Source organism: Tympanuchus pallidicinctus, unplaced genomic scaffold, assembly GCF_026119805.1.
Source record: "Tympanuchus pallidicinctus isolate F22 unplaced genomic scaffold, pur_lepc_1.0 scaffold1, whole genome shotgun sequence".
NCBI lineage: Eukaryota > Metazoa > Chordata > Aves > Galliformes > Phasianidae > Tympanuchus > Tympanuchus pallidicinctus.
In genome coordinates, this window is record NW_026294618.1 from 42,139,342 (window position 1) to 42,385,099 (window position 245,758).

Genomic DNA, 245,758 nt, shown 5'->3' on the forward strand with positions numbered 1-245,758 from the left:
TGTCAGAACATGCCTCACACATGACCATCTTCCTTCACTGTCAGCGTGCAGTACACAAGCAAAACTGTGCAGCTCTAACAGCAGATCAGACAGGGGATGTACTGGCCTGAATCCCCTGTTGCTCAGCCCGTAAGCAGATGGACTCATGCTCAAGTCCCTCCCTATCAGCAAAAAAAAAGACCAATTTATAGATTTCATTCAAGTTCTGTAAGAGAATATTAGAAATAAGACTGAAATTTCACCTATGTACTATCAGATTTATCAGGCTTCTCTCTTGGACAATACTGTCTCCAAAAACTGAGCAGGGGACAAAGCAGGATATATTGACACCACCAGAAAACAAAACTCAACAAAGCACCTTTCATTAGTAGCATCAGCCCATCTTTAGAAGATGCAGCACATTCTTCGTGCTTTGAGAAGGACCTTATGCTGTGAGTAGTGTTTCAGTATCACCTTTTATTCCCCAACTTCTACCAGTTTATTACCCCCGTAAACTGGGATCACAGCTCCCCTGGAAGCCGACTTCCCTCATCCCTGCAGAGGAAGGACAGTAGATTTCACAAGCTGAGAAACTCTTCTTGCAAAGAGGCAGGTACTACTTTACAGCCGCTTATGTCAGTATCCTCCCAAACATCGAACAACTCATTGAGCAATCTGCCTCTTCCGCTGCAAGAAGGTTGTGAAAGTGACTGAAAGTGCAGGGCTTGAGCTTCCCTCCTTCTGATGTATCATGGGAGCTACTGCTAGCTCCTTCTAGCTCTGGCCTTAAGCACTCTTAAGATGTTCCCATCTCTGTATCCCATTGTTGAGGTAGAATTGTTACTACTACTATTATTATTAATATTATATTATTATTTATATTATTATTATTACAATTATGGACTAATTGGTACACATTGTATCTCCCCCTGCAAAGCAATGGCAATGATGGAGCTGCAAGCTGAGCTGAGCAAGCACCAGCATAGCTGTATTCAGGAGGCTAAAAAGGCTGGGGAGTGCATTATTGTCAGAACTCAGAGGAAACAGAATCAGAACTTGGTCAGTTCTCAGTCTGGGGAAGGAGATCTTTGCACTGGTACAACAGCCTTCCACATGATCCAAATAGCAGAGGGATGCTTCGGCACTGCAGGCAAACAGAGAGCGCCAAAACACTAAGCAAAAGGACATAAGCTTTCATGCCCTCTTGTTTCTGAGACCCTATTTGCCATTGCAAAATAAACTTGGATTTTTCACAGGAAACACGCAGCCACACAATTTGTGCTTAATTGTACCTCACTGCACATTCAAATTAAATAAAAATCCCAGTCACTGACTTGCTTCACATAATTAGCACCAATGCCAGAATCAAGGAAAAGATCCCTTGATGTAAATAACTCAGGAGAAATACTGAAAGCAAAGGTGAACACCCAAAGTCATTACTATAGGGCTGCAGAGCATCCAACAAGTCCCTCATTGTCCCTCCCTGGGCAGTGCCAGGAAAAGCAGCCTGCTCCCACTGAGCCACATTGATTCCTCAGCCCAGACACAGCCAGCAGTAAAAGTGACCTGTCTGGGGGCAGCTCTGCAGGGCTGCTGCCCTCCTTTATGATGTGGCAACTGCGGCACATGCCCACGCGTTCGGATGTTAAGGATCTCCTCCTCTGCTGATGGTATCCACCATCCAGTTCAGTGTAACACCTCACAACACATTATGATCAAAGCAGAACACCTAAATAAGTTACACTGCATTCTAATGCAATATTATAATAAAGATTACGAACGCGTTTTTATCCTCTGCAGACAGTACCTTGCAGCAAAGATTTACTTGCTGATGTTGCAAACGGTGTTGCAGATGTCTTTGATTATTTCAGCATCTTCCAGAGATGAATAAACACCCTTTACAAAACAAACATATTTTTGCTTGCATTCTCAAGCATCCTGATAGCATCAAATGGTGTTTTGGAATAGCAGCCGCGCGTGGTTTTGAAGCACTGTTAATTGCCTGCAGTGACACATGCGAGCGCTGAGTGGGGTGCGGGCTGGGGAGCCGCATAACACCATTACCGGCCCTTTCCATACGCCAGCACAGCAGCACAATGAGGCTTTCTTCCTGAAAGCTTACAGAAAACTGATTACACAAAGACAGCAAAACAAGTGTGAATGGAGCCCTCGTGAATGCTCCCATTTACTTCAATGTCATTTTTTTAGAGAGAATTTAATTTACACCTTGCGTTATCTTGCTGGTAGCTTGTGTGGTTACCCAGACTGAGCGTCTGTTAGAGGTGTGGCTCAAAAACTTGAAAGTTCTCAATTTCAGAAAACACTGAAAGGAACGCTCAAGAATTAATCTGCATGCCCAGCAGCTACAGCTCACCTGCTTCACTGTTCAAAGCAACAAAAAAAAGACTGTACTGTGAAGAATGTGGCATCTCATTTGCAGAGGGGACGAGAGTACATGCAGGTAAACTCCAGAGAGCCAAAATGTTTTTCCTCACACCCCAAATCTGAAAGACACCAAACCCAACATAATTTATAGAGGCCAGAGAGGATGAGTCCTGATCACAGCAGAACCACTGGATGGATTCAAGCTTCGGTAAGGGATGAAAATTAAGATCAGTTCCTTTTATTGGCATATTAAGAAACATACAATATATTTCAAGGAAATTGCAAGCTGACCCATTACGATCTTGCCCCTCTTACCACAGAAATAATTGAATACATGACCAGAAGTAGGGCATGACTAATTTCACTAAGAACTATTTCCCAGTGAGGGACATAGGAGCAATAAATTAAGCTGAGATTTTAATTGCCATTATGGCCCTTGTTCCACAGCGATTTCCTCAACAACTGTCAAACGTGAGCTTACATACAGTAAAACAAAAGCGGCCAGATTCCATGAGGGAATGGATCCCTATGATTGGCAGAGAAGCTGCTGAGAAAACGCCCTGATGGTTCGGCAAGAAACACGTAGAAAGACAGACAGGTACAAAGTTTTGCTCACTCTCCTGTTCAAAAGTGTCAAAATGGTGAGAGCAGGACAGCTAACCATTAAAACCAGCACGTCCTCTTTCTGCTGCTTATGGAGCCTGGCTAGGAATATTTACATCATTCTCTACAACTAAACCTGATATAACAGAATCATAAAGATTGGAAAGATCAACAGGATTATCTAGTCCAACCACCAGCCCATGCCTGTGACCACTGCAGACCACATTTCTCAGTGCTACGTCTTCCTTTTCTTGAATACCTTTAGGGACAGTGACTCAGCCACCTCCCCGAGCAGCCTGTGCCAGTGCCTCGCCACTCTTTCTGAGGTGCTGCTTTTCCAAATATCCAACCTGAACCTCAACTTGTGCAATTTTAAACACCAATCTAACCCGGGAGAAGAGGCCAACCCCCACATCGCCACAACCTCCCTGAGCAGCAGACCCAAGCAAGGAGGTTAACACCCCTTCCCAGTTGCATTGCACACTCCAGGAACAAGGCTGTGCCAGATGGTGACACCGCAGGTGCCAGACGCTGCACTTAGCACGTGAAAGCCAGCACCCAAAGCAGGGGGAGGCAGGCACGTGGTGGGAGCTGTAGGGTTATGAGTGAGTGAGAAACTTGGGTGAGATACAGAATTCAGCCCTGTCATTTCTCTCCCCACTGATTATTTTTCTCTCAAGCCCCACCTTCACTGTTCTTTAATTCTTCTCGCTTCCCTCTCCCCTCCTCCGCAGGTTTCTTTCACTGCTTTCCTTGCAGGGCTACTCAGTTTGTGGTAAGAACCAGCAAAACCCAGCCATGCCTCAGACACAGGAGCAGCCCTATGCGAGGGTCACAGAGTGCTCTGGGATCAGGGTTTTAGTCACGCTCACTTTTACAGTTACTGATAACAAACCTGCAACGGAGAGAAGAAAACTAGAGAGCAAGGGGCAGCCGTGAGCTAATCTCTTTCAGATGAGGTCATGGATTAACTGAAAAACAGAGAAGTTGCAGATTAAAAGAAAGAAAAAAAGCGTTAGCAAGCAAGTGACAAAACTCGTACAATAAAATTGTTAGAGTGGAAATGATGAACAGCCCGTGTGCAACTTCCTGGGTCACAGCAGCACTCCAGGGCGCGGGGCCACTCCCACGTCTGATCTCTGCTCTCTTCAGCCCCTCGCAGGCTTGGATAGGTGCTAAGATGAAGGAACACCAGCTTATTTTGCACAGTCTGAAGCGTGGAAAAAAATCCAGGGCAGGCGTGTGCACATGCAACTGATGGAAATCAAACCTCTGTAGTGCAGATTATTTTAATTAAAGCTAGAAGAACGCGTACGATGCAACTTTCTGCCAGGCACTTTCCATCCTGATCTTTAATTCTATGGTGATGAAAATAAATACAAGTGACTCTGCTTAACTCTCACACTGGCAGAATTACAAACTGTCTCTTCTTTTTTAATGCCAATCTGGACACTACCAACCCTAAGCAACAAAATCTTAATTATACGCAAAAAGAACACAATACAAAATAGCACTTGGCTTCTATACGTTGTTTTTCATTTGCAAAGCCCTCAACAGATGCCCCAAAGAATCTCCTCTCCAAAAAAAGTGAACAGCAGCCTCATAGCTAGGAATCCAGCTCATATCCATGCTCCCGCCCCAGGCCCCTAATCACTGAGCCATGTTAGACCCCAGACATTCTATGGCACAGATCTATTGCATGCAAGAACCAAGACAGAAGCAGTTTGGCATTAGGAGCATGAGTGCTAATTGTCTTGAGTGGGCTTTGTGAGCGTAAGACACCCAGTGAAGTCTCCACAAGGCAAAGCAGGTGAAGCTTTTGTCAGCGGACAGTGAAAAAACAACATCTTACTGCATGCTTTGTGCTTTTATCACAAATTCCAGACTGAACAAAAAAGCTGCTTTTCTCTTAAATTTACTTCATACTTATGTTGGGCACAGTGAAACAGAAGGGTTCTGTTTCAGGGAGGAGATGGGGCTACCAAGCAGTGCTATCAGTTTTTTGTTTTAAGGAGAATCCAACTTTTAGTAGCTGTCGTGTAAACCTGCAAAACACAGTCTTGCAAGCAAACCTGCAAAGTCTGGTAGATGCATAATATGCCATGTAGTGGTTTTACCCTCTCTCCTCTACAATACTCACAATTACCATGGGTACTAAGAATACAATGTGCACTAGTAACTAGATCACACATCTGTTCCCACAACACATTCATTTTGTTACATCTTTTGACCTATATTAGCAAAATGATGCAAGGATTAAGGCTTTAAGCATCTTCAATGGAAAGTGCTATTTTAAAATCTGATGCATTTTGCCATTTTCAAGAGCAGCGAAGTTGAGTTCCACCAACTTCCAACTTTAACACGGCCACCTCTCTTCTACCCTGAGTGTTTCTTATCCAATGTAAATATTATTTAAACCACGTGAGAAAACATACCTGCAAGCCCCACATAACTGCTATTTTATATATTTGAAAACCTGAGCTGCACAAAACTTATCTTCATGTATCTGTTCGCGTACCTGTATTTGAAAGAGGCTTTGTATTCTTGCATACTTTAATCTTTCATTTCACAGTTAGGAGAACTTCAGTTACGTGAATCCTGGAGACATGAAATGTGAGGGGGGAAGGAAAACATCCATTTCACTTCAAACTCTTCTTCCACGAGTGAATTCAATAGTATGACTTAGAAACCTGAAATCTACTTCTGAGCATCTGAAACTTCACATCGTTTTACCTCTCTGAAGAGATATTAGTCAGGGCTAGCGCAATATTTTGAAATGTCACTATCCCTGTCTCAAAACCAGAATTTTTAACACACTACAGATACCTCCTACCTGCTGTAATTCAGAAATACTGCATGTGATGAGTCAGACATTCTGTATGTGATACGATATTCTAAAAACCTCTGCTCAAATCACCCGAAGAATCTCTTTCCAGTCTAAGTGAGCCAGAAATGCTAAAATAATGACTACGGTCACTTCCCAAAAGCCTCGCTGCATCAATACAGGCACAAATTCTGAAACAAAAATATCTCGGGGGTTGAGGTGGGAAACATTGTCTCCTAAGACATTTTCTGATATCTTGACAACATAACATTATTTTTCCATAAAGCCCTTACAGAGTAATTGTGTTTATGCTGAAAGGTCAAATTTGGAAAACCCGGTAGCACGCATTGGAGAGTCATTCCAACCGCACACCTGCTCCAAGTGCAGCACCAGAACAACCGTGCTTGTGGGATCCCGCACAGCCACCTACATGGTGCTCCTTCCAGTATTTGATAATCACCAGTGTTATGCTGGCGCAGATGCTGGAACTGATTGCATATTTGCACAGAATGCCACACGAATAAATACATTCTCTATGCTCCCGCTAAATTTGCAGGTAAACTTCTATACTGTTGGAAGAGTTTAAACATAGACTAAATATAATAATAATTTGGGAAGTACCTACAAGAGGGATCCATCTGTTCCTTTCATGTCAAGACTCTTGATTTGCTAACTTACCACTGGCAAGCTGTGACATTTGCTTAAAACATTCCCAAAAGAGCAGTCACTTTTTAGCCCTAGAAGTCCTCAAAGAACATGCTAATACGCTCACACAGCTGAGACACAGATTTTCCTGATGATCAACACAGAACAAAAAGTCTACCAGAAGTTACCATCAGTACCATAAACACGGATTTTCACTCAGATGTCATTCACCATATAAGGAAATTAAAAACGCCATAATTATGCAGCACATAAACAATACTGGAAGTGATGATTAAGAGTCTTCACCATCTGATAGATATCTGGCTGTCAGAACACAGAGCTAAAAGGACTTTCCCGGTCACCGAGTCTCTTTCCATTTTCGTAACTTAACCCCACGTTGGTTTGTTCCACAGCTCCTAAAACCCTTAGTGGAGATGGATCTGGAGGTAGCTCAACAGTTTTCCTTCCATACGGTTAATAACGGTTTGTTCCCACTGCATGTTCCTGTGTCTGATCTGTCCTTAAGATCTATTATTTCTTCACATTCTGGCAAGATTTCCTAATCACACCAACACAGATTCCCAGCAGTATTTAGCTGCCACTAAAGCAGCACAGTCCATTGCAGGCTGAATCTCTTTGCTTTGCACACGGGAGATCAGAACATCGCGTTTGAGAACTATCGCCTCTCAGACACATAACTTTCCTCCCTTTTCTGTACTTAATGTGAAGCCAGAATTACACATGCTTCAGCAGCGTAACACACCACTGCATGATTACCTGGGTCTTTCTCCTCCTTTTGCAGCAGCAATCCTTCTGTTTGGTGTCTATGCACACCCTGTATATTCAATTCTGCGCCTTTTCTAATTGTTCAGTTTTCATGGTTACCAGTCCTTTGGATAATCGTTTCACATTCTTCCCCGTGGTCTTAAGGTTCTTCGCCCCTCCCTCCCCCCAATCTGAACATATTTTCTGCCGTCTCACTTTTTTTTTTCTTTTTTTTTTCCCAAAGAATTCATGGCAAATAATTTAAAAATCAAAACAACCAATTTCTAGCTTTTCATGAAAAGGCATCGCCTTGTGTGCTAATCGACAGCGTGCTGAGTGATGGTCAGTGGTATCAAAGATCAAAGAAAGCACTGGAAAATTCTCTCTTTCTTCAGCAAACATTCAAAGACCAAGGTAGGCATTGCCAAACGTGAAATACAGTGAACAACAAGCCCTGTGTCCCACTCTTTTCTAAACAGTTCTTTAACTTTTGCACTGCTTGCACTTGAATACTAAATGTAAAGAAACATGTTTGTGTACCTTTCGCTTTTCATTGGCGCTGCAGTAAGTTTAGGGAGCACTATTTTAAACTCTGACCAATTTAGGCTGACTCTTTCTTTTGTTTTGAAGTTTTGCAGCATTTCAAAGCGAAGAAAAGTAATTAAGCCACAGCACTCATCCTGTTCCTATTGTTACTCACCAGCTAAGCAGTATGAACTACAAAAATGTGATTAGAATCAGGGAAAGCAAAGACTCCATTTTTGTGATGCAGTCCTCTTGCTTAGGTGCGTCGCCTGACCAGTTCTTTAAGCAGCTGCTGCTTCTCAAACACTGATCCACCTTTTTTGTCATCCCATGATAAAAATCCTTATTTAGCTGGAAATGAAGACAGACCCAAGCTTTTTTTTTTTTATTATTATTTTTTAATGAAATTTAAATAGTTTAATAGGAAAGAGTATGTTTTAAAGCCAAGCTCTTTGTTTCATGCTAGGCCTTAAAAATTGGATTTACTAGCAAATAACGGAAATAACCTGTATAGGTTGTTTTAATGTACGGCCTTTTATAACACTATCCTGACTAATGGAAAAATTATCCCTACAAAATACTTTTTTAAATATGAAAACTACAAAATATTTGCTTTATCCACTGGCAGGACTTTGAAATTCTCCAGAATATTTAAATTTAAATGCGTCCGCCTAAGAAAGTTTACAAATGCCAATCCAACTCTGCAACAAAAATTCCAAACAGAACTGGAAATTAGAACAACTCAACCAGATCATCCCACTGTAAGAATATTATATTTCAGTTCTGCATAAACACAGACCCGCGTGTTCTGTCGTCTTTTAGAGGTTTGTCACGTCCCACAGAATACAGCGTATGTTTATTTCCCCATTACTTTTTTCCTTCCATGTCCTTAATACCATTTCCTTATTTACATTTAAAGCACTATCTAATCTGTTCCGTTGACATTTTTCTGCCCTTTGGGCTTTTCTAGTCTCAATTCTATCCTCATCCCAGGAGATCCCTCCCCCCTTCTTCTAAAAGAGTTTTTTGTTTGTTTGATTGATTTCCATTTTGTTCTTTCCCACCTACAGGTAAATATTCTACCAAAAAGAACAGAAACAAGCAGAATGGCAACAGCAGTGGGAGTTATCAGGACATTTGCAAGTCATAACTGAGCAGTAACTTCAACAGCTACACTCTTTTTGATAGAAAAATGTCATGCTTTTTTTTTTTTTTTAATATATATTTGATGGTATTTGACATACTTGCTAATATGTCTACTATAAACACAGCGTTGTGCCACACACAACCAGACTGCAGACAAAGCAATATGGCAAACACTTTGACGAATTCAACCTAACACAAAAAGTGTCCAGATCCTAGCAGCAGCTGCAATGGTAAGAACATTCAGAAACAAAGCACCCCGATAGCCTAAGAACAGTTTTGCCAAAATAAGGAAAGTTCTGTGCAGTGAGATTATAACCTTTCAAATTTCAGACTGATTGCCCAAGGATCGCAGTAAAAAACTAAACTCAGAAGCATGGAAGCATTAGGTTGGAAAAACCCCAGCTTCCTAAAAATTAAAAATTATTAAAAAGCAATAAATCTGCTGATCATCCTACAGCTTAACTGTTTTCTTGTCCAAGGGAATAAACAGCAGGATACAACAGTTTGCAACACTTGTTTACTTTTTTTTTTTTCCCCAAACTTTTTGAACTAATTAAAGAAAATATCCTCAGAGAAAAGAAAAATTAAACGAACACAAAGAAACGTCATGACAAATCCTGAGACAAATTATCCTACAACACTGCTTGTCTATGAAAACTGGTTGGAATAATACACGTACCGGAGTACTCAGTGACAGCATACAAATCAAAAGTATTTGGAAATTATTAAGTTGTGCATGTTTTTAAACGACAAAACATGCTGACGGGTTTGCTTTTAAAATCTCTGGCTGTTTGTTATCAAAGTTAGAAGATCATTTGCATACCAATACACATACTGTAAACATGACATTCTCATTAAGGAAAGATGGGTTTACAGTAATTCGATCTTTTACAAAAAAGCTCTTGGTAACTAAATCTGCCGGCGCGTAACTCTTCTAGAAAACTCAACCAATGTTTCCACTCTCAAAGTTGAAACGTTACCGCGTTAGGAAATAGCCCTGCCTATTTGGTAATCAGAAATATGATCGAGCGGCACGTTTCCATTTGCTCTTCAGCTGACAGTTTCAGCTTCATTACATTTTACAAGAAAACAGCAGACTTGCAGAGGTCCTGTAAATTCTTTCATAACGCAACTGAAGTTTAATTACAGCGGTGAAGAAAAGCAGCAGTGATGCAAAATAAGATCAGCCCAATTGCCCTTATCTGATGATAGGATCTCTCTTCCTGTTTGGCTTGCAGCAGTGAGGACTTCTTGTTTTGTTTCATTTTTTGTTTTTTTTTTTTCTGGTCAGGCTGCCTGTCTCAAGACTGATACAAGCAAGTAGTTAACATGCCCCTAGAATTCCACCTTGAGAATGATCCTCATACCAATATAGCCAAGTTTCAATCAGTAGGTCGGGGAATGATACTAATGTGAAGAAAATTATCTGGATAGCTCATATGTTCGCTTAGCCACTGTAGTGGTGTTTCCAGCATTGGCTCAATTCCATGAATCATCACTTGAGTCGTCTTCTCTCCATCTAATTCAAAGAAAAAGAGAAACCACTAAGTACATCATTCAAAGTTCACAGAAAGATTAAACATTTACTTATGCTTAATTTACAGTAGATTTAATTGGTGTTACAGAGTTCAGCCTTTAACAGAATGAAAAGCAGGAAGTACCGGCATGGAGAAAGCTGAGACTGGTATCATCTAAGAAAGAAACTAAGGTAAAATAATTCCAATTAAAAATTGGTTTAAAATGAAACTTAATCCAAGCACCATTCTTCTCCATTAGTTTCAAGTTTTATTTTTCTTACTCTTTCCCTACAGAAATCACACCTTGGTGTCAATACGTTTAAGGTATATCTATCCCTCCCAGACATAAGCCACACGAATATTTTTTGTGGGTATGCTTAAGATTAGGCTTCCTAAAAATTACTAATGACATGTTTTTAATGCTTAATATGCTTTCTGCTGAAAAAGAGTATATGCAAAAAAAAGAAAACCAAACAAACCAAACAACCAAACAACTCATAACATATGTAATGTTCCTGCAGTAATTTTGTTTTGCTAAGAATAATTTACTTGAGAATCTAGCAATGTTACTGAAAGTTACTCAGAAGACTGAGTTGGCAACAGCTTTTTCTCACTTAGTTTCATCTCTTGGAAAAGCTATGTTTGTAAATGATTCCCAGTACGACAAGGATATATTCTAAGAATATTTCAATTCTTTTTATTTATACTTGTCCCGGAGGATGCAAGTACTTTGATCCTTTGATTCAAATGATGGGAACCAGCTAAAGCAACTGACATAACTGCCACAAAATGAACTAAAAAAAACCTGAAAATGAAAATTTATTTCAGAGTCATGATATGAGAAGTGCATTTAAAATATGCTCCAAATAATGGTTAGGGGGAAAAAAAAAAAGTAAGTGGTGACCTTCTGCTGTTTTTATGCTATACTCTGGCTTTCTCACATGGACCTACCACAGTGAAATCCAAATTCAGCGTGCAGAAATACCACTGCCTTTTCTAACTGGCATTTTATCCCCCTACCATCTACAGAACAGACCAAACCAAACCAGTGTGTTGCCCAAGAGCTGCATGAGAGAAAGCAGAATATAGGATGCCAGAAGTACCTTTATTGGCTCTTTTATTCAGCTCCCCCAGTTACAGCATAACTCCTACTTTATAAGACAGATAAAATCTTATTTGTGTTCAGTAGCCTCAATGCTTTGAAAAATGCCTGAAAAAGGCAACATTATTTTAGGAACAATCACTCTTGAATACACTGTTAACTTTATACTACAAACAATTCCTACTGCAGAAGCTGACAATTATGTTTGTCTAAAATAAAGCATCATATATTAGTTACATTAACTACGTATGGTATTTTATTCTGTAAAGACTGTTGATGAAAAATAGAGAGCTTGATTCCATGGACCGCATAGTATACATGTTCTCATACTTGATTAAGTATGAACAATTGCTGGTTTCTGGTTTCACTGCAGACAGGTCAGAAAATAGCAGATCATGTAAAATAAATGTCTGGTACTTCCAACCAAAACAGATATTTACAGGGTTGAAACACTACTCATCAAGTACTACTCCTAAAGAAAAAAATTCCCAGTAAGTTTTCATGCTGAGAAGCTGAGAATATCCCACATTTTCAAAATCAAGTAAAATATATGTTCAACACTTTCAAACTAAAGTCAACCTACGGTATTCCATAAATTGGCCGTAACATTGCTGACAGATGTCTGTGTTTCATAATATTAGTTAACTGTCAGAGAGATCTCATTTGCATGCAGAGATGGCAGAAAATACAGTATTAGTTTGCAGACCTATTTTACAGCAATTTTGTCACTGCATACAGGGGAAAAACCCTTCAAAGCTCAGGAAAAAAAATTCAACAAGAGTTAAACTGTGAACACAGATCACAGAAGAATTTCTTGTTATGTGATAATATGAGATGTGTTACTGCAAAGTTTGATCACATCATACTTTAAAACTCGCACAATAATTCAAATGTATTATCATGCATATTCTTTCCTTAAAAAAACCCTATATTTTCCACTTCTTCCCAATTCTAACCTTGTCCTTGAAAGTTGTAGTGAATCGTACATCTCTTTCATCTGTAAATTTAGCAAGAATGCTCTTATTAATGGGCTGAGTGATAGAAACATTAAGAGTCCGGTCAGGACTTCTTCAATTCTTGTCAGGACAGTCTTCAATTCTTTCTTCCTTTTTCATCAGTGAATCATTCACAATCACTCTCCACCTGGACATTATCTGGTCAATGTAGTACCTCTAAAGTTTCACCAAAAAAGCCATTGGCTTCCTTACAGCTTTCAAGAATGCACTGTAATCCAATGCCAGAAATTTTACATATTAAAGAAAAGAGAAAACAAAAGATTAACCTGAAACCACTCTGCTCGTGGCAAACACACATTGGCTATTACACACGTCAGTGTTCACGAACAGTTCAGCCTAGGTCCAGATTGTGCTCGCTCCCTATGCACAGCTGTTTTTAGCAAAATCCTGCACTAAGATGGATCAGAAATTTCAGAATTTGAGCATCATCTTCTAATGATTGTAGGAAAAGCTTATAAACACTGTCCTTGACTTCTTTTTTAAATAACAATATTTTTGGATGTGTGCATGTGTGTACTAACTTGATGCCTTTTGCTTAAAAATGAAATGCAATTTATCTGCATGTCCCCATTTCCTCTTCCCTACCCAAGATATACAAGATTTGTATGAGTTCCTTTCTCATACAAATCTTTTATTCTGTTTCTCAGCAAATTGAGAAAGTCCCAGGGGTCAATGAAGAATTTATGCTGTAATTAGAGTCTACATTTCTGCACTAGTGCTGTTTGTGCCTTAGTATTATCTCTGACAAAACATCACTTCTCCTTGCTCCCCCAGAGGCTTGACTAAAGAGATCTTATCTACTAAATCCGTATTTACTGTAGCCTTCTTCCACAAAATCCTTTGTTTCTACTTCAGCATTTTCCCTTCCTTTCATTACTATAGAACATAAACTCTCACTTAAGTTGCATTTACCCAAACTTTCTCAACTTTCACATTTTGAGTAACTTCCCCATTTTGATCACATACAGAGTCTCTCTCATACATAGCTACTCTATTTAACAAAAGCTGAAAACAGGAGATAAGTTAAAAACTTTGCTGAAAAACACTCATTTTCTCAAAAGCTGCCTGTCTAATTAGCAGCCACATTACCACTCTGATCTGGGTTCCTGAAGATTTGCTAGCTTCTTCTGAAAGCTTCATCTACCTGGTTTATATCTGTAACAGGTTTGCGTAATGCTTTTCTTTCCATTACTGTTTTAAACTTTTAGGAACTGTAGATCTGACACACCAAGCATTGTTCTCTGCTGCCCCACTCCATATTCTGTTGCACAAAGCATAAAGAGACTATTGGAATGCCTCTGTAAAAGAGTACAAGTTGCTAAATGCAACATATTTTAAATGAGTGACACAAGATTTAAGCTGCTTAATTAAGTAGAAGATTAATGCCATATCATTGGACTATGTCTATAAAAATTAGAGCTAATAACTTTGCTCATCTGTGTTGCATGAGGTCCAGACATGGAAAGATCAAACTGTCAGCACCCATTTTACAATGCAGAACGTAATGTAGCAAAAACCCCAGAATTTTCTCAAAAGCAATGTTAAAATTTTCTTGTCACCCCACTGACTTCTCCTTTTAAGTCAAGAAAAAGTTGGGTTACATGCTAGGTATCATATGACATACAGATGGTTTCTTTTACTTTGTTGCAAATTAAGGAAGAAGAAGTGAAAATATCAGAAAAATGAAAGCAAGGCAATAAACATTTCATAGAAAATTTTACAATGTGTGTACACAGTAACTATTTCCATCAGAGCATTTACAGTATTACTGAATTGATGTACAAGTGATAAATACTGTTTCAGCATTTACAAAAAAGCCCAAGACAAAAGAATTAAGCCACCTGCTACCAGAATGGCTATTGAAGAGCCAAGTGATTTTTCCTTTGGTTTCCCTGTGAAAATTCCTGAATTCAAAAACCAGTATAAGCCCCTGAAAGTTGGCAAATAAACAGAGATTATAAAGTTTTACCAACAAACTTCACAAAGTTCCATCTGTAGAAGGCACACAACTAAGACTACCTGTTGCACACCAACACATTCTGGGGATATTTCAGATTTGCTAACTTAGACACTCTAACTCAAAGGCTGCAACGTAGAGTACGCACCTGAAGGCATACCGTGTCTAGTCAGAAGTTTTCCAACACCATACGAAAAGTACAGAGAGAAATGGTCAGCTCAGATTGAAAGGAAAGAAACAGATTTCTACCTCAGTGCTCCCAGTCAGGAACCCACCTTGATCCAGCCAAACAAAGCACTGGTATAGGACTCTCTTGGAGTTAGGCATCTGACGGAAGGAAATGAGATGGTGGCGGTTGCTGCATCTCAAAAGAGGCCTTGTGAGACTGCCTCAAAGCTCTCCTCATCCTCAGGCAGCTCCAGTCCACTTCGCTATCCCTCTCTGGGGAGAATGCCCAACTACACTGTTTGCTCTTGCTAAGCTTCCTCTAAAACCCTCAATATTCAATAATTTATGAGAGGGAAAGAGAGAGAACAAAGAAAAGACAATACATAATCTTCAGGGAAGTTAGGAAGATGTGCAATGTCATGGTAACTCACGATTAGTTCTTCAATTTCATTTAGCCATATAACTGCTTGCTAACTTAAACACTCAAAATCAGAACAAGAGAATTAGCTTATTCAGCATCAATTCAGACAGTTATACATTCTCCTGACGTAACCTAAATACTACCGGATGATCTCTATTTAGAGAAGAATTGAAGCAGGTGAAGAAAACCAATTGCCTTTCAAATGGATTCAAGTGTCTACAAGCAGAATAGTGAGGATGAATTATTCCTGGCAAAGCAGCATATTTCAGCCACTTTTCACCCATATTAGCACCACAATGCTCAGAAATGCTACAGCTAGAAACTCCCTTTCACCTACCCAAGACCACTGTCTCTAGCCAACCTACATCACTGTGATGCACCACTTAAAAACTCTTGGCTTGAAATGCCTCCATTCAGACTTGTTGCCTCTTACCACTCACAGATCAGGGCAACTTAGCTAGCTTAAATGCTTTCACTGTCAGATATTGCAAGACATGTGGGATTTAGCAAGAATTTCCCTAGTGTACTTAGAATCCTCTGTATGCAAATCCTCTGCATATTAAGTCCCAGAACTGAGAGCAGCCATTAAAATGGACAGTTTAGAACCCTTTCTTATTCAGAGACTCACTACTTATTAAACTGCCTTTAAAACCCCAAAAAGGGAAAACAGTACCTTGTGTTCCAAACTAGGAAATCAAATAATGTGCTTCTAGCATGATAAATGGCCACAGGAATATATTAGACAGCGATACTAAAAATTGTAGGGACTAAGAATAAACAAGGAAAATGTCATGCGCTATCAACCTTATGAACAACGTAACAGAAGAGGTTCCCAGCATTTTCAGATGTGAAATGGGCCATAAAAACTTGCTTGCTTGTCTTCAAAACACATCACGGGTTCTGGATTAGATATCACTAATGGTACTCCTGACAACAGGTTATACCACACAGTATAACAGGGAGCAAAGATTTCCCTCTTTTGTGACTCTTCTGTAGCTGCTTTCCTTTCCATCCCTCCTGCACTTTGCATCACCAGGCAGCAGAACAGCTCTTTAAGCGCAGGTACCTCAAAGCAGCCATGTGTACCTCCTCAACCATGTGTGTTCACAGATGGTGCTTTGGTCATCTCAGAATCTGAAAAAACACCCTGACATCTTTATGGGGCAGACTTTAATCTGCCTCCTTAGGATCCCTTAGGAAATTATTTACAGATAGGTAACCTTCAGTACTTCAGTGCTTCACATGTAGCTGCAACTACCAAATCTATCACTGACAAATATTGTTGACAGCTTTTAAAACAAGTCTCTAGCAAGCAAAAGTTAAAATTTCCCTGAACACTAATGTTTTTGTTTGTTTGCTTGTTTGTTTATGGTTAAGAGCAATGAATTGCATGCAAGTCTTTCACAGAAGACTACACTGAATAGCAAGCCAAAAAATTCAAAGCTTTTACGTTCTAACCTGTAACCACAAGCAGTAAGAAAAAACTGGATAGTGGTTGGAGTTACCCTCCCATTTGCAGGCAGGCCAGGCTGGTTACTTAGCAATATGCAGAGAAAAGACAGCCTCAGACAAGTCCTGTGGTCCAATGACTTGTGCACCAGTTGTAGGATATAAACAAACACAACCACTCAATGAATGTAACTTCGTGCACTTATAAGTAGGTCTGTACTTGCAAGTCTTTAAAAAAACAAGAACAAAACCCCAAAACTGCAATATTGTCAGTAATAGTTCAATTTGGTACAATAGTCTTTCAACTGCTGGAACTGAAACTGACAAACAGCATTTAGCTCTCCAAGAAAAACCTGTTCAAACAGAAAATAATCCCAATGTCTACAGCTTAAACTGATAATGAATAGATACTATTTACAGCAAAGCAATTACTTTTATTGCATGTGCCACAAAGTTGCATCTGCTTATAGAATACTTGTAAACTTCAAAATAAATAAATACATAAACAAATAAACATCTAAGAGATATTTATTAAAATTTTAACACTACTTCTGTAATATTTAGTTTAGTCAGACTCCATGTCTTTTTTAATCTACGGCAAAATATTTCTTTGCTTTGTCAGCAAACTAAGCTATGGAATGAAATCAACCTATATAAATCAAATATTTATGCTTTTCATTTTTTAAAGTATTTTTTAAAAAGATTTCTGACAGGTGTATGTGCAACAGAAATGAAGTACAGAAATGCTGTGAGAAATCCAGATTTCACTGCAGCAGTGACCTCAATATAAAGGTCTCAAATACAAAAACATTTTGAACAAATCTTACCTACCCACCAGTTGAGTACAACCAGGTACTCAATACCTGCACAGTTTTATGATAAGTGAAGACAAAAAAATGTTGAGCTTGGTCTCATCTCAAGACCAACTGATCACATGCTCCTCTTAATGAGTTCAGCACATGTACTTGGAAGAGTGGATATTAAAAGTCTCTTTACTAATACAAAGTTCTTAAGCAACTATTACTTCGAAGTCTAAAAGAATTACACATTCTATATCAAGTTGGATTTTTTTTACTTTAAAAACTGTTTAATTAGGAATGAAATCTTAGTACACGCTTTCAGAAGTTTCACAATAGTCTACTTCAATCAAGAGTCAAAGGCTTTCCTTACTTCTCTGCAGCACATCCCTGCTTACTTCTCTGTGAATTCAACTTCATTGCTACTCACAGAAGTTTCATCATTGCCAGAATCACTCATTCCCTCAGCAATCTTAACATATTTTCCACCTTCCTTTACTCACACATAAGCTAACAGAATTCCCTTCCATTCCCCTATTTTGGAGTAATTAGCAGTTTAAAGAGAAACACAAATGATGATATATTGGATCGCAACTGGCAAGATATGCTGTTCACTGTACTCTGAGCAAGAATGAGAAAATAAAAAATCCGAGAAGCTGACTCTAAAATAGCCTAGCCACAACAAAAGGTTCTGTCTGACCTCAAAGCTTTAGAGGCTGATGTGTGACACGATGGCACAGCAATGACTTGTCATTCCTTCCTGCAAATCCTGCCAGCACTGGGGAAAGCCACCGATGCTGATTCAGGTGAAGAATTCATATACGGAAATATATGTTGAATACAGTAGTCAGAACCAGGCTTTTTTTTCCCCTCAAAATTACTCTGCATTTGGAACAAACATTGTTCCAAATAAAAGAGCAATTCGGGGAAGAATTTCTGTTCAGATTTAATTGTTCAACATGAGTCTGACTTAACCATCAGGTAGAAATTTTTAACAGGCAGCAACACATCTCTCATTTTAATCACTGAAGTACCATAAATTCAATTGCTCAAATTGAAGGTCATAGCTTTCCAAAATATGTCCAAGGCTCTGGATATTTTTGATATCTGCTTAAATATCACACACTACTTTTAACCACGGCACACTCCTTGCCCAAACACAACCAAAGCTAAATTAAATCCAACACTTTATAAATATACAAATACTTAAATTTGTTTTAAAAGGAATGTTAAATTTTATTCCATTTGTCAAACAACCCCATAATCTCTCTTTTTTTTTTTTTTTTTTTTAAGAAAAAATATTATTATCCTCCAAAATGAACAGTTCAAAATATCAATCTCTCTTCACCCTGGTTTATATTGTTATTCACATCACCAGCTCAATTTCACTCTTAGTCCCTTGATGTCATTCTACCAGAACCCCTCCTGAGAACTGCTGCTTCTTAGTCCAAAAGGCTATGGTAGAACTGGACCTGTGTCAATCTTAGTGAATTCTGTTCTTGCAAAGTACCTGACTATAAAAGCAAAACTGTAAAAAAATATCTAGATTATTCCTCCATTATGATACTGCTGTGAAATTCACATTCACTGATTCGGAGCTATGCTTGAATTAGTGCTGTATTTCTCTATTGCTCTATGCACTTTTGATCCAGGCCACTTGGTTTATCTCCTCAGGATCTTGTGGCAGATGGCTGAGATATTTATTACGTTAAAGGAGAGGAAACTTATCTTGCCACCATTCTCAGTATGATTAGGTTCTCTGGATGATATTCCAGTAGTCCTAGACTTCTCCATCTACAAAATGAAAGTAGGTGAATATACAACATCATCTTTATTAAGCATAATTAAACTCCGTGGGAAAAAATAAAGAATTTGGCATTATTCTTATTCATTATTTTCTTCAAGCAATTTTTCCTCTCAATTTCCTGACATCCTCTACCACAAGTCAATCTTCACATTAGATTGCTGCATTTCTGAAAAACAATTTGGCCAACCACCTCTTACAGAAGTTTAATTAGCTTCAGAACAGCTTGTGAGAATTAGGGATGTGCTTCAAATCACACAACAGCTAGGCAGTAGGTACAAACAAACTAGAAACCATTTTTCTATCTCACTGAAAAAGTTCTTAGCATTTAGTTTCAAACACCAGTAAATGCAGGTTGCATGAAAAGTCTTTTTTTTATATATATATTTTTTAATTATTCTTGTGTATTTCATAGAAGCTCTTAATAAAGTTGTTGTAGGTAATCCCAAGATAATTTATGACAAACCAAAAGTGCTCTTCTTCAACCATGAAAATTTTTGTATTTAAAAAGTTTTAGAATACTGAGTCTAAGATACTTCTCAAACATCCAAGCCCTAGGAAAAAAGTTATAAACAACCTAGCAGCAAATTTTCTGATATTCCTTCTTCCTTGCTAGTATCCATGCCTTAGCTTAAGCCTTGAACTAGTAATGAATCTGTGTCGCTTTATATTGCCCTCAAATTCACAATTAAAACTTTTTTTTTTTTTTTGGCAGAGCACTTAAATTTGGCTGTGCATATGTGAACAAAAAGGGAAATTCTATGCATATTGAGCTACCATCCACATGACAAGCAAGCACACAAGATTTGCATACGGACGAGGAATAGGAAAGGTTGTGTTAGGAGCTGTGTAACTTTTCAAATAGCAGAACATTGACTTATGAGTTAACCCTTACACATACCATGCATTTAATCAAGTTTGAGGTTTTCCCTCTCTAAACTTCCTACAGGTGACCTTCAGAAATTAAGGCTTAGTTGCGTACAGACAGGAAGCTAAATGTAACCAAGATGGTTCTTGAGAAGTTGAAGCATTTGATAAAGATTAGTATAAACCAAGTTCATTTGCTGTAAGAATTCGTGTTGCTAACTGTTCATAAAGACTTTTAAAACATCATTGTTTTCAGCAGTGTGGTTCTTCCAAACATCTAGCAAATTCTTACAAAATACAATCTTATATTTCATATGCATATGCACATATATGCACTTTTAAAGGTTTTTAATGGCATTCTTGAACTTTCAACCTCTATTTTACTTCATTTTCAAGTTACTATAATTCACATAATGCCTGCAAATATTATTAGATTGTAGCCAAATCACCCACTTATTATAATTAACTTTTCAGCTACTCAAATGATGAACTACTCCTAGCAAGACAAAGCAAAGGACTGCTGTTGCTGCAACACTCAATTGAGAAAGCATCAGCAACTTTACTTGTTTTCATAAAGTCATGACAATATATTTTAGTTTATCTGCTCAGTTAAATAAATCAAACTCACATGTGGACTTTCTGACATAATTATAATTTAAAAACATTTGCCTTGAAAAGTGATAGGAGATATATACAGATCAAAGATCTAATGGTTGCTATTTTATGTTTTGCACCTTCCTCCATTTAACGGGAGGAAGATAAACCAGTTTTGCCTTTTTTAAATGCTACTTGCAACAGTATTATTATGAAAGTTAACCAAAGTAAACTTCACAAGCAAAGTAAACATGAAAACGTGGATGAGCTCAATTAACCTGTAAGAACAGACAATTTTGTTCCATGTCTGACAAATTCTCCAACTTCTGCTAAGCTGATTAGTAAAAACCCAGCTAATTGAATCCATTGATGTGAAAAACCACAGGCTCAAATCTGTACTGCATACATCAAGCTGAAGTATTTCTCCTTCAGCCATGGCGCTAATAGTCAGTGGGGTCAGGTCAAAGAGGGTTAAAGTGAGTCAGGATATAGCCAAAGGAATACATCAAACACTGATTTTAAAAGGGCAATTAATCTTAGACAGAAATGCTTCCTGGGGAATGAGATCTCAATCTTAAGAGCACACTACATGATGTAGCAGTAAAAATGTACATATACAAGCTTAGAGAGCTTTCATCCTGTGATCACAAACAGAAGGGGAGTGCTGTTTGTCAGAGAAATACTAACTCTTGCTAAAATACTTACATTACCTTCTTCCAGACCCTTACTCATTGAAAAATAAGTTCTTTAATGAGTAGGCAATATAGTTTGCACACATAACATTTCTTTTTCTATACACATACCGTAAGTTCTTTTAAGCAGCTAGTAGATTAAAGCATTTAGTGATCTCTACCACAACACAATTATTTACTCTTGAAAAAAATAGGAAAGAGTAGATAAAGAAGCAATGGAATACCTGACGGGCTATTTAAACAGAACAGTAATTTTTTTAATAAAGTCACAAGATAGCTATTTGTTCAAAGGTAAGATTACATATTAATTTTCCTCAGAAGGTTCATTTTAATTTTTCCATATCAACATACCTGAAGAATTTGCTTCAACAACTCATACATTATCACATATCTTTTTAGACAAATTTTCACTTCTTTAGAGTCCAGGAAGTATTTTTTCACTTAAAGCAGAACTGTGGATCCATGACATTTTTATTCGCGCATACAACACTTATAAACAGGAATTTGCTAAATTAATGTCATTAAGACATGTGGATAAAACAATGTAGGAACATGGTTCAGAAATGAGTTACAGCTTATTTTGTTGTACTAGTATGTGCATGTAAAGAGCTGGCTCTGCAAACAACCTTCCATTGGAGGGTACTGATTCCTAATAGCAGGAGTAGATTTGTTTGTGTATCTGGTACACACGTGATTTCTTTGCTTTAATTCATAGAATAACAGAATGGCATGGATGATCTTTAAGGTACCTTCCAACCTCCCTGCCACATATAGGGTTGCCAATCACTACATCAGGCTGCCCAGGGTCCCATTCAACCTGGTCTTGAACCCCAGGGATGCCCCAGGGATGAAGCATCTACAGCTTCTCTGGGCAACCTGTGCCAGTATCTCATCTCCCTCTGAGTAAAAAATTTCCAACTAACATCTCTGCTCTTTTAGTTTAAAGCTACTCGTCCTATGACTATCAGAACACCTAAAAACTGGACTTCCCTCCTGTTTACAAGCTCTACTCAAATACCAGAAGTTCACAGTAAGGTTTCCTTGGAACTTTCTCTTCTCCAAGCTAAACAAGCCCAACTCCTTCAACCTCTCTTCATAAGAGAGGTGTTTCAGCCCTCTTTGTGGTCCTCCCCTACACACACTCCAAAAGCTCCACATCTTTTTTGAGCTGGGTACTCCAAGCCTGGACAGAGTACTTCAGATGAGGCAGAGTACAGCGGGGACCATTACCTCCCTTGCCCTGCTGGCCACCCCTCTTCTGATGCAGCCTACAATATGGTTGACCTTCTGGGCTACAAGTGCACACTGCTAGTTTATGTCCAGTTTTTTGTCCACTTGGACCTCCAAGTCTTTCTCCATAGGGCTGTTCTCAATGAGTTCTTCTCCCAGTAAGTATTCTTATCTGGAATTACTCTAATCCAAGTGCAATACCTCATGCTCTGCCTTGTTGAACCTCATTGGTTCATGTGGTGGGTTTAAAGCCTGTCCGGGTCCATCCAAATAGCATTTCTTCCTTCTATTGTATCAACTACGTCACTCAGCTTGGTATCATCAGAAAACCTGTTGAGGGTGCACTTGATCTAGGTTGTTGATAAAGATGTTGAAGAGCACCTCTCCCAAGACAGACCCCTGGGGGAAACCACTCATCACCAGCCTCCTCCTAGACACAGAGTCATTAATCACAACCCTCTGACTGCAACTATCCGATCAATTATTTATCCACCAAATAATCCAGCCTTTAGCTCCATCTCTCTTCAATTTAGAGACAAGGATGTGGTGCGGGATCATACCAAAGGTTTTGCACAAGTCCAAACAGGCAACATAAACTGTCCTTTCTTTGTCCACCAACGCCGCAATCATAGAAGGCCACCAGATTGGTTACGCATGATCTGCCCTTGACGAAGCCCTGACAGCCCTTGACACTGGCTGTCTTGGATCACCTCTTCGTCTCATGTGTGCCTTAACATAGCTTCCAAGAGAATCTTCTCCATAATCTTCCCAGGCATAAACAAGAGGCTCATCTGTGTACAGTTCCCTGGGTCTTCCTTTCTCAAAAATGGGAATGATGTTTCCCTTTTTCCAGTCACTGGGGACTTCACCTGACAGTCAATTTCAAATACGATGGAGAGTGGCTTAGCAATCACATCAGCCAATTCCTTCAGGACCCTGGGATGCATGTCGTCTGGCCCTGTATACATGAACACATTCAGTCTCGTGAGGTGATGTCTAACTTGCTCTGCTCTTACAGTGGGAGCAATTTCAATCCCCTGACCAATACTCAGAGGTTCAGGGACACGAGAGGAGTGGGAAGCCTGACAGCCAGTGAAGACCAAGGCAAAGTACTTGCTGAATACCTCAGCCTTTTCCATGTATATATGGAAGCAAGTTATCCCTTCTCATTTATCAGAAGGGGTACACCCTATTTTTCGCATCTCTCACCAAGATCAGTTTCATTTGCATTTCAGCTTTCCTGATCCCATCTCTTCATGTCTGGACAGCATCCCTGCGTTCTTCCCAGGACACGTGTCCCTGCTTCCAATCTCTATGCATTTCCTTGCTTTCCCTTTGTGACCAGCAGGTCAGTCATGTCAGCTTCCTGCCTTCTCGGTTTAATTTCTTGTGCTGAATGGAGAATTCTTGTGCTCTAATTCCTCAACCAGATGGAAGTTTGCTCACTTGAAATTCAGGGCTCTGATTCTGCTCTATGCCAGAACCACATTCCTATAGACTGTGAATTCAACCAGGGCACGATCACTACAGCCCAGACTGCCTCCAATCTTAACCTCTTCAATGATCTCCTCAGTGTTAGTCAGCAGCAGGTCCAGCAAAACTTCACCTCTGTTTGGTCTGTCCAACACCTGGTCTAGGAGTTTCTTTAATTGTGTTGCTTTCCCAGCAGACATCAGTGTGATAGAAATCCCACACCAGCATGAGAGCCGGTGAGTGCAACGCCTCCTGTAGCTGAAGCAAAAAGGCCTCATCAGCAGGCTGCTCTCAAACAGGCAGCCTGTAGCAGACCTCAACTACCAGAAGTCCTTTATTGGTCTGGTCCTTAATTTTAACCCACAAGCCCTCAATCTGATCATGAGGGTTTCTCAGAGGCAGCCCTTTGCAGTCTATTCACCTCTTCCCAAAGAGAGCAAACTTCCAGCGAATAACTGTTTACATTAAGATATGGGACTTAGCGAAGCTTCTTATCATATTTTGCCATGGTAAGTGTGCAGACAATACCCAACAAGGAAAAAGAGCAAGGGGTGCAAGAGACATTCAGATCTTCAATGACTACAGCATCTCTGTAGTGCCAAGCCACTATATAAGACTTCAGCTCTGATATAAAAACAAATTTCACCTTTCTTGCAAATATTCTGCCAAACAAAAATATGATTTACCCATGAAATGTGAAGATACCAACATCTTTGACTAAGATGAGCCATTCAAGAAGGGAGTACCTACAATTAACAAGCACTGCTGAATCCTTATAGAATGCAGTAAATACAATACAGTGTTTATTAGTGGTGCATTTCATCTTACATTGTAAGGCTAATACTTTTTCACATCCAGCCTGGTCTTGAATGCCTCAAGGGATGGGGCATCCAAGCCTCCTTGGATCACCACTCTCTGTGTGAAAAACTTCCTTCTAATATCTAACCTAAACTTCCCTGGTCTTATTTTAAAATCTTTCCCCCATTTAGCAGCTTCTCTTCTTTCTAGCCCTGTAAGATGTTTATCTCCTGTGAAAATCAGGTTACACATATATGCAAAAAGGCAGAAAGAAAAAGACAGCAAAGGAGAATCAAGGAAAACAGGAATTATTTTACTTAGCCCCCAGTAAGGCTACAGCACATGAAGCTAGTTTAAAGATACAGGAGTAGTTCATCCAATGGACCAGGACACATTCTCTTTACCTCGAGGCAATTGCCAACTTGAGCCTGATCAGCCAAAATTATCTCCCTAGCCACAACAGAGATTCAGGGTATATAATGGTAGGACTAGACTTTTAAAGTAAAAGAAGGTAGATTTAGGTTAGATAAAGAAATGCATCACTATGAAGGTGGTGAGATACTACAACAGACTGCCTACCCGAGAAGTTGTGGATGCCTCATCCCTGGAGGCATTCAGGATCAAGTTGTATGGGGCCGTAGGCAGCCTGATCTGGCAGGAAGCAACTCTACTCAGAGCAGGGCAGTTGGACTGGATAGTCTTTGAGAGGCCTTCCAAAGCAAACTATTCTGAAATTCCAACATTGCTACATCTATCTACATCTATCTATCTACATTGCTCACTGAGAACATGCCCTCTGCTGTCAACACACGAACACTAAAGTTTTCTGGTAGAGCATTACTTGGCCTAAAGCACAGTCATATCAGAAAACTGCTTAATAGTCATACTGTGAAAACATCAGGTGCTCTACTCTTCTTTCGTATATTAGTATAACTAAAAGCATGGACAAAATTCTGTTGTTTGTACCGTAGTTCCTGATTGAGAATTTTACATTGGTAAACCTCCACAAAAGCTTACTACTGTCTCCTGAAATCTCTGGGAAACCTGCTAAAGTCTCCAGTTACATCTTCACCAGTTACAGTATTAAAGGCAGCACAGATTACACAGCAAATGAACCTATGATTCTATGATACGATTATCAGGATGATTAACATACTGAAAAAAAATATATATATATTTTGGAACATTGTTACATCTTCTATTAAACTAACTAACAACAACAAACATGTTAGTCTACATGCCTTGTATACTACAGCTGTTGCAGTCAGGCTTCCAAGAGCAAAAATAGGAGAAGCTACAAGAAAAGTGCTTTTATTTCCTGTGAAATTTTTGATGCCTCAGTCTCTCAGACTGAGTGAACTGTTCTTGAGATGTGAGAGACTGATTTTGATCAGAATCCAAAGAAAGCCCAGTTCTTAACTCTGCTACTGACCTCAGTGTGACCAGGTGCAAGCCACATCACCTCTCTGCGCCTCTAATTCCTCCTTCCTTTTTGACTCTTCACTCATCTTTTGTCTAAGTGATAAATTCAGTGGGAACACACTGAAATATCCATACAGTGCATAAAGAACCTGAGGTCTCCTCCTAAAACACAAAAAATATTCCTTTTAAAACTAGAAATTCACCACAACCGAAACATTTTGTCACGACGCTTTTGATTCCAACAGATCTCCTACTAAAACACATATCCAAACCATATTATTGACATAGCTTGTCCTGTTTCTAGTAGGTTTCCCAATCTTTTCTTGACTGCCTAGATTTTCAGATCCACAGCATTCAATCAGGAACTTGGGGATGGCACCTCAGATCTTCCAAGAAACGTAGCTCTAGTACAGCCCACAAAGTACGCAGCACTGGGATGGTAATAACAACTCTCATCTGCAGAGGATTCTAGAATTGCTGCCTTATAGTTTCCAAACGGAATAAAGTCAATTTTGAAAAAAGTTACTCTGTTCTGTGAAGAATTTTACTTTCTCCGTTTTGTACTACTACTGTTAATAACAGACATATAAAAACTATTCAGGCACACTTTGTTGTGCCTGAATAAAGGCACTGGCTTTCTGACAAATTTAAAGAGAATAGTCTGGAGTCTGATACTAATAAAACTTATTGGGTGGCCGACAGAACAATTTTAGCTGAAGCTTAACAAATTTCCAGAGGTTTGTCCGAGAAAAAGGATTATTTCTTTATTTACTGCACTTCTTTCTGCATTCAGCTCTTTTGAATGTGTGTGCAAGTGCATGCTCAGAAACCACTTTTAAGTCACAAAAAAAAAGCCCCACTATTCTTGTGATATTAGAAAAGTTGCTGAACGGAAAAGACTGGAAAGGGGAAGAGGGCTCACAAGAAGATAATCCTCCTATGGTTGACTGAGGTGAAATTGGAGCAAGCTTTAAAACAGCCTCTGCTGCTTCCCGAGAACTTCCATGCAGAAAAACCACAACCAGCTTGAGATCTCCACTTTTTTGAGGGCAAGAAGATTTTTTTAGACAGAGAAGTCCTCTGCAAACAAAGAGCTTGTTTAGAAATGAAGATGGTTAACAAAAAGGCACAAACGTTCTAACTATCAGAATATTTGTACCTTTATACATGGTCATGACTACTAGCTATTAGTTCAGTAATCTCAAGCCATCCTCTGGACTTACATTCCTTTTGATCAAAAAGTTCTACTGAATCAAAAAGCATGCAATTTTAATACAGAAAAATAAACAATATTTCCACTTCAACTTAAAATAAGGAACTGGGTCAAATAGGTATGAGAAATTTTGGGGGGAAGAAGGAAATCAGCTACAGAAGGATAATCTAAGCAGATGGCCTGGCGGACAAATGATGACTCAAGTCAAATAGGAGACAGTGTTTGTGATTACGTCCTCTAACACTGAGAGCACCATTGAGTCAAAGACACAAAGAAGGCAGAATGGGTTAAGTAGTAGCCTAAATTTTAGTTCTGAATTAACAAAATGAGTCTTGCAGTAGAAAAGGCAGTGAACTGGAATTTGTACTAGAAGTGAGGAGAAAATGAATTAACAGTAATCAAATTCTGAGCTTTTAAACATCTTTTTGCGTGTTTGCCCACTACAAAGCCTGTAGCCCTTTACAATATTATCGTATCCATATGGGGAAAAAGTGCAGCCATTAAACTGCCTAAGACTGCGAGTTATGCTTCTGTATTTAGGTGGCCTGGAAAAGTATTTCAACAACACCACCTCAAAAGAACTGAAAAGCGAAGGCCAGCCCTGCAAAAGGCACAATCAGACTTATTAGCTAAAGACATGGAGTAAAAACTTCCCAAGTCAGTTCACAAGAAGCAGTGAGTAGTTGGACACTACTGAGCTGCTCCTCTCCTTGCTTTGTAACTCCCACAGGAAACCCATGGTCCAGCTAGTTCTGAGCTCTGATAGTTTATTTCACTTCAACCAAAGCGCACTCATACTGTATCTACTTAACTCTTCTATTACATTGTCACTTGCATAAAAATTAAGAACCCACACGTTAAATCTAATCGAAATTGTATTTTCAGTTTGACTAATTTCCTGGAAGTCAATGCTTAGAAAACTGAGGGAGAACAAAAACAATTAATGTGTAGCCTCTCATACAAAATACATTTTAAAAAGCTGAGAGTTAATTGAAAGCAGTTGATCACTAATTTTTACAATATCATTCAGTGAAGCAAGCCTTAAGAAAAAAATTCTGGAAGTCTTTTTGATCCTCATTTTATTTCTGAAAGAACTAATGACACTGCTGTAGAAAGAGGTCAGTTCACACAGCTTTTCTGAATGAACAACAATGCTGTGAAAACTGGGATTGATTGATAGCCTACTGTTTGCGTCATTATGTCCAAATGTTTACCATTTGGGGCTTCAAGGAAGCATGAGACAAAAATCAAAACAACTTTTACAAGGACTTCAACAACACTGGCAAATTAAAATTATATCCAGAATTGTTTAGACATGATAGCAATGGAAGAAAGCAGTTTCCTTCTGCATTATATAATTTTTTATCTTAACATTATGCACAACGTCTAAACTTTTCGGTGTGGAAGAGGAAAGAAGCCTTTCCCTCCCCCAAATTAATCCTGCTTTCTACCATTTTAACCCTTTGCATTTTCAAGGCATTCTACTGAACACAGCATCATACTGTGTACATTCTCTTCTATTAGGATGAGTCGCCATTCCTAACTGAATCCTTGGGAATAATTCTAGGGGAAACCTTGTAAACATGAGCTGAACTTTTTCTGATTGCTGGGAATTACTGACTTTTTTCCCCGTTGATACTTCTGAAAGCAAAGGTCCCCTAATTGGCAGCAGGAATCCCTATCATAAGGTACATAAAATCAGTTGCAACAGACAGATAACACTCAATTCTATTTATCCATAAAAAATGACATTCACACTGTAAACAACATAGCTTAATCTAACTAACTGCAGTAAGACAATGGTAAAGTGATAAAGTAAGATGGTAGGGAAAAATAGCCATGATTTTATCTCCCTTCAGACACAGACAATTAATTCTGGCAGTTGGCAATTTTAGAATATGTAACATGTTCTGCCACATCATCCATATGATCTTGTGCCCTATTTATAAGCCATGTGGTCTTTAACATCTTCTCCACCTTAAATGCACACGCACTGTAACAAACTAGTCCAAGAGACCATAAGCAGTACCAAGTTTCATCTCAGCCTGCAGAGCTCCGTAATTCACTGAATCATGTTTGCAACACCAGTAACTCAAGGTGGTTTTGTTTGCTTGCTTTTAAAGAAGACTGCTTTTTTAGAACCAGAACTGCTGCCATTGCAAGTGGAAGTAGAAAAGACATCTGTTAGGAGCTTACATTTAAGATGACATAGTACTCAGTCTACAAGAAGTAAAAGTTGAATGTTTTGACTGGTGGCTGGAAAGGATCTTCATAGAATTTCTGGAATATAAAATAGTGAAATAAAAGGGGGATATTGAGTATATTACTCTGGACTACCCTAAGTAACAACAACATTCACCTTTGTAAAAGCTGAAAAACTTTTAACTTAAATTGACAAACGAAAACAAGAGAGAGATGGCCCCTAGTTGAGACAGTTCCTAGATGGATCTTTTGTTTTAATATACAGCAGCACAAAAAACTTTGGGGGGAGACTCAAGGAAACCAAAGTAGGAATATATGTAATCAAATACCAGAAGAAAAAAAGGATGGAAAGCAAGAAGGAATTAAAGCAGAAATGACAATGAGATAGTACTTCACTGAAATATCTACTAGCTGAAGTTTGAAAAACTACAGAAATAGTTATATGAATCTTACAATCATACATAATGTCTTAGTTTGGAAAGGACCTTGAAGATCATCGAGGTCCAACCTTGAGGAATTTTAAAGAATGCAGTAGATTATTAAAAGAACAACAAATAACAGTGAAGTATGTCTATAATAAAAGTTTTGAAGAAATGTGATGCAAAAGAAAGGAAACAGCTGTAGAACTATCAATACAAAAATAAAATGAGTCAATACCTGTTGGTAAGGAGATTTGAAGTAGCATTACCCTTCCACGATGGAATCAAGATCAGAAACAGTTAAACACTGCCCAAAACTAAAACGACCAACTTGCCTTCATTTTATGTATGAATAAGTAGGTAGAAACAAATGCAAAACCAAAAAACTCCACACTCTAAAGATCACTGCAACTGAAAAATAAACACAAGTAGCTTAACGTGCTAGTAAATCTCAAAGATTCACCTCCAAAGATCTAATGAAGTTAAAACGTTCACCATCCAGTAAGGATAGCTAATAATTCTAGGAAGCCAGAAATAGTAATGCATGAATAGCAAGTACCTTTATATATTACCTAGAGAAGCACAGATTTTCCAAGTCTGATCTGCAGGTAAATATGACCAATATGATTAATGTTAATACCAAAAGTTTGAGAAATTCAATGGCTTTTTGGTGCTTGTTCTATTTCAAACTACTGCTTTTCTTCCCACTTTCTCATCATCATTAGTAAGTTAGTAGTTGCTTGACAGTGTTTTGACAAATGGGTTATAAACTGCTATGCAGTTTATAGACACAGAGATAAAACTATTCAGCAACCCAGAGAGTTGTGTACTGTACAGCATTCATTGAGAGGGATAACAAACATGTAACTGAATAAAGGAGCAGCTTGAGGAGAAGCAGACAAGTATATGCTGCGACTAATAATTCCTCAGGTTTCTAGACTATACACAATCTCAACATATGATAAATGCCTTGAATAAACAGCTTCTTAATTTAAATAAAGCACACTACTAAAACAATTATGCACAGTGATATCGATTCGGTACTTCACAAGAACATTTGAATTACATGTGTTTTAATGTCACCATGTAATGTTTTCTGCTCCTAACAGCATTCTTAACGTTGTTTTTTTCAACAGTTGATAATCAGTGTATGTATTAAATCCATGTATATAAAAATTATTTTCATTGAAATATTTTCTCAGCGCAGTTAAAAGAGAGTCTTAATTACATCCATATTTCCTAAAGAAAAGGCATAGACACCGTGGGTGGTTCTTGAAACGGTTCCCTCCCTCTTCTTGTGGTGGTCATTAAGTGTCTGACAGGAGGAACAGCTCACATATAGAACTACAAATGCTGTGTCTGAAAGTCTTATATCTTCCGTGTTCCCACGGCATGAAGCTCTGTTATGGGTGTCACCATAGACAGAAATTACCATGAAGCTTCCAGTTGAAAAGTCATTAAAAAAGACAAGGCCATACAGGAAAAAGAAAAGAAAAAAGTACAACAGATGGAAGAAAACAGAAAGAAATATAAGCTCATACTGACCGTACTGCATTAACGAAAAGATGTAGCAAACGTCACCAATACATTAACTCACCAAAGAGGAGGGTTAAAAAACAGCCTTAAAAAATTACCCAAATTATTTTCTGGAAATAAGAGAAAGACTGAAAAAACTGCTTCACCAATATCTAGTGTGTCTTCAAGCACGCCTTTGATTAGCTACTAGTGTATTTTCTTTGCTCACGAAACAAGTGAATTCTGAACTTTGATAATAAAAAGATTCAAGATCTTCCTGTGGAAAGAGACGTACTGAAATAAAAAAATAAATTTTGGCCATAAATATCCATCTTTTGGTGGGTGAAAGAGAAGAACAGTAATGTGAGGCCTAAAACTTTACTACAGAGTTCCTAGCATTTGTGCATTCAAAGCCTAAGAGCCCTCACTGATTCTAAGTACAAATAATCAAGCTTTTCAGCAGAACATAATTTCACCAGAATTCTCTGGTGCTCCCATCTTTAGAATCACTTGTTTCATACTATTCATCCTGCCTAGCGTCCCGTGATAATGAATTTGTTAGTGGAGAAAGAAATTAATACCATTCCAAAGAGCAATAATCAGCTGCCTTAATCATAACGCTTCCCGAAGTACATTCATTTGCTATCTTTCATTTCAACAATCCAGCAAATGATCTTTCACCACACAGACAATAAGATGTACCTTGCCTATCCAGGAAGACACAAATCTCAGAGAATAAAAGGAGGGAGAGATGGTGGGGACCAACTATAAGCAGTAAAATGATCAGTGTGCACGTGTACAGAAACCAAGACTGCATAGGCAATCTACATTTCTGGCACCTTCTATATTTCAACTATTCAATCGCAAATGAATATAACTACATTTGAAAGAAAACATTTGTACATTGCATCCCAGATTTCCAAAAATGTTTGCAAATTCTCATTTACCAGCAAAGTGGTCAGAAACTACTCAGTTCCACAATTTTCTCTGCATTTTGAGTTGATGGGCATCTACTGACAGAGGTAGCTCGTTAATTTCTCAGTGTATCAACAAGAGAGGAACTGAGTTGACTGAGTTGGTTTAATAGAGATTACAGCAGCACAGTTGTGCTGAGATTCAGCAGTAGCAGGATAACTTTCTGCTATCTAATAGATGAGGAGAATGGTCAGAGCATAAGAGGAACAATCAAGTAATAAGAAACTGCAGTGCAGGAAAAGAATCCTTGATAGCTCATATCTACATGAAGAATCAAGTTAGCAAACGCTTCAGTTTGCAGGTTTCTCAGTAGAATCTTAAGGATCAAAGGTAGGCCAAATCTCAACAGATTTATACAAAAAAAGGTAGGCATACTCCAATAAAAAGAAATCTTTCTGCCAAATTTCAACCTTCTTAAGTGCAGAAACAGTAACTCTCTTAGTTTCTTTTCTATCAAGTAATTACCATTTTCTGAGTAAACAGCACAGTTTTTTATTTTAGCCTGTAAACAAAACAGAAACAAGCAACTGCTATAGCAAATTTCTATCCTGCTATTAAAGGCTGGTGCATTTGTCAACTTCTGGAAAAAAAAAAAATAATGGGAAGTGTCAAGTAACTGGTACTCTCAAAATTAAATTACATTAAGCATCCCTTATATCCTGAAATAACTTCTGTATAAATGCTTTTGAGGTTTTTTTTTTCATTTGATTTATGCTCCTGTCTTCAAAATTAAAATACATATTTCTTATCCATATTTTTAAATTCCCTTTGTTTGTTTGTTTTCACTACTGTTTCTAGGATCCTGAAACTCAAGTACTTAAAGATGGCTAAACTTGCTTGTGCCCACATTCAAGCATCCATTTGCATACTGTTTATACCTTTTGGACAGTTAGATAACATCATTCCCTAAAATCATGCTCTGAAATTTAGAACTGCTTTAACAAAAAGTGGCACGAGGCTAGCAATATGCCACATTTTTCTTATCTTTTGCTCTTTTCGGAAATGATTGCTCACATGTGTTAACAAGTGTGGAAAAGGAGTTAAAAATAGTTTGATGTCAGACAATTTCTAAGGTCAACGTATTTCTTAATCAAATCTATGACATTTCATAAATTTTTACACTAATTTCAAGTTTATTGTTCTACTGTAAAAAGATGCTAATACAGCACCAGTAAATTGTGTCACAATCTTTTCTAAACTATCATAAATTTGTCAAAATTGATTGTGATTTATTGACTAAAAAAAACCCAAACAACAATCATCTCCTTTACATGGACTGATAAGAGACAACAGTAAGAACAAGATGGAAAACATTTCACGTTAGACAATTTTGATGTCACTTTGCAGAGTACATAACTTCCACATTTATCCCATCTAAAAGTAAATCAGAGTTCCAACAGTTGTAACCTCTGGGCTAATACAGAATCCAAAAATGTTTATAAGTGCTAATTAACAAATGCTATTGCATGAAATTATATGATGCCACACAACATAACTGTTATCCAGTCACACAAGAATTGTTAGTAACCATGCATAAATCTCTTATTCTCTGGTGTGCTTTTAAAGGTCAGATTTCAACAGGAAAAAAGCCTTAAATGATCATCCATTTTGGAGTATGATGTATGAAAATGTAATACAAAATTAAACGAACTTAAAATTTCTGTTGATTTTACTTTAAGAATATTTCTTAAAATTGCAGAAGATAAAATGTGAATGCTTTTATTAAGAGCAGCATGATGGCAAAGGCATAGGTGAGATTTAAATTAAAATTTCCTGGGACAAATTTTTCAGGAGTGCCAAAGGACGCACTTTTACCCTCTCCAAACACTGCAGGTGATGTATAGTGGGCACTGTAATTGGCCAAGGAAGAGTGAAATCTTCCACTTTGATACTGAAACAGAATTCTGCCTCCAAAGAAATCCCCATTAAAATAATTTATTTTGTATTTTGCATATTATTTTCATACAGTACATAAATACATAATGATACATAATTTTATGAGATAAAAGTTATTTTTACAGTACCTTCAGGGGTGATAGCACTAGGACACACATCTTTTAGAAGATCTCCCAGAGTGTGCAATTGTCCTCCAGAAGCAATTGGTCGAAACAGCTTTTGTATAAAAGGTCTCTCTGTTGTTGCCTGTTTTAATAACAAAATTAGGAAAAACAACAATTTAAAGACCATGAAAATATATGGTGACACTATCTAAGACAGGGATAAGACAGAATTGAATAGAGGCTGCAGAAGACGCAATGCTTGACTTTTTTCTTCTTGTATTTCATTTGTGATGAAGTGCAGGGGAATTGGTTTGTTAACAATTGTAACTACATTAACACTCAAAACTATGAGAATCATTTATACGCAGTATCATGGAAATGTAAAAGTGTTAATTTTTTTTTTAAATTCATCATTTCTGTTTTGGGAGTAGAATCTGCTTGAGCACAGAAGTAATCTTCATTTAAGTAAATAAGCAGTGAGCACAAACTTAAAGAGATCAGCATATTTGCCAAGTCAAATCAATACTGCAATATATATCCAGTAGCTTCCTGCAATTTCCTTTTAGAAATACATTAAGCACTTTGAATAGCAAACAAGTACCTTTACAGCTCAAGATAAGTGATTTCTTTATACCGCATTTGTTCAAAAATTCTAGCTGTTTCAGCCCCAAGAAACAGAACAGATGTAGTCGGCGTCCCAGGTGACTGGGCTCCAGTAAGCTGTACTTCCATCACATACCATCAGGAAGGGAAAGAACAATGCCAACCAGCGTCTCCTTCCAAATTTAGTTTCCTATCAATCAGAAAAGTTGTTCCTGTCCAAAAATGATTACTTATATATAAACAAATCACAAACTCAACATAAAAGAATACTTTAAAAAAATACCATGAGATAAAAGATACCAAATGAGACCAAAGATACTTCTTGCTAATAGTCTCCATAAATGGAGAAATGCTTTTTTCCCAGTTTTCCTTATCAACACTGATCAGATGGAGAGTCAATTCTCTGTTCTCCGGGTAGCAAAGTGTGGGTATAAACAGCACTAATGAAATGTCGGAACATTTGAAAAATGATGGCAGGCACACAGCCAACAGGATTCACCTCAGACAGATACATACTCAAGAAATGAACTCTCACACACCATATTCACAGCATCACAGAATGCCTGAGACTGGTGGGACATCTGGGTCCCAAAGCTCCTGCACAGACACTCAGTGCAGGGTGCCTGGGCCCACATCCAGAAACACTGACGTGTACCTCCAAAAAATTTAAAACAACAACAACAACAACAAAACACTGAGACATTATTGTCAAAACTATTTTCTATCATTTTCAATTAAAAAAAAATATTTGCAGAAGTCTAATCACAACTCCCAAGTGCTCACCATCCGAAGTAACAGACGTGGAAATAAGTACAAGAAGGTGGCACCAAGTGAAGCAGTTACAATCTGTAGACTTTTGAGCTAAGAGTTTTCCAGGTGCTTATTCCTTTTTCGTATTCTTTAACATCTTTTTCCTAGTTATAACAATCTAATGCTGTATTACAACATGAGGGGAAAGTCCAAAAGGTACTTTCCAACAGGTCTCGCACATAGTTGCTGACTGCTGCAAAGCAATGCCCACAGCAGTTATCACAAAACATTACAGAAAATGAATTCAATTTCATTTTAAGCATTGACCAATACAGATGCGGTAATGTAAATAAAAACCACTGGTTTTCATCAATATGATAGAAGTAACAGCATGTTAATTGTTTAAACAAAGACTACAGCTCACACATAATTCTACAGGAAGAATATTTCCCTATCATGTTTATACTTCTTCCCCGCAACACAGCAGATGCTTTGTGTGTTCAAAGAGTCAAAAGAAAAGTCCCATCCTACAATCTAAAGTGCTTATAGGATAAATTTTCAAAGTACCTTAGTCATACAACAGCATAAAGACATCTTAGAAATAAAAATCTGTCACCTCCTTTGAAGTGTAGTAGCTAGTAATACAAACTGAACACGTCTACAGCTTTCTACTACTCCCATATTTACTGCAACAACATATGAAAAAACAGTCAACATGAGCAAGTTCTTACATAAGGTAACGTTTTGTCCAATGTCTGTTTAATCCATCATGCAAAACAGTGCTATCTGTGATCTAACCCACAGACATCACTGCATAACTGTCAACAATTTGAACTTATTTACCTCAGGTGTAAAGCATGTATTTGTATGCTACTCATTGTTTCTTTTCCTACTATCACTTTCATAACTTCGACAGAATACAGCACTTGCTGTATTTCACAGCATAGCACCAATATATCAGTGAGCTTTTCAAAAGATGCTGGATGCATTTGCAGGTTACTACAGTTGAGCAGATCAGTAAGTGCTAATGATCTAGAAGGGAAATGCCCTCAAGTATATTAAGATAAATTACCTGCTCCAAAATTTTGGGTGTGTTTTACACTGATCATGTCCATAATTCAGTAACTTTTTTTTTGTTGTTTCTTGTTTGTTTTATTAAAGCAAATATTCAATTTTGATAGCCTTCTAGGAAACTGGAATTACTGCAACTGAAAATCTTCTACACTGCCTATGCAGCACCACATACCTTGTGCTTTACACACAGAACAGTGTTCTTTGTTGTTGTTCTAAGGAAAGTGACAGAGAAAAGAAATGACTCTACATTGAGAAATTACTTGTTTGGGTACACTGGCATTGAGAAGAGTTATTGGAGAGGTAAAGTCTTAAGACGACTTTTAAGGCAGCTTAAAGCATCAGAAGATCAGAGGCAAGCTATATAGTTACATACTGTGTTAGCAATTACAACTTTCTTCATCATCTTCCTGCCAAAAAGAGTATTCAGCATGCCTGGTCCCTTTCAGAACTGACAGAACATCAAACACTGCATGAAATCCACAATTTAATTAGACATTTTATGCAGGATGCATCTTACAATGAAAAACTTAACTCATGAACTGCTGGATTCTAATCCTGGAAAAATCACTGTTACCATTATTTCCAATCAAAGGAAGGGATTTTGACTTTCTGAGTGAACATTCAGATGCTACTCTAACTGTATTCAAACAAATAAAAGCTGCCACACTTGTTGAATGCGCTCAATGAAAAATTTCCTCTTAATTCCCATATGTGCATAAACTGACAGCCTAAAATCATAAGCTTTGACATTCCTACATGCTCTGTAGTTTCAGAAAGTTGCCAAGTTCATAGTCTACATTGCTTTGTAATGAACCACTTTCCACTAAAAAAAAAACAACCAACCAAGATTACAAAATCACAGAATCACAGAATGGCCAAGGTTGGAAGGGACCTCAAGGATCATGAATCTCCAAACCCCTAGATTAGATAGCCTACCACTTTGTTTAAGCCAGTTTAAACTCAACCAAGAAGGCTTAAAAGTATTAGTAAGAATTTGTACAGTGATTCAAGTTACTTAATGCATATGGAAAATACAGGAACATTTACTACTCCCCGAAAATAAAACAGTGTTATATATTTTATATTTAAATTGATTTTTGACTGAAAAGTATGTTCTAAGATGTCTTCTGCTTTGCATAAATGTTTTTAATTACAAATCTTAGTAGTGAATAAGTGACTAATTGAAAAAATGGTAAATTATTGCAGTCACAGAGCTGTGCCTGTCTAGAAGCACAATACTGCCAAGCCATAATATCACAAAAACTATTCTTTCGCTGCTGTTGACACTGTTTTCCTGCAATATTTTTGGCATCTTAACTTCTTTTTGCCTCACATTAGAGCAGAATGACTGATTCCGTCACTGTGGAAAAGGCACAAGGCATTTTTATTTATTTAAAATAAGTAAACAATAACTCCACTCGCTAGACACGCATAACATCAGACTGAAAGATTAAACGGAAATGACAGCTAGGATAACAAATCACCAATAACTTCAGGTAAGAACTTCTGTCAGAAATAAATATTTGCATGTGTAAAGAAGCAAGTTCTGAATTTTAATAGTGTTATCTGTAGTTGCTTCAACAGCTGTGCATTTTTTATTCTTATTCAGAAACAAGTTACATATTAAGAGAGATTACTTAACTCTTAAGTTCATTTCATATATCCTGTTACCTGCAGAATGTGGCCAATAAAAACAGACTGGCTCTTGGAAATAAGCAATAATATAAGTACTAAAAGTACTATAATGGAGCACTTTTTATGCATGTAAACATTTAATATTCCATAGCCAGAACAAGCCAGTAAGTCAGTCTGTGCAACAAACAGCATCTCAGGTAGGAAGGAGTACATGTGAACTGCAGGGTAAACATTGTCTACCATCCACAAAATGCAAACAGGTGAGTACACAGAAAACAAGTCTCAGAGCAGATTTAGTCCAACTCATGATTATTATTCTGCATTACTGGGATGCCTACAGGCCACAAAAGCTAGTGATTACAGCAGAAAACAACAACGCGTTATAAACAAAATTGCTTGTGCACCCAGGCCTCTAATTCTTAACCCCACTATTCAGTGTTACTATTCTATTTTCAAACTCCAGTTATGCTTCTTCCTAATAAATAAAAGGAAATCCAAAAAACAACCATTTGGTTTTGCAATAACCAGTGCAACTCAAATAAATTTAATCATTCTTATAATTTAAATGCTGCTAAATATTTCTGCAGAACTTGTCAATAGCTAGATCAGTCTCTTTTTGTACTTTCCTACATACTTCTTGTTGACACATTTTAACATTTTGAACCATTAATTTATACTCCATCTATCATTAAAGACAATTAGTGTGATACTCATTCGGATTTCCATAAATACCTCTGTTATTTAAATACCTCAAAGCAATTTATCAGCTACAAGCAGAATACAAGATTGTTTAAATGAAAACTGATACAAATTGATCTCTAAAACAGTGAGAGAGAGACTTTCCATTGAATTAAAGTGTTATCACAAAGATCTCCAAAGGAGGAAATTTTAGATACTATAAATGCAATCCTCTGTAACAAACCAGTTCAACTGACTTCTCTCTGTTCCTTCCTGATTCTGTATGAGTTCCTAATCTGCCCACACACAAATTGTCCCAAGCAGAGCTATTCTTCACATTCATCCAGAGCTCTATGATAAAACAATAATAGTGTGAAAAACAACAGACTTCCAGATGAAGATAGGCTTAAGTTTGTAGCTTTCTTTCAGCTTAGACTGTGAGAAGGCCTCAAGGTAACTATTTTGCACTTGTTTATGACATTCAAGATTATGCAACACTCCATATGAACACCTAAAGGGTACATTTGCAAACTGCTACTCTGATGGCAGACACAAAAAGGAGGAAACTTAAATGCTGATAAAATTTATTCTACAACAGGGCTGAAACAAGACATTTCTACAAGCCTGTTCCACTTGCAAAATAATGGGAAAACAACTTCTGATTTACATCTGTAGCTGAGGCTGTTCCTGCCACTGAAGGGCACAGAATTTCACACTACGAGGCATCTTCTGGAAACAAAGTGGGCACTTTCAAGAAACCCTATGCTCAACCAGGATTGAATCAAAATTTATTAGACTTACCTCTTGTATTTATTTAAAATAGCTTTAATCATTTATAATAATTTCCCTAAAAGCACTTGTTACATTGTTGCTAGCACATATAATTCATCCTTGCCAATTTCTTTGATAGAATGGATATATCATTCTCTTAGAAACCATACTAGAGCAGTTCTCTCAGTTAATACACAAAATGATTACGCAGACATAATCTTCCTTTTCTCGACCAGCTGAGTAGTTTACACAGACTTGGTTGAAAACTGTAACTTCTCCCCTCCGTTTGCTTCAGCTAGCCTTCATTCTCAGCATTTCAACAGTAGGTTGTAAAAGACATCCACAGATTCCTAAAAAACTAAATGGAAGTTCAAACTCTATTAATCTGAAATGAAAGTAAAATGAATAAATAAAAATCAAGACCTACCGCAAGCAGTCAATGACGATATGGAAGATAACTGGTTAAAGTTATACTCAAAAAGAATAATACACTCAGTAAGTACAGAGCTGCATCAGGCGAGGGTCAGGTTGGGTGTTAGGAAAAGGTTCTTCACCAGAAGGTGGATGGGCACTACTAGCACAGAATCCCCAGGGCAGTGGCTGTATTCCAAAGCTGCCAAAGCTCAAGAAATGTTTGGACAATGCTCTCGAACATATAGTTTGATTTTTGGGTTGTCTTTTATGGAGCCAGGAGTTGGACTTGATGCTTCTTAGTGCCTTTCAAGTCAGGAGATGATTCTGTGTGTGTATACACACACACACACACGCATGCTTACATGTATATAATATGTGTGTGTGTGTGTACACAGCAAGTTGCCCCTTGATTTTTAGCTCAACAATCTAAAGTACTCACGGTGGGGAGGGAAGGAAATGAACTATGAAGATCTACTGTTTTATCTGCTTGAAGTTTATAATCTTTCATTTGAACTTGTATTACGTAAGGCTGTAAAATCCGGCAGTGTGATTTATTTTTCTACTGTAATAATTCTTTCCAACCTCTCTTCAACATTCCAAGCTATGCAGGACTTCTCCTGTTTTGCTGTACACCTTTGACAACTTTTCTATTTCACTCTAAGTTATTAGGACATGAACAACATTCCAAAAAAAAAATCTCTCTCAAGCATTTCTTTAAGCAGTCTGAGGAAAAAGTGAACTACAACTAGTAGTTCTCTTTATTAATCTCTTCATTACGGTGATAATATTTTTTTCCTTTGAGTCTGTCTTATACTGCTTCAAAATATTGCACTGCTGACCTGCAAAGTCACATCACAGTTCCAAGTGCAACACATACCACATTACAAACAGAGCTAATTGGTGATCTCTGAATGGAAGAGCTAAGTAATTTGTTTTTACGTCTAATATTCAACAACAACAAAAAAAGGTAAAATGAAAAGAAGGAGCGTGAGCATGCTCAGTGTGCACCTATCTAGAATTACCAGAAATATTGACTGACATGAAGCAATGGGTATAGCAGGACTAGCTCTGCAGTCAATACATAGAATAAATCAAATGATCTGTCTTCCCCAATACCCTATTAAAAATTATATATTTTCAGTAGCTGCAGAAACTACAGTATATACCTGAGCATGGCCCCAAGATTTCACGTGAAACTATGAAAATAACTTAGTTTATAAAAAGAATATTGAATAGCATGTAAGATATACAAACTTGCTCTGTGAGTCAATGTTTTCACTTACAGACGTGTGTACCCATACTAACCCAAACTGATTTTCTTACCTTTCCATAATTTAAATGATCAAGAAAATATAAACAGGAATTGTCATAATTAATACTTACATCAAAATTAATTAGTATCTTAGCTGAGGCTATAGTTAAAATGAAGCCACAACTAGAAGCATAAACACATCTGGAATGAAGTTAAAATTTTACATAGTTGGGCTTATTGCAGTTATTTCTAGAAAACAATATTGAACAATTCTAGGTAACAAATAGTTAAAGACTATTCCCCAAATAACATATGGGCAACCACTCATACCTTCCTTGAAGTCTTTCATTGAACAGAGCACACTCTATGAAGCAACTGCAGTTCTAGCCTAACTTCCTACATAATTAAGAATAATTTACCTTTATTACAAACCTACAGAGAAATATGGCAACTATTTAGGTTAGTTTCCCCACGCACACTTTTTGAGGTTCTTTACTTGCTCATCTTCTCAAGAGATGAAAGAATCATTTAAAATGCCTCCCTTTATCATATTATTTAAATTGGCAATGTGCTTCCTTACAATCTTTTAGGAAAAAAAAAAATTGTGTAATAGCAACAAAAACAGTTATTACAATCATAAAAACCATGTGAAAGCTAAACTTATTTCAAATGTTTGACAAATCTGAAAAATATACGTCTAGTTAGAAAATATCTTTTACCAAAGCCAAGTGATTCAAAACGTAATAAATTTGCTTAATTCTAACACTTCAGGATATAAAACATTGTTTCTACTTCTACAATGCCTTCTAAAATGTATCATCCAGTTCATGTTGATTTTATGTCCATTTCAAATATGTTCCTATCTCACTGTACAAGTAGACGCACAATTTGCTCAGCCATCCTCATGGCATTTGTCTGGACTCCTTCCAAAAGTTCTGCATCTTTTTCACACAGGGGACTCCAGTACTTAACAAGTGGCTTCACCACAGCAGAAGTGAGCTCTCTTCCTAATTCAGCCAAGAACACCCACCAGCATTCCTTGCTACAAGGGCCCATGGCTGAATTCCCTGCATTTTCTGAACTTACAAGTTACCTAGGGGCAACTTTAATCACTGTGTGGAGAAACTGAGAATCTTGTCAGATATTCTTTTCCCTCTGCTTTGTAAGTTCTCATTGTAGATACACTCAAATCCACTTGCAGGGTGGTAAATTAAGAAAGGCCACAACAGAACTACGTTTTAAAACTTTCTGAGCAAGTCTGCAGATAGTTGATGAATTCCAGTGCTGATGAAAAATATGGATTACTTTACAGTAGTTCTTCTGTGAAATTATTCCATGTCCACAGAAAATCTTCCTTCTGCAAATTGCCAAATTATCTACTGAAGAACGTAATTTACTCTTTCTTCCGCTCTCACTGAAAAACTTCATATTTTAAGGTTTCTTTGGGAAAGTCTGAACTCTTTGATGGTGGGCTGAAGATATATACCTGTTGTTTAAGGTGTGTTAAAGAACACCATTCAAGTGCTCTTTTATATTGTTAGTGGCTTGAAGGAGCACAGGCAAGATCATTTGGGAAATGGTCCCAAAGCCTGTTGTTCAATGAAGGCTTAAACACCAAAGCCATGTTATTATGGTTTCCATAACATGGAATTAACATAATAATTAACAAGTGTGAAATAGTTCCTGTAAGTCTGCAAGATGCCTCCTAACACTGCAGAGGCTAAAGAAGACTCCCTAATTAATTCTTGCTTGTATACTGAGGCAAGATTCATAACAGTATCATTAAAAACACTATGTTGAAGTGGCCAGCCCTCTTGGTTTTTCCTGAACAAATGATGAACTCTCCGTAAGGACTCTTCCTAATTAAGCATTAAAATATATAGCCCACAATACACCAAAATATGCAGCAGAGCTTCAGTCAGAGATGAATGCAGTTATGGGCCAGACTGGGACAACACAGCACGTTGAATATTGACCTGAGAAAACCCTAAGCATTTAGGACTGTTCAAAGGATTGTCCTACTCTTACAAGCAGCAACATAAAAAGAACCAGCTGTAAGAGCTGTGCAGTCTAGCCTCTGGTTTAAAAGCATCACTTGTAGATTCAATAAAACATAATAACAACTTAAGTTCTCATGAAAACACTGAGAACATATTCACTCAATCTACAGATTTCCACAGAAAAACCATTTCTCAAAGGGTGAAAGACAGAGATCAAGATCACTAAGCCACCTATCACTAGCAGAGTAGATGAAAAACCTTGAAAAACTCATCTAAAGACTAATAGTAAATATATTCAACTAATTGAACCTTACCAGAAAGGACTAAAAACTTCTAGAACTAAAACAAAACATGCTGTAAACAAAGAACTTTTACCTATAGACAACAGCTTTGCTTCACAATGATAAAAAATAAAAAATAAAAATAAAAAAAATCGAACTGCTTTGTTTTATAGGTGTTTTATTAGATACCATCTGTGCTATAGCATTTCTGACCGAGAAAGAATACATCTGTCATACTGAAAACTATGCAGAATGTGTTGTAAGAAAAAAGGAACAAAGGTTGGAAAAATTATGTTCATCCAGCTGCTTAACAAAAATGGTCTGAGGAAAGAAGATATAGTTTGGGGCACTGAAATCAAGAGACAGAATATCCTAAATATCTTTTTCTTTCTTTCTTTTTTAAGACAAATTGGAACAAACAACATCCAAAGCAAACGTGCTGTTACACTCTATGGGTCATTTTTAGCAAGAGTGTGTATATATACAATCAGAAGTTCCAATACCAGTTCCATGCAAAATGTTACAAGATGCATACAAACACAGTTGAACTCCATCCTGGCTGTAGCTTTCTCCCTCAAATGATCTATAAAATTTGTTTGTCGAGATCTACATTCTCTAAACAACTGAATTAGCAGTATTTAACCTTAAATAAATTGCACAGCTCCTAGAAGAAGAAAAAAGTCAACATTCAAGAGTGATTTCATACATAAAAGCCAAGCAGGCAGCAGTCAGTAAGGTCAAATAGTAACAAAACACAAACAGTACATGCAGTTCCAAGAGATGGTTTTGTTGAGTGTTGGCAAGACAGACGCCTACAACATAAGCATATCCTCAAAGCACTAAATTTCCTGTCCAGAAGAGAATTCATATTTGCAATTAATAAGGTATCTGATTCATCAGTAACAAAAAATTAATAGCACTTTTCACACTTGCAGTACTGTGGTTTGCATACACAGAACTAAGCCTTAATAAAAGTAAGCAACTGAGCACTGACTAGCTATGAAGAAAACAACTTTAGATATGGATTTACATCCAAAAAAGTAAATGTCATGTCATTTGCTTTGAAGTGCTGAATTTTACAGTAACTTATATGATACTATTATTCTATTTACATATTAAAACCAGTAATTCTTCTGAATTTTCCGCAATTAGGATCAGCTAGAAGAAACTTATGATTATGGGTAGCAAAACCACAAACATTTATGCTTGTTAATTCATAATGTATTCATATGGAATGGTGCCACACCCTAGTTCCTCATAGGCTTATTTCATTCCACACTTACCTGTGTACAACTTACTTTCAGAGTTCAGGAAAGTGCAAACAAATATGGGCACTTTCTAAACAAGTGAACACTTTCTGTATTTACTGATCCTCAGTTTTGTGCAGAAGTTAACCCATTTTGTTTACATTTTTCTTTTTCCCCTGGCTATTCCTTGGCAGCACGAGAGAAAAATCAAAAGAATAAGGCTACAGACTGCAAGATTCAGGGAGCTGATTATTCAAGTGCGTAAAGCGGCGAATAACTTTGCATTGACAGAAGCGAGTGAAACAGAAGATGAACAGATTTAATTACCAGAAAAAACACAGTAATATAATAAAAACAATTGCATTGAAATGGTAGAATCCAACAGTAAATCTAAACACACCTAAATCAATTGAATTATGACTTCATTTAATGCCATCATTGCAACCTCTCAACACATTCACCTTTAAGAGCTAACATTCAAAGTTAAGGTGAACAATGCAACTTTTTTTTTTTAATTGCATACATCATTACAAGTTCAGGATGATACATAAATATACAAGCAACTCTTTTACTAAAACAATTTAGGGAAATAGAGCCACAGCAATTCAGATCTCTTTGTTTGAATTTGAATCTGTAACACGATCATTTACATTAACTTCTTTATATACAAAGTCATTATCATAAGGCTACTTGGAGAAAACATGACAAATTAAGTATTCTGCAAAAACAGCTTACAAAGTAACCTATCAATTTGTGATTAAGGAGCACATAAGATATTTGGAAAGATGATCGCATTTTCAAATCAGGAATAGGCAATCTTTTTCCCCATCAAAAATGCTAATTATTTCATCACTACTTAAAATGTGATTTACATTCTGCTAACAGAAAATAAGTTGATATAATTATTTAAAAGTGAACTTATTAACTGCTGGCAGGCTGCTGATTTTCAACACACTCGGACTATTCCAGGACCTAAGAGTATCTGATAAAGGACTTAGAATTAAATATTGTCCAATTTTCCCCAACAGACAGAATACAGCAAATCCCTAAATAGCCTTGAACCAGTTATACACCTCAGAAACTGAAGAAGCTATTTTTCATACAAGCCAATACTATATTATTTTTATGCAAACATTCAACTCAGAAGTAATATTACAGCTCCTACTGACAAACCCAAGGTAATTTAAAACTATCTAGCATGGTAACAATTCAACCATGGCTCAGAGAAAATACCCAAATGGAGGTTTTATAGCCTCCTCTCTTCTGCATTTCCCTCCTACATCTTATGCAACTTCTACAACAGCTTTGAACTAGTTAGATTGACAGCTTTACAGACAGCTCAGGCATATTTACATAAACTTTAGTTACCATCTGACAGCAAATATAATCTCAGAATTTTTCTTCTACTCTGAGTACAGCCCTCATTGCTGCATAGATTCTTAAAGACACAAGGCTGACCTTGCACTTAGGTTCCATAAAGTCTCTTCACAGTAAACAAATTTGCATAGTAGGTTATGAATCTTCCTGCTCATGCAGAATTTTCCACAGAACTTTCCTTTCCTGAGGCCCTATGAAGCATATTTGCCTAAATCTTAAAAACTTTCTCATTCACAGAGCTTTCATTTTTAAAGTAATTTAAAACTGGTGAAAATATGCTACTCTTTCTTTGATGTTGAACTACCAGCTATTAGTATAGCCATTCTGTGTACTCAATTGCTGATTAACCACCAATGTTTTCTCCTTTCCAGCACAGAAATTCAGTCAAATCAATGACCATTTCACATTATTTTGTTGTCTACACAATCTCTGCAAAAGAAAAATTTTGAAGAAATAAATCAGCCTATTACCAGTGAGTTGTTTACAAAAAGACTACTTATGCATTAAAAGATATAAAGGTAGATATGGTATTACATAGAAACATATTCAAGAGCTTTTTGCATAAGTCAACAAAACTGGCTATGTTGTGTTGCCCTCTTCAGGTCAGTAGCAGTCATGGTTTTAGTCCTGCTTGACTAGATATTGAACAATCTTACGACAGAAGGTAAAACTGCCAATCTGTAGTTTCAAGTAGCAGTTAAGTCTATTCTACCTAAACTTGTATTTCTACAGGGTTTTCAATCAAAACACTTCACAGATTGTCTCTACTTTGCCTGACCTTCAATACCAATCTTGAAGATTTTCAAAGTATCAGCTGGTGTTTAAAAAGACTACAAAACAAATTCAGCACTGGTAAGCAAGTTTAAAGAGCTCCACTGGTGCGCTTCAGGAAGTAACATGAAGCTACGCAACTCACTGTTAACGAACACATAGGTCAGAAAGCTTTACAGAGGTGGAAGGCAATGTAAAACTTAGAAACTGGACAATCTATTACCTAAATATTAATTAAATCTAAAATGTATTTAGACATCTCAAAGCCACACCTTTGACGAAGAGCAAAGCGCTCAATTAAACCTGTATTTTACAAAGTATGGTGAATTTCAAGCACGTTACTAAAGCGAATACACACTGAAACAATTTGTAACTGGGAAGTCTAATCATGACATCAAGATTCTTAGGACAGACTACAGAGGGAAGGAGGGTGAGAGATGGGCAGGAAGCAACATGCAGAGCAACCAAAAACAAGTGGGTGAGAATGACCTGGTGAGAGTGCGGGCAAGTTGGCGTGACTCTGATATCAAAACTCCAGGATGAGTACAGACTAGGTGCACAACAACAACAACAACGAGACAGTGTTCCCATCTGCAGCACAAGACAGCACGCAGTGGTTTACCAGGGCAGCCTATCAGCACCTGACTAAAAGGCACCACTTCAGTGCTGGAGCCAGAGGTCCTATTGCAGATCGAAGGAAACTTCTTGTCAATTATCATCCTCACAACTGTCCAACTGTAAAATGCAAAACCCACTAATCTTAAACGTGGGGACTATGACCTCAAGACAAACTAGCTATAGTACCATACCAGAAAAGCAGCACTCTTGATGCATGATACGCTCACAGCACTGTGATTATTTTCTCTCTTCAAATGAAAAAGGCATTCTATTCCAAAGTATTATCAGAGAAAAAGTTTTATGCAATTGACATGTGAAGGCAGTAGCTTATATCTCTGAAGAAATGATGTGGGGCATATTTATTTTTGAAACATCTAAGTAAAAGTGACACCAAAAAATAGTCACTGCTTTTAAACTAACTCTGCTAGAAAAAGTTTCCACGTATGTGAAAGCTGCAACTGTACAAGTTCCTCAAGACACTTCAGACTATGACAGTTGCAATAAAAATTGCCAAATCTCTTAGCTAACTTAAAATTGCATTAGTGACATGTAATCTTATTCTTCATCTTCTGTGGTAGATGCTAGGATTCCAGTCCAATCTTAGCTGCTGCTCTTAAAAGAATTAGTGCTGGACAAAGGCTTAAAATTATCTGTGGTTAGTTTAGTTCTGACTTACTCAAGTACTATGTTTGTATTTTTGCCATCTTTCTCCCCTACACACCATCATATTTGGATACCACAAGAGGTATGATTCATATTATTCTTTAGAAATGCTTTTTAATAGATAAGCTTTACAAATGAGACAGCATTTGAGTTTTGAAGATATACTTTCCAATGAAGTTCTCATATCAGATCTTTATTGCATTTCTTTGTCTGCATTTTTAGGAGTCATCAAGACTGTTTTTTCTTAGCTACCATCAACCAAGCACTTCTCTGAAGGAAAACAAACTCATATATAGCCAAAAAGAACTCATCAATCACCACTCCCTACGCAGTTCCCTTCATAGAATTTTCCTCTATTTTGGGGGGGGATAATGGAAGGTAGGGAGAGTAAGAGGAGGAATTCTTCCTATTGAAGGCAATGTCTAGTAAATTCCTGTAATCCAACTGCACAGGTTTATTTAATCAACAGAACTGTTGTATAAGAATACGCAAGAGATGAATGACTTTAATACAAATTTAATACAAACCCAGACTAACTGTCAGATATTTATGTAGGAATATGAAAATTACCAACTAGAATGCAAAGCTGACTTTTCCTAATAAGAGAATGTCAATGCTGTTGGGATTGAGGTTAAATAGATTTCAAAAATACCTCTGATTAATTTATTTCAGTATATGCAAATCTGTCACTGAGTATAACAAATTTATGATGAAATTACAGAAATTAACTTCCTGTTTGGAATCAAATTATCATCTCATCTTTCAAGCTTTCTGAAAATTCCTCTAAATACCACCTTTATGATGAGCAGTTGTCAGTGCACAAAGCAACAAGACAAAAAAAGCAAGGAACACCTGCAGCCACCTTTTAAGAAAGAGGAACATTACTGAAAATACTTAGAAATGTTAAGAATGTCAGCACTGAAAATAATATACAGCAACTTTCTCAAAAGCTGTCTCAGCATCATCTTTATTTATGTTTGGTCTTCTACTCTTAATCAGATATTTGGGGTTTAAACTATTATCAAGTACACATTTCCAACTGAAAAAGCTAACATGAAGATAAGCACTACTGAGTAAAAGTATAAAAACAGAAAGCAATTTTTTTTTTTTTTTTAAAGAAAACTTTACTAGCACAAAATATCACAGGATATCAAAATTTCACTCAAGTTTTAAGTCCTCTATCTTATTCAAAAACCAAAATTTTCACTTGATGTATCCATGCATATGCTGTGTTTTTCTTTTGTTTTGTTTTTTACAGAAAACAAAACAAAAAACTATGAGAGAACAACAATTTAGTTGTCAAACAGAAATGCTGAGCAAAGTGCTTTTTTTGATACCTAGACTAACCTTGTCATCTGCCATGGTATCTGACCAAAATAACTGATTTCCGTTCTCAACCTAAGGTTTCACTATGACAGTAAGTGTCTTGTATCTAACATTAAAAAATATTTCAGTCTCATAGCAACATTGATAGTCTTTTACAGATTTTAATTTACCATTTACCATACAAAGCAGTAATAGATAACGAGAAAAAAAAAATCACGAGATTTTTTTTTTTAATGTGCCAGGTGTAAAACAAATGTAAACAGCTCAAGATGCATCAAAGCCAGATCAGAGAAGAATTCTAATTGATAGGAGACTACATAGCTTTTAACCATGCTTAGTTCTGAAGTTTATCATGACCATAATGCTATGAAAACAAAGGGGACATAAAAAACTGAGATGTATTCCTTGGAATCCTTATAAACAAAGTGCTGAGAGTCTATGATTCTATGAAAAACAGCACTGGAGTGTTAAAGATCAGAGAAAAAAAAATAATCAAAGATCGTTCGGTATTATAAAGTATATAATAAAAGAAAAAAAGGTAAGAATTGGACACAAGATCTATGCCTCTAAATTTCTCTTTGTAACACCAGCAAGAAAAGAAGCCTACACAGTAGTTAAAGGAAAAAGTGTTGATTCTCAAGTGTTTCATTCAGCCATTTCAAAGTAGTTGCATCCAAAGCAGTCCCCATGTTTAGTTTTTACACATCAAACTACCATCTAAACTAGCTTTAGCACATTCTCAAGTATTACGACACAGTGAATGGTAATCATCTATTAGAATAAACACAATCCAGCTTGTCTTTACTAATTCATACAAACCTTCACCTTAATGTTAGAAAAGGGAAAGTATAATTATGAAAAGCCAAGATAATGACATAGGACGCCTTAGGTGAAGAGTTTGATAAAATTGGTTTTACTTTGTTATCTCCTACCTGATAAATTCTAAATGGGATGTACCGAAATCCACTATCTTCTGGAGGATACTCCATGAGTTTTCGGTTTATAGCCCAAAATTGCTCAAATTTATCTGTGAAGGTAAAAGCAGATTTTGTTAATACTAGTAACATGCCTAATTCTTCAGCTACAAGAGACAAATAAGGCATGACTGGAACAGCAAGCAAATGCAAACTTTTCTTACGGGAATTCAGTCTGTACAAATTTATTTTCCCCATATTTCTCTTTCCTATTTAGTCTCAAGCCAGAGAAAAGCCATCTGCATTTTCCTATGAAAATGGTGACATGATGACTTCTAGTAGGTCTCTCTTTCAGTTTAAGTCACATCACATCTCCCAGTGCTAGAGAAATAATGAGCCACTACCTCAACTAATAGTGTCTGCATCTACACTCTTGGCTAGTACTGGTCCACACTGCCTCCCAGTTTATTAAAAATGTCCACTTGTTCCTAACTATATGTGAGATACAGGTGCAAAGCATGGATTAACTAAAAAGCAGGCAAAAAATTCTCAGAGTGTTTACATTTGGATATGTAAGTATTAAAATAATCCCCAGTGATGCATGATCTAATCAGAAAGTATACTACCAGTTTCACAAGGCAGCTTGGAAATAAAATTTTGTTTGAAAAACATTTTTTTTTTTGTTAACATTATCCATATAACTAGGTTTAGCAAAACAGCGATACAGCACACCATTTTCATCCTGTTCAGACAATACAAGAACTGAATAGTATACTGTGCTTACAGTTTGTTAAGGTCAACACAAGTCTAAAGTAATAAGTTTTCTTTTATTTATTTATTTATAACAGATTTAAATCAACTATTCAATTCAAAAAAACCAATAGAAAAATTAACAGAAAGGAATACAAAGGGCTACGATGAATAAAGCTGCCACTAACTTCATGGAGAGGCAGCTTTAAAAAGAGAAGAGCAAGAGATAAGTTTCTTTATAAGCCCTAACATTTAAGGCACAAAACACAGTGGCTGGGTCTGCAGCAGGAAAGTGGTATCACATTCTTTCCTCAGAGCAATGCTGAGTCTCAGAACGACGACAGAGAGAATACTGTTAGAGAATTCCACCACTGTGAGTCAAGGTCAAACTGAGAAATCTGCTCACTGATAAAAGCTTCCAGCTTCCAAAATTGTTGCATCTACAGAAAACTAAAATAATCTGGGATTTGCTTCTCCTGAGCATACAGTACCAGACTTCTGTCAGTGCGCTGAAGGATGCACAGAATACACAGAGCAGAGCTCCTAAGTTGCTGCTTTTAGTGACTGAAGATGGCAAAGTTTCACAGAAACAGTAACACTTCTGCCAGGTATTCCGTAGCAGCATTTCCTGATACTTATCTCATAAAGAAATTCCACTCCCTTCTTTCCTGATTAGCAGCAAGCACCTCTGGGCAAGTACTTGCCTGAGCTGCAAAGTGCCCAACAGCAAACCTGCTGGAGACTTCAGCTGTGACAACAATGACCCAGGAGCTGTCTGTGCCCAAGCAAACCTACAATTGGGAACCCCAGCCTACAGAGTCAGACATCTACTCATACAATGAGCAAAGAATAATAGCAGCCTTCTCATGAGCTCTGCTAGCAGGAAGGTACGTAGCTCGCTTCAAAAGTGATGCCAGTAGAGCTTCACCCTCTCCTGTCCTACCATCAACACTTACATCTGATGTCGTGGGCCAATATAATAAAACAGGAGGCATTACTTTCAGAGTAGCCTTCATACAAACGAGTCAGAGGTCTTAAGACACATATACAGTGTAGGTAGAGCATTATCTAAAGACGTCCCAGATAAGGAATCTTCAACATTCTACTGCTGTCCTTCAAACAACCTTATATGGATACTGAATACTTTGGTTTTTTTTTTTTTTTTTTTTTTTTTTTTTTTTTAATTAAAGGAAGCTGATTTGGGTGTAAGAAAACTATCCCAAAATTTTAAAGAATGCAGGAAAAAGGTTATCCAGTCTGCATGTACACTAATACATACAACCTAGCAAGAGCTTTTATCAGCATCATGCACATTGGCTTAATGGCAGAATTCCAATTTATTTTAAAATAAGTGCAGTAGGAGAAAACTTCAAATTTAAAGTTAAAAAAAAAAAAAAAAAAGCACTCAATCCTCCCCAAATTCTTTTGAAAATACGAGGAAAATATTTTATATTCATAATTCTCCCATTTTTGTGTCAGTGCCTCCCATTTATATGAAACAGACATAAGGAAGCTATTAACAATACTACAAGAAATAACAACTTTTTAGAGCATTGACTAGATAGGACTTAGAGGCACAAAGCTACTGGGCAGAAGTTTAACAATCAAAACTGAATTTTCCTCAAGCCAGTAATCAAGGAAGAGTTCTGCACCAACCAGCGGAAGCACTTCTCATGCACATCTCCCTCCCTCTAGAGATTGTTATGCAGGCTATGTAACATCTATGTTCCCAGGCAGTCAAAAACAATCACTTTTGTTTTCTGTGTCTGTTTTAAAGGAAGTGCTTGACCAATATGTTAAAGTTTCTGCATTAGCAAAATCAGTACTTGCAAAAGATGAGACCTTCGTATCTGAAAAAGAGCATTCCAATTAATGGTAATAAAATTCAAACAGAAATATTAGATTAGTGATAGCAGAAAAGTTTCAAATGACTACTAATCACATTACTTAAACAAGAGCTTTATATACGTTTGCCACAAGCAATAAACAAAACCCCTTCTTCTCTGGATTTTATGTCAATAATCAGAAAGTTAATAAGCAAACAATGGAAGAGAGATCCAGTTGAAAGAAACATATCAGCTATCATTTATATTTATGAATACAGAAATTAGAAATGCAGCGAGTGCACATCTAAACACACAGACAGTCTTCAGTATAACAGATATGTGCTAAATCTACAAGAAGTTTTGAAAATGTCCATATATGTAGAAATAGCAAGAGGTAACAAATCCACAAGAACAATGTCGTCCATAGTCTCAGTACACAAAATTACTAACCAGCAAACTAATTAGTCAAGCAAGACACATGATGCATTTGGTGTTCAAATATCTCATTGAAAATGTTACTGCTTTCAAAACTCCCTTTAAGATTGTTTAAGACAGGTACAAAAAAAAAAAAAAAACCAACTAAAAAACAACAACAAACCACACTGAGAATTATGGCTTCTTCCATTAAGTAGGACTGGAAATCATTTAAGTCATTGAAATTAATCCAAATATATAATGGTTACATTAAAAAGCTGTTAATATCTCCAGTCATTGCTTAGAAAACCAAACCTTTGTTGTTGTTAACAGGCAGTCATGTTTGATTTTTTAATATTAAGCAGCTTTAATTAAGGATTAGTCCAGACTGAAATTTCCAAGGATAGACTTCTTTCTCAGGCTGAGACATATTTTCCAGACAACCAGAAAAATCAGTATTAATTCACGTTAGTGTGTTACAGTCATTCCCTGAAACTCAAGTGCTGTCACACTTCACATGAACAACTTGAATATGGGTAATTATCACAGAACGATAAATTATATCTAGAGTAGCTTCCAATAAAACAGTAATCATTGCATATGGTCAAAATGAAGTTCTTAATGTAGAAGGATGATTAAAAAGAACCAAAAATCCTTTTAAACTTATCAGCAGACAAATTATTATACTTAGGAATTACTTAGTCTCTCTATGTGACACTTATGCAATTATTTATTAACAGAATACTGATTCCAGAACTTAATATTTTTCAAGAAGGCTGCAGAGAAAGTTTAAATAACAAAAAGAATTAAAAGCAGAAATGTGGAAAAGATTACTGCTTAAATTCAGAAAGGAAATGGTAATTCTGGGCACTTATCTCCCTATACATTTTTAAAGAGTCAAAAAAGAAACAAATGTAGCACCCAGTTTATCATTTATGCCTGATTTTTTCCTGTATGATTCCTTGCTTCTTCTTCAAGTCATCTAGTTGGCTTGGTTATTTTTTTTAAGCTGCTTGGGATTGAATTGTAGCTCTAACTCTATGCAAACAATTGCAATTTGCAGCCAGCATAAAAGTGTATCCAACTCTGGAGTCAAAAAACCCAAATTTTTTTCTTCTATTCTCAGTGGTTCACCACTGTCCAATAACCATACAAACCACAGAAATGATGTACAGCTTGGGCAGAATCAACCATAACATTAACAACTGACATAACAGAATCGTGGCAAAAATTATTGAAGTGCCTTTGGAGGAAGGTTTTGGAATATGAGCTCCAGTCCAAAACAGAGCTGCCTACATAAAGTTAAATGTGCTTGCTCAAGGCCTTATGCAGGCAAGTTCTGACAGTCTCCAGGGTTAGAGAGCTCTCTGGGCAATGAGTTCACGTTTTACCATTCTCAAACACCTTGCCCTTATCCCAACAGAATCCCTCCAAGTGTAACCATCTTTTGTACTTGTCAAACTCTATCATCAATGCAGGCACATCCAAGAGGAGTCAGAACTCTGTTCTTCTTTACAATTTCTCCCTTCAGGTAGTGAAAAGCTGATGCTTAATCCATCTTCAGCCTTCTCCAGGCTAAACTATACAGTCTCTTCTATTGCAGCATATACTGCAGACCCCTAATTGTCCTAACAGCATTCTTTGGATTTTCTGCTGTTTGCCAGCATTTCTATCGTTCTGGAGATCCAAGGTGGACACAGTATTCCCAGTTCATCTTCACTAGTACTGAGTCGATGGGAATAACTACTATAATAACTATTACACTAGGGAACAATGTTCATTTGTCTTTTCAGAATGTCATCAGATGAGAGTAACTATCACATGCATAGATAGATGCATAGATACATAAATAGATATAGATAGATGCATATCTATATAGGGAGTTAGTAACTGTTTACTTAATGTGACAGAAGCTAGCAACAGAACTGTGGAAATATTTTTCATATCATAAATAGTAAAGTACAACACTGAACATTAATGCATCTGAAGTTGTCGTGATTTTACTTTATAATTCAAGAACAGTCATTACTCATAAAAATATCTCACTAGGATGATTTCCCCAGAAGTTCTAGGCATCCTCCAAGTTCTCACTGAGTTGGTGTGTGTTATTACATAATACCATGCAAAGGCAGTAAAGACTGTAAAATTTGGAAGTCAAGAGCAAATGAATTGGTCTGCCCATTCTAGATGAATAAGCCATGAAATCAGCACTAGTATGCTAATTAGCTCAAGTACTAGCAGTAATAAAGTGCAGTGGAGATGGGATTCAAGGTTGGCTACTGGCATCTGTAAAACCTTTTAGTACTATTATCATCTAAATTAAATTAATTCAGCTCATCTTGCCTGCATGCAACTACACCACCATTGTCAGAAGAATTAGGAGAAACTGCACGTACTGTTAGCTGTAAATTCAGTAATAATTCATAAGCCACAGCGCAAAATGAACCATGGATTAAACTCAAGGAAAAAAAGGGAGGGGAGCTCTCCCCCAGTATTATACAGTTGGGTTTGAGATGAGCATGCTTCACGTGCATATTCTTATGCTATATTTTTTCCATTAGTTCTCAAATAAAAGTAGCATTCTAAAGACAACTGAAGATTCAAAGCAGTGCTTAATCTTCGCAGGTTAGCAGGACATTTTGAAAGCTGTATGACAAAGCAGCATTTGGGGTCTGACAGATAATGAGGTATGTGAAAAGGGCTGCCTTCCCCTTTCTCCACAAAGGAGCCACACCTTACCAACACTCTTTTCACTTATTAAACATCCTCGCTACACAGAAGTTCCACTAACTACGCTGTTTCCTCAATACTATCTCCCTTCTTTTCCAGGTCATCAACTTATCTGGCAGAAAGTAGTCCCTTTTGTTCCTAACTTCTTTCTATTATCCGTATGTAGAAACACATACTTCCTACTTAAATCAAGCTTTCTTTGCAGCCTAAAAGCCAGAGATCTGAGCACATATTGTGACTTAAACTGAAAAGAAAGTACTGCTGACTATTAAACAAAAAAACAATCATCTTTGGAACACAACTCGCAGGCTAGATAAAAACAGAACAGCAGGGCTTGTCATAGACTTCCCTGGATGAGTCAAAGTTTAAATGACTCCTGACAATTTTACTCATCTCCAGTCTTCTGGACCAAATCCAGACAGCCTGCATACTTCAAACAAAATGAAGCCTGCTCTTTAGAGATGGTCTACTCAGACATTTGGTTAGACTTGTGCCTCCATCTGCATACTTCAGGAAATGAAATTCTTTTCAGGGAGAAGGTGCAATGAAGAAAACAGAAGGCAGTTCAAAAGAAATAAAAAAAAAAGAGGTTCTGTATCACTTTTATCTAATTAAAATAGCACGGGGGGGGGGGAGGAGGCTGACTGTTTAGCACCAAAATACTGCACTTTTGTGGGTGCATCACTAGGTTACTCATTTATGTACACAGAATAACAAGCCAGTAAACATTACAGAACTAATGCTGAAGTCAGTAACAATCCACTATCACGAAAAGCAAAACACATCACCTTCCCAGATCATCCAAAGGAAGGCCTGCTCAGATGCATCTGATTCATTCTGCTAGTCTATCCTGACTGAATCTAGCCAGGTTTATTGGCCCCAGCTCAACACCAATGCAGTTCTGGGCAGAGCTCTTCAAATCCTGCTTTCACCAGGCTGTTCCAGCACCAGCAGTCTCACTGTTCAGTGCATGTTATGCCCTCTTAACTCCAAAATATGCAGTTTGTGACAATTACTATAAGAAAAAATAGGCACTTCAAGAGAATTTTAATGACCAGCCCAGAAAGGTAATGATCTGCTTTTATTTTAATCCTCTTAAACGATACACACGTTTTCAAAGAACAACAGTTGTTCTGTCTTTCTGAAGTTAAACAGATCTCTGCAAACAGAACATTACTATTTTGGTAGAGATAAAGGGAAGAAAAAAAACGATGTCTTTGTGATGTGAAAACTGAGGGCTTGGCTTGTTCATTTGTTCTTTTGCTAATTTTCTGAAGGTTTTCTAAGTACATATTGCCTAATTTAGGTTTCAGATGGTAAGTTGTGATGACATTTCTTCAGTTACCTACACACGCTTATCATCTTAGTCTGAGGTAAAGAACAGCATCAACTTCCATTGGTTCCTCACGAGAGAAAACCACATACACATCACACCTGTGAGCCATGCAGCACAAAAGATATCGATAAGGTATGACAGTTTCACTCTCTGGGAGCTCCTATTTCGAACTTTGAACGTGATAACCCAGTAATACATGACTTACAGTCCACAAATGAGAAAAAAAACAACACAGGACTGCTTTAAATATGAAACTGAGAAATAAAGAAAATACAGGTCCCATTCTGTCTGTAACGTGAGAAAAAGATCACACGAATTTAAAAACTAAATACTGCATATTTTGAATGTTTATAGAACTTCTTTAATAAGAACAATTCAACATCACCATACATTCATATCGTAGGTAAACCCTACAGTACGAATAAGCATTACATTTTTTTTTCCACAATATTTTCAGTAAAATGACTTCATTATATTTTATAAAATATAAAGAAGTCTTAAAAGTGGTCATGAGGTTTTACTGTTCATTTTGCCCACTCATGCATCTGAAACACCAAGTCCAGCTTTTACCAGCTATAAAGGATGCCTATGAAAATTTCAGGGTATGGCTGCTTCTCTATCCACATCTGATGAGAAGCAGCTGTGCTGACTCTAAAAACCTTCTTTTATCAGAACTATTATATACCGAAAGTTATAGACGGTAATTCTTTGAACCATGCAAGAAATACAGCTCTCACACTAAAAAGAGTTGAAATCTCATTTGTTTGATCCTAAGTCATCATTAGGCCCACAGTCTGAATATTTCAAAGCAGAGTGCCTTTATTTTTCTACCACAAAAGGCCAGAAGAAACAGCCACCCACTTGAAAATCCTCTTTACCCATGATAAAAAGAGCCATAACATTATTATAGCAAGAACAGTAGTAACATTTTCCATCATTTCTGACCAAGGAATTTCAGCAATTCTTACAAAGGAGCAGAGGTCAATGTAGCTACATACCCTGCCTTTATTGCTTCCCCACTACATTCAGGCATCCATGATATTAGTCAAAATTAAGATGCACCCACTCCAAAGAAGTGCTCTAGCTAAGGAAATATCTATTTTAAGGACAAAAAAAATCAACTCACTGAAGTCTGAGGAACAAGCAAAAGCACAGCTCAACCAATAGACAGAAAATTACCTACTTAATTTAGTCGCAGACTGATACAAAACCAGAAATAGTGGAAGGGGGGAAATAAAAGGTGTTAGGAATACCTATGACTTGTTACCAGCTACAAATTCACTATCACAGCTCTGTAGATGCCCCCTCTAGGGAGCCTACAGACACTGGAGAAGTTTATCATGCTAGTTTATCATACTCCTCTAGTACTTTCTTCTCAGCAGAAACATTTACATGGAATTATATTTGGTCATTACCCTTCCTCAAAAAAGCAAAAAAGGATTCTTTTTCCAAAACCAAGTTTAATACTGAAGAACATATCCTGGAAGCACTGCAGTCAATCACTAAATAGAATAACACTTCCTATATTTAAGCAAAGAAGGAAATTATTTGAAGTTTCACAGAAACAAACCCTGTAGATGTATCATAATTTACAAGGCAGCATCGCAAATGCTACTTTCTTCTCTTTTTTGTGGTGATTCTTTCTTGTTTCACAGAGGTTTAAAATTATTACATCTCAAACGAAAGCCTATAAAAACATTCTGAAAAATATAACGTGCTTAAAAAGAGTTTTCTTGGTTTCACTAGCTTTTCTTGTTTCTTTTTTATGAAGATCTGAGAAATTAAAATTAGCATTTGAAAGTATTCAAGATTGTTTAAACTTCACATTTAGGTGCCAGATTCCACAGGTGCAATTTCTCACTAAATACAGTGAAACCTTCCTAAATACAGTTCAGCCTTGCTAAGCAACCTCTGTTGTTGTATTACCTCAGTAATATCCAGTTTGCCTACAACTAAAGATAGACAAATAATCAACTAAAAGTGTCTGAGACGAGTACAGAAAGAAAATCCTGCTTACTTGTTCTCCTACCTTGCAATATTGAAGGTATCCATTAGAGGTTCTATAATTTCTGCTTCAATAAAGAGTCTTAACTCATACTATTTCTTTGTGCACTTATCTGTTCTGCCATTAACACAGTTCACTCACATTAGAGATCTTGTGGCTTCAACTGTAACAAGCGTTAATATAAAGAGCACAAAGTGTGCTTCTGCAAACACACCAGCAACAGGACTAAGGGACAGGATTTTATTTTCAGTAAAGCTAGTAGCTCTCAATATAGAAAGGAGAAGTATGCTGGCACAGCATTTTGCTTCTCTTAAACTGAACTGCTTGCAAGACAAATGCTACTACATCAGAATACAGTTTTCTTACAGAATTATTTAAAAAAAAATGCAGTTTTGATTGATTTGTGACAATACAGGCTTTAGGGAAATATATTTTCTTATGGATTCTTACTCCATAAGAAACACTTCATTTACTCACATACTCATCATTGTAAATTGACATCAGTCAGTTTGCTGTCGATATCTACACAAAGCAATCTCTCAACAAGTTAAAGTATTTTGAATTGAATCAGATTAAATACATTTTTACCAAAGACATTTTACACGTTTGTAATGCATCTCTCAAGATCTTATTAGGCAAAATGTCAAGGTAAGATAACCCTTCAATTTCTAACTGCTTCAATTAAATCACTATCAGAAACCAGAGTTTCCAAGTAAGTGCTTAGACTTCAAAATTATTAAAGAAGAAAAAAAAAAATTGAAAACCCACACATTCATTAAATAAACATACCAAATCCAAAATAATTTGACACCTTGCTGTCTAAAGCAAACACATGCCTCAAAACTTCTTGCATTCAGAGGTTTTCCTGTTCTGTTTAATTTTAACACACAGAATCACAGAACCATAGAGGCTGGAAGGAACCTCTAGAGATCACTTAGTCCAACCCCCCTGCCAAAGCAGGCTCCCTAGAGAAGGTTGCACAGAGGAAGAAGTTAATTCTGTTTAGTATCTCAACATAGTTAAATGTGTTAACCCTTAAATCTTTCAGAAATCTACCAGTAATTATCTAACAACGACTTCAGAGATCAGGAAAACATACTGAAAGTTATTTCACCAGCCAGTAGCTTCTGAAACCTATACACAACTTTCCAACCTACAGGTCTCTGAGAACCATGATAAGTAGGAAGAGATGCTGAAATGATGTTATGTTTCACACTGCAATAAAAATTCACACCCTCTGTTTAAAGAAAGAGCATTAATTTTATAATGTTCTGTTCTGCATTATTTTGCTGATTTTTTCCAAGTCAATGCTCGCCAATGAAAGACCTCTGTGAAAGCCAGTAAAATCAGGAATAAAAGTTAAAAGGGTGGAGAGAATAAAATTATTAATTTTATTAATAATTTGTTTATCAGAGTCCACATCTATTGTCTATCAGTGGCAATCTGTAAGCATAAATGAGAGGAGAGCTATTTAGCTTTTACAATCTAAGATAGTTCCAGGTGAACAGCACTTATACCCCAGGTGTGACCATCGGTTACACAAAACTACACTTAGTATTTTGTTGCTGGTTTTGTTTTGTTTAAACAGTTGTAACTCAACTCAATTTATGACTCAATTCAATTTCCTTGAATATCCCAAGCTAACTTTCGGGCTATCACATACTCACTGCTCTTTTTTAGTCAAATAGATCTTTTCCATGACATTACTTAAACGTATTTATTAGCATGGTAGTACTAAACATAATTAATATTTGATGCAGTGTATTACCATTCTGCAACCCCATCCACAGTTGTTTATGATCCTTTTTTTGCATCTCATTGATGATTTGACTTTTGTGCTTTAAAGCATCTGCTTCTTTTATGCAAGCCATAAAATGAGCTTCAATCACATCCTTAGAATGGCAGTGCAGAAGATCCTTTTCCGGAAAATTCTATAAAGAGAAAGACAGATCAAGAGAAATAAATGTATCACAGACCTCAGAAGTTGAAGAATAAAAGATTATTTTAATCTGCTTTATATTTATACAACAGAAACAGACAGGAACTTTCTACTTAGCAAAGATAACATCTATTTTCTTACTGATGAAAGAAAGGTTTAGCAGTGAAAAATGTACAAAAAAAAAATTAAAGTTGAACAATTTTCTGTAAAACTAGAAATTACTTTAAACTACTCAACCTCAACTTGAACATTTAAATACATAGGTGGATATATTTAGTCCCTTACCTACCTTCCAAATTCAGGGAAGTGTTTTAATATGCTTTCAAGCATATATTTAATTCTCTAGCAGTTCCTACCACTTCTCAATGAAGTTTATGTAGAAAAGTTTCCTCCAATTATCATCATCCACATGTATGAATTACAGCATATAGGTCATCAGCAAACATTTATTCTCAAAGATGTTGGAAAGCTTTCTCCAATTTTACTTACTAGACGTGTTTATTGTTAGACTGTGTAACATGATTTCATGATTCCTTTTTATTTCATTAGCAATCCTGAGAGCATTCAACATTGCAGATGTACAATTATTACGTAGTAAGTGATAACTACCTTTCTAATTCATTTACTAAGAAAGTATAGCATTAATCTTGTTCAGGTACAAATCAGACACCTTTGGATATTAACTATTCAGAAGTGTAGGTATAGGTGTAGTTTTTCTTCTATTGACAGCATCATTTGCAATCTTAAAATACAAGCACATGGTATCACAAATCCATTATTTGGATTTGTTAAGTTTAAAAACCCTGCATGTTTTATCCCCTCCATATCCACTCCCTTTTCACAGTTGCTTATTGACTACACTGAACAGCACAACCCCTGGAATCAAACCAAAGTAGCATCATTAGTACTCCCCTTTATAACATGGGCTTGCCACATATTTTTATTTCTCACCTCTTACTCTACAACGTTCTCTTTCCTCTTAACCCATTAGAAATAAGCTGTTAAAAAAAAAGTTTTTGTAAGGACTGTCAAAACCATTTTGGAAATGCATGTAATAGGAGATATTTCAAAGTTTTTTTTTTTTACAACAGAGTTAACAAGTCACAGTAGGAACAATATTCTACTGGAGAAACCCATACCTTTCCTCCTCTTGTAACAGCTAGCAATATGAAAAAGAGTTGGGGATAGACTTACCTAGAAAGATAAGAACAATAATACCCCCTTCATTAGATGAAGATGAAGAGAGGTTAGAGAGTTTCTGAATTACAGACTGGTGGGGTTGGCAAGGATCTCTGAGTCCGTCTAGTGCAACCCCTGTTTGATCAGGGACACCCAGAGCAGGTTGCCCAGGCCCATGTCCAGGTGATTTTGAATATCTCCAAGGAGGAGACCACACAACCTCCCTGAGAAACCTGTGTCAGTGTTCTGTCATCTGCACAGCACAATATATATATCCTGGCATTCCAGTCTGTGCCCACCGGGCACCACTGAAAAAAGACTGGCTCCATCCTCACTCCATCCTCCCTTCAGGTATTAACAAATATTGGAAAGATCCTTCCCCCAAATTCTTCCCTTCTCTATGCTTAGTATTTCACACAGTGTTTTCTCTGTGACATTAAATCCTGACTCTGGGATCTGTGCATCAAGAAGATTATCTTCCAAAACCACAAGTGCAATAGGAAGAGAAGACTGCCAATTTCTTTCCCCTGAAAGTACAAACAGTTTGGCATCTAACTTGACAAAGAAATACTACTGTTAATTCAGACCAATGGTCACAGAGCTGACTAGAAAACAAGACATAGATAAAGCTTGTTTCTCATATAGGTATGGCCAAGTACAAAGACTTTAGAGGAGATGAACAAGAAATGAAAGCTCTTTCCAGAGCAAAGCTCACTCTCTCCTTCAGTGCTGAGCATCTAAGCTTACCAGGTTCCAAGATTAATGGAACACATTACTGGGATTGTTATTTGCCTGCTGACATCTGCAAGAGCCTGTAAAATACTTTTAGAAGTTTAACTAACTTGTTCAAATGAAGTGTATTCTCGTAACCAATCCAAAAGAAAAGAACGATCAGAAATATTACATTTCAAGATCAAAAAGTTCTTCACTTGCAAGAATTCAAAGCAAGACACCAGCATCCCTCAAAAAAGATGAAAGAACAAACGTACCTAAGCCAAGTAATATGGGAACCTACAAACTGACTTCCACAGTTTAAGGTTTAGCAAGCTTTGAGAAAACAACAAATTCAAGAACTATGTTGTTACATGTATCTAAGTGTTGAACTGCCAGGTCAGATATTCAAGTTTTCCTACAAAGATCTCCACGCTGATTTTTCTTCAACAAATTTCAAATGACAGCAAATGTCACTCCTTGGGAATGTGTTTTAAGACATAGTGTGGTCTACAGAATAGCAAGGAGATATTTAAAACTGATCAAAGCAAGCTGAACTGGTAGAAAGTACAAAGATGTAAGAATTCACATTCCCAGCTTCTAAGTGGTAACACTGGAAGACATTCCCATGATCTGGGTGCTGTCTCTTTTCCTTTAGATGAAAAACACTGGCACATTTCTATTCAGTACTGTGAGTAGAAACTGAAGAACTTGAGCACAGAAGAGGTAACATAACAACACTGCTACACCTACTAGAGACATACTAAATTTTACTTACATGAGGCTGCCAACATAAAATATGGTATCCTCACTTATATAAAATAGGGGATAGAAGAAGAAAGTTTTGCAGTTAAATACGTAACACATTCCTGTTTGTTTTTAAGTTCTACTTGCCTATACAGGAAATAGTGAAATGTAAATAACTTGACTCAGTTCCCCGAAGAAACAGACAATCATAAACAAGCTGGTAGTCACCTGTGGTTACGCAACTATGAGATTTGCAAAAAGTTTTAAGAGATCTCACTGGCAGCTTTAATTCAAATACTCCTATTGCTGATGTCCTATTCCCTCCATGTCCTACGTCTGTAAAAGACAGGCTATTAAGAGTTGACCAGGATTGTCTTAGAAAGCTAAAGTACTGCAGGTTTTGCTTCACGTATCAGTAGATATTTACAGTATAATTTTAGTCATAAAGAGGAAAGTATCATCTGTACAGACAGAAGCACTAAGAAACTTCTTACATAAAACTGTTCCAAAACCATAGCAGGCAATTTCATCAGTCTGGTTTCGTAACCCCATTCCACCCAGACTTATGTATCAGTTCCAGTCCACAAAACACCTGTTTATACAGTGACAGTCAGTATTAGGGTAATTTTTTTTTAAATTACACCAATAATACAGCATTAAAGGTGATAAAGATCATATCCAGTGGCACTGGAATGGTCCATGTGTTTGTGTTTAGTTACCATCGACAGTCCTTTCTTTGAGAAATTTTTTTTCTTTTTTTAAAAAAAAAGAAACCTACACCTCATTTATACCACTAGTTTTCACAATGTCTCTTAACAGTTCTATAATTCATGTACTAAGTGGCAAAGCACTTCTTTTTCAGTCCACCAGACCCCATTTTGAACTAAGAAAACCAAGAATGGAAGACAGCTGATGCCATACAAAAGCAGATGGAGCTTCTCACTACAGGAATGACATTGAGGTCCTGGAATGTGTCCAGAGAAGGGCAACAAAACTGGTGAGGGGTCTGGAGCACAAACCTTATGAGGAGCAGCTGAGGGAGCTGGGATTGTTCAGCCTGGAGAAGAGGAGGCTCAGGGGAGACCTCATTGCACTGTACAGCTTCCTGAAGAGAGGTTGTGGTGAAGAGGGGTTTGGCCTCTTTTCCCAGGCAACAAATAGGACACGGGGAAATGGCTGCAAGTTGTACCAGAGGAGGTTTAGGTTAGACATAAGGAAGAACTTTTTGTCTCAGAGAGTGGTCAGGCACTGGAATGGCTGCCCAGGGAGGTGGTGGAGTCGCCGTCCCTGGCAGCATTCAAGAGGCGCCTGGATGAGGAGCTGCGAGATGTGGTTTAGTGCTTGTGGTGGCAACGGTGATGAGGAGACGGTTGGACTGGATGATCTTATAGGTCGTTTCCAACCTTGTGATTTTATGATTCTGTGATTCACTACAATAGGTCGTCTGTAGAAAAGCAAGGGCCAGCAGGTAAGGGCTTCAGCAGAAGAAAGTTGTTTGCCTTTCACCTGGCATATCTGATTTACCTTCCTCTTCTAGGGACAGCATTTCCAGAGCAGTTCACCACCTCCTGCCAACTACTCAAAATCCAGAGAGCTGGTTACCACGCTGAGAACATAATGCTAGGCATGCTGAATTTAATGGAAAAGAATAAAAGTTTCCCTCTTCTCTATAAAGCCACAACTTGGTAACAGAAGCAAGTAACCTAGACTACAATACCACAGGATTCTCAGACGTTAGTACTCGGTTCAGGTACATCAACTATGACTAAGGCAACTACAGCTCAGTTTTAGTAAAGATATAAATCAATGATGTCTCGTTGAATACCAGTAGCAGATGCAAATAAATTGTTTCTTCAACAAGGAATATTTTTGTTCTTTATTTGACTGCATACTTTTGTAAAAGAAATGAAAAGCCATGACAGCAAAAATTAACGCATGGAAAAATCTAACAGTAGCTAAAATAAATAAAATATATGGTTCTTTGAAGAGTAACTACACACAAATGAAAAGAATAATTCAGGCAGCAATCCACCTAGACTCTTTAAACTGTAAAGAATTAAAACACATGAAAATGTCATCAACATTTTGACATACTTTGATACATTGTGGTTATGTTTTACGTTAAGCATTAAGGTGGGCTAATTTAAACAAGCTTTCAAGTTACGTCAAAAACAAGAAAAGAGATTAAGCAGGTGCTTAATCCAAGGTGTTATGTTTTTAAAAACTAAGTTAGAAAAACTTCTAAAATAACACTTCTTTAGCAGTAAATTATTTCCACTGATCTTTCATGCATCCCCTTGAGAAAAACTTATTAGCTTGAGAAAATCCCCTTGAGAAAAACAAATTAGCTGATCTCTGGGCCAGCAGCAATACAAGGACAGTTGAAATCAGCTTTCATTACTACATGAAACTGAAATTCATTGCGGTGCTGCAATTCATTTCTCAGGGCAGCTCTACTTTGGGATGGCAACATCCTCTCCTTGCTACTGTTAGTCTTCCAGAGCTCTCAGGATGTGCAACAATTAAATCACAATCTATGAAACTAGACACCCTACAGTTTCTTCAAAACAGCCTGGAAGTTTCTTTACCCCACCCCTCTTTGACATATATCAGAAGTGTAGCAATTATAATCGTTTCAAAAACATCCCTGTCTTTACATTCACTTTTACTGTTTCAACATGCAAAATTATATATCCTAAGAACAATTATACATCATAAGAAAACACAATTACAGTCTATGCTTCAAAAATAAATCACATTACTGCTACTAGAAAGATCATTTATAAAACAGAGGAATATTTTGAATGAAAACATTCAATGACACTGCTTCCCAGAATGCCTTCCAGTGTGCTCAAATCTCACGCTGAAGTCAAGCTTATTAATTTAGTGCTTTCTTTTGTACATTTCCCTATTTTATTGTTTCTTTTATATCTCTATAGTAATAAACCAACTAATTTCATAGTTAAACATAATGATTTTTGGTTCTCACTTCAAAACATACCTGGCACCACCTCCTCAATGCATTTCAGAGCATGAAAGAATCTGGCACAAGTACTTTTCTGAGCAAAGATCAGTAGTGCCATGAAGTCATACCTAATGGTTTTACAATGCGTAATCAAGGTAACGTCTCTCCTGTGACTAAACTGTCACAAGACCAAACCCATTTCACTCAGTTCTCTAAGGGGGACCCACATGAAGTACAACTTCAAAGAATGATAGCAACTCCCTGACTTCAAGGATTTCTGCAGTATCTCCTATCTATGTTAATGTGCCCAAAGGGATGAGCACTTCTCAATCTTCCAAGTCTTCAGTCAACTTGAATTGACTGTTACGGAAAGTTCTTCCTTTTTATCCACTCAACTGCACTGATGCAATCTCGTAACTTCACTTGAAAAACAATTTTGGATTTTCAGATTACAACAGAATCATTTTTAAAAGATCATTTTGAAAGCACACACAAGCTCATGGAAAAAAAACTGTAGATTTTCAGGAAATTTTAGCTATTTCCTGAGGAACAAACATTCTCATCAGAAAGTCCTACCATTTACCTGTTTGTAAAATAAGAACAATTATGAAAATTTTTCATAACTTCTGAATTTCATGTAATCCTGTGCTCAGTTGTTCTCAATCTAAGGTGTATTTCATTTTTACCTTGAAATGCACTGTGATGCTCCAAGGAAGGGCTGTATTTGATGCATGCAAATCAAACAGCAAACCAATTGGGTAATGCCTAGAAAATTAAAAGATTAAATGAACATAGAAACTGTGCATTTAATTCTACATACAACAGTTAGAATATTTACATAAATAAATTAGCTCCTCTCTTTCCGCAGTTCATGTTCATTTTTGTTTATTCAGAAAAAAAGTTTACACAGACGGGTATAATTGACTTACAGTTCACAGTAAAAATCAGGCCTGGAATTCACATATTCAAAACCAGTGGTCTTAATGCTATGCCCATAGAACATTTCTAGCACTGCAACTGCATAAGCAGCCTACAGCTGCCCTGTGAAACCCTTCCAAGTAGTATTTTAAGTTAAGAAGTTCAACATTAACACGAGTCGTTCTGACAGTAGCTGTTCAGACATTTGAAAAGCTAAATGATTTATCTGTAGAAAAGATGAAAAGGAAAAAAAAAAATGGTGATCCCTTCATCTTTACTATCAAATCAAGGGGAGGAAAACTAGATCAGAGTTTTGAATTTCAATGGTATTCTCAACTGGAGAACACATACAAATCTGCTCTCTCCAAATATTCACTTTTGTCCTGTAACTTCACCCCTTTTAAATTCTTTAGAAGATGCAGTCTCCAGCAATGCAAATGACATATATCATGTACATAAAACTTCCGGGTATTTTGAAAAGCTCTGTTCTCTTTCCCTTCAAAGAAAAAAAAAAAATCAACCAACTGAAAAGGCCTCATTAGTTTCCTGATCTTACAAAGATAAACACACTTAGTAGTAAACTCAGCAGCTCCAATAAATTAAATAGGATTGAACAGAGGACGCAGAGTCAACCAAGAACGAGTTTCAAAAGTTCAAAAAAGCAGTAAGAGAGTATTACCCTAAAAGCACCTGTGAGAAGCAAAATCACTCACTTCTAAGCTGTCATAAACAGGGCTCTGGCACCCTCTACTGGTAAACCCATGTAAAACTATGCCAGAAACACAACAGCAAAACTTTAAAAAGGGCACAATTCTTGAATTTATCTATTGCATTTGGGACTTCTTAAGAAAATAGGGGAAATATACCAAGATCTAGAACTGTTCTCTCCTTTCAGGGGGTATTTGGGGGGAACAAAGCATACAGATAACATATATATTCAGATTCATCCAGATTCAGTGGTAAAAACTTGAGCTTTATCACTAAGACATTTTATTAACTGCCAATCATGTATTGAGTTCTTCAGCAGGGTTTCAGCAGAAGTGCTTTTCCAGACGCATTAGGCAACAAAAATCAGATCTCCTTTGATAATTATATGAACATTAAAAAAAACCTTCCCATTTATATATTATATATAAATGTATGTACGTATTTATATATGTAGAGCTACAGAAGACACCAAACCATCACCGGCCTACATCTATTTTCTATCAAGCACAGATAACAAAATAAACATAATCAAGTTTAAGTGAAATCCTTGTGCTTTGTATAGATTATATTAGAATCACAGAATCATTGAGGTTGGAAAAGACTTTAAAAATCATCAAGTCCAACCACAACCCAACCATACTACCCTAACTTTAACAATCCTCTGCTGAGTCGTGTTCCTGAGCACCACATCCAAAAGGTTTTTAAACACGTCTGGGGATGGTGACTCAACCACCTCCCTGGGGAGCCTATTCCAGCTTAAATGTATAAGTATATGCTTCTCATTCTGAAGAGATCTGCCCTGAAATCATTTTGTTCATAGCTGAACACCTGAGACTGGGGATGACAGCAGACTGCGAGAAAAATCATTTTCTGCTCTGAAATGAAGTCTTACATTATGAGTAAGGTTTGCAACAGGAGTAATTCAATAATGACAGGTAAGATTCTTCCTGCCTCGAATTCAGCTCGCATACTGGCATTTAATCCAAAGCCCACAGAAGCCATAATAATGCCTGTACACAATGCTGTATTTCATTTATTTTTGAGATGCAGTTAGAAGCATATTTTTTAAAAGTCTGTAATCAATACCATGCTACATAAGACCAAAACTATTCTTTGTATTTCATAATAATGCTGTATTTCTTAATCAAGACAGGATTAAGAGGGGCATTAAGAAGGTAATGGGGAATAAAAGAAGACTTGTCAATTTGTAAATGGGATGAAAAGGAGCAATGTTCCTTCAAACTCCGTTCTTAAGAGTGCATGTGCCTTGTGTTGAGGATCAGTATTCCCTCATTAAAGATGTTGCATCCAGCAGTACTACTGTGATGCTGTTTCTGAACCTTTATTTGAAAAATGTTCATTGCAACTCAACAAATATGCAGATGCTCTCAGGAACCAACAGTAACAGTAACTAAAATATAATAATTCAAAAACTCAGGCATGACTTTAAAGATTTGCTACCACTAAAGAACAGAAAAAAACAGAACAGCTAACCCACAGAAATATTATTTAACACCCCCCATCCCCACCTATACACAGACACACTCAAAGAAATCCTAAAAATAAAAATCAAAAATAGAACTTGTTTCCCCTCAACCCCAACACGTGGGATTGGGGAAAATCAAACTGGTCTTAACTGAAGACTATATTTTCTCAAAGGAAAAGGAAAAAAAAGGGGGTGGGGGGAGGAATACAAAGAAAATGTCTTAGAGACCAAAAGTCTCATTAAAAAAACACGTAGCTAGAATAACAATTGGTTTGCGAAAGCCTTCAGTCTATAGAAGCATAACAGCACTGACTTCTAGCCATTCTCTATTTAACACTGCTTTTGTTATTACACAGAAGGTGGTTTCAAGGTGTGGGAGATGCCCTTGAAAACATAATTTTAAGAACTTTAAGTCCTTTTGAAAGTGACAGATGGGTACTGATCAAATGGCACTCCGGCCCTCTGTCTTTAGCCAGTTCCTAACTGGGCAGGGTAAAGCATCCATTCCACTGGTACCACAGACCTCCCACACAACTGCCAGGCCTTGAGCATAATTCACAGAATGGGGACAGAATGTCCACTGAAGTTGAGCAATTGCACACAAGAATGGTCACAACCTACACGATGCCCTCCCCCAGAATTCACTGAAGAAAGTTCCCTTGGTATATCAGATGCTTCCACTCAGCTTGGGCAGCTGAGAGGCCTCAAGCTGCCAAGAGTGCTTGCAATCTCTCCTGAGGGCTAGCGGAAGCAGAGGTGGTGGCACTGCCTGCAGAAGGGATGTGTTGATGGAGGAAGTGCTGTCAATAAGCTGAGCTATGGGAGGCCAGCACACCACTCAGTGTCAGGGAAGATAGGCATCTCCACCAGGACTTTGCAGAGGTGAGACCCTGAATGCTCAGCTGCACAGAAGGTGGGTCTGCAGCCACTGGAGCACCAAATGGCGACTCACAACATGAGGAAGACAAGAGGTTATGAGCTTTGATAACAAAAACCAGGCCCTGCCTCTACTTGCAGTTAGTGCTCCAGTGGCAGAAGGCTGAAGATTCCAAGGAAACTGCAGAGCAGCCTGAACAGCACAACCACCAAATAGAAAGCAGTAATAGTGGTAGATTACTCCTACTCCCAGTCCTAGATGGGACTCACTCTCCACCTGCCCACTTCACTTGCTATAGAAAGGTTTATCTGCAACTTCTTGGCAAGCAGAAGACTAGCAGGTTTTATCCTGGACAACTAGTCCCTGCTATTCATCCACATGGGTGCAAATAGTAATTGCTGAAGAGGGGAATCTTGAATGTATTAAAAGTGAAACACAGCTTCAGAGGCTAGGTGGCATGCCCACAGGTTCATGAAAGATAAATGCTCAAGGGTGACATAAGTGTATGTCAGTAACCGGTTGTGGAGCTCGTGTGGCAAGAGGATCTTAGTTTTTACAATCAGAAGACACTCCTTTAGGACAAAGGTCTGCAAGGGAGAGATGGAAATGCCTAAGTGGGGTAAAAGCATCTTTGCCTTCAGGTTGGCTGGTCTGGTGGCTATCAACTATGAGCATAAGGGCTGTGAATAACAACCCACACTCAAATGAGAAATTAGTGGACATGGATAGAAAGCAGGTGCCAAAGTGTGACAGCTACAAGAGAGATCTTAAAATGAGAAATGAATTACAGAAGTGCAGGTGGAGAAGGAGCTTTCCTCCCACCAACAGAAGTTAAACTTTTCTAGCCCTTTCCCATCTTGGCAAACTACTTTCCAAATCCTGTAAGCAGATTCTGCCTGCATTTCCTTCAATGCAGTTACAAGTTTAAGCTCCCCTAACTGCACGGTGTCTGAGAGTATTTGATACGCTGCATTTTCATCTGTACTGCTATGGAGTCTGCTGACCTCTTCTGGCAACTCCTTATACACAGACCTTTCCCCAACACACACCTGCAGGGAAGGAACTCATCTTCCTGTGCCCCAACAGTCTGATAGGATGCCTCAGGCTCCACCTAGAATTCCAAACAGGAAGAGTTGCACCCTCTTCCAAGATCTTGGTTTGAGTACAGCAGAGTATGAATTTGAAACTGTTTGAAATTTCTTCAGTACTCACTGCAAAACTGAAGAGCTGCAGCTGAAAGGACATACACTGTATCCCAGCCAAGTATTACACAAAGCAGATTGCAAGAAAAATGACACAGTGTAGACTAAGTAATTAGAAATATTACAATCATTCACAGAATCAAATATTTGAGTGAGACTAGATGACATTTAAAGGTCCCTTCCAACTCCTCTTGCAATGAGGAGGGACGCCTGCAGCTAGATCAGGTTGCTCAAGAGCCCCTTCCAGCTTGCCTTTGGATGCACCACTCATGGAGACATTCACCACCCCTCTGGGCAACCCGTTCCACTGTTTTACTGCTGATGTAATGTTTGCTAATCACAAGACGTTCCATGCTACATTCATAGTAATAAAATATTCAGTTTCACTTTTGACAGCCAATTAAAAAAAGCTACAACAGTCACTTTTTTTTTTTCCTATTATGATACAAGAAATAGAAGAGATTCAAAATACTAAGTCCTTGCCACAGGTAGGACCAGTGCTATCTAAACAGAGCCTAGTAAACACTGCAGCTCTCAGTGTTTTTTCAAACTCAAGCAGAAAAAGAAAAATGAAAAAAAAACAAAACACTTGTATAAAGTACTCAAAAAGTAATCAAATAAGACTGTATCAGTGTGATTCTCCAAACCCTTAGGAAAAAAAATGTATTTTTCACAGACCACATAACAACAATAACAGAATCGCAAGTAATTATTTCAATTAAGTTGAACACAATTCAGCAAAGGTCTACACATCAATATTATTTTATCTGTTTTTAAGCACAAAGGCATATCACACAAATGGAAAGTAAATGTTATGCACATCTTATTGCCTGCAAACAGAACATCTAATTCACATTAACACAGAAAAAAAAAGTATTATTTCCAGAGATTTCAGGTGTCTTCAAAATGCAGAATAAACTCAACAGATTTCTTTGGTAATCCTACAGCAAGAGACAATAAGGCCAAAAATACAGGCATTTCATATTACAAGGACAAGAACAAAAACAACAGGTGCAGCACAGCCTCTCTTTTATACATAAAGTACAAGCAGAATCATCAGTATTATGCTCAACATTTAAACCTTCTTCAGATTTTCCTCCAATCAACATCTTCCCAATCTTCCTCCTCTTTTGCCTTCTCTGAAACCCAATGAAGTGGTTAAGTTAGGAGAAGTATTGACACTGTGCTAAACTCATAAAGTCTCCACACAATGAACTGAGAAAAGGCACAAACTTAAACTCACCATTTCAGTGGCGTACCTTCATATTCAAACCATATCTCATTAACTTCCTCTTGTCTCATAACTTTCTGGAAATGTTTCTTCACTTTGTCTGTTACCAGTGTCAAGTAGCTTATTCTTGGCAAAAGCAGCTGAAAGGAAAAAAAACAAACACATCCTTTAAGTACACATAAAAATTACTAAATAAATAAAATGCTTTAAGTTATGGGTTTCCATAACCAAATTTCAGCATTCTATTTTTTTCCCTTAGAAGTAAGATTTCTTTTTGGACAACTTTCTTATTAACGGTTAATGAAAAGCTACAAAAGTATGCACCTAAAAGTTACATAATAGCAGTATCCAGTAGTCTAACAAAAAAAAAAAGTCAAAACAAGTGCTTAATTCTTTTCATGTAATGGGAGGCAGAGGACTAGAAACTAATTTCTGCTCTTCCCTATTCCAGCAGGTCAAAGAACAAAGGTAACATTTTCATATGAATAGATAAAAATACATGTTCAAACTTCATACTGAATGTAACAAGTGAGGGTGTATCAGCTAACATCCCCAAATCAAAATTACTACAAAATAAATTAAGAACAAAACAAAAACATAACTGAAACCAGTTGCTTAGGAGTTTGGTTTGCAAGCGTGTTTTATATTTCCAATAGGTGGCAATTTCATTTTCTTAGCCTTAGCTAAGATGTTGAATGGCAAATCAAGAGCAATTTATAATTCCTCTAGTACTTAGCTTGACCAGCTACTAAAATCGTAGAACTATTTGTGGTAGAAGGGACCTTAAAGTCCATGCAATTCCAACCCTGTGCCACGGGCAGGGCTGCCACCCCTCAGCTCAGCTGCTCAGGGCCCCATCCTTGAGCCCCTCCAGGGTTGGGGCACCGCAGCTTCTCTGGGCAGCTGTGCCAGCGCCTCACTGCTCTTGGAGTAGAAGATTTCTTTCGTGCATCTAATTTAAATCTACTCTGGTCTAGTATTAAATGGGGAGGTTGGTGGCCCTGCATGTGGCAGGGGGGCTGGAGATTCATGATCCTTGAGGTCCCTTCCAACCCTGGCCATTCTGTGATTCTGTGATACTCTCTCTTAGGAGAAACGGCAATGGTTTCAAACTACCAAGAAAAGTGTCAGTACTTTTTCATTTGAAGTAAGACATCACCTTACAGCTTTCTGGTGTATTACTTTTTTCCTCTCCATTGTAAAGTTATGCACTACCCAAAATGGAACATTGAGTTCAGATTTGTTTGTGGGGTTTTTTGTTCTTTTTGTTTTGTTTTGTTTTCTGCACCCCAATCACATTCCCCTTAAAAATACAGTGCTGTGCTCAACAACAAAGATCAAACAGACTACATTGGTCAGTAAACTGACAGTTGCACTGGACATCTACAGTCTGTAAGCATTTCAGTATTCAATGAGAAAAGATTAACCTCCTTGCAAAAGAAGATTTAGCTTTGCTTCAGATATTTTAAGTGAGTTATATACACCCTATATAGTTAATCTTATTTCCCAATTAATAATAAAACAGAGCTAAGGAATAAAATAATAATAATTCTGTTTTATGTACTTATGGAAAAATAAACATTTGGTTTGCCACTGTTATTCATTACTACTGATGCTTCTTGAAATATTTTCAAGGCCAGGCTGGATGTGGCTCTGAGCAGCCTGGTCTGGTGGTTGGCGACCCTGCACATAGCAGGGTGGCTGAAACTAGATGATCATTGTGGTCCTTTTCAACCCAGGCCATTCTATGATTATTCTATGATATACTCTCAGCTTAAATGAAAATAGCAACAAAAACTATTGAGGGAAAAAAAGAAAACTGAAATAAGATTAGGAGTTCTCATTAAATTAAGAAAAAACAGAACTTCAAAACCTTTACAAGGTAAAATGAATCCTCATAGTTTAGTACATGCCATTTACCAAATTACACAAACTGCAATGCCTTCCTTTTGCAGATCATGTACTGCTACAGAGTTTAATAGCAGCAACCTCTACAGAAGGCATTCCTGGTTAAATAAAATGAAACAATTCCTAATGCTTAAGTAAATGCTTGCAATATATTCCTCACATAGAAAGAACACCTGGGTTTTGCCGCATTAAAAACAAAAAAAAACAACAAAAAAACCAAAGCACAACAACACCACACCATTTTGCAGCATGCAAAATATTGTAAAATGCAAAAATTCCAGATTTAACAGAAAACAGACTGGTTTGATCACCAATGCATCCAGGATAAAGAAATACAGCCTAACCCAGAGTGGCTTTACATCGCTCGCTGTTACAGACATTTTAATAGAACAACCCTTTTCACACTTGCTAAGCATAAAGAAGATCCAGCAAAAGTTAGTCCCTTGTGCCAAGTTCCATGCTATGACTGCCTTACTTATTTCATTCTTCACACCTAATGAGTCTCTGCCAATGAGTGCCCTGCTTCCAGCACGTGCTGCTTCTGACTCTTCTTTGCACCAAGACAAATCGTAAACTACTTCAAAATCAATACTGTAGACATTTTGAGGACTGAGGAAAAAAGCAGATCATTCAGCCATAAAGGCAGTTCAACCTAGGTGTTCTTAACTACACTTCCACTCCAAATTGTAAGCACCCATTTTAAAGAAACATACCTACTGATATATCTATTTGCAGTGCAACACCGCAGAGACATACCTGGTGGAAATAATACAGTGCCTTACTTGAGCAGCTGTCTTGACGTCACTGCTTTCCAAAATGATGGACAAAATAGTTTACAATTAATTCTGCTATTCCTATACACTGCCACGTTGTGTTACATGCATATATCACCCCTGTGCTGTGCTAATGCATCTAGCAGACGTGGCTGAATAGGGTATCCAACTACATCACTCAAACTGAAATGAACTGCAGAGATTCTGGGTTATTTTTCTAACCCCTCAACTCTTCAGATCTATGTCTTCCCATCTTCATAAAGCAAGTCCATCAGAGCAGAAGCTGTTTTCCTCTTAACACAGTGACACCAGTATTTCCTTCCCATTTACAGAAAACAGACTGGAACACAGAGGTTGTATCTACTTTAACAAGTACTGAGGTGTGATAACAGGAGATGTGAAAAGCAGAAAAACTGGTGTCAAGTGCTGGGAATGTTTGCTAAATATGCTTGGAGAGGGTTGTTTCAATTCAGCCTCATTTTTATTCCAAAAATTGAATGCTGATTAGCAGCTAATGCAGACTGATCTCAGGCCTAAAGTACATCTTCAGCTTTGTGTGAAAAAGGCTCAGCCTGGGGGCTCTGAAACTGTTCTGTGCTAGAAAGCTGAGCATTGTAAGCAGGGGAAAAAAAAAAAAAAGATCTTCTTCAGAAACATACTCCAGATTGGAACTGAGATATTAATGCACAAGCACATTGAAACCACGAGAACTCAACCATGATGTAAAATCTTAAAATGGATCCTTGGTTCCTTCAAGAAGTAAAGCTATGCTATCAGCTCCACCACGATCTGCAAAAGGGAGAACCTAAAATTTGAGAATTATGATCTGTTAGTAACTACATTTTGCAGAACGTTAAGCCTTGAAATTTTCTGCACATGCTTGAAGTATAGTAAGACACTGCCATCTCTTAGGGTTAGGAAGTTAACCACACAGAAGTTAACATGGCTTTAGGGTTTTCACACTGATGTTAAACTGATTAAGATTGCATGTCTCAATACTAAAACTTGTGCATACTGTATGAGAGTTACATTAGAAGTACATGTATATTTTAAAGACTGTTAAGTCAGACTGCTAAATAGTTCAGAAGCATTTGGCAAACAGTTGAGAGGTAAAAAAGTACTTCTTTTTCACCAGTGGTGAAACTAAGGCATAGAGAGCTAAGCACTATCATTCCTGAATGAAAAGCATTAATGATTTATTAGATTTCAAAAAACACATTAAGCACACAGGTATATCAGTAACTGACTAAAAAGAAATGCTATAAATTAAATACTGTTTTATCCAGTAGTATCTTCTATAAAGCATGGAATGAAATATGACAAGATAAAAGGATTTTCGAATCACAAACTCAGTACAAGATTTTTTCCTCCCACATACAGTTCCACTGAACCAGCCAATTTCCCCTATCAATCAAATGCCTATAAGGTACAGCAAGGATGAATACTGCAGGGCACTCCATAAACTAACAGCCACGAGATTACAGAAAGCATTTCAGCTTGCAACTCAAACACAACCACCACCCTTATCTGTATCATCAGCTATCAGTCCAGTCCGATAAGACATCACAGGTCCTTTTCCTACTAGATCTCTCAAACCTACCAGCATTTAAAGAAAACACACTGAAGTTATCCATGAAAGAAAAACTGCAGTCAGTGTTTATGAATTGATATTATGTGACTAATTTTTGTGTTCAAGATGGCACAAAGCTCTAGCTGAAATCATTTGTGCAGTAAGCAACATACAAGTTCTCTCTTCTGAAGAATCTTCAAGAACATACACTCATGGTGAGTTTGTACGTACAGCCTCCACCTTCCATTTAATTATTCGCTGAACTTTCTCATAAGTTTTTCCAAGATCTTAATTACCCATTGTAACTCAATCTCAGTGGTAAAACAAATCTAAGTTTTTTAACTTACTGAGAAGAAAGATGATTTGCACAGCACAGTCATAAGGTAGTCCCAGAAGTTTCTGGGAATACGAAGAAAAAAGCCTTTCCTACACCTCTACAGTGTGTATAATGAACCTAAATGAAGGAAACAGAACTATGGGATCAGATTGTTCATGACCAACCTTGGTTATACTCACATAATAAGGCTCAGCTTCCCTCTCAGTTATCTCATCCTGATACAGAGTGAAGCAGGTCGGTATGCGCCCAAACCACACATCTCGAAGCACATCTTTGTCATCTGTCATTCTTCCAATGGATGGTGAAGCACATGTAGATCAGTTTGTTTCTTCAGCTGGAACTGAAACCCCACTCCCCCAAAAGAAACAAGTCACCACTGCTGCTGAACAAGGTTTTTCCACAACCACACATCCCCAGGCATGGTCAACAATAACTGCATCACACTGAATGCACGTTCGCACAAACAATATCCCAAGCTGAAAGGAACCCAGAAGGATCACTGATTTCAGCTCCTGGCTCCACACAGCACCACCCAAAATCCAAACCCTAACCCTGGCAGCACCCTCTCCATGTTTCTAGAATTCCAGCAGCTTGGTGCCGCAACCACTACCCCGAGGAGCCGAGGTGGGTTAAGCCAGAGAGGCCTTCAGCTGTACAGTTCCCCAACTAGAGAGCGTGCAAGGAGCAGACACGCCGCTTCCCGACCCGCAGCGCGCCCCAGCGCAGGCCCGAGGCCCGATCCCCGCAGCGCCCGCCGGGCCGCCTGCAGCTCCACACGCTGCGGGGGCGAGCGGCGCGGCGGGGTCTCGTAGCGGACAGCCGGGTGAATCAGCAACGCCGGGGCGCACACAGCAGCACAAGGAGGAACACCACAGTGGCGGCCCCCGCGCGCTCTCCTCGAGCAACAGCGCGACCGGGCAGCGGCGGCCCCAGAAAGGAACAGGCAGCACCCCGCGGACCGTAGAGCCAGGCGTGTAGGTACGAAAGAGAACAACCGTTACCTGAATGCACCCCTCGCCACCGCTTCGCGCTGGGGGTGCGGCGACAGGCAGGAATTGAGCGCGGCCCCGCCCCCACCTTCCCGCGCATGCGCCGCCCCCCACGCGGCTTCAGCCCGGGAAACGCTTCCGCCCGACTCTGGGCGGAACCTCGGGGGTGGTGCCGGAGGCGGTCTGCGGAAATTGCGTCGCGAGGCGCGCGGGGAGTTCGAGGCGCGCGGGCGGGAAGGAAGGCGCGGGAGTCGGTAGTCCTTGTAGTGCGGGGCTGTGGCCACCTGATGGCGCTGTCGGAAATGGCCTGAGAGACGAAGCGCCACAGCCGCTGCCGCCTTTCTGTGGGTTTTAGCCAAGGGCTGACATGAGTCCTGCTAAATAACCCGTTTTGGCTGAACGTCTCGTCCGTTAAAAAGCGCCACTGAGGTATGATTTTTATTTTTACTTCGGCGCCGGCCCAGTTTCATATCCTTATGGATGATCTGGGTGAGGGCGTTGAGTGCGTGCGCCCTCAGTAAGTTTGCAGAGGACACTGAGACAGAAAGAAGCGTCCACCTGCCTGAGGGCAGGAAGGCCCTGCAGAGGGATCTGGACAGGCTGGGTCGCTGGGCTGAGGCCAGTTCTGAGAGTTTCAACAAGACCAAGTGCCGGGTCCTGCACTTTGGTCGCAAAAGCTTTGCACAATGCTGCTGCCTTGGGGCAGAGTGGCTGGAAAGTTGCAGAGAGCAAAAGAATCTCAGGATGTTAGGTAACAGCTGGCTGAGCGTGAGCCAGCAGCGTGCCCAGGTGGGGCCGATGGCATCCTGCCTTGTATCAGAAAGAGTGGGTCAGCAGGGGAGGGAGCTTCTGTACTCAGCACTAGTGGGCTGCACCTCGAGAACTGTGTTCAGTTTTGGGGCCCTCGCTACAAGAAAGACATCGTGGCCCTGAAACATTGTCCAGAGAGGAGCAGTGAACTTGTGAAGGGTCTGCAGCACAAGTCTTATGGGGAGCAGCTGAGGGAGCTGGGATTTTTCAGTCTGGTGATGAGGAGGCTCAGGGGAGACCTCATTGCTCTCTAAAACTCCCTGAAAGAAGGTTGGGACGAGGTGGGTGTTGGCCTCTTCTCCTGCAAAGTTAGTGACAAGACAAGAGGGAATGGATTTAAGTTGCATCAGGGAAGGTTCAGAGATTTGGAAGAATTTCTTCAGATCATGGTGAGGTATTAACACAGGCTGTCCAGGGAGCTGGTGGAACCATCATCCCCAGAGGTATTTGAGAAATGAATGGATGTGGCACTGAGGGACATGATTAGTGGGCATGGTGGGGATGGGCTGACAGTTGGATTAGATGTTCTAAGTGGTCTTTTCCAAAAATAGTAATTCTATGATTTTTATGGATGTATATTTACTGATTCACACGATTTGGGGACTTTTAATACCTTTTCCAGTAACCTGAAAGATTAGAGAAACCCAAAGATAGGGTTTCATTTGTACCAGTTTAAAAGAGCTCATTGTGATAATCTGTTTTTGATTAAACAAAAATATTCGGAGCATGAGCCCAGTTATAAATTATCAGAGGGAAAAAAAACAAAACAAAACAAAAAAAAAAACAAACAGTGTTGTTTTCGTCAACACCTTCTAAGCAAAAAGTTTAGCCGTGGTACTTCTGCAATTTGAGATGTACCCGGTGAAAATTTCCCAACCTGTTTTCCAAGGGTTCTTGCGAGTCCCAAGTCCACGACATATTGATTCAAAATCAGGTAAACTCAAGGTTTAGCTGAAATAAATAAAGTTACCTGAAAACTGAAGTAATTTTGCATTCGGCATGGTCCACCTCAAAGTATAGAGAAGGATGGCACACAGTATGTGCCATGTTGCAAGGGCTTTATGCTCCCAAGTGGCACGGCAGAGCTGCCTGGCAGCAGGAGCAAGGGACATTCCCTTATGCTCCTAAATACAGGCAAATTACACATGCCATGGGCAAGGCCTTTGGGCAGCACCTCTGAAAGACACGCTGGCACCAAGCAGACGAAAGGGCAGGAGATCCTCTGGAAGCATTATCCATACACTCTGAACAGCATAACCAACATGGATGGTGTGGAAACCACTGTCTGGTGGACCTGCAGGAACTTCTGGATGAGGAAGGCCACTTTTATGGAGATCTCCATTTGGATCTCAAAATAATAATAATTTGTCCTGGTTATAAGATTAGTGAGAAATCATTGCACATGTGGGTTTCCCTACAAAAAATCAAGGAGAACTACGTGTTTTTTCTTTGTCTTTTGCTTTTGTGTATCTTCAGAGTTCTTCTACAGAAGAGGATTGTTTTAGTTGTGTTTAAGATTTTGCCTGATCACTGCAACTAATGCCAGCTGATACTGAAAAGAAAATGTCCCAAAAGCATCCACTGGCCCAGCTGCTCCCGCTCTTTTTTTTCACAGGCAGGAAGCCTGCCAGCACTGTTATTAGCAGTAGAACCAGCAGTATGCACATACTGAGCTTGTGGCCTGTACTCCCTGCATTTATATCCTGAGACCATACTTAACATCGACTGCATCAGCTCTTGAATCATACCATTGGCTGTCTGTGCTGTGTAATCAGCATTCTGTTGATTATTTATGGCACTTTCCAAACAAATTAAACGTTTACTTTTGCATTATATCCTCATGTTGATTATGAGGAACATAGGCATGTGACTCCACTTCATAGGTTGAACACTGAACACCATCAGAGTGCCTGAGTCTTTTTCATAATTTACATACAAGATACTAAGTAGAGAATAAAACACAGTAAATTCTAAAGTGTGACAAGATGCTGCTTAGAGAATCTTACTTTTTTGTAAACTTCCTAGCGAGTTGCTCATGTAGTTACTAGACACAGATGCAGCAGGATACATTGTATGATCTGTATGAGATTATAAAGACATTAGTTCCATACACAAATGCAGCTCCACTGCTGGGGAAATGAACATGGTTGTAGACAAATGCATGAAATGTAGTGTTGATACTGAATGAATAAAGTAAACCTGAAGTGAATGCCAAATTTGATATATTAATATGACTGTAAATAATTCATATTAAAGGTAATTGCTGAGATGGAATGTCAAAACAAATACAATAAAAAAGGCATCACCTCATTTGTTGTACTATTTTTCAGATTGTCTAATGCTTCACGTTGCATCATGACTCAGCAGAAGGAACCAGTCTGAATTGGAAAGGGAGAGGTTTCCAGAGCTCAACAAACATATTTTCAATTCCAGAGATCCTCAACCAGTGTTCCCCCATTTTAAACTTCACAATCAGACAACACACAGTGAGTCATTGCCTAATGGCAGCTGAACCAAAACACCTGTTAGTGAATACGTATGGAATGTGAAGATGATCGTAAAGAACAAGATTATAATTAAAGATGCATTAATTCTAACAGAAACAAGAGAAATGGAGTAGATGCTATACATTTTTGTGGGTAGTTATGTTTTTGTGTAATGATAGTGGAGATAAATATCTGTAAACAGAATTACTATGTAATTTATGTTGGACAGGACTTTTAAAGTCCTCTCCTGACCTCCAGACCAACACCCTTTCTCAAAGCAGGGCTAGCTAGCCACAAAGGTAGATGGTGCTGGTGAAGATAACAACAGCGTTTGGCTACTGAAAAATTACTTGAGCAAAAGATGAAAAAATATTCCCAAGCACGTTTTGCTATAGCTAGAATAACTGTGTTCTTTACTTTGATCACATGGAATAAATTTAATGCGGCTTTTATAGAACTCCAGCAGGTTGACTAAAATTTCCTTTTATTCTGGCCTGTGTCATCTTTGTATAAAATCACGACTCCATTAAATCAACAGAAAAACTCCCAAAGATAGGTGAATTTTTGCTTACTCCAGTGATGCTTTTTTAGGAACTGGTCAGCAATCACTATTATTTTTTCCCTTCATTTCTCTAACAGCTTTCACAGCAAACAAAAAACATTTTGTTTTCATCTCCTAGCTATTGTCTTCTGAGTATGCAAATGCAAACAGATTGTGAGAATAATTAAAATACAGTTTTTAACATGCAACAGTGAGTAAGTCAAACAAAACTCATAATGCTGCTACTTATATATGACTAAACATCTCACTGTTGCCTAGTCACAGTGAAGAATTAATTTGATTATTTATAGAAGTTGATTCACTCATCCAAGACCTTTCTGGAAATATTATAATGTTATAAAGCAGAAGTACCATGTCTGCTGGCACGTAATGTTTTTCAGATACGATTTGAATTGATATTTTTGTGGAAGAAGAAAGTCACTCTTGTATGTATTTCTTCTTTCATGCTCTCTTCACATACTAATATTTTCCTTCTATAACAGGTGCAGGTATTCTAGGTGTTTTTAAATAATTGAACTGTGCAGACAACTGTCCTAGTTTTACTTCACACTAGTTGTTTTAGTTCACCAAATTCCCATTTTAATTCTAATTAAAATCCATAAATCATATCTCACACTATGAAGTAATCTTTTATTGCTAAAATAAGTGACTGGACAGTAGAAACTTTTAGGTCTGCTGCTTATTGTTAATCTTGAATGACATTTCTTGTTGTCACTACTTCATAGTAGCCCCACTAAGGCATCTTGGTTTAGTAAGGAGTGGGGAAATAAAATTTTCAGTGTCTGTACAATTTGTATGGATGGGTATTCCTTATTAGCATAGAGCAGATATGAATAGTGCCAAAGCCATTTGCTTACTTAGCTATTGTTTTACCCTAAGTAGTACCTATTCTGTCACCTATGTCACTTATCAGGAGAAATTCCTTGTACTCAAAAGGCACCAGAATGATGATTGCTGATGATTTTCATTTTTTCTGTTAGGAGAACTGAAACAAAGAAAGGCGTGCTGCTTGGTCAGTACTACCTCAGTGTGTAACAGGATGGGATCCATCAAGGTTTGACACGTAAATACAGCCTTTCATGAATCAGGTTCACCACTATCTTAGTGCTGAATCATGGCATGTTTAGGAAGTAAAACAAAAATATAAGGAGGATAATATAATAATCCTGTGTTGCCGGGCTATTTGAACAATCTTCACATTGCTTGTTTGGGCAGGAAGATGTTTCATCCTTAGTCTGAACAGAAACCTCCTATTAATATCGTTACAATGTCATCTTCTAAGACGAAGGCAACCTGGTCATAAGTGCAATAAAGACACTACGCACCCCTGTGTCATTTAGTACTCAAGAATACACAGAACTGAAGCTAACAATAACTGCTGTTCATCAACAAGTAATCTTTTATAGCTTTGTAAGATTGGTATAGCTAGTTTATAGTCCTTCCAGAAAGAATTTCATTCCTTTTCTTTGTTACATTGCACAAATTCCAGCATCTGATGATACTGTCAGTCAGATATTCACTGTAATCTAGTCTACTTGCTAATTTCTGAAATGACATACTATTGCAATAAAGTGTCCAGTACCATATGAGTTCATTAATAGCACAGTGTGGCATAGGTAGAGTAGGCCAGATGTCATGCTGACACAAGTCACCGTGGCTTCAGAAAAGTGATTTTCTATTCTCAGTGGATCTAATGATGTGTACCTATTAGATCTGATCGTAAAAGCCTTGAATGCTGTTCCTTTCTTAGCTTTCAAAAAATACTGAACTTTCAAAGTGAAATATAGGATGTGGCTCTGGGCAGCCTGATCTAGTGGTTGGTGACCCTGCCTGTGACAGGGGGGTTGAATCTAGATCTTTGAGGTCTTTTTCAACCCAGGCCATTCTATGATTCTGTGATTTCTCCATCCAGACAAAATTGCTTTTACGGTGTGACTGGACGTCCTTCGGTGGTTTTACCCAGGGAAATAATTTTTCTCAGTGTTTTTGTTTACTTTCCACTGTGTGTGCGGATTTAAAACCAATATTGGATGTGAGTTCTTTCTCTTTGTTGCATTGGCACAACATTTTTTTAATGAGTTAGTTGTTAATTCACTCAGATTTTTCAGGGAGAAAAAAAAAAAAAGTAAGCATACAGTACATATAAAAAAGGAGGATGGGTATTACTCTTTTCTGGGGAAAAAATTAAAATCCAGTCTGTCAGATTCCATAGCAGGTGTAATTACCAGTGGCCTCTTTGGTATTGACTGAAAGGAAATAATCACTGCTCTTGACTTACTGGCTGCACCAGAACTTGTTTGGCCTTCACTGCTGTTGGGGTGCATTTGTGATCCATATTCAGCATCTCAGCACCAAGAACCCTGCAACCAGTCAGTCTCCAGCCAGCCTGTATGGTTGTGTGGGGTTACTCTGACTCAGGTGAAGGAGTTTGCATGTGCCTCTGTTCAACTCCATGGATTTTCTGCTGGCTCATTCCTTGCATTTGCTGGGATTTTGAACAGCTTCCAATCCCCCCTTCATATCAGCACCCTCTAGCTCACTATCACATCAGTTCATATCATCCAAAAACACAGCAACTGTGCATTCCATGCACTGCTGAGTCAGTGATAAAAATATTAAATGATCTTAGTAGTGGCACTGGAGAAATATCACTGGTAACAAGATTCCAGTTAAAATTTGAGTCATTCAAGGCTACTCTCTGAGCTCAGCAGTCCAGCAAGCTTTTCAGCCATGCAACACTCTACCCATGCAGTTCACATCTCCTCAGTTTGACTCTCATTACACTATGAAAGGCTATGTTGAAAATCTTGCTTCAGATAAACTGTACCTGTAATTCTTTCATCCACAGAGACAGCCATTTCATCATAGAAGGCAATCAGGTTGGTCAAGGATGATTTGACCTTCATGAATTATTTGTTGGCTGATTCCAGTCATCCTTTCATGTCTTTCATGTGCCCGAAATAGGGAGTATTTGTTCCAGAACTGATCAGGTTTTAGTACTCCAGGTTTTCCCTCTCAGCTTTTTAAACTAAGATTCAACATTTGCCTTTTACGGGTCACTTCCTCCAGTTGCTACAGTGTTTCAAAGATGATAAAGAAGAGCCCCAAAAAGACCTTTGCTTTCTCAGCTTCAGTGGAAGTATCTAATCTTCTCACCTGTCTGAAATTACATAAATTCTCCTCAACTTAATCCAGAAGCTTTGGGTTGCAGCTCATTCCTCTGTTTGCTACTAGGCACAGACGCCTGGCCTTGCCAGTTAGATGGAAGGCAAAGGAGGCATTAAGTAGTTCAGTTATTTTTTTTCCAAAGTTTGTCTTTAGATCCTCTCTCACTAGCTTGCCTGCACTATTTAGTAGTGAACTTAAATTTTCTTTCATTGTGTGAATATGCTTACTTGTAGAAGCCCTGCAGGAGTCAAATAGGAAAGTCACGTAAGGCTGGGGTTAAAACCACCAAGAAAACTGAAGGTCAACCAGAAGGGCTTCTGGGTGAAGCCTAGTAAGGTGATTCTGCTGGATTTCTGGGTACCCTGTCCCTACTTGTACTTTCTTTATACTTCCTTTCTGTGTCTGAGATCAGCTGGAAGTTCCCTCTTCATCCAACTTGTCTTCCTGCTGTATCTTTCCATCTTATTTGGCTCATACTTCAGTGAGGTTTTAGTTGCAGCTCGGCTCTTGTGGGCTGATGTCCACTTTCCTGAAGTTCAGGTCTTTAACCTGCTATATGCCTTCCTCACTCAGCATCTTAAACTCATCCTGTTTCTCCACTTCTTTTTGGGCTTTGATCTCAAAACCACGATGAACTTGCTAAAAAGCCTTTTTCAGTAGCAAGACTTTGGAGGAAGATGCTGTTGCCTCTCTTTCTCACATAGATATCATCACTCCCTAGTGGTTCTCAGAAGATAGTCCATGGTCAAAGAAGTCAAAGACCCTTCGTGACATCAGCCATACACCCAGATTTTGATCTGCAGGATTCATCCTCCTCTGCTGCTGAAGCCATCTCCTTGAGTGGTAAGATCAAAAAGACCATCACAGTGGCCCCTTTACCACTGCTCCTAGAGCACAGCAGTCAACTGTAATCTCCTCAAGGTCTCTTTTGGAGGCAGTGTTTGTGCCCAGATGGGTGAACAACAGTAGATATTAATCCAAAGATTATATCCAAATATATTGATCCAAAGATCTCGTCAGTCTTTCTCTAGTGTCCCATATCTGAGCCCAAGCAAGCAGTCAGCCCCCTGAAACAGTGGGTGTGATCTGCAAGGGGATGCTAAGGCCCCTAAAGAATTTTGGCCACTGTTACCCATCACTTCACCCTTATGGTGCTGTTTCAGCCAGGGGCTTTTGTTGGATCCCACTGGCATTTCCCATGAACTTCTTTAATTTTAGCTATCCCTCATGACTTTCTGTCCCACATAAATGTTACCACGTTTTTATGTATAATATATAATCAGTAAGTGTTTTAAATAAGAACAATGTTATTAGAGGTTTTGGGGGAATCTCACTTTTTGATTTCTTGTTGATTACTGAGTGATTGTTATTACTTTCTATTGGTCTATAACAGTTCTTTGTTGTTCCAAACTGTAACTATATAGTTATACTTGATAACCTACTGGGAAGGGCATGGTTATAAATTCTGAATAAATTTCAGCTTACTCATTCTCCTTTGTCTACTTTTTTTGTAAACTAGCTAGTAGATAACTCCCTAATTACTGTTTATTGACAGCAGAACTTCCCTGACTTGCATTCTCACCATCACTCTCTGCATTTGTTTTAAATATTACATCCTTATTCTCAGGGATCTCACAACTGATTATCATGGGAAAAGCACATGCTGATGAGCAGCTCTGCCATTGCATCCTTTTGTTCCCCGTGACTCTCTGTAACTGATTTATTTTATCAGACTATTTCAACACATCTTTTTTGTAACTTTTAATGGTTTTGATAACTTTGAATGGGACGGTGCAAGGTTTAGATTGGCCTCAGAAGGGTACAGGGCTGGTGACTGATTCATTTCACACAGTCTCCATACAAATGAATGGGCTTCTAACATACAGGGAACAGGAGGAAGTGACTGATGAATGTAACTATGAAGAGAGAGTTTCAATTTCCCAGTCATTCTCCTCTATTATCTGTGGACATATTGGAACAGTTATGCTTTTAATTACAACTGGTTAGTTTAATATTTAATTGAAGATTCTTTAGTCCCTAATTAGGTTACAGAAGACTAGATAGCTCTTAAATTTCTCACAGAACACTCATATCCCATAACTATTTAATCAGCTATGCTTACTCTTGTCTTTAGAATTTTGGTTTTAGACTGTAAATTACTGAAGAGAGACCTACCTTCCTGCATGCTTGTACATTTCCCAGCTCATCTGTTAGATACCATAAATAACAATAAATAATTGCTAACTATTTAATGTTACTGCTGAGCAGTAAATTAACAGCTTGCTGGCATTATATTCCCAATGCCTCATTCTTATGTTAATTTTGGTATTTTTTAACTGAATTCATTTACGGTGTTGGTATTATACTTTTAAATTACATGACTACAGGAAAATAGAGTGCTTCTATTTATTTATTTTTTTTAATCATACTCCAGAGGAGCCCAGAGGCCCTGATTCACTGAGTGGCACATCACTGCCAGCCAGTCTGTGCTATCCTGCCTTCTTGCGAAGTAGCATCTCCCATCTCCCATTCAGTTTCTAAGACAAAGAAAAATGTAATTTAACGTAACATAGAATGTTCTTTCCTCTGAATAACATTCACAGCATTTGCTTCAGTCAAGTTACAGTGTTTGTTTTCTCATAGCTGTTTTATCTTTCCTGGTTATAGCTTCAGGAAGGAATGACTGTTTATTGAAAAACCTCAGATATTAAACAAATGTCAGAGTGAATCAATGTTGACATTAAAGGGGCTGATATGAAAAACACAGCGTACACACAATGTTTTGCATATTTTAGTGTTCAGCCTGAGAGCAGGCATGGGTCCATCTCTATGTAAATTCTTTATGCAAACTGACAAGACCAGGGGTCAAAATTTTTGAGTACAGTGTGAGCTGAAAAATGAAGAGAGAAAAAATAAGTCTCTTAAAGGGGAGAAAAAGAACTTGGATACTCAGAGAAAGACTTAGGTGAGATACACGTGTTGTCTTGGCCTTATACTTAACACCACACTTCAGTGAAATGTAATTATGTTAACAGAAAATTGCACTGGATTGTCATTAACAAAATGAATGAAGGGCTTAAAAAGGAACAGAAGAAAAGCACTGAAAGAAATCCTTCCTGGGATTTTTTTCCTGTGGGATTTTTTTCCTGTGAACTAACTGGGGAAGGAATGAGAACTACTCTGCCACATCTGTATTATCAAGAATTAATGTCCTACGCTGGGAATTCCTGAGTATTTCATCACTGAAATCAATTTGATTATCTGCTTGGCTGCACCTAGTTGGCATTAAAAATCAAGCAGAGTAATCACTGTTAGAATCACGATGGGGTTATTATGTGGAGGTAGTGACTAACTCATAAATAGTGGACTTCTGCATTAAAAAAACCAACCGCACAGCAAAATACACACACACAAAAAATGACAAAAAAGCATGGGGATTGAATAATTGAATACTGATTATGCTGATTTCTCTTCACAAATTTGACATGCTTTTATCTGTTGCGAACTGCACCATTTAAGGAATAAAACTCTTCTTTAGAATGTCAGTGAGTTTGGCAGAACTATCCTTGAACACCTGAACTACAGATAATGCCCAAGCTTTGAGAAGAATGAATAACATGGGTGAAATCTTGAACCTGTCTAAGGGTCACAAGAGTTTTGGGCTTGATCTGATTAATAACTAACACCTAAGAGATGAGCACTGCACTCTTTCAACAGAGATGGCAGCTCAAGCAGTTGAATGCTAAAGACACCTTGAAAGGAGACTGAAACCGACCAACACACAAACCTAAAAGACTACCTTTAGTCAGTGAAAGTGCACAAGTAGAAAGAAATTCAGAGCATGAGGTTGTGTAAATTCATCCCACTCCAAAACTTCTCTCAGAACCTGAGGTGTTTCTATCTGCTACAGATCCAGCACATGTGTGCTCCCGTGTGCCCCCAAGGCGAGGGCCAACAGACAGACTATGGTAAATCGTGGAAGCTGGAACAGCAAAAACATCGACCTGAATATTCTACCTTTCAGCTTGACAAATGTTTTGCCCCACCTACCAGGCAAGTAAGGCAATTCCAGAAACACTTCTTAGCTCTCTAACTTATTTCTTGGTTTAATCTAAAGCGGCTGGATGTTCCTTCCAGGTTGCCTAGTTCTAGTCCCATTTGATTTCTGCTTACTCTTTTTCCAGAGCCCTTTCCTGTAACATAGACTTGCTAACCTTCATGGATTTTGTCCTGCTGATTGTTTTATGAGTCTCTTGGCTTCTGTAACTTCCTACCTACTCCTGTGGCTGCAGTTCTGGCTGGGATGTCCCTGAGCTAATTTGGTTAGCCTTGGCTTCCCCTGGTCATAACATTTAGTTGCATTTTCCAGCTTTGGTTCCAGGCAGTCTTTAAACAACAGGAATGATCACTCACATCTCATCTACCATGTCTTATAATTTACTAAGATTACGTGACCATGCCTTTTCTTTCAAGTTATGGAGTGGGACTCACTCTTTCTCTTTTCAAATGTAGCCAGGGAACCTGTAGTCATGCCGAGCCGGAAAGAAGACATGAGTGCTAATATGACTGTGAGGAAGAACTGTGGCATGAATGTGAGAAATCCTACCTTGTAGGTAGGATATTTCTGAATTAAGACCACTATTTCTGCCATTATTTCTCTGTTGTACCTCGAAAAGCTACTGAACTCTTGGGGAAAAAAAAAAAAAAGGAAGCTGACATGATATTTTTAGAGAGCCTGGTATTGCTGTGTGTGCTAAATATATCAACCACAGGGAGTCCCTGTGGAGATTTAGTCTGAGTAAACCTAATTCTTAGCTCTTTGTCTAACTTAGGCAAGAAGTTGCCACTAACCTCAGTCTTGTCAAGACTGAGGCAGTTCTGGGCATTGGAAGAGGTGAGTCCCTAAGCACCTGCGGCACTTTCAAGGCAAACAGGGAGGCACTTTTGGAATTTAGGTGCCCTTAGGGCTAGGTGTTAAATGAATGTGGGATTCCAGGACCATAGTTTGGATCTTGCAAATTTTATGTGGGACACTCAGGATTCTGGCCTCTGTGTGCTTTATTGCTCTTCTATCTGTATCTCCTAAGTATGGGGATTCAAACACAGTCTTTGTATATTCTGACAGAGAGTCACTTGAACCTCAAATGTTAGCTTTTGGGTACTGTTTCTGGAGGAATTTTCAAACTTCTGTTTTATGGAAGGTAAGTTAACTTCTGACAAAGTTGATGATCATGCATTCCTGTTAGTATCAGCATATACAGTATGATAAATATATGCTTTCAAAAAAGAAATTATGTTCCTATAATTTGATTGCGAGATTAGGATTTTTTTTTAGCACATATTGCATCGTATATTGGAACAGTTCTATATTAGAACAATGTTTCTGCTTCGAAATAATCAAAAGGGAGAAATAATGACTTGAGTAAATAATGCTACATTAACTTGTGTTTTATTTTGATTCTGTAACAGCTTTGCAGATTTTGAGTCTGTATTGGCCTGATTGATGTTCCAAAATTATCATCCTCTTGTTTGTTTTTCGTATGTCTTACATACAGCATGCTGCCAAGCTAGGTGGATATTGAATATGATGAAGTCTAATCCAGATATCCAATCATCTTCTTTTTCACCATGCTGGAATGAAACCAAACAGGAGAAGGCTTTGTTGCATAATATCTTTCTATGATAGGAATTACTACGAACTGTTGCAAAACTGAGTTGCTTCAGATAAAAGCTAGATGGACTTGTTCTGTCACATATGTCAGGACTGCTGACATAAACATGACCATCATTTGAAGTTTCCTAAATGACTGCCTAATTCTAATGAATTTCTGTCTTGACTAATGGTCTTTAGACTGCCTTTCCTAAAAAACAAAAAGGTCCAAATCTTTTAAATGAGCTTAGAAACAAGGACTAGAAGTACCACCCTTCCATAAATCTGGTAGGACTGATTTCACATGTTGTTCTGATAATGTCACATCTAACACTCAGATGTAATTTTGGCCAAACTCTGAACAAGTATATACAAAATATCCTTCATCCACTTTTGTGTACTAGTGTATTATAGCTCATGTTAGCACTGAAGCATAAATACTGGATACTTTAAGATTGATGTTGTATTTGTGCCTCCAGAGAGATGGCTAACCCTGCACATTTTTTAGCATGTGAACAACATATTTTGTGATGCTAATGTTGATTCTAAACCTGCTGAGACACTCTGAAATTATTTTATAAGATAAAATATACTCTATAATATACTCCTATACTCCTCTTTTTCTCTGCTCTGTGATTTGACCTGTATGTTCTAAGCCCATACACATCTTTTTGTTGTGGTATGAAGAAGCATGAGTCTCCTCAACCATCTGGTGTGCTGAAAACCGAGGGTCAACAATTGCTGACCATCATCATAAGGTGGACAGTGCCAAGTCTGCAGGTGAGCGTAGGGCCACTGGAGGGTGGCTGGTTCATCGCAACATACCCACCTGCAGGCTGGTGGCCTTAGTGTGTAGTGGATGAGTGGAGAAACTGGGGCTGCACGTGGTCCAGACTTCTATCTCCCTATTGCTGCTGCTGAAATGGCCCACCAACACCAGTGTGTTTGCCTTCACTCAGGAAGAAGAGCTTCTGTTTTGTTCCTAGGCTTCCACCAAGGACAGTACATTACTTATCATCAGGTCTTCCTCCTTGGAGATACTTAATGCCCAGCTGGACATGGTCCTGAACAACCTACTCCAGCTGGCCCTGCTTGAGTGGAGGGCTGGATGAGATAGCATCCAGAGATCCCTTCCCACCTCAACCATTCCGTGGTTCTACTTACAGAAATTGCTTCACTAAAACTGACAGTTTTTCTTGATGTGTTTCCTGAGGGCACAACCGCCACCTTTCTGGTTCTGCCCAGTTTTGTCATGACGCATTACATAGTACTCAACAACTATTTTAAGTTGGGGAAAAAATCACTTTCTTCATAGATTAGTCCATTTGGTTAACTAGAATCCAAGAAAATTATACACAACTCAGAGGAATAACTGAATTTATCCCCAAAACAAATGTATATATTGCTTTGGATGAAACAGTGGAGTAAGAAGGGCTGAGCTGCTCATTTAAACTCTTCTTGTATTTTGTCTTCCTCTGCCTTGTCTTCCCACTGGAAAAAAAAAAAAAAAATCAGCATTAAGTTATGTTCATCTTGATGGATGTAATGTGTTTGTCATTTATCAGCCAATTATGGCCATCTCTTACAAGTATATAAAGTTTTTCCAGCACACAAACTTTTAGCATTTTCATTAGCTCCTGTTAACACTTTTGACAGACTCTAATCTCAATGTTGCAGTAGCAGCAAGCAAACAAGATACTGCAAAAATGTTAGTGCCCTTCCGTGTTGTGCACAAATATGTGCTGGTCTGTTAGAATTTAGGACAGACGGTATCCTCCAGTGTGAAACAGCGACTATTAGAGAGCATGCAAAGGAGAGTTATGAAGACATACCGGGAGCGGTTGAGGTCCCTTGGTGTGCTCAGCCCAGAGCAGAGGAGCTGAGGGGAGCCCTTACTGTGGCTCCATCTCCTCACGGGGAACGGAGGGGCAGCGCTGAGCTTTGCTCTGTGTGACAGAGTCCGAGGGAACGGCATAGAGCTGCATCAGGGGAGGGGCAGTGGGGTTAGGAACAGGGTCTGCAGCACAGGGCGGTGGGCATGGAACGGGATGCACGGGGCAGTGGACCCGGCCCTGAGTGCCAGAGTTCAAGGAGCGCTGAACCAGGACTCACAGACACGGGGTTTGATTTTGGTTGGTGCTCAGTGGAGCCAGGGTTTGGACTCGCTGATCCTTGTGGATCCTTCCAACTTGGAATTTCTGTGATGCTGTGAAAATCACCTAACCCTCCTCCTCCTTCTCCCGCCCCCACCAAAGGGCTCGATTTTTACTTCTCGGCATAACGAAGAGCCGGCAGGATGGCAGAAGCCAAGTTCTCCCCAGGGAGATGGATAAGCAGCTCAGTAATTAACGCGGCGGGCACTGGTGCACAAAGCAGCGCTGCAGGGTCAGGAGAGACCCGGGTCCCGCGGAGCCCCCTCGGCGGGGTCCGGTGGCGGTGGGTCCGGGCCCCGCTGCGGCTCCGCGACGGCGTGCCCCCACGGCGCTGTCTTTTCCCGCCAGTGGCGCAAGAGCCCGGCTCGGCCTCGAGGGCCGTCGGAGCGCAACAACAAGATAATGGCCCCTAATGCGCACCTGGGCACGGATCGCACGCCGGCCGCTCCCTTCCTGTGCCACCGGCGGAGAACCTGCCGCGACGCGGCTCCCTCGGCGGGGAGGGACCGGGGCGGCCGGCGGTGGGCAGGGACGGCGGGAGGCGATCGCCTTAATAACGCATACACCGCGGCGGGCGGCAACCACCGGCGCACCCCGTCCAATGCCCGCGGAGAGACCGCCACCCGCGCAGCGCTGCCCTCGGTGCCGCCCCGGCTCCGGCCGCCGGCGGGCGGGCACTCTCGCGCATCCCCTCTCTTCCCGCCGCCGCGGCGCGGAGCTCGGCATGGCGCGGCGCGGACGCTTCCAGCGCCTCTTCGGCCGCAGCGAGTCTGAGGACTCGGAGCCCGAAGGGGCGGCCGCCTGCCCCCGCCGCCGGCCCACCGCCGCCGCACCCAAGCGGCGCTCCGCGTTCCCACAGTGGCGCCCGAAGAGGAAGGAGCCGCAGCCGCCCGCCCGCGGCGCGCCGCCCGCCGCCCCCCTCGGCCTCCAGGAACCTCCGCCGTTGAGGTAAGCGCGGACGGGAGGGCACGGCCGGCTGTAGGCAGCCGCTGGCGAGCGGCTGAGCTGAGCCCCCCGACGGGAAGGTGCGTCCCGGCGGGGCACGGTGAGCTCACAGCACGGAGTTCGTGCTGCTCCGAGCTGGGCAACGCGGTGTGCGTTAAACGGCTGCGTTGTTGGGTGACTGAGCTCTAGAGTGGTTCGGGCTGAGAAAACTGAGCTCTGTAGGTGGCTCTGTGTGGTTTTTTTAAATATGCGTGCAGAAGTTCCACTAGTAAGCACCAGTGTTTGCCTAAAAGTGGACATCGCGCGTGTGGGCAGACTTGACTGAAGTGTGGTCTAAAGATGCGTGTGTTTGGTACTGAAATGAAGTACTGAAAACTTCAGGTACCGAAGTATTTCATGGAAGAAAAAAGAAGTAGTTTGTGTTCACATTTGTATGGGAAAAGTACTGTGAAGTCTCATTTACAGAGCTACTAATCCAGGAAATCTGGGTCTGACCATGCCCCTGGGTAGCCAAGTGCAGGGCACTGCTGCAGGTGACCTCAACCAGGAACAGGTTCCTCTTCCACCTCCCCTGATAAAGTGAATCCCAGGGCTTTGTCACCAGCAGAAGATCACAGCTCAGCCTGAGGGGAAGCCAGGCGGGCTCTGTGCTCAGACCCAGACTGCACAGGACCGTGCCCAGCTGAGCTTTGAAACCTTCCAAGAGAGGAGAGCAGCCTCTCTAGGCAAGCTGCATTGCTGCTTTCATAAGGGGAAGTTTCTCCTGCTATGAGCCTGGAACATTGCTTCTCTCCCTTTTTGGCCTCTCCTCTGGTTGTGCCCCATTGAGGAACCTCCTAGCCCTTCTTGGAGACCCTCGCTTGGGTGTCAGCAGGTGCTGCTTGACTGAGGTTGCCTCTTCCCGAGCTGCAGCAGTCCCACTTCACAGCCTCTCCTCCCAGGGTAAGTGCTCCAAGCCCCCAGCACCTTGAGGCCTTGAACGCACTCCAGTTTGTCTGCTTCTACTTCGTGTTGAGGGGGCTTGGAACTGGTGTTGAGATGGGATCAGGTGAATGATGAGGAAAAGGGAAGAGGTCTTTCATCAAGGTGCCAGTTCCTCAGGCTCCCAGACAGCTTGCTAGCTCTGCAGTGCCAAACCAGAGCAGCAGTGCTTTATAGGAGTTCAGATTCAGTTGCTACACCTGAAAAAATGGGAAGATGTTTTTGCTGTGTAATGTTATCAAGTTCTGTGCTTAAAATGTGAGCAGAATCTCCTAACTGGAAGGCTTCTGAAATAATAGTTTTGTAACTCTCATTATGAAATACTGTTTTTTGCTTTCTGATCAGGGAACCAGTCCTACTATTGACAACAGGTTTGGCTTGTGCTTGAGCACATGGACGTACATGTGTGTGTTAATATTATTAACTGCACTTGGTCATCTTCAGAGAGTACAGGCTGCTTTGTTTGTGTAGCTTTCTGCCATCCTCATTTCTTTTTAAAAACGGAAGGAGCAAAGCCTTTAATGCACAGCCCAAAATACTCAGTGCATTATTTTTTTTCATATTGAAGATTACAGGTAGCATTTCTGAACTGAGACACTGTTTGAAGTATTTTGTTTTTATTACATGAATGGTAGATTGTAACTTATGATCGGAAAAATACTATGTGGACCAAATAGAAGATTTCCAATAGTGATGATTTTGAAAAACTCAGGTGCTTAGTAGATATGAGGGAGATACAGTCTGGCACATAACTGGCATAAAAGCTGCCTGTTTGAAGACACTTATTTAAATGATGCTTCAACTTAATATCTGATGAGCTTACAATTCTTATGTTATTTTTTTTAGGTAGCCAATACTTATTTTTGCTGTTAGGTTGCTTATCTTGAGGAGCAGTAGCCAACATGTTATAGAATGCCTTAACATTAATAAGAAAGCAAGCAAGCAGCTCAGCTTCTTTGAACTCAAGGCCACAAGAGCGAATTCTCATGCCATGATACAGTTTGTGTTACACTACTTATGTTCTTGAGTGTCTCCAGATGAACTCCCCTGGTCTCTTTCTCCAGCAAAAACTCCTGGAGTCTCTTTGCCAGAGGCAATACTTGCAAACTAGACCCTCTAAACAGCAGAACATGCTGGAAGAGAAGAATGGGAAAGAATGACAGTTGCCACCATACCTTAGAAAACCGCACCACTTAAAGAAATCAAATTTTAGTTTGTCCCTTGAAAGTCATGAAGCTTGTGACTTCCAAACATTGGACAGACCACAGAGCTGATAAGTTTTGGATGTAGAATGATCTCCACCCAAGGGCAGCTTTAAAAATGAGGGCAATGACTTTGGTTTGAACTTCGAAGGAGGAAGCTGAGTGCCAGAGGATAAAGAAGATTGTCTGTCTTTGGGGTGTGATTGTTTAGTGTGGTGCTACACTGTGATTCTGGAGCCTTTGGTATTTGTTGGTCAAGACCAGACTTGTTATTTCAGTCCAGCTATAAACTGGCTAATGCATCAATCACAGTAGTTAGGTTCTTGCCCAAAACATGTCAGTATCAAAACATTTTTTCAGCTTATTACTTCCTAAGTTTCAAGAAGCACAGGTAATTCTCAGCATTGGTATTGAGACTGCTTGGACTGCTACCATTAGCAATAGCTCATCTTACTTTTACTGTGTTCCTCTCTCCTAATTAAATTCAACTCAGCTCATCTTCATCAACATGCTAAATATGAAGGTAAAGAAAACTGTGACTGTTATTCTACAATGATTTGGCAGGGATGCAAACATGAATTAGGATCAGTAAGAAGCAAGAAACAAAAACAAAAAACAAAGAGAAACTTAGTATTAGACTACATACAAGGTTAGTCAGACTGCAGAATAATTAGATGTTATCTCAGAAAGGAACACACACATTCAGGAGATGGGTGAGGAGATGTGTTGCAAGTGGAGAAAGTGGTACTGGGACCGTTTCCTTCCAGCTGCTCTTCTTTGATTTCTGTGTTACAAGAACTGAGGTAATAATGCTTTGCAACCCGTGTGCAACTTTGTTTTGTGGAAATATTAAGAATAAATGTTTCATCCTATTAAAAACAGAGCTCGTGGTACTGCAGAATATTAGTAGCTTGACTGATTGACAAGAACAAAATGCCAGAAACTGTCATGCAGTAAGCTGCATCGAATAGTAAAATAGGAACTGTTTTCAGTGTACTTTGGGTATGTGTGTAACTTTATACTTGTATAGTTGAAAGAAAGATTGAATTGTTCACCTGTGCTTTTTGCAGGATTGCATGTGGATGTCTAGAAGGGTTGTTGGTTGCATTTAATTTGTGGAAGGTGGAAATGAGAAAGGCTAATTAGTTTTGCAGTATAATTCTTGGTAGCCTATAATGCAAGTATAATGCCTTAGGAATACAGATTTATTAGTTTTGATTTATACAGGAAAGAAGTTCTGTTAAACTATTAAACTATCAAGATTAAAAAAAAAAAAGCAAAAAACTTTTGCTCAAAATTTTATCTACTGTGTGACCTGATGAAGATATCATTCTTTATTAAACATAGCAGGGGGGTTGAAACTAGATGATCATTGTGGTCCTTTTCAACCCAGGCCTTTCTGTGACTCTAGGATTCTATGAAATATGCATCTAGGTAGGTACTAAGACAAGAGGCGTGTCATGCTGAAACATTCACTTATTTTGTTGGCATTCATAAGAAAAGAAAAATACTGTCCTGTTCTCATAATAGAAATCTAATGACAGTCTGAAAAATCAGTAGCAGTAAGGCTGCACTCCTGGGCAGTGAGCTTAGATGGCAGTGAAAGCTTATCTGGCAGAGAATGGGATCTCAGTGCCGACCTCTGCTTCAGTAGAGTCGTTCACTTTCTTTTTTTCATTTTTCATTTCTTCTCCCTTAAATATAGAAAAACTGATCTTAAAAAATGAAATGCATCCATGCCATTCACAAATCAAAGAATTTTCCTTAGTTTGTGAGTGCTTCTATGCTTGCTGCATATTTATTTTGTGGGGATGATGTACCCCACTATATTCAGATGAACCTGACCCACAGCAGTGCTGAGTACCACCGATGCAATATAAGCTCTGTCCCAAAGAGTTAAATATCTACTAAAATGAGGACTGCTCTGAAAAAACAGATTTTAGTCTTTTCAAATCGGGTGCCAGACATGTCACTGTTGGTTTTAGTGTGTCAGATCCACACTTTGTAATGGTGTTTTTCTCAAAGGTGCTTTGAGAAACTGTTGAGAGATAAAACACCATTTTGAAAAACACCTAGGTTAAATAGTAATAATAATAATCAGATAATCGGATGCAGATGCATCCAGTTGGCATTTAATAATGCATGGAGTGCTAAAACCATTATTAAATATTGAATGAACACCTATTCAGTGAACATCATTTGTCTAAATGTGGAAAAACATTTTTCACGCTCTGCTGTTAATGTTGCAGTATCATTTTCTCCCTTCCTCCTTGCCACGTTCATGCAACTATCTGTCCCAACTCTCCCTTCCTCTTGGGATTTGTACCTAGCTAGTCAGCCTTCTTTCTCTAGTGGCTTCCTGCCTGCATCGAGCATGCAGAAGAATTCTTTATTGCGCCTGAAATGGCCTCAGAACATAGGCAGGACAACATGCGGAGATAGAAGCAGTATCTGTAGATAAACTGCTATAATCAGAAAAATTAGATAAGCTTATTTTGGCACAGAGGACTTGAAGAAAGTGATTATTTTGTTCCCTTAACATCCTTTCTTTGCTGAGGTTATGGAAATAACAGACAAAGCAGTGAGATGCTCTAAGTCTTTTCACGTGCTGGTAAACAGTGCCTTTGGATCACTTTATTTACAATGAGAGAAAACCTGTTTGAAAGGCCTGTAATTGTCTTAAGATGACATTTTGCATCATTTTTGGTAATACTAAATACCATAGGAGAGCAAAACTATTATGTTATTGAAACGGTGAATATAATTAGTTTGAGTTACTTCATGTACAAATACAAGATGGCATCCTTATCCTCTAATTTCAGCTATCTAAATCTGAACTAGTTGTTCTCTTTATAATCAAGGAGGACAAATAGGCACGTCTGGTGTGCAATTCATCTTACCCTAGGGCAAGCGTCTAAAGCAGGCTAACTGAATTGCAACTTAGAAGGGCCAGTTTTAACTCATTGACTTTAAAATGCACCTGAAGGTCATCTGAAGCTTCAGCCTCTGAAATTGGACAGTAGAGTGCACTCTGTGTTACCTGGTAAGGAGGAGTCCACAAACTGATACCTTCATGCAGGATGTTATAGCTCAAAGTCCCGAACTTCAAAATCTATATCCTCATCTTTTGCATGCAACTTCAAAGCACCTGCTTTGCTTGTAAGCAATCTCCTGCTGAAGATGCTTTTTTTCCACAGAATTTCTGTATTTTCAGTTGATTGTAGTTAAAAGTTTTCGAGTTTCTTTAAGGAACTCTGGTTGATCCCTGCTTGCACTGTATTTCCTAGACAAAGCTTGGCAAGTTGTGGGATAGTCGTGAGAACAAACCTTTCACAGATGGCCACGGAGAGAGAACAGGGGGAGCAGGAGAGAGGGGAGAGGAAACTCCTTGGCCTAGAATCTGTTTTACAGAATTATAGCCAAAATGGCAATGTTTAGGAACAGTTGTGTCTTCCCTAGTGGGAAGGATGGGAAACTATTAAGAGTAGGCAGCTCTTCCTTTAGCAGCTTGAATTTTAAAGTAAAAACTTGAGGAGCTGTTCTATGCTCAGATCTTCCCATGCAAGGGAAAATCCCTTCTCTTTAGCTTTCAAAACAAACATTAAAAAAATTAATGGCTTGCCTACATATTATGTTATCAGATAACAGTGTATCTTTGTACATGCTATTCCTATATTAGTCACTTCTTACACCTTGCAGACTTTCTGTACAGTTTTCCTTCTCACGCCTGTTTGTTCATGCAGACACGTACTGTGAGCTAACTCAGTCTGCTATCAAATCTTTCACCACTCAGTGCTCCTCAAAACAAGAGGAAAAGGCAGACAAAGGCTGATCAATATAAGAGATTATTCTTTTCCTATGGTATCTTCTGGAAAAAAAAAATAAAATCATTGCATTTAATTTAAAGAACTGATCTAAAGAAAATCAGTTATCATCTCGCCCAAATCCTTCATTCGCAAGTCTGCAGAATTTCTGTCACTTTTCATTAGCCTGACTTTGGAACTGTACTTGGAAATTCTGAAATGAAAATGAAATATATTAGTTTGATAAAAGAGAACCTTTGGATAAGTGAATCCTTTGGTCATCTAGGACATCTGTTTCAAGGAGTGTCTGAATTGTCAACGTTTGCAAAACAGGTGTGCATGATGAATTTCCCAATCCCATGTTTCCAGTAGACCCGGACACCAGAAGAACAACTGGTATTTTAATAAAATACTCTGTTTTTCCTTGATAGCTATTCCTTACATTAATTACAGTGCTCCTTCTACTGTCAGAGAAACTCCATAAGTACCTTGAAGAACTGACGGCAGACTGAGGGGCCATAATGCATCCTAGAACTGACTTCTTATAGTTGCTGTTTCATTGTGGTAAGCCACTGTTAGATTGTCTGGTGCTGCTGTTGAGAGAAGGCTGTGCATGAGGAATGCAGTGTCCACAAGGATCTGTGTCCCAGCTCACAGATCGGTATCAGGCTGTAATTAGCCAAGCAGAAGAAGTTTAAGCTGCATGGCCTGGTGGAAACCATCATTCTCCTTTTGTCTTTTGTGCTGTGGCCAGGAGCAGGTGCCACAACACAGGCGCTCATGCCCATGCAAAGTCTCAGATGACTTCTAATTAACACTGTGAGGTAGAGAGAACCTCTAGCGGAAGCATTTGTGTTACTTGTAAGAGGTGCTGCTTTTTAGGAAGTGAGGGGTTGCATGTTTTCTCCTGGCAGGAAACTAGCAGAATGCACTCCTCATTTTATGATAAATACAAAAAAGATTGATTTAAGTTCAAAGAAACCTCTGTAGCTCATCTTGCCCAGCTCTACAAGAGCAGAGTCAACTTAGAAGTTAGCTTGTGCTCTGAAGTTGAATGGGATTGCTCAGGGTTTAATCAGGGTATTGTTTAACCAGGGTCTGATATCTGCAGGGACTGAAACCCCACAACTTACTCATGAAGGCTGTGAAATTTTTTCCTGAATTCTAATCAAAATTTCTGTTCCTCGTGTCCATCTCCTCTTTGTCTGTCCCTGTCCACCTCCCAGGTGAGGTTGGCTCCCATTTGGTTGCCAGTCTCTGCTCTTCCACTTGTTCCTTGAGCCGCATGCCACAGTACCTGAACATCTTCCTGATCCTATACTCGCTGCATTTTGTCAACACTTTTCTAGTACTGCAGATATGTAGATAGCCTGCACTGTCACAGAGCGTGTTGTTGCTGATGTCTGATGGCAGAGCGATGTGTAAACAATGGGCTTGCAAATACTGGCCACTGACAAGTACAAGAGAATGCTGAGTCACTGTAAAACTGTGGGTTTTGTGGGGAGTGTGTCTAGTTCTTGGTCTTTGACTCCCAGAAGAGCTTGCTGATCTGCTTGTTTGTCCATTTTGGTTTCTGTCATTTCAATTCCTTGAAACTGTCAGCTGGGATTCTGTAGTGGATGTTCCACCGAGTCAAGGGAGCACTCTGTGATGAGTAATGCTGACATTTTTCCTACCATTAGCTGAGCACCTTGTGCTGTTCACAAATCATTTACATAGTAACCTGTAATTCTTCTGACAGTACATAGAATTTTGGAACAGTATAAGCATATTTGGCATAAACTGAAAGTATATGATTACTAACAGAGAAGAATCCTTACCAACGTGGTGCAGTCTTTTTCTCTAAGGAGTGCGTTTTAATGATTCATTCATTATTATTGATTGCAGATAAAGTACAAATAATTCATACTGCACAGCGTAGGGGGACACCTACAGATACCTGCTGAAACACCTGTTGTCCTCTGCTGAACATCCTTTGGCTTCCTCTAGTTATCTGCAAAAGCTGAAGCAAACGGGAGAGAAAATAGAAATGGAAATGAAACCTATCCCCCAATGCTGCACTTCTTTTTGTTTGAAGAATATTCCTGTGCTTGATGAAGAGAATTTGTTGTTTGTTTGTTTTTTTCTAAATATGTTTGACAGTAGCAGTGTAGGTCCTTCAATGGAACTGCTGAAAAAAACTTCCCTTCTGCTACATTCAGTGTGAGATGCTATTCTTACCCATACCTTGTAGATTGCAGGAGGTGTGTGTGTGGTCTTCCTAGATAGGAGTGACCTAGGAGTACACAGCTGTGGGTCTGTGCTCGTGTTATACATCCTGCCAAGAGGCAGATTATTGACTGATCGGTTGGCTGCTTGCTTGTTTTTCCCAACCCTGAGACCCCAAGGACAAATATGCGGACACAGCACTGCACTGAGTGACATGTCCTACAGACCGGACCTGCTTTTCAACTGGCTGTATTGAACCTGGATGCACTGAAGACACATCTGTCTGACCCCACCTCACAGACATATTCTGAGTTAACCTCATGTGATTCTTGTGATTTGAGTCTGGATTCCTTAAGTTATTCAGTGGGAGGAAACCTTGTCTGTCTTCAGTTTAGATAATAAGAATTTTTTTCTCACAGCTTTTGTCTGTGTTGTTAGTTTAGTGACTGATCTCTCCCAGGCTTGTGCTGTGTGTTTATCAAATGCCTGGAATAATGGAGTCTCATTTTGACCGGCTTCTGTATGCAAATAGTGAGTAACAGCAGGAAAGACCAAAAAACAGTTGGCACCTTTCAAAAGCTCTGAAGGAATACATATCATCTGAAATTTCAGAATGGAATGTGTTGGGCTTTATAGTCCTTGTGTAATTTGAAGGGTGTGTTTGAGGTGAAGAGATAATAAAGAGGCTGAGAGGCAGCCCGTGAAAGTTCCACGGGGTGTATGGATGACAGTTGTGCAAATGGTAAGGCTGTAGGTGTGAGGTGTCTGCCTGGTTTCCGATGAATAGCTCAATACCTGTTTCTGTCGCATGCACTGGAAACAGAACGGTCAGAAGTTCAGGGAAGCTCTCACCACCTGCCTTTGGGATCCAACTTGCTGGTGTTTTCAGGAAAATGCTTGTCTCTAGTAGGTGCTAACAAACACATAGAGGTTGCTTGCCACTCTGTTCCTCTGTTGGTAGTACTGTTAGTCACAGAGTCTGCCTGGCTGTTGGCACTGTCTCACACTGTGTATCTGTGTCTTGGAGCAACTGCTAATTGAACTAACCAGTTGTTTAATATGATCTAGATGATATCTTCTTTATTTGGGACAAATAGAAATCTTTGTAAAACTCTTGAGTGAGTTCTATATATATATATAAATGGTATTTTTATATTAAATGAAAGTATGAGTAAGCCAAATGCTGTGGGAGACATTTGATGTTTTCACTATAATACACTAAGGGATGAAAAAAATGGATAGGGATAAGACAGAACTCTGTGTTAATAAAAAACAAAGAAAAAAAAAAGTAAATGCATTCTTTCTACCAGGATAGCTGACATCTCATCTTGACTCTCGAAAAGCATTTGTTGGTGCAAGCATACTGTGTTTGAATCATAGAATCAGAATTATTCAGCTTGGAAAAGACCTTAAAGATCATCGAGTCCAACCACAATCAAAGCATAGTTTAGAAAATGAGTAACTTTTATAAAGCAAAGTTGAAAACAGGAGTATTATGCTAAGCAACCTCTACGTGTGTGCCAGTATACTAAGACTGTCCAGTAAATCAGAAAAAAAAAATTGAAAATGAGCATGCAGTTCCCAAAGTAACTTTTTGGTGGTGATACATTTATTCAGATGACTATCTTTATTGTTATGCAACAAGTCCCATTTTTTTTTCTGTAAATACTTCATACAGTGTGATAGTAAGACATCCAGCTTGAAAACATGAATGACTAGTGACCTCGATTGGAAGAGTTTATTAGTTTGTGAAATGGTGCAATAATTCAGCCCGGTGTATTTTTAGAAGTCGCCTGCATCCTGAAGGTTATCTTGTTAAAAACTGGATGTCTGTTTTTCCTTCCCACTTCGTCACACCATGCGTGAGCCTGCCTGGAGCCGGCACTGAGGAATGTCCCGCTGGCTGCTAAACCTGTGGGGCAGCATAGAGGGAGCAGGAATAGCTCCACGCGGGTACCCACGCGCTGGTGGCACATTGCTTGGTGTGACTGCTGGGAGGAACTGAGCAGGAAGCGTCTGGCAAAACTTGGCAGCTTTAAATTCTCAAATTCCTTCTCTCAGTGAGCTCGAGCAAGTTCAGGTGTTTAACATAACAGTATTTTTATGATGCTGACATCAGTGTTTTGTGATGGCTATTTGTGTTCGAGTATTCTGGAGACTTTCCTTCAGAAATACGAAATACAGTGAGTTCACGAGAGGTTCTTTTTACTGGTGGAGAGGATCCTCAGTTGCCTCGCTGCCAGTTCCCTCTTTTCTTTCACTGACTTGCTATCCTCTACAGTGTTGTGTTGTTGATTTTTTTTTTTTTTTGTAAAGAAAAATGAACCTCTGTATACCAGTTTGGACGTGTCTCATCTTTTCTCAGTTAGATCAGAGTTACCTGCCAGCTCTTGGCAGATTTCCATGCTGCGCTTATGTTAAACAGTGTTCCCCCTCATGTTGTCTACAGAAGCAGTGCCTTCCTGGCACCCATCTTCAAGCAAGTCCTTTATGCTCTTGAGAATTCCACATTTCGATAATCCACGGGTTCGTGGTTCATAAGAATCACCCAGGTCCTGAAATTCTCTGCTCCCATTGCTCCTTATTACAGTCCATGGAATTCCTTTTCTTCCAGTGATGGACTGAATGTGCTTTTCCAGTTGAACCTGAACACCCCCAGTCTTTACCCTGGGATCTCTGCCAAAGCAACAATGTGTTAACATGTATTTGTTCCTTCCCACACTTAGAAGTATCAGCTCTGGCTTTGCTCCATAAAAGTTGCAGAGCTGTTTGTGTCTTCGTTTTTTTTTCAGTTGTACCTGTCTGTAAGACAGACAGACAGATCTCTTTCATTAGCAATGCTGCATGATTTTTACCAACACACAACTCCTTTGTTTCTTTTTCTGGACAGAATATCCCCCAGGCTGTCACCAGATGATTTGTTTCTCAGAATTTTTGAAGATATTTTTGTCTACTTTCAGGGTGCTCCAATTCGCACTCTATATTGCAGCATAGATGTGTAGTGTAGACTTAATAAAAATATAAATCAGTAATATAGGCATTAATTTTTTTATACATTATACCAATTCAATTGTTAACTTTGCATTTTGTCTAATGTGTAATACTTGCATTCATTCTAATGTATACATTTTGCTTTAATGACTGCATTTTCTTACTGGCAGGATGTCCATTACACTTGAAGATGGTTATAAATAAATTTAGCTTCTGATTACAAATGAGATGTCCTTGTCATCTAATGAAGCAGGTGTCACCAGCCACGTGCTGGCAATAGCAGGCCGTGGTGCCTGCTTTTTGACTTTGAAAAGCAGCCAGGGTGTGATTCTCCAAGGGTAGATGGTGTTGTTTGCTGCTTTTATTGGGCAGGGGAATATTGCATGTAGTGGCTGAGTCAGTCCTACATTTCAAAAAAGTTTTGAACCCAAGTAGCTTATAGGAAGATCACATTTTCTTAAAAATAAGAAATATAATAAAATATAAAAAAGCCTGCACATCTTCAGTGTAGTGGTTACATCCCAAGGCCAGACTGGACCAGGTTCTGAGCACCCTGATGTAGCTGTGCATGTCCCCATTCACTGCAGTGGAGCTCGACTACATGAAAGCTCTCCTCCAGCTCTGAGGATTCTATGACTCTATGAATCACATTTTCCATATTTCCAAGGCAGTACAATATTCAGCTGTATACTGAGCTCTCTGTGGATATACTCATGTCTCTCATTAATCTGTGGCACTGTTGGCAGCTTTAGTGTATTCCTTTGCTTTAAAAATCCATTCACTTTATATGATGTTCGGAATGCCAATTAAAGAAAACAAAAATCCCACATCGAATGATTTCTTAAAACAAAATTATTTTATAATATAAAGAGTGTTGAGGGAAAAGAGCTATGAAATGAAGGATATCAGCTGACATGAATTTTAATACTGCATAGATACTATAGTGTAGGCAGGCTTATTTAATTTTATTTATTTAATTAAAGTTATTCTGTCTTCTCTGGGTTGCCCTTTGTTGCCATTCTTCTCCTCTGAATTTTAGTCATGAACATGGAAACTTTTGTTTTCTGTGCTTTAGGGTCTAGTTGTTGAAGGAGATGTCAGAAATTGACCTAAAAGAGAGAAATCAGGGCCATGAATGGTTCCTTTGGAAAAAGGCTTGGCAGAACTTCTTACTTCTCAGCATGTGTATTCTAAATTGACTAGTTTGCCTTTGAGCAATAGTTATTTGTTTTCAGTGGTAGATGTATGTGTTGCACTGAATGTGCTTTTCCCATTGAAGCTGAAACCCCCCTGTCATTACCCTGGACTTAAACAAAGGGACATCCTAGTCTGATGGTATCTGCAGATATCCATAGATTTGCTGCTACCACTCATGCTTCACATGAGAGGAATAAAGGTTTCCATGTGTTTCAGTTACTTCAATTACTTCTGTTAAGTTCTGTGATTCTGTGATTCTCAGCCTCGGCGCAAGCTTCTTGTTTGTCGGAGAGCTTTTAACTTGAGTTTTCAATAACTGTTATCAGCCTGGGTCCATTGGTTTAGGTTCCTTGCAAGGGATTTCACATAGCTGAAGAAGGACACACAAACAATGTAGGTAGTGATCAGGGCATCTAACATAGTGAGCACCTCCCAGAACTATAACTGAATATTTTCCAATGGTGCTCATGCAGCTTCTGGTGTTGGTGACCTGCTTCCAAAGTACCTGGTGAGGAAGAGGTGCTGTGGTGCTGCGAGTGCCCTCTGCTTGTCTGAATCACCAACAAATGACAATAAGGAAACAGTTCAGACACTGGCCCTGACTGTGGCATCTTGTTGCTGGCACAACCTGGGGTGCTTGGTGTGTTTGACCAAGAACCCAAGTTTCTTCAAGGCATCTGAGCAGTGGGGAGCACTGACTAATGATCCAAGAATTTGAAATTGCTTAGCTGAGAACATTCAGTTTCCATGATGTCCCTGCTGCCTTTAACACTGAGGCCATCACTGTGGCAGAAGGGTGTTCCCCATTTCTATGACTCCTCACCATTTGTGAGAATCTAGAAGCATGTGATAGGTAGCAATTCTGCTTCTCATCCTGTTTCCCTAAGCTTTTATAATTAGCCATGATACCTTGTCTCTGACGTAGTTCAGCTGGATCTTGTAAATCAAATCAGATCATTCCTGTTAGTAATGGAAAACAAGCCTCCTGGATGGGAATCTACCTTCTGAGTTCCTTCAGGAAGGTTGCAGGGTTCGAGCACCTCTCCTGTGAAGAGAGCTGAGAGTGCTGCAGTTTTTTAGCCTGGAGAAGGCTCTGGAGAGACCTCATTGCAGCCTCTCAGTACATTGAGGTATCCTATGGGAAAGATGGGGAGAAACTCTTTATCAAGGAGTATAGTAACTAAAAAAGGATAGGTTTAGATGAGGTATAAGGAAGAAATTCTTTACTCACAGGGTGGAGAGGCACTAGAACAAGTTGCCCAGAAAAGCTATGGATGGTCCATGCTTGAAGTGTTCAAGGCCAGGTTGGATGGGGCCCTGGGCATCCTGATCTGGCAGAAGATGTCCCTTGTCTGTGGCAGGGGGTTGGAATGGTTGGAACCAGATTGTCTTCCAACCCAACCCATTCTATGATTTTATGGAGATTAGAGTTTCATTTCTGGACAGGTGCTGTAGTCTGCTTTTTGACTTTTGGTTTTCAAATCTAGCCGTAAATATTCTCTGTCTTTACCAAAGTGAGTGGTTCCTGGAAGGAAAACATCATTTCTGGTATAGCATAGGGATGCAGGACATCTGTGGTATTTAGAATGGCCCAGTGAAGTTCGCTTCAGGCCTGTATCTCTCAGGAGCAGTCCCCAGGACAAGAAGGTGTAATTCAGTGATAGACAGGTGTTAGAGATGTTGTTCCCACTTCATCCTCTCAAGATGAAGTGGTTCTCTGGATGAGTGCCCTGCAAATGAGAAGATTTCAGGGAGCTGATGTTTAAGACAGCTGCAACATGCCACCACATCAAAGAGCCAGCCAGTGTCGGGTGGAAGTTCAGCAAACAGCCATGGGAACAAATGACCTCTGAATAATAGATGTGTCAAATTCACTGAGGCTTCCAGAGCCCCAGAAGTAGTGCCTCCAGCATGCTCAAGATCTGTATGTATCTTCTTTAAGAGTTCCAAAGGACAGTTTTGCAGTTTTGCATTCATGAAACACTGTATGGTTTCTCAGGGCATCCAGATTTGGTAATTCAGCAAAACAATCATTTAAGTCTCTCAGCTGCTTTCCACCTCTGAGTTGACTGTTTATTCCCTGGTAATTACACATGTGCATACCTATGGACTATCACAAATAGAGGAAAGGAATTTTTTTAGCGTTTGTTACTTAGATCTCCTGAAGACATGTTGTCCATGGACACCTTCTACAGCCACTCTTTGTACAGGTAAAACAAGCTGAGCTTGCATACTTGTGATGAAACTGAGATCTGAGGCACGCTCTGCCCTTTATGATATTGGTGCAAAGAACACTAAGCTACACATGGAAAACATCAAATACACACATGCTGCTACAAAAAGCTCATCAGAGCTGAATAGTTACGGTACATGCACTTGAACTGGACCACGTTTATGGCCAGTACTGATTTAAATCAGGTAATTTCTTTTTTTTTTTCCATGTAGAAAAGTCACTGAGAATTGAATGAAAAGAACATTATTTCATTAAGTGAAAGAAACAGTGAAACAAGATGGGACAGTGAATTCCAACTGGATCAATGCAAGTATGTGCACAGTAGCCAAAAAAATAGTACACATTTCTCGAATAGGTCTGTGAACACATTAACTCACCTGAGGACAGATCATTGTGAAGGGATCCTAATCATACTTCCATTAGAGTGATTTCAGTCTGTGGCAGGTTGCCTCTCACCAGTAATGAAGCATCCATCAGCTGATCACTCACTTAGTCCTACAGCAGGTTATAGGAGAGAATAGGAAGAGCAATAGAGAGAAAAAAACCTCATTCAAGATAAGATGGTTTAATCAGCAAAAGCGAAGGGAAAAAGAACATCAGCAACAATGGAACAGGCTGCCCAGAGAGGTTGTGGATGCTCCATCCCTGCAGGTGTTCAAGGGCAGATTGGATGGGGCCCTGGGCAGCCTGGTCTAGTATTAAATGGGGAGGTTGGTGGCCTTGCATGTGGCAGGGAGGTTGGAGATTCATCATCCTTTTGGTCCCTCCCAACTCTGGCCATTCTGTGATTCTGTGATCATCAAGTAATGCACAAGCAATTACCCATCAATGTCCACCAGCAGACAGGTGCCCAACCAATTTCTGAGCAAGAGTTACTTTGGAACAACTTCTCCCCATCACACATACACACAGTTTTTATTGCTGAGCACGACATTCCATGGCACAGATTGTCCCTTTGGTGAGCTTCCATCCTCTTGCCCACCCCATCCTGCTCACTGACTCAGTCAGAGCAAGGACATTCTTAGGTACTTATCCGTAGTTAGTGATGTTTGTCCTCTTACAAAAGATCCTTCTCTATTTATTATATTAGTTTGTAGATTATCTTAACTAAAGGTATGAAAGCATGGTGGGAATACCAGTAATTAGATGCATGGTAAGATTTATGCGCATGTGTTGCTCAGAAGACTGAGAAAAATAGAATAGATGTTACCTGAAGATCAGAAAGGTCTCTGTCAAATAACTCCAGTTACCAAAGAAACACAGGACCTTTAATGAAGGAAGTGCACAATTATTTCTGGATTTGTTTTTTTTAGTAAACTTACCATAAGTAAAAATAAATCCTAGACTTCAGAGCTTAATAAGATTGCCTAGTAAAGACAGGAAAGACTATTTTTTGCCTGGTATTTCCTCTGCTGCATAATTATCTAGTGGAGATGTTTCCTCTCTTTATTTACAAAATAAATTAAATATACACTTTGTAATGCTTTTATGTAATGCAGTTTTACTCATTAGTAGTGTTTTACTTCCATTATATTTTTGTCTTATTTTCCTTTGTTCCTTGTAATGCTTGAGCTTTGAGACTGTAATGCTTGCTTTTTTTGTTTGTTTGTTTTATTTTTTAAGATTTAATGTGACATGTTTTTGAATTGTTAATGCATGTAAACATGAATACAAATCCAGGTCCAAAGTATTGTACCTATCTCACCATAATGTGACATTCCCTGCCATCCTGCATCATTACGTAGCTAGTAATGGAGCCGTACAATCAACACATCTGTTACTATGGAGGTTACTAGAAATGAATGACTGTCAACATTTTGCCTTGTTGATCTTGATTCGAAAGACTGGAGAGGTGCACATGTTCTGTGTAACTTGGATTAATCCCAGCAGCTTGCTCACATCCTGTCAGTTGGCTTTGATGTTCACACCTGCAGTTACCCGGTGTTAATGCCACAATCTTCCCTGTCAAATGCTGGGTCGTGGTGGTGATAAATCTGATAAAGCAGCTGCTATTCTGAAAGCATTAAGATAATTGCAGGTGTTTCAGGATCATTATGTCACCTCCCTTCCCAATTACTGGATATACCTACTTTTTGGGACAGGACCTCCCGCAGTGAGATTCTCAGCATAGCTGCAGTGCAAATGATGATAGATTTTACTTCTTATACCCTCTATTTTTTTTTTATTTTTTATTTTTGTCTTAAATACAAGATTACAGTGCACTGACTAATATTTGGGTTGGAATTTTTATATGGTGCCTACGCAGCACATATGCAATAGAGTAACAAATTGCAAAAGATTGAACAACTACAGGTAATATCCTCCAAGAGTAAGAAATGCATTGTTTGAAGAGACCTTCTAGTTTCTGTTGAAAAAGTCCCCAGCTTCTTTTATTATTCCTCTTTTAAAGTATGTTTTTCGGCTCTCATACATTCCAAAGTGTTTTACTTCTTCTTCTCTGATTTCTGTATGTCTCATATGCCTGGAACGGTGTCTTTATTTTCGTCTGCTCAGTAATCTTCTTGTCTCCCTAAGTCCCTTTACCAATGTGCTTATTTTGGTCAGCTTTCCACCCTTTCTTTTGTGCCGTTCCACTGTCCTTTAATCTTGACCAAATTACAATTTAATAATGCAGGTGAGGGTTGGGGAGGAGGGGTGGTTCCAGTTTCAAAAGTTAGCTGGAAAGCAAAACCCTTCGGTCATCCTGCATCTTCTGTTGTTGTGGTCTATGGTTCAGTCTGGTCAGGCTTTGCAGGGCACTTGTTTGTGCCCATGTACTTGTGTACAGAGTGAGGCACAGATCTACCGCTGTGCACGCTTTGTGAAAGAGAGGTGGACTGAAACTTCTCCTTAATGAGATCTGTGTGGCTTCCATGAGGTACAAGCAGAGGCTTTTAAGAGAAGTGGTTTTTCTAAGTGTCTGCCAAGGTTTCTATAGTAAAAATATTCTTTGAGCCAGCTCTTGAGTATTTGCGTAGTAAAGCCTTAAAAAAGAATGACTGAGAACATAGAATTAAGCTAAAAACAACACAAGTAACATAATCAGTTTGTTTTGCCCCTTTTCTTCCTGCATTTATCTGTCAGTTGAGGGCTGCCACCTTTTCTTCTCTATCACTGACACTGCTTTTATTGATTTGAATTATGCCAGTTAACACATACAAGTTGTTTGACTACATCTTGGCCATACCTTTTATTTTAGGATTCTGACATTGCACTTTGACACAGTATGTGACTGCTGATGAAACATCAGCACTGGGAGGATAAGAGTGATTTGGGATAATACTTTGATTGCATGGTCCTACGTGAAAAGTAAATCAACTTTTCAATGAAAGAGTTAGTTTCGTAGTGAGGTAAGCATGTCAAATGAACACTGCTAGTTCTTGATTTCTGTGCTGAAATTTGTAACATTTGATTAGTGTTCATTGCCCCCGTTTTCATTAGCTCATGACACATCTTTAAGGGAGAGGATATTAGACTTGCTTGTGCAAATGACTTTGTACAGCTGGACCTTACCCCAGGGGTCATTCCTTGGGAATGGTAGGATCTTCCAGGTCCATCCACTGCTGTTCTGAAGGCCCTAAAATGTCATTGCATGTGTTTATTAGTGAGACTGCATTACAAAAATGATGTTGAACTAGCTTTAATTAGTGAAACCAACACCTCAATGTTCTCTTCTTTCTGTAGTTGCTGTTTTATTCCCATTAATTAATGGAAGCATTAATAGAAAATGATATGTTTTGTTTGTTTCTTTTATGAGAAAGATTTGTAATTAACAGATTTACAGTGCTGGCTTTTAATGGAAGTAGAGTACAGATCAAGTCTTTTAGTAAAGGCATTTGTTTAAGATACTCCAACAAAATCATGTCATTTTATATTTACATCTATAATTTAGCAATATACAGCATTTGAATTAGTAAAGCAAACTCTTTATCCGGAGAATTAACCTCAACATTTAGCAATTGTTTCTCACCCTCCGCTGCCTGCTCTTGCTGATCCTTGTTTTCTTTGAAGTGAGTGTAATCTCATATGAAGATAGAAATAAATACAGTTCTGTGTAATTGACAATGAATATCTCTTGGCAGAGATTTCGATGTCTGTATCTTTGCAGGGAGAAGATTTGCAGCTTGAAAGGTCTGCTGTCAGGTTAAGTGTGTTTTCATATATGCAGTTAATGTACGCAGAAGCCTGGAGCAGGCTTTCAGAGCACTTGAAGGTCTGAGTTTGGAGGCTGAGTCCAAAGACTGTAAAACTGTCATTTGTTTCACTGTGTATTTAATATGACACAAACTTGAGTGCTTGCTTTCTTTTCTCTCATATATCTCTCATATAGTAACCACACTGATTACCGTACTTGTTTACCATTCTCTTTTGGGCATGGATTACTTAGGGTTTTACAAAGAAATCTCTCCTTCAGTTGTGAGTACGCCTTTTGTAAAAGGAGTTTTTTTACCTTACACTTTGAAAGATCATCAGGACACAGTACAAAAGCCAGTACTAAAAATGTTTTTCCCTAAATCCCAAGGATTCATGTGTGGGAGTTTTTAATTCCTTTATCCCTCATGAAGAAGTTGACCCAGCTGTGTCACAAATGACAAGATAAATGCCTTGTGAAACTGGTTCTAGACCTCAGAGGGTTGAAAGTAGGCAAATATAGAAATTAAAATAGAAGGTTTTAGCAGGTAACTACAGAGCTGATGGCAGATGACTCTATAGTAAGCTGTTGTAAATAGGACATCCTAAGTGACTTAATCAGTCTTTGAACTGGCTCCAGGATGACTTGTAATTCATGTATAAAGTCCAAGACTCATAATACATTTGTTCCAAGTGATGCTTTAGGATAAAGTTTAATGTGTGAACTATTTTAAAATTCAAATATGACTGAAATCGTCGTACAATTATTTGATGTGATTTGAGATGTTTACTTAATTACTCTTTGTACCCCACTCTCCATTAGTCATCTTGTGCAGTGTAAGACCTAGACCCAAATTGGGCCACCAAGGCCTGATGGTATAAAACCCTTTTCTTCCAAAGGAACATCCCAAACACTGTCATGTGATGGTCTTGTTTGTTTTTAAATGGATACTCGAATCTTGTCCAAACATGAGGAGCTCATACACTGGAAGTATATGAAGCACTAGAATCACTGAGATAGTATGCAGGCTTGAACAGTGCAGTTTGTCACTCAGCGCCATGCCAAATAATTTATTTAATGGTGACAGAAATCTGAAGCGTGACACTGAGACACAAAAATTACTTCCTTCAGCAAATACCATGGAAATTACTGCTGCTGGTGCAGACCATGCTGGGTAGACATGTTAAGATTATGTGACAATATAGCCACAGGCTAGTAAGAGCAAGTTCACTCCCTTAAGATTTTGTTATAATTTTATAGATGATATCTATAGTTAAAGATAAGCAGGGCTATATCTAAGTTTGCTTGTCACATGGAGAGAGAGCTTTCATTACTAAAAGACTTGACTGAATTAGAAGAGTAGGTGTGGCTGACAGTTATTGCTAATGGTGGCCAAATCAAACTGGTTTTCACTCAGTAGTGCATGTGTGTTCAGATGGCCATGTCTGTTCTCACTCTCTGTTTGGTAAATTTAAGAGATAAGATACAGGTGGTTTTTTTTATAAGGTATAGCTACAGATCAGTGCAAGAAATAGAAATAAAACCTTTCCTTGACTTCCTCAAAGTTAGGTTCTTTTGTAGGATTTTTCTCATGATATAGTGGTCTCATTATGAGACCATGCTATTGCCATTCATTACAAGGAGTCTCTGCAAGCTTTGCTTTGTTCAGGACCACTTGGCAGGATCCATCCCAGCCATTTAACATAATTAACTTGGAGGTGTTTCCTGCTCAGGAAGTATTTAAGCACCCTGATATGAATGAGCACTGGGGATGGAGGATAACCTGTCCATAACCAAAAGTTGAAGATGCTGTAGTTTAGTTACCTTGGAGAGAACTGGTGAAGAGCAAAGTAGAAGCAGCAGTAAGTGCACTGAATTGTATGAAATGCTCATCATTTTAAATAACAATGTTTTACACAGTGTTAACAGGCAGACAGTGTCCTTGTTAAAAAAAAAATAAATATTCTCTACAGTGTGTCTGCATCTCCTTTCCCAGAATCTGCTTGTCCTCATTTCTTATTTTCCCCTCTCTCCTGTTGTTGACAGCCTTTCTTTTACCTTTCCTCCTTGCCTGCAAAATGACTTTGGATAGTTGTGGAAAAGAGGAGGTGAAAAAGGGGAATGGTAAATGGATTTGAAGGAAGGAAAAACACATACAGAACTTGTCATTCCTCAGAAGATGAAGGAAAATAGGTTGTGCCAAAGCCTGTGATCCCTGACTCTGTAGTGATGCCGGCAGGCTGCCTTGCAGTAAGCTCAAATAATGAAGTCTTGCTTCTCCATGCTGTGTAAGTTAGTCCTTTCTAAAAAGGCAATAAGACTTCAAAGAAGCATTTCATATTGTAGATCTGTATGATGTTCAAGCTGGCAGAATGCCTGTTTTGTGTGGAGGTATGAAGAGAGCACATCCACATCTGTGTATTTATTTTGATGTGCAACTTTCAGAATTTAAAATCTGTATTCATTGCTCTTAAAAAATACAGGAATGAAGGAGTGTGGTGATAATCTGTAGAGCTACAGGATGTACTGTGCAATAGATAGCATCTCATTTTGGTGCTGTGCTAGAGTTTGTGACAAAACTGCTTTTCGTGCTGCATCTGTGAGCATGTGTACATTGCTTGCAGATGGCTTTTTCACCTTCTTCAATGTTCTCTTGTTTATAGGCTTAGCAATTTCTAAGATTTTCCCAAACTATTTTCTCTGCTGGATTCGTGATTTATAAAGCCACAGGAAGTATGAAAATAGATTTTAAAAAGCTGGATCTTAAACTGTGTCTGTGTTAAAGCATTTTTAAATTGTTGTCATACATATAATTAAGCATACATGCAACTAGAAGACTGCTCAAAGACGTGAGAGTCATAGACCTGGCCTGTTGAGCATGTCTGTAAATTGATTGAGTATTGTCATTCTATTACCTTAAATCACAATTCAGATTTCACTCAGTTGTTAACATAGAAATATGCAGAGAATTTGAATGAGTGTAATCAGTGGTTTCTGAAACCAAAATTGTAAAATGTTAGAGTTTATATTAAAGTCTCTGCAGGTGCATGTTTTTAGGCAAATGAGAAAATGCAGACTAGCATCGTATGCAGTGAAGTTATCATTACTTGAAACCTGAAATTATGGTCCATTATCTAGTTTGGAAACAGCAAACAAAACATCTCATCTTACATGAGATGACTTATCTAAGCATAACTTCATACTTGCATATTACTTCTTACTGAACATATCACTTCAACTCAACTTTCCACTCCTGATATCAAAGAACAGTTGGTCAACCACTGTAATAAATTGTTCTTCCTTTCTACTTAAAGATCAGTAAAATTTTAATGAGCACTTTTCAGAACAAAATTTCCAAATCTATGTGCTTGGCTGGTGCCTCTGTTTACAATGTCACTTTTATATAAAGTATAATATATATATATATTTCTGTATTATGTTAGGAAATGTTTTCTAGGTTTCCTAGATGTTTAGATTGTTAGTATTCAGAAATGACATAATAAATTTCTATAAGAAGGCAATTTGTAATCACAAATCTCAATTGAACGTACACTGCTCTGTTATTTTCTCAGCAAAAGGTGGCTCAGTGCTTTGCTGCCAAAAGCCTGAGTTTCAATTAGGCTTAGCATAATTGATGAGAGTATACAAAAGCTGGTACCACAATAGTTGGTTGCCTTTGTTCTAGGCAGTGGGCTAATTTAGCTCATGAAATCAGCTCATTTTGGGAGAGTTCCTTTGCTGTAACTGCAGGGTGTGGTTTATGAAGAATGTGATGAACAGATAGATTGGTGAGTTTGTACAGGACCAGCCAAACCTCCTGCATGCACCTTGTTCATCTGTCCTGCTCCTCACTGTCCTGAAAGGGGCAGCTCAGGATCAGTGGAGCAGGAGAGACTGGAGCACTGAGGTGAAGCACAGGACTGCTCTGTGGAGGGTCATCCTCTGGGATCCCATGCTGAAAGGGACCTTGCTGGGAGTTGCAGTCCTCAGCCACAGCCCAGCACTGTGGTCACTCCTGTGTGACAGGATACAGCTCTGCCACAAGGCCAAGTCTTAAGGTGTATTTACGTGGGTTGTTCCTCCCTGCTTTCCCTGTACCCATCCTGTGCAGGCTTTCCTGCATCTGGCCCATGGGAACTTGAGAGGCCCTGCTCTGGTGTCTCATCCCTGCTTCATCCCTTCTCAAGGTCTGAAATTCTTCTAAGAGTCAAAGTCTTTCCTATTTGCTGCTGGAGTGGCACTGTGTTTAGAAATAAGGCAGACTTTTTCGAAGTAGAGATTTAGTCTAAGGCACATCACTTGAGCACACAACAAATTTTAAAGAGGAAAGAGCACAAGCTTTGCTATTTGTTTTCCAACTCTCACTTTGAACCAAGTGCTAATACATAAAAGAGCAGGTTGAAAGCGCAAGTCTGTGTTCAGAAGTATTGTTATGTCCCTGAAATCGTGCAAACTTTTCAGTTGATGTAGTTACAGAAGACAGCAAACTTATGTGGGAATGTGATATTTCTGCTCATCAAGTCAGGGTGAGTCAACATGAACAAAGAAAAGCATCGTGTGTTTAAAGAAATGAATGATGCTGGCTTTCCATCTCCTCTGTCTAACAGCTTCATCTGGTTCTTTGAACTTCTTACTATACAAAATGAGATACCACCTTTGTTAGGCAAGTGTGTGTGATGATTATTGTTTATACAATGCTCTAAAGCTAGACCAGAATATAAATATCAAGATTAGTTTTACACTCAGTAAGATATTGTAGGGCAGCATGGCTCCAAATTGTCTCTGGAGCTGAGGATTTTAAAGATCATCTCTAAGACCCCTTCCAACCCAAGCGGTCCTGCGATTCTACATCTGACATTGTAGTAGCATCCAGAGACTCCAAACAAAGCCAAATTGGTGGGCAAGGAACGAATATGCGCTACTAACATCCTCACCTCCAGAGACAGTTGACTAGTTCCAACCCCCAGTCATAGACATGATTTATATTTTATCGTTACACAGCAAGAGAAGATTGTTAAATACTTTCTGTGTCATATCTGACAATTAAATGTCAGACATTCTCAAAAGCTCCCAATAGTTATGCCTACTCAAGCAATCAGACTGATAAAATAACCAAGGGATTATTTTGTAGTTTCTTATTCCCAGAAATGACAAGTAAAAAGTTAAAATGGAAAATATTGGTAATATTTTGCAAAGTCAATTTTTTGTAATAAACTTTAGGTATCTTGCAAACATGGCTGCATATGCAGACCTGCAGTAGTGTCAGAACTTGGCTGTGGAATGAATGGACTGGTCGTCACAGGTTGTGGGTTTGTTGGGGCACATCTAGCATCTATGCAGAGATGCCACCCAGTGGCCAGATGGCAGTGATAAGTTTTTCTGACTTGAAAGTGAAAGGAGGGCATCTTACAGTAATATTTCAAATAATATTTCAAATAATTTGTTTGGTCTCTTTTTTTTACACTTTGTGGACAGCACATAAACAAAAGAGGTTCCAATTTCTTTAAAAGGAGTAGCTGACAGTTTGCTAAATTGTCACCAAATTTTAGAATAAAGAATTAAAATAATCTCAATAATCAAATGAAAAAATGTTCTGTCCTTGAAACTTCATTTTAGAAATTGTGTCACTATGCTGAAGTGATTTTGTAGCAAACGAAGGTGTTATATTTGGGGTTTTTTGTGTTAGATTGTGTTTTTTTCCCATGCAAACAAGAGCTAGAACTACAACCTGAAAATGGTGATTGTCCGTAGTAGGTGTAAACTGAAATTTATGATACTTTGCCTCATAGCAATATTCATACAGAATGACAATTTGATAGTAGATGTAAAAAAAGGAAGAAATGGAATTGTTGTAAGAGATTTATGATACCAGCACAGTGCAAAATGAAACCTATTGCAGTGATCAAATTCCTTCACTGAGATTATCAGAAGACAAAGGAGTGAAACAGTGATGAGCATCTGGTACAGCTCTACACTGCTATTCATGAAGATTTTAACTAGCTGTGTAATGACTGGTGTGGCTAAAAACAATCTTCACTATGTTTTCAGATTACCTGAAAGACAACCTTGAAGCTCTTCTCAAGCTGAAGTGTCTGCACTGGGTTTCCAGTCAATAGAGATGGCAAAGAAGATAGATAACTTTAAACATAGTGAACTGCTGCAATCATTTCTGGGACAGTTGCATTTTTTTTATCCTGTAAAACAGAAAAAGATTATTTAAAATAAGAAATGAGCAGCTGCTTGGATTCACTATATTAGAGATTTGGCTACAGAGCAACATTGTTTTAGTATTCAGGAAAACATGTTTTGAAGGACTAATGACTTTAGTATTTCCAATTGAATGCTGTTTGAAGCACAAGAAAGCCAGAAGTTTGAAACCATTTCATCTTATGAGGAGTTGCTCAGAGCTTCAGCAAACTGCCAAATGCAAACAAATATATTTAATAACCTGAAATTAATATATTGTACTGGGAAAGCAGTAGGGTTGAAAAAACAAATACACATAGGTCTGGCAGTGGACAACAAGTATGACAAGTTTGTGGTGTTGCAGTGGCTCAGAAAAAGTTCTGTGTGGTCTTTGTGTGTGCAAATGTATCGTGGAACAAAGCAAAGAGGCAGCAGACCTACTCTTTGGGATTTTGTTATGGCTGGAAGCAGGAGATTGTGTCCAACTCCAGACACGTCTTTGTCGGAGAGGTGTTGTCAGAAGGAAACAGAGGAGAACACAGGAATTCCTTTACAAAAGGGAAGATTATGCTAAATAATGACTGAGTGAGAGATGTAGCTGAAGCCTGCAAATATTTAAATTGTGTGAATTCGCCAAACAAAGCAATAAATTATTTAGGCTGACATTAAGGCCGAAAGGAGTAACTAAAACAAAGGGAATTTTTAGGTGAGGTACTAACCCTGTTATTATTAAGATCTATGACAAGACAATTCTAAGTAGCCCAGTAGGAATACATCTGCTGTGACAAGATGTGACCTAAGATGACTGAAAGAGACAATCTCTACGATCAAGGAAGGTGGAGGCAGAAATGTTAAACTTGATTCAACTGTGTATCTGAGATCTGGCCATTAGATGGCAGGGTTCAGGTACCGGAGCGTGGGTGCCTGCTCTTCTCCAGTCAGTGTCACACGTCAGGAGGATCTCAGGGCCGCTAATCCATCCTAGTGGCTAAAAGAGATTGGAGATATTCAGTTTTCCCCCCAAACCACACCCATGCAGCCCGTAGCTGACACAGCAAAAAGTCACACAACTGCTGTCTACTACTTGTGTCCTGTCAGGATGTGTGTGTGCGCTCCAGCTTTTTTCCACGTGCAGCTCTGTGTGGATGGAAGAGGTGCTAAGTCACCCAAGTGTAGCAAACCAGTTTATATAAGACCTGAAGTCAGCTGGAGTCTGAACAAATGTAAAATGATGGGAAGAGAAAAACTGTAACCGGGAATACGATAATGGGAATGTTGAGGCAGTGGAAAGAGCTTGCTACACTGTTGAAGAAGTCCAGGTACTGGTTTCGTGGAAAAGATGACATGAGGAATAAGAAGCAGTAGCTTTGTATGAAAACCTCTTCAGTCCAGAGCATGCTGTTTGAAATGCTCAAAATATATTAAAACTGTACCTAGAACACCTCAAATAACGTGCAATAAAAACAAAGCAAAACAAAACAAAAACTTGTTTAAAACAGTCTGCGCTGCTAAAGGATCTGCCTCAGGGAGCAATCCTTATGTATGCATCCACACCTCTCCAGATTACACGCCTCTGGAGTGAACTGGCTGTGTTGTGCTGCATAACACTTGACCTGGGTCTGATGTCCCTGTGGCTCTACGACCATAATTATGTTTTTGTGGCTTCAGTTCAAAGCATCTGAGGTAATGCGAGGGCTGCTTTGCTGCCTGCAAGACTGGTGTTCTTATAGCATTATGCCAAAGGTATGATGCCTGCTGTGGGATGTGGTGTGGGCACACAAGGGGTGTATGAGGGCAGGAGGATAGCAAGGATGGTGTAGGGCAGGAGGAGACAAAGCTGCCATAGCCCCATCCCTGCTCTGCCACCCCTTCGGCAATCCATCTTCAGAGCTGCTCCTGAGCTCCTCCTTGGAAGGAAGCCTTTGGTTTGCTCCAGAGAGCTCAGGCACAGAGTGATTCATGTGAACTACGTTTGACTAGAGGACCAGAAGCAGGGAGTGATCCAGGGTGATAAATTACTTAGCAGCATAGGTGGACCCATTGTAGTTGAAAGCACCTTGGCAGTGGGCAAGCAGAGGGAAAGACCATTACTGCTTTTAGTACCTTTCCGTGTTGTGGAGTAACTCTTCAGTGCAGGCACTTTGCTGATTGAATGGGTACATGCTCATTGCAGAGAAAAATTCAAGGGCTGATATGGCATGGGAGTGGGCACTCTGGGCAGAGGACCTGAATAAACAAACAATGTATCTGTTTTAATCAAGTTGTTCTTGCTCGCACACGCTCTTTTAAAGCATGATCTCATCCTATGTAAAAGTGTTGATTGAAAATGGGAATTACTATTCAAGAATCATCTACAGGATACAGTCTGAAGACTTATAGAAAATAGCAGACTGGAGATGAATATCAGGGCTGAATCTGATGGATGATGAGGGAAGCCGTGGCTGTAAAATTATAAGGTTGCCATTACAGTAAGCATTATTATTTTAAAACGTTTGGCAATCTCCTTTTTACTTTTGTTTGAGAGTTTTGTTTATTGTTCCTACCATGATGTATTTGTGTGGTTTTGTCTTCAGGTTAATTCCCTTCAAAAAGCTTTTTAATAATTATCTTAATGTTTTAAGATGATATTTTAAGACAATTAATAGAAATCACTGTGTCGCTACCAGAGACTTTGGCATGGACAAGGAAGAGCAATGGGTCTATGGTGTGTGTCTGTAGCATAAAAAGAGCACTTCCTGGTGTAATTTCTATTTTGTAGTTTATGACTCTTCCAATCTGTAGCTCCACTGCAATCCAGTGTCTCTGTGAAGAGAAGATTTTTCTACCTAAAAAGCTTCTCCTTCTTCACTCTCTTTTCAAAAGCTTTGTAATTTCTAAGGCCTTCTGCCTGTTCTTCCTTTTGCTTCACTGCAGAATTAGTTATTATTTTCATTAGCTACATGAAAACATGCCAGACACTCATCGCTGTGGACAAGGTAAACATATTCTGAATGTTTTTGACATAATTAGTCACACTATTTAGTAACCATGCACAAAACAAACAATAAACAACTCAGTCTATCATAAATATGCAACCCACCATTTCTCCTGATGTTAAAATTCTTACCTCTGCAGACAACCTCCTCTCTGAGTGCCTCAGACAATTGATGGGCCTTGCAAAATGTCTGGGAGAGTTTCATAACATTCCTAGCATGTTGCAAACACTCTTTCCCCCTCAGGCCTGCGGGGCTTTGAACGAGTGAGTATGGTTACACAAACAAGTCAGGGTGAGGAAAGCCAGGGTGTGGATTCGCAGTGCGTCAGCTGCCCCACAGTAACTGTCCGTCCGCCTGCCCTCGCCCTGCCGTGTGCAGCAGTGAGTTGGAGCGAGCTCCTTCGTATTTAGGCTGGAACATGAGAATTTACACAGGCAGTTACCACAGAGTTCACACCCCAGCTTGCCCCATGGCAGCTTGCTTGCATGCCCATATCTTGAGGCAGGAAGTGTACTGCTGCTCTGTGCAAGAAAACTGCTTGCTGCCTAAAATTAAAGCTTCTGGGAGAGAATGGGGAACTCAGCCATCAGTAGTTTGTTGAGAGAATAAACCTGAAATTGTGCACACTTTTAAACACCTGCTATTTCATTTTAAAATCTGAAGTGCCACGGTTGGCTATGTTTTCAGGTTTAAGCTTCTCCTGCTGCTTTTGTCAGCTCCAGTTTTTGGCCTGAAATGGTATTCTTTAAAAGAAAGGTGTCTGAATGAAACAATATCATTGCACTGTGCTCTAAAAAGGGCAGTTCCCTGGCTACCAAGTGGTGGACTTGTCAGCACCCTGAGGTCTAATGGTGTATTGGGACCAGATAGCCCCTACTCTGGCCTTGAGCTCCCCACTGGCCCCACAGGGGAGAGGCCTGAGGAGAGCTCTGGAGTGGCCCTGCCCTCTGTTTCCTACCTAAAAAGTGTTTGCTCCCACGGCTTGTCTTCCTCCTTTTGTCATTCTGATATGCATGACTGGTGGCATGCTTTTTTCGGACATACATTATGTGCATTATGTAGCCCTGGGAGCACAGAGGCCTGGCACTGTCCAAGCAGCACCATTACAAAAAGTGGCCTCTCACAGGGTATATCAACTCTATGCTTGACAGTGCTTCCATCTGCTTCCTGCATTGTTCTGCATTTTCCTTCTTATACAGACTTCAACCAAACACCTTCCCACCCACCTGCCCATAGTGTGTCACTTGCTCCCCTGCTCTGATAAAACCACTTGGTCACTGAGTCCTCAGTGTACTGTTGTTCCTTGAACACAGGCCTCCAGATATACCAGATAGGATCGGATGTAACAGTCTTTCGATGTTAGATGAGCAGGTGGTGAATATGACTTCTGAATTCTCATGTATACAATTTGTGTGGAACCACTCCAAAGCAGCTCCCATTGTCAAAGGCCCTAGAGACAGCAGGCAGAAAATGCAAATCCAGGCAGACAGCTTAAAGTCAGCTGTGGCTTGGAAAAGGCAACCAGCCGTTGAGAGCAGCACAGTTTCTTCCTTAAAAATAGGTAAATAAACAAAATAATTGCATGCGTTTATTGGAATATGTGTTAAAATGTCAAAGCATTTTCACCACAATTATGCAATAAACTGAATACCTCTATAAATAAGCCTGAGGCTTCTCTGCTCCCTTATTTACTCTTTGAAAAGTTTATGACAGTCAGGCATAAAACTGAATTTGCAACTAGAGCTGTACAAACAGAGCTGGATTTGGAACTTTGTGATGAGTCTGGAGGAAAAGTTTACAGGAAAAGGAATTTTGAGCTAACTGAAATGGAAAATGCACACATGTGAAGAACAAAACAAACAAAACATTTGGGACATTGTTTTTGCTGACAGCAAAGTATTTGTTAAGGGTATTTGATACCTAAAAATCTGTCAGTGTTTCAAACTGGAGTGAGTTGAATGGAAGGCCTCCAATACAGCTGGGGGGAGGGAGTGGGTTGGTGCCTGTGAGGCTAATGGAGGATGGAGGCTTGTTCAGCCTAGGGGAAGAAGCTGCTCTGGGGTGTGAGGAGGAATCAGGAGGCCTCCAACTACAATCAGAGAAGTCACCAAGGCAGAGACAGATTCTCTGTAGTGGTACAATGCAGGATGGCAAGAGACTATGAGACAACAGGCAAAAGAAAGAGATTTGGACTGGACGAGTATTTTAACTGTTTCCCCAGAGAGGTGACTGATGTCTCTGTGCTTTTATTTTCAGAGTTGACTGGTTAAAGGACTGAGCAACTTGGTCTTATCCCATAGCTGATTTTGCTTCTGCAGCAGGTTGGCGCAGAAACCTCCTGGGATCACTTGCAGTGAACCTAAGAAAAATGCAGTCCAAATTAGAAGTGAAGATACCAAAATGCATTGATTTAAAAAAGCTGAATTTTAACTAATTGTTAATTCAACTAATTGTTGAATCGTCTGAAGGATTAAATATACAAAATGTCATTTTTAGTCAAGCTTTTAAATTGTATCTTCATAGAATTCTTTGTTTTTTTGCTACTGTGCTGCTTTGGTTCTTCAGGCAGCAAAATGAAAGGGATGATACAAGTTGTCAATCGTTTTCTACTATGAGAAATAACTGAGTTATTTCTCACTTATGAATAAACTATGTGAACTTTTCCACATTCTTTGGATTCCAAAATTCAAATTGACACTGCAAAAAAACAGAAGCAAAATTTATGTGTTATTGTAAAGATTATATACACTGTCATTGTGACAGTATCTTTCCAATAAATGACCTCCTATTTTGTTAATTCAACTGATACTTTATTGAGACAGCTTCAGGAAGGAAGGTGAGCAGCATGTGATGTAATATGAAACAATAAGCCCCAAATGTTGTAATCTGCTGTTCTGTAGAGATGGAGTGTCATAAGATAATAAGAGTACTTTTCTTCGCTTGTGGCTCTGATGTGGTTATCTTGCTGAATATTGTAATCATTTTCATTTGTTTTGGTATCAGGAAAGAGCTGACAAGTCAGGGTTACAGATAGCTGAAGCAGCTGGGATGAATTAATATGTAAGTAAGAGTAGTGAGTAGTTTGGCTTTAAAAAAGCTATGTGATTTATAAGTATTTGAAGCCTGGAACCAGTACAACAGGAGAAAAGAGTTTAGCATATTTTTCAAGAAATACAGAGGATATTCACTCAGACTTTATTTCACTAGGATGTATTAATTAGACAATATTTATTCTCCTTTTAGGTACTACGATATATCAGGCACACGCTATACTGTTCAAGAGAGCCAACTACCATCAGTAATCTGTCCACACTCTTACGTTCTTCCATCAATATCAATGTCTACCGCCTCGTTACCAGCAGCACTTAGAAAGGTAAGAGAAAACTGAGCATCTATGTTTACAAAGAACGTCTATGTACGTATAGATAAGTATATATATAGATATATCACAATGAGGATGACTAATCTGAAAACAGAATTTAATACAAGATATAGTTGTACATAATCTTCCTTTAAAAGAAGTGTATTTGAAGTACTGGAAATTTTTCAAACAAATGTCATATACGGAAATAAGGAAGGTAGGAAGGTACTTAATTGCTGTAAGCTGGCATGAACAGCCAACAAAGGAAATGGCTCGAGGAGATCTTCCACATGTTCTCACAAACCATATGGCTTTTTCATTTTGATTATAAAATATACATAAGCCAAAATAATAAATGAACGGCAGTTACAGTTCCATGGTTTCTTACTTAACCTCCATTGTTTTCTGTGAAAGTTTTATTTCAGAGAAGGAAAAAGGGCTACGCATTAATTTGCTAAAGTTCATTTAGTTCATGTAGTGTTACTCATTTGTTTGGCAGCAGTATTGTTTCATGGAAGCAAGCTAGAGAAAATGCTAATTGTTTCTGCTTTAATGTGAGAACTTCATTTCAGATTGCAGACAATGTTGTGCAATATCATTCTTGTCTTTATTTTAATCTTTCTGTGGAGAGAGAAATACTTTTTTTTTTCATGTTAACAAAAGTGCTGTAATTACAAAAGCTGATTTTTTTGTTGCTGATTTGTTTTGTGGAACTAATATTCATCTGAATATATTTGATGAGGACCTAAAGTGTTCTGTCTTTAAAACAAATAAATGTCTCGTCTAGTCTGGTCAAACCCGGAAATCTTATCTACTAATTTCTATTTGAAGCCTTTGGAAAAGACTCATTGGTCTTAATTGAATAGACAATATAAACCCCAAACATCACTTGTGGTCTCGTTCAGCATCTTGGTTCCATTGGTAGTGTAAAAACACACCTACAAATAGAGTTCAGTTCTTTGCAGTTATGAAACTGCAAAATAATGAAGTATGGACCATGGAAGCCAGTTTAGGCTTCCAACAGTGCAAACAGGTGTTCTGGTGGCTTTGTATATTAATTCCTTGCAAAGAATTCTTACAAAGGTCTGATCATCTGATAGATAAATTTAAGGAAAAAAAAAGGAAGGAAATTTATTTTTCATAGGAATTGGGCAGAGAGGGAGAGGAAAAAAGTCAAAGGAGAGGAGAGAATTCAGCAGTTTCTTTTGTTTTAGGATAATCTGGTATAGTATATAATAATGTAGTCATCTGATGATGACAGATGGATTATGGGGATTGGGCTTCAATGAAGCACAGTCTTCCCCCAGCACTTCTTGGGAGAGCAGTACAAAACTGCATGACACAGAACATAAACTGTTTGCACCAGACTCCTCTCTGTTGCTCTCCTCTACAGAAATCTGTTCATAAGCCCATTAAAGGTGAATGTACTGAATAGAGTCTTGTAGACTAATTTATAAAGCCTAGTTTGTATTATTCTTTTTTCTTTTTTTTTTTTTTTTTTGTCTAATTTAGGTTTTTCCCTTTGCATCAGATAATTAAGAGCTGACTCTAGCAATGACTAAAACAGACAAGCTCACCTGCATTCTTTTATTAATTAAATAGTCTTCTTGAGAAACCTTGCTTATCAGTCTCTGGAACTCATTCACACTTAGTTTTGTTTTCTGAAAAAAGATTGTATATGTATATACATTGCTATTTTCTCTTTCAGTAATACTCATCACTATATAACACAGTTCACTTTCACCTAAATCCCCTTCCACTCTCAGCCAGTTCGTGCCTACTAAGAGGATCTAAAATAGCCACTCCCTTAATAGTTTTCTTCACCTTCTGAAGAAAAAGCTGTCCCCAGCATATTCCAAGAACTTGTTGGACTGTCTCTGTCTTGTATTTCTTTTCCAACAGGAAAAAAGAAATAATTCCAAGAAGTAATTAAAGCCGTCAGGTTCTGTCCTTTTGGATGCTTCCCTTGCTTGATCAAAAACAGTCTTCCCTCCACCCAATTAACTAGTGTATAATAAACTTCTATTATAGTATAACCTGGTTTTCTCCTTTCATCTTCTTCCAGAGTTGTTTAACAAATCTTCATCTTACCCATTCTAGTGCTTCAGAGCAGCTCTTCTTGATATACAATGCAACTTGTTTCTCCTTTTCACTTGACTTTCATAAATAGTGCTAGTAAAGCAGAAGGAAATAAAAAAAATGTTGAAGTTCATTTGTTTAGTAGTGTTATCCAGTGAATAAATGTTGTGTTGCCCAAATTACAAAGTTAAAATATTTTCTTTCATTGCACTGTTTTTGAAAAAAATCTACATCATTCCATATCAATGCTATTCTCTCATCAAAAGCCCTTGTGCTGATTGAGATGTATTCCTAGTTCTGTTCAAAGATTTCCACTTTTCTCTTTGCAAATCTGTCTGGCATTTATCACTCTGTTTTATTATAGTTTTCTGGTTTTGGACAGCTATATAAAAATCTTTAAGAGTTTTTTCTAAATGTATTTAGCAAATATGTAAATTGTGTATGTTCACCAGGGCAAATAGATCTATGAGAAATTAATAAATGATTAAAAAATTAAAATATATTTAATTTTCTTCATTTTTCTAGCCCATTTAATGTGCAAAACATTCATTTTTTTTTTAATATAAAATACCTTCTAGTATTTTTGCAAATAGAATTTTGGTAACACTACTAAACACTGAAAAAAAAAATTCTAGATGTCAATTCTGCAAAGTATTCTATCACTGGATTTATAAAACTCAATTCCTTTTCATGTCTTTACATGATACATTCTGTCCTTGGCTACGTTTGCACAATCCAGTTATTCTCAGAATAGCTATATAAGAGGAATTTGTGTTCATGAATTTGTTTGTAAATGAAGGAAAACAGCTTGATTAGTTTCCTGTTTGTATTTAAAATGTGCAGATCTACCTTGAAGATGATTTGTCATATAGCCTGTACCCCTTCAAGCAGACAGCATGGCCATAATTTTATGATCACTTTTAATATTTTTAAGACTGCTTAAATTAGTACAGCAATGTGACCAGTGTTCTTACTATAGATGAAGAAACAACTACTTGACTGCTTGCTGCATTCAGCTCTCAATAAAAAATAATTTCAGCATCAAATAACAGATAAACCTGCATTTTGCAGTCGTACAGTTTCAGTAGGAATAAAATGGAGTTTAATACAAGTTGAGGAGTCATACCTGCAACATGGAAAACTCAAATGACCTTAAATTACATAGTTACATACAAATAGACTTTAATCTGACAGGTTTCAGTATAGTTAGGCTGAAAGATATTTGCTCCTGTGAAGACCAATTTTAAATTGAGATTGGCTTTTACTGATAGTAAAATGAGTGAATGAGTAGAACGTTCTTAATCCTTCCGTACTTATACATTTCCTCTTCACTAGGACAATGATTACAAAACATCTGGACTTTTTAAAATTCCATTTTTTTCTAGCAGTCAGATATCAGTGCTCTAACGCTGTCTCTCCTCTTACATCAAGGTGTTGATTAGTCAGTTTTTGAGACATATAACCAGATATCTGTCTAAAGGTTTCTCAGGATTCTCCATCTAGATAAGAGTTCTCACACCTACTTGCAACCTGAATACAGTCACTACCCTTCACACAAAGATTCAGTCCTATGACATGAATATTTAACTAAGGAAACTGGGTGGAGTACTTCTAACACCCAGGTGTGGCTATGGAAGCCCATTTTGATTCTGTGTCAAATTGCTGGATTAAATAACTTTATTCTATCACTGCTGTTGCTGTGCTTCTAAGACAGAGGATACACAAGTCAAAAAGTTCCTTTGCTCTTTAACTCATCTTCCAGGATGATAGCTGGTCAATATCCAGAGCGTTTTCAACTTACCATTTCTCATCTGCTTCTTCAATTTCATTTCTGCTTTGCTCAGATTAATGCTAGCAAAACATCAAGCCTAGATCCTTAAAGTGTTTCTCCTTACAGTGCTTTATGTTCTCAAGAAATATCAAAACCCTCAGTCTATTTGGGATCTTGGAGAATTGCAAAATCACCTGCCAGGGTAATGTTTTAGACTGCGGATGCAAAGCATTTTGTACTGACACTTCATAATCTTCCAGTACTGAGGGTGAAAGCAGGCAAACCACTAAACAAAATTATTGGTTTGTAGATGGGTGAGAGGAGCCTGCCCTGAGGAAAACAAGTCTTTGCCTTAAGGTTCACCACAGTTTTCGATAGATATGGCCTTCCAGTGGTTAACAGTTCTTCTCCCAAAACTTCAGACAGAAAGAAGAAAAGGCATCCTTCCTCAGCCTAGAATCAAAAAACAAAACAAATCCCTATAAGCAAAGTCCTAGAAAGTGAGTCATGCAGGCGCTAGGAGTTGTTGTATAGCTGTTGTGTGTTTTGCCAGGTGAAAGAAAATAAAAAGTGCAGGAAAGCACTAACCTGCTTTGTGCAAAGACTCAGGAAAAGGGAAGAGGAAATTATATGGCATTTTAGGATTTTTTTCCCTTGGAGCAGAGGGGTAAACACAACAAAGCATTTATTTAAGTGGACATTGAGGAGTGGTGATGGGCATATTTTTGATTTTGTTTTGTTCTCTTTTAAGTCCTCAGCTGTTTGGATTAAACTATACCTTTCTAGTTGAGTAAATGTTGCAGGATAAAATTATATTACCAGAAAACAACAAACAAAGGTGAACAACAAGATAAAACAGGGACATCAAAATTTTACTGGACATCAGAATTCTTGTTGGAGTTTCTATCAGCTTAATTATATTTATGCTTAACTGTTGAGTAAAGGAATTTTTTTTCCCCACCTTCTTCAAAGTAACTGTTGTGTTCTCTGCCTGTTGAAACTCCTATTATTTCTAGTGTGGTCAGTAGAGAAGGGCCTCTAAATTTGGGTTGTAGGACTTGTTCAGTGCAGATTATTCACTACTGCCACATAATGCTTCGAGCCACCCTCCTCCCACATGTGACTTGTTTCCCTGAAGTAATGGCACTTTGTACCTCCCAGCCTTAACAAATTGAATCATTTTCCTCTTTTTGTCTTTTTGTTCCACTAGGAACTACCCCTCTTACTTGGCAGATAGGTGCAAAATCCCTTGATAATCTCCACGTGACATTCTTCAACAAGAAGTTGGAATTTACTTGCTCTCTTTTCAATTAGTCATGCTTGTGGTCACTCCAGTAGGGCTACTTTTTAATGACATTGCTCTCCAGTGTCATTCCTGCAGAGAAAAGCGTAGCCTCCCATATTTTAAATTTTAAAGTATAACTTTTATCCTCTGTTAACCTCTGTAGACAAATCTTGCCTCTAATCCACTCATTTATGGGAAACCTGGAGAAATGAATTGCTATGCTTAAAGTGAACCAAAAATACAGAAATAGAGAGATTTTTATAGACTAGGATAGATAGAAAATTTTATTTACATATATTTATATGCATATATAAATGCAGGTTTAAATATATATATGACTTAATTACAGTTTGGAGGATGTTGTCCATGAGCCATAGATTGGGGATCACTCTCCTAATGTCTTTGTGTGAAGTGATCAGTATACAGAAAGAATGAAAAATAGATCAAATATGATAAAGCATGGATCACGTGAGAGTTCTTTAACAAAACTTAGAGCAGCTACGTTATTGTCTGTGTGGCTTTCAATATGGATTTCAATAGGATGTTACTGTGCTGGCTGCTAAGCACGGTAATTCTTTATTGTGGTCAAAAATGTCTAGGAAAACATGAGAAAGTTATAATAGTTTATCTAAGTTGTTTTTTTCTTTTATCCTATCTATGCAATTTGTAACTACTCTAGGCTCCAACTGTGGTGTGGTTTGGGCAAGAAGGTGATGTTAATAGGTAAAGAGCACTGAAGTCTTTGCTTTGAAATTCATGGTTTAAAAAAAAAAAAAAAAAAAGGGAATTGAGTTTCCAAACCGAACCAGTTGAGTAGGGTGGAGAGATGTGGGAAGGGAAAACGAGTGCCTCATTTTGTCCTGGCCCTGCCAGCATTTCTTATATGGTTGACAAAGGATTTATGCTACACTTAGCAAATATTTAATTTACTCTGTCTGTACTTTAAACTTTTAAAGTTTTTATAGGATGCTGAGCTCTGAATCATGCTATATTTTGCAATAGTTTTAGATGATTAATACTGAAATATTCTTTCAGAATGACTTAGTTGATAAATATGCAATTCGTAATTAAAAACCAACAACACACCAACCAATTGTAAGCAAAGTGTAAATAGTACTGAAGTCATCATGGGAGCCAGAAAGTACATAACTGGGATTGAATTTAAAAGCTGACCACTAAAGTCACAGTGATGTCTCCCACAGACATTTGTGTTCTGAGAAGGCATTATATCTTAAATTACTTGTCCTGACTATTTGGTGAGTAGTGTCATAAAGCAGTAACCTTAAATGATCCGGTAACATGTGAAAACCCACAAAGGATTGCAGGGATTATAACTTGGAGATAGCTTCTGTCAGTAGGCTTTCCATTAAGAGGATGTCTAAGAGTGAAGTCTACAGAGATGTATTAGCAGTGTTGACTGCAGCTGAGTATATCTGATGGAAAGTGATGCTCAGTACTGCACAGACAAGGCAAAACTGGCTCCAGCATGCCTCAGCAGCCATTATGTAATACCACCTGCTGGCATGGGCCCACATGTTGGCCAGCTCTCCCTAAGGAACAGGACTAAGTATCAGTAGAGGACTGAACTACAATTTGGTTAACTCTTTCAGCTTAAATAACTCCTAGTACTGTCTTTTGCCGTAAATATTTCTTAGCTTTTGATACTGAAACCTACAGAGGCAGCTAAGCCCCTATACAAGCAATTTACTTTTCATAGCACGTGTGTACCAGTGTACCTGTAGGAATGTGGAAACAGCAGTGCACAGCCACCTGTAGTTGTAAATGAACACTGGTGATGATTTGCTGGCTGACAGAACTCAGGTATCGTGTCTACCTTAAAGAGAAGAAAAAGGTAAACACAGCGTGAATCTGTACATCAGAAACTTCTGCTTTTGAGCTGCGATGGCTGCATTTCCATTCCTTTATCTGTACCTGTGCTTTGTCAAGACCTAGATAAGAGAGGGAAAGGGGACGAGAGGGATACCAGTGGGGAGACATGGAAAAGATGAAACTAAAGAAGACCAATAACAAAGCAAAAACAAACATCTGTGTACAGATGAAATCCATAGCAGATAGGAAAGATATCGAAACAAAATATGTACACAGGAGTGTGCAGAAGACATTTTACTGTCTTCTGAACACTCCTGTTTATGTATTTTGTCACACTTCTCTAGGAATCTAAGCAGAATCTTAATGTAACTCTGATTTATTTTACGTTTCCAGTTAGAACTGTTGTGATAATTGCATCAACACAAAATTAAGCCATGCATGCTAGAATTTTCTGTCTAATATGATTGATGTGAGACATACAAAGAAATCAAGAACCACTGATTTAAGAGTATCCATAATGGTATGTGCTTTTGGTTAAGAATCATTCTGCCTAGATTTATCATGACACAGCAAGCCTAGATAACACTGTAGCAGAAATGCTCTGGATGCTCCACTTTGGTTTCTTTCATAGAAAAAAAAATTGCAAGGTGCCCTCAATTCAGCTGCATTTGTTGATAATGAAGGCAGAAGAATCGAGCAGCCAGTTACCTGTGCACAGGCATGTGTACTGTGTAGGCAGAGATCAAAATCATGAGAAGTCCCAAAATAAAAAAGCTTGGATACCGGATGCATTATAAAACTATCTGATTATTATTATTTGGCTTTGTCACGGAGCTCACTGAAGACATGCTCCTCCTTTTATCTTTCAAAAACTCTTGAAATTTAGGGGTAATTAAAGCACAAGAGAGGTTCTCAGCTATCCACGGCAGGAGTTCTTTGAGCATTGCTCAACAATTACTTCTCTGCCTAATAAAATACTGTTCTGCTGACTAGACTGATGGCATCATTGCAATTTCCTTGTCATTCCACTTTTTCCCATATTCCCAGCTCATTATACCTCTTATCCCCATGTAAACTACAAATTCACTTCTGTGTTAACTTTAAAAGGATTTAATTTTGTTATTTGCAGTCTGGCTCAAGACACCAACTCTCTTATTTCCTAAAAATAATATCCAGTTCTTCTGGCTGATTGTGAGAAGCCTTGAAAACAACTTTGTCTCATATTTCTGTGACTTTCTGGTGAAGACTTTTCTTCTGAGCTGTAGCAGGAGAGTAAATAAGCTGTGATTGATTGCAGGTGTACAGAGCTACAGCTGACAGCTAACGTGGTCCTTAGAGAAGTATAAAAGGCAGGAGGGATGATGGTACAGAGTTACTCAGTATTTTCATAAAATTAATGTGACTTCTGAAGTATCGATGTGAAAAAAAACCTGTCTTGTATTCTAACACTGTCATTCAAGATAGCAGTGGATGTACTGAGTCAAATGTGTTCCCCCCTCCCTTTTTGAATATGAATAAATTTGAAGGTGCTATAGAAATATCAGTTAATTTGTGTTCTGATAGACATCTTTCAAGTTCTCCAAGCTTTTTGAGGACATTGTTGTAGTTTTTGTTGATTTGTTAGTTTTTTAAATACATTTTAAAAAACAAAATGACAGTAACATGTATTAGACAATGTACTTTTCTTTTGTCTGGCAATTTGGTGCACTCTGCCTCCAAACACTGAAACATATCTTCTTTGAAGCAGGAGAATTATAGAAAAGTTGTGTCCAGTTTCACATTAGGCTTGTCTTTCTTTTGAGGTGTGTTTGAAATTGAATTTCATCTTAGCTGTTACATGCCCTGTGTAAACTGTGAAGAAGTTAAGAAGATACAAGGAGCGAAAATGAGTTTCTGTTGGGATGTTTAGTGACTGCTGAAAAGGCAGTGACACAAGCGTTTGTCTAGAATGTTTGATAGTGCTGGGTTCTTCAGAACTGAAGCACTGAATAATCTACAGTCTGTCACCAGGTAGTGACAACATACAAGGTCTGTTAAACTGGCACACTGCTATATTGTGCAGGAGTGAGATAATACGTGCCTTGCAAAGCGGTAAGGGGTCAATCGTCAGTGATCAAGTGTGGACAAGCAAAATAAGTCTGGTAGTGGTGATGTGGGTGCATGTACCAGGCAGTCCACTGTTATCAGTGGCCGTCCTTTATCTACCCCACCTTGTGTATCATCCTCCAAAAATCTAGCTAGCGTTTTAACATCTCACTATTGTTGCTCATGCTCCTATGTAACTCTTAGGAAGGCACCAGGCACTTTTCCACCTTCTTCACAAAGAGCATACTCCTCCCTTCTCTTTTCCTTGGTAAGTACGATCCTGTTAAGTAGGTGTTTGAATCGCCAGGGCTCCACTTCTGGCCCCCATGCTAGGCTATTTTATAGTGATCTGCAGATGCTTTGTGTCATGCTCTCGTACCGCTTCCACACCTGCACAATATGCTGGAATGGTTTTCAGGACCTTGGCAGCCAGCTGAGCACTCTCTTTGGGTGTAACTGTATTTCCATTTTGCTCTGCTATGTGACCAGGTGGCTCAGCATATCCGCAGAACACCTGTGCATCCTCAGATCTGAGGAGATTGCGACACAAAGCTTTTAGTATAGCTCACTCCTCCTGACCACGCTTTTGCCATTTGTACTCTACATAATGTATACGACAATTAGGAAAGTGTGTATATATACATATACATGTAATTTATTGCTCTGTAGTTCCATCTGCAGCATAATAATGGGTTTGCAAAGGGTAGTCATGAAAAACTTCTTTCTGGAGTTATTCTGAGAGCTGAATTACAGTGAGCAAGCTGAGATGCTTTTTCATTTATTCCTTTAAAACAGACACTCGGTCTGCCATAGCTTAAAGTCTGCAAGTGCAAAGAGCAATCCACTTTAATAAAGAATTGGCTAAACAACTGTTTGCAAAGATTTAGAGAATTTAAAATATATCTACCATTCCTACAAACTAGCTTGGCTGAAGTAATTTTCAAAGTCACAGTGGGTTGCAAATTCTAAACTTATCTCTTTAAAATGTAACAGTTGCAAACAGTATCTAAGGATTTAAATGGAATATAGTGTTTTATTCTATGAATGTCGCTTTTCACTCCAGAACATGACAATATAATTCCCTCTAAACTGTACCTTCTGACATGCAAACAAAAATTAAAGCTCTTTTCCTTGTTTATCTTTACAAACTCCCCTCCCATTTTCAACTGTCTAGGAACTAGTATTTAGATAAAAAGAATATTGAGACCTGCTTACATTTTTGTATTTCTTTTCGAGAAATTTGTGATTTTTAGTAGGCTCATTAGAGGTAATTTTTCATGTTCCCCTCCCCTGTCCTCCAGAGGAATTTAGATTGTTTTGCTTCTGGGAACGTAAGGGTATGTTTTTCTTGGGCAAGTAAAACTTATTTTTGTCAGATAAATTTCTGACTCTGGGAGCTGAAATTAAAAATAAATAAATGATATAACAAAAGCAACAACAAACAACCTTCCAAACATAAGAAAGGTATATGTACTTCTGTGTCCTTGTTTTCCTAAGCTGCTGCTTTGCGAAGCTGAAGCTCACCCTGCATGTTGCTGGCTGCTGTTCAGAGCAGCATGCACAGCTGAAGAACTGAAGAGACTTGTCAAGCTCATCGTGCAGCTGGCTGGGAAAGCCTGAGCTGCAGTAGAGACAAAAGATAGAGTCATTTGCAGACAGAAAGGTTGGGTAGCTAGAGGGAAACCATATGGCACAGCCAAGATTTCTCTTCCCACCCTCCCAACGTGCTGCCAAGAAGGCGTAGGAGGGAAGCAGTGGAGTGGCAACAGCAGAGAACACACAAGCTCCTTCCTTCTCTGTAGAGGAAGCATTTGCAGCCTGCCAGGTTTTCACTGGGCATTCCCAGGTGCCTCCCATGTCCTCAGGGGCTGAGGAATAGTGGACTGGGCTCATACAAAGTGCCCCCCAGAGTTGCTAAGGGAACAAGTAGTTACCAGATTGTGTTTAGAAAGGTTCTCAAACACTTCAAGACCAACACAATAACTGTGGTAGTTAAAACTGCATTTGATGAATCCTACTGCTTTTAAGGATTAACACAAAAAAGTGCCTCTTCATCTTGCCTCTTTGTTCTACACCACAGGCACCAGTGCCTGTCCTAGTGTGCTGGACAGGCCTGTGCCCAAACTAATGCCTTACTCCAAGATTCAAGTCTGGAATCAGTAACCCTGTGTATTTCTTGATGTCTCTTGGAAACGTTGGTATTTGTGAACTGTAGAGCTTAACCCATCTTGATCCACTTCCTTGTTCATCATTCTTTATCAACAAAATATATTGATTTTATGGGTAAAACTTGAATTTTTTTTAAGAGCCAGTAGAAGTTTGAACATTTATCCAATGATCCACTAGTAATACTAGCAAGATTTAAATGCTGCTGTAGTTACGTCACTTTAGCAGTTCATGGTTAGTAGCTGGTGTGCATAATAGATTAATGCAGAATATCTGTAGTAATAGATCTCTCATTTTCTTCAGAAGTAATAATATATCTATTTTCTGGATGAGCACATATTATTTATTTTAATGTTTTATATATTAATTACATCTGTTTGGAGCCTAAAATAAGCACACGTAAGAACGTAAATGTATTTCATCAAAAAATTCTCTTAGAAGTTTCTGTTGCTTAATGGTGAATGTTATGCGATATTGATGTAATCGTGATTAAAAGCAAAGAGTTTTGAGGAATATTCCACTCAATTTAATTTTTGCCCACTGCAGGGAATTAGTGGGTCCTGAGTCACTCCTATCTTCTCTATACTGGTTTTATAAAATTTACTGTAATCTATGGTAAGGCAATTCTCTTTAACAGTTATTACAATAATTAGTTAGAGAGAATTCTGGGAGCCTCAGATGAGCACTATTATTTAGAATAAACACCAAAGTATAAAATTGTAATTCAAATGTAAGATGAGATGTCCGGCCATTTTTATAAAGTTAGGATAAGGCGTTTTAGTAATAACAATTTCTTGTTTTTAATACTCTTCATGTGTACATGATGAAAACTCTGTACATCAAAGAAATTATCAAGGAGTGTAAATGCTTCTTCCATTTTAAAAAAAGGCTCTTTGAAGTACGTAGGCTATCAAGCCCAAATTTTCCAAAGCAGCTGCTTTATTGGGTGCCTTCATGCTGGTGGGGTTTACTTGAGACGTGCTTCAGTTTAAAGGTTCTGTTTGTTTAAAGATACTAAATGGTACCCTGGGATAACCTATTATAGAAGCTACACCGCACAATTTTGATTTATTTAATGAGAATGTGAAGAAGAGAGATTCTTTAATTTCATATTTAAATACGCTTGATTAAATATCATCATTTTTCATCCTATTGAAGTGCTTTTAGAGTCATAAACATACAGTAACTTTTTCCAATTTAAGGATCATCACATCTACTTCCCAAAGCAAGCATGTCAAACATGCACTTCTTTTTGTTGTCAGGTTTATGAAATTTGGCTTTTGTCAGATTAGCAGTCCACTTTGTTTTTATTCTTCAGCAGTTTTGCAGTCTTGCAGTAACAACACAGTGCTTAGAATGATGTGTGCCTATGCCTGCTTATTATCTACAATACCAGAGCTGGAGAAAATCCTTGTGTTGCTAGCAAAAGGACTTTCAGTGCTACAAGTATTGTTTCAAATTATCTTACCCAGTGAAAGAAATCCCAGTTTTCCAAATTTCAAATGACATCATAAGTTATCTTTAGGTATCCAGAGCTAGAGCCAGTAAAGGACTAAAAGACTTAGGTGGCTTAGTTAATTAACTCAGAGGCATGTTTTTTCCTAGACTGAATTAAAACTGCAGGTAAGGACCTAGGTATCCTATAAATGCATGCAGAGTGAGACAACCTAAATCCTTCATCTGTTGAGTACGTAGGGCTAGCTAACGAGAAAGATTCAGTTTGAGCACAGGAGTGCATTTAGGAAGGCAGCTACGTGCAAAATCATGTAGAGATGCCCAAGTTAGCCCAGGAGGAGCCAGCTCAGTTAGCCAGCACAAGGTAGCCACATCAGTGCAGTGTTTGGCAATATGTGTTTGGCTAATAATGTGTGTGGCTCCTTAGGGTTATTTCCTCTTTGTCCAATAATCACCTAATGTAAAAATGTATAAACATCCTGAGTGTGCATAATTTCCCTTTTGGGAATATACATTTGTTTTACTCTATATGCTTAGCAAAGAAGTCCAGATTGCTACTTAAAATGTTTTTCCTTAGATTAGCAAGGTCCACAATGGAAATCGTAATGAGTTGTCACTTGTGCATTTGTTAGGTCAAACCTAACTAGCAGGTTTATCTTACTGTAAGCTCAGTAGTACTAGTGAAAATTCTGCAGATTTTTGTCTTTTTTGAAGAAGCCAGTTTGGGATTGCCCATGGAAGTTACAGATATTTTATGAGATACTTGTATCTGCTCTGAAACACAGCAGAATTTGTTCAAATGCCATATGCTTTTCAGTACTGTGGAGCTCCTATTGGCCTAAATGATTCTACGTGAAAAGAAGGAAAAGAGATCAAGAGGAGCATTTCACAGTGCTTGAGAAAGACACTTACTGTTTAATCTGTCACCCAGACACATAGATGTGGAGCAAAGAAACCTATTTCCTATCTTCAGTAATTATATACTAAAAGAAATTGGAAAGTGTTATGGTGTGGTGAGCCGTATGTCTAAATTAGAAATCTCATGTTAAACCCACACATACAGATAAACTATTAGAGTTTGTGACAGGATACTGTACCTTCTCAAAAAAAAAAACAGAAAAAAGAGACCTACAGACAGGTAAATGCAAAAATATTTCTGTGTCAGATTCTTTATCATTGTGAACCACATTCAGAATTGAAAGTAAAAAAGGAAATGGGTTTTATTTATTAGACCTAAGAAAATTCCAAGGCCACTTCTTCCCCTACAGAATGTTTTTGCTTTTTAACCTTATTGCTTAAAAGAGCAAGTGCTTTCAAGTCCCTGTCTCTTAGAATAAAGAAGAGAATGTATGTTTATTTTTCCAATTTTCACCTCAAGAGAGGTGGTGTCTTACTGAGTAGATTATCTGATAATTCTGCTCAATGATACTGTCTGAGTAAAAAAGCTAGAAATGCTGAGAGCAAAGGTATGAACCTCATATGAAGCTTTTTCTTTTCTTACACTGAAGCACAACTATTACTATTATTTATGCTAATGCTATTTTTTTTGCATATAGTTTTATTTCCGTAAGTCTTCCAAGTTCAAGAGAGTTTAAATATTCTCTCAGTTCTTTAATATTGAATGATCCCTGCTTGTATTTTTAGTGCTGCCTGTTTTCTGCTTTTTCAAATTCCATCTTAGTATCATTTTGCCTTGAGACCCTAGAAAAGTGCAGATTTACTACACCTGCTTAGGAAAGTGAAGAACCAAGCATACCTGTATAAGTCAGTCACTTGCAGAATAAAGGTGCAATTGATGTCTTCTTTAGCCATCTTAAACGTGGATCAAAAAACTTTAATCAAGTTTGTGAGAGCCAACGTGTGTGGTACATTTTTCCTACTGTTGCATATCTACGTCTCAGTATTGCATGTTAATGAATGCATGTAAGCTTTTTGCCCAACACCAACTTCATCGCTCCTCGCAGCAGGTTCTCCACTTCTGTTGTGGTGCTTACTGAAGGATTTGCTGCCACCCTTTGCAGCTCTTCTCTTGTTCTGTGACTGAGTCCCTTTCATAGCTATAATTTGTCTGCCTAATGACTTTATCAGTTGGAAAGGCTCATTTCAGATACTACTTCCTTTTTTGCTTTTTTTTTTCACTGAGTGCTGCCAGAAGAAAGAAGGGGTTAAAGTGTGGGAGGATTGCTGAGAAAAAGGGTTTGGTTAATGACAGCAGGACTGCACCTCACACACACCGTAGTTTGTTTATTCTTCTGTAAACAGCAAAAAGAATTATCATCATCATGGTAAGGCAAATGGTACTCTTCCTTTTTTTCCTTAAACCCCAGCAGAAATCTTTGGGTTCCTGCACAATTGATTTTTTAATTGTGAAATCAATTTGATTACCATTGGTTTTATAGAGTGTCTCTTTAAATAGCAGATGCTGACAGAAGGGGAGGGGGTGAAGATTTTAGTGTATGGAAATAACTAGCTCTGGGGAAGAGGAGATGGGAGCAGGCACGTCTTTTCTGACATGCCCGTTCTTTTTTATCAACCTTGTTTCCTAAATACTGATTTAATTATCTGTTCAAATTGTATTTGTGCTTTTTTGCTTTTGCTGAGTTTTCTGTAAGTAATTCTATTTGTTTGATTGAGCACAATTTGCTGCTTCCAGGATTGCTCATATATATGTATATATATATATTCAATATATAAATATCTTATTTTGGCATCTAAGAAATAATACAGAATTTATACTTACATCTCTGCTTCATGAGCTGAATATTTCCTTTATAAAAAAAAAGTCAGTGAAACATATAGCCTCAATATTAGCGTTATTCTAGATGCTGTTGCAAAATGGTCAATTTTCAGTATACATTTGAACTACAGATTTAGTTTAACAGTGAACAAATAAATTGGAAACAGGTCCTGTTCTATTGAACATCTGTAGTGGAAAATAGGACACCTAAGTAGTTCATGGAAAAAGACGACTGTCAGTAAAAACTTCATTTCACTGCATTCTGCTCAGTAGTCTTGTATTTATAGCTCCCTGGTTACTCAGATAAGTTCCCCAGTCTCTGGAACTGCATTCCCTGTATAAAGAGCTCAGGTAAAAGTGAAATTGTCAGAAACAGCAGTAGATGGATGTTACTCTTACGTAAGACGGAGGGAGTGAATTCCATGCTTGGATCAACATGTTAACTTTGCAGCGGATTTCTTTCTCTGCGTCTGAAGAGGAAACTGTCAACCTGGAATCTGATGGATTTAAAAGAAATGCTAAAAATGTGTAGCGTGTGGGTGCCAAAGCTTTGTTACTTGGAGGAAGGCAGCGTGTGGGATAGAGTATTTATAATAGTAAGCCTTCTTCTGTGGCTTTGTGAAGGGTCAGTATAAAGAAGGAAAAGTTATTTTAGTGAATTGAAATGATTCAAATCCGGTTTACTGATGATCAGGTAAAAGTAGAAATCATTTAGGTTAACTTGAAATATAATTGCTTTTTTTATCCCTCATGATCACAAAATTCTCCAAACTGTTTCGGGTTAAATGGTTTGTTTTGTTTTGTTTTATTTTTTTCCCATGCTTTTTAAATAAGAGCACAAGCAAAACCAGCAAGCTTTCGTTTCTGTTTACAACTCCCTTTTTCCCTTCTACCAGTAGTTAGGGCACTCACCTGAGAAGTGGGAGAGTGGGGTGGTCTTCCCTCAGTTGCACTGGAAGCAGGATATTGAGTGGCTCTTATGCTGCTCAGGCTTTTCTCTTAGCTTTTATGTTTATAGTTTTCCATCTAGTCCTTGTACTACTTTTACAGCACATTTTGACAACAATACTCCAGCAAAGTTTTCAGCCTGACAAAGCCTAGCACTGCAAACGTTGAACATTTGAGTCAATCACTGTGAAGAACAGTATAGCCTGAAGAGTAGTAGTTCATTTAAATGTTCTTGGCTAATGCACTTCTTGGGATACCATATGACTGATAGAACTCTGAGACTTTCTGATTCTTGTGGTTGTAAGAATTATGATACTATGGATTTAAAGAGATCCCAAATTCCTGGCATTCCAGTATTAACTTAGAAGGCTGGTACCTATAGTATCAGAAACATTCAAAGTAGAGGGGTATCAAAAGTTTGCATGTTACTTGAAATCCATGCTCTTCTAGTGAATGACAAAGCCAAATTTACACGTCACTAAATATTTGTTTGGGTTTTTTTTCTGCTCTGAATACTAACATGTGCTATCAAATAACACATTTAAATTGCAAGAGAACTATCCACATTAGATATTTCCCCCTATTAGTTACTACAGGCTTGCTAATGACTAGTAAAAATACTACTTTTTTCTATAATGTATGCCCTAAGAAGTGTTCTTGGTCATGTTCAACTGACTCAGATGAAGTAATCCAGCAAAATAACACCCCATTGATCCCTCAAGACTGAGCCTGAAGCTCTGATTCAACAAATCACAGTTGCTTATGCATACTCTCCGCTGGAGACCAGCAAAGCACATGTTTAATTACTTGGTTAAATTAGGGGTTTGGCTGTGGCATCTTACATTAGTTAATGAGAAAGGGAAAAAAAAAAAAAAAAAGGGAAAAAAACCCCAGCCAAAAACAGAGGAAATATTTTGATGCTAACATAAAGAGGTATGAATATAAACACAAACAAGATTTACATTTCTTGATTAAGAAGAAAGCATCTTGCTTTCAGATTAGAACACAACTTGAAAGACTGCTGCAGTATACTTGAAACAGTTTCCTGCATTCTGTCCAAGGACACAGGCTCACCTTTTTTTTTTTTCTTGAAAGTTGACACTCCTGTAGCCTTTGATCGGGAATGTCTGAAATGGCTAATTTCTCCATGTTGAGAATGCTTAAGCTGAAACACATTGAAGAAGCCTGTTCAGCAGAGAAAGGACACTTCTTGCTCCCTGAAAATCAAATATTTATTTGTTGTGCTCTGCCAAGTTAGCCCCACGTATTCGTATCCTGAGAACCTTGGTCTCTGTGCCCTCTTGCACTGGCAATACTGGCTCATCTACATTTATCTGAGTTAAAATACAAGCTCTTCAGGGCAAGTGCCTGGCCTTTTATGTGTTTTGAAAGAGCTGTATGTAATTAAAGTACTTTGTATGAAGAAATTACTTCAAAACAGTTTACATAGGGCAGCTATTTCAAGATCAAGCAAAAATATCCAGCCTTGTTCCCTGAGGAAATAAGGCTTATGTGACTGGACTGGCTGGCTATCCCTACTCCTTTCCTTCCAACACCTTTTGAACTCGTTGGACAGTTTAAACTACATTTGAAAGGGGGAGACGTCTCAAAGATAATTAAGTTCCCATGGACTTTATGAAAATCAACCGCTGGGAAGTGAGAAATCCAGATCCACAGTTCAAATAACTAATTTTTTCCGAATGTAATCTTGCAAACCCAAACCTTGACTGCAAGTGTAATAATGGCTGTCAGGTTGATAATGTAATCCCAAGTTATTTAGAGGACCCACAATTATTTTTTAGCTGAATAGTAATATGCAGATTGAAACCATAATCAGGTTAAATTTCCCCTGTTTTGGTCTTCTGGCAGTTTTTAACATGACTAATATAGTGCATCCTCCTCACACTTGCAATTACTATGGATTTTCAGAGACATTACTCATTGCTTATTGGCTTGCTTTAATTGGTTGTGCAAATTTCTCATTTTTACTTTTTTTTTAGATAACAAACGATGTTCAGTCCTTATACCTTCCTTACAATTAATTAGTACTGGCAATGCATTTGCAGAATAGGAATAATAACAATAAACAGATACTAATTGGGCTACGCTACACAAGATTGTTTTATGTGATAGGGAAGTTTACAGCTGGTTTTGTTATCACAAAAGCACCTAAACCGTCTGAGGTGTATGAACTTTATGCAGCTTTCAATGTTCCTCTTCATTTAATTGAATGTTTTGGTTTGGCTGGTTGAAAGCAGTCACTGAAGGGAGGGAAACAACAAACATCAAGTTTTCTCATTTGCAGATTATGTCACTCTCTCTACAAATACATAAAAGAAAATGTAGAAAACAAACCACCAAAACTTGAAGGATCATGATGATTAATTTGCCCATTTAAGAGCTGCCAGTGAGGTCACTATGTGCACAGAGACAGGACTTCAGTAGGGGTACAATTGCTTACCAGTTGTATAGGCAACATACTGAAGAAAAGCAGGCAAGGACAGGGAGGGTCTCATGGATTTTTGTTTTGTTGGGGTATGATGTGCCAACTGTGAATTTCCGCATTTTAAGTCTTTCTAAAGTTTTTGGGTGCTTGGGAAAGCTTACTTTCTGCATACAGTGTCACCAGTAGCAGATAGGCTCAGTGGAGCCATCCAGGAGCATTTTATAACTCCTCACACTTGGAGGAGTTTGAGAACAGAGGCCAGCAGCTGTTCTGCTGATTATGCAAAAATAAGTCACCTACTGCGCAAAAAAAACGCCCGATCTTTTAAATTGCCCCGGAGGGTGACTCGCTGTGGGCCGGGCCGCAGGGGTTGACCCGGTGTCTCTCCGCCTCCGCGCTGAGCCCGAGCAAGAGTTTGCGTGGTGGTCCTTCCTGACGAAGCTGTTCCACTTCATTTAAGTCATTAAGCGTTAATTAGAAGAGGACTAGTTTAGCATTCATTAAACATTAAATACTAATTGAGCGCCCGGGGAGAGCGCCGGCTCCATTAGGCAGCGGAGTCATTCTCACGCCGGCCCTGCCGGGGACGGGGCAGGCAGGGGGGAGCCGCCCGGGCGTGGGGCGAACCACCACCCCGGGCCCCGCAGCGCTGCCCCAGGCGGCCCCGGCCCGCGGGCGGCGCGCCAGGGGCGGGCCAAGGCGGCGGCACAGGCGGCGTGGAGCCGCGCCCGCCGGCCCGTGGCTGTGAGGCGGAAAATGCGATTCATCGCCCCGCGGGGCTTTGAACTCGGATCTGCCGGGAGGGCCCGGCCCCGGCCGCCTCTCCGGGCGTGCATCACCGGGTCTCGGCACCTCCGCGCCGCCGGGCCCGGGGGAGGCCGGGCCCAGCCCATGGCAGCGGGTGTCGGGACGGCAGCGCCGCCTCGCCTCGCTTCTCCGCAGGTGGGGCTGCGCAGAGCCCGGCCCGCCTTCCGTGGCGCTCGTCCTTCGGTATCAGCACCGCGTCGGTTTTGCCCGCGGCGGCGTTTTGCCCTCAATAACGTCGCAGCCGCCACCACGCCGCCCGAGCTCCTGCGGGACGGCCGCCCGCTCGCCCTCCGCCGCCTCTAACAGTTCTCGCCTGGCACCCCGTCCCCTCCTCGCCGTCCGGCGGAGGCGGCCCGGCCAGGTAGAGCCGCTGCCCGCGGCGAAGGCGGTGGCTCGGGGCGGGCCGGGGCGCGCTGCGGGGGCGGGCGGAGGCGGAGCGCCCAGACGGCCGGCGCCGGGGTAGCGGCGTGCGGGGCAGCTCCGAGCCGGGGCGCGCTGGGCGGTGAGTGTGGGGGGCCTCACTCGGCGGGGCGAGGCGGGGAGGCGCTGCGCTGCGGAGCCGGGCGGGATGGGGGCGGCCGGGACGGGGATGGGTGAAGTCCGGCTCCTTTCCGTCGTTCGCCTCGTCCCGGGCAGGGGAACAGCGGCGGCGGACTCGAGGGCGCGGGGCGGAGGAGGGCGCGGGTGCCCGTGGGCGTCCTCGAGGGCGGGGAGGAGCGGCCGCGCTGCCCCGTCTGTGCCGGGAGCGGGAGCGCGGCCCGCAGCCTACCGACAGCCAACCCTCAGCTAACCAGCAGCCAACCCGCAGCCGTCCCGTGCCCGGGTGTGAGGGAAAGGCGCGGCGCTGGGAGGGAAGCGCGGTGTCTGCGGGAGAAAGGAAGCCCTGAAAACGCGCGGCGGCAGCCGGCGTGGAGAGCATCGGGAAGGGCGAAGGGACGGAGTAGGAAACGTCCGCGGCGTTTGGAAATACAACAGCTCAAAACACGTATTCATCGTGCCGGCATGTAAAAAGTGCTAATATATTAAAATGCAAATAGGCTTCTGTGCTCGGTAATGCTATTGCGTGTTTCCTGTTTACCATGTTAATTAGAAGTTGTAAGGGAAAACTTCACGGGGAGTGATGCAGGGCAGTGTTTGACCCGGTAATGCTCATTGAATGATGCAGTGGCTCCTGTTGTTTTGAGCTTTCGTTAAGGAAAAATGTAAAAAATGAAACGTAAGAAAAGTAACTTACGCTCATTTCTACCACCAGCAGCCTCCAAACTGTCAACCAATATGGACAGTTCAAGTCCATGCCGTTTTTTTTGGCAAACTCCATGCTCTAATTTTGACCAAGCAACGTGTTTCCCCAGCCCTACCAACGCCAGAATACTATATTACTTCAGGTGATGTTAACTAATTGTGCAACAGTTTGAGATCTAGGACATACAACGCTGCTATTGTAGGGCAAGGTAAGAGTGTTGTAAACAAACACAGGCAAAGGCATAAGGAGAATCTTGGGATTTTAATTGTGTTTTGAGGGTTTTTTGTTTGTTTCATTAGAGCTAGTATCATTTAGTATGTGTTTTTTGTCTTGGTTTTGCTTTGTTTTCCTATTCATTGTATCCTTTTAAATTCAAGATGAAATTAAGACAAATATGCTTATTAAACAAACACTTTTGACCTTAACCAATTTTTTTTTTTTTTTTTTTTTTTTTAAATAGTCCTCCTCACAATTTCCAGATTGTTCCAAAGAAGAGCATAAAAAGAAACCAGTTTTGGAAAGACTTGGAAATTTGTTTGGTACAGGGAAAAGGAAAAATGTCAAAAGTTCATTAGAACACACTTCTCATTGGAAAGGAGAGAGGTCAGTTTCGCCTCACACAGCGCAGCCCATTCACTGTAAACATATACAGCAAGGTCCTGAATCTCCTCCGGTACAGAAGCAAGTGAGAAACACGAGTGTCGTTCCTGAGACACAAGAATATAGTTTCAGTGGGGAAGTAGGACCTCTATACCACGATACCATTTCAGAATGGAGTGGTCGAGGAGTATCCTCTGACAGTGAGTGGTCACCAGACTGGAGCAGCAGCAGCGAAACCATTAAAAACTCTTTCTTTGAGAGTAGTTTGAATGTGGACACCCGGGAACCAGAGAAGGGGTCAGTCACAGATATAAATAATTCCACAACTCCAGATTTTATAAAAAGTTTGAGGAATTTGTCTAGCGAAGACTTAGAAAAGAGTATCTTAAGCCACAAGCATCTGGTGAACACGTGGGTGTCTGAAGAGCCTGGGCATGCAAAGCCAAAGGATTTGCTATACAAGCCGGAAACTCTAGCAAGTGAACACCCGCAGCCTGCGAGAGTGTTAACAGTTGATATCTATCTTAGAAAAACAGACGAACTCCTTAATGAACCCGTGACTGTTATATCGGAAGAAAATTGTGGTGACTCGGACACAATGGATAAGAAATCTTCTAGTAAAAGATCTGGGAAAAGGAGAAAATCTCAGTCATCTAGTGACATCACAAATGGAGAGAGAAACCAGACGGAGAATACTGCCAGAGAAGATTCTGTTTTTGAGGATGATGCATCTTCTGAGGGGTTTCCAGACAAGGTAATAACCTCAGAAAGAAAACTGAAGTCTCCTCAACAGACTCCTGAACGGAATTCCTTTTCTTCAGGTAATAATCCAGACCTAAAAGCTGGATCTGCTCACAAAGGCACGTCCAAGACTGAAGCTGACAAAGGTAAACAACATGCTTCAACCACAACCCCTGCAAGGAGAAGATCTTATAAAAAGAATCAGTTGGATGCTCTTCCTACTTCCCCCACTGGTTTGAAGAGTCAGATGAAAGATTACTCCTCAAAAAGGCAACCTTTAGCATCAACGGAGAGTAACCCAATGACAAAAAGAACTTTGCAGGAAAAAGGAACTCCACCTGGGGCTTTTGGGGAAGACAGCTTGGAATCTCCTAAAGTCTCCTCGTCCAATAAGGCAGAAGAGAACACCATGGTATTTGCTGAAGGCAGAAATGAAACCAAGACAGAAAAGCATGGTAATGATTCTGATGGAAGAGCTTTCTTGCGTACTGATAAGATTAAAAATGGAGACCTATGTATGCCAGCTGAGAGACAGACAAGTTCTGATTTAGACAGCTTCAAGCTGAAGAGTTTGGATGCTTCCAGAATAGTCACAACAAAAATTAGCCTGTAAGTAAGATAACTACAGTTTACCTTACCCTTGTAGCTGTAATTTTGCCAGCATCTGTATTTAGGATTACATAGGAGCACTGGCTAGGTATCTGCTATCTAGATTATTTTCAATTAAGAACTGCTTCTTTTAATCATATTTACACCTAACTAACACTGTAATATACATGTGTTAGAAGAATAATTCGTGTCTAGGTCACTTCTTTGTATGTCTGTTTTGTTATATAGAATAATTTAACATGAGTAAAAGCTGCTCTGTTGTCATCGTTGCCCCTTTTGTTGCTCAGGTTAGTTTGGCTCTCACTGACCTTCATGTGATTTTGCTGTTTGTAGCCAATGGAGGATCTTCTTAAAGATTTTGTACTTTAAAATCCACGGCCAAGGAAGGTGTTCAGGTTATTCTTTGAAAAAGGAGCAATTCTGCTCAGCAGTTATTTTATGAAGAGATGAAGGATGCAGTGTAGAGCTTACTTGGTACTTCAAATTATATGATAAATCTGACTCCAGAAATTTGAATGCATTTAGCTGTCTTTATAAGTACATGTAGGACAAAGGATGTAAATTCTTATGCATGGGATTTAGATCAGGCATTTGCAGAATTATGCATAGTTAGATTGTGTGATTTATTTCTGAAGCAGTTGTTCTCTGTCAAGCAGATGTGATCTTCACTTTCCTTAGGAAGATGTGGATGTATTTGTTACTTGCAGTGTGATCATTAGTAGGATTCCAGCTATTGATTTCCTGGACTACCAATGGTTTTGTTCTGTGAATCATTTTATTGTTCTTGTCATTTCTATTGTTTGGTTTTCATGGGTATGTAATAGGCAGCATTGCTTTCCTCTTTGTGGTGCATTCACTTACAGGTCGTGTCAGAGTCCACATGAGTTGCCTTTCATTTGTGCTAGAGGTTCAAGAAAGTTCAGCATTAAAGCTTAGCAACCACATATACTTCCAGTTATGCTTCCCACATCTGCAAAGTATAGAGTTGATGGGAATATTTTCAGGAAATCAATATTTTCAGGAATATCAGTTTGTGAAATGCTACCTCTGATTTGTACCTTTCTATCTGGATCGAAAACACCTCATTCTGATAGTTAAATTGTGGTGATTTTTGTCCACGATGCCATTGTGTCATCTGGCGACAGAGCTCACAGATGTTCAACACTGCAGTTTTGTATCTTTACAAATTTGAATGCAAGTAGCCTGCATGTTTTTCTCCTTGTGTCACTACCATTAATGATGATGAAGTTACAAGCACTTGCATGGCTGGATTTTGTTTGTCTGGGTATCTGTTTAGTTTGTTGCACAGAGAATTATCTTCTGCTATACTCTAGACAAGTACCCCTTCTGACAGACTTCATTTTAATGGATAAAAGCCTGTTCTTTCTCACCTGGCAGTGTGGACTGTGCACTACTTTGCGTCTTGACCTTATCTGCTGCTCCAAGAACTTTAGCCCAGGGTGGGGACTGCTGTGTTCTGCAGGTTCACGATGCTCCTGGTAGATACTGTTGCACAGAATCACACAATTTCTTTAGCCTGATAAATTGATACAGTCGGATTATCTGATGTAATTTCTGGTCATCCTTGAAAGCATGTTGAACTATAAACCTGGATGTGAGTTAAGTTGTAAAACAGGAAATCACTCATTTGAATGAAGATGGACAATGAGAGACTCATTTCGCTCCTATATAATGAATTTGAAATAATCGAACTAATTTTCAATTGAAGAATATGTGACATTTGTTACAGATGACGTGATGCCAGTTCTGAGAATCGAAGTTATTGAGAAGTACTCCTGAAGAAGTTGTTTTTGCCAGTTCTCAGCAAATAATGATAGCGGTTCCTGTCTTTGCTCCCTTTATGTCTTTGTGTTCATTGAAACTTGGGAGTCACAGGATACTTTTGCCTTTAGCTTTTGAAAGAGGAACTTACTAGGCCTGAGACTAAACTTAGGCTAATGGCACCTCTCACTCAGCACATAAAAGCTCAGGCAGCTGTTAGGGTTTTGCAGAACACATCAGCCTTGACTTTAGTTGTCATTTTTCATTTTCAGACTTGGTTTTGTAGCTGCCTTTGTGCCTATGCCCACTCATTGAATTCTTCTGCTCTGTTAGCATGTTATTTTACTTTGCTTGCCTCAGTCTGATGTTTTGGCATCAGTTACGTGTTTGATGAGGTCGTTTGAACAGTATGCTTCAAGTATATGAGTCACCTTCAATTTATGACTGTATTAGAGGAGATTCAACTGCTTGCTCACACAGGTTAGCTGCAAGGTATAGCCTAAGAGAAGGACATTGGTATTTCACTTGTGCTTGCTTGTTTCTGGCCAGCAGTGGGTGGAAATGATGAACTGTATTGGGCTGTTTGTAAGAAAGTGTCTGAACCATTATTCGAATCCATGTTTCAGTGTTTTTTCTCCCATGCTGCAGGGGAAATTAAAGGACACTCGGACAGCTTCTCTCCTCCTTTTAAACAAGCTTAGAAATTCAGTACTTGCAAAGAGACGCGTCCTTCAGCTATATTTAAAATCAGCCTTCCTCAGTGTGGAACATCAGCGTTCCTCAGTGGCAAAATGAAAGGCTTAGCTGCACGTGACTGGCTGTGGTGGATGGACCTGCAAGGCTGAGCTTTTCATTGCTCTTCAGCATCAGTTGTTTGCCTGCTGCTCTGCAAAAATACTGCAGAGTAAAATACAGGTTGCTGAAGCAGTTGTTTGTGTGTAAATTTGCAAAGCTTGAAACTATACCTTTGAGGTGTTCGTTGCTCATTGACATAAGTTTTAGGTGTGGCTGATAACTATCAGTGTTAACCATTGCGCTTGCTTGTGTCAAGACTTACAAGGAAAGAAGGATCTTATTAGGGAGATGTGTTGTTTGTTGTGTTGAAACGCATGTAGTAGTGCAAGTGACAGACTGACAGGAGGAGGGTATGGAAATGAGTCTGTGAAGATTACCAGGTGCTAGTGATACCTCTTGAAAATACAAGCAGAAGGAAAATATAACTTCTTCCTCTAGTGCATCCTTCTAGCAGAAGTCCTTCTAGCCTGCTACCCTCGGTACAAGTGAGATTTTCACAAGATGGAATGAGTCTTTCAGTGTACCATTAAGATAGTGTCACTGGGGTACATTACGTACAGGTCGAAGCTGAAGCACTTGGCTTTGTTTTAGCAGAGAAGGATGTGAGTAGATCTTGCCATCATCTCCACAGAGGCATTAGAGAAGGCAGAGCAGTTTCTTCTCTGATCTTTCAGTGGAGGGACAGCAGCCTAGTTGCAAGTTGCAACAAGTAAGTTCCAGTGGAACATAAGGTAAAAATAATTCATAGGGCAAGTGGATGACTTGCTTCAGTGCTTCCATAGCTAGTAAGGGTGCAGATTTTCCATCCTTGGAGATACTCAGCCCTTGGTCAGAGAAAACCTTCAGCAACTTTGATCTTACTTGGAAGCTGCATCTGCAGAGTGGCAAGCTGGACTAGATGACCATCAGAGATCCCTTTCAACTTGTTTACATTTCCAGAAAAAAAAAAAAAAAAGTAAATTAACATCTTTCAAAAGTTACTGCAAAAGAAAATAGGGTGTAGATATCTTGAAATTTGTTGTCTGTTAGTTCCACACATTATTTGTCTCAAGAATGTTGTTGTGTTTTTTTTTTCCTGCCTCTAGACTTCAGTTTTCCAATTGCTTTTTATTTAGCTTCTGTTTGAGGTACAGTCAGTCAGGTGTTTGTAAGTTCACTTTATCTTTTTTTGTTGTTGTTGTCTTGTGTTCTTTGTAAGAACATTCCAGTTAAGAGAAATTGAGCAAGCAGTGTGCACTGTCAGGAAGTCTCCTGAAATACTCAGTGATTTCAGCAGTTACTTTCTGCATAGTTTCTTAGGCAGTTGATTTGGGGTTCCTTCTGTTATCACAGTAAGTTTGTTCCCTGTGCTTCTCTCAAGAAGAAAAGTTGCTACAGTGAAGATGTTTTGGTAGGGTTTACTTTCTTACCTGAGAGGGATTCTTGAGGGAGAGAAGGAAGGAGTGGATTCAGTTTTTACGTTTGTGATAACTCAATTGTACCTCACCCTTCTTCACTGGACTGAAGAGCTCTGTCACAGCTCAGCAAACAGCTGTGTAGGTGAAGAACAAAACCAATGAGTACAAGAATAATTGGTAGAGCATATGAGGCCCCTGCAAGCGAGTTTCTTTAATCTCCTGCCATTTTAAGATTTTGTTTCTGTGCATTCTGTCACTGCTGAATGTCGCTGGATTCCAATGTGGAGAGCAGGTCTGACTTTGAGATGCTGATGGGCTGCTTGGCACTCCTTACTTCTGGCTGATAAATTTTGAAGACATGTCTTGCTTCTTCTCAGTTGTTCACACACCTGCAGTAGCAGGTGACACGGACAAAGGCTTTTATTTGAATGTAGATATTCTGATGAAGGAGATGTGCGTCACCAGCTTTCTGCAATAGTAGACAAGTCATATGTGCTGTGGCCTCCTAGTATGCACTTTTCTATCCACTCTGTTAAATAAGATTTTACAAGTATTTCCCAATTCAGTTCTTGTAAAATCAGCAAGGTTAGTTGACACTATTTAAAATGTTAGCTGACTTTACCTGAGGGAAATGGGAGAGTCCTCCCATGCGGTGTTGGCTAATGGTTAAAACAGTGATGAGCAGTTGCAGTGGATCGGGGGATTGTGATATTTTCTACCAGCAGTAATGAATCCAGAAGAGGTTTCTCACTTGATTTATGGTTGCTTCTGCAGTGCAAGGACTGAAAAGAATCTGGGCAGATGTCTTCAAAACTTGTTGGAGAGGTATATTCTAATGTTAACCAACTCATTATCACCTTAATGAATTGGGATTTGTTTCCTAAACTCTGCAGGGAATTGCATGCGTGTAATTTATTCTGCCTGTTCACTATTAAATTTTAATTTCTGTCAGTCATAAGTAGTTCTCTGCCTCATTTGCAGATGCTGTAGGCTGCTGTGTTTCTGCATCTTTGTTTTGCTGAGCATTAAATAATTACGTTTGAAATATATTTTCTTTATTTAGTGTTTAATTATTTTGACTTTTTGAATTCCCTTTGAGATACTGAAATTTAAACTGATTATGATTGTAGGAAAATCATCTTAATGCTACATCTTGTAGTTTTACAAACTGTTACAAGTCTCTTTAAGATTACTGAAAGATGTAACTGTGTATCACTTTGCCTCCCATAGCCCGGCCAAACCGAAGAACGTAGAGCTGAATTTTAAAGCACCTACAAATCAAGACAGTTTAGAAAGTGAGCAGGATACTCTTGAAAAACCAGTTAATAAAAATAACAACAGCATTGCCAACAAAATTTCCTTGTTTGAAAATAAATGTGCCAATCAGAGCCAGAGGCCTGCTGATAGCTCTGCTTCAAAAAATAATGCTGTACCAAGCACGTTTGTTGGTAGAGCAAAGCTGATATTTGGAAAACAACCTAAGGAAAGCGAACAGCCTGATAAAACGTTAAATAAGCAAAACAGTCGCCAGAAGTTATGTGAGAATGGCACAGCTGAGAAAGATGGAACTGCAGAATTAAAAGGCAAAAATGAAGAAGGCTCTGCAGCTCATGAGGACGTTGGGAAAGGAACAGAGCTTAAAGTAAAAGCTGCAATATCCCTTTTTAACCAAAGCAGCAAAATTGAAGCTAGTGGTGCCTCTCTGAAGCAACCTGATCCTGAATTAAGCGCAGCTAAAAAGGAAAGTTCTCCTTTTAAACCGTCTTTGCACTCGCCTGTTAAAAATGAAAGCGTTCATGATATTTACTACCAGCAAAATAACACAAGCTCAGAACTCCCCAGAAACGAAGAGAAGGTACTGCCAGGCACGGAGGTCTTATCGCCCTGCAATGGTGATAAATATCCTCTACAATCTCATCAGCTTTGTAGACCAGAATCTCAGAAGGTGGAAAATGGAGATAAAAATGCAAAGTTGGGAGATTTGACCTATGCAGCACAGCAGTGTGATGGCAGCAGTCTCAATGGTGTAGTGATGTCGGAGCACAGCGGTAATACCCCAGAGAGCCCTAGCAAAACTTGTAATGGCTCTGCTGAAGATGATGCTGTTTTTGATTCTCCGACCGACATGAAGAAGTTTGCTGAAACAATAAAAAACTTGGACAGCTCAGTTTGTTTACCACAGAAAAAGAAAAGGTCAAAGCTTCCTAAATCCCCAGCACCCCACTTCGCAATGCCTCCGATTCATGAAGACAATTTAGAGAAAGTATTTGATCCTAGTGTATTTACCTTTGGTTTGGGACTGAGAAGGGAAAAAGTGCAGGATATGTTACCAACCCAACAAATGAAAATGCAAAGTCTGGAAACGATAGCCAGAGTCAGGCCCAAACGCGCATCAACAGAGCAAAGTATAATATTCAAAGCCCTTCAGTCATGTAGTAGAGAAGAACCTGCTTTTCCTCAGGAAATAAATGGGAAAGAGAACACGGATGGTACAGATGGTGAAGTCAAGAGATCCCGGCTGGAAAAAAGCTCACTCTTCTCAAGCTTGCTGTCATCTACTTCTAAAGAAAAGCTGCTTAATCCATCTGTGACCTCAGTAAATAACACAACTTTTATATCAGACTCCTCAGGGATACCTTTTTTACAACAGGATGCTTCTGGGCCATTCAGCCTGCCTCAAAAACCTGAGGTAATAAAAGATGAACAACATTTTGCATGGTTGTGTTTCATGAATTAACTGCTGAATGACTGTTAATTTTTATTTTTGTGATCCAGTCTCTTTCAGATATGAAGTTTCCAAGTTATATGGAGAAGTACATACAAGCAGATAGTGCAAAAAAAGAGCTGAGTTTACCAGTGCCTAACTATGGGAATCCAGAAAAAAATTTTTCCAGCTGGTTAGGGGCAAGCAGATATGAATCAAATGTCCCCACTGGTTTATTAGATGTAGATGTAAGTATTATGTCATTAGAAATCTGTCTTGAAAGTTACTGCGCATAGCTTTTGTTTTGTTTCTTTCATAGTGGGATATGCATCGATTACATGCACAGAATGAGCATAGGTATAGTAGCAGTTTCATCTGATGTTTGCTACACATGAAAATAAGATGCATGTCTGTAAAATGTATGGCATCTCTTAAAGTGATTGTTTCTTTGTCATGCCTTTATTCTAAGACTCTTCACTAGTAGGAAAGGATATGTTTGAATATGTCTCCATGCTTCTTTTTCTAAAATAGGTCTCGCACTGCATCTGTTTTTTTTTATTCTCAATCAGTAAAATGCTTGCTGCAAATTTCAGAGAACTTTTGCCTGTTCTTCTTTTAAGAATAATCTCTCTGCCACTCAGACATTCAGTTGGTACGCTATTATAAGGATAATAAGGCAAACTTTCTTAGTCCATTATTTCTGCTCTCAGTATTGTCATGCATTTGGTGGAAAATACGTCATTCTTAAAGTATTCCTTAAGAATGCATAGTAACGTTTATTGAAAGTGCTGCTGCAGTGGAGGGATGCCCCTTCACTTGATTATGAGCTTCTGTTCGCCATGAGTGAAGGTAGACCTGTGTTTTCTTTCAAAGCCAATTTCACCCCAACATGAGAACCGTGATTTCTGCTTTCAGTATTTTGAACCAACAGTATTTGCTGTTTCTACAGATGTTGTCCTTATTGTTACCCAGGAAGAAAAATGTTTTCCAAAGTTTAATAGCTGTATTAATGTGATCTGTGGAATTGAAGTAGCATATAAGAAACTTCAGCAGTTCTTTGCTAAAGCAGCAGATTATCTGCTGTTACAGTTCTACTAAAATGGCTGGGGAAGCAGAAATAACTTCTTCCTTCTACACCTTATGGCAGGAAATAATCCATTCTACCTTAAAGTTTTGAGAATGTCGATTTTTCTCTTATGGGAAGTTTTAAATTAGTGTAGGGTTGAAAATTAGGTCGTTTATTTGCAGTGATGAAGACTCCTACCACCAGTTCTAAAGGAATCCTGACTTTAGGTGGTCCTATTTGGATTTCAAAACCTGAATTTGAAGCAAATGACTAATGTAGGTGCTAATTTTTGCCACTTAAATTGTTGTCCCAGAGTGGATTTCACTATTTCATTAGAGTGTGGAGGCACAGTGTGGCAAGGAGGTACGTCCACACGTAAGATTGCTCTTGGGAGGAGTTCATTAGTCTCCATTGGGTTCCAGGTCTTCTGCAGCACCATTGCTGACTCTGAAGTGTCTTGCTCAAGGTAGGCAGGTATCAAGAAAGTTTGTATGACATGTACATACTGTGTGTCTTCATCTGACTAAAAAGGTGGTGATGAAGAGGCTAATGGACAGCATGAAGGGAAAGAGTAAGGGCAGCCTAAAACGATGACTCTCAATGACGCTCGCACTGAGCAAGTTCTAACTGGAATTGAAGCGCAGGCTGAAAAACCAGTCATGCTTCAGCTTGTCTTGATGATGCCTACAAAAATCCAATGGTGGTTAGGAGCTCTATCCTGAGACCACTGCCAGCCCTGCATGGTGACTAATCTGTTCTCATTAGTTCCTTGCACGTGTTGCTGCTTATCTTCTGCTTTGAGCTGTTTGAGGGCAGGGTCTGACTTTTGGTTTATACGAATAGTACCTAGCAGAGTGGGACCCTGTCCAAGAATTAATGCTCCAGTCCTTGCTAGAAAGCCACACGTAATTACAACCCTTTCCTTATTTGTTTTGAGATCACATGATACAACCACAAATTTTTTCATATAGCCTGTATCATATAGTTCCCTGTAGACTTAGAGGTACTGTTACAGATTTTGTATACCTGAGTATATTTTATTTCTTCTCAGCATTTTTAGTCTATTGCTTATTACAGAGCCTCATACTTCTTGGAGAATACTTACCTTGTTAGAAGATGTTCAGCAAAAAATTGATTATAATATCTAGTTCATGAACATATATGCCACCATGCTTCCTCAGTCTTATCACCTATTCCTTAAAAATCATTTATTTCTTTGTGGTTAGCAGACAATAACATATTCATTAATATCTTGAAAGTTGTAGAGCATGTACTTTCATAATGCCAGTTTTATGAGTACTCGCTCAGTGTCTGAAACTCCTGGAATAAGTAGAAAGCTGATCAAAAGAAATTTTAAAATGTTTCAAATTTGAGAATACTTGTCTTCAGCGAGATGATAATTAAAAGAAATAATAATTAGCAAGTGTGTTACTCATGGCAAACTATTGTTCTTCAGGAAGAAGGAGGAATTGAGGCAGGAGCTAGGTGTAGGTGAAGTTTTTTTACTGTTCAGTGTAATTTTCATTTTGTTTCGGTAACTTTTTATAGTTTAGCATCTTTATTGAATGGATGTTTGGTTTGTTTTGTATAAGTGACTTTTCTCTCCCCACTGTTTATTAGACGCTTTCAAGAAATGGACAAAGTAAAATAAATCCCAGGCCTGGGAAGGTAAGACCAATTTTATGTTCTTCGCTGTTCCTCTCCATATTTAAAAGCACAGCAAGACAAAAATAGTTGATGTTGGTTTTGTTTTAAACACAGCTGGTGATATACTGTGACAATCAAGAGAATGTTATTGAAGTTTTCCATGATGTTCTGGATTGCAGTTCTTGGGTTCTGTCACCGACAATCTTAGTTAAAGTTATCAGAGGATGGTAAGATGAATTTTAACTCTTTATTGTTGATAAATCTACCCGGAGATCTTTATCCATCTGGAAATCCTTTGGAACAGAACCAGTGTTCAGCTGCCAATGTAATGTAGACACCTTTTCAAAGAAACATGGTATTTTACCTCCTGCTATAGGAAGCTCTGTATTAGCTAACTTCTCTGACAAATTGGAGTGAGTGCTCCATTTGGAAGAGTTCAACATTTCACCTCAGTGAGATAAAAAGACAAATTCTGTCCATGCTGCCCTTTGATTCTTCTCTCCATTATGGATTCTTAAGTAGTATTTGAATTATGTTAACAGGATAGCTAGGGGTTTTGAAGACAGGTTTGCTATGGGTTAGGGCTACATTAGTCTCGACGAGAAAGATAAATTCCTTAGCCAAATATATGAAGTGATTGTGCAGATATTTCTCTGGTGAGTCTAGAGGGAATTTTTCTTTAAAAGCTGGATTGTCTGTCTATTTAAAAACCAGTTCATCTGTCACCTTCTTTAGAGTGTTAAAAGTACAGCCATTACTGGTCTGGATAGTATGGTAATTTAAGCTGTGACCAGGCTATAATATGGTCAAACAGCATTTTCTCAAAAGTAATGATCTGATAGCAAGCTGGATAAACAAGGACTAGCTGCTGTAGGAGATCCTAGTTCTAATGGCTGCTTAGTTCAGAAAACAGGAATGAAAATCTGGCCTGTGTAAACCAAGGCTCTCTTCTTTTCCAACATGGTTTTCAGTTGTGCTAAGGGAATATTTTTTTATTCCCTTCAAGTGAGAGCTCTAGGGGAGAGTTTTAAATCTGTGAATGGATATAGTTTTTATCTACTTATTTATTCAAACCTACAGTTAAAAATAAAAGTTGTCTTCTGAGCATTCTTCAGCACGTCTATACCAGCCGCTGTAGAACTGTACGATGCTGTTCATAGTATCCAAGTAGCCTGTCTGTTTATACATGACACAGCAGTCTGTAGTGTCAACATTTTCTGACCTACAAATTGGTTCTGATTAGTATCTCGTGCAGAAGTCTGCTATATATAGACAACACTCCTGCAGTCCCAGATCATCAGTTTGAAAAGGGTGGAGAAGTTTTTGATGAAATTACAAAGTCAGCAGTAGGCATCCTTGTTTTCATAATTGCTTTAAAAAATATCACAATGACCAGAAATGACTTGCATCAGCATTGTTGGGTGAATAAACTGTGTTGGTGTGGCATGGAAGGTCTGGAAATGGTGCTTCTTGTGAAAAAAGAAATTGTTAAATGGGAAAATGATTTTTGAAACTCACACTTGATAAAACATTTTAAACTGATGATTTTTTAATTTAAGCTGGATACTCTATGAAAAACCAAATTTTGAAGGTCCTTCTATTCCTCTGGAAGAAGGTGAACTGGAATTCCCAGATATTTGGGGTGCAGGTGAAGAGCAAAATGAATGCGAATCGCTAAAGCCTGCAGTGATTGGTTCGATAAGACATGTTGTTAAGGCAAGTAATATAAGTAAAGAATCTCTTGTAGAAGTCCTAATGTTTGATGAAGTTTTATACTGTTAAGAAAAATCAGTCTTGCAGGTTGGATTTCTCATATGGTCACAGTGTGAGTGGGTGGGTGGGTGGGGTTTCTTTTGTTTTTGTTTAATTGTTAATTTTGTTTAATTTCGTTAAATTTTGTTTTGAAGTAGGGATTTGGCTAAAAAACAGTGAAAGGGTACGTCGGGAAGAAAATTATTTTGCATTGAAACGGCCCAGAAAATGCTATAGAAACTTATGTAGGGTTATGCTTTTCAGCTTGATAAATCTCTTAGGGAAAATCTTTCCAGAACACTGATCAGTAAATCCACAGACATATATTTTGAAAACACATGGATTGTTGAGCATTTTTTTGTTATTTTTTATTAATGTATAGAACAGACTTATACCCGACAAATCTTTAGCATTAAACACCTTCAAATCTTTTTTTTACTCAGAAAATAACTTGTGTGTACAAACCTATTGAGAAATTTCATATGTGCTGGAAACAGCCTTCCTACATGCATTTTAACCTACCATTAAGCATATATGTTTGCAGATTGCCAAAGTAACCATGAGTTATAAAGGTATTTGACCAGTAAAGAAAAAGGGAGGAATATATATTGCTTGTAACTACAGTTCTTGTTTAAATTAGTTCTTCTCAAGAATGGTTTGCTTGTTGTTGTGTTAGGATTTAATTTGCTGGAGGAGATATTAACTGATGAAAGAAGATGCATTCCTGCCTAGATGGCAGAAGATAAACAATGTACATGCTGATTAAAGATTGACTGATGAGGTCTTGGTCCAAACAGAGACAGGCAACTGGCCTAGTTGTACTTTTATGGCAGGAATCTGATAATAGTAGTAATTGACAAGAAGGGGAAGCAATTTAAAACAAACAGGAGTTACAAAGCTGTTTTAGTTAGCCACATTAATTACAGCACAGATGGGGTAATTATTGCGATCTTCATTTTTTCAGGATTACAGGGTCAGTCAAATTGATTTGTATACAGAACCTGAAGGGCTAGGAATCGTGACTTCCTTTTTTGACGACACAGAGGAAACAGGGGTGTTTGGCAGCACTCAGAAGACTTGTTCTATCAAAGTACACTGGGGCATGTAAGTGCATAGTTTTGTGTGAACGTGTACTGCTATGAAAGGAATTTCTTTTAAGCCATTGATTACATCTATCAGCCATGTAAGCAGGCTGTGTTTATTCCAGTCAGACATTTTGGTAGTTCTTGTTGACTGTAACATTGTTACATCATTATAATGCTTCATACCTGGTTAGGGTGACACCTTATAATGTTTTATTTTTCTTTTAATTGCATGGGGTTAAAGAATTTGCAGTAAAAGTATGAACTTTCCTCTGCTGCTTTTCACATTCAGGCAAACTTATAAGAAATGAGAGATGTCTCACCATAGCATTTTACCACCACATTTCCTACCTGCTTTTATCTCTAAACTTGAAATGATTATACTGAACATTTTTAAGCTGTCATGTAATGAAGTAAGGCCTAGCATGAAATGTGGTCTCGTGAAAGCATCCTTTTATTTCACAGTGCATTTTAATTGATCAGTATTTATACTGACAATTAAGAATGTATACTATGTCACCTGAAAACATACAGCCATGTAAATTAGGATTATAATGCATGCCATGAACTAAGCAAAGTTTTGTGATAGAGGAGGCCAAGGAACAATCCAGTTACTGTAGAAATGATGACTTTGATAATGTAATAAGTATATCATTACTTAAAGTATGCCTTAAATTGGCATCAGCAAAATTGGTGCGAAAAGAAGGGAAACTGCACTTAGAAACAGGGAGTATAACTGCTTTTTGTGGTCCTGGGTCCTGCAGAATGTTTTGCAGGGTGTACAGACCTGGTGGCTGTGCCATGTTTGGGTTGTGGTAGCATTTGCCTTTTTGCTAATGGTATATTTAACCGTTGATAATTGCCCAACTAAGGATTAGTATTACATAACACTGCAAAGAGATATTCAAATACATCTCATGATGGATGAGGCACTTTCATTATCAGATAAAGGTATTTTATCTGATGAATTTTTCACACTGGTTTTGGAGGAACACTATGAAGCACTCGAGTATGTAGGAAAATTTTAAGATGTTCACATAGTTGGTTCTCTGACAGAAGCTTATTTATGTTGAACTGCAAATTCATTCCAAATTACATGTCTGCCAAGAGTAATAAAATCAGATACGTTATTTGGAGGTTGATTATTATTTGCCTCATTTACCTTCCAACTTTGTTTCTGTTCCCTCTTGGAAGCATTCTGTGAATAGTGAAATAACAATTTTTTAGTAAAGGAAGCAAGGCCTGTGCAGTTTGTGTGAACTCCTTAAAGTCTTAATTTCTCTCAGCTGTATTTTGATCTCTTGAAGAAAAGTGGACTAGTATTTTCACTGTGAATCAAATTAGGTCTCTCAGTTACCAATTCTTTGTCCAGGAAAGATGGAAAGGTGGAAAGATGTTACTTCTGCCAATTGGTTGCATAAGAAATACAGTAAATTGCTGCTACTTTTTTTTGTGTGTGTGTTGCAGGGTTCTTTTTTTCCCTTAGTTTGCAGGCATGACAGTTCACTGTCCTGGCAGCTGAGGAAGGTTTGATTCTGAGTCACTTCACCGTGTAGGTGTGGTTGGATCTGAAAGTTTCCCACTGTGTGTGCTTAAATGTGTTTATTAAAAGCTGCCAACAAAAATGAGGCAATGCACCATTATCTTCTGATTGTATTCTCTTCTTGGTTTCTCATGTACTTAAAATTCTTCTGTGAAGCTGAGAGCTCACTGAGTTGGGTGGCTATAGGACACACAATACATTCAGTATTTGGCTGTACATGTCAGTAAAAGCAAAGTTCTTTGTTTCTTGGAACCACGTGTCTGCAGTGAAGCTAGACCAACGTGTGCCAGTTTACATTAGCTTAAAGTGTGAGATTAATTTAATTATTTATCTGCCTCATGTCACCAGACTTATACATTATGATCCTTAAGCGGGCAACCTTTTGGTTGTATAAGGTGTTTCTGCTTAGTACTTCATGTCCTGCCTCATGCTGCATGTCTGAGAGACTGGTAGATCTTATTGGGAGAGACACACTGTGAACCCTCAATGCAGAGGTCAGCAGTAGATTTCTGTGTTTCCAGTAAGTGATCACTGGTCAAGATTTTCTTGAAAATGCTTTGAAAAACTACTGTTGCTGTCCAAGTCAGGAATGTTGAAAGTGTTGTCTTTCAAAGTAGACTCATTAGCAGATACAAACCATGAAGAAGTAGATTTCAATGGAATCAGTGTTTTGTGGAGTTTTTTGTTTGATTTGGTTTGGGTTGGTTGGTTGGTTTGTTTTTAACATACTAGTAATACAAGTTTTGAGTTCCCTATCGAGTAGATTTTTCAACAAATGCAGGTCTAGGTTCATAGAGATCTTTCAACTTCTGGAAAGTCTGATGTGAATATTTCAAGGCTATTCTAAAATAATACGCAATAGCCTTAAGTCTTGAAAATTCAGTTCAAAACTTGTGTTGCTCCCAGATAAGACAGTCAAATTCTTGATTGTCTGTTCACAGCATTATATATATATATATATGTGTGTGTGTGTGTGTATATATATATATATTTTTATATATATATATATATATTTTTATATATATATATAGCATTATATATATGTGTGTGTGTGTGTGTGTATATATATATATTTTTATTTTTTTTTACTTGTTCAAACATGCCACGTGCATTGGTAAGCTGTTTCCCTTCACAAATGCAGAAGTTTGCAAGTGCACCAGTTTATAGTTGGGAATTTTGATGGTATAGACAAAGAAACAAAGTTTTAGGGGTACACTATTTCTTTTTTTTTCTTTTTTCGCCTGAGTCGTTTGTTTTGTTCTTTTCTGTTCACAAATTATTACTTCTCTGATTTAGGATTTGTTTTTTATGGTTTGGTTTTCTGTTGTTGTTATTGTTGGGGGTTTTTTTGTTTTGTTTTGTTTTTGTTTTTTTGTTTTATTTTTTTTACTTTTTGCTTTCTACTCCCCCTTTGCTTTAGATGGCTAATTTATGAAGAACCCGGTTTCCAGGGAGTCCCTTTAATGTTGGAGCCTGGTGAATATCCCAATTTAGCTTTCTGGGAGAAGAAGGAAGCCTACATTAGGTCTATGAGGCCCTTGAAAATGGTAAAATGTCGTTATTACTTGCCAGCTATGTGACCTTCACTTATATATTAGAAGCAGTGTCTTAAGGTGGCTACATTTTTTTCAGGACTCATAGAAATGTAAGTCTAAAAACCACAACATTTTAATCTATGAAGTTCTTGATTTGCATCCATTTCTGCTTTTGATCTTCCTAGTTTTCACATGTATTCTACAAAATAGCTTTCATTCTAATTCCAGATTTTTATGAAGAAATGAAGATGATTTAGACTACTCATTTCTCTCTCTCTCTCTTTTTTTTCTACTCCAATAGGGTGGCCGCAAAGTAGAATGTCCTGGAGACCCAAAGGTAAAAATCAGTATTTATTTGGTTGTCCTGTTATCACACATCAACTACGTGTGGGTAGATAAGTATATCTTGGTCACATATTGCCTGCTTAGTGGCTGGTCATGCTGCATGTGACCGCACTATGAAACTGCAATTTGTCTAATTTATGCATCTATTATATATGCAAATATCAGTATTAACAGCTACCTGCATGATGCAGACAGGTAATGAACATTTAAATCCTAATGTTGCATGTCTAAGGGAAGACATCCTGAAAAGAGAGATCATGAATTACTTTCATAATCACAGAATAGCCTGGGTTGGAAGGGACCTTCCAACCCTTCATGAAAGGATCATGAAGCTCCAATGCTCCCACCACAGCTGGGGCCACCAACCTCCCCATTGAGTACTAGACCAGGCTGCTCAGGGCCCCATCCAACCTGGCCTTGAACACATCAAGGGATGGGGCAGCAGTAGCCTCTCTGAGCAGCCTGTTCCAGCACCTCACTACTCTCATAGTAAAAAACTTCCCCCCTGATATCTAACCTGAATCTTCCCTCCTTCAACTTAAAACCATTTCTCCTTGTCCTGCCATTATCAACCCTTTCAAAGAGTTGATTCCCCTCCTGTTTGTAGGCTACCTTTAGATATTGAAAGGCTGCAATGAGGTCACCCCACATCCTTCTTTTCTCCAGGCTGAACAAGCCCAGCTCCCTCAGCCTATCTTCCTAGGGAAGGTGCTCCAGTCCCCTGATCATCTTTGTGGCCCTCCTCTGGACCCTCTCCAACAGAGATAATCTTCTCCCTTTATGCAGCCATGCAAAAGAAACTGACTGCTATCAGAATTTATCACGCTCTTTGCAGCTTTTCTTTTATTTTGTTTCTGTGACAGGTAGTCATTTATGAGAAGCCTTTCTTTGAAGGGAGACATGTGGAAGTAGAATCAGAGATCTTCATGCTCAGTGACAAGGAATCAGAAGAAAAGACACAACTTTCACTTACTTCAATGGGATCCATCAAAGTACTGGGAGGAGTGTAAGTATGGGGAAAAAACACTAGCAGTATTTCCTCATCAGCATTAAGTGTTAACTCTGTAGATTTGAAACTGCAGTGGATAAATTCAGAAACTATTTGGTTTTGATTTTAGATTTACACCTGGGTTAAATTTGGAAATAATCACAACAGTGGCTGCATTCTAGCCAATACTTTTATTGTTACTGCAGTTTCACAGAGGTTAGAGAAGTGGTAGAAGGGCTGTCGAGCAGTCAGAGCAGCCTACATCTGCTAACTTCTCTCTCTCTTCTTGTGATGTTGTTTCTATGTTTTTAACTCCATGCATTGAAGAGTTGCAGAATTTCATCTAGCTTTGGTTAGAGAAGGATACAAAGCTTCTCAAACTACTTTGGAAGTCCTGTATCATTACAAGCCAGGAGGAGTTGCTGTATTTTTTTATTTTTTTTTAGGTCTTGTCTTTCTACCTGGCTACACTGTTTCAAAACAGAGTGGTCATCATAATGTAAATCTTCACTTTTTTCTTCCACCTCTGGCATGTTTTGCAAGTACTTTTATTAGACTTTTTTTTTTTGTTTCCATTTGAAATTGTAATGTAATTGATGTCAGTGGGAAAAACATTTAGGGGACGGCTGTATCTTCAACAGAAGATGGGGGAAAGAACAAATTTCACACAACACATGGTGGCCATAGTCTGTTTTCACACACAGTCTCTGTTGTTGTTTAGTTGGGTCGGATATGAAAAGCCTGGGTTTGAAGGCCATCAGTATTTACTGGAAGAAGGAGAATATCGGGACTGGACAGACTGGGGTGGCTATGATGAAGAGCTGCAGTCACTGAGACCTGTTGTTGGTGTAAGTTCCAAGAACATAGAGTTGTTATCTCCTGAGCACACTGAGGCAGCACGTAGCTTTCTTCTTATGGCACTTCTTTTCTTTTTTTAACAGGACTTCACAAGCTCACATATGATAATGTACAGTGAAAAAGACTTCGGATCAAAAGGTTCTAACATTAATGTGTTAGGAATTGTTTCCAATTTGAAAGACACTGGATATGGGCTGAGAACACAATCTATAAATGTGCTGAGTGGCGTGTAAGTGCTGTTTTAACTGCTGTTTAATAGTGCATCTGCAATTTCTAGAATTTTTGAATTTGATCATGCTTTTTCCGTACTTGGTCTTGTAGTGTCTCTGTTATGTCCTCAGATAAAAATTTCTGCTTTTGACTGGAGCGTGTTGGCTACAACACTGAGATGTTGGTTTGCTGACTTGCAAAGTATGAAAGTGAATGAGATAAAATCGGAGAGATAAAAATAGTTGTTCTCATGGCTGTATTTTTAGAAGCATTTCAGCAGCAAAATTGTCATGGAATTAATTTCTGATTTTTGCTTGGGCTTCTTGTGCTTGACCAGAGGCAAATTACTTACTCTTTCTCAGAGTTGTGTATAAAATGCTGTTTCTTTCTGAAAAGTAGCATTACTTTTGCAGTGAATACCACAATTAAAATTTTTTATCTTTTTTTTTGGAGGGGTGGGGAGGAGTGTTGTTTATTAAGGTTCTTAAAACTATTGGTTGGTGTGGCCATATCCTCTGCTTGGTGTCATTTGTGCTGTCACACGCAGTTAATAAGTTGGTGTATCTTTCTGTTTGATTTGTTGGTTCCATTAATTGCAGATTGAATTCCACAGCCTTGGAGACAGCATCAAAGTATTTTGGAAATATAAACAAATATTAGCAGTCATGTCTCCAAGTACCAAAATCTGAGATATAGTTTCTTTCTCTGGAATGCAGGTGACTTGCTGAGAGCTCTGCCTTACCCAGCCACACCTTAAGTCTTTCTGCATGTTATCTGTGTGATATCTCTGCAAATTTTGTCTGGGTAAAGACTGTAGAATTGAGCTCAGTGCATTTCAAAGGAATGCTTTTGATTTCTGTATGAAAGTTATGCGACAGCAGTTTCTTCTGCATAGTGACCTTTGAAGCCGCTGTGCCCTTATGTCTTCTGTAATATGCAAGGAAGATTCATGGGAAAGAATCTCCTCTGAAGGTTGGGAAACAAATTGTGGGTGCCTATCACGCCCTTTGTGTAGTTGTTCTAGTAAATGTGACTGTTGCAGCTGAGATAGGAATCGTACTTCAGTATGAGTATTCTAGTAATTAAGAGTGACTCCGATACTTTGATGGTAAAATTGGCTAGAAGTTATTACAAACAAAACCCTTGTCCCACAGACTGCTCCTGTTCCTGTAATCTTACTTGCTAGTCTCTTAAAGGTGTAATTTGTAGCAATAAGCATGTTTTTTATTTAGGTGTATTGTTTGTAACAAGTTACTATCAGTCCAGTTTTACAGTCTGGTATGAGCATTTTGTATCCAAAGATGTTGTGAGTGTTGCAGCATTTTGGGGTGGTGGTCTTAGTAAATGCCAATGTGACAGGAAGTTGAATCATGTAAAGTCATGATTGGCAATAAAACTGTTTGATTTTAAGCATTAAATAACCTCAAGTAGAATTTTTTTTATATCTTTCCTACCAAGAAATCAGTCATACAGTGATGAATAATCCATTGAGCAATTCCTAGATCTATTTAGACTAGCATATAAGTGATGTCATACTGAACTGTTTCAGGTTCAATAAAAGCTTGTAGTAGTATTTCTAAGTAACCTTCCTGGTGTCGTACTGAAAATACTTCATTTGAAAAAGAAAAAGTGAACTGTAAGAAGCCCTGAACTTTTCCCTAACTTTTTTCTTTCTTAACTACAGGTATCTGTAGTAAGCAGATATAGCAGTAATAGATAACATGTAATCTGTATTTCCCACATAATGAGTTTGATTGCTCTGTAATTTAAAGGGTATATCAAAGAAAAGAAAGGCTGAGACAGCAGAACGTAGATACTACTGAACAACTTCTGAGCTAAACTGCATCTCTAAACTGTATGCTGAAGGCAGCACAGCTCTGCATTTGGGGAATGAATATTTTGTTTTGGGGGCAGTGGAGAGCAAGTTGCATTAAGATTTTCAGCTGTTGTGTCTGAGGGATGTTTCTAAGCAATATTTTAATGTCTTAGATAAATCCATTCTAAAGACACCTTGAAAAATATATACAGAAGTGATGAGTGAGTATTGACTTCTTTTAAGTTGATTTATGTTTTGCTTTCAAGCATTCTTCAGAGATTGGCCAAGCACAGAATCCAGGGCATTCTATTGTACCGTTTGGTTTAGGAGAAAATAAATTCAGATTGCTTGAAAACAGGAGAGGCCTTTTTTTTTTTTTTTTTTAAAGTAGGATTTGATCTTTACTCCCAAGTTGGCAGAACTGAAAGTGGTGGAAAATGAAAGTATTTAATAGCAACGGGTAACACCCTTTACAAGTTTAAGCAAGTACTTAAAGCAACTGCGTTGTATAATTTTGACTTTCCTCTTTGCTTAATAGTCCTTCAAGCTTATGTTTAATGGTTATTAAAATCACAGGAATTGCGTGTTTCCGAATGTGCCTTTTCTTTATCCATAAACATGGGAAGCTTTTGCCAAAGTTAGTGAAAAAGCCCCTGTATTTTAGTTGATCCTTTCTTTAAGTAGGTGGAAGAATGTTTTCAGGGGTGTGTTCTGCACAGGTATTTGTTTTACTGTGGTCTTGTAATTCATACTGGTTTCCTTCTGATTTTCAAGTGATTAGTCCACAGCACAGATTTTTCTGCTTCTAGTGCATGTCTGTTCAGTGAGGAAATCGTTAAGTAATGGATAGTTTGCAGATAGTAGTCAAAATATAATATATTGAATCTAAATGCATTCAGAATGGTAATGTGAGTGGAACTAAGGAGGCACTGTACAGGAACAAACCCCCATTGGGTTCTTTAATAGGTAAGAGGCCTTAGATTGCCTGCAGGAACATTTCAAACAGAGTTTTCTCTTTCCCTCTAGTTCAGTTTCTCTGAACTGAGCTAAAGTGATGTTGAACAGAACAAAAAGTTCACACGTCTGTGGGACACTAGAAATCACAAGCACAAATGAGAATGGTAAATAACACATTTCCTTTCTTCCCTACAAATGGAATTTAATTACCTCTTCTTTCCTGTTAGTCATTCAAGTGCCTTTTTTTCCTCCCTGGCTCTACATGGTCTATGAGATAAACATATAGACCAATTTAAACCTGTTGTCTACATGTAGTATTTAAGGTTTAAATGTTATGGATTCTATTTCAGACCTAATGGAGATCTTCTGTGCCTGAAAGCTTAACTTTTTACAGCTGTGTCATTTAGTTTAATACTAAGGTGTTTGATTCTATGATTTCTTCTGTAGCCGAGAGAGAAGGAAGCAGGTGCTCACAGCAGGTGATTTGTCCTACTATATATGAGTCTGAGCAACACTGAGAGCAGGATTCCAGCATGACAGGCAGTGCAAAGGAATGAGGACTTTGGCACACTTTTGGCAGTGACTTGGGATGAGGCTGTTGCTTGGCCTACTTAAGGCAGTTTGTTGGGATGAGGGTTACCAAATTATTATGTTAAGGAAAGTTGCTCCCTGTAGGGTAGGCTGCAGTCTAAAACTTCAGTTCTTGTGGTGCTGAGGTGTGACTCTTCTGCTTAGATATGGAGGCTAGGTCTTGTGTAGCCCTTCCTGTTGGTCAGAAGTTGGATTAAAACACTGCTCTGTCCTAGGGATAGTCTTGAAGTTTGAGAGGTTCAGCTGGTGCTGCATTCAGTTTCCCCCTTCCTGCTGTTATTGTGCTGCTGGAAGGCTGTGTGGGCTTCTGAAAAAGTGAAAGAGCACAGGGGTTTCACCAGCAAGCCTTGACTCCAGAAATTCTCCAGTATGGGCTGACTTGCATAGAAGAGCAAGACTTATTAATTTAAATCCCACTGTTTTTTCACGTAAACACGCTTAAAGTTTCATTGCTTCTGTACTCAGGCTTCTTTTTAGAAAGGAGGAAAAGAAATGCCTGCTATTGAGAGGCCCCTAGAAGGGATCTGGCATGTTTTATGTTTCACTTAATATCAGAAACACTTGTTTTCATAAATATCAATTAAGTTCAACTGTCACGCATTGCAGTTGTACCTTGGTATTAGTGCATTGAAAAATCAAACATGAATCCACTCAAGAAATTGATTAATGAAACCTGATTTTCTTTTGGTATATGTAGCATACAGGTCTAAACACACCTGAGACATTTGAACTTTCAGCTTAATTTATTCTACATACCAGTGTCTCTTTGATGAATTACTATGAGGCAATTTTGAAATGTGCCTTGAAAAGTGCCTTAAGTAATTAGTGCATAACAATTTGGAATAATTGATTATATCTGAGGCAAACCAAGAGATGTAAATAGTGATAAACGTGAATCACTCTATGAGTGCTTGCCATGGACAAATAACAGGAAGTCCGTACTCGCAGCATGTACGTGTTGCTATAGCTATATTCGGTTTGAAGTCACCTCACTTCTTGTCTGTGCAGAGAATCTGGCATTTGTTCTTGGACTAAACCTGCAGCTTAATGGAATATAATACATGTAATGATGTCAGGCTTTTTTTTTGTTGCTATTGTTCGTGTTGACCTTCTGTATGAAGAACCTACTGAAAGCGTGTTTTGAAATAAGCTAACATGCACTCCTTATGTAATGCATAGGAAAAAATGAAAAGCTATGGGTAGATTGTCTTGTATAACCAAGAAGATGTCCCAGTCCGTGCATAAATATAACAAATGAAAGAATGAAACTCAATTGTTATCACAGAATCATAGAATGGCCTGGGTTGAAAAGGACCACAGTGATCATCTAGTTTCAACCCCCTGCTATGTGCAAGGTCACCAGCCACCAGACCAGGCTGCCCAGAGCCACATCCAGCCTGGCCTTGAATGCCTCCAGGGATGGGGCATCCACAATCTCCTTGGACAACCTGTTCCAGTGTGTCACCACCCTCTGTGTCAGAACTTCCTCCTCATATCTAACCTAAACTTCCTCTGTCTCAGCTTAAGACCATTCCCCCTTGTTACTGTGACCAGTTCTAATGTCAGTACTTTTAAAAAAAAAAAAAAAAAAAAAAAAGTCTGTCAGTGAAAGGCAGCAGAATTTATGTAGCTTGTGACAAAAATAAGGGAGTGCTGATGCAGGAGCACTGACCCTGGATTGGAAGAATGCCGTAAAAGTTTACTTGAGCGTAGTAGACTACATGTAGCAAGACCAACTGATAGTAGGTACTTCAGAGCAGAAATAAAGCACTGCAGTGATAGTTGAGTGTTGGAGAGACTGTGCAATGATTTGGTTGCTTTTCTAGTAGTTCACGTTTGTCTTAAAAGTTAACTGTTTCTGACTGAGATGAAGTTGTGAGTTTGAAGCAGAAATCTGAGTTTGTGGCCTGTATCAGGAATGAGGTCTGACTAAATAGTCATACTAATTGCTTTGAGTTTATATACATTAATCCAATTAAATTTTTGATGGCTTTAATGCTAAACGATCAAGGAAATTCTTCCTGCTGATGTCTGTGAACCCCAGCAGGTTCACCCCAGCATCACACTCTACCACCATTAGTATTTATGCCTTTTGTTGTACCTTAACTTTCTGCAGATTTCTGAGTGTTTGCTTAAAAACATCTAAAGTTTTGTAATATTGACTTTTAATGCTGCCTGTATATGTCTTACTGCCCAAATTACTCTCAAAGTTAGTTTTAACGAAACAATATTATTCTGATATCTGCCTGATATTCTGGAGAGAAAAACTTGATAAAACAACAGAATTTTGAAACATCTCAATGATTTTACTGGAGACAGCTTTTAAGGTATCTAACAGACCATAGGACTATAGAATCACCAAGGTTGGAAAAGACTTCCAAGATCATCCAATTCAACCATCCATTTACTACCAGTATATCTCCACTAAACTGTGTCCTTCAGTACAACATCCAAATGTTCCGTGAATGCCTCCTATGATAGTGACTCAACGACATCCCTGGGCAGCCAGTTCCAGTGCCTGATCACTTTTGGAGAAGAATTTTTCCCTAACCTCCTGAACCTTCCCTGAAGTCCATTCCCTCTTGTATTGTTGCTAGCTATGCAGGAGAAGAGCCTGACCCCCACCTTGTCCCAACCTCCTTTCAGGGAGTTGTAGAGAGCGATGAGGTCTCCCCTCCCCTGAGCCTCCTCACCTCCAGACTGAACAATCTCAGTTCCCTCAGCTGCTCCTCATAGACTTCTGCTCTAGACCTCTCAACAGCTTCATTGCCCTTCCCTGGACATACTCCAGAGCCTCAATGTCTTTCCTGTATTGAGAGTCCAGAACTGAAAACAGTACCCTCTGAGTGCAGGAGAGATGATCACTTGCCTGCTCCTGCTAGCAGCACTATTTGTGATACGAGCAAGGATACCTTTGGTATTCTTGGCCACCTGAGCGCACTGCTGCTTCATGTCCAGCTGAGGATCAGCCAATGTCCCCAGGTCCATTTTCTCCACACTGTCTTCCAGTGCTCTGCCCCAGGCCTATAGCACTGCCTGGGGTTGTTGTGGCCAAATTGCAGGACCCAGCATCTGGTCTTGTTGCACTTCATCCCACTGGCCTGAGCCCAGCTATCCAGACTATTTAGATGCCTCTGTAGGATCTTCCTACTCCCATGTAGATCAGTACTTCCTCCCAACTTGCTGTCATCTCCAAACTTACTGAGAATGCACTCCATCTCCTTATCCAGGTCATCAATGAATATATGGAACAGGTCAGATGATGTATTTGAACTTGTGGTCTGATTTAGTTTATTTACTCTGGATCATATTGAAATAGTGGGGCAAATTGAAATAGAATTTGCAAGAGTTTTGGAGAACCAGATCCGTAAATTTGTTGATTTAGAGATTTAATAGCATTGCAATTTAGCATTTGAGGGGATAAACAATCGATTGGTTCTTACGTTAAGGTATAATGAATATACAGTCTTGCATTTTGGAAAAAGTAACATGACACTTACCCACTGGCTTTTTTTTCTCTTTCTCTTAGGTGGGTGGCTTATGAGAATCCTGAATTTACAGGAGAGCAATACATACTGGATAAGGGGCTATATCCCAGCATTGAGGCATGGGGGGGGAAGAATTGCAAAATATCTTCAGTTCAACCCATTGTTATGGTAAGGGGTTAATTTTATGCTTCTTTTGCAACTTTCTTTGAAGTATTTCTAGGTAGTCTTTTTCTATTGAATCCAACTTACATGCTCATTCTTTAAGCAGTGATTAATAATAAACTTTTCAATGTTGGTTAATTTAGCACTTCTTAAATTTTTTTTCTTTTTTGTTCTCCAAATTTTTGTAGGATATTGTTGGAAGTGAAAGGGGTAAAGTCAAGGTAAGATATTTCTTTAAATGCATGAAACATACTCTGTAGTGGTCTGTGTAACATCAGTAAATGGGATCAAGCTTTTTGTATACTGTAACACCCAGGTTTTTGCATAGATAGTCCATTAGTCAAAGAGTGGGAATGCTAAGTGAAGAAGGAGGGCTGCTTTCTGAACCTCCTAACTGAGGCCATGAAAGTCCTTGGAAGCTGGAATGTAATACAGCTGTCCTTAGAACTTTTCTTAGGCCAAGTCAGTGTTTTGGGTCAGTAGATGTGCTATTTGAGAGTATTAGAATTGTTCTGAAGATCTGGAGCCTGTGCCCATCTATGCAGAGCTTCAGTGACCAGCTGAAGTTACCTGGAGTCTGTTGCAGAAGTTAATTGTACTCAATAGTTGTGACTTTGTTTTCAACCTAGCTCCTTTGTTAACTGTTCTGCTAGTGGTGGTTGCACTTGAAGTGAAACTCATTCAGTTACAAATGCTGCTTTCTGAGTTGGGCTTAAAAGTTAACATCATATTTGTCAATAAAAAAGAGAAGGAAATGGCAAAGTGAATTTGTCTGTTCAGTGGGTCAACAAAATTTTTGTTTGACTTTCTCCTGTGTGCAAATACTAGAACATTCTTTGACAGTGGGACTAAAGAGGAGCCTTTTTTCATAATTCTTTCATAATTCTGAACCTTTTTGTCTTTTTGTCTGTAGGGAGTTGTTACTTTCATTTCAGTCAAAATAGTGAATGTGTCATGGAACTGAAAACCAGGGAGAAAAGTCTTGGCTTTCCCAATTTGCATTCATAATTAGTAACACGCCTTACTGGAGTATCCAGTATAGGAATATGTATGAACTCTGGGGAATAGAAATCTCCAGGCTGCTTATTTTCTTCTATATGCATGAAAAAATATTTACGACTATAGACTTTATCCTAAGGAAACTAAGAAATAATGGCTTGTAGTCAACAGACTGTATCCTTTGTCAGCATGTTCCTCTTTGGAAAATGCTGTGCATGCCTGCACTCGTATCTCTGCTAAGAGTGAATAAAGCTGGTAGGCATGTGATAATGTGAATGACTTCTGTGTGATCAGAGTTAATTGTCTTCTAACCAAATTAGCAGGTTTGCTATTTAGAATTTTTTTCCTTTTAACAAGGACAAAAGACTGGGTGACTTATCCTTTCATACCCTCTCATCCTCAGAGCACAGAAAGAAAGAACTGGCGTGACTTCAGCTATAGTTACAACAGGCACATAAAGCCCATCTGCCCCAAGAATATTTACCACACCTGTTGGCATGCTGTCTGAGTACTTTGCCAGGACTGTGCACCACTTATGCTCTGAGAGACAGATAAATACTGCTCATAAGAGGAGTATGCATTTTTGAGATTAAATGGATTAAGAAATTAAAACAGAACAGTTTATTACCCTTTTCTAATCATGTGCCTATTCTATCTGTTGTGTGGGGATTTATGTCTTCTCCAGCAGATAGTTAAAGTAGCTACCTTTGTTAGTGTTGTTTGAATTATTTTGTATGCTGCTTAATTATTTGCAACCAGAGGTGTTTTTTGGCTTTGCAGGCCTTGTTTGAGTAATGACACTGAAAATGTAACAAAAGTCTATGAAACTGAATTAGTCTGGATATTGAATATATAGTAATGCAGCTATAGAAGTAATGGTAGAGATGTGTTGATGAAGGTTAAAGCATTAATTGTTTTTAAATATGTTTATGACTCTTTAAAGGTCCAGTTATTTTCAGAGCCTGAATTCAAGGGTAACTGTCAAATACTTGAAAAAAACACAAGATGTATTGATTCATTTACTGTGAAGTCTTCAAAAGTTTTAGGTGGCAGGTAAGTTATATCAAACGAGTATTGAAAAATCACTGAAATGGGTAAAAATTAAAAAAAAAAAATCAAACGGCTTTCTAACATCTGAAATGGTTTTACCTGTGGGAACTTACAATGCTTTGTGGTATGCACACATACGCACTGATGTTTAGCTTATAAAGACAAAACATTGTACGTGATGTTTCTGCAAGTACCTCTTACTAAAGACTCAGAAACACTACCATCATTTTATTTCCACAGTTTTCCTAAAAGACAGTTTCTTCTGCTTCTTCCTGCAGCTGTATAGTTTTTGACCAGGAAGAATTCTCTGGTAACCAGTATGTATTAGAAGAGGGAATCTATCCGGATCTGATGGCAATGGGGTGTTTGTCCCAAGCAGCTCTAAAATCTTTACGGATGATAAATATAGTAAGTAAAGCAGATAAGTACACTGATGTTTCCCCTCCTTTTTCTTTTTTTCTTTTTCTTTTTCTTTTTTTTTTTTTCCTTTTGTGACAATAAAAATGTTAGGGGTATGTAAACAGTAGAACAACACTCTTCTTTTTCCTGTGCAACAGCAGTGAAACATCCTATCTGCAGTCAGTTTTTGTACCTCTATGCCATTTTTTGCAGAAGAGAGGACTTCACAGGAACAGATGTCTGGCATTGCTGTTCTCCATAGCAGCTTAAAAAGGACTTCCATAAAGATAGTTAAGGATGTGTCAGATTCTTATTTCCCAGTAGAAGAGATCGCTTAAAATAAGTTGACAAATGGCAGTAGGACAGGGTGAAGTTATATTTTTATTCAGATCATTGTTTTTTACTCATGTTAAAAGAGCAAACTTCAGCTAAAGAACTTTGCATGAGATACATATAATTATAAAACGTTATTTGTATCATCAGGGAAATGGAATTTGTTTTCATTGTGAAATGATGTACCCTTCTAGATAAAATAAAGCAACACCCCATGCCATTTGGCAAAATCAGACACTGTTGTTTTGTGTGTTGGATACAAACCTAAACAACATTTACATATTTTGTAACTCCTCAGTGGTCAGGAACAAGTTTGTTCAAGCCTGTAACCAATCATTATGATGGATCGCTTATGGAAACTGCAAGTATCTCTTAAGATCAAAGTAATTACTAGCAAAATGTAGTCAAGAATCCAGGAACTTAATGCGACTTTACAAAAGAGGTGGTACTCATTCTAAAAATGGAGGAGTACCTTATTGACTCTCCTCTTTGAATCTGGCAACCGTATTGCAGTCCACTGTAATTTTGGTAACTTGTTAGTGATGTAGCAGTTGACAAAGGAGAACTAAAATGTGTCATCCTCTTTCATGTCTCTGGAGCATTGTCTCTGGTACAGCGTAAACAAACATTTGCAGTAAGTATGTCTGCCTTGTGAACTCTTTGACTATCCTGTAGACAAATGGCATTAAGAACAACAGAAGTTGTTCTAGCCAAACTTGGTGGGTGGTCACCACGGATTAAAATAGGCTCTTCTGTACGTATCAGTATCAAGCTCTTGGGTCTTAAATGCTTATTTCACACTAGTAGGATTTTTCTCCTGAAAAATTTTTCTTTGTCACAGAGATTCTTGTGTTAAAACGGCCAAATGACAGTTCTTGAGGTTCTTAAAGCTTCTGAAAATTGTTCTTGCCCTACAATTTATCACACTTCAAACAGTGGTAACGAGCTGTGTCTATCTTCAGGTTTTGTAGTGGTGCTTTCTTCTTCAGAGACTTCTTACCTGAGAAGAGAAAAATGGCTTGCTTTACTCAGTTGTTTATTAACGATAATACAGAGAGTAAGAAGTTAGGTGAAAACGATGATATTATACTGTTCATTTTTCATAATTTTATGCAATCTTGAATTTATTCTTGGTACCAGTTTTATCTGTCACATTTATTTTGTGGCTGATTTTTGGCAGTGACATTCTCTATTCCTCCCCACCATTTGCTGGGCCTACAACTTTCCCTGTGATTCTTCTGTCTGTTTCTATCCAAGAAGCGCCTTTTTTTGCTTTAATATGCAAAGCTGGTGTAACTACCCAGCTTAGCTCCATTTTGCAGAGATCCATTTCTAAGGGACCATTAAAAGAACAACATAAGGGATATTTTATAAACTTGGAAGTGAAAGTTAAAAGGGCTTTTATTCATAATCTCAGTATCTTTACTTGATTGTCCTTACTTTGCATGTTCCAAGTAGTTGTTACAGATAGAAAAGAGTGTTTTTCCTTTTTGAATTTGCTATGTGCACCTTTCCCTGAACATAATATAAATTCAACCATGGATGTGGTTTATACTTGAATAGTCATGCTGAAAATACTTGTTTTTAATGAGCAACTCTGTGAAATAGCTATATGTAGATATACTGAAGTCTGCAATGTACAGAGTAATGCATGGGAGGAACTGCAAGATAGATAACTCTAAGATGACCTTGCACTTCTTGCTGTGGGGAATATTTTGTATAACAATGTTGCTGCTGAATGTTAAATAAATAAGGATAAAAATGCCCAGAGTGGAAGGTGTGGTTGAAAATTGGAGGATTTCCTTTTTTCTCTGTGCTTTCTTTGTAATTAGATTATTTCTGAACTATTGCATGTGGCTCAAGGGTGGCTGTCTGACCTGTTTTATATCACAGCAGGCAGGTGCAGGTCTGTAAAAGGGCTGAAGATTCAGAGATGCTGGGAAATAATCATGGTCCACGTTGGGCTCTTTACCCGTGTTTATGTTTTAAAGTCTAAGTTGTGTTAACCTTTAATAGTGGGATTAGTCTACTCTGAATTTGCATTAAGCTGAAAGACCTCTCTGGTGTTTTCTGCTAACTAATATTGTGCATGCAAACAGGAGTATAAACAGCTCAGCTGCTTTGTGATAATCTGGACTACTGCTGAGATGATGGTGATGTTAACGTAACATTATCATCTGGGCCTTTGAACATCAAAAGGAAGGTTAAAGAAGAATTTTAGCACTGTCAAGAAATTGGTTGACATTAAATTTTTCCTTACAGAAGCAAAGGGAAGCATAGATATTCAGTGCTGTGTGCATGTGGAGACATCTCAGTCTTGGCATGGCCTGTTTTCATGACTGAGATCATTGTGAGTCTCTTCAGACTTTGCTCTGTGTTGATATGTTTCAAGTATACAAACACATCTCAGCAGTAAGGAACTCTTCTGTCTGTGGCATTGGGTTTACTCAGTTGTGACTGGAAGACTGGTGAGAAAAAAAATGACCCTGCCTCTCCCTGTCTGTGACTATAAGTTGTGACACCAGGATACTCAGATTTAATTAACTTTACCCTGAGGGATTTCAAATCCTTACCTCCCAGTTTCCAGGGAGAGACCATAATTATGAGAGGCTGTTTCCAATCCACTAAAGGTATCTGATGCACAGAAAAGAATCCAAGGTTCGTTATCCAGAAAGCATTTAAAATAGATTCAGTGATGCAGGAAATTCTGTGTGGGTAGGAATCCTTTAAACCAGAAACATTTTGACAGAGAGAAAGAAGAATCATCTCCCCAGAGCCATTGGGAAAATTCAGATGTTAGTTTTTGTCTGAGTCATGAATTTTACCTCAGAAGTATGAATCTTGACACTTTTGCCTGGTGATACTATCATAGTCTACTACAGAAGCTAAAAAAATGGAAGCTGTGATGAACAAGCAATGCTGACAAGACTGTCGTAGTTTGAAGCTATAGAAACCAGTATTATCTGCGTGTTGAGATCTGAAAATGAAAATTCCTACAATGATTGGGGTTTACTGCAGTGGAAGAGAGGTATGGCATTAATTAGAATGCGTTTTAAAACATAATTAAGATATGCAAGAATTGTCCACAGATTTTTGTGTGCCTTTATGATGAGCAAGTGTGATGTTGCATGCAAGAAGATCCCCTGTGTGTTTTCTATAAGGGCTTTTAATGACATTTTCATTTGTTTCTTTTAAGCATCCTATTGCAAAGCAAAAACCTTTTTCAGGGTCTTTGAGTTGTAACAATCTGAAAACGGTGATACAAAAGGGGTTGCATGAAGTAATGATGTTCACAGTCAGCGTTTTGGCTTTTAAATTCCTGTGAAAATGTTCATCTTCTTTGTGCAGGAGCTGTCTGAGCCATGCATAGCTCTTTTTGAAAAAGTGGGTTTCCAAGGGAAAAAAATAGAATTCACTACAGAAATCTTAAATCTCCAGTTCCTGGGATATAATCCTCGAATAGCTTCAGTTCAAGTCCTTGGTGGCACGTGAGTTTAAATTCACTTCTTGCATCTTTAGAATTATGTATTTATTCAACAGTGGGGAAAAAAAAAAAAAACAACCACAAAAAACCACAGGTGGTAGAAACTAAGGAGAATAAAATTGGAACACTGTAATGTGCATAGTGCATTAATGCACACTGTACTTACAGAAACTTACTTTCATCCTGATTCCACAACACTGTCACGAACTCACAAGGAGGTGCCCTGTGATGTTCTAAGAAGCTGAAATGAATTTGAACAAAGCTCACTAGGAAGCGGGTCCCAACTCTCCTGCTAATATTATAAAAGCTAGCTTGCATAGCAATGTTAAATCTAACTTCTGTGCTTTTGCTTTAGGTCCTGATCATAACAAATCATACAGTTTGTGATCTGTGATCTGTGTCTTGTATCCTAAGTTCAAAACATTTTAATAAGCTTTGTATTTGTTCTTTTACTTTGGTTTATGGACGCTGATATAATGAGACTGTGATACAGCCCTTTTTGGTAGCATAGTGCTTATAATAATCTCTCTTGAGGACTTCAGGTCTTCAGGAATTGAGTCAGACTCGTTACAAATCAATCAGTTAAATTCATTTAACCTATTTCTCAGCAGTTGTGTTCCCTATTCTCAAGAAGATTATGTTTAAATTAAAAAAAAAGAAAAAAAAAAAAGAAAAAAGTAGTCCATGATGTTTAAAATCTTTCGATATCTCAATATATCTGTTAAATTTCTCTTCTTGTGTTTTTCTGGAGCTAATTTTTACCACCAAGATGTTTGCCGCAAGGTTTTCTACCTTGAAGAATCACATTTCTTTTTTTACTGTTCCTTTGCATTTAAATGTGTTCTTTTGAAGAGGTAAATTCCCAAGCATGTGCAAAAGATGCTGTTGGATAGCTCAATATTGCCCTCAAGTGGATAGTTAATAGGGATTTCCTTAGCTCACTGAACTGAAGTTTATTCAACTTGTAGTTTTTAAATGACTCCGAAATGTGAAATCCAGTGCACTCCAATTCTGTTGACCAAATAATAACATGATTTTGTTATTTTTAAGACCCATTAGGAAGAATCCTTGTGCTATCAGTTAGTGTTAAATATTTAACACTACTATTCTTTGGGGTATATTTCTGTTAAGTCTGTTTTTGTTTTTTTTTATTGTTATTATTATTTTTGTTGTTGTTATTATTATTCTAAAGCAGATTTTGGCAGCAAAAGCATTATTTGTTTTTGTTTTTTTTTTTTTTCATTTTCTCCCCCCATAGATGGATAATTTATGAGCATAGTAATTACAGGGGACGTCAGATGTTGCTGTCACCAAATGAAATTCCAGATTGGTACAAACTGAGTGGCTGCTCTCAGATAGGTTCTCTGAGACCTTTACTGCAGGTGAGTGGCTGATGTGAGGTTGTGAAGTACTGATTTACTTAGCTGTGGGATGAGGCAGTATTATACAACTGAAAGCAGTGTTAAAATCTTGCTGCACGTCAAAAGCTTCATTGATGACAATTGTGTGAAGAAATTGCTCTATGGTTTCACTGTAATAAGTGCTATTTGATTATGCTATGTGGTTTTGTGTTACTGCTGGTTAAACTGTTCATTAGGATACTTTAAATGACAATATTGAAGACCATACATAAGGATTAGTGAGCAGTATTAACAACTAATGGTTATAAATACCATATATAGGTAAGTCTTATCACTAGCTCCTCACTAGTATAGTCAGTAATATTTACATTATTTTTGGAGCAGCAACAAAAAAAAATTGGTCAACAAAATTGGATCATTTCTGATAGGAGTGATACTGTGCTGTCTGAAAAATCCTTTCTTGCTTACTACATACATTAGATTTCCAAATTATTTTTCTATATAAAACCTCCAGTATTGTCATTTTTGTTTTGTTCAAATAGGGACCTTGTAATTTGGTCCAAATGCTGCAGCAATCCCCTGAGCCTTTGAAGTTCTTGCGGAGGTGTATTTTATTGAGGAAGCAACTGTAACTTACAGATTGCTTGTACTGGTAACAAATGCTTACTGTCATGGAGCAGTCTTTGTGTAGCCTTAAGCACAGCTAGGAATAATGCATTTTGACTGCCCTGGCCAACACCTTGTCTAAACAGAAGTGAATGTGAAACAAGCCACAGCATGAATGTGAAGTGTAACACTTGATGCCAGTGAAATAAGCAGCACTGCCCAAGTGCACCTTTTGTGAAGACTAGGAGCATCTACACAGAAATTTGCTGCTGTTCTGAATTCAACATTCTTAGCATCCCACTGTGCCGATCCCAGTGCACAGGGAAGCCTACTACTAGGTCTCCCCGCAGAATGGCAGGTTTTCAAAGCTTGCATCATCTTACGCAGGTAGGGACTTTGTAATTCAATCCTAAAACAGAAAAGCAAGATTTCTGAAAGAAAGAGACACACCAGGTTGAGCACTGAGTAGTGAACTGCTCTGAAGTTTGCCAGAGAAGGGTATGCTGTACATGAGAGAGACTGTGGTTTGAGTTCTGTTGCTGTTGGCATTTTCTATTTTATTGTATTTTTTTCTACAGAAACGTGTGTACTTCAGGCTTCGGAACAAGGAAACAGGAAAGTTCATGTCAACTGATGGAAACTTGGACAATTTGAATCTTCTCAGAATACAGGCTGCAGAAGATGTAGACTCAGATGATCAAATCTGGGTTTATCAGGATGGATTCATAAGATGCCGGGTAGGATTCAAGTTCAGTGTGAATTATTTCTTTCCCTCTTCAATCACAGGGTTCACTGATTGAGTAGAAACTGAAATCGTCTTAGTTCATTGTCTAGGTTTATTCAATTTCAGCTGTATTACAGTATCTGTGGAGCTTTTGGTTAGTGTGTGTTTGGTGGCAGTTTGTTGCACTGAACTCTGGATTTTGTTTTAGGTGTCATATGAACCTTTCTTCCTGATGTCATTGAAAATCTGAGATTCAGTTATTATATACTTACTTACCTTAAAGAATAGTAATCTTATAAATGATAGAATCATAGAACTGGCTGGGTTGGAAGGGACCATAAACACCACCCATTTCCAACCCTGGGCCATTGTCAGAGCTGCCATCCCCAAGCTTAGCTGCCAGGGCCCCATCCGACCTGGCCTTCAGTGCCTCCAGGGATGGGATGAACAAAACACAAACAGCATTGGAAGACCATCATCATGCTTTTAATGAGCTTCTTTTACTTTCTTGTTTTCTTTTTCCACAGCAAAAACATTGCAGAAGTATCAGGTTATATCCTCTTCTGCGTTCAGACAAGCTTAAGGATGAAATTCTACTTTCCTCCCCCTCCTTCCCCCCCCCGCTGGTTATTCCATGTTTGTCAAGTTCCATCCTTTTTCCATGCCTCCGTACAATTTCCCAAATGAGGTCCTACTTTTCTCACAGTTCATAAAACTAATTGTGTAAATTGTCATTGAGGTGAGCAGAAGTATTTGCAGTTCATAATGTTTAAGCATGAACAGTCTTAGGTAGGGATGCAGGCCAAAGAAAATTAAGTTACTTTAATACTGTTAAACACCTTGACTGTGAAGAATCATGTGAACTTTTTCTATAGGATTGTATAACTTCAAAAGCAGGTGTTTATAACCACGTCATCTATGCTGGTGGGAAGAATCTTGCTGTTAATAAGCTAAGGCATTGTTTGGACGTGTTTACAGGACAGATGCAGTGGTAAAAGGGATTTATGCAGGCAGTGAAATTATATCCAGTAAGCTAAAAGCTTGAATATCATATACAAAAGACTTCCCTCAAACGTTTAATTGCAAATTTTTATATCACAACAGCATGGTATTGCATGATTCTGGATAAAAGCTCTTTCGTTTTTCTTCTCCATGTATTTGATAGTGCAGTTTTGTTGTACGTGGAAAATACACAGCTTGTTCTGTGTAGCAGTCAGGTAACTCGGCATGGAGTGCAGGAGGGCAGCACTGATCTTCAGTAATGGAACTTTGCCATCTTTCTTTTGAATGGCAGCAAAGTCTTTGTATTTTGCTCAAATTGTTTTTGCCACACTTTAGAAAATGGAACTCAGGGGTGGGTAGGTGCATGCATGTAGGCAGACAGTTCACTGGAAGAATTTCTGCTTTTGTGGCTCTAAGTTTAGGGCACCTTAGTGCCTCTGGATCACTGCATGCTGAGGTCTGCCTGAGGTTCCTGGGTAGGTGGGATAACTCAGGGAGCAGGATATTAATATCATTCCTCTCATTTGTCAGCAGAAATTGATAAGAATTTAGATTTCCTCAAACAAGATAAGTTTCTTAGAGATGCACAATGCAATAGGCTCATGAATGCATGTGGAAGCTTTGAGTCCTCCACATCCCAGTGGAGACAGCTTTTAGATACAAATGAGAATTAAATTGACTGACTTTGGGGCGTATTTCAATTCTAGGTTATGATAGTAAGAAGTATTCCTCCTCTCCCAAAATGGCATATTTTAATAATTTAGGGCCATATCAATAAAGGCAGATGAATGTTTAAACTCCCACTGAAGTAAATTCAGAATTACAGGGAGGCTTGTGGTGATCGCTGTTCCCACAAAACAATTCACTATAATTCACCACTAAGACAGCCTTAGCATTCTTTTCAAATCAGCTTGATTTTAGCCAATATTCTTAGCCCTAAAGATATTTGCAGAGTTGTGACATCACGTAATCTGATAGATGACTACAAAAGAATTATAGAACAAAGAGGAAAATACCTTTGTGACATACTGTGACACTTAATACGCTGTGAGGTTATGTCCTTTCTCAAGCTCAAAAGGTTACTGCAGAACTAGAAGAGGCTAACGAATAGCAACAGCAAAAAGACAGCAGAGGTGATGCGTGGAAGAGACTAACTAGCCAGGACTGCCTGTAATGTGGACAAACCACCTTTAGAATAAGGCAGGGTGCAGGAAGGAGAGCATCAAATAAAGCCAATTGTTGCATATCAAATAAATATTTTCTTTTGTTGTTGTAGTAGTAGTGGTAAAGATGTGGACCTGCTTGCTACAGAAGGGTTATGATATGGAAAGGTGTGTGTTTGAAAGTGTTGCACTGATATGAGTGAGTAGTAACAAACTTGCACACGGGACAGGAAGCATGTAGGTATTAGATATACCAGCTCTGCATGGAGAAGTCTCTGGTCTAGAAAGTGCTATGAACTGAGAGAATGTACTAGGAACATTCAGCATGCAGAGCAGAGTGAATGTTATCTTCCATAGCATCTGTTATCCATCATGGATAGAGACAGGTGCTGATTGCACCTTTTGATGTGATACAACAATGCCTGTTTTAATGTCTTACCTAGTGGAGAGTGTCAGCAGAAACAGGAATGGATGTAGAAATAAACAGCCTTGAATTTAGGAGAAAAATGCATTCCTTAAGGGGAATGGAGTTCTTAGATTCTGTTTTCACCTGCTTTCATCCCTTCTGTCTGATTAAAAAAAAATAGTGGATATTAGAAGTAAGGCTTGAATAATTGCTGTTGCCTTTCTGATTACGCAGATGGCAGAGGATTGCTGCTTGACAATTGTTGGAAATCTTATCACTCCTGGCTCTAAACTTGGTCTGTCTTTTGAGCGGAATGAAGACAAACAGTATTGGCATATTAGTCCTGATGGCAGGATTTACAGCAAGATGAAACCTAAGCTGGTTTTAGATATCAAAGGTAAGCAAATGTGTTTATCTAATTATATTGTGTCTTAATTACATGGTATTTCCAATGGGATAGGCATTAAACGTGCCTATAAATTAAAGATGGTGTTACAGTTACTTTAATCTAGAATCAGAAAAGACCCGATGAGCTAGTCTGACCTCCTGAGTTATACAGGCCATAGGACTTTGTTGCAGTTTTCCTGCACAGAGTTTAGGAACCCACAGTACTGGCTTATCTTGTATTCCCAGTGTCCACTCAGTGTTGTAGATACCCTCAGTTAATTTTACTCAGCATTGGGTAATGTGAATATAATTATTTAAAAACGCTGAAGCGAAGTTTTTCTTACCTAGCTTCTCATTAACTTTAATTTGTATAGAGCAATTTTTCTTATACATTAGTTGTAGATGCAATAGGCAAAGGATATTAGGAAAGCAAAGGCAGCACTGTAAACTGACACGAATAGATGAAAAAAGTTTTTTCATTTGTTCATTAATGGCCATACCTATGTTGTGAACATGATATTAGGCTGCTGTGACAGAATTTCTACCTGCATTCAAGGCACATCTTACTGTAGTTGTCACAGCCAATTTGCTTCATGAAGGTACTGTTTCTGAACAGGGTTTGCTTTCACAATTTCATAGGTCTGATAAAGCAGCACAGTGATCATGGTCAGATGTTCCTACATAACTCTGCATTTTTTTGGAGGGAATAATCATTTTTATTGCTGTTGATTTCTTTTTAGCAGTTTTAAAATCAATTCTGGATTGATGTTGTGGCTTTAACTACAACAATCACAAAAAAAAAATAAAAATCAGTCACCAGTCAGCACTTTGGGACAGGCGGAACTGCAAGACAAGGGCTATGTAATGTCTGACTGTGATACAGTGTTGACACAAATACTCATAAATTCTCTTTACAGCCCTACAAAGTTGGCAGTGATTAATGTGAAGCTTATCAGAAAGACTTCAGTTCAAAGGACAGTCCTAATTCAAGTCGGGTCTGCTAACATTTTTTTTCTGTAGTCAGTTCTAAGTTGCACCAAAAAGCAGATTACTACCACGCAGTGTGCACTTAATCACATTAAAAGCACATCACATATTTTGCACTTAAAACTGATGAACTTCATAATGGATAGGTCTGATGACAAAAGTACAGACCCGTTCTGTAAGTACATTTATTTGAGAAAGCATAGTAGGAACATCATCTCTTTCTGCCAATTCTGCTGATCCATTCTTGCCCACAAATGTAGCTGTAATGAACTCTTTAGTAAACGGCTGTGGCTGTTTGGCTGCACAATGCCACCCAGTGGATACTCGGCATGGTGCAGCGGCTTGCCTAGAGCACGGCTCTCATCATAGCAAATAACCCCAGATTCTACCGAAAGAAATCTGATCTTTCCCCATTATTACATTTATATTTTACCGAACACTGCTTACAAAGTACTTCCTGCCTTGCAGTGATAACTGAGTGATGTAGCCAACGTTATTTTTTTGTGCCTGCAGGTTAAAGCTTTTTCCTGTGGATGTATTTGATCTGGTGTTCTTCTCCCACTTTTTTTTTTTTTTTTTTTTTTTTCCCGAAGAAATTTGCCAATATTTATGTTGTGTCTCTACTACTTCTTAGTCATTCATTGGTGATGGGAAAGATGTGAATCATGTTGGCACAGGCTGCCCAGAGAGGTGCTGCAGTCACTGTCCCATGTGGATGTGGCACTGAGGGACACAGTTAGTGGGCACAGTGGGGATGAGCTGACAGTTGGACCAGCTGATCTTAGTGGTCTTTTGCAACTTTAATGATTCCATGATTCTCAGAGATCCTTTCTGATCTAGGACAGTGGCACCAGCAAGCCTCCCTCAGATCTCTGAAGCAGAGATCAGCTAAGGTGCCTGAAATGGCATTTCCTTAGTACAAAAGAGCTGCTATTAAATGTGCACAACCACGTAGGACTCCAATTACACACACCTGGCCTGTTATTTCTAGGATCTGTTAGAGTCTGTATTTGTATAATCACAGGAGGCTTCCAGCTGCTAGGCATTTCTTTTCCTATAAGGAGGTTGTAGGGAGGCATGGGAGAGGGTGCAGAATGACAGATGGGTGTCTGTAGGAATGTCTCAATGTTCTGTACAGATGGCTGCTTACAGTGGAAGTACAGCAGTGGTACCAGCTATAGCAGGGGTGGTACCATGTGAAAGGCACGTGGCTCATGCTTCTGCAGTACATACAAGATCAAAAGCAGTCAGCTCTGACTTTCAGTTCTAGTTGAATTTTCCTCTGCTTCTGAGTCCAAGTGAGAATAGTAGTAGCGCTCCTCTTCTATGGGAGCACATTTGGCACTGTGTACCACGAGTAGTAAATTAAGCCTATCTAAGAAATGGATATATTTTACATTCAGGTATGCCCAGCTCCCACTGGGAACAGCTCAACATTGCTTGTGTTCTGTGTATGGCAACCTGTGTTGCAGCTGGTCAAAATATAAGGTGACAGTGTGAAGAATAAAGGAGACTCAACCTCATCCCCAGGCTTGTTCTAATATAATATATATATATTTTATATATATATATATATATATATATATATATATTTTATATATATATATATATATATATATATATAATTTTTTTTTTTTTTTTTTGGTACGGTCTTGCTTCCGTTGACTGTTAACAGAAGGATTTTTTTCATAGTGTAAATGTGATCTTTAGAAGAAAGTGACAACCACTGAAGGGAAACTGAACAGTTAACTTTGATTTTTGGGAAATGGCAGTCTTTAAGGAGTCAGATGTGACTGTATTACAGTGTTTTCTTCCTTGTCCATTCAGGCTGAAAAAGCTGAAGTGGTGAATTAGTGACGGAGGTGGAGAGGAGCAGGCAGATCTCCCTGCTTCAAAGGAAATTCCAAAAACTGATGGTGATGAAAATGAATATAATTTGTATTTTCAGTGCCTTAGGAGAAGGAAAAGCCATCTACATCAGTAGTTATTAGAGTAGCCCTGAAACCCAGAACACAGTGTGCCTCTTAGGTCAGTGCTAATCTGTGCACTTTGAATTCTCCTTTACAGGGGGCTCGCAATACGATCGTGATCATGTTGTTGTCAACACAGTCAACGAAGAAAAGTTAACGCAGTGCTGGGAACCACTGGTTGTGTAATTCCGTATGAGAAAGGTGATGTCTGAACTGGGCACTGTTCTGGACACTAGAATTGGCACTGCCAGCTTTGAAGGATGCATGATCAAGAGTTCTGTCTTTTCAGCTTTACAAAGAACAAGCAACAGAATGATTTCATATCTCTCTACCGAACATAATTATCCCTATAAAAGCTTGAGTATCTCTCAACCTTTTTTTAAATCATTGCAACTCTGTGAGATAGAGAACAGTAGCATGCTTCAGGGCAGTGGGAAGAACCAGAGGTGGGAGAGGCCCCAGAGTTACAATCACATCAGTGAGTACATAATCCAGAACAGTTAAGAAGTGTAATTTTAAATTATTTTTAAAGGTGTTTTGTTTTTTTTTTTTTAACTAAGGGCTGAAATAATTAAAGCTTATTTTATAAAGGACAGGAGTGCAATGTGTATACGGTATAGCAATTTAGGCCTATTGGCTGGTAGTATAGAAGAATATTCACTACTGAAAATTTAATATATTTGTCTCACTGTAACAAACGTATGTTTACTGAAACCATAAGACCACTAGCAAACAGCAGATCCAAAGAATTTTTAACATGTGGTTTCAAATATAGTTAGTATGCTAAAGTAGTAAGTCCTAAATTAAGAAGAAAAATAATCTAGATTTTCTCAGGTAGAGGGAGGATATAAATGAGTGGATGGTTGTTAGAAACAGAGGATATAAATGAGTGGATGGTTGTTAGAAAAAGAGAGGGTTGACAAAAGAACTTATCAGAATGTGAAGAACTTGCCTGCCCATTTCCTAAGCTGCCTAATTTTTAGTTACATGTATTTGACTTCTTTGCCAAGACAGTTTATCTTTTAAAATAGCTCCAGTAAGTACAGTCTTCCTGAACTCTAGAATCATTTCCTATATAGAAAAAAAGAATTCTTAAGGGAAACCATCAATAACCGTGACTCGAAAGCACCTAGGGCACCTGAGCCTTTTAGCCACCAACTTTTGGCCTATGCTCTGGCTTCTGTGTTAATTTTCCATAATAATATTGGCAGAAAAGTAAAATATGAAAAAAAACTTTTGTACTATGCTGCTGTGTTTTGTTCTGGCTTAGCTCAGTGTTATTACATGCTGCTCCTAGGAGCACCCAGGCCTTTGTCTTGCACAGTAAGTCTGTTCAAAAGAAACATTTTCATTACTATTGTGTTGCCTCAAAGAACACATATGCTTGCATTGTCGCCACCCCAGAGGGAAGTGCCTTACTAATTTTCCTCCTCCTGTACAGAAGTACTGAAGTTTTGTTGCTCTGGAATGTGCTGCTTTTAGTTCTTCATAGAAGATTTGTTACTGGTTCCAAATAGTGGTACTTTGTCATACCAGTGTGCTCTTGCTATATGTAATATAGCATTTCACAAATAAATTTAAATTAGATAACAACTTACTGAAATCATTTTTAAGTTAGAAGGGTGACATTTGACAGTTCTGCTTCTATCTTGTGATCTTCTCTGGCACTAATTCCTCTGCTACAGCTGCAAGCTCTGAGGAAGAGGTGCATCTCCTGTTTAAACAGGTGCTCGTTGCACAGGGGTCTGCATTAGCACATGGCTGCTGCTTCTGTCCCCAGTAATGCACTGCGTGGCATGGTTTTTCCATGGCCATAGCTGCACCACAGGAACTGTGCAGGTGTCGATTAGGAGGTTACTACTTTCCTTTCATCTACCTGTGCAGCTGCAGGTAAGTAACTCACGTGTGTCTCTGACACAATGGTAGTGTTAAAAACAGACCAACAGCTTCAAACACTTCAACAGCACCAGCTGTGATAGGGGGCATGGAAGGACCAAGGCTTGGTCACTGGCCAAATCACGTCTGGCTGTCCTGCATGAACACTACAGTCAGCTGAATTGCTATCAAGAGTCAAGCAATTGGAGTAATTATCACTTACAGTGATTTTGTTCTGTGCTTCTACTTAGTTGTGCCATGAGAGATTTGGTCATCAAAGTTGAAGTACAATCTTGAGCCAGCAATGCAAACAGAAGTTTACAAGTTCTGAGAATGAACCAGACTGAGTTGTTATACATGTTATGTATATTAAAAGCAAACAAAACTGAGGAAGGGAGAAGAGGATGGCATGGGTTCTGCATGGACAGTCAGGTGACAGTGTCTCACCCTTGCAGTATTTAGCTGGAACTGCTCAGAGAATAAGAGCTCCAAGCTCAAAAGTGTCATTTACCAATTAAGCATGACTGAAGGCACAACAACAATTAGAGTTGCTTTATTTTTTATTAATGACATCAATCACTGTTTTTCCACGTGCGTGTCCTTCTTCTAGTTTCAGAAAGGCCTTTGGAACTTCAGAAAAAGGGAAGACTTCTTGAATAACTGGCTGAACCTGCAAAACAAAGCATCACTGCATTAGGAATAAAATGGCATTGTTTTAGCACCTTCCCACTGTTTAAGGGAAGGAGAAGGATTTTTAATAGAACTTAGGGCAGAAGTTGCTCAGTGCAGTCACCATGTTTTAGCTTCTTTACAGGGACTCTTCTGCATGCAGGAGAAGAGTTTTTGCTTTCTCCCCAAGTTTTGAAATATCTTTAATAGCCCTAGAGCCGTAGCGCAGGGCGAAAAGTAGAGCGTGGTGCAAAGCTTTAACCTCCCAGGTAGGTAGGGTTTTCTTGTTAAACCAAGAACCTTTCAACAGTTTCAATGTTTTAAGATACTTTTGAATCTAGTATCTTCAAGGGACCTGGTTACAAATGAAGTACAAAGAGAAAGGACACTGTTGCTGAATCGTGGATACACTTGAAAACTCAGCCACTGTGTCTTCATGCTGGCATGGACCATGAAGCCTGGCTGGCATCCACTGTTGTTTTGGCATTAATTTTGTAGAGTAGCCTTCTGGATTGTTTTAGCGCAATCACTAATAATGAAGGTGAAACTACCACTTCACTGTGCCCACCAGCACTTTCTTTAGATATTGCAGTATTCCAGTGGAGGGAGAAGAAATCCCAACTGTTTCTGAAAATTATTTTCACCATGTTCTGAGTCACCCTTCCAGAGGCAACAGTACGCTCTGTTTACACAACTGCTGCCAGAGCACCTACCCTGAGGCAGGGCTCTTACCTTGTATCCCCCCCTGTCAGCCCAGTACATGCTCTTCCTTTCCTGAACTGATCCCACTCATCTTAGCAGAGGACATTAGCAACAGATGAGTGTGCAGCCAGCTCTTTCAGTAATAGAAATTTTAAGAATCAAAGATCCAAACACTCTAACACTCTTCTTATTGTGCCAGAAAGTGTCCTTGTTACTTTTATCACTGAAAAATATTTTCAGGCCTTTTCCTTGCAGATACCACCAGGCACACTTATCTTGCTTAACGCTCCTAGAACCGGTAATGGCCCTCTCAGCAGGACATGTGCTTTGCCAGGAAGGGAAATCAGACAACTAGTGTGTAGCATCAGAGCAGCACTTTCTTTCAGAAGCTTTCTTTTACCAGAAGGTGGAGTACCTACACAGACTGCTGCTCAGAACACAGCACTACCAAGGAAAGGTCTCTCATAATACACACTTCACAAGCTGGGTTCTAGGTATCCAGCACCCTCCCCAACAGCACAATTGCAATCCAGAAGTTGTCTAAGCACACATAAACATGCTCTTCTCACTTATCTTTATTACCTTCAAGTCCAATTATTGCACTAGAGTAACTACTACTTTTTGTTTTAACAGTATTCCAAGACAACAATAATGAAACTATTATACTGCTATCTTAATTTTGTTTCTAAGGTTCTCCCTTTTGTTATGTCAGTGCATGCCTAGCAGAAATGTCACATGGCAGAAAAGTAGGAAGGAATGAATCCCTTCAAAGATAAGAATTCGCAGCCAGTTCCTAAAGAAAGCAATTGTGCCAATAAATTCACTAAGTGCCTTCAATCTGCCAGGCTGCAGGGCAGGAGGTTGGTTAATGCCTTCCCCTTGTTTAATCACAGCAATCTCTGCAGCCAGACCCCCTAGCAAAGGGAGGAGTAAAAAGCAACAAAAGGGACAGAAAGATGCTGTTTAACACTGCTGCTCAACCAGGAAATAGCTGTGGGTCATAACTAAGTTCAAGTGAAAACCATGTTTAATACAGAATGAAAACATTATCTTGAGCATCAGGAGTTGGGGACAAGGCCTCAAAACCACTTGCATGGGATGCCTGTGGGTTAAGCAAGCATCAGAGTAAACTGCAGCTGCTGTGACGATCAGCAGGAGGAACGTGCTGCTCCTCAGTCACTGTTCTGAAGAAGACCAACCCTTGCTTTCATAGCCAAAGCCTTCAAAAAAAAACAAAAAAGACACCAAAAAACCAACAATCCAGTAACCCTGGTAAGCCAAGCACGTGTGCAGCACTTGCACAAGCAGTTACCATTAATGGCAGCAGAGATGTGCTTCTGTTCAGAAAAATAAGAGCAAGGAAACACATGGACACAGCTGACCCTCACAGGGCAAGGGGCTGGGAGGAGGGAAAGAGATCACAGAAAGAATGCAATTCAGCCACGCAGCATTGTGAGGCACAGGGTGCCAGGAGTTTGCTTCAGACACATGCAGTAGTTGAGCAAAAAGAACACTTTCAACCATTCTGCTACCTGCAGTCCTGTACTGTGGATTGCAGCTTACAGCCCTGACAGAACTCCCCCTTAAGTGAAGTTCAAAGCATCACGTGTGAAAAAGCATCACACAGGGATTCAGAGGAACCCCAAGTTTAGCCCACAGTTCAAAACACCATAAGTACTGCAACCACCAAGTACTGAAAGCCCATCTGCTACATTGATGTAACCTCCAGTTCCATTTAAACTCCAGCTTTAGGCAATGCTATAGAGAGACATGAATACTGAATTGATGATCCTGACAATCTAGAGCATTAAACATTTTATCTGGCTGGCTGCTCAGCCCCATTGTTTGAATAACCCCAAAAGGGCTGACCATGTCACAGCACAGTGATTCACTCAGCCTTTACCATAATCCACTGACTAAGATAAAATTTCTTCCTGTGAGCAGACAAACAAGCAGGGAAGCGTCTGCTATTTGTTGAATGTGTGATAAAAATAAAAAAAAAAAAATGGAGATTAACTGGATAATACAAACACTGCCTATTTACAGCCACACATCAGTTCTTTGCCAGAGGACACCTATTTGTTCAGGGAAAAGGGATTAAACTAAAGTCTGAGAGAGAAAGGATTACACACACCTGCACTGAAATGTTTTTCTGAAAACAGACTGGGGCTGAGAGGGGGCCTCCTCTCCATTCTCTCTGATGTTGAACATACTAGAAATGAACCTAGGTTTCTCGAAATGAACTTCGTGTTTCAAAAAATAAGAGTCACAGTTGATGCTGATTAGGCATGCTGATCTGTCCTACGCAGAGCACAGGAGCAGCATTGCATCCCATCCCACTCCAATCTCACTCCAGACACAGCAGAGCCTGTCAGGAACCAATTCCTGTAAGTTTGTAGCAGCTTCCTGCCGCTGGAGGGACAGCTAGAGCCTACCAAACCTGAGATCCACAGAGCAACCTTAGCTCAAAAACAAAAGTTTTCTCACGCCAAGGGCAATGACAGTGCATTGGCTCTTCCCCAGGCTCATGAAGGTTGGCTGTGCACACATCACAGGGCAGTCCAGCTTTGCAGAGACTCCCTCCCAGCTGCCATCTCCTCATACACGAGAGTTATGTCTTGGCTGTGAGTGTGGGCATGGCTCATGTGCATGCTCTGCACTGGGAGCTCCCATGTGTGCAGAGGGAGTTGTGATGTGTTCCAACAGTCCTCAGAACACTCAAATGCTTTCTTTAATGGAAAAGACCAGTGCACCATTTAGACTTAGCTGAGCAGGAAGGTAAAGACATGACCACAATGCCTAGATGCAGTGTAGGAGCCAACACACAAATGCAGCGCTTGATGCTCCGCTTTGGCCTTCAGTGAGTATCCCTTCAGTGTCAATGAGAGACCTGAACAGAACTCATTACATAGCACAGCCTGCATCCTGTAATTAAACATGCAGTTATCTGCTCAATACTTCATTGTCATCTCATGGAAAAAAAAAATGCCTACTCCCATGGTCCTCTTACAAACAATTGTGTTACCAGACAGTCTTTGTTAACATGTCAAGCCAAGAAGCATTCTTTAATATCAAGCATGTAACAGCAGCTCACAGTAACTCATAAGTATCAACTACAATTATTAAAATGCTAGAAGATAAATCCCAATTAAGCAGGCTATGGTTCAGAGTGTAGAAGAGGTTTAAAAATCTCATGTTCCTTAATTGGCCTTGGCAGCAGCTTCTATAGAACACAATAAGGAGCAATAAGAAACTGGAACAAGCCCAGAGGGGCAGCGTGTGCCAGGCTAGCCCAAGTTTAAATCAGCAGAAGTGAGGAAGGAGATCCTGGGTTTGGTTGCTATTGAACTGTGCCGAAAAAATTGTTAAGTAAAGCAAAATGCAGCTCTGTCTTCAAGAATTCCCTAGCAGTTATGTTCATGGCAGCTGTTCTGCTGTTTTTGCTGGTGATCCAGGGCAACACAACCGTATCAACAAGACAGAACAGACTTTACTACAGTTGTACAAAACCTCTGAAAGCATATTACATCTTCTACAAATAGTATGAAAATATCTTTGTCTGACCTGCATCATCTTCTGTCTCAGCAAACTCAACTCACAATAGGCAAGAGCTGTCTTCTTGATCCCACAGTTCACTGTTGTGCTGGATGTGGTTCCTGGCTATGCTAGGAGGCCAGTAGTAACTCGCTACAGAATGTGCAATCATATCAGGCTCAGACAGCAGCACATTTGATTAAATACCAGATATCTGCTGAAAGTTTTCCAGACCTCATTATGGTTGACGTGAGCTGTCATGCTCAAATGCTATTTCTCCATTTCCCAAGATTTCCTTCAGTCTTCTTCAGACACTTTAATGACACAACCCCAGAGCTTTCATAAAGAGCCTTATCGCTTGTAGGAAGAGGTGCAGATGCCTTTTAATAAAAATCACTACATTTTTGTTGGCCATAATTAAATGCAGATAGAGGTTCCTTCTTGAAGAGATGGAAGGACTGATTAGTCTTTGGCATCCCTTCCTTGATTAATATTTCTGGGCTCTAGCCGACCAGCCTGGCAAGCAAAAGCACTGCAACAACAAAAAAACCAGTCTAAATTAATGGAAAAGGTGCAAGCTTTGCAGTTTAGCACACAGGGAAGGATGGTCATTGGAACGAGCTTGTACAGCTCTGCACAGGAAGAAGGGCAGGAAGGCCAAAGAACAGTGAGCATCCCATCCTTCCATCTGGTAAAGCAGACCACTAAATCCAACACAGCTTCCCTCAGCAGCAACACATACACATGATGCTGCACAGAAGTTATGCAAGTTACAGACATGCAATTGCTTTGCTTATGTGTATCTGTGCTGTAACATTTATCTAGAAAGGCAACAATACAAAGAATGCCCTATTCAGTTCTCTTTCTGAGACTCTACTGTTTCCTTTAGCCTTACTTCTCTGCAATCAATCTTTGCCCATCTAGTACAACTTTGCTCTGAGAATAGTAGTAAGCCTACACTGTATAAACCTACACTGTATTTAGAAGACACTTTAACTAAAATGAGATTTTCAAATCTCATTTGTAGGGTTGTATACTAACCCTCACCCTGTTATGGTCCAGCAAGAGCATAGAACATTCTTAGCACTTCCCCTTACTCTCTAATGAGTCTCTTGGGCCAGCCTCCACCAGGCTTTATAAAAGGCAAAGTAAGTGCTCAATTGTAACTACAGAAATTTGTAGAAAAATGACACAAGGTCAGTAAATTAACAAGTTAAGTAAAAAAAAAATTAAAGATTATCAGTGTAAAAGCCTCAACACTAACAACAGATACATCAAACTAATTCCTAGAAAGCTGTTCCATGACAAAGCTGCCATCAGACACCAGTGATGATGTTTCAGCAACCAGTATGCCAGAAAATCTATGTTCTGAACCAAGGACTTCATTGATTTCAGTTGTCTTTAACTGAGAACCTTGTAATTCAAAATGAATGCTCTGCCATGGAAGAGATCCCTTGCTTCTGACACACACTTTATCTATTGATTTGGCAGAGCCTACATTAAGCCAACCCTCACTGGCTTGTAATTAAGTGCCTAAGTTGAACCCACAACAGGGACATCCCAGCAGTTTATAAAGTAGCAAGTATTTCTAAAATCTGACAAGGAAATGCTCAACTTTCTCTGTGCCCATCACAGCCACAGCAGCTTCCCAGTCTCACAGCAGGCTCTTGGCAAGATGTTCTGCTGCAAGGCAGAGAAAACAGCTCATAAGCTGAAAATGATTTTATGATCCCCTGAACGGAGCTGATGCGCAAATGAATTACAAAGAGAACATTATTCTCCTTCTTTGCCCAACCAGTTTATCAAATTCTTCCCCTCTTCTCCCTGTTAAAAAAGGCTGCTAAAAGAACTCATCCTGACATTTCGCAAATCTCTATTCCTTGTTGCAAAGGTCATCTGTGTAAAAACCAAGCATCTTTAAATAAAATACCCTGCTTTGTGCCTGTTCATCCACTAAAAGATGGGGACTCCTTTTGCTTTCACAGAGGAAGATGATGGAACACAATGGAACTAAAGAACTGTGTTGGTGCAGAAGAACTTCAAAAAAAAACCAATCTGAAATGGATCTGATCTGTATGTTCTCCAAAGCTTCACTTACTATAGCATCACCTCTTTTAAATTTCCTTCATTTAAATACACCTTCAAGATTTATGCTATCCTAAAAAATGCCCCTTTTTCAGTAGCTCTCCTATTCATGTCACCCAATCCCAAGGTGTTTCTAACAGAAAAAAGGCCAATTCACTGAAGTCTCAGAATAACCAAAATCTGCAACGCTCCAACATGTGTTCTCTCAAAACTAAGTTCAACCACACAAGCTCACTTTGCTACCATCCTCCAGCCTTCTCCCTGCACTTCAATAGCCCTTTTTGTCCCTAAAATTCTCATTTATTACACTCCAACTAGAACACAAACATTGTTGGAGGTAGTATACCATAATTTACAGTAATACATCTCTCTCTCTCCCTTTTTCCAAATACCTACTCTTCTGAATGGATGATCTGCCCATTTAAGGAAACTCTCGTGTCTTGACAACAAAACTCAGTCTTACTAACAGCTGCATATATGGACCACATCTGGGACATGCAAGACAGTTGACAACAGCAGTGTTGGCAATATTTCAGAAAGTAGAGCACAATACTGATAGGATGACGACAATGCAGATTTACAGTGTGTCATTTTGACCTGCTCTTGTCAATACAGAATTAAAAAAAAAAACCACAACAGGCAAACATCTTTATCCTCACTATTGTCTTACAACAAAAACTACATTGGGATATTCATGTACGTATGACGTACATTTTAAAAGACATTACAACTCAGCTGTCCATGTTATTAGACAGATGAATACTGATTAAGCCCCATCCCTATTGCATAAACAAGGCTTTCATGAGCATATTCTGCATTTCTGTTTTGCAGAACAGAAGCAGGAGCAGAACACAAAACACGTTGTGACTGGCTAAGGATCAGGACAAACAGTAAGAACAAAGGCAAGCACGTATCTGTTTCTTAGTCAATTGTAAGTCAGTTGTATGATTGGGTGAACTCACACGATGAGAAGCATCTTCCAGGGCTTTTTACCTAGACTGTAAAATAAGGCATAAAGCACTGCACACAGTGCAATGTGGAGTGGTGTAAAACCGATAAGGGTCGCCATTCACCATGGCTTATTTGCTTCTATAACCTTTGTTCATGAGTAGACAACTTTTTAGGAAACAGACTGTATCAGCAGCACCCCATTCACAACACAGGAGTGGCTGAATTTAGGAAGATTCTTATTCTGAGCAGCAGCACTGGAAAATCAAATATAAGCAGGCAGATATGAGTGATATATCTCTGTGATATGAGTTTTTAGAACTTAGTGCATAAAGAATAAAGGCAATCCAAACTCAATAGTCCTTGCGAGCATTAGATTGTTCTAAGAATGCCCAAATTTTGAGTGCAAGAGGGTCTGGCAATTGGCTTACCAGAACGATGAGCTGCCAGGGCATACTCCTCTACTTAGGCACCATGCAAAAAGATGAACAGCAACTGTTTGTATTCTGTGCTCTGAAAACGTTAACGACGCAAACTTCCCCAGAAGAGAACATGCCAGGACCTACAGCACCACATATCCAATACACAAACTGCTGGGTGATCTCTCAGTCTCACATGCATTTTGTAACTAGTTCATAAGCCTGAAAAGATCTGGTACTGTGAGATTCCCCAAAAGCTTATGAACACTCACAGGATTTCAGGTCATTGTGCTGAATCATCACAATTGTACTCTGAAGCACTGAAATAATTAGACAGCACAGATCACTCACTGTCTGTGATAAGCTGAATATTCTGCACATGACATGTAGGACTCCTGTTCATCTGTGCCAGGGGATTTGCATATGCAGACATACATGCAGCCATGTTCATCCTGACCAAATGAACCACCAAGGCCTCTAAAAGCTTATCATTTTCAACAGCAGAGCTTACACTAAATAATTCCCACTAGCAAAGAACCAAATCACTGGGCACTCTTTCCTCACAACTTACTACATTTGAGATTTTTAAAAGGAGTAGGATGAAGAGGGAGAAAGAAAGACAGCCTCAAGCATTATAAATACTTAAACTCAATGCCAAAGGCAGAAGTTAGAAATCAGAGCAAATGAGTTGTTAACTTGTCTTCTCTGCTGTGACTTGTAACAATGTATTACTTAATTGCCAATTAAGCCGTTTTTGAGTCAGAGCAGCATCTCTTTCAGCACAGAAACCTAAGTAACCACTGCTGACATACCTTTCCTGAGTCAACTAGTTGTGCAATTTCATCCAAGCTTGGTCCACTTGGCATAAAGAAGGCCCACCGATAATGGACTCCTTTCAAGAGATGCTGCAAGAAAGATCACAAATATACATTTTTAAATAATGAGAGGAAACTGAAATGGGAACTGAAAGAAAGGACAGAAGCATCAGAGAAACAATATAATGGAAAAATATGGACATTATTTGCTAGTGTCTAAAAAAGAAAAGTTATCTAAGCATGTGCATTAAACGCACAGACAGAGATGCTGTATTACCACAATAGGATCAGGGTGAATTTTGTGTCCAGTTGCAAAAGTCAGCTACTTGAGAAAAACAACCACCTTGCCTCTGCAGCTGGAAATAGCATTATTTCTTATGTAAGAGAGAAATGGCACTATATGTTTATACACATTTACAAAAAGGGTGAAATAAATCTACCAATATGACATTTAGAACTTTCCACCTCAGTGTCAGTGATTAAATTTTCCACAATCACATCTGCCAAAGTCGTCACCATCTGATGACAGATGGCAGCTCACACAAAAAGCATTCCAGGAAGATCACACAAACACAAGTCAAGAGCACTTTCCTTGAGAAAGCTGTTAGAGGCATGAGTCTTCATCTGCCAAAACCAGGCAACTGCTAATGTGTGCCATACAACGCTCTTCACCATGAAAACATGCAAACTGAGAAATCATCATCATATTATGTGGCTTCTTTCCAGGCTTTTGTTTTTGAAATTTCCTTTGAAAACATTGTTACTGGACCTAGAATCTCACTCAGCCTCATCACAGAAATACCATGGAAACAACTTGGAAAGCAGTCACTTGGATAGCAAATACACATGTTGAGAGAAGAACAAATTCTAAAAAGCCTCACTGGGAGAATGCTTTAAAGTAGAAAAATCAGTATCACCATCCAGGCACACGAACATGGAAGAGATGAAAGACTTTTTAGCCACTCTCAGTCACTTTTATTACTCCGTGGTGCTGGTATAGGATGAAGAGAATCAGTAAATGTTTTGAGAGAAACCCTGGCCAGCCTAAGGCAAGTAGTAAAACTACCCATACTTCAACAAGGCAGGGATGCTCACTATAAAGTGCTAGCTGTCAGCAGGACTCACTAGGAGGCCACATGGAAAAGGCAACACACAATAAGACATCAAGACTACAAAGCACCCTAGACTACAATATATACACACATATATATGTATGTATATATATGAGGACAATGCTGGGTTTTTTTGATGCAAGACAGAAGGAGACAGAATCAAAATGCATCTGAAGTCTACTTAACAATGCATGAGGAAAATGAGAAAGATGTCTCCAGAGCTGCTTGACTAGTGCCTAAGCCACAAAGGAAGCCGTGAGGACATAGCACAACCTTCAAGAATATGGGATTTTGTCACATACCTTCACGGTTTTGGAGCCTATCGTGACTCCTGTTTGCAACATGCCGTCAGCAACTCCAAGTTTGTCCATGTTGATCAAGAAGGGCGTCACTAAAGTAACGTATGTTGCTCCTGACCATTTCTTCAGGAGATCTAGTGCCCACTTCTCAGTGGATCCACCGACATTATCGAGGATGAAATCAAATCTGGAGACATGCAAAGAACAGGCTCAAAGTCACGATACAGGGAAGATAATCATAAATTACATAATATATGAAACTGGTTGTAGATCACATTTCTACCTGTCACTGCAGTATATTAAAATAATCTGCCTGCAAGACAGCAGCAAGCAAACTCTATGAGTTCAACTAAATCCCAGCTTTATGTATAGTTAAAGTTACAGGTTATTGTCCATTCACTGCATAGCAGATAGAGGCTGTTTCAATAATTAAATGGCCCCTAACTCAAAAAGCAGACTCTCAGATGCACAATAACATTCTCTATTTGCTTGAAGCCTTCTAGAGCATTCTCTGTTCATCCCTCTGACTGAAATTACTGAAACGTTCTTGAGGTCTGGTCCTAGCATTCAACAGAATGCTATGTATTTCTGAAGTCTGGTCTGGACTCCTGCCCTCACTAGGAACATCTTCTGTCCATGCTGTATTCACATGGAAGCCAGTTCCAGTGGCCAAAGTTCCATAAACAAATCACTGACCTTTTATCTCTACTGACAGCATCTTCTCTCTGCATCTCCCTGCTTGAAGTAGAACTTCAAAGCGAGGAGTCTAAAATCATTTCTTCACATTATGGTTATATGCAACCACTGGCAACAAGCCACGCTTTTAGCATTCGTTCTTATTATCCCAGCACATGAATCTGTAAGGGCTGAACGTGGCAACTGGGAGCTGCTGTACCTATTCTGTTAGATACACAGCTCATTCTCATTCTCTGCTGCAAATTTTCAGCAATCTCCAGATAGGAACAGATGCACTATAGATTATCTAAATAGATAATAGATTATATAAATGCATATACCTCATCTAACAAATCCACAAATAAAAGGAAAAATACGTAAATAAATGGAAAATTGTTTATCTCTAGAAAGAGTTTTCCTGACTGTCTTCCAAGGGTGTGATTTCATTTTATAGTTGAGTTAATCTAAAAGCTGTCAAAACAGGAATTAACACAGTGAAAATTAATGGTCCAGAAAAGAGCAGCTCATCATGGAGTCTGAAGAGTCAGTACAATTGAAAAGAGGAGGGATATAGGATCCTTCCTCTCAGTATACACAACTGATGGGCTTAGCTACATCACAAAACTGTACTCATACAAAGGTTCACAGCTCCTAAAAATGGCTGCTTGCTAGAACAGATGTTTAGCATTTAAAATCTTGAAGAGCAGAGTTTAGCATATACAGCACTGCTTGCAAGCTGTCAATTTTTGTATATTCTGCTCAAACAGCACCAACACCCTCACAACTGATCTCAGACCTATTAGCAATCACACCCCAGTAAAAGGGTACACACCTCTGTAGAGCAGTTAATAGTAAAATTATTTTATCAATTGAGTGGTTTCTATTTTTCCACCCAGATTAATTCAATCTAGCTAAAAACAGCAGTGTAATTACCATCTTCAAATAAAAGTCACAGAAGACCAAGTGTAAACAGAAGGAAAGACTGCAAAAGTCAAAAAAAAAAAAGTTTCAGAGAAACCCCTCAGGCTACTTAAAACATATCAGCTGTGACCACGTGAATGTGATTATTCAGCACAGGCAGCTGTACCCAATGTTACAGGAATTCACTCCCAGCTATGTTGCACAGTGGCTACAGGACTGGAGGCAAGTCACTAAACTGCTTCCTGACATAATTCTTCCCTGTAGAAGATCGGTTTTTCTATTTAGGAACCTCACAGAGGATTCCTGAGACTTGTTTTGATTTATTCATGGCTTTTTAAGCACTCCCAGATCCTACATTGGAAGCTGACAAAGCTGATCAAATCATGGTTATTAGAAGCACGTGAAAGTGAGCTTGTCTCCATAAACCCAATTAACTGGCTTAATCTTACAATGAAATCTGTGCTTGCAATACTCGGCAAATTACATTCAAAAAAAGGACAGAGAAGAATTTGCTTTAGGAAATAAGGCTTTAGAAGTGGGAAGAAAAAGGAAAAAGGAAAAGAGTGAGTCCTGACAGACTGCAGCCCAGAATCAAAAGGCAGAAGGACTGATGGCCAACTCCTTCATCTGAGTATTAAGCAACACAAACACATACGAGGGTAAGGCTTTAAGCTGTTGCTCCAAATTTCCAGATTTGTAATCAATCACATCATCTGCTCCAAGCTTTTTCATCAGTGCACTGGCATCGTGGGAACAAACTGCTGTCACATGAGCACCCCAGGCCTTCACTAGCTAGAAACAGAAAGAAAAAAAGAAAAGAAAAAAAAAAAAAAAGGAGGCAAAGGTTTAAAATTTAGTGAGAAATACTTAAAAAGAAAAAAAAAAATACCATTGTTATATTACACAAGGTAACGTATCACATATCCAACAATGGTTAGAACTTACTGATATTTAAGGCAAATGGTAGAGGACTGAGTTGGGGTGGCTGAGGAGGGATTTTTCATGCAATTTGCAAATACCAGCTCTCAGGATAAATAAGGCTTCAAATAAAATACTCAGTTCATCTTCTGAATCTGATAATTCAGACTATGCATTAAATCTAACAATCTGTAAAACTGCCAGCAGATCAACCACTGCAGGGATTTAATTTTATCTGCCTACCTGCTCATTAAGTATTCCATACCTCTATCTCATTGTAAATACAGTACTACTAATGAGAAAAAGTAATCTCTGGTTTATCTCAAGGAGCATGTCAGGTTAGCTCTTCTGCTTCAGCACTTAAAGCAAAGAAAAGCTTTTTTGCTAGTTATTCATCTCTTCTGTAAATCTCATTCAAAAGATTCACACTAATTTTTTTTTAATTGACTCCGGATTAATTAATAACTAATCATAGGATAAATTAAGTAAAAATCACAACTAGTCAATGGTTGGATAGCCTTTCCCACTGATCTAACTTATCCACCTGTTTTATCGTGGATCAGGCAAATACTGTACCACTAAAACTCTCCTGAGAGCTTCTTAAAACCATTATGTTTATGGTGCTGTAACACAGAACATAATGATGCAATCTCTCAAGATATATTTTTTTATATTATCAAGAAAAAGCTATTTCTATACAAGGTGACACCAATTTGAATAAAAATCCCTGAATTAAATGAGAGCACACAAGGAGGATCTTCCACAGTTAAAGATATTCAGTAGAAGACTGGCTACCGAAAGACTCCTAAGGTTAGGGCAACTGGAAAGAAGGAATGCAAGAAGGCAACAAGGCAAAGACAATGATGGAATGTTAATGTAAGTCACTATGCTTTCCCTAGATTGCTCATGAAGGCCTCATGCCTCCAGTATCACTGTCCACCCACAATAGCTATAATTGCTACCATTTTACAGACAATCCCAACTGCAATCATCTACATACTCCATCATTTTTCTGCTCATATGCCAAGTTCTTTTCATATTTATAGAGCAGAGATGACTGAAAGAGAATGAAGACAAGTGACAAATTTCAAGTTTTGCAAATTAAGAGATTTCTTCAAATTTAGAGGTTTTGAATGCCCCCTCCTTGGAAGCACTCAAGGCCAGGCTGGATGGGGCTTTGAGCAACCTGGCCTACAGGGAGGTGTCCCTGCCTACAGCAGGGGATAGAACTAGATGATCTTAAAGGTCCCTTCCAACCCAAACCATTCTATGATTCTATGATTCCTGCACTTAAACTGTGAAATGTGTTCTTTTAGTAACCACACTCCCTATCCCATTATTTTAAAGCCCCCTTCTTCCTACTATTACAGTGTAACAAACAGAATGGAGCCAGTCCCAAAACTTCGGGAGCTCTGAGAGCTCAATGGGTGGCTTCCTATTTCAGTCCTTCAACTCCCTTCCATTCTTTGTACTGAACAGTCTGAAGATGCATCCTGGACATGCTGTGTTATATTACCTGTACAGCAAATGTGCCAACTCCTCCAGAAGCTCCTAATATTAACACTCTGTAAGAGAAAATGAACATTTATTGAATAGTTCTTCAAACAAACAGTATAGCAACTATTTATTCTTATACATCTCCGACATCAAATCACTATAAGCAAAACACTTATTTGTCATTCAGGATTACTTTATGGTTAACTCTTCAGATACCTAATAATGTGATTTAACACAGCTCTCATCCTGCTTCCTGTGCCAAGAGCATTATCTATTGCAGCCATACTGACTTCCTCATATGTGCTTTTCACTAATTCCAGGCAGTGGAGCTGTCAACATTTATCATGAGAAAAAGATAATCCTGTCTCTGTCCACACTTTCCCAAATTTAATTGCTTAGTTTGGAACAAAGTCAGTAAGAATCTTTCTGTCTCCCAGACTCTGTTGTCACTTTCCCTAAAGCAAAAATTAGATTTTGCTAACATTTTACACAAATTGCTGCTATCTAGCACAAGTACTTCAGTGTCACGTTACTTAGAGAGACCAAGGATTTCAGAACATATGGAACATAATTTTCCAGTATCACTGAACATTTATCTAAAAGACAAATGACAGTGTTGCAGCCTCACTACACAAGTTCTATTAAACTATCTGAAAAAATGGCAGCAGAATTGTACTGGTTCAGTGCATCTTAGCAACACCCTGTAAAATGCCCACTTCTTGAAATTAGTAAACAAGTAAGAAAACAAAGATGCATATCACCAAATTATTATGAGAGAGTTCATTTTAACTGAACACATCGTCCTAAATTTCATAAAATGAATGCAATCTCAAAGGTGTGAAAACCTTAAAGCTACAGCAGCCTAATCACTGTTCAAAAATTACACCTAAGTATTTTTATTAATTAGCTGAACTTCAAATAGGGAATCAGTAAGAAAGCCTTGCAAGCGAAGCTACAAATGGTGTTTCAACTTTGGACTCATTTACTAATTCTAGAACAAAAGGTACATCCAAGATGAAGCCTTGGCATGTGGAGAATCATGTTTCTCAGAACTTCTGCTTGCCAGAAAAATATCAGTATTTTCAAAAGCTGGTGATGCTCCTGTTCTATATCTTACCATGCTGGATGCTGAGGGAAATGGCTTTTACAATGCAAAATTGCTCTAGACAATCTAGAGTATCATTTGACAAAAATTCTTTGAAGTAACCTAAGAGACTTGGCTTTGGTCACAGGATCCATTCTAAAATGGATACTCCTTTGAAACTCATCAGATTCTATTCCTTATTTCACTCATCTAAACTTGCAGAGTTCAGATGAAGAATTTGAAACCACAATGCCTGCTGCTTTGAAACCTGCCAAAATGTACTTATGCTCAGAACCATGCTTCTAACAACAGATGTCTGAAGCAACTTTTATATTCAGATCTGATAATCCTTGAAATGTCTCAGGGATACCATGCTCAAGACACTGGGTTAAGCTCATCTGTATTGTTACAAGAGCTGCCAGTAACTGCTTTCAAGACACCCCCCCCCCCCCCCCCCCAAAAAAAAAAAAAAAAAAAAAAAAAAAAAACAAAAACCAGAAAACACCCTGTCAAACTGTGTCTCCAATTTTACTCCTTGCCTAAAGGGCATTTCCTCCACTGCAGAATTTGAAGAAAGCTCTAATTTCAAAATGTACGTTTTGCTTGAGGACTGATACAACATGATCAGCTGTGGGAAGCTGCTTGGCTAGGGCTTCAATAAACATGCTCACTATTCCCAAAGTAGAAGTAAGGTCCAGATTTATTTTGTTTGTTATGTTACCTGGGCTATTTCCTACCAAAACTTTTAATTATTAGAACTTCGTACACACTGACCTTAAGAAAGCTCTTTCACAAAATCACACAGTGGCCAGGGTTGGAAGGGACCTCAAGGATCGTGAATCCCCAACCCCCCTGCTACAGGCAGGGCCACCAATCTCCCCATTTAATACTAGACCAGGCAGCCCAGGGCCCCATCCAACCTGGCCTTGAACACCTCTTTGCTTTACAAACTATGCCTATGCTCTCAAGGCATCTCAGCTTAACTGAGTAATGTGTCACTCTCCAGGCCAAGTGACACCACAAACTAAGTCACACCACAGAGCAGGTCACCACCCTCACACACACTGCACAGCACTTGCCCTGGGCTGTGTGCATGCTGCCGTGGCCATCACACACCTGCATGCATGCTTTCAACACAGAAGCCCTTGTATAATCAGGAGGTATGTGTGCCACAGCTCAGCAGCTCAGTGTTTTGTACAGTGCTGGAGACAGGGCACACTGCTTGGTGTAACTCAAGGGTGTGGGAAAGCGTTTGACAGTGTAAGAGCTGTTAAAAAATAAAACCAAATTTCATTTGATTATGCCAACAAGATGTCCCTAAACATTTATTCTTGCATCAAGAAGAGTGTACCCTATCAAGAATTATTGCAAACTATACTCTGAAATTCTCATCAGACAAATGATGAAATAACACACTCTTTGAAAAAAAAAAATCCTGGGTCACCATATCATTTCAACTTTCATTGCAAACATGTAAACCAGAAGTGTAATTTCAACAATCCCCTGTACCATAATCCTAGTGTAACTCCTCCCAGTAAACTCTAACACACAAAATGTTTACTCTGCATTTATATGAAGGCCCTTATTCCTTATCAACATAAAAGCTTTCAAGGTCTTCTCAAATGGCTATGTTTTAACACGCTTTTTGTGAATACAGCAAGGAAGGGTTAACAGCTTTTGTTGAACAACCATATTCCCTTTCTACTGAAGCAAGACCCTCACCCACAAGGAGTTCATTGGCTTATTATCCAGAGAGAACTTGAAAACCACAGAGTCATTCTCGACATTCTGGACAATGAGCACATTCACTTTTACCTTGTACAAGAACACTGATGTAAATTACAATGATTTAGGATAAAAGCTGTGGCAAAACAACCAAAGCTGCAGTGAAACAGTAGTCACCACAAACAACACGTGCACACTTCAGGTAACTCGTAAAAATAAAGTTGGGGAAAGTGCAGCAGATTGTCCTGTCAGATCAGAGTGCAGGGTACGCACTGTGGGACTGACAGCAAGTACTTGTGGTTAGTCCACCCTTCCACCTTAGAGAGGCAAAGAAAACAGAACACACCAATAGAAACACTTGCTGTTTCCAAGATGTCTTAATCCTGCAATAAAGTACCAATGAAGGAGTTTTCCTCAAGGAATACAGGTACTCTTTCAAAATAAGACACACTTTCACACACCATCCTACATAGCTATTTACACACACCTACAGGAGACAAAAAGGCCAATGTAAAATTACTCATGCAGGCAGCTTCTTGCTAACACATTCAATTATTATGAGAAATTAAGAAACATGGGGTAAATTGTTGCCTCCCAAGATTACTGCTTTGAATTTTTATTTTTTCAGTGACAGCAATTACATACTTGTTAGGAACCTTAAAGTAAATGTTATATGTGAAGATGTGATGGAACTGCAGTTTGCATTTCACTTTTAACAATCTAAACACTTACCTGAAGGTTGGCAAGATACTTTAAATATGGTTAGCCTGTCAACAGATTTCTAGGTTAATTCTATTTACATATGAAAGATAACAAACAATAATCTAAATACTTAAGAAAGAAAAAAAGAAGATGGTACATTCAGTATGTTATCACTAGCTGGAAGTTAATTTCAAAGATGTCTCTGAAATTATTTCAGATTTTGCAATTTGTTTTCCCAGAACATTACATTTACAGCAAACAGCTAATTTGTATTTTTGTGATGAAATTTACCATGACATATGAAAAACCCATGTCTCAATTACTTTCTAAAGAGGCGGGTGAAGAATTTCAGTAAATCTGGTCCCCTTTGCTATGTGTTGCATTACAACAGTTCACACCCCAGGCAGGAAGAGGTCAGGTACCCAGATTCCTATTGTCCAATTATTCTTTCATGACAAATTTTTGAGACAGCATGGTAGTTTTAGTGATTATTTTGCTACCTATTTACACATCTCCATTATGAGGCAAAAAAATCTGCTCCAGTCTTTCAAAGTATTTATCCTCTCCTGAGCTTCACCTGCCATTGTCAGACTAACAAGCTGACAAAGCCAATTGTTTTCTTTTTGGCTGCTAGTCCTGCCTATTTTCCCCTCCTCTTCTACCTTCCTGGCCTTATTAAATGAATTCGGTCTTACTGGTCAAATGAGACCCAGACACTTTTTTTCCAAAAAGCTGGGAAACCAGCCTGCCCCAAATTGCTCCTGCATCCAGGAGTGAATCTTAGTGAAACACACACCTCTGTGGCTGAGAAGACCTTTTGCAAGCTGACGAGGTTTTTAAGAGAGAGAATATTATATTTGGGCAGCTGCCTTGCAAGCAGAAAGGCAGTCCCAATAAATTCCTAAAGGTACCATCCTTAAATTATCAATACAGTCACACAGAATACATGTACATTAGACTGTTTCTATATAGTCGCTATTTAAAGGAAGAGAGGCAGTGCCAGCAAGCAGCCTTAAAACATCAGTTTGGCTGAATCTCACTCTGAAATAGCCTCTTCCTTAGCAGCTGCACAGACTGAACCTGGCTACTTCAGGCCAGCTGATCTTTGTGAATGCCATGGCATAACAGCCTTCAGCACTGCTAGACATGTCTTACAAGCTGCTGATCAGCATAAAAAAGGAACACTACATTTTAGCACCAGCATTAGATAAGTAACTAAGTTACTTACCTTTTCCCGCTGCAATTACTTTGGTTCAGTCCTCCAACTTTGTTAATTGCAGACCACGCTGTGAGACCTACATACGGTAAGGAGGCAGCTTCTACGTGACTGAGACATTTTGGCTTAAAAGATACCTGAAACAAAATCAGTCATTTAAATCACACAGTGGATCCTATGTGATACTGAAATATTTAAATCAGCTTTACTGAATTGCAAATTGTCTATTGCACATTTTCAGTTATGTCTAGCAGGATTGTAGATGAAGTCAAATATCAAGAAACAGACAGCTATTCAGACATCAAAGGAAAACAAAAAGGAAAACATCAGTATTTACAATTTTGTTTTTCATCTGTTATCCACATTTTTGCAGGTTTACCTCATTTGCACTAGCTACCACAAACTCTGACAGAGTGCCTTGTTTCCACGGAGGAATTGCTCCCCATACCTAAAAACAAACAGAAAACAACTACCAATTTCTCTGCACAAAATCGCACCCATGTGGAAAAGTTACATTCAGTAAAGGAATCCTATTTCAATTTGCCAAAAATTAAAAATCAAAAGAGAAATGAACTTGCAGACACAAGTTAGGGAAAGGTGTTTGTCAGAGAAAAAATGTAGCGAAGACAGTGTTCTAAGGTACTGCAAGACAGTCCAGATTCAGAGTGCAACAACATAAGAATTTTCTTACTAGGGAAAGGCAGCTGAATAGCTCATGGTTTAACCACGTTTAACTATGGTTTAACATAGTTAACATGGTTTAACATAGTTCAACTATGTGTTTTTAGGGGGAAAAAAAAATCATATTAGTGGTATCACCTCATCTCCAGGTTTGAAATAAGACACACTTAGTCCGCATTCCATGATAACACCTGAGACATCTCGACCAAGCGTTAGTGGGAATTCAGTGTCCAAGCTCTTGATTTTCAGGGGATCCCGCTTCATATTTAACGCAGTTGCACCGTAACCACCTAGAAAATATGAAATTAGCCATTACGTACCTTGGTGGGATTTAATCCATTAACTGGACAATTCCATTTAGAAAGAATTGGCTGAATATAATGCCCCATTTTCAGCACGTTCTGCATTTCTGTTACAGTTCAAATATGCACAAAGCCTACAGTACTTGGAGATTTTACAAGGAATAAGGAAATCTTAATTACGGTTTTCTCACCCACCCCCAACAAAGAGCATGCAGGAGATGTAAGAATATAAATCACCATGGAACAATTTAAGATTGCTGTTGTGATTTACTTAAAACACATAAAACGGCTCTTTATTATAAAAAGTTCACTAAGCAGCAACACTGACAGACATCCTGAGAGTTCTGCTGCACCTGCTCCACTTCCAGCATCACACCGGTAGGAATCCAAAGGAACAAGCGTGTGTGTGATTATGGGATACGGCACACCTAATCACAGCCCGCCATCTCACACCCCCGCCTCTCAGAAGCGCGGTTGGGGCCGCTCGTGCCCCGCCACTTACTTCTCATGCTAAGGTCTATGGGGTTCAAGCCGGCGGCGTGCACCTTAACAATGACCTCGTTGGGGTACTGAATGACAGGGAACACCATGTCCTGAGTGAAGCGCAGCACCTCGTTGCGGCCGTACCGGTCGATGACCCACGAGGGCATGGCGGACCGCGCCCGCGGAGAGACGCGGAGGCCGCGCACCGGCGGCCGCTGCCCGCCCCGCCGCGCCGCCCAGCGCAGCGCTCTCCGTGCCAGCATGGCCGGCAGCGGGCACCGCCGCCACCGCGTCCCGGTCTCTGACCCCGCCGGGAGTCTCTCAGATCCTAAGCGCCCCTTCGGTGCCCCGGCCCAATGGGCGGCCGCCGTCTTGGCCGTTCCGCCAATGGCGTCGCTCGGTGTTGCGGCAAGATGGCGGCGCCCAGGCGCTCGGCGCAGCGCCGGGACGGGCCGGGATAGGGGTCGTAGAGGTGTGAGGCCGTGGGGAGCGAGCCGCCATGCTGCGCGTTTCTCTGCGTCAGGTGAGCGGCCCCGGGCCGAGCAGTGCGGTGCGGGTGCTGCGCTCGGCCGGCGGGGCGGGCTCAAGGTGACCGCGGCTCGCCAGGGCCCGACCGCGTCCTCGCAGGGGCGCGTTTTATTGCCGAGATGTGCTGGGTTGGAGTCTGGTAGCAGCTTCGTGCCGCTGACCGCTGTGGCCTCTTTCAGATCTCAGCAGCACTAAAGGAAGGACAGGTCACCCCCACAGAGCTCTGCCAGAGGTGCCTCGCTCTCATCAGAAGCACCCAGTTTCTCAACGCCTACATTACGGTAGCGGAAGAAACTGCATTAAAGCAGGCTGAGGAGTCGGAGAAAAGATACCGAAGAGGTACGGCAGCCTGTTTATAAGGGTGGCGCTCGTGGTGAAAGAGTGCTTTTATTGTATGCTGTGTGTGTCAGGTGGGCAGATGTGCTGGCTGCTGGGATGGAGTGGGTGCACACAGCACCCAGGGCTGAGATAAGCAGGATGTCGTCTCATTGGAAGCAACAAGGACTCTGCTGGGGCAGCTGACTTGACTGAAAGCAGCTGCCTGCTGCCTTAGGAGCCACTGTGCCTTGCAGGGACTGCTCTGGGCATAGGGCTTATAGGAGTTCTAGGCAGTGGGTCTTGAGAATGTAACAGACACCCATCAAATGCTAAATGGTTAGTTCTTGTACTTGCAAAAAGCACCCGAAGTGACACGTAAACTAAATTGTAATTGACTGTACGTAGCACACTGATACAGTCCGTGTGGTCTTTGCAATAATTCCTAATGCAGGTCAGCCACTGAGTGAGCTGGACGGAGTTCCCATTGCAGTGAAGGACAACTTTAATACAGCTGGCATTGAGACAACATGTGCATCAAACATGCTAAAAGGTACAGTATGAGAGGTGCAGTAGAGCTTTTAAGGTGAAATTGGAGCTCTGTCTTTTCTCCTCAGAGGCTTAGTGGAGTGAAGTCTTCCAGAGATCCAAACGTTTTCAAAAATGAGCTGAGCTGATTTGAGGAAATGTGTTTATCTGATTTCCTCTGTCAAGATCATCTAGTATTACAGGTGTATCTTTTTCTTATGCAAGTGCATTTTCTCCTTTATTTGTGTATCTACGCTGCCATTAACAATGCAGTGGTTATTCTGGCCTATCTAAATGGAATCATTCTGTAGTTCACGTGTTACAGTTAGATTTACAGAGGAGAGCAGTCAGTAGTGTTTGCTGTTGTGTCCAGCAAAATGCAAATAGTCCTTTTGTGTTCTGTTTATAACCGTTGCATTATGTAGTGCTTTCATATTGCTGTAGGAAGAGTAGATATTAACAATTCTCTGCATTTCTGCTTTACAGAACAGGTTTGTATGACTTTTTAATTCTTTAAAATTTCCCAAGCTTATTGTTTCTATTAACACTCCAGGAAAATTTTCAAGACACTCTAATGTTTCCATAGTGAAAGTGAAAGTAGTAAACATTTCTTATTTTCTTCTTCATTCTGCATAAAGTGAAACTTTGAAGTCTTGAGAAAGATAAACTTCTGCTGATTTACCTGAGGTAATCCTATTACCTTAACAGAAGAAACAAAACACGGTATTGCAATTTAAAGAATGTGTTCCATTACCTGAGATGTTTTTCCTTAAGCACGTTCTCAGACCCACTGTGCTTTATTGCAGATTAATGGTAGAGAGTTTCAGGAGTGATGCTATCCTTGTTCCAGCTGAGAATGGAGCTGGAGAAATCACTGTCATTATTCACAGAGGAAGTTAGTTACAACCCAGGATCTCGTGGAAGTGGCACAGAACTCACTGTTTGTATGAGGTCAAAGTGGCTGAAGGTGCACACAGTTGGTCACAGGAGAGCCAGTTTGTATTTCAGCTTGTGATTAACAATATGCTCCCCCATCTCATCGTAAGGGGAATAATTTGAGATAGCTTAGCACTCGTCTGCAAATTGCCCAAATGCCATAATTTGCTACTGCTGTGGTAACTTGTTTGTCTGAAGGCTTAGTTCTGGAAATGTATAATCCAGAGTTACTGTATTGTAAATTGTGGAGGGAAAAAAAAAAGCATTACAGACAAAACAGTATTTAGTTTGCTTTTGCTAAATCTTGAGAATTACCCATATTGTCTGTTGAAGCAAAATTTGGGCACTGTGCAGTGGTAACTTTTATGCACAAATAGTGACAAATTTTAAGTGTTCAGAAGAGTAGCTACTTTTAGAAATCAACCATATCTCATCAACCACTCCCTTAACTGTTTTGATTGCTTTCAGGTTATATTTCTCCTTACAATGCTACAGTGGTTCAGAAGTTACTGGATCAGGGAGCTGTGCTTTTAGGAAAAACAAACCTAGATGAATTTGCAATGGGGTGAGTGATGTTTATTATTTTTAACATGTGATTCTACATTAAACAGATTACACACCATCTGTTCTATGCATAATCCTTAAACTCTTCTTTCTGTCATGTTAGAAAATAACGAACGCTAATCTGCAAAGAGAATTTAGAGTTGCCTGAATTTCTCAAATATTGCATGAACATTTTTACTGTTGTGTAAGTTATCTACATGTCAGTTTTTTTATGAACATAGAGTTCAACTATGGCTGTGTTTCAGGGGGAAGAGTAGCATAGCCTTTGCAGAAAGCAGAAGGCAAACAGACTTGCATATCCAGTAGCAAATAGATCTGGTTACCACACCGGCTATTTGCTGACTTTTTTTTTCTCCTTTCTTACTGGTGGTTTCTGCCCTTAACTAATTATTGTTATGGCCTTGAGACAGTTACCATCTGTCCCAACCACTGGATTAACATGTATGAGTACTCTGATTTGTTGTGAACGGGCTAATTTAGAGCAGCACTTTGAATTGCCTGTGCAACTGTTGCCTAATATTGGTGAATTCTGCTAGGAAAAAGAAATTGGAAAATACTGTCACAAATTTGTTCTCTGACAAATCAGTGAAGGCAGCAGCATGCAGTAATCTGGGGCAGCCCTGAGCAGAGACAGGAGCCTCTGTCACCAGATCTGCTGGATACTGAAAGATATGGTTTAGTGGTAATGGTTGATGGTTGGACTAGATGATCTTGAAGGTCTTTTCCAACCTTAACGATTCTGTCCAGCACTTCAGCTACCAATGAGAAAAATTAAGTGTTGTGTTTTGGCTTTGTTTTTATTTTTGCTAAGCAAAAGGCATAGGTTTGGTTGGGTTAAAATACTTTGATTGGATCATTTTGGATAAAGTCATTTCCATGTCAGAGACATTCCTCAGGGGGAAAGCAGGGAAAAAGCAGAGGAGAAGAAAAAGCAACCAAACTCTTTTATTAGGGAGGGCTAGAAGTAATCTAAGCTCACTAACACAGGATTCTGCTAATAAGGGTTATCTCACCCTCAGCCTCTCTTTTCTGTACTGTGTATTTGCATGGTCTCATGCCATCACCAACATCGCTGCACCATCAGCTTGATGAGGAAGCTGATCCAGCTGAAAAGCAGTGTCTCAATTAGGTTCATTTTCAACTGTGTAAACTGCCAGCTCAGCTGATCTGGCTAATAACACCAACATTATGGAGTTGGGGAACCTGAGGTGGCAGTTGCAAGGAAGGTGGAAAGCTCCTCCCTGCTTCTGGTGGCAGCCTGCATCTAGATTATCACAGGCTGAAACCAGATTCCAACAAGCCAGTCTAACATTCTGAAACAGCAGACTGTGACCTCAGGGGAGAGCTATAGAGTAAGTAATGGTGGGTTATTTACAGAGGAGCTCCTGTTGCTGGTATTGCAGGGCTTTTCCCCCCTTCTCCAGAGTAGTGTCCCACAAGGCAGTGCTCATCTTTTTCCAAATGCAGGCTTGGGAAGCCAGAGTACTTTTGTTTTATAGCAGATAGATAGTTTTACCTTTAGGTACATTAAATTTGTTTTATATTTTTCTGTTAGCATCCTTTCCAGTGGCTTTAGAATCACAGAATAACTCATGTTGGAAGGAATGTTAAAGCCCACCTACTTCCCACCCCTTACAGAATCACAGAATTGTAGGGGTTGAAGGGACCTCCAGAGATCATCGAGTCCAACCCCCCTGCCAAAGCAGGTTCCCTACAGCAGGTCACACAGGTAGGCATCCAGGCAGGTCTTGAACATCTCCAGAGAAGGAGACTCCACCACCTCCCTGGGCAGCCACCCTTGCCACCTACTAACAGAAGCTGAGGTTCTGTGGCAGAGGATGGTCCCTTTGAATATTTCGACTTGTGCACGTTATCTGTCTGCACTAAACTGTACATATGCCAGTCTTTTTGTGTTGAAATTGAATTTATTAGAGTAAGAGATGAGGAACCAGATAAAGAAAAACTTGGAAAGCAATGTGTTGTCTGTCACTTCTGTCCCTATTTCTTCTGTCTTAGATCTGGGAGTACAGATGGGGCATTTGGACCAGTCAGAAATCCCTGGAGTTATTCAAGACAATACAAGGAAAAATCTGTACCCAGATCTGATTCTGAGCCTGAAAACTCTAACTGGGTAATAACAGGAGGGAGCTCTGGAGGCAGTGCAGCTGCTGTATCAGCTTTCACATGTTTTGCGTAAGAAGCTTTTTGGAATTGTTTTTAATGAAATGTCTTGAAATACATTGTAAGGTTTTCACTCAGTAATTTTCTAATAATGCAGTTTATGGATTAAATTGTAGAAAAGATGTTGATCTTGTCTGAGATGGGAGCATTATTTGCGCTGGCTTGTGAGAATTTATTTCAGCATCTTCAGTTTTTCATGGCATAGCATGAAGCCAGCATGATTTCCTGTAGGCAGAGTAAGGCTTATTCATTTAGAACGTTATTCAGTGTACTGATGTGAGCACTTTGCACTGCATGAGGCAAAGTGATAATGGCAGTAAAGGAATGACAGTATTATTGTTATTCCCACATACTCTTACAAATAACAGACATATCCTCTACCTCTTTAAGTATGTTAAACATGTACACACTGAAAACTTAATTCAGCAAATGATGAGGTGTCTGTTGACATGTAACAGTTTAGAAATCCTTCCTCCTGGCCTCTGTTTTTATAGCTGGGTATATGATAATATGGATACGTGAGATTTGACATCTAAAAGCTTTCAAATACCCAGTTTGAGAACAGGAAGCCAGTTTATAAAGATACTTGGAATTTTATCTGTTTTTAAAAAGTTAAAGAGTTTTAGTTTATTAAAAAAATTTTTTTACAACAATTATCTGCATGGAATAGCAACACATTATTTAACAAATTGATTGTTTATACTCTCTTCCTCATCCATCTGTTAAAGGAAATCTGTTCCTTAAAAATTTACACTGAAATTTACACTTTATGCAGTTTTGAGAGTTACATTTGAGAATGCTTGCTCAGTTGTGTTCTTAACTGGAAGATGTTTTAAATAATCTTTAGTTATTATGTCTTTGTTTACCCATGTATTATATTTGTCTACTTGTTAAAATATTTTTGCTCCCAGAGATTACTACTTTTAAAAACCCCATCGTTTTATGAATAAAACTTAAGGTTTTATTTTTTATTCTGATTAAAGTACTTCCATTTTTTAAGTGGATTTTGAGTTTAAAGTCACTGAAACCAAGAGAACCTCAATTTCAATGTGACTTTGCTATTCCACTGAAATTTTTACAGTGAAAATTTCAGTTTGGAACAAGATTTCATTTGTGAAAGAGCAGTAAAGGAATTCAACTTAAAGAGAAGAAAAAGAATTGCATTGGAACTACTCTAAATTGGGTGTTCTACTATACTTTTTTGGCTTGGAAACAGGAAGAATCTCTTAGCTAGACTTCGAAAAGCCTGCCTTGTTATTGAGGGCAAAAAGCATACTGTGTTACCACTGCTTTGTATGCTGGATTGTGATACTTCATGTCATCATTCATTAATGAATAAATGGTCACAAATATCTGAAAATCATAAACTGAAACACAAGACATCTTTCACAGACCACAGAATTGGAATGGACCAACAGAGAAGTAGGAACTAGGTCTTTAGAGCCCTATTCTGAATGCCTGATTTCTATTTATCTACCTCTATTTGTAGAGAGAACCAATCTCTCCCAGTGGCTAATTCAGAGGTCCTAAGAAAAATGCTGAGAACAGCTGAAAAATAGCAGATGTAGGGAGTGGGCTAATGTTTAGAGTGCGTGGTTATGACTTTTAGTTGGGAAGAACTCAGACATTTTTAAATTCATGCATCTTAAAGCCATAAGTATTGTTTGGAGATGTTCTGAATCATTTTACTAACGGTAACCCTTTTGAAACCGTAGAGCTTTAGGGTCAGACACAGGAGGATCTACCAGAAATCCTGCTGCTCACTGTGGTGTAGTAGGTTTAAAGCCAACATATGGACTGATCTCTCGCCATGGTCTCATTCCTCTAGTGAACTCCATGGATGTGCCAGGAATCCTAACCAGATGTGTGGATGATGCAGCTGTTGTGCTAGGTATTACTGCTACATATATCTTTGTATGCTCTATGTCTTTGTTCAAAAAGCAGGCTGAATTCCATCTACCCAGTGTGCATTTTCCTGCTCTTCAATGTGTCATGTCATGTTTCAGGTTCACTTGCTGGGCATGATCCTAAAGACTCTACCACAGTTCAGGACATCTTTCAGCCATTTGCACTGCCAAGTTTGACGGATGTCAGCAAGCTCTCTATAGGAATTCCTAAGGTAACGTTTAAATCCCATCAACAGTTGTGAACAAGGATGGCAAATGTAACTCCTTCCAAAAGAAAGTATTTGTGTATTGCCTGTCACCACCCAATCTCTCATAATTTGAAAAGTGAAAACAGTATGAGCAGCTCCCAGAAAAGAGCAGTATGTGCTCTATTGCCCACATAGGTGATTCAGAGCGAGCATCTGCTAACACTTTGTCTTAAATGCTTTGTCATCACTGTGGGAAACGCTGCCAGGAAGTTGCAGGGAAAATGAGGGGCTTCAGATCTTGCTTCTCTATGGCTTTTTCATCAGATACCTCCACAACTTCATACTAGTTATTTTTAGTGACTTTTTACAGTGAGGTTAGTTGTACTAGTACTACTTGTACAGTTTGTTGAAATCCTTGTTTAAATGGCACTGTGATACAGCATAATTTTAAAAGCAATTGAATGGCACAAGGAGCTGTGACTCACAGAGCTCAAACAGGGATGGAAAGAAAACTTCACGATAGCTGCTAATGTTTTCATCGAGTAATTTGGTTTGTAATGCACGTAATTCAGTCGTTCTTGTAAGTATGCTTGTAATTTAAGCATGACATTTGGAGCTGCAGCCTATTTTTTAATTGCCTTTTATGGTTTTGTAAAGGTTCTGTCTTCAAAAAAACAATGTGTGTCACATTTGTTGGTTTGATTCCCAGTACTTGAACCTGTGACAGGACAGGTAAACCAGAAGATTCAATTTTGTAAGAAGAGATGCCCACTGACAGTTAATTATTCAGAATCTGTGAAATGCAAAAAAAAAAAGAAAGAAAAATATGTCTAGAAAATTAATTTTCTGCATACTGTTTAGATTTTGATAAATCTAAAATAGTAGTATTGATAAATTATTCATATCCCTTGGACAATTGTTTTCTGCTGCTACAGATTAACCCAAACAGGTTAATGCATATATTATGATAATATGTGTGAGTCGTTGCTGTTCAGAGATCACATGGTATTTTGACCCAGATATTTTGAGCTTGAACTGAAGCAAATATCTTAAAACAAGAGTGTTGCTTGTCTAAGTCAGTCCTGTCCCAACCTTGTGATTGTAGTTCTCTGGTGGGTTGCTTGTTTGGCTGAGGTGTGCTAGTAGGTGCTGATGTGCTGTGAGCATAGCTTATTCCCTGCTGAAAATACCCCTAGTATTAGGGCTTACATTTGCACAGCTTCTACCCCATGCGGTGTGGTCTCTATATCTAGATGAACAAGTGGGCACTTCTCCAGAAGAAAACTGCTGAAATTCCATTATGGATTGTGTTATGGGTTACAATTTGCTAAGGTGATCATAATATTCTTCAGATGACAGAGTTTATTTAGTATTGCTTGCTTTTATAATATTTAGTAGATGTGATAGGCTGCAGTAAGTATTTAAAAGCACACAGTGTTAATAGTTTCAAAGTATTTTTAGCAAATAGTATTTATATGTTGGTGGCCAGTAAAAGTAAACATCATTTATTCTTGTTTTTCTCTAAGGAGTACCAGGTACCAGGGCTTTCTAGTGAAATTCTGGCTGTTTGGTCAAAGGCTGCTGACCTCTTTAAGAATGCAGGTGCTAAAGTAGTTGAAGTGAGTTTACCACACACCCGTTACTCAATTGTCTGCTATCATGTGCTCTGCACTGCAGAAGTGGCATCAAATATGGCCAGGTTTGACGGACTGGAATATGGTAAGGCCTTTTAAATTATTATTTTTTGTTGTTCTCAGGCAACAGAAACCTTGCTAAGTGGCATAAAGAAATACCAGTTTTGATAGTATGTGTTTCATAGTTGAATGTTTGATGTTCTTTTGGATTGGAGTAGAATAAAAACCTTGTGCACATAAGAGCTGAATAAATAAATATTTTATTGTGTTTCACTCGTGCACATGTGAGTGTCTGGGCTTAAAATCTTCTCTGTAATGGAATGTGGAAGGAATATGGTTTGTGGATTTTTCCAGAATAGCAGAACATCAGTCTGCTGCAAACTGCAGCCTATTGTACTATGATGTGTACCATTATGTTATTGAATCTTAAGAATCACAAAAACTATTTCTAAATTGCCTTTTCCTTCCAGGACATCGTTCTGACGTGAACAAGTCCACAGAAAGCATGTATGCTGCAACACGACGAGAAGGATTTAATGATGTTGTAAGAGGAAGAATTCTATCAGGAAACTACTTCTTGTTGAAACAGTAAGTGGAACACAGCTTCAAACTCAACTTTATTAAGTTCATAATTTGTTAAGCAAATAGAAAAGAATTGTTCCTCAAGACATGAAAAAGAATTGTCCTCAAGCTAGTAGCTACTTCTATTGTTATTACTGCTTTAGCTATGTAGTAACCAGTGAACTGTTAGCAGTGAATGAAAATGTTTTTCCTTACCCAGGGAGCCTTCTGAATTAAGTAAAACATCCTTGTGATTATTTTTTTTTCCCCATCAGAGCATTGTTGTCACCTAATAGTTAAAATAAGGAAAAATATATCCTGTAGGAAGACACTGGAATCACAGTAAAGCCATCTCTCTTGTAACATTGTAAGTTCTGTAGGTATTAGTCTCATTAAAGCTGCACAGAAAAATTGCTGGTGCATTCTGCTGAGGTCTTCTAGAGCAAGACAGATGATACACGGTTCAATTAACTATAGATCTCTGCCTTAGTATGCAGTGGAGAGAAGGCAGAGGTGCCTGAACTAATGAATTTAACTTTTTCATCTCCATTTTTTGCTCCTTATTTACTATCCTAGTATGATAGAGAAAGCAGGAGTCATACTTAACTTGTTTAGATACTAACAGAGAAACTGGTCCTGTCATTTGTCTCAAAACAAGCGCACGACAAAGCTCCTTCTCTCAGCAACAGCATTCATCAGAAGTGACTTCTAGTTACTCTCATAGACAGGAATGTTGTCAGTAGATAAGAAGCAGCTTTTATGGAATGCCAATAGTCCTGCCAAGTATGCTCGTTCTGGTCACAACTGTCCAGGTCAGCTTTCCAAAGACTGCTTTAAATTTCATGCAGCTCACTTTTTTGTGAAGGAGCATAAGATTGTGTTCCATTAGGACTCAACAAGAGAGTCCTGTCTCTGGCAACAGTAAGTTACTTTGGAAGAACAAAATCCAGGGTTCTACAAGCGTTCTTGAGACAAAGTACAAACATCTCTGTTTCCTGCAAACAGTGCATTTCACAGAATATTTTGTTCTTGCTTTTTATAAAATAACTATGTGATCATTCATGCATTGATGGTTATTTGTAGTCATTGCATCAGAATTAACAGAGTAGGTTTGATTTATCAGTATTTTAATTTTTTTTTTAAAGAGTAACTGTTGGTGATTGGTTTTGAAACTAAACTCTGAAGTTATGAATTCTGTTACATGTTTGCCAGTTCTACTTGTGAAATTAAAAAGAACAATAAATGTAAAGCTAACTGATTTGTTTCTGCGTCAGGATAGCATAAAGACAGTTTAGAAAGCCATAAACCCAACACTAATATAGGGGAAAAAAAATAGAGGAAAGAGCATAGTTTAGTAAGAAGCATACTAGAAACACATTCTTGCTTTTAAGTCCATTTGGATGTCTGCAGAGATTACAGGAGTTTTTCACACTCATTAAGTGTCTAGCTGGATTGAATCCTAGAGCTTAATGCCTATTTTGCAAACCTGCTTTGCTTCTATAGTATTTCTAGACTTTACTGTGCCTTTCTGCAGTGAAATCCAATATACGGTTTAGTTCCAGAAAGGCCATATAGCATTATTCTGATCCTCAGCTATTTTAAACTGGGTTTTGTTTTCTCTTCATCTTTCTTCAACAGAATTTTCTTGTGTCTTCTTTCTCTGACGTCTTCGTGGCTATGAGAGCGTAAGCACTGCGTTTGGTGACTAAGCTTGTGGTATATGAGAAACTCAAATACATGTTAGCCTCTTAATCAGGAGGAATATAGAGCTTATCTTTTCTATGGTAACTAAGCAATTGCTGTGTGTTTTCAGAATCGTAGCATTCCACCCTCACACCCGTATTTCTTTCTAGGAATTATGAGGATTACTTTGTCAAGGCACAGAAAGTCAGACGTCTCATTGCCAATGACTTTGTGAAGGTTTTTGGAAGTGGTATTGATATTTTACTCACTCCTACCACTCTGAGCGATGCACTCCCGTATATGGAATTCATCAAAGAAGACAACAGAACCCGCAGCACGGAAGATGACATCCTAACACAGGCTGCAAACATGGCTGGTGAGCAGGGGCAGGAGTTCAGCTGTGTTTTCTCTTGCCTATAACATCCATTCCCTTCAACCTTTTAACCTCTTACACAGAATTGAGATACCTCCCCCCTCTTGTTAACTTACAATAGAAAGTTAACAACTCTATACATAAGTACAGTGAGCGTTTGTAAAATGCTTTATAATGTAGGGGTAGATTTTAAAATGCTACTGAACTGCTCTGGTTCTCTCAGAATTGTTACAGAAATGACTCTAACTGGATTTGTTTAATAGCAAGCCTTTGTGTGAATAACTTCTTTTGTTTCAGGACTGCCAGCCGTAAATGTTCCTACAGCTCTTTCAGGAAGAGGCTTGCCAATTGGGCTTCAGTTCATTGGGCGTTCATTCCAAGAGAAGCAGCTGCTCACAGTAGCCAAATGGTTTGAAAAACAAGTACAATTCCCAATGATTCAGCTAGAAGAAGTGAAGAAACATGACAACGGTGTCCTTCAGCATCAGAAATCTGCTTCTTTTTCATAGTATCAGATTTGCTGGTCAGCAAAAGCAGGAAGGTTGTTGGGATAGTTTAAAAATGTACTTGTGCAAGAAAAAAAAAACACCAGCAGTTTAAGACAATGATATGCTGTTATGCAGGATGGAATAATAATTTTCCATTATTAATTAAGGCAAAGCAAATCATTAAGTAAACATGTATATCTTACTAAGAGCCACTTCTTACTGATATTAAAAACACCAGATTGAAGTTATTTATCTTACATCTGTGAAGCTGCTTTTTTCCATCCCCAGAGGGCATGTAAGGTATCTGGCTCATTAAAGAACTAACCTGAATTTTCATGTGAAAATTGCATGGTTGCCAGGGAGCTTGATTTCTCTCTGGAACATAGACTTTGGTAATGGAAACAACCAGACAAGCTGTAATGGAACAAAGTTATTGAGAGTCCATTTGCCAACAAGTAAATACAAATGAAATCAAGAAAACAGCATAGACATAGTTGATTTTAAAAGCAAACAAACAACAACTCCCTCCATCCTCACTCTAACAAACTCTCAGTTGTTATTGCTGTAGTTTCTGTTTTTCTAAAGCTGGAAAAAGTATGGAGTTTTAAGTTTGTAGATGTGATTTTACATCATTTGTTTTCAGTCACAGTTTACAGCTTGCACACATAAGGAGTGTAGGGTGAGGGAAAACTATTGTGATACAGTAACATGTGGAATCTTCCTGAATGTTTAATGTCTTGGACCATACTGTCACCTGTAAAAAAAAAAAAAGAATTACCATTCCTAAAAATCACAAATGAAGAATTTCCCACAGCCCGATGGCAGCTATGCCAGTACCTTTCCCACACAATTAAGTCCCGCACAATTAATTTTATTTTGTTTTTGTAAGGATTATAAAAAGGTATGCCTTGTTTTAGTCTGATGCTATGCTATGATGTATGTATAAAGCAGTCTTCAGGGTGCTTGGTTTTACTGTTAGTGAATGGTGATAAATAGTGGCCCCAAAAGACTACTTTACTTTAACTACTGTCTTGTTTAATAATTTAGTTACGCTCTAATCATACTGTTGCCATGTGTGCCTTGTGCTCTAGCTGCCTACAAGCCAGAGCTGTCAGTATGATTATTCACTATCTACCTTGAAATCCCTACTTTTTTGATTTGCAGTCAGGTCCTGCTTAGCAGTTCTTAAAGTAAGGATCAAGGTGTTTTGATGAGAGATAAAATCCTGACTGGGGAGAGCATTCCTTGAGCATAAAGAGCTTTAGAGTATTATGGAAGAGAACAAGCAAATAGAAAATTGCTCTCTACATCAGAAGTTAGTTCTGGACTGACTGCTGGCCCAGAGGAAAGCGTCTACTTACGCTAGACAATTTGTCTCGTCAGACTTCCTCTGCTGTTAAAACAAATATGATGGAAAACCTGGATAAAGGCACATTTGCCAAGCAGGGGTAGGTGAAGGGAAACTGGTCTCATACCTGCTCTACTTCTTTGTAAAGCAGAGCACTGAATCCAGTTTCCAGTATCCTTCAAATGAGCATTCAGATGATAGAGGCAAATGATTGTTCTGACACAAATTCTTCAGAATTTCTTCTGTTAATACATTTCAAGGTGTAGAATAACTATGCAATGAAATATGCAGTAAAATACAAACTAGACAGACATCTATCCTACAGCCCTGAATAGCATGGCATTTATAACTTCGTTAGTGATTGAGACCCACCTTTGTATTAGACAGTAACAAGACCTGGAAACAAAACATCAGGTTAGATTGATAAGTTTCTGGGTCAGTAGGTTGAAAGCAGCCCTGACAAGTCTTCTATCCCTCTCCTACTCCCCTGCTGTTTTGTGGTTTTGGGGACCACGTGCACCAGATGCCTTTCCTGCACTTTCCTAATACTGGAATCTCACCAAGCCTGAGGTTAGAGCTTAAGAATCAGTGTGGCTGAGCAACTTCAGGATGTAAGCAAGAGTGTCTAAGGGAATTGTAATATCATCATGCTAGAAAATTCTCTCTTACAGTTGATTCTGAACCCTTCAGGAGTTCCTGAAGTAGTGTGACAGCCTGGCCTAACTCAGATGGCAGAAGGATTGTGAGTGATATCTCCAACCAGATCTTTGTGCAGCTGCTCCTAGTGCCAAGTCATGGCTCCAGAATTTTAAACAGCAAAAGTTTCTATGATGGATTATTAAGAGCTCAAAAACCTTTCTCAGAGAAGCAGAGCAATTTCAGAACACAAGACATTAAGTCTAGGGGGAAAAAAGACAAAAAAAAAAGTTCATATGAGTATTTTGTACAGTTGCCTTGAAAAACAATTTACAGAAATAATAGAGTTGAAACTTTTATGGTATTGTAACACAGCCACAGCAGGTAGCTAGGTGTAACCCTATCACACAGGCAGCCCTGATTTGTAGCTAGAGGATAATTCCAGTGCTTCCAGAAGGAAACAATAGCTAGAACATTAACAAACAAGCAATCTGCTCAAATGGTTGAGGGTGTGAAATCTTTCTCCAGGCACTGGGAAATGGTAAGGGTATTATGTAAAGGGGAAGTTAATTTGAACAGAAAAGTAAGACCTTTTGCTATAAGGTGTTTTTAAATACAACTTTATTCTGGGTTGCAGTTCATATACTTTCTGTGCACGTGTTCTCCTCATCTTCCTTAATGGGCTCACACTGAGAGCAAATTCAAAGCAAACTTCTGAGTGCAGCTAGTTCACAATTATCACATTTCTCAGTTTCTAGGTCACTTAATAGTTACTGTGACCTCACATTACATAGTGTTTGTTAGCCATTTTTTCACTTCTTTTAAGATGTAGCTAGGACTTAGTCTATCTGGAAGGCAATAGGAAATGGGCTAGCAGCACTGCTGCCTGGGGCATCCCAGGGTTTTCCTTCAGTGCCCTGAGTATATTTCCTGTGTGAGCTGTAATGTTGCGTTACCACTGGACACAGGCAACTGAAGAGAATAAAGAAGTACAGGGAGTGTGTCTGAAAATCTGAGACTAGTAAGGTTAAAATGAAGTTTGACTGCCATATAAACCAGTGACCAGAACACTACCAGAGAATCATAGGATGGCTTATGTTGGAGAGTACTTTAATGATCATCTAGTTCCAACCCTCCCTGCCCCAGGCAGGGTTGCCAACCACTAGATCAGCCTGCCCAGTACTCTAAGTAGTTAGGAAAAAAAAAGCAAAAAGGAGCAACCTACATTTGTTTGGGTTTTTTTTTCATTATGTCTGGTGTAGGGAACCTGCTTTGGCAGGGGGGTTGAACTCAATGATCTCTGGAGGTCCCTTCCAACCCCTACAATTCTGTGATTCTGTCTCTCAACTGAAGAGAAAGGTATCTGATTACACCAATGTAGAAAGAGGCATGAAAAGAAAAACATTATTATCTCAGTTTACCACTCCTTTGACTGATTAATTTTTAGATGCAATTAAGGAATTCCAAGCAAACTTTTTCTTTTTTTGTAAACAAGACTCTTTTTCCCCACCTAGCATGGGCATCCTCCCATGGTTGCTGTTGAACAGTAGTAAAAGGATTCTTCAGCTCAGCAGCATAGGGCACCTGGAGAAACAAATGGGAAGCCAGGGGGCTGCCACACACAACTGGGGACGAGGAAGCAAAACTATGGTGAAGGAGGTTCCCCATTTTCATGTTCCTAAGCTGAAATCTTTCAAGGTGGGTGCATTTTTGAGTTATACCTCTCTGGACTAGAGTCTGTGTGATTTAGTCCAAGATCAGACTTGCATTTGCAAGTATTTAGTTCAAAAAGGAGTTCCACTATCTGAGACTGGTACACAATATCTACCTAACCAAAAAACATTAACAACAGAAAGCTTTGGAACTCGCAGCAGGGACCTTGTGAGGCAGATCTCTCTTTACGGGTAAGAATTTCATGCAGTCATCTCTATAAATGTATTAAAATCTGTCTCATCTATAGAGAACTCTGGATTCTTTCTCCAATTCAGAATGTTTTGTTAAAAACTGACTGCAGCTGAGCCACACACCTATTTGCTCAAGGCAATATTGTTCTTCTGCTTAAATATGCCTTCTCACTCCTTGTGTTTAATTTGCTATTGTGTTTATAAATCACAGTTGCATTCTTCCTTAGCCTTTATTCTACTAGGACAAACAAGGCAAACTCTTCCAGTTTACTCCTCTATATTTTACTACTCACTGCTAATCCCCACAGCCGCTCACTGCACCTGCCCCAGCTGAATTCATGTTTCTGGCATGGGTGACCAGCATTGTAAAGACAATTCCAGGTGCAGTTTTACAAGCATAACTGCTTTAATATTTCCCCATCTCCCTTGAAGAATTCATCTGCACAACATTCTGGAACTGCACTTACCTTTTACTCAGACACTTCATACCAGACCAGCAGCCCAAAGCTAATTTATGATTAACCAATACTCTAAGGTTTTCTCTGTCTCCATAGCTTTAAAGGGATAAGAATTTCTGGTATGAGCTGAAAGCTCATTATTAAACCTCTAGGTTCATGACTCTGCATTCATTTTCCTTAATGCTGTTCATATTACCAGCATTTTCCTGTTTTTCTGGAAAGTCCAACCCTCCACCATTTTGACAGTAACGCCCAGCTTCATGTCATCAAAAACAAGGAACACATCCTCCAAATAATGTACTCATTACCATAAATTTAATCTCATTGCAATAAGCCATTGTTGCATAAAGACTTAGGGGACAACATGCTTCAGGTTTTCCTTTGTGGTCTCTGTAATTGTCACCAATCAATTGGGCTAATGTGCTGCCTACTGACAACAGCTAGCTACAGCCTGAGGAGCTTCAACTACTGTTAATAAAATCCAAGGTTTTGGTCCCCACTCTGCTTCATACTGCCTTATTTTGAAGGCTACAAGCAAATACAGCCTCCTGTGACAAACACAGTTGAAGAATATCGAGAACCTGTCCCTTGAAAGAGCATCTGTTGTCCATCTATCCAAAGCTCACCCCAACAATAACAAAACACCCAGGATAAGCAGCTCTTTTGAACAAGAGCTGCCTTTTTTGCTTTGTATCCACAGCACTGGAAATGTAAGAGCTTGAATGATCTGCTCTCAGTTGCAGACAATGGAAAAATGCTGAAACATGAAAACAAAGCCTTCAATAGATAGAATGAAGCCTTGTCACTAAGATGAACTGCTAACAGCAAGTTCAGCTGAGCCTGCACTGAGCTAGCATCCCAGCTGAAAATAATGTAGGTACTAAGGTTTTTTATTATTATTATTATTGTTTTTGAAGTGAGACCCTTTGACAAGTTGTAACAGGAAATTTATGGAACAATTGCTCTGCTCTGGGTGATACCTACGCTTTAAAAGCAATCCTATGACTACCACTCTTCCACTTCAATACCAAATGCCTTCTATTTAAAAATAAGACATACTAATGAATTCAGCCAATCAACATGGAATTAACTGACAGAATGGAGATGATGGAGAAAAAGTGAGAAGAAAACTGGTTCTACTTGCTGTCAATAGACTGGATGTGTTGTTATCAAAATTAAACATCTGACAGTCAGTAACCATAGTAATGTACATGCTTCCTAACACAGGCATCTAAAATCCTGCCACTCTTTCTAAACCATCACCAGAGGCTTTCATGACCACACTCACTAAGTGGATACTACATTCCCATGCCCTCCAGTCTTAATAGAGTAAGTGTGCTAACGAATTAACACCACTTTAAGCCATTTTAGAATGTACTTACTTCATTATTTAAGATTTAAAAATGTAACTAACCTCAAACTCCATTTATCACTGTCAGAAACTGCTGTCATTGCCTTAAGTAACAGCACAGTGGATGGATAGAGAATAGGAAAACCAAGCAGCACTTGATTACTTTGTTGATCTATTTCTTTCAAGTCTCTTTCTAGGACCTGCTGCAAGCTGTAACCTTTACCTGTTATTACTATTAAGGAACATTAGTGTTACTAGTATTACTCTGTGATGAATAGTTTTCTTACTATTCTGCTGAAGCAGGCCAGCTGGCCATGCTTACTTTAACATGCTATACTGATTTTGTATCTCTCCTATCTCCTGAAAAAGTATCACATGACATCCAAGAAAAACATCCCTCTACAAGTCCAAATATAATATGGGAATTTTTTTTTTTATTAGACACCTTCCATAACAAGATCACAAAGGCCTCAGGTTAGATTGGCAGAAAGCTGTATTCGATTGTCTGTTGACACATTATTTTTCAAGTGCTATCCCTCCAGTCCTCATATCACGCCTCCCACTATTTTTCCAGGAACAAAGATCCAATAGGCTTATGGTAGGCTGTTCCCACTTTAACACTAACATGTTAGCTTCCTTCCTTGCAGCTTCCTCAGTGACCATACTGACGCTCATGAAAGCCTCTCAGCCATTCGCAGTTCACTAGAAACTGCACATCTTCATAAAAATCATAGAATTGCTCAGGTTAGAAGAGACCCTGAAGATCATCAAGTTCAACCTCAACCTAATCACACTACCCTAACTTCAACAACCCTCTGCTAAATCATGTCTCTGAGCACCACAACCAAATAGTTTTTAAACACATCCAGGAATGGTGACTCAGCCACCTCTCTGGGGAGCCTATTCCAGTGCTTAACAACCCTTTCTGTAAAGAAGATATTCCTGATGTCCAAACTAAACCTCCCCTGGCTCAACTTGAGGCCATTTCCCCTCATCATCTCACCTGTCACGAATGAGAAGAGGCCAACCCTGCTTTTGCTGTAAGCACCTTTCAAGTAACTGAAGCCTCCTCTTCCTCAGACTAAACAACCCCAGTTTCTTCAGTCATTCCTCACAAGGCATGTGAAGCTGCTATTAAGCACTTTCTCAAATTACTATGGGAAGGGAAGATATTATTTGAATTTGACAATTTCTTAAGTCCTTTCACTGCTCTTACTGACAAAGCTCCCATTTTGCACATGGCACCAGTAGGCAAACAGTAGCTCAAGCTGAGAACGTTTATTTTTGTTCTTAAAAAACAAAAAAACTTGGAGCTCGATCTCAAGTGTTTATTACCTTGTCTTACAGAAAGACCTGTATCAACTTTTTCAGTTACAAGTGGCTGTTTCACTGTTTTCAATATCAGTTTTCCCATTCTTCTATTTATTGTACATTCAAAAAGAGGAGAAGCATTGTTTTAACAGCTGCTCCTCAGTCAAGATGCTGTTTGTTGAAAGCAGTGTACCTCACCATTTCTCCACCCCCCCCCCAATTACAGCTTTATTACCTGTAGAATACCCTTAGACACTTCCCAATTATTATTTACATTTTTCTTCTCTTGCAGCTGACTTGGCCTAGAATCATTTTTCTCTTTATATCAGATAAAGTTACTGATTTGCATTATAGTTGCCTTCAACAAATGTAACAATGCTACAAAAGTTTTTCCTTGTTATATCAGTATTTTTTACCCTGATACTTTTCCTCTGCTAAATCAAAAGTCTTCCTTAGAGCTTCTCTGGTCTACAGGGCAATATTTTTAAGCATGAAAATTAAGAGCATTATTCAATAATACTGAAGATACTTCAGTCCTAGTCACTGCTGTCAGCATATGTCACTCAAGGTCTCCCGTGAAGATGCAGGTTTCTTTTTCTTCCTGAGCTACATTAGGAATAGTTGCTCAAGGAGCCAGTCATCTGTTCCTCCATAAGTACTGCTGCTGTCTCACAGACAGCAATCAACACTGCATTTGGTGCTTTTCGTGATGAGAAATTAATCCAGGAGATAAATTTTTTTGTCATTTGTTATTGGTAAATAAATCATCCTTTTTTGTTGTTGTTGTTGTTGTTGCTATTTCAGTGTGCCCACCAGACCTTTCCCAAGAGGTCATAAATAACCAGTGATTTAAAGATTTCAGTCACAAGAAGTCTCCCATCACATTTCAGCAATGCCATCACTACTGAATTTATGGTAATAAATGAGCAATTTCACTTTGCCTGTTTATTATCTAGGACCCTCACGTTGGTTTAAACAGCTAAATAATTCCTTCTTCTGCCCTTGTGAACAAGGTTGACTTTACTCACTGGAACATGGTTAAAAGACCAGGGGATGCTCATTCTCTCCTTCCCCCTGCCCCTTTCTACAAAGCTGCAGAGCTCCCACGCTTGCATCTTCCCTTTTCCAAGAAGGGAAGAAGCAGCAGTTTCTCCCAAGCTGCTTAGTGACTGCCCACTCATCCAGAAACCTCCTTCCTCTCAAACAAATCCAGGAGACTACTGCAATACTACATTTGTTTGGGGGTCATGCAGGCACTCTGCTAGAAAACTTTCTTCTTTAGAAGCATTTCATAGGTGCTCTCCCTGCCCAGGCTTCCTGAGTAACAAGCAGCTCCTGTTGTTACTCTGGTTAATAGTTGACAATGTGATGCTTTGTCTCTCCCTCTCCCCTTAAATAAATAAATAAATAAATAAATAAAAATTAAATCATTCTCTGTACCTATCCATATCCTAGCTGTTGCTCTCAACTGTCATTGTTCTGTAGGAAAAGTAATGTTAAACACACTGGAATCCAGTTAAAGGTTAACATTGGTATGCTCCGCATAAATTCAGGCATTAATGAGCACAGTTCTGCCCTTTGATTTTTAGCATTCTACAAAATTGCACCAGGGTGGTTACACCACACAAACAGAGCTCATACTTCTTGGAATTCATGCCTGGTCTTGTCTGAGAGGTACTGGACATTGAAATAGAACAGCTTTTGCAGTCTTCTGTCAATGCCTTCTAAAATGGTTCTTTCACAGGATATGCTTTAAACCAGAACCAATTATTCTTTCAGACTGTAATGTAAATCATACTGTAATTAGTACTTAACAGCAATAATGAAAGAAAGTGAGAAAAATGGTGAAAGAAAAGGAGAGAAGAAGCAATTTATTCAAAGTAATTGCGCTTCTACCTATTCATTTTAGGTGTTTGCCACTTTCAGATCTTGTCACCCTGCCAATACAGTAGCAGTGTTCTACTTCTAGCCCTTTATATGTCTTCATAGAATAAAAATCTCAGCTGCAGTATTCCCCTAATCCCGGAAGAGAAATGATTCCATCCTAATTCAAATCTTCTATTTAATGTCTCAGCATTTTGAGCTGGGAGATCTTACATCATCTGAGATCAGATACACAACTTTTCTGTGGGGTGTTCTGGAGGAACTTCTCTCTGTATAGCCTTTAAAAGCTGGGACTTTTTTCCCCTCCCACATCCGAAGTATTTTTTTACTTAGGAAATGTTTGTTGCATTCTCTGTAACCACTCCTTTGCTTGCTTAGTCCACTACAAACTCAAATTTAACAGCCTCCTTATTGCTTCAAATGCCTCAAGAAACTGGATTCAATTCAAGGCCAATCCTGCCACTAGGATATTGCAGGTCTCAAGGATTTCCTTGCAATTCTGCCTAAAAAAGAAAAATAATAAACAAAAACTAGAAAATAGCCAGCAAGAATAAAGGTACTGGCTGCACTAAACAAGAATGTCTGCATGATATTCAAGACTTTTTATTTACACTCTTTTCATCAGCAGTCCACAGAGCTCAAGATCCTCAATTCTTCTGAAACTCAAGGGCCTACTTTTGCTTTTGTACCTATGTTTCCAGATCTATGGGTATGGAAACATGAAACAAGTGCAAATCACTACAACGTTAATTCCTGAAGTTGGCAGCTAGACTAAAATCAATGGTGCTCAGAACACATGCACTGTCTCAAGCACTCCAATGGACTCTGGGCAACCATTTGAATGAGTTTTTCAGCTATTTTATCACTGATTATGCTGCTAAAACCATGGACATAATGTATCCTCTCCATGTGCCAATTGCATTCCAGGCAATGGTCAAAACCTTCCAAGGGTCATCCTTCACAGTTCCTATGGCATATGAATGAATGAGCACTGTGATTATTTTAGATAGTGCAAAACCTAGACACAACAAAAAAGACACAAGAAGTATCTGGAAAGCCATCAGTAGCAAGTGTACAAATACTTTCTTTTTTTTTTTCTCCCAACTATGCAGAAATTCATCAGTTTTCAGCAAAGCTGCATGGAGTTCCCAGCCCACCCTAACCTGGTGTAAAATGGCAGCCAGGAGCCTTTGAAAGACCATTCAGATCCCACTTGCCACCAAGCACCCAAGTATACTTGCAACGAGTAACTCGGTCTGTCAGCAAAAATAAATAAATAAAATAAAGTGGGGACACCGTTTCAAACTCAAAGAGGATAGATTTAGGTTGGGTATAAGGAAAAAGACTTTTCCAGTGAGGGTGGTGAGGCACTGGAACAGGTTACCAAGAGATGTGGTTGATGCCCTGTTCTTGGAGACATTCAAGATAAGGCCGAATCAGGCCATGGACAACTTCATCTAGCTGTGTATAGCCCTGTTCACTGCAAGGGAGTTGGACTAGATGATCTTTAAAGGTCCCTTTCAACACTAAGGATTCTACGATAAGAATCATAACTTTTCTTTGCTAAACTCTGCTTTGTTTTTTTAATTTATTTTATAACCACATTGACCTTGTACCATTTTATCTACCATGGCAGTCATGGAAGCATAAGCTGTACTCTGTAGCCATGCCATAAGGAGCAGGTAAAACTAGAGCTGGCTCCTGCACTTCAGAGCTACATTTTAATCAAAATTTACTCCCTGCTTTTTCTTTGGGCAGCTCACAGACAGCATCATTTATTTCATAAAGCTTTTCATGATTTTGAGAAGAGCTACTAATACGCAGGTCCCTCTTGAGACTGTTGGATGCCAGCACACCAGCCCATGTGTCCTTGTGCCCAGACAGCTCTCACTGCTTTCTCCCACACATGACAACAGGTTGTGCAAGCTTCATGCCCTTCCAGATCAAATAACCTGACCTAAGGTGTCTCACATGATGGGACAAGGGAAAGTAAAAAAAAGTCAGAATTGCTGTAGTTTCACCTTTCTGAAGTGAAGCACCTCAACCAACATTTTTTACTTTTCTAGAGCCTGGGAACCCACTTTTTTTGGTGTTTTTTTTTTCCCCTCCTTTCAATCATCCTTCTGAAAAAGATGCAGAACTCTTTTTCCCAGGAACAAACCAAGAACAAGACTGACACTACAATGGAATTATAAGCATTGAGAGCATGTGTATAATATGGCTGAAGGCACAAACGGAGAAGATCTCTCTGCAAATGCCACACAGTTCATCTTCTGGTTATCTCCAGACTGAAGTACCACAGCACAGTGTCAAGCAGAACATTTCCATCACACCAGCAAATACAGAAGGCATCCTGAAATGTCCACATCATGCTGCAAGCTAAGCAGAACTGAGCTGCTGGCTTTGTGAACACGTATTTGGTGTGATGTAATGATCATTATTGTTTTGTAGTGTGACGTCAAGAATTTGAGCAAGAGGAGCTTTATCTTCTCTGCTGCAAACTTAAAAGCCAACAAAGCATAGTTCACTCTCTCCAAATAGCATTGCTAACAGCTACAATTGTTCACATGGTGTTTTTATCCAGGGAGGCAGGCAGAGTGCCTTGCTCTTGTCACCCTGCTGTATTGCTGACATTCTTGATACCTGAACAGATGTGACATGTTGACAGTTTGAAAACAGCAACTGGCTGTTTTACAGCTCCAAAGCATCTGTAGTCTTCTCTCTGAAAGGACATCTTTTGAAAGTCCAGGATGGCAAGAAAAAAAAACTCATCCAGTAATTGTTTTCCAAGCAAATACCCTGCATATCTTGGTACCACTGGAGGATAAAAGATGCAATGAGACCAGCTACTTTTGGAAACACCACATTCATAGAAATGAGAAACCAGTAATTAAATACATTCATTTGGAGTTACTGACCATTAACACAGTCTTAAAAAATCTGAATTCCACTTTATGTGTTAGACAGCATACTTCAGACCTTAGTTTTAAGGCCTGGATTTTGAAAGCTTTTATATTTATTTTAGACAAAAAGATGCAGCGTTGAGCTCCAGCGCTGTAATGTATGACTTTCCTCTCACCCTAAGAGTTGCCCAGATTTGGGTTTCCTGGCAAAACACAGCACAATCATGACAGATCTTCCTGTAAGCACTGAAGCAGCTTCCAGCCTTCACAAAGTCATTAACAGTGTCATCAAGCAACTGTGTCAAACTTATCTTAATTTCATGTGAATTAGCACGCCACTGATAGCTATTGGCTGCCACAGCCAGTTCAGTACTCACCACTTTCTTCTTGCTTCCAGTCCCCTACCAACCCATTGCCATCCAATAGGCAAAAAGAGGTTGCTTTTGTGGCAGTGGCTTGTGCTGCTGCCTTGCCTCTTCACTGCTGCTCCTGTCATTTCTGATGATGGCAAAAAACACCAACACTGAGCCCACCTTAGGTCAGAGCTCCTCTACAAGCCTGTACTGAGGACTGCTTCTGAAGAAGCATCTCACAGCAGCCTGGCAATAGCTCAGGCCAAGCCCTGCCAATACACTGCACTGTGCCAGCACAGCTGTGTTTACACTGGGGATTTCACCAAAGGAGCATGGATGTTAAAACAAACCATGCTATAAGTGGCATTACGAGAGCAGCAAGATCTGATCCATAGATCTGATGCATAGAGCAGGCCTTCATTTAACTGGTCTGCTTAAAGAGCAGCATAGCTCCTGGCCTGCTCAGCATCCCACTGCCAGCACCCTGTGGCACCAACCCCATTCTCACTACAGGATACCACCAGTGGGGGTCCCTCAGGCCCAGGGAGCACCAGGACCTCCAAAGCAGCTCCAAACTCCCAAAGACAGCCCATCTGTCCCACAAGCTGCAGCACTACCAATGTCACCTTACCTTTTGCTTCTCTTTCCAGATCATTAACTGTTAAAGAGGGAGAACCTCACCTCCCTCGGAATGTCAGAAGGGGTTTGCTATAATACATCATCAATCCTCTGCTAAAGAGAGCATAGTAGGATACAGCTCTGCCAAAACACGAGCAAGCAGAGTGAGGGCACATATACAGCAAAAAGCTCTGCTCAGGCCTCTGTGGCTTCCTTCTGCTTGCAGGTATTCATGCATATCAGGCCACTATAGCCAGTCCTTACAGGGCCATGTGTTAAAGGGTGCCTAGACAGGAGAGGGACTGCAAACAGAGGAGCCTGTGGCTGTGTTGAAGCCATGCCCTTGGTGACTGACTCAGCATTTTCAGTGGATGGCTGTGAAGCCTAGAGATAGTTGAGCTGCTTCGCCTGAAACCTGACTTTCTGAAGCCCTCATGAGAACGTGAGAGTTGTACAGCTGTCTCCATACCACCCTGCTGCTTTGAGGGCAAAACAGTTCTCAGCTTAATGTCTCAAGTGGGAATTTCCAGCTGTAAGCTAGCTGGCTGTACTTCTAGTACAAGCAGGCTGACTTGCAGTCACACGATTTGCTTTTGACATTGAACTATTTGTTCTTTTCGTGCCCTGGACACTTCTACTGTGCCTAAGCATCACTCAAAATACAAGAGCTTGAAAACATGACCTCCAAAAAGCTGCAGAGCTGTTTGAACTGTACTTTTCAATAATCAGATCATTTTCAACACTACTGGTCTTTGTTTCTGAGGGCTTGTGTACTGAAAACACACCATGCTGCTGTATTCTGGTCACACAGCTTGTTTAGTATTGTGAGCATGGCTTGGTACCACACCCAGCTTCCCACCTCCTGCACCAGCAATCTCGGATGCAATCATATTGATCTATAGAGATGAAACCAGGGAACACCCAGTTATCAGTCTTAGCAATGATGACCTGCAAGATGAAGACTATAGAAAATCCTAGGCAAAGTACCCTTCACTTTAAGAATGTCAGCAGAACCGGGTACACCTGCAGGAGGTGGTAGAGGAGAGGACAAGAGAAGCTGGGCTTTACCATCAGCTTTCCAGTACTTAAAAGGGAACTTCATAAATATGAGGGAAACAGACTTTTTACACTATCTGATGGTGACAGGACAAGAGAAGCAGGCTCTGTGCACAGCAGTGTTACATCTGCAGTTGCAAGAAATTACCTAGTCATCGCAAATAACATTTTTGAGTCTTCCTTTTGCATTGAGCAAGAGTCAGATGTTGGCTCCTGAAATGACTGAGGTACAGTTCTTCAGTCCCACTTCTGGCATCGTTCCAGACTTACATAAAGATGACTTATAGCATCAAGACTTGCAAAAAGCACCAGGGAAAAAACGCTGATCAGGAAATTTTGTGTAATTCCTTGGCAAAGTTCTTGGCAAAAGTCAAGAAAAGAGGAGGATAGTTTAATTTTTATGGATTTATGGTTGCCTATAGGAAGGGGAAAGGCTTGATGTGGCTGTGGTTCAAATAACTAATTTTCATTGAATTGTTCCTACATCCTATATTTAATCTGATTGATCCCTACTGTGTATTTTGAGTCCTTCAGAGTCTGTCCTCCCTGATAGAGTGCCAGATTCCAGTATGGATGCTCAGGAGGGAGAGAAAACACAATATATATCCAAACAGAATTGGATTTCTGCTTCAGTAGAGTCTCTCATTAAGACTGCATTGGCAGCAGTTGCCAAGGTCCTTGCAGTACCCACACCAGAGCCTGCAGCCAGTCTGAAAGCAAAAGAATCTTCTCCCTTGATGTGTTTAAGCACTCTTTTGCAATCATCAAGAATCCTACAGCTGTGCCATTATATAAAGTGTCTTTTTGTTATCTGTTTCAACTGAAAAAAAAAAAAAAAATGTATTGGTTGACTACCAAATCTCCAAACATTTGTAATATACTTACTAACTTATATTAATACACATTTGCACTCATTAGAAAGTTACAGCCTACATTCAGATAGAAATTAAGCAAGGAGCTACAACATAACTTTGAACTCCTCACTCATAAAGCAATTGATAACTTATTCTGGTGTTTTCTAAGAGACTGTCCTTTTTCTGTCTTTGTAAGATTGCTAGCACTATGGCTAAGTAACTTACAGTATAATGCAGCAAAGACAAGCTTTACTAGTTAAATAGCACATACATAGCAACAAGATGGCACCATGAATGAAAACAAAGTCTGAGGAATGTGAACATATCACTGTTTAGACAAGCACAAACCAATCTCAAAAGATTCAAAAAGTGAGTGAATTACTTGATTGCTAAAGAAGACTATCAGGTGTGACCTGAGAAAGCTACAGGTCAATCAGCATGATTTCAACACAAAAAAAACCCAGCATGCATATGTAGGTCACTCCAAATGTAATGCTTCCTATTTATTTCCACAGGAACTACAGCAAAGAACAAAATAATGCTATTTGACAGAGGAAATTCTCAGCTATAACAACACTGTTTTTCAACATAGTCATTGCCATTAGCTATGCATCTTTGTGCCAGCAATGAACAAGAGACTGCATGTTGCTCTAATAAAAATCTACAAGACTCTCTGAAATGTGCCTTTTCTTTCATGTTGTTACCACTGGTGAAACACACCATCATATAACTGGACTCACATCCACTGTTTCATTCCTATCAACATTCAGCAAACGTACATTAGTAGGTGCCATTTCTTCAACATTGTGGAAGACTGAAACCCAAAAACAAAAAAAACATAGAACCACGACATGGGGGAACTGACACATCTTTTCTTCATCTGCACTTCCATATCAGACGCTATTTTGTCAGACTGCTCCTTTGCACACAGTGACAAAATGTGACAGAACATTGGTAGGAAAGTTCAGCCTCTACTGTTACACCATCAACATCTGCTTCTGACACTGTGGGACAACATAAAATAGCAGGCATAACTTTTGGAGCAGCCCTAATATTTAGTTATCTGTTCTGCTCTGGAGATGGAAGTCTAGAGATTCTGACAGACTTTTCACATGATCTGTGCCACAGAATCACAGAATTGTAGGGGTTGGAAGGGACCTCCAGAGATCATCGAGTCCAACCCCCCTGCCAAAGCAGGTTCCCTACAGCAGGTCGCACAGGTCGGCATCCAGGCAGGTCTTGAACATCTCCAGAGAAGGAGACTCCACCACCTCCCTGGGCAGCCTGTTCCAGTGCTCCGTCACCTCACTGTAAAGAAGTTCTTGTGCACATTTGTGCAGAACTTCCTGTGCTGCAGTTTCCAGCCATTTCCCCTTGTCCTGTCTCCACTCACCACTGGAAAGAGTCCAGCCTCACCATTCTGCCCCCCACACCTTAGATATTTATAGACCTGGATCAGGTCCCCTCTCAGTCTTCCTTTCTCAAGGCTGAACAGACCCAGTTCACTCAGCCTTTCCTCATAGGAGAGATGCTCCAGGCCCTTCACCATCTTCGTGGCCCTCCGCTGGACTCTTTCCAAGAGATCCCTGTCTTTTTTGTACTGGGGAGCCCAGAACTGGACGCAGTACTCCAGATGAGGCCTTACCAGGGCAGAGTAATACTTCATTAGTTTTACTTCGGGAAATCTTTCCCCATTGCCTCACCTCATGGCATGCAAGATATATTTCTTGTCATACCTCATCCAGACAGAATGAACTAATCACTCCCCTTTGCAAAAGAACTTTGAAATAGTCTTTATCACTTCTAGAGAGATTTCAGGAAAATGAGTCTCAGCAGGTCAGCTAGCTTTCTGACAACTGTACACATTGTACCCTGAAATGCAAACATATATTAAACTAACAGTTACCCACTTCAGATGCTTGGTTGTTTTGTTTTTGTTTTTGTTTTTTTTAAGCCTGTACACAATAGATTTGTTTTCCAAGTTAGTCTCAGTACAGTCATTATTTATCATGTTTCCACAGTACATCCAAAATTAGTTTACCCAAGGGAAATATTCTTTGAGCTACCAGATCAGGAGCAGTATTTAAAAACTCTATTAAATAAGAAAGAATATAAGGCTTTAAAGATTAAAAAATTATGCCATTTCCTAAGTCGATATTCCCACACTCCTCAGTCTCTCAGCACATTATACTCCTCACACAAACACAGCATCCAACCTTCTGTCAAGTCTGTAACCATTAGAGTTGCCTGTATTCTGGATTGTTTTTGCAGAGAAAGTGGTAGAGTTCAGTTAAGACAATTGTCTTCCGAAACCAGAAGGAAGTCAGGAATTTCAAAGCTAGTATAGGCTATCTAATAAAATGTATTTGTACCTTACTGGCCAGTTATGTCATTCGCAGGGTTACATTTATACCTAAAATATTTTTCAGCAGTTCTTTATTATCTAATGTATTTCTAGAAGTTCTTCAACGTATCATAATCAAGATGCAGTTATTTTAATTGTAAAACATTTGGTGTGCTGTTAAAAAGAAGCGTTATACAATCACTGAAAGAGACTCTCTATCATCCTTAATAAACAGACATTAATCAATGTAGCCTTACCTAATGTGCAGAAATAACTTCTAGGAGCTGTAAAACATTTTAAGATACTGTTCATTGCAGGTTAGAGAGATAAACATCTTACTAGGATGTACTTCACTATTTCTGTGCATTGAGAGTTGACAGAATGATTCCTTATGTTTCTTCTCTAAGGACTCATAGAATAGCAATCAAAAAGGTTTTTCTGTATCAACATCAGTAGCAAATTTGCCCTCTGATTTAGACAGCCTACCGTGTAGAAACGTAGCTAGAAGCAAGTATTGCTTCTTGTTTTCTGCTAATTTGCTGGAAAAAGGATGTTTTCAAAATAAGACATTAGCTGTAGCAAATGCAAGCAATGGTACATCAATAAAGTCTAAATCATCTGCTTGTAGCACATTTTTAAATTTTCAGATACTCATAATGCTGTTTCATTGAGGTCTTGAAAACACTCAATTAGAGAACAAATTATTCTTTTCCACCTATCCAACAATAAACATTGGAAACATTTGGATATTTCCAGGGTTTTGAGGCATCAGTAGTCACAGACTAATTGTTTTCTAAATTGAAAGACCATGTTATTCACAGTAAATGAAGCTCTCACTCTGAAAAATGCTAGTCTGCTTCAGAAATGAGCAGAAAATGTTATTGGATTTGCTGTCATAACCAAGAGATTTATATGAATGACTGCAGAGTACTACTGCCATTTGCTGCTTTTACAGTGCTTATTTTTGTTGATCTCTCTAAAAATCTGTTGTTTTATCCATAGAAGCTATTAAAATTATTTTTTCTGATCTATCTAATCTTCCTGCTCTCTTACATCTAAAAAAACTTCAAAGGCCATGAAGAAACATTTTCTACAGGTGCTGATAAGCTTAATGTCCACGCACATTAACTGCAAAGTCATCTCTCCTCTCAGCAAGAGCATCTGTTAAGTAGTACAGAGCCCCTCTTCCCACACAGACATGAATGGATATGCTAGAGGAAATGCCGCTGTGGTAATCACAGACATAGTCCACACAGACCAGTCAAACCAATGACTTATCATTGACTCTTCAAAACAGTCTTGTTTCATAGTCAGCCTGTACTCTGTCAATACTTAAGTCTCAAGAAATAGAATTAAAATAATCTCTAGAATCTTGTAGCTCAAGCATTTAAGCATAAAACTACTTTGGCATGGAATTAAGTCAGCGGACAAGAGAAGAGCCACTGATGTCATCTGTCTGGACTCCAACAGGGACTTCAACACAGTCCCCCACAATATCCTTATGTCGTTCTCTGCATTAGAAAGATATGAATTTGACATGTAGACTGCTCAAAAGATGAGGAATTGCCTGTGAGAGCACACCCAGAGAAAGGTGATCAATGGCTTAATGTCTGGATGGAGATTAGTGACAAGTTGTGTCTCCCAGGGGTCAGCGCTAGGACCAGTGCCATTTCACATCTTCAATAATGACATCAACAATGGGATCAAGCATCTAACACTACAACATTATGGAAAGTACAGCAATAACAGTGGGATAGCAAAGTCTTTAGCTGCAGCAAATAAGGACAAGCCCAAATGCAGCAGCTGTAGATACAGAAACAAAGCAAAAGAGCTGCTTACCTTTGGAAAAGCTCAGGTGCATAGGGATCTCCAGCAAGATACCCTCACCCCCATTGCCAAGCCTTAAATGAGGCCTGGGAAGGGATGGATCCTGGCTCCACTCCTTCCTGTCAGTCAGATGCATTGCATACACCTGAGCCCCCCTGGGTTGCCCCTGCCTTCCCACCAGGTGCTAAATCTCTGCTTCAGGCCATGACTTAGCATTTCTACTACAGAGTGTATTATCAGCAAGTTTGCAGATAACAAACTTTTGCCAAGCTATATCATATGGTCAACAGGCCCTAGGGATGGAATGCCATCCAGAGAGACAGTAACAGGCTTGAGCAGCAGGCCCAGGTGAGCCTCATGAGGTTCAACATATTCAGGTGCAGGGTCTTGCACCTGGGTTATGGCAACCCCCATTATCAGTACAAGCTAGGGGATGTACGAACGGAGCACAGCTTTGCTGAAAAGGGCTTGGGGGTACTGGTAAATGGCAAGCTGGGCATGAGCCAGAAATGTGATCTCACAGCCCTGAATGTCAATAGTATCCTGGGCTACATCAAAAGATGCGTGACCAGCAGGTCAAAGGAGGTGATCCTGCTTCTTCACTCCGCTGGTGAGAACTCACCTCCAGGTACTTTGTCTAGCCATGGTGTCCCCAGTACAGCGAAGATGTGGACCTGTTGGAGTGCATCTATAGGAGGGCCACAAAAAATGCTCCAATGAGTGGAACACTTCCCCTATAGCTGAGGCTCTTCAGCCTGGAGGAGAGAAGGCTCATGGGAGACCTTAATGAGGCCTCTCAATATGTAAAAGAGGCTGTAAGAAGGAAGGGGACAGACTTTAGCAGGGTTTGTTGTGGTAAGGCAAGTGGAAAAAGCCTCAAACAAAAGGAGAGATTTAGGTTGGATATAAGGAAGAAGTTTTCTTACAATAAAGGTGGTGAGGCACAAGAACAAGTTGCTTCAGGAGGTGATGGGTATGTTGACCTTGAAGACTTTTAAGGTCGAGCTGGAGGAACTCTGAGCACTCTGATCTAGCTGTGCCTGTCTCTGTTTATTGTAGGGGAGTTGGACTAGATGACCTTTGAAGGTCCTTTCCAACTCAGAAGATTCTATGATGAATGAAGTTTCAGACCCTTTTGCAATATAAGCTGTTGTTTGACCAAAATCACAACAAGGAGGGAGACCTGGCCTTCTGGCACCATCTGACAGAAGGAAGATTTTTCCAAAGAAGTAAAAGCCTTCTGTATCTTTTCAGACCTTTATCTTTGTCATCCAGGGTCTTCAGCCTTCAAACACAAGCCTTCAGGCTATATCCAGGCAGCCTCCTTCTAGGTCTTCTGAAGATACCCTCTCTCTCATCTTTTCTGAACTCTTGCTCCCTAATGTTTTTCTCCTTCCAGTTCCATGACGAAGTTGTTAAAGCCTCATTTTACAACTTCCCTTAGTGCTCATAAAGTGCCAGCAACGTAGTACCTCTTTATGGGCTGGAGGTCTCTGCTATTTATAGGCTGTGAAACAAACATTTCCAGAGAGCCTTATTATGACTTCTGCACGAAATTTCCATGCTATGCCAGAGTGAGTTGGCACAGTATCGCATTTAAATGCAACACCCTTCATGAAATACTGAATTGACTTTTGCAATAAAGCATATTGTGTTTGCCATTTACATAGGCACAAATGTAACTTTTCAGAAGTTTTCCTCCTCACAGGTTTCTGGGGCACAGGTACAACCTATGTTGTATAGAATAAAATAGTAATTTTACCATCAGTTATGGTTTAGTAGCTTTGTCCTGTAGACAACAAATTTTCCTTTTTTTTATCCAAAACTTTGCTCCTCACACTGACTGCAAGAATTTTTAGAGAAGGCAGTTCACGTTGAAGATGGATCCTTTGCCTGTAACTATAACATGCCTTTGCCAGAGTTTCATAGCCTCATTTCAGGTTGGTTATAAGGAAAAATTTATTCTCAGAAAGAGTGGTGAGGCAGTGGCACAGGCTGCACAGGGAGGTGTACAAGACATGTGTAGATGTGGCACTGAGGAACATGGTTAGTGGGCATGGTGGGGATGGGTAGTGGCTGAACTAGGTGATCTTAGGGGTCTTTTCCAACCTTAATGATCCTATGAAAAAGCCAAAAGAAGACAAAGCAGTCCATTGTTTAGAAGTTATGGGAAAATAAGACTCTTGTAAGAATTACTCCTGTCTTCCAAAAGATAACATTAATTTCCAAATTTTTAAATGAGATTTCTGTATTGCTTTCCTGAAAATAAAGTACCAAACTGTATAATATAAGAGTCATGCAGATTTTAAAGCCTCTATTGGATTATTTTAATCCAATGAGGCCTTAATCTAAAACTTAATTTCTCAAGATTTTATGAGCATTTGAAAGTAGAACTTTCTGGATTTGTAAGACCTGTTATTAGGAATGTTTAGCTAATGTACATCAGGCCTTAGGAGTTGAGGTCAGTAACATTTACTGCAGGTAATTATTCACAAGTCTTTTTAATAGAGTTTAAGTCCCAAGACAACTTTTATTCAAATTCCAGCCCTTCCTAAACAGCAGGTATTTTACTAAATTAAAGACATTTTATAATTGAATAAACACTCATGCTTATGTAAGCATTTTCAATGATTTACATTATATTTCTGGTTTAATTCTTCTGGTTTCAATACTACATTTGCCTATGACCACCTTCTAAGCTGAAGGACTCTGTAGGGCAATATTTCTCCGTGAGGTCATGAGGTATTCCAGATGATACACTTGTTAAAATCAGTGTGCCAGGTGCAATGCCACCAAATGTTGTCAAGAGTATTACTGAGTTATTGCATTTTGATTAACTTCACTAACATTACCTCCCTAATTTGTTGAATTCTTGGTTTACCCCTCCACATTCTCTTAGGAGCGCTGATCAATTGATGCACATCTTTGCTAAGGCCCTGAACGTACAAAAACAGAAGCTCCACAGATGAGTAGAAAGATCTAACAACAACATTCAACATTCAAAAAGCGTGCTCATGATTTTCACCTATTAAACACCTATTCCCGTGCTAGAGACAGGTAAGGTTAGAAGTACAAGTACAAGAAGTACCAATACATCTTTGATGTATACAAAGATCTAACCTTTTGTGGAAGTCCTCAGTAACCAGGAGGGCATATAAAAAATTAAGACAGATGTGGCATTACTTATTCATTCTCTTCACTAGGATTAAAATAAGATTTATAACTACTATACAAACGTCTTGCTAACATCTCGGCACATAAGAAAAATTATGCCAAAAGAAAAATGTATTATAAATAAAGAAAACAAATATAGAAGTAATCAGTCATGCTCTACTCTAATTTAATGCTCTAAAAATGTATTTTTTCTCCTCACGTCAAAATGAAAGGATAACAAAAAAAGAATTACTGTATCCATCAACAACAGGAGATACTTTGGTCCATACCTGGTCAA

General features: G+C 39.1%; 4 protein-coding genes and 3 long non-coding RNA genes across 15 annotated transcripts; 2 read left to right on the forward strand and 5 right to left on the reverse strand.

The window, feature by feature from the left end:
• Positions 1–8,117: 8,117 nt before the first annotated feature.
• On the reverse strand, positions 8,118–79,615 carry ATG5 (autophagy related 5). Of its 3 annotated transcripts, XR_008210206.1 has the most exons (9): positions 79,491–79,615; positions 78,669–78,829; positions 73,914–74,041; positions 68,166–68,244; positions 61,707–61,869; positions 50,896–50,990; positions 34,528–34,645; positions 26,190–26,341; positions 10,284–10,391 (listed from the first exon to the last, which is right to left on the reverse strand). XR_008210206.1 is itself a non-coding variant. In XM_052698639.1 (8 exons), the coding sequence occupies exons 2-8, from the start codon at positions 78,774–78,776 to the stop codon at positions 10,255–10,257; spliced, it is 828 nt and encodes a 275-aa protein (XP_052554599.1). In that variant the 5' UTR covers positions 78,777–78,829; positions 79,491–79,612; the 3' UTR covers positions 8,118–10,254. The 3 variants fall into 3 exon arrangements, 2 of the variants coding, with proteins under 2 accessions (XP_052554599.1, XP_052554607.1); XM_052698639.1 differs by lacking the exon at positions 26,190–26,341 and having other exon boundaries at positions 8,118–10,391; positions 79,491–79,612; XM_052698647.1 differs by lacking the exon at positions 26,190–26,341 and having other exon boundaries at positions 8,118–10,391; positions 78,669–78,840; positions 79,491–79,572.
• A 25,488-nt stretch (positions 79,616–105,103) lies between these two features.
• On the reverse strand, positions 105,104–120,184 carry LOC128088301 (uncharacterized). The gene is made up of 6 exons (XR_008210220.1): positions 120,053–120,184; positions 113,381–113,444; positions 110,245–110,362; positions 108,866–109,364; positions 108,544–108,769; positions 105,104–108,004 (listed from the first exon to the last, which is right to left on the reverse strand). It is a non-coding gene; the product is annotated as an uncharacterized LOC128088301 (long non-coding RNA).
• Positions 120,185–124,797: 4,613 nt separating this feature from the next.
• LOC128088281 (uncharacterized) lies at positions 124,798–144,135 on the reverse strand. 3 transcript variants are annotated; one of them, XR_008210211.1, is made up of 4 exons: positions 143,952–144,135; positions 133,393–133,490; positions 128,099–130,824; positions 124,798–125,519 (listed from the first exon to the last, which is right to left on the reverse strand). It is a non-coding gene; the product is annotated as an uncharacterized LOC128088281 (long non-coding RNA). The 3 variants fall into 3 exon arrangements; XR_008210212.1 differs by lacking the exon at positions 124,798–125,519 and having other exon boundaries at positions 126,374–128,182; positions 128,613–130,824; positions 143,952–144,131; XR_008210210.1 differs by lacking the exon at positions 124,798–125,519 and having other exon boundaries at positions 127,971–130,824; positions 143,952–144,120.
• Positions 126,413–190,505, forward strand: CRYBG1 (crystallin beta-gamma domain containing 1). Of its 3 annotated transcripts, none has more exons than XM_052698572.1 (23): positions 126,413–126,533; positions 147,834–149,323; positions 154,072–154,122; positions 154,528–155,986; positions 156,073–156,249; positions 158,688–158,735; positions 158,829–158,941; positions 160,274–160,430; positions 161,431–161,570; positions 164,512–164,638; positions 164,928–164,963; positions 165,835–165,977; positions 166,681–166,807; positions 166,901–167,046; positions 173,921–174,047; positions 174,230–174,262; positions 175,984–176,093; positions 176,369–176,498; positions 180,171–180,310; positions 181,565–181,688; positions 182,852–183,010; positions 185,803–185,965; positions 189,010–190,505. In XM_052698572.1, the coding sequence occupies exons 1-23, from the start codon at positions 126,498–126,500 to the stop codon at positions 189,096–189,098; spliced, it is 5,325 nt and encodes a 1,774-aa protein (XP_052554532.1). In that variant the 5' UTR covers positions 126,413–126,497; the 3' UTR covers positions 189,099–190,505. The 3 variants fall into 3 exon arrangements, with proteins under 3 accessions (XP_052554532.1, XP_052554543.1, XP_052554552.1); XM_052698592.1 differs by lacking the exon at positions 126,413–126,533 and adding an exon at positions 146,471–146,491; XM_052698583.1 differs by lacking the exon at positions 154,072–154,122 and having other exon boundaries at positions 126,414–126,533.
• An 819-nt stretch (positions 190,506–191,324) lies between these two features.
• On the reverse strand, positions 191,325–211,875 carry RTN4IP1 (reticulon 4 interacting protein 1). 2 transcript variants are annotated; one of them, XM_052698624.1, is made up of 9 exons: positions 211,594–211,875; positions 210,928–211,079; positions 210,488–210,556; positions 210,121–210,245; positions 205,401–205,449; positions 203,622–203,758; positions 201,374–201,557; positions 199,957–200,049; positions 191,325–191,457 (listed from the first exon to the last, which is right to left on the reverse strand). In XM_052698624.1, exons 1-9 carry the CDS (start codon positions 211,835–211,837, stop codon positions 191,341–191,343), a joined length of 1,170 nt encoding a protein of 389 aa, XP_052554584.1. In that variant the 5' UTR covers positions 211,838–211,875; the 3' UTR covers positions 191,325–191,340. The 2 variants fall into 2 exon arrangements, with proteins under 2 accessions (XP_052554584.1, XP_052554576.1); XM_052698616.1 differs by lacking the exon at positions 191,325–191,457 and adding an exon at positions 195,629–196,224 and having other exon boundaries at positions 211,594–211,852.
• A 96-nt stretch (positions 211,876–211,971) lies between these two features.
• QRSL1 (glutaminyl-tRNA amidotransferase subunit QRSL1) lies at positions 211,972–223,790 on the forward strand. The gene is made up of 11 exons (XM_052698605.1): positions 211,972–212,097; positions 212,282–212,441; positions 212,872–212,970; positions 214,350–214,446; positions 216,462–216,638; positions 218,342–218,517; positions 218,633–218,745; positions 220,248–220,440; positions 220,826–220,943; positions 222,770–222,975; positions 223,270–223,790. The coding sequence occupies exons 1-11, from the start codon at positions 212,074–212,076 to the stop codon at positions 223,479–223,481; spliced, it is 1,575 nt and encodes a 524-aa protein (XP_052554565.1). The 5' UTR covers positions 211,972–212,073; the 3' UTR covers positions 223,482–223,790.
• A 315-nt stretch (positions 223,791–224,105) lies between these two features.
• On the reverse strand, positions 224,106–242,410 carry LOC128088289 (uncharacterized). 2 transcript variants are annotated; one of them, XR_008210213.1, is made up of 3 exons: positions 242,320–242,410; positions 224,936–225,050; positions 224,106–224,214 (listed from the first exon to the last, which is right to left on the reverse strand). It is a non-coding gene; the product is annotated as an uncharacterized LOC128088289 (long non-coding RNA). The 2 variants fall into 2 exon arrangements; XR_008210217.1 differs by having other exon boundaries at positions 224,936–225,079; positions 242,320–242,370.
• Positions 242,411–245,758: the final 3,348 nt, after the last annotated feature.

What these genes read in the sequence shown, in the direction of transcription:
- ATG5 (XM_052698639.1), bottom strand. Translation starts at nt 78,776, where the DNA reads ATGACAGATGACAAAGATGTGCTTCGAGATGTGTGGTTTGGGCGCATA. An exon ending in GAAGGTACGCCACTGAAATG is followed by an intron (nt 68,245 to 73,913) that starts GTGAGTTTAAGT and finishes TTAATTTTCTAG; the next exon opens with GCATTACCCAATTGGTTTGC. An exon ending in TCCCATTTAGAATTTATCAG is followed by an intron (nt 34,646 to 50,895) that starts GTAGGAGATAAC and finishes TTATTAAAACAG; the next exon opens with GCAACAACAGAGAGACCTTT.
- CRYBG1 (XM_052698572.1), top strand. Translation starts at nt 126,498, where the DNA reads ATGTCTACCGCCTCGTTACCAGCAGCACTTAGAAAG. An exon ending in CTGGTTTATTAGATGTAGAT is followed by an intron (nt 156,250 to 158,687) that starts GTAAGTATTATG and finishes ACTGTTTATTAG; the next exon opens with ACGCTTTCAAGAAATGGACA. An exon ending in ATCAAAGTACACTGGGGCAT is followed by an intron (nt 161,571 to 164,511) that starts GTAAGTGCATAG and finishes CCTTTGCTTTAG; the next exon opens with ATGGCTAATTTATGAAGAAC.
- RTN4IP1 (XM_052698624.1), bottom strand. Translation starts at nt 211,837, where the DNA reads ATGCTGGCACGGAGAGCGCTGCGCTGGGCGGCGCGGCGGGGCGGGCAG. An exon ending in TTGGCACATTTGCTGTACAG is followed by an intron (nt 203,759 to 205,400) that starts GTAATATAACAC and finishes TTCTGTTTCTAG; the next exon opens with CTAGTGAAGGCCTGGGGTGC. An exon ending in CAGCTTAAAGCCTTACCCTC is followed by an intron (nt 201,558 to 203,621) that starts GTATGTGTTTGT and finishes GCATGTCTCCAG; the next exon opens with ATTTGATTTCATCCTCGATA.
- QRSL1 (XM_052698605.1), top strand. Translation starts at nt 212,074, where the DNA reads ATGCTGCGCGTTTCTCTGCGTCAG. An exon ending in TGCGCGTTTCTCTGCGTCAG is followed by an intron (nt 212,098 to 212,281) that starts GTGAGCGGCCCC and finishes GGCCTCTTTCAG; the next exon opens with ATCTCAGCAGCACTAAAGGA. An exon ending in TGATGCAGCTGTTGTGCTAG is followed by an intron (nt 218,518 to 218,632) that starts GTATTACTGCTA and finishes GTCATGTTTCAG; the next exon opens with GTTCACTTGCTGGGCATGAT.